This window comes from Anguilla anguilla, chromosome 5 (assembly GCF_013347855.1).
Source record: "Anguilla anguilla isolate fAngAng1 chromosome 5, fAngAng1.pri, whole genome shotgun sequence".
Classification (NCBI taxonomy): domain Eukaryota; kingdom Metazoa; phylum Chordata; class Actinopteri; order Anguilliformes; family Anguillidae; genus Anguilla; species Anguilla anguilla.
The window spans coordinates 2,143,972-2,430,332 of record NC_049205.1 but is presented as its reverse complement, the minus strand read 5'-3'; the positions used below and the strand labels follow the sequence as shown (position 1 = coordinate 2,430,332).

Here is a 286,361-nt window from a genome sequence, read left to right as displayed (position 1 = left end):
CTATGACCATAAAACAATGCAGAATATATGCATTTTTTTTTTTCGGGAACTTTTTTTTAAAAGGCCTCAAACGTATTATTTAGCATTTCTACTATTGAATTCACAGTCTTGACTTTGTATTTCACCAATTTGAAATGACTAATCAGATGTTTTCAATGGTTACTATCTCTTCAATTAGGTTTAAGGGCTCAACTTAGGGTTAGGGTTATGAAAACGATAAGTCTGAGGATCGAGGCAAGTTTACGGCTGTGTTCAGCAGGTTAAAGAAAGGTTAGGACATTGGTTCTTTCCTGATTTTGGAGGAACAAAAAATTTTCTATTGTAGCATGGGAACCTATGACCATAAAACGATGCAAAATATGTGCATTTTTTTTCCGGAAAATTTTTTTTTAAATGGCCTCAGACGTATTATTTAGCATTTCAACTATTGAATTCACAGTCTTGACTTTGTATTTCAACAAATTTAAATGATTAATCATATGTTTTCCATGGTTCCTATGGCTTCAATTAGGTTTTAGGGCTCAACTTAGGGTTAGGGTTATGAAAACGGTAAGTCTGAGGCTCGAGGCAAGTTTACGGCTGTGTTCAGCAGGTTAAAGAAAGGTTAGGACATTGGTTCTTTTTTGATTTTGGAGGAACAAAAAAATTTCTATTGTAGCATGGGAACCTATGACCATAAAACAATGCAGAATATATGCATTTTTTTTTTTCGGGAACTTTTTGTTAAAAGGCCTCAAACGTATTATTTAGCATTTCTACTATTGAATTCACAGTCTTGACTTTGTATTTCACCAATTTGAAATGACTAATCAGATGTTTTCAATGGTTACTATCTCTTCAATTAGGTTTAAGGGCTCAACTTAGGGTTAGGGTTATGAAAACGATAAGTCTGAGGCTCGAGGCAAGTTTACGGCTGTGTTCAGCAGGTTAAAGAAAGGTTAGGACATTGGTTCTTTCTTGATTTTGGAGGAACAAAAAATTTTCTATTGTAGCATGGGAACCTATGACCATAAGACGATGCAAAATATATGCATTTTATTTTCCGGAAAAAAAATTTTTTTAAATGGCCTCAAACGTATTATTTAGCATTTCTACTATTGAATTCACAGTCTTGACTTTGTATTTCAACAAATTTAAATGATTAATCAGATGTTTTCCATGGTTCCTATGGCTTCAATTAGGTTTTAGGGCTCAACTTAGGGTTAGGGTTATGAAAACGGTAAGTCTGAGGCTCGAGGCAAGTTTACGACTGTGTTCAGCAGGTTAAAGAAAGGTTAGGACATTGGTTCTTTCCTGATTTTGGAGGAACAAAAAATTTTCTATTGTAGCATGGGAACCTATGACCATAAAACAATGCAAAATATGTGCATTTTTTTTCCGGAAAATTTTTTTTTAAATGGCCTCAAACGTATTATTTAGCATTTCTACTATTGAATTCACAGTCTTGACTTTGTATTTCACCAATTTGAAATGACTAATCAGATGTTTTCAATGGTTACTATCTCTTCAATTAGGTTTAAGGGCTCAACTTAGGGTTAGGGTTATGAAAACGATAAGTCTGATGCTCGAGGCAAGTTTACGGCTGTGTTCAGCAGGTTAAAGAAAGGTTTGGACATTGGTTCTTTCTTGATTTTGGAGGAACAAAAAATTTTCTATTGTAGCATGGGAACCTATGACCATAAAACAATGCAGAATATATGCATTTTTTTTTCTGGAAATTTTTTTTTTTTTAAATGGCCTCAAACGTATTATTTAGCATTTCTACTATTGAATTCAGTCTTGACTTTGTATTTCAACAAATTTAAATGATTAATCAGATGTTTTCCATGGTTCCTATGGCTTCAATTAGGTTTTAGGGCTCAACTTAGGGTTAGGGTTATGAAAACGGTAAGTCTGAGGCTCGAGGCAAGTTTACGGCTGTGTTCAGCAGGTTAAAGAAAGGTTAGGACATTGGTTCTTTTTTGATTTTGGAGGAACAAAAAATTTTCTATTGTAGCATGGGAACCTATGACCATAAAACAATGCAGAATATATGTATTTTTTTTTTTCGGGAACTTTTTTTTAAAAGGCCTCAAACGTATTATTCAGCATTTCTACTATTGAATTCACAGTCTTGACTTTGTATTTCACCAATTTGAAATGACTAATCAGATGTTTTCAATGGTTACTATCTCTTCAATTAGGTTTAAGGGCTCAACTTAGGGTTAGGGTTATGAAAACGGTACGTCTGAGGCTCGAGGCAAGTTTACGGCTGTGTTCAGCAGGTTAAAGAAAGGTTAGGACATTGGTTCTTTCCTGATTTTGGAGGAACAAAAAATTTTCTATTGTAGCATGGGAACCTATGACCATAAAACAATGCAAAATACGTGCATTTTTTTTCCGGAAAATTTTTTTTTAATGGCCTCAAACGTATTATTTAGCATTTCTACTATTGAATTCACAGTCTTGACTTTGTATTTCAACAAATTTAAATGATTAATCAGATGTTTTCCATGGTTCCTATGGCTTCAATTAGGTTTTAGGGCTCAACTTAGGGTTAGGGTTATGAAAACGGTACGTCTGAGGCTCGAGGCAAGTTTACGGCTGTGTTCAGCAGGTTAAAGAAAGGTTAGGACATTGGTTCTTTCCTGATTTTGGAGGAACAAAAAATTTTCTATTGTAGCATGGGAACCTATGACCATAAAACAATGCAAAATATGTGCATTTTCTTTCCGGAAAATTTTTTTTTTAATGGCCTCAAACGTATTATTTAGCATTTCTACTATTGAATTCACAGTCTTGACTTTGTATTTCACCAATTTGAAATGACTAATCAGATGTTTTCAATGGTTACTATCTCTTCAATTAGGTTTAAGGGCTCAACTTAGGGTTAGGGTTATGAAAACGGTACGTCTGAGGCTCGAGGCAAGTTTACGGCTGTGTTCAGCAGGTTAAAGAAAGGTTAGGACATTGGTTCTTTCCTGATTTTGGAGGAACAAAAATTTTCTATTGTAGCATGGGAACCTATGACCATAAAACAATGCAAAATACGTGCATTTTTTTTCCGGAAAATTTTTTTTTAATGGCCTCAAACGTATTATTTAGCATTTCTACTATTGAATTCACAGTCTTGACTTTGTATTTCACCAATTTGAAATGACTAATCAGATGTTTTCAATGGTTACTATCTCTTCAATTAGGTTTAAGGGCTCAACTTAGGGTTAGGGTTATGAAAACGATAAGTCTGAGGCTCGAGGCAAGTTTACGGCTGTGTTCAGCAGGTTAAAGAAAGGTTAGGACATTGGTTCTTTCTTGATTTTGGAGGAACAAAAAATTTTCTATTGTAGCATGGGAACCTATGACCATAAGACGATGCAGAATATATGTATTTTTTTTTTTCCGGAAAAAAATTTTTTTTAAATGGCCTCAAACGTATTATTTAGCATTTCTACTATTGAATTCACAGTCTTGACTTTGTATTTCACCAATTTGAAATGACTAATCAGATGTTTTCAATGGTTATTATCTCTTCAATTAGGTTTAAGGGCTCAACTTAGGGTTAGGGTTATGAAAACGATAAGTCTGAGGCTCGAGGCAAGTTTACGGCTGTGTTCAGCAGGTTAAAGAAAGGTTTGGACATTGGTTCTTTCTTGATTTTCGAGGAACAAAAAATTTTCTATTGTAGCATGGGAACCTATGACCATAAGACGATGCAAAATATATGCATTTTATTTTCCGGAAAAAAATTTTTTTTAAATGGCCTCAAACGTATTATTTAGCATTTCTACTATTGAATTCACAGTCTTGACTTTGTATTTCAACAAATTTAAATGATTAATCAGATGTTTTCCATGGTTCCTATGGCTTCAATTAGGTTTTAGGGCTCAACTTAGGGTTAGGGTTATGAAAACGGTACGTCTGAGGCTCGAGGCAAGTTTACGGCTGTGTTCAGCAGGTTAAAGAAAGGTTAGGACATTGGTTCTTTCCTGATTTTGGAGGAACAAAAAATTTTCTATTGTAGCATGGGAACCTATGACCATAAAACAATGCAAAATACGTGCATTTTTTTTCCGGAAAATTTTTTTTTTAATGGCCTCAAACGTATTATTTAGCATTTCTACTATTGAATTCACAGTCTTGACTTTGTATTTCACCAATTTGAAATGACTAATCAGATGTTTTCAATGGTTACTATCTCTTCAATTAGGTTTAAGGGCTCAACTTAGGGTTAGGGTTATGAAAACGATAAGTCTGAGGCTCGAGGCAAGTTTACGGCTGTGTTCAGCAGGTTAAAGAAAGGTTAGGACATTGGTTCTTTCTTGATTTTGGAGGAACAAAAAATTTTCTATTGTAGCATGGGAACCTATGACCATAAGACGATGCAAAATATATGCATTTTATTTTCCGGAAAAAAATTTTTTTTAAATGGCCTCAAACGTATTATTTAGCATTTCCACTATTGAATTCACAGTCTTGACTTTGTATTTCAACAAATTTAAATGATTAATCAGATGTTTTCCATGGTTCCTATGGCTTCAATTAGGTTTTAGGGCTCAACTTAGGGTTAGGGTTATGAAAACGGTAAGTCTGAGGCTTGAGGCAAGTTTACGACTGTGTTCAGCAGGTTAAAGAAAGGTTAGGACATTGGTTCTTTCCTGATTTTGGAGGAACAAAAAATTTTCTATTGTAGCATGGGAACCTATGACCATAAAACAATGCAAAATATGTGCATTTTTTTTCCGGAAAATTTTTTTTTAAATGGCCTCAAACGTATTATTTAGCATTTCTACTATTGAATTCACAGTCTTGACTTTGTATTTCACCAATTTGAAATGACTAATCAGATGTTTTCAATGGTTACTATCTCTTCAATTAGGTTTAAGGGCTCAACTTAGGGTTAGGGTTATGAAAACGATAAGTCTGATGCTCGAGGCAAGTTTACGGCTGTGTTCAGCAGGTTAAAGAAAGGTTTGGACATTGGTTCTTTCTTGATTTTGGAGGAACAAAAAATTTTCTATTGTAGCATGGGAACCTATGACCATAAAACAATGCAGAATATATGCATTTTTTTTTCCGGAAATTTTTTTTTTTTTAAATGGCCTCAAACGTATTATTTAGCATTTCTACTATTGAATTCAGTCTTGACTTTGTATTTCACCAATTTGAAATGACTAATCAGATGTTTTCAATGGTTACTATCTCTTCAATTAGGTTTAAGGGCTCAACTTAGGGTTAGGGTTATGAAAACGATAAGTCTGAGGCTCGAGGCAAGTTTACGGCTGTGTTCAGCAGGTTAAAGAAAGGTTAGGACATTGGTTCTTTCTTGATTTTGGAGGAACAAAAAATTTTCTATTGTAGCATGGGATCCTATGACCATAAGACGATGCAAAATATATGCATTTTTTTTTCCGGAAAATTTTTTTTTAAAATGTCCTCAAACGTATTATTTAGCATTTCAACTATTGAATTCACAATCTTGACTTTGTATTTCAACAAATTTAAATGATTAATCATATGTTTTCCATGGTTCCTATGGCTTCAATTAGGTTTTAGGGCTCAACTTAGGGTTAGGGTTATGAAAACGGTAAGTCTGAGGCTCGAGGCAAGTTTACGGCTGTGTTCAGCAGGTTAAAGAAAGGTTAGGACATTGGTTCTTTTTTGATTTTGGAGGAACAAAAAAATTTCTATTGTAGCATGGGAACCTATGACCATAAAACAATGCAGAATATATGCATTTTTTTTTTTCGGGAACTTTTTTTTAAAAGGCCTCAAACATATTATTTAGCATTTCTACTATTGAATTCACAGTCTTGACTTAGTATTTCACCAATTTGAAATGACTAATCAGATGTTTTCAATGGTTACTATCTCTTCAATTAGGTTTAAGGGCTCAACTTAGGGTTAGGGTTATGAAAACGATAAGTCTGAGGCTCGAGGCAAGTTTACGGCTGTGTTCAGCAGGTTAAAGAAAGGTTAGGACATTGGTTCTTTCTTGATTTTGGAGGAACAAAAAATTTTCTATTGTAGCATGGGATCCTATGACCATAAGACGATGCAAAATATATGCATTTTTTTTTCCGGAAAATTTTTTTTTTAAATGTCCTCAAACGCATTATTTAACATTTCTACTATTGAATTCACAGTCTTGACTTTGTATTTCAACAAATTTAAATGATTAATCAGATGTTTTCCATGGTTCCTATGGCTTCAATTAGGTTTTAGGGCTCAACTTAGGGTTAGGGTTATGAAAACGATAAGTCTGAGGCACGAGGCAAGTTTACGGCTGTGTTCAGCAGGTTAAAGAAAGGTTAGGACATTGGTTCTTTCTTGATTTTGGAGGAACCAAAAATTTTCTATTGTAGCATGGGAACCTATCACCATAAAACGATGCGGAATATATGCATTTTTTTTTTCCGGGAAAAATGTTTTTTAAATGGCTCAAGCTCAAAACAATCAGATCTTGGCAAAGCGAGTTATTTAATTATGTTATATTCCAGCTGAATTTAGTTTGAATGCACAGAAACGTAAAAAATGTCAAAGCATATCACGAGGTTCAGACCCTGAAATCGCTCATCTTTTACGGCCTCCCTCAATTCAGTCCTTCAAGCCTAGGAGAGAAAGAAGCAGAAGATTTAGCAGATTCTCTGGCTTCAGAGCCCCGCCCCCTCAACACTTTGAAGAGAAGGTTTTTGGAATGTTTGGATGCCCCCCCCCCCCTTCTAAGTCAGTGTTCTAGAACTACTTTGCTTTCTATTACCAATAGTGATTGTGACATCAGCATTAGAATGTTCAGTTAAGAACATTCTAATCACATATTTCTGACCTTACATCTTAAAGGGTTTCTTTTTTTTTACCTCACTTTTGTGGCTCTAGTCTGCATTGTTTCTGTAGAAAATAAGCACATTTGTTTGTGTGCACACAGCGATGACAGCTGTTATCAATAAACGGAACAATGTTACCAGAGCCCATTTTCATAGCCTGAGATGTGCTGCAATATGTATTCAAGCACCTGTTCTGAAGCCTCCCCTGGAGCTTAAGAGGCCATTTTGGAAGCTTTGAAACCATGATAAAATCATTCCGACCAGATACCGCAACCTGTGGCATAAGAGAACCATTATCCTTCTAACTGGGAATTAAATTTGTTTAGCAGATGTCTCATAAGAATGGTCAGAATTTTTGTCCATTGAGAAGAATTGGCCCCATCTCCTTGGTTAAATACACTTGAATTACGCTGGAAGCACTTTTCCATGGTTGAATACAGGTACAGAGTATCTAGCCAACCACAAGGAATTCATTAAATCATGAATGGAATGTAATATGTGAGAAGCTGTAATGTGTCAGCTGAAAATGCCACTTATGGTTCTGTTCTAATCTCAGTATTGATTATTAAATGATTCAACGATCTCTGCCCTTACATTGTGCCTTGGAGGCAGAACTTGGGCCAAATAGCATTTCAATTCTGAATGACATTGCTTCTAAATTATTAAACTAAATATGCTTGAGTGAAGCTACTTTTATATTCCAGTAATGATCCAAATTATTTTTAAACTGCAGTATGCACAGCTACTTGCTTGTGAAGTTAACACGAATAAGTTTAAGCCTTTGAATTCAGGATGTGAACTTTGCATAGTAAAATTCTGTTTCAGTATTAGTTACTTACAGTATATATCCTCGTACAGTATATACATCCATTATCTATACCCGCTTATCCTGGGCAGGGTTGCAGGGGTGCTGATGTCTATCCCAGCATGCACTGGGCAAGAGGCAGAAATACACCCTGGACAGGCCCCCACCAGTTTATCGCAGGGCACAAACACCATTCACTCACACACTCATACCCATTTAGGTTCTCCAATTAGCCTACCTGCATGTCTTTGGATTGTGGGTGCCCAGAGGAAACCTACCCGGACACAGGGAGAACATGCACACTTCACACAGAAAGGCCCAGGCTGGGATTTGAACCCACAACCTTCTTGCTGTGAGGCGGGACCATGTCGTTCATATACTCGTACAGATTTTCACATTTTTTAATACTTTATTTTAATGGTTCCTTTTCAAAAAGAAAATTAACTTGGAGCTGACTTGGACCTGGAGCTTCTGCATTTGAGATGGTGTCAGTAGACCATGTGAGAGGTTCCAGAACAGCAGAGAATCAGTTGGGGAAGTGGGCTTTGAATCTGAAATTGGCCACTAAATAGGGCCTACTGTGTTCACAAGCAGGCCACTTTAACTCCCAAAATTGTTACAGAAAGTCAGTAGTATTGAGTTATTAGGATTGAGGTATGCTAGTGCACTAGATGAAAGGGCAACCGTTAAGAATGTGAATGATGTCATTTAGTCTGTGAAAAGCATTCCAGAACTTTGGTGACTGACAGAAGACTGCTGTTTGTAAGTGGAGAAATGCAATTGCTGTGCTTGGGGAAAAAAATAATAAAAAAATGGAGCTGGCATAATTTCAAAGCGGAGTTATAAAACAGGTTGACCCTATCATAACTTTTTTTGAGATCCTGCAGAAACACTAATAAAAGGAATAAGAACTGCTGGAACTTTCGAGCCGTGCCCTTTAAAAGTGAATTCACACATCATTCAAACTGCTGCCTGTCTCCTGAGAATTTGGAACGGCAGGGAACTTTTCCTTTTCTTTTTTTCTTTTTCTTCCATTCTTATTTTTTTTTTGGTTTACATATCAATCAAAAGCAGCTACTTCACATGAAAATATTCCCGAGTTAATGTATCTTTTCCAGGGATCAAGCCAATGTTGCCCTTGAATGACTGGTCCATATCAACTGACATTCAGAAGAAAAAAATGTGAATCTGATTTTGCAAAGGCTTTTGGTAAATTATGCAGCCAGTATAGAAAACCTCCACACCCAGTTCCAAACTGGAGCCCAGTTATTCCTGCACTGGAACCAGGGAGTGCTCCCGCAGAGGGGGATCATGGGAAATGGTGTCAGCTGACGTCTGGAGAGAAGCCTGGCCAATGTCAGGGTACAGGCTGGAAACACCTGTTGGTCTGACGCCCCCCCCCCATCCCCCCCCCCCCCCCACCACCACCCCCAATTCAGAAAGGGGCTGTCACAGCATCTGTTAAATCGCAGCGTGGAAGGGCGGAGACGACCCGTCCTGCATATCGCATTGAAATTCTTTTACGGTACCCTCATGGAACTATAAAACGATTTCGTACGCAGTCACACGATTTTTACTGCCCTTCTGAGCGCACTGGGGGGGGGAAAAAAAAGAAGAAAAAAGACAAAGGACTGATTCTTAGGGGGGGGGGGGGGGGGGGGGTTGGGGGGCTGTTACCCAATCACATATGCGTAGCCAGCGATGCTGGCCGCTCTACTCGTTAAATTTTACCGTTTTTCTGCTTTTGCAGATGACCTCGAGTAGGGTGACTTGCTCTTAATGTATTCTCAATCTATACATCCAGACACCAACCCGAGCAATACGGATTGGAATTCAAACAGGAGCCTTTCCCAGCAGAGAGATGGTAGAGCTCCATCTGAAATATAAATCTGCAGCCTCATAGTTCCCCGCTGCCCAGCCGTCATCACTGGGTTTGTGTCCCTTTTGTTGTAAGAGGTTAATATAAGGGGCGTGACCAGCACCTACAAAAATACTGAGGTCAAGGGACTCTGCAGGGGTGGGGTAGGGTGAGCCAAGGTATGCCTTTTTCCCTTTTAAGTTTTTGAGGATGCGTTTTATGGTGGTGATCTCACTAAAGAATTAAATACGGGCTCTGGAAAAGCACACGCGGGGGGAACAAAAAAATAAACACTGAGAAGATGACCTCCGTGTCCTCAACGGTAGTTCCAGCCTCGGTTCAAAATGAACGCTCGCTCACTACCCCCCATTACACGCGTGCGTCTTCGCATCGCCGGGAGAACCGAATGTCCGGACGCAGCAGTGCAGTGAGCGGTAATTAAGGGAGGTGTTTGGAGCGGTGTTTTATGAGCAGCTCAGTTTGCGGTTCGGAGCGAGAAGCGCGCGTTCCAGGGGGCCGGACTGAGCGTGTGCGGACTCCGTCGGGCGCTCGGTCGTAGTATCGGTCGCCTCGGGCGGTGAACCCGCGCTTGACATTTTCCGAAGCGCGCCAGAACAGCGGTCGGCATCTAAAAAACCCGGAATGTTCCAGGGGGCGAGCGGCCGGCCGGCGGGCAGGCGGGTGAATGGCGGGTGACGGGGGGGACGGGGGGGGGACGGGGGGGGGGCGGGGGCGGGGCGCTGTTGCATGTTGCAGCCGGGATTAAAGACCGCTCCCCCGCTGCTCTCTCACATCAGCAGTATGGATTTTCTGAAGGAGCGCACGCGCCGCGGCTCTCCGCGCCTGGCCGGGGCCTTTTGTGTGCCACTTGACGGCGTAGCGGCTGGGCGCTAATGGAGGCTACGCCGCGGCCGCCCCCGCGAGCCACAATAAGACCGAATCAGCCGCTCGGAGTGCAGAGACGATGGGGCTGCATCGGTTTGAATGGCACCTTGATTTCAGCGCCAGTGGCAGTTAAGGTGTCTATTGTTTCATTATTAAATTACATCTTGGAAAAATCACTCCATTAATTGTATTGCTAGCATCCATAATACACCTCTTCAATGGGGCTTTATTAGTTTATTCATGAGTTTAATGTCAGTAAGAGAAATTGATTTTTCAGTGGAAGAGCTTGATAGTGGAAGAGCTGAAGTTAAGGCACAGCACTACCTCACACCAAAGTACCAGCACGGAATTACTGACTACTCATATGATTGCATAATACTTTTAAAAAAACGTTTATGTATGTGTTAGCTTCTTTGGGTACCAGTGTCAGCTATGCAAAATAAGGCAATGACCAAGTGAGAAGAGTTTGGAGTGGATCGTTTGACACTGCCCTCTTGTGGATGGTGAGATTACAGCACTGCACCCCAAGCCAGTTCATACCAAAATGAAAGGTATAAAATGTTATTAATATTCAAGCTCACAGAAGGATAAATTAGGGGGTGGGGGAATTGGTTCTCGTGTAATTTTTGAAAATAAACGCCATGACGAAGGCCTACTTAACTCATTTCAAATTGAGTCCCAATTGATTTTATGGGCTTCAGCTGATGTTGTTTGAATGTGTTAGAGAATATCTATTTCCTTTTTTTCTGCATGAAGAGCGCACGCTATTAATTTCCCTCCCGTTTAGTGGAGGAAATTTTGTGTGAATAGTCATTTTAACCACTAAAGCACTAAGCTCAGTCACATGTGTGGCGAATGCAAAAAGAAAAATGGTTCATTTTGAAATGGCTCACCATCCGAGGATAAAAGCGGGAAATTATTGGCAATCAGCATTCCGGACTGATGCGGGCCTACTTCAAACCGCAATTCCACCGGGGCGCACAGCTCCCGTAAAATACGAACGGAATTTCTCATTTTCAGCAATAAATGAAACAACCTGACAAATTACCCCAATTTTATCCCTCTGACGCGGGGGCACAGACAACTTCCTTCCTTTCGGTTCTCTGGCAGGGAGAGCTCGTGAACGGAACTTGGGGCAGAATGGGAAGTGTTTTTTTTATTTTTATTATTTTCAATATGGATATTTAACCGCTTTGCTGAAACTGATTTCGAGGTTCTGAACCGGTTGGGTGACGACGAAGAAGCGGCTGCAGAAATAAATTTACAGAAACCGAATTCGGCTCGGCTGCAGAGGCGCGTCCCCTCGGTGGTTAGTTCTGGAATGGAGACGCGGGGATCTGCGCCCGGAGTGATCGCGTAGCTCGCCTGATTTATGTCGGCAGCGGTGACGCATCCCGCAATCGGCACTCGCGCTCCGGGCCAGAGCTGCGAAGATTCCGCTTGCTGTTCCCACCCCGTCCTTCCAGACCGCCCGGCTGAAGACTCCCCTAACGTGTTCCAAGGAAACTGTCTTCTGATATTCCGCTTTCCCTTAAATCCCCCCTTTTCCCCCCTCCGTGCAAGGTTGATGCCACAAGCCATGAATCTGTAAGGAAGGTCCCTCTATGCTCTTTAAGTATTCTTCATCATCCTTCGGTTTGAAAGGTATATTTGGCTGTTATGACTAAATTTGCTCTGAATTTACCAAGCAGGTACCCCCCTCTCCTCCTGGGTGAACTGCACAGGAAACCCTTTTTGTTATTGTCCATATACAGTGTGCCAGCTGGACCTTTACTGTGGCAATATGGTCCAGCACTTTGCTCAACAGTGAAACGCTACTCCACTGAGGCTACGAACTGTTAGCCTGCCGTTACAAGCTTATTTCCCAGAGTGGATTTAAAGGCCACCTCTGCACACCGTCACACTCTGTGACACTGGAATATAAGGTACAGTCCTTTCCCGAGGTTCCCCACTGGCCAATCTGCCTGTTTGAATTTGGCCTGCCGTTGCCATGCCAACGCATCTGAAATAATTCTTATTTTATTATTATTTCTATATATATATATATATATATATATATATATATATATATATATATAAAACCCTGAGAGGGAGTGTGTATAAAATCATATTAACCACCACCAAAAAAAAAAAGTTAACACAAGCATCCAAGAATACTTCTCCCCGAGCTGCACTAGGGGCCGTATGCTGCACAAGTGGAGAACGCTCAGCTGAGAAGCACAAGGTCAGGCCTGACAGACGTTATTGTTTAAGTGTTTCCCCAAAGGGTCATCGCAAGCTGGATTGCTCTGGTTGCCAAGACCAGTGTTTATCGGAGTAACTCAGTTGCTAAGACTGGTGTCCCAAAGCTCTGCTCATGCTTGGGGAAACAGTGAGTGTTGGGACCACATTTCTTTTGGCTGCACTGAGGGTATCTACTGTAAACAAAATAAGATTAAGCACACTGAGCTCACATATGTTGCCCAGAGTTGATCAGCTGCAATCGGTCAAGAAAACATACATCTGGAAATATAGTGAAGTGGAGGATGGAAGTTTATTATTATTTATTATTATTATTATTATTATTATTATTATTATTATTATTATTATTATTATTACCACCATCAGCATGGGGGACTTGATCAGAAACACATCAAACTCCAGCCTTTACTTAGCTCAGTGGTTCAGCTGTGATGCTGATGTTCCCATGGAAACAGACCTCACAGCGTACTGCTTGTGAAACAGTGCCATCTATAGAGACCAGTACCAGTGCTGGTGTGACAGAATAAATTTGTGTGTGTGTGTGTGTGTGTGTGTGAACGCACAGTAACATTAATAAAAATGAGGAATAAAATAGACTCTGTGAACATATGTGAATTCATTTTCTTTTACAAAAATAAAACTGGCATATGTCATTTTCATACTGCTTACGCAAACTTAAATTTAAAAAAAAGGAATTTTTTAAATAAATGCGCTTAATTCGATGCTGTTGTGCAGTCTCCCACACTTGGAGTTTCCCGACTTGCCACTCGTAGATTTCCACTTCAGTGCCCTCCACTCAGGAAAGTTTCACGGTCTCGCATTAAGTGACATCATTTGGTAAATGGACTGCATTTATATAGCACTTTTATCCAAAGCGCTTTCCATTTTTTGCCTCTCATTCACCCATTCACACACACACACACACACACACACTCACACACACGCCAACAGTGAAAGGCTGCCATGCAAGGTACCAATCAGCTCGTTGGGAGCAATTAGGGGCTGGGTGTCTTGCTCAGGGACATTTCTACACGCCCAGGGCGGGGATCGAACCGGCAAGCCTCCGACTGCCAGACAACCACTCTTACCTCCTGAGCTATGTTGTCCTTAATTTACTCTAGTTCATTTACTCTAAAGAAGGTTCCAGCGGCCACCTTAGAGGAACCGCCAACTCGACCACAATCTACAGCGATGAAAAGAACCAAAAACGTGAAATTACGTTTTCCTCTAATGCCTACCTACCCTGGATTCTGCTCTACTTCAATGGCTGTGAAGAATTTGGCAATAGAGAAATAGACCATCACGGTGCGTCTCTCATGGTGTGGACTGTAGAGCACTGACCACATGTTTGTTGCAAGCTGTGATGTTGGCACTTTGAATCCGGCAGGGCGATCTTCGTTGCGTCTCTCTCCCCCTCTCTCAGTCCCCATTTTTTCGGTTTCTCCGCACGGTCCAGTCCGATAAAGCTGAGAGAGCCATAAAATATTTTGCAAAAATGAGTAAACCTTCAATACAGAGCTCTAGAGGTAGAGCTTAACTTGAGTCTCTTACTGTGCTGTCTGTATAACTCAAAGTGTCTTCCTCTTTATTTTTTTATTTTTACTTTTGTAGGGCTTTATTTTGGAAATGGTAGCATTTGTTGAAAATTTGGATTTAGAAAGGAGACTTCCATCAGCGATGTTTTTTTCTTTTTTTGGAACGCGGAATAATTCAGTGCTTCCAGCCGTGTTCTCTCTGAAAAGCCAGCAGCACTTTGAGTGATTTTATTTATTCATTTCTTTTTTTAGGTCACTTAAGAATACCGCATGCACAGTGCAATAACACTGGTCCTCTGCTGATAATGTGCCAATGCAAAAGTAATAGTCCGACTTAAATATCTCTCCTAGGAAGAAGAAGAAAAAAAAAAGTAAAAATCTGCTCATGTTCTCGACTGCTGCAGTAGAGAAATGAGCTGGAGAGAATGCAGCCAATCTCCATGCAGGAAATGCATCCAGTCTCTCCATGCAGGAAATGCATCCAGTCTCTGTGCAGGAAATGCATCCAGTCTCCATGCAGGAAATGCATCCAGTCTCTCCATGCAGGAAATGCATCCAGTCTCTGTGCAGGAAATGCATCCAGTCTCTCCATGCAGGAAATGCATCCAGTCTCTCCATGCAGGAAATGCATCCAGTCTCTCCATGCAGGAAATGCATCCAGTCTCTCCATGCAGGAAATGCATCCAGTCTCCGTGCAGGAAATGCAACCCGTCTCCATGCTGGAAATGCAGCCTATCTCTATGCAGGGGATGCATCCCATCTCTGCAGCGTATGCATCTCGTCTCCGTGCCAGGGACGTGCCCAGTGAAAAGCCGCAGACAGATACTCCGTGCCGTGTTCCATTTATAAAGGCTTTGCTGAGGTGCCGAGTGACATGTGCAGGCAGTTGTACGATTCCCAAGTCGCAGGCTAGACTTTATTCTCTTAACATCTGTCAGGAGATGTCCGTAAAGGACGAAAAGCTGTCTCTGAGTCTGATCAGGGAGATGGTGATTTACGCTCCCAGGGATCCTCTGGTATTTCTCTTGTCTTGGATCTCAGTACTTTTGCAGAAAAAGAAGTAAAATCCACACGCGTGGCTATGGGTCTCCGGTTGCTACCTGCTTACAGGTACCTCCTGTCAAAGAATAACAGTGCTTTCAGCAGAGTAAACCAAACTAATACTGACAATGGTGTCCTGTTGGGAGGCAGTTGCCGCACACATGAACAGATGAACCTCTGTATAACTGATTATTTATGAACTCCAGCATGCAAAAAGACAGTCATACAAGAAGACATTCCCCCCACTTTTTAACTGACAATGGTTGTGATGAACATCCCTAATGGGGGGACGGGTGTGGGGGGGGGGGGTCCTGAAAGTACTTTAGCATGGGTGTTTTTTTTTTAATAAAACACAATACTGTTGGTTATGTTACAAACATGTCTGTGTGGGTTTCTCCCCAGCTAATCTGATTTCCTCCCACAGACCAAAAACATGGGCTCTAATTGCAGAGTCTAAATTGCCCAGAGGTATGCGTGTGTGAGTGAATAGTGTGTGGGCCCTGCAATGGATTGGCAAACTGTCCAGGGTGTATTCCTGCCTTTTGCCCAGTGCATGATGGGATAGGCTCCAGCCCCCCTGGAGGACCCCACCTCACTGCATTATAAAGCTGCAGTGGTTTGACTGTTTCCCGTGTTCTGAATTTAACAATTCTCAAGATGCTGCCTGTTTGGAAATTCACAACGGCAAATAATAGCTTCAGTAGTCGAGAGGAAAGGCTTTTTTATTTTTATTTTATTTCTTTTTCTGATAAAATCCCTTAGCACAGAAGTGCTGCTGTTCAGAGCACACAGATAACTCAAACAGTGCTCCGCAGTGTGGTTTATTAAAGCACCCACTGCACATGATTCACAGACTCAAAGGAAAGTACACGGCAGCTCTTCCAGGGCTTTGCTTATCAAAAAATAAAATGTCAATGAATACATTCAATATGAATTTCCCCTGAAGGTGCTCCTCTCCAGCAGTTGCAGTTTGCATGGGTTCTACTGTTAGTTATTCAGTACATCCTATTAATTTTGTTTCTTATGTGACAAACATTCAATGCTTTTACTTTGTCTGAAGTCTAGAAAATATGGTCTGAACTCTTCCAAACTCCTTCCATTCTCAAGGTAATTATGTGCATGTTAAGTACATGTTCAACTGTTTGTGCAAACTTCTCTGCTGCTTTGATAAATAATTCAACATTAATTTGGACACACTTGACTGGATGATCAACAAGATTTCCAGCTGTTGAATGAGGTGTGCTTTGCTAGGAAAGAAGACTCTCTTTATATAAGGGTAGACCAACCTTGACCATTTTTACAAGAGTGGTGTGAAGGAACATTTGATCAGTTGACCTGCGCTTGCCTTGGACTCATACAGACACTCAGAGGGGCTCCCAGTGAAAGAGAAAATAAGTGTGTCCACCAGAGTTTTGTGATAAATGGTACCAGAAATGTTACCAGATCTGGCTATCAACACCCCGAGACTTACCCGCACCGAATAGGAACTTGTATTCAAGCAGCCCTGATACCCACCAGCCCCTGGTTCAGAGCTTGGTGACAGTGGCGGTGGTGGCGTAGCCGTTGGGCATTGTGGGAAGCCTTACCCTGCCCAACTGCAAAGTTTTTTTTTGGTCGTTTGTTTAGAGAGTCTCTTTCAAGTAATCAGCATTTATCTTAGTTGGAAAAAAAAAGAGAGACTGTATCCTGGCCGCCATCTTGTGTTGCCCCACTCTGTTAATAAAGACCACCGGGGTCACAGCCTTGTTCAAGCTCCACGGAGGGGAGGAAAAAAAAAATGGAGGACACCATCTCTCTGTTTCTGCTCGTGGCCACCAGAGATCTCCACCAAGGCATCGACGCTTGAAAGTTGCATGAAGATCTTCCATTAACTTTCTGTGTCATCTCATTCATGCTTCTGTGCATAATGTGTGATGGTTGTTGGGTTCCCCCATCCCCCCCCCCCCCCCTCAGTTTTCACATTTAAAATTCATGTATTTTTTTCTTTCTTCTTTCTTTTTTTTTTTTTTTACAAACAGTAGTGATGCGCTTGATAAATCATAACGTCCCAGGAGTCTGTTACCGAGACAGACCGCCATTAATTACCAGGACGGCTCAGACTCCGAGGCCATTCCCTGCTTCGTCGCCGCCATTGCCCGTGGTCCTAATGAGCTGCCTCTCATATTAGAGAATTTTCCCTCCCTCTTCGACGGGAGATGATTTATTTCTGTTAAGCAGAAACTAAAGGCGGAGACTGACTGCCGGCCTCGCGTTCCGTAAGCGGGTCAAGAACAAAGGCGTAATAAGTATGCAAAGTGCCCGCCTCGACCGCCATTGCCATGCCGGCCACGTCGCCACGGAGATTACCCGCTAATCAAATATAATGGCTCTGTGTTTAAGGGTTAACCCCTGGCAGTACCATCTGCGCCGAGGCGAAGCAGGATGAACGACACGGGGGTACGGAGAGGAGCTTCGGCGCCGGAATATCGAGTGTGCGGACATCGCACGTGGCCCGGCCTGCCCCTCCACCCCAAATTGTTACCCCGTGCTTCAAGCCCCACAACACTCTGAAAGGGAAGTTCTACCTTTGGACATGTTACAGAAATCCAGAGGCCTATTCCCAATATTTCATGAAGAGGAGGTAAAAAAAAGAAGAATGTTCACACATGGGGGGGGGGGGCATGGGGAGACGGGGGAGAAGGGAGGGAGGGGATTGAGGAGAGGAGAGGGAGGGAGGGAGGGAGGGGCAGGGGAGAGAAATCCAAAAGGAATTGATGCAGACTTTCCCTGGAGGACGGAAGTTGACAAGCCTCCTCCCCACCGCCTTTCGTCTGAATGGATCGTTGGGGCCGCCCTCGCCACAGATTAATATTGATCGCCATGAAGTGCACAGTGTGGTGACGTGCGGGAAGCTCCAGGTGTGTGTGTGTGTGTGTGTGTGTGTGTGTGCGCGTGTGTTGCATCTCCAGGGTGAAAGGTTGGAGAAGCGGTGAGAGTATGCAGACAGACAGGAGAGGGGCACGTCTTTACACCAAAATCTTCCATATGTGCGAGGGTGACCTTTATGAAGGGTGGAGGACGTGCACCCCCCCCAAGCTGTGACCAATCAGAGCCCTCTCCTCCTTCACTCCATGGCTTCACATTTCCTGTCTGGTGCCTCAGTGGGTGACCTGGGTTTGTGTGCCAGGATCATCCTGGAGAAAAAGCACTTTTCCTTAAACGCGATGATGAAACACACATGCAAGGATTCCCCCCCCCAAAAAAAAAGAGCGCCAGAGGTCCCAGCACGCCCGCTCCAAACACACAAACTCTTTGAGATGTAAAGAGAGGTGTGGAGAGAGATATCCGTCCACCGAACAACACGAGCCGGCCTCTCCCACGGCCAGGAACCACGTTCACTCCTTTTCTCTCCATCGACAGACTTCATATTCTCAGCAGCACTGCGCCAAACTCTGACGACACACATGCTTGTGCGTGACATTAGCAGACAGCCCACAAACACCCCCCACCCCACCTCCCCAATCGAAACGCCGAAAACATCATCATCAAATTTAAAGTAGGCAAAGGTTGTAATTGCATGGCGGGGTAATGTGAGAGTCGTTAGACGGGAGCCAGCGCTGATTTCTAAGGACGTAAGCGGCGCTTGGGGACTCCGCTCAGCCCCGGCGATAAGAGACGAGGGGAAAACCGGTTTAATCCAGCTCTTTCCAGATCTGCTCGTTTCAATTAAAGCCAGCATCCTCCTTCCGCGTGTGTACAGCCTCCAGAATAGATCTGCTTCACTCCACAGCGTTTTTGGGGAGGGATTTTTTTTTTCTTCCCTTTCCTCGGAGGTAGTGGATAATAATGTGGTGCTCACCTGCTGGAAAGATGGGCAGGTGATTCCATCCCTGGGGGGGTGGGGGGGAGAGAGCCGGATTTATGGTTGCTGAGACGTAATAACTCTGCCTCCTTGGCATCGGGCTAGCCATCTAACAGAGCGAAGGTGTCTGAGAAGATGCAGAGGGACAGCGTATTGCTACAGCTGTGTTTGTTCTTTTGTCATCCCCCCCACACACACACTTGCACTTACACGCACACACACACACACACAAAGTTTCAGCTCTAACCCCCTGGTGTTTCTCTTCTGCCCTCCCACGCCAGGCAAACCCCCAGACGTTAGCAAACGCGCGGCTAGGTGCCACCGGCACACTCGCGGGAGCCACCGGCCTTCAGGACTTTACAACTCCTCTCCTTCTGCTCCTTTCACAGGCAGCCGTGTGAGAAATGCTGCCGCTTTTACCCAAACCTTTTAAACGCAGGCATGCGCAGGTGTGCGTAAAAACGAAAAAAACAAAAGTGAAATTCATTGTATGGTTTCTGGATGCAAAATAGTCATGAAGTATTTGCCAAATACATTCAAAGAAAGTACCTGGGTGGAGGTTGAGAGTGACACTAGGACCTCTTGGCATGAGTGAGTTTTCTGTAACGCCACTTTTTTAATTTCCTCAACCAGACACAATTTAACAGTGTTGTCTCGCGAAATCAACGCGAAAAAAATGCGAAATCAACCACAAGCCTTTCGAACCTCAGTACATCACAGCTTAGAAAACCGCGTAATTAGCCTTCGCGATGTTCTGGTAATTCATCCTGGGGTTCAGGGAGGTTAACGTCTTCTCCGAGTCGGGGGAGCGAGAGAGAGTCCCGGGCTCATCAGCGTCTGATGGGGCCCGATCGCTCTCAGGGAGGTACGTCAGGTGGGTCGCATTAGCAGGAGGGGAGCCATGTTCAGTAAGCGTCCGCTCCTTTTGAGAGGCTTTCTCACGAGGCGGCCATTTTGTTCACACTGAAATCACCCCCCCCCCCCCCCCCCCCCGCAGAGAGCCTCACACGCAGACTTGATTGCAATTTCAATAGGTGTAGGTCTGTATCGATCCGGGGACCCGCCACGCCTGAAGGATTACACGCTGCCCTGATGCATGAGTTTTGGGGGGGGGGGGGGTCTCTCTCGAGGGGCTCGTCGAGTCCCCGGGCTTCACCATTAAGCCGAGCTCGGAGGTTCTGGGGTTGGGTTCATTAACTTTCGCCTGGCTCTTCATGTTCCGAAGCGAAATGCCTTTCTGCTTGGCGTCCCCCACACCCCTGCTGTGGCAATGTTATGAGGCTGCACGAGGCATGCAAATGCTTCAGCGGCCACCAGGGGGCGCTGTAATGCAGCAGAAGACTTCACCACAGCAGCAGTGTCCTTTGAAGCCAAGCTTTCTCTTCTCTCTGTGTTCCTAAGAGTTCTGTTGTTTTTCCAACATTAAGTCAATTATGTGCAAATCTGCTTTGGTTACATATTTGTGCTCACGCTGTAAATATTTGTTTCTTCTGTCCACGAATGATATTCTCCTCTAAGCCAAAAACAGTCTGTGTAGACCTTGGAGGAGGCACAGGGAATCGTGCTATATTTGAGTTCACCCCAATGATTTACAGAAGTAAAAAAAAAAAGCCAACGGCCAAGATATTCACATCACTACAGAGCCCTTTGCTGTGAGTCTTAACGCGTGTTTATACTGTCAATGATTCTGCCAACAGAAAGAAGTATCTCGTCAGTCCGTGTATTCAAGTTTTACTGCATGCGAACTGCTTCCTGTCAAACAGGCTTACAGTGCAATGGGGGGACTAACCAGGTCCATGAGTGCTTCTGCTGATTTGAGCCAACGCCATTTTGTGATAACTGAAATATGAAAGTTAAAACATTGATACTAACACAGAGAAATTGATTGCATTGCATAGCTGTTAAAGCATTTAACCCTGAAACAATGATCTAAAGTTCCTGTGCACAGATTTGGCATTTTATGCATGTGTTTTATGGAACGAAGGATTTTTTTTTTAAATGGGGAGGGGGGGGTAATAAATGGCAGACCACACCATTTTGGCCTCGGGTATGATGGAGCTGCTGTTTGTCCATTTTAACCCGAACTCATAATGCGTTGGCAGCTAACCAGGCACATCTTCATTTCAGACCACAGAGCCCGTATATACACATCTCCCATTTTAAACACGGAGGTTTTTTTTTTCTTCCTCTGAGCGAAATGTTTGCGATCCGCCGTCGACTCGGTTTAAATTCAGACCAGCTGTTGTTGCCGTGGAGCAATTCCGCGGGTGTTTACAATCGCGCGGCGCGGGTATCTCGGATCTCGAGATGGCGTTGGCATCGGGAGGGAGGCGTGAGGCGGAATCGAGCGAGGTAATATTCCCAAACATCGGAGCAGATGCACGCGGCTCCGGGCGTGAAATGACCGTGGTGAGTTCCCCTGGCTCAGCCCCCAAAAAAACTCCGCTGGGAGCTTGGCATGTCGCGTTTAACCACCCCCCCCCCCCCCCCCCAAAAAACGGCCATTATTCGCGGTCAGGTGCTGCGACAGGGGGCCATGGGCACAGATGCTGTCACCTGCTTAATTTCAAACGGGCAGAACAAAGTATTACCGTGACAACCCCGCCACCCGTGAACCTAATTTTCATCCAGCCTCTACCATGTCGGGCAAACCTGGAGCTTGAATGCAGAGGCCTTTGAAATTTATATATTTACACTGGCCCATTTGTGTGCCTGGAAAATTCCTATGCGCAAGAACATTCCTTTAGTTTCTACAGTAAGAACTAATTATTATACTGATGGGTACTGAATGAAGCCTACCTTCAGTGTCACCCCCGAGCAATTTTATTTTCCTTCCCCTCCATTTTCCCTCTGGGCGATTATGATCATGATATGGGGGGGGGTCATATTTCAAACAGTAGTTCAGCAGTTGTACGCTAAGTAGGGGGCCTTTTGTAGGTATTGTGCATATATGAAGGGCAGCCCTTAGTGGTTAAAGTAAGGGTTTAAAGTGCCGCACCTACAATTCAGCTCTACAACCTGTTAGACCTACATGCAAGGTGGATACCACAACCACTAGGCTGTAAACTGATACAGCACACTAATTTGTGCTGTAAACTAAACATTTAAACTGATTAAATGTCTATATTTATTAACCATAGTATTGAGATGGGGGGTCCTTTGACACACATTACTTGTTATAGGGGGCCTTGTGATGGAGAGGTTTGAGTCCTCTACCCTCTGTTCAGGAGCCTTGTTGATATTTTAAAACTCAATATAAAAGGGCAGGACCTGTGCCAGACGAAGATTTTAATCTGAATGACTTGTCATTTTATTTGAAGCTGATTGATGTTACGCTGCTGCAACCCTGCCTCGTGAAGGGGGGGCTGGGGGGGGGGGATGTGTGTGTGTGTGTGTGTGTGTGTGTGCACGCGTGCGCATAAATACTAAAGAAAGCATTTCAAGTTAATCTGTAGTGTTGGCTCTCAGTGGAAGAGGCTTGTCGGTTTCATTTACCAAGCATTTGGTCTCCGACTGTCACCCACTTAGATTTAAATGTAATGATGTTTGTGCTCATTTTAGCTGTGAGTGATGTCAACGGGCTTGGCAAAATCCATTAGGAGGAGGATAGACAATCTGTGTACAGAAAATAAATTTGACAGGATATCTCATTAAATGTGTGAATATTAAACTTATGTGTGTGTGTGCGTGACAGAACCGTTGCTTTTCCATAATAAACTAAGACTATTTTTGTACGTGTACATACTCTTCAAAACATTGTTCGTCCAGTTAATCAATAACGTTTAAAGCAATCTTTGCGATGCACATCTTTTTGAGTGTCGCACACGACTGTCTTTATTCACTACCACTGGCTTACAGCAGGTGGCAGCAGACAGTCGTTTTATTCATAGACCATATATTAGCGTCCTCTCCTCTCCTTCACAGGGAGTCAAATCGAGTATCGATGCTACACTATAATCCTTATCAAGATGGCGGATATTAGTGCCAAACAAATGGTCCAAAAAAGGTAACCAAACGATGTCGTGATGCTATCGATGTTTATATTTCCATAATTCGCTTAGCACAAATGCAAAATGGTGACTACTCGAATTTGTGCGAATGTTGTCGTTAGTGTAAAATGGTTTGCTAATTCTGACACTGTCAAGATGCTCTGGCGGCTACACCCACCACAGCAGCCAAGTTTGCATGTTAGCTATACTTACGTATTTATGCTATCTAACGTCAGTTGTTGATCACAGTGCGTTATTCGGTGATAAAATGCGGTTCATAAACTTAATTATTCTCATACAGCAGTGCTAAATTCGCAGCTGGAGCTGTGGTCTGCGTTGAAAGCGAGATAAGAGGGGATGTGTCTATAGGTAAGACTTTGATAACTGAACCACCCAGCTAACTGTGTGTGATCTCATATGACAGCATTCATAAAATAACCAGCATACCCTTCCACTCTCCTCTTATAATGTGTCATGTAACATAAACACATGGATACGTTGCCAACTAGCCTAGATCGCGCTTTTGTTGTTTATCTCTTGACGTTACCTCTGTCGAGTTAAATTTAAACATCGTATGTTTAATGGTATGACATTTGTAGCTAGAACCCTTTACCTCGGCAGGTCCAAGGACAGTGGTGCATCCCAAAGCTCGCATCATAGCCGAGGCAGGGCCCATTGTCATCGGAGAGGGCAATCTTATCGAAGAGCAAGCGCTTATCATTAACGGGTGAGGAATTATCTGATGCTGACGTCATGCGCCTTAGTCCTTTATTATTAACTTTCCAGGGACATTTTTTTCCCCGCGTGTTGAAACACCGCGATTTGTACCGTCAGGTACCCCGAGAACATAATGCCTGACGCAGAGGGCACGGAACCCAAGACGATGACAATTGGAACCAACAACGTCTTTGAAGTTGGATGCGGTATCCTTTTAGTACTCCCCCATTGCATTGTGGATAATAGTCTCTGTTGATTGACACTCCCCCCGATCCTAACATTAGGAACAGTCTTTGACGACTGACTGGAAAGGGCCAAGATGCCGGGAAAGTTGCATAGCTGTCCATTGACTGGGATTGTGAACTGTGGCACTTCCCCCTGATTTACAGTACACTCCATTTTATTGTATTCACCACGGATAAGTGTACAGTCCCTTAACTGATGCTCATAGAATCCCAGGCCCTGAAGATTGGCGACAACAACGTCATAGAGTCGAAAGGTATGACGGGTTATTGAATAATGAAACATACAGTAGGGTACTGGAGTCATGCCTGCAATTAAGCATCCACTGCTGAATAAATGTCCCTGTTGCCATCAAGTCAATTTGGTTTAAAGGTGCACACGCTAATCTCTGCTATTACATCGCATTATATTCGTATGTATCTTATGGAGAGCTACTTACAATGAACCTTCAGTGTACCTCAAGCAGTCCACTAAACCTGCCATGCTTCAGTAAACAACCAGCATATTTAATAGAGAACATGGGGGGGGGGGGGTGAAATGGTTTGGGGTCTTGGCAGGTTAGTGGAGTGTGTTGCAGAGGTTTTTGTCTGTCTACCACTCACACACACATACACACACACGCACGCGCACACACACACACACACAGACTAACGGTGAGGCGTGGCGTTGCTGTGATACCGGTGTTGCTCTGGTGACGGCCCGTCTCTCTCTCCCCAGCCGTGGTGGGCCGGAATGTCATCCTGACCAATGGCTGCATTGTTGGAGCCTGTTGCCAGGTGAACACTTGTGAGGTCATCCCCGAGAACACGGTCATCTACGGGTCGAACTGCATGCGCCGGGTGCAGACCGAGAAGCCGCAGGTAGCCCAAGTCCCTTCCGTGGTCGGGTCGCGATCGGGGTCGCTCTGAAAACCAGCTCAGCGATTGGACGGACCAGGCTCGTGAACTCCAAAATGGGGTTGGAGCCATCAGCATTTGTCCTTAACTTTTATTTATAAGTAAATGCCAGCGTTCTTCTCAAACTCAGTTAGAATTAGTGACTGTGAAGTCTTGCCTTTAATCGTTAAAGTTGAGGACAAATGTTGATTTGAATTCAGCCTTTAGTTTTTAGCTTAGTTTATGTATGGCAATCACAAGATTACATCTTGGCTTAAATGTCAGGGGTAGCGCATTAAAGCCACAGCCTTATTTCCTTTGTGATCCTTGATATATTGGCAGTAAAGATGGCTGCGCTCCATATGGCTAGCAGCCTTGGTGTTTTTTGGAGAGCAAAGCCTTTTGATTGTTTTGTAATGGTGTCGGTGATGGCCTGACTCCTCACATAATCAGGGTTTCGTGGGTGGAATGCCCAGGGGAAGAGCATATGGCATGCATGTTGTCTTGTAGTAATGTGAAATAAATGTGGTGGGATTTTTATTTTTTTATTTTTTTTTTTATGAAGAAGGCTGTGGAGGGTGTGTCATTTCCTGTCTCGCTGTCCTCCACAGCCACAGAGCCTCCAGCTGGACTTCCTGATGAAAATCCTGCCCAATTACCACCATCTGAAGAAGACCGTCAAAGCCGGCTCCGCTCACGTGAAAAACTGACTGACCCCAGCCGCCCGCCGTTGCCATGGAGAAGCCGCGAAGTCCATTGAAGGCCCTCGGCGGCTGTGCGAGAGAACGAGGGAACACCAGCGGTCCGCCACAGAAAAGTTCTGATGTTTGCGCGGTGTTTGTAAAGTGTCCTCACCTGGAAGATCATTCCTCTCATATTTCTTTTCCTTTTTTTGTCACTTTACTGGCATTAATTTACATCGTTATTAAAATTCCAGATAATGCTGCTAGATTGTATTGCACATGTCCCTTTAATTCTCATGTCATTCCAGCCTTACATGTGTTTCTGTAGGTTAATTGAATACGTTGTCATTGAAATTACACTTTATGTAAATCAATAAAAACCAAAACCTAAATGAAGAGCATTCGTTTCAATACCTGTGTAAATGGCTTAAGATGCTTTCCCAAACTACTGTAAAGTCTAAAAACTAAGCCACACAGTGGTTTTGGAAGCTTGGCGCTATAACTCAAGCAAAATGTTAAATAAGGGTTTAAAATACATTTGTTGAGAGAGTAGGTTCTGACTTACACATTTTCTATATTGCATCTCTTACCAACTTGACCCTCTAGGTGGTGCTGCTGAGTTACACATGGTATACACCAGGGCTACTCAACTGTCGGCCGACCATAGATGTATTCCTTCTGTTTTTTTTATGTTGGGGAGAATGATTTTCTGCCTCACTTTGTCTTCAGATCCTGAGTGCACTGCCATCCTGAGAATTTTTTTTACTCATGACATTGCGGCATCACTGTCAGCAGCTTGTCAGGCAAGTATTCGGAACACACTGATAAAATTTCCCCCACCTCCCCTGCTCTTCTCCCTGGGTTGCCAGTTTTCACCAGTGGGTGGCCACATGTAAAGAATCCCCCTCTGCGTGGGGATCTGGTGGGATCTAAATGAGGCTTGACCCCAGGTTATTTTCCCATCCGTCCCATAACCAAGCCCCCCACCTGATGGCTGTGTGCGTTTGAGGGGGAGTCGAGCCTGTAATATCCACCCCCGCCAATGCTGGAACCTAGTGGTCTCCCTCCTGTCTTTACCTCTGTGGGTCTCTATGACTCTCACTCACTTCTTCTCTTTCTCTCTCTCATTCTCTTGCTCGCTCTCTCGTTCTCACACTCTCTCGCCCACCCTCTTGCTCTGTCCCTCCCTCGTTTCCAGTGGGACCCAGTCTAGAACCTGACCTCACACACTCGCCCACGGTTTAAACCTTTTTGGTGGACGGTGTCCTGTTAGCTTCTCGCTCGCTCACGGATCTCACTGGACTGCACCGGTGTAGACTCCAGGACTTCTGTGGAGGTGGGGCTGTCGGGCCTTCTGTGGAGGTGGGGCTGCCGGGGCTTCTGTGGAGGTGGGGCTGTCGAGGCGTCTGTGGAGGTGGGGCTGTCAGGTCGCTCGGCCTGCCGGCCAGAGGGCGGAGGGGCGTAGAGATATTAAGTGCTCTTCAGTGTCCGACAGGGAGATCGAAATCTGCACGAAGGAAAAACAGAAATTAGACGAGCCAGGAAATGACTCTGAAGCAGAGAAGCTCACAGGGCTGCCTGAGGTTCCCCGTGAAGACGTACATGTAGCTTCTGTCATAAATGCCATGTCGAGCATTCATGTCTAATTTGAGCTTAAAATGAATTCGCCTTCTGGATAATTAAAGTTTCACACCAAGTCCCCTGCCAATGTGTTCTGGCTCTGTACATCCCACCCAGGACTATCTCTGCTTTTTATTTTTTTTTTACAGAACTCCCTCTCTCACTCTCTCTCTCTCTATCTTTATTCCCAACCCACGCAGCTGCAGGGTTGGGTGAAGTTCACACGTGCTCCCAGTCCACTGTTTCTCTTTTTTTTTGTGTGTGTCTGCTTTAATAGACTCCTGGAACTGTCCTGTGTGTGTGTGTGTGTGTGTTAATGCAAAAGAGGCTATTTTTATAAAACGGGTAAGCAAACATGGTCCTGAAACCCCACAGGTTCTGGATCTCGCTCTATCAAAAGCCCCGCTGGAACCTCACAACAGGGTCAATTATTAAGCTCAATTAACACAGGTGACCGTGTGCATGCGCTGCTTCATCACTCAAAGGGCTCAACATTCAGGCTGAACATCTGCAGGTAATCAACCTGGGAGAACATTGCGATGACAGAAATACCTCTGGCACCCCAGAGCTGCTTGGCCTGCCCCTGAGTTTAAAGGATGATGTATGAATGGATGGAGGGATGGAGGGATGGCTGTATTCCTGATTGGAAAAAGAAAAGAGAGAACCAGCATAGACACTTCACTTGCGCTGGGGATGCAAGGTGTTTCTTGTGGTAGACCAGGAGACAGACGGACACACACACACACTCACACACACACACACACGACACACTCTTCTTCTTGTGAAACACATCTGTTTCTGGCTGAAGACGGCAGACATCGCGTGACTGCATCCTTCCCCCAGGAACTGAGCAGACGGCGAAGGCGAGGGGCGGGGCTATTGTTCCATCGCAGGTGTAAATGCGCCCGGGATTGTTTTCTCACCATCATGCCTTTTAAACCACTGCTGTGGCACACAGAACATCAGCATGATTGACAGGCTGGAGAGTGGTATAACCCCCCCCACCCCCCCAACACAGTTCCTAGTTTCCTCCTTCTGCAAAGCTGACTCCAATGCTAAAAGGACTCTTTACTGTATCCACAACCTCAGCTGTTAACTGGTTTTGCAATTTGGAAATATTTTTTTTAAATGTATATATACATTTATACCGAGAAGAATATTGTGAAATGTATTTTAAAATTAAACTCATTGGGCACGCCAAGGTGAAATAGACTTCTTTGCATTGCTCTTCTGCTCCAAATCTACTCTGTAAATCTACACTTGTAAAGGAATGTGTTGTCAGATGCGTAAGTGTTTGCAGTGATGTGATAATGTGTTTCAGTTTATGCCAGGGCTCCCATAAAATCTGAGACTGGATTAACATCTCCAGATTAATTTTGCTCAGTTAATGTCTCTGTCTGTATTGCCACAATATTAATATTTATACAGTAACCAGTTTTATTTCCTGGCAGTGGGATTTATAATTTATAATAACAAATAAGCTTATTTATCCAGAGGCTATATTTGATAAACAAGGACAACAACCACCCCATTCGTTGAGCACAACGGAAACAAGGTGGTCTTATAGGAAAACCCATCGCTGACCACCCCAACTTCACCACAGCCGTTCAAAGGTCAAAGGTCGGCGTGTCGCATTAAAAAGGCCACCGGATAGTTTGTAAAAGACGAAGGATTTTTGACAGCTGGCCTTATCCACCCAAGCTGCTGTTCCAGCTGGAATGTGAAAGGTGACCTACAAGATTTCGTGGCACTGGTTCCATTTGGCCCGGAATATCCAATCCCCTCACTGCGTGACATCGAGCTCAACTCAAGAACTAACTGCAGGGGGGACGACCGTGAATATTTATAAAGAGAAATGTCCACCAAACATTTTCAGGGTTGGACAAAACAAATGTGTGTATAGTTTGTCATTATTTTTGCAAACAAGAACGAAAGAAAAGCACAAACAGATTGAAAAGGCTTCTAAACGTTCAAAAAAATGCTTCCTAGTTTTTAAAAACAAGTTGCGTGTCTGATGTCATGTTTCACCTGTGCTGTAGTTTGCCTCCTTTTTTTTGACATTTTGACATTTTGCGGAGACTACTGATACCAAGACCAACTATTGCTGCTCCTCAATATTAAGATTTCATCCAGTGAATTTGGCAAAATGAATAGTAATACTTTTGAAATAAAGGATTTTCCTCAAAGTTCTGAGCGGGCTAAAATTAATACTTGCATTTTTTCGATGAACTTGGCAGGCTGGATTTTTGACTTTTTGTGGGAAATTATTCTCTCAAATGCAAGAATGCGCTCAAAAATACTCCCTTGTCAAACAGATCTGAAACACCCCCCCCCCCTCCCCTCCCCTCCCTTCCCTTTCACTCTTGTACAAGGGAAGAGTGAAGGATGTCTACACAAAGAGCAAGATAAACCACTAACAAAGTGTGTTTGGTCAGTAGGGGTACCACATTATTACTTTCTCATACACCGGTTGGCTACACAAGGACAGAAATTCTGAAACAAAGGGACCAAGAAAAATGTAAATCTGAGCACTGCTTTCATTTTATCTTTTATTTATCTTCCCCTCCTGTCATCTCTCGCTACTTGGCAGGTTTGTGTTCCTCCTCCTTCGCTGGGTCACTTTTGAAACATCTTAATCTGACAGGATCCTCAGCGTTGAATCAAACCGCTTGCATTTAGAGCTCTCGCTTCCGATAATTTTACAACCGGTGCACATTCGCGGTGGAAACGTTGACAGATCAAAGGTGTAGACAACACAGGCCTGTCTGTCAGCGTCTGTCTAGCACCCAGCAAACAGCCGCTCCTCCCCCCCCCCCCCCAAAATACCCCCTCCCCAAAGCTGCTCACAAAATGATGGCTGAGTGCGATGCAATGGAGAACAAAGTCTTTGCAGCCTAAAAACAGCGGTGAAGAACACGCCCAGCGTTTCCTTTTCACAACATGACAGCCAGACGTCGCGGCTCGATGCTGCATAGAAGCAATACCGTGACACCCCCCACCCCCCACCCTCCACCCTCTGTATGCTCGTTCATTTCGCGATTGCTAAGAACATTTTTCTCAAGTTTTTTTATTTTTTCATAAATTCTTTTGAACTGCGGAGGCCTTGTCCCCAGTGCGTGTGTGGGACGGTCGGTGAAACTCGAGAGCGCTGTCTCCGCTGCTGTGTGTGACGCCGCTCGACGCACTGACCTCCCTCTCGGGGGGGTAACGCTGCCCCCCCGTCTCTCCAGCCCTGACATTCGGACAGTGGTGAACAGCATTCCGAGGGGGATTGTAATACATTAGAGGAACATCAGGTCAACAGTCGGGAACTCGCTGTCGTAAGACGCTCTGGCTTGGGGTGGTTCTTCGTCTTCCTCCTACGAGCCAAAACCAAAAAAGCCAGTCGAAAATAATCGCGCTCTCGTTTGGTCTTAATAAACGGAAAACGATAAACCACGAGAAGAAAAATTAAAAGCTAATTCCAGGGGAAAGAGTCGCAGGTGTTCCTCCGGAGTTTTGGCGCCCGACGTGGGGCTGAGCATGTCCCATTTCCCACCATAATTTGGAAGGCCCGACCGTCTGCAAACACAGCTGCCTTCATGCGTGAGCCCCACTGCCGATTCCAGAAAGTGTAGATGGCTGCGGCTCTCCCCCAAAACCGGTCCCCAGTCTGCGTCTTTTTCACCCCGCAGACTACAGCAACAGACTACAGAGTCGTAGGAAGAAATTTCGGCTTTAACATGCAGTCTGCGGGCGACTGACCAGCGGGACCCCTAACAGACCAAACTGTCCCGTACACCGGCTGATGCAATCACCCACTGCACATCACCCGGTGGAGATGCCGGTCGCAGTCGGCACTGGCACAGTCCCGATTTGATCCAAGGTCACGAGACTCCACTCCACAGGATGGCGCCTTAACCGAACGAGCCCCGAAGCAGCCCCTTCCTCTGCAGTTCTGGAGAAATTCGGCAGCGTTTGGGCCTGTGGCCTGTCGGATCGCCAACTCTCGCGGCCAAGCGACTCAGTCTTGCCTCAGCAGTTAGACGCACGCCATGCATCCCTCCTCTGCGATGTGACCTGTTCGATCGTGAAAGTGAAGCCGCTGACCCACGTTTTCTAGCTGAATATCCTAATCATGCTCATACATTTTCTGCGTCGAAACGACAGCTTGAGAGCCAATGTGAGCATGAAGAGCAATTAAACTCCACGTGTTTCCGTTAATGCAATATTCATCGAAAGCATATGATGCAGAGGTCTGGGAACCGAACTCGTGAACAGAAACGTCCGGATGTGAGAAACATATGGGGCGCCTGTCTTGTAACACTGAGCAAGGTCATTTCTGAGAGGCTCCATTAAACATCTCCCTCTGAAAATGAATTAAAAGTTTGAAGGTAAACTATGTACATTGCCCCAGGTAAGGGCACCTGCTAAGCAATTTTTTTTTTTAAATGATACATTTTGCTTGTATCCTATCAGTCACAGACACGGTCTGTTGAGGTCTCTGCACAGAACTCCCCAGTGTGTAGGAGCCCTGTCACAATACCAAGGTTTTGTTTCACTCTCAGCCCTGACCTTGAGAACTTCTGTAAGCACTTGAAAGGCTCAAACTCCCTTCCTTCCTGTTCTGCTTTTTTGGAAACTGTGATTATATCCTTCCTCACCTGTTCATTGCAGTGTCCCCCAACTAGGGCAGGGGAACCAGCATGCCCTTGGATGGGTGGGTGCTTTTTTTTTTTGGTCAAGTTTCTATATTGTATTGTGCTGTACCAACCATGACAGACAGACCCTATTGGAGGGTTTCTTGTCCTATAGGATCAGACAGCCCAGCATGGTTATTTTATCCATTTACCCTTGTCTGTTAGGTGAGAACTCAGAGCTCAGAAATCATTTTTTGTGGCGATGACCTGGAGAATCGTAGTGAGTCTGGAACTGCACAGGATTGAGTAGGTGGCCAGATGTTGAGAGCCAGTGTTTTGCAGCCAGGACACTGGGATGAACATCCTCGCTCTTTGGAAAGTGGCCATGGGATCTTAATGAGCCATCAGAGCGGGGGTGTCAAACTGAACCCCAAGGGGGGGCCGCAGTGCCTGCAGGTTTTTGGTTTCCTTTCCAGTTAAGGCCTTGAGAACCAAGGTGTGTGGACTCCGCAGCCAATCAGGGACTTGCAATGAAACACTTGCGCCAAGAACACCCTAGAAACCGATAGACACTGCAGCCCCCCCCAAGACTGAAGTTTGACACTCGTGCATTAGAGTCATAGCACCTCCTGTAGCACAGTGCCCCTATTCCTGCTGGTCATTGGATTTCTCTTTGGTCCACACAGGACAGCACCCCCTACTGGCCCATCAAAGCTAGCTCTTCTAGCAGTGGCTTATTTTTCTCACAGATTTTCCAAACTAAATGCAAACCAAGCCCACTCCTGCTTAGCTTCAGCAGTGGTATGGCTTGAACCACAGTGGGAGAGTGATTAGGAAGATGGAGCACGGTGATGCCTTGATCTTGGTGATGAGATGCAGTGACTCATGGCCTGTCATTGGCAAACTGCTTTTGTCTATAGTCCTGCCATGGTATAAATTTAGTGCCTGTGAACATCAAAGTCAGTGATAACAGCAAGCTGATCTAGTCCAGCCTCAGACATACCAGTAGTATGGTGGCCTTGTTCTCTCGTTAAATTCAATTTCAATAGTTTCCATTGAACGACCTCAAAAATCAACTCTGATGAATAAGGGGATGTTATTGTTATGCAACACTCACTGGACCTATCATTGTTTGTTACAAACGATTAGCTTTGCACTACAATTCTCATTAAGCAGCTCACCAGCATCTCATAGCCATTATAGATGATTACTGGACATTAATAATGGAAGCTCCACCAAAAGCAAATTGCAAAATGGTTGTGCAAACGCAAGACCAATTATGAAATTTCACATTTGTTCTTATCGATGTGCATAATTGTTTGATTGACAGTATAACATATCAGCACTCTCACAGGTGCAGACAGTTGGATCTGAAACCGTAAAGACACTGAAAAGAACCGGCACAGTTCAAAAGTGTGACTGCAGCAGCTCCACCGGAGAACGAAACCATGTCAGTGTTCTGTCACGGCCCAGATGCCCGGCCAATGGCCTCCACCTGCTGCAGTAAAAAGAGATGCATTTCCTTTGATGTTTAATACGGGGTGCCGCGCCCCCCCCCTCACGTGCCCATGGTTTGGAGAGCCCCGTGTGTGTGTGTGTGTGTGTGTTTTAAGGTCAGTCATTCAACAGGCTTTACTGAAATCACTTGGAACGACAGCTGTCCGCGTTTCCTCCCACCCCCCCCCCCACCCCCAAACACCAGGTGAGATTGAGCTGAGCCAGCAGGGGAATGGGCTCAGCGTTTCGCGCGGGCACCAAACCTGGCGACCTGGCACTGGCATGCGGTCCGCTTCTATATATAGGTATCCGGCCGCCATTTTGCGGTTGTCCTGCCAGGAGACGGGCGGCTCCGACAACTATGTGATGCTGGGACAGATTTGGCGGACACCTACCTGATGAGCGATTGTATTTTGTGATCTACCCCCCCCCCCTCCCTTTATGGTTCAATGAAATCCTATAATCATAGTCAGGCTATCATATTCACTAGCTTTGCAGGCTAACAAAATGAGGTGCAAATATCGTGACTCGAAGAGGGACAGTTTCTGTTGCCATGGCTCTCCATCACGTTAGAGCAACTCCTCTGATTGACAGCTGTCTGTGCTGGAGCAGTCCTGTGATACTGTGCGGGGTGGGGGGGAGGGGGCAGTTATGGCCGGTGACACAGGCATTTGGAGGACACAAGCGCTGCCCTACAATCTGTGAACTGACGGAGGGTGATGAAGTGTTAGAACGGCTGAGGAACAAGAGGACGACTGCGCGTTCCGAATAGCAGAAACTATTAAAATGGGGGGGGGATGTGGTTGAAACATATGCAGCTGTGTAGGGGTTTTTGGGGTTGTGGGGGCGGAGGGGTTACTTCAGTGCACTCTACGTGTGGCTTCACTTTTAGCACACACCTCTAAAGTATTTATGAGAACCCCCCAACATCACTCCACATCGTCCAGCTGCTCCAGCAACACACGCACACACACACACACACACACACACACACATACACACACACATACATATGCGCACGTACGCAGGCAAGCAGAGAATTGTGTTTTCCTTGTGCCAAAGAATCCTGTCACATGCAATTTTGCATAAACAAGGCACATTTTGCCAGGGTAATGTTCCAAAGTTCAAACCATAATTCCATCCAGCAATTTTGTGTGTGCATTTTTTTTTTATGGGTTGACAACAAAAAAAAATTGTAATCATTTGCAGGTCCTGTATGTTAATTAGCTTAGGGGGAAATTTAGTTCCAAAATATATAAATGACAAGGATTAAAGTTATTTTTGTTCTTTTTGGCGATGGTGCATTTTTCACACTTGTTTTTTTTTTTATTATGCTGCCCTTTGTTTTTCACACAACAGCCAGCCCATGGCAAGCACTGTGAAATCAACATGGCATCGATATCAACTGACAATAAAATGACGAATAGCTTATTTTCTTTTGTTTGCAGAAGAGCACTTATCCATTCGAGAAATTGATTGGACACTTTTGACATTTGCTTGAATCGTAGGCTCTCCTTTACTAAGGCTATTGAGAAAACATTCTCAGTCTCGACATGCAATTCAGACCACATGCTTAAATACTAGTTACTCTAATTGGAGCAGAGGAGTTGGAGGTTTAATCAGTTTGATGTCTTTGATGGTCAGAAAGAGTTGGTCTTTGTAGTGAATCGCTGATTTGTAAGAACCTGTGGACCACAGTGGGGGGGGGGGAGGGGGGGAGGGGGGGGGGGGGAAGAACATCCCATCTAGTAGATCAGAATCAAGTTTGGCTTTTCTGTGTATGTCTTTAAGGCCAAAGGTCAACACCAAAGAGCAGAACTGATGACATCACAGACGGATTGATGAAGCAGGTGGTGGTTTTTATTTGAACGAAAATGACCACACAACCCAAGAGTTCATATGACAACCAGTTAGGCTGGCAACAGAAAATGTATACAGGAAAAGCACACTGCATTTACTACCAATTTGACATTATTATTTAATTGCAGCACTCAGTATGAGTAGAGTGCGTGGTGGGGGGGGGGAGGTGATACTAAAGTGATACCCAACCCCCCTCACCAAAAAAAAAAAAAATAATTAAATAAATTAAATAATAATAATACAAATCCCAGACACCTCTGCACATGCAGTAATGTTTCAAGTGCCTTGCATAAAAACGTTACGCTGAAAAACACAACGGTTTCAGAAACGTTATTATTATTATTATTATTATTATTATCGACTTTGCTTTGTGAAGCAGTTTGTTCAGCAGTAAATGTTTTTCTTATAATTTAATAATTTACGTTTCATTCTTGACAGATAGCCCACGCTGTCTACCGCGTCGTCGGATTTCGATAATTGAACATTCGCACTGGTAGGGATTACAAAAGCCAAATGTCAACTACCACCTCCTATAAATGTGCCATACGTCGTCGCTGATTCATTCGTACGTCTTACAGGTTTATTTTTGATCACAGGAACCGTTATGACTATAGACATTTGCCTGCCCCGTGTTCTTGTCTCAGTATTAACTAACAGTCTCAGTATTAAATAACATTCCAAAGAGAGTTCTTTACTCCCACCCCTCCCGACCTGCCGAGCAACACCCCCAGAAAGCGAAGCTTACTTTTCCCGGCGTGTCTGACGTTGCTCTTGCAGTTAATGAGAAATGGTTACATGTACTTCCCTTACTAGTTAGAACGGGGCGATCAGGAAACGCGACTTTAGGTAACTAACACGCAAGACTCCGGTCCCGGTCATCGCGGAATTGACCACGCTGAAGACAGGTGTTTGACTGGAGACGCTCTCGGCTGCTTCAGTATTAATGTTTCATTTCGTTTGCGGCCGTTGTGTTGTTGTTGGAACAGTAGGCTACTCATTAATGTTGACTAACTGAAGACAGTGGCATTCCCAGGATTGTGCGTGGGGTCTTCACGGCTTTTTTTTTTGCAAGCGTCCCTCACGAACAGCTGGACCTCTGCAAACTGTAGCAAAGACGAAGTTGTTGAAACGTGTTATCCGTAACAAAGATGAACAGCAGCATGACAGAGAAGGAGAACGAGCCAAATGAATTTTCTAACCACGAGGAAGAGGTAATGAGTTCTATTTTATTTCACGCAGGCTGCTTGTCTCTTGATGCTTTAGTCGTAAGTGATCGCGTAACAAGCGCTGTGTGCGCACTGACAATTAGGACGTAGCCGAAGGACTGAGTTAGTTTAGGGAGAAGAATGTCCCTCATCCCTAAGCATGCAAGATTTTCTAAAACACAAAACTTTGAATCTGTTGTGTATTATTCCTGTAGGTTAGATATTATGTTATTACCATGATTAAAAATAAAATTTTAAAAATTAAAGATTTTACACAGCACTGTTGTACATCATCTTCAAACCGATGTGGGTGTTTAGATGTTCTAGAATATGTTCTAGAAAGCGAAGCGTTAGATTAATTACTAGCTGCGCTAATTTTCTACTGATTATACAACCGGTAGCCTATAGCAATATGTGTATCTAAAACAGCTGTTAGGCTCATCTGAATATATTGAGTGATACCATCAAAACAATGCCTAACCGTATACGCAATTAGTGTCTGATTTATTTTAACAAATCACACAATCAGGACGAATGGTTTGTGACATTGTGTAGGCACCACCAATTTCCTTTTTTACACGTTATGTCTCTGAAATGTGCCACATTTCGATCATGGGACCCAACTTTCTCATCGTCTTAAATTACGCTGGAGATGTAGAACCCCACTAACGCACGATTCATAGTATGAGATCGAGTCAGAGAGAGCGTTGTCCTCAAGGTAGAGAGAGCGAGAGACAGATAGACAGACAGCGAGAGAGACAGACAGAGCTAGTTCACTAGTTTGGCCACCAGCTTTGATAAGCCGCAGGCTCGCTAGAAGTGTTGAAAACACATCTTAAACCAGCTCAGAATCCTAGCTGGTCTTTAGCTGGAATATTCAGCAGGCCCGAGAACGCAGTGAACAATTTCCTAATTAACTGTAATGAACTTTTCTAATATATATTTTTTTTTCACACCTCATGTTGTGTAGGCTTTCAAGGTGTTACATCAATGAATAATATGAATCTGACTCCATTTTTATTTTCTTGACAAATGTTGTGCAGACTTCCAATTCCTCGTTCTACAAATTGTGCTTATTATTTATTTGATCAGTTTTGTAGTTATTTTTGCCCTGTTTTACCAAGTTGTTTGATCATTCTTTATCAACATTTGTGCAAACGAACCGGGTATTTTTAAAATGCCTGGTGCTCAACGAAGTGCATCGTTTGGTTGGCGATAGCCTTACTGAAGGCCCCTGGGACTTACAGATCTATCCACAGTGTTTCAGTTTATCTGTATTGATGTGTGTTTAATGAATAGAAAATGGAAAGATTTCAAACAGTACACATTCAGCAGAGAGGGTTTTCAGGTGGGGGAGAAGGGAGTGTGCTTCCTGTACCCAGCAGATGCCTTTAAGACCCACTGTTTACAGATGGGCCGGATAAAGGATTACCCAGAGTGCACTAGATGACAGAGGTTTATGGTCTCTGTGGAGAAGGGAGAAGGTGAGGCTGTCCAGGCTAAAGGGGTGGGGGTGGTGGGAAGTTTTATTTAAAGACGCTTGTAAATATCGTGTTGGGTTTCAAGTTTATTCCAGTTTGTACAAGAACTTTGGAGCTTTTTATTTCCTTGGTGTTTGAAGTTCTACAGACGCTGAACACACACATTAACGGCAAGAGGCTTTCGGATCTGACGGTGGACCAGGGCTGTTGGGGGGGGGGATCCCACAGACTCGCCCCCCATCCCACAGACTCGCCTCCCACCCCACAGACTCGCCCCCATCCCACAGACTCGCCCCCCACCCCACAGACTCGCCCCCCATCCCACAGACTCGCCCCCCATCCCACAGACTCGCCGTCACCCCACACAGAAGAGCTGAGGGGACTGACAGACACCCAGACAGCATCAGGGGAAATGAAAACACAGGCGTGGATGTGAGATCAGACAAAAACTGGAAGTTGACTGCCGAAGTGTGACCGGGGGGGGGGGGAGGTGGACATTATGACCGTAACGTACTCTCATGTCCGCGCAACTGTGAAAAGTACCTTTGCAAAAAAAAATTTGAATCACAGAATCATGTTTGCTTGGCTTTAAGCAAATACTGTGTGTTGGGTTATGAAAGGACACATCCCACAGCCTGCTTAGTCACGCAAGTGATCGCATAGCAAGCACTGTTCCTTGTTTACTTTTGTGTATTTCATTCTGTGAAAGAAAACAAAAACTTAAATCATATGGCTGACTAATTATCTCTTGCTGCAACACCTCTGAAACCCACACAAAATAAGAAGATACTAAGAATGGTGTTCAAGCAACTTTGGGGCTGTTTGAGCAACTTTGGGCCATAGTTTGGCCTGTTCCATGATCAATGGTCATAAACCAAACATACTCAGACCTAATAACTATATGAAATTACACAAGCATGCTCTTACATGCCATGGAATGTGTCTAGCATCAGAGGTGGTCATTCATGCCCAAAGTATCACTGAGCATTTTGTTAATTTTTATACATGTATATTTTTTGTTTTGTTTCTTTAAAAGAAAAGGGAAGGGGTCACTTGGTGTATGATGTCATATGGAATTATGTGTTAGGACTTGTGTGCCAACAGTATGTGAGTGTCTTCATTATAAAACTAGGCCTTATTTTCTGTTGTGTCTCTAAATGGGGGAAAAAAATGCAGAAGTCAATGCCAACAGGAAAGATTTATGTACCAGATTATTTTCACTCTTTTATTTTCACTCTTACAGTATTTGAGTAGCCACAAGGAAGTTGTCAGTTTGAATCCCAGTTGGGACATTGTTCTATCTTTGATCAAGATACTTAACTTCATTTTTATTTCAGTCAGTTAACAGCTATATTATTATAAGCGCACAATGGCCTGGGTAAGCGTCTCTCTTCAGCAAGTACAGAATGAAATTGAATTCATGTCCTTGCGGTCCGGACTTTGGTTAAATCATAGTTTTGCCCACTGCTTCTCTGAAATGTCCTAGAGACCTGTGAAACCGTGGCTGTGTCAGGACTAGGCAGTAATAAAACCATCAGTTTTCAACGAAAGTTCAGCGTCGGCGGCTGAAGAACGGCTTCTAATGGTGGGTCGCCATGACGGTTGTGTAAGCTGGCGTAGATTCACCAACCGCAGCGCACCTCTGTCGGTTCTTCCGAGCGGTTCTCCGAGACGGCGAAAGCAGGAAGTAGGTTAAACATTGAGCATGACATAGCACAATCAACCAACTGCCCCCCCCCCTCCCCCGCCCACATCCACCCCCAGTGCCCCTCCACCCCACCCCTCAATGGTGCAGATTATTTATAAAAGCGCTGGGGGAATTGTCATCCTATCCCGGGGCCATTTGCTGGCCACATGAAACGGGAATCTTTTAAAAGACAAACGGGGCTGTGCGTGAAAATGCGGTGACTGTGACTGCCGTCAGACGGGGGAGTTCTGAGGGGGCAGTTTTGGAATCACGTGTTTATCACATTTATCTGTTTATTGCTAACACCCTCTCAAACAGCAGAGGGAACAGCGTTCCACTGTTCATGAGAGTGTTGTGTGATTTCCCCCCCCCCCCCCCCCTCCCCCCCCCGGGCCCTGTTCTCCTGATAGCCCTGTACATCCATACGTCTGCTTCACTCCTTTCCCTAAAGAAAGCAGCGTTTGTTGTTACGTATCGTGTGATCATCCCTTCGTCTTGTTTTAGCTTAGCGTGTGGCGTCCCATTAATGCGCCACATCGCCACGAGCACGTAGTTCCTGTCAGGAATGAGGAATTCTGGGAATTAAAAAAAAATAAAACAAATAACTTTTTTTTTCCCCAGGCTGTGGTCCCCTAGAATCCTCACCGCCTCTCACCCCAGTAAACAACGGCCCTGGTTCCTGTGTCCAAGTCCAAAAATTTTTTTTTTTTTTAAATGAAGTAATCAGAATTTACTATACTGCACTAACTGCCAAGGCACTGTTTGCTAACGCACTAGGTGGAATGTGCAGTAATCTCCTTGGGGCAAAGAAAGGTGTGACTAACATCTCACAGTTCATTGTTGATCTTGCGCAGTGTTTGTTTGCCAAATTTCAGCCTGGCGGGCATGCTTGGCCTTCCTCATTTTGGATGGTCTTCTATTTGGGAATTAGCACCATGTTCTTCCCCCCCCCCCCCCCCCCCCCCGCCGCCCCCCCCACCTCCCCTCAAAGACTGCTCTTATCGTGTGTAATGAGAACGTGATCTTGGAGCAGTAAAAATAATTCCGTTTCACAGCTGTGGAGAACAAACACGGCAGCGGCGAACGAGAGACGGCTCGTTCCCAGATAGTACAAAAAAAGGTTCTCACAGCGCTGCTGCCATGTAGTGCTGTTGTCATAACACTGACAAGACATTCCAGTAGCATTGTTACATTACATTACATTTAGCAGACGCTCTTATCCAGAGTGACTTACACAACTTTTACATTGCTGTAGCAAGCTGAGTGCTACCGCTCGTTTAAGAGATGAGAGAGACGAGAGTTTATTTTTGGACGCAAATGCGTCTTTTTATTTTTACGGCCGCCACGCGGCTTTCTGTTCGGTACACACACAATTCACTGCTGACTGTCCGTCAGCTCTTCCTCCGTCTCCAGTCCGTCCGCTTCTGTCTCTGTAGACCAGCTTTTAAGCGTCCAGGCTCACTGTCGAGGTAATCAGCACATTGTCCATCAATCAAACAATTAACCGTCAGTGCTGATTAATAATCCCCAACAGCTGTGGCGCAGAGTTCCGAGAGCCGCCCCGCCCACTCTCTCTCTCTGCAGCCAACGCAAAAACACGCCCACCCTACCACAATTGCATTTTGCATTGTATCCATTTATACAGCTGGATATATACTGAAGCAATTCCGGTTAAGTACCTTGCTCAAGGGTACAACGGCAGTGTCCTTACCCGGGAATCGAACCTGCGACCTTTCGGTTACAAGCCCAGTTCCTTACCCACTGTGCTACACCCCGTCCGGAGTCGTGAGGACATTTTCGTGTTGGCTGGGCTGACGGGGTCGAGTCGCCCCGATCCTACCACAGGAGGAGGGGCCTTTTTAATCGGTCACTTATTACGCCCCTGAGCAAGCAGGCAAAAGCCTGTGTGCTGACCCGGGACGTCCCGCCAGATTCTTTTGGGCTGGTAATCAGTAAACAGGCGTGGTGACGGCTAGCTACAGAGGACAAAGAGGAAGTCCAGCACCCACTTCTCGTGTCAGTCACTGGCTCGGAATGTGGTTAGCTGTTCCTTATCGATAACGTGGAGAGTACTGCCCTGTTCTGACCGAACCCTGCGTTTTACGTGTGTGTGTGTGTGTGTGTGTGTGTATGCTAACAATTATTTTCCTTTTTTAAATGGTTTCGGGGGAGCTTGACAGTTTGCAGATGGCGGTCGGCTGATTAACACAATGTGGAATACATCCTAATAAAACGATTTCCTGTGGATATTTCTGGAGGCTCCTGTTTAGCTTGGCAGGGAAACGTTAGCGTTCACCTGAAATCAGGCCTGAATTGTTCCAAATTAGCTCATTCGTTTTGATATCTGCACATTGGACGCTATTCCCCCTCCTTTTTGAACGTACTGAAGACGGAATTACTCACAGATTGATTATTCCTTAGCCTTCTCTCTCTGCAGCATTCCAGCTCCTGATAATGTGACCGTGAGAAATTTCCTTCTATTTAACTTTTTCTTTAAAAAGAAAAAAAAAAAACATTGCATGGTCTTTAACCCTTACCCTGGCCTTGATCGTGACCATGGTTCTGCTCCCAAACATGACAGTGACCTTTTACTGCTTCCATAATTAACTTTAAGTCCACTTAAGCTCGGATTCTCAGCCACAATTATTTTGGCCCTCGCTCACATATTCCATAAATGTTGTTCTCTGGCTTGAAGTCCAGAAAAGTAAATGTAAAAATGCATGCCTTCTTCTTCTTATCGATCGAAAGACGCATAGTTGTATTCGTTTGCTGTCAGTGCTGTCAACAGACATGTCGTTGCCATAGCGATTGGTAATGGTCATGGTAATGTCATTGTAAGTGCAGCTGTTTCACATCGCCTGTTCCATGGCCGGGTGAACGTTGGGTCAGGATTGCGGTGTCTCTGTCCGGACTTGTATAAGTATAGGCGAGGTGCTAATGGAGGGGCCTTGTAGGCCAGACAGGCAGACCCCACACCTAGTGCCCTCTAGGGTGGGAAAAAAAAAAAAACATGCTGAAGAGCCACTGCCTGCCCTGTCAGTCATTTTCCCTCGCCCCACCTTCTCCCAGAATCCTCTGCTCTCAGAAATAATTAGTTAATAGTTAATTCAACTCTAACGAAGTACTTATGAGTCCAATAGGGACCATATTTACACTGAGAGTTGACTTAACGGACATTTTCCTGCCCTGCGATGGCCTGGCGACCAGTCCAGGGCGTATTCCTGCCTTTTGTCCAGTGCATGCTGGGATAGTCTCCAGCTCCCCCGCAACACTGACCAGGAATAAGTGGATTAGATGATGAATGGACGGATGGATGAACATTTTACTGTGTTCCTTGGTCCAGATGAGTAATCTGTATATCAGTGCTGCAGAAACAACTTCTGTAGCTCAGAAGAGACTGATGGAGATGGACGGCCTGTTTTATCGCTTCATATGACAGATAATGGGTTACAGGGCTGAATGAGGCTTCATCACAAAGACATCCAGAAATAACAACAAGCCGGCTTGTATGAAAAGACAAAGGTTTTCTCCTGATTGCTGTTCTTTCATTTCAGTGGTACTGCTGTTGTCAACAAACATTTCCCTCCCCCTGGCCTTACCACCCAGTTCATTTTGAGACGGTGCTGCCGTTACACCTGATTTCTGTTACACCACACTTCGCTGCTGACTGAAATATATCACTCGATAAATCAATACATTTGGAAATGGAATAAATATTTCAGGATTGCAAATGAGAGAACATTTCCCTGTAAACCCAGTATAAATTGTGAATGAACAAGACGAGGGCAGCTTGGATTTGTCACGAGCTCAGTGAAATGACACAGTTTAGTAATTGACTTGTTTTTTTTTTTAATACATTCGGCAAAGGACAAAGGCAGGCTGTGCACTGCAGTATGCAAGAATGTGTATTGATGGGTTAGATGCCTGCGTTCACAGGCAATTGCATCACACTGTTGATTAGGAGTGTATGCAGCCATAGGGAGTCACGGGGGAAATTGCCCTTAATAGGTTCTGACGGTTCAGGCTCGGAACGCTGGAAGTTTGCTGACTGTTGCCTGGTAACCATGATGTGGCTCTTGAAGTGTTCCGCTGAGTTGTGATGGACTCACTGCTTGGCTCCTGCCGCCTGTTTTCGGATGACCATATATGGTCAATCAATGATCCATGTTCCCAGTGTGAGTGATTCAGTCCTATGGAGAAGTATGCATTGTGTAGCGCACACTCTGAAGCTGACTGAATTTAATGGTCTTTTTTTTTAGCAGGTTTCTTTGTTGTTTCTAAAACCTTTTCAGTCTACATGTTGAGGTTAAAATGTTTTGAGATTAACTCATTAGCAAATTAATCAAATTGTTAGTTTTATCTGATAACCTGCAGAACTTTTTATACATTAGCCTGAGAGTGGTTTCTTCCACATGTTGCATCACTGGAATGGTATTTTGCACTGGTTATGTATTTGTTTGTTTTAAGATCATTTAGAGCTCAGGAGTCTAAGCTTTACAGAGTCTGGTTTCACTGTTTCTGCTCCAAAAGCCAGTGAAACACGATAAGACCATACAAGATCATTGTTGATACTAGCCTGCTGACTTCACTCACATTGTGCTTGTAAGGTGGCCAGAGGCAGTGATGCTAGCAGGCTAGCGTTAGTGACGTGGGTCCACACTAAAAAAAAATAGGTAGTGGAACTAATTAAGACCTTAACTAATAGGGCCCACGCAGTTCCAGCTCTGTGGCTGAAAAGGTTTCATCCCTGCAGCGTTTTTGTTCCCGCTGTCTAACTCTTTCAGTGAAAAACACTGTCCAGGATTTGAAACTGGCTTTGTTGATGATTTTCTTTTCTTCTCCCTGTTCCTTTAGGTCCGAACACTGTTCGTCAGTGGATTACCACTGGACATCAAACCCAGAGAGCTCTATCTCTTATTCAGACCGTTTAAGGTACGCTGTGCTCTTCTGTGTGTCTAATAAATCCTTTATCCACGTGCCTTGGGGAGGTATGCACAATTATAATACATAAAAACTCAGCAATAACGACCAGAAACTCCTCTCTGAAAAGTACAGACTGCTGTTCAGCAGCGAAACGGTTACTTCTGGTTTCTGGCCTGTTCTATTCCCATGTGTTGTGTTATTAATTTTACACATCATTCTACATAACTCTTACATGTCGAGGTCCATCTAAAAAATTGTTGGTTTTTAAGGGGTAGGGGGGTTTCAAGTGTATGTGAAACGCAATAACATCAATGATGCTAACTTGTGTTCACAAAAAATCACCAACATGATTTTAAATAACTGATCTGTTTATTCATGAGTAGCACTGGAAGCAGGTTAAGTTGATCAGGTCAGTCAGAAGCCTGCCTGTTCAGTTGCCTGGGTTCTGCTTCTCTTTCGATGTCCTCCTCCATTTCCCCCAGCTCACATTTGTGCTGCTCATTTCCTGGCCCTCTACCTTTCTCTACTCCCCTCATCTTTGTGAAATAGGTGAGAGGTGAGAGGAAGACGAGGGTACTGAATGAGGACATGAGAAAAGGCTAACGGAGCACAACAAGTAGTGAACTTTGACCTTTAATTCCTTCCCAAACTGAAGGTTCACACGGGGAAGTAAATCATTGCAGGAAATTAAAACAACAGATTTTTATTAAATGAGCAGATTGTGTTTTTTTTTTTTTTTTGCGCCCGTGTGGAAACACGGGGGCATTTCCAAGAGCTGCAGGACATTACGGGGACGTTTTAAAAAAACTGAAATGGCACTGAACAGAACATCCAGTAACGGGTGTGGTGGCTGATAGGGCGATCGTGTGCGGTGTACTGTGGCCTTTACATTGCGGTCGGTTACACACTAACTCAACACTGCAACGCGTAACTCCACTACCAACAGTCCCTCCCTCACGACAGGTCAATGAGTTCTGCAAAAACATAGCAACCTGTTCAGAGTGAACTCCCTGTTCAGCAAACAGAAAGTTGGAAAATGCGACAGAATCTTCTGTCTAAACAAGCGTGGGGGCTTCGTTTGCATCAGTAGTAAACAAAAAAAGTAGGGAAATTCCTGAGTTACTGAAGAAGTACATTTAGAAGGCTTAAAACCCCACAAAGAGAATAAGTAGCCACAAGAGCAAAACAGGCTAACGGCACTGCTGTATATGTGTGATGCCACGACATGTTCATGACTTCCTCAGTCCGAATTGATCAGCACTTGCATCATTAAATGCATCCAGGTATTATTTTCACAACTTGTGGTGCTCATTCTGTTGTTCAGAGCTTTCCTTGACATGGCTGCAGCATTTTAATATGTTTCACTGTTGTGATTTTCTTTCTCAGGGCTATGAAGGCTCCCTAATCAAGCTCACCTCCAAACAGGTAAACGCTCACATCCTGCAGACGGGGGCTGGTTCAGGCGCGATTAGCTGTGTGCTGGTTTTCTTGGCGCCTCCAGCTCTCTTCGCTGGGGGTTGTCTGGTTCCTTTTTGTGTTCTTGGGTTTTTGGGGTGACCGGCGCTCAGAATCTGTGTCGGCCATTCCGTGGGCGGGGAGCTGTGCGGACTCGCCAGACCTGTCAATCAAACGGCAGTTTGTCATTTCAGACGGTCAGGTGGGATGTCAAGAGCCTTGAAGGAACCTGGGAAAAAGTATGCGAGGGTGAAGAGTCATAGGGTTTGTGTGCGAAAGGGTGAAGTGTCTGATTTGTGAAAGGTTGTTTTCTTTTGCCCAGAGGTGGAAAATCCCAGGTTCAGAAATTAAGTCCTCCCCAGTATTTTGTTCCAGTTACCTGCATTTGCTAATTGGCACAATTCTTCAGCCAGGAGGTAGAAGTAATTGGTGACTTCAGCTGGCTGAGTTATTGGGAGGAAGGAACACATGGGAGGGCTTTTGCTTTCTGACCCCTGGACTTTCCACCTCTGCTTTTTCTCCAGTTGTATTCCACTTTCGCTCATGACTGGTGCTGGGACAGGTGACATAATGTTTTGTCGTCTGGTATGCACCGAGAGAGAATTCCAAACTTCCACGCCATTCCTCAAAAAGCCTTTTCACAGAGGCGTCGTATTGCCCAGATAGCTTGTTTGTGTTACAGCTTGAATGCTTCTCACTCATGTGGTCTGGGGTGTGACAGAGGAAACCCTTTGATCGCGCTTATTTATCTGGTCATTGCTTTTTATGTCTTGTGATTAAGCGTCCTCTGAACAACCACTCAGCCGTTCCACACGCTTTCCAAATGAAACCTACTGTTTCACTGCCTAGCACTCGGCAGAAACCCTTTGAAGAGCCGATTTTGTTGTTTTTTGGAATGTTTTTTTCAAAATTCTAGAACTCCATCGGTTTCCTGGAACTCCATTGTTTTCAGTTACCAGTAGCCATTGTTACATCAGCTTTAGAATGTTCAGTTAAGAACGCTTTAATCACATATTTGTGATCCTAGGCCTTAAAGGGCCAGAAGAGATTTGTTGAAATAGCAGCCCGAGGCACAGACTGCAGTTACGCAGCTCTGCGCAGGTGGTGCAGACGGACAGGACGGCGCTTCTCGTGACAGAAATCGGAGATGAGCCGAGGCGGTCGACCACCCAGGATGGGCTGGGGCCCCTCTGTCAACAGGGCCTCTTACGCATGCGTTTCCATGCAGTTCGCTCCAGAGAGGGCTGGCTTTCGTAGAGTCGCACAGCCACGCTATGACCCGGCCGCTCTGCTCCGTGAGGGGGAAGCTGGGTTTGTGCTGATTTAGCGAGGCTGGCGTGAGAGAATCTGGCAGCCGAACCCACAGCCCGGAGAGGAAGAGGGTCACGCAGAGGCTAATGAGATGCGCTGAACGGTGGGAGGGGCTCCACGTTCACTCCGTCGAAGACGTAATTCCTTAATAATAACTTTAAAAAAGAAATAAAAAAAAAGAAAAACGGCAATATTTCATATGCGTAAGCTGGGTTTCTTTTACAGCTGCTTTTATTATAAATAATAGCATGGTTTCAACAAAGGATAAATTGGAGTGGAGGGTCTCCCACTATAATTTGTTGAAGTGCACGTCAGTCAGAAAGATTTTAATTCTTGAATAGCTGTTGTGTTGAATGACTTTTAATACCATTTTCACATATTTGAGTTGTAGATGGCACTGCCCAGGATGAATTCCCGAGATTTAACTTGTTATGCGTTCAAAACACCAGATAATTGCTGAATCATTTCACATCAAGAGCCCACCACATTGCCTTTTTGGGTAAAGCGGCACTTTACTGGTCATTGTCCTCTTTCAACATGAGGATCATGATTTTATGAGGTTATTTATTGTGACTCACAATACCTGTCTATTATCTTCTCTCTGTAACCCCGTTCATGTTTCCATTGTGCTTCAATCAGGCCCTGAGGGGTTAAATACCCCCCTGTTCTTCAAAGGGTTCCCATCTCTTGTACAGTATATGCCTACACTCGCTTCAGAAGGCTCGGCTTCTCAGAGAAAGAGACTTCATCATGCTGTATGTGTTTAGCACTGCAGGCCAAACGGTGGAGTTCTGGAACTCCTTGGTGCCGGACCTCCGTAGCCCAGCCTGGGGGGGGGGGGGTGGGGGGGACGGAAGGTGGAATTGTGGCATTGCCACGGTGATGATGTCACGGTCCCGCATGGAGACACGTTTATTCGGGCTCGTGCCTGGTCTCCCCCCCCCCCCCCCCCCCCCGATCCACCGCTCTCACTGCCCTTTTTAGGAGAAAGAACAGCACAGGCAGTTGCGCTGCTTTAAATCAGTGTTAAAACCAGACTGCATGCTGCACCAGACATCAATAGCATATGCTGTTTTTTTTTTGTATCTGTCTCATTCTGTTTCTCTCTCTCTCTCTCTCTCTCTGCACCCAGCCGGTTGGATTTGTCAGTTTTGACAGCCGATCTGAGGCGGAGGCTGCGAAGAACGCCCTGAACGTAAGTGCGCCCGCCGCCCTCCGCTTCCGAACGCGCCAGCCGGGGAGTGTGCCAGCATCGCCTGGGCCCCGCCCGCTAAGAGATCTGTAATGGAAACAAAAAGGTTATAACTGCCAACTGGATGTGCTGAACCTGTGTCACTCCGGACTGGAATATTAAATATTATTTGAAAAAATATTATTCCAAACAAGGTGCCGGAGGAATTTTAAACAAATGTCAGCAAATGTGAAACAAATATCTTTGACGGTTGGGGTGCTTGTGGCAAAGAATTCTGGGAGGTGTGCAGTGGTGCTTATGGAGTTTGGACACCATTATGATGTCATAAAGCCTCTTGCACAGCGAACCAAATGGCCCATAATTCTCACGTGACGATTGAAGGCCTTGTTCTAGAGCTCCCAAGGTCACCGCCATCAAAGCGTATGAGAGCGTTCACTTTTTTTTTCCCCAACAGCAGTGGTATAGGCCATTAATCTAGGATTGCATTTTAATCTTGCTTCTGTCAAAATTGGAGGCCGATGAAAATATGATTAATGTATTCTTCAAGAAGAAAGGATACAACGGCTTTTAGTTTGGCGGGGCCAGGCTTTGCATTCTGGGTGGTTAATTGCGTTGCAGAAAGAGAATGTATAAGCTTGAAATAGACATACTCTACTCACAGGCAGCTTGAAAGCAGCGCTTAATTGGAATTTAAGAGGCTTATCGTTAACGTCCTTTTAGCGTTTAATGATCTTTCAGGTGGGTGCACTTTCTGCTGGTAATTTGGCCAGATTGTTCATTAGTGTGTGTGTGTGTGTGTGTGTGTGTGTGTGTGTGTGTGTGTGTGTGTGACATCATCAGCCTGTTTATCTCAATCCAGTCGAGCACCTTTGGGATGAGGTGGAAAGGGATGCTCGCAACCTGAATGTGTTGGCCCAAAAAAGAACTACAGGAACTACGTAATGCTATCGAGTCCAAAATCCCTACGCAATGTTTCCAGCACCTTGTTGAATCCGTGCTGTGAACAAAAAAGGGGTCGAACCCAGTGGACACTGTAGGTGTACCTAATAAAGTGGTCAGTGAGTGCGTATAGCCATATATAGCGCATAGCTGTTGAGAACAGCAGTGTCCGGGGGGATTGTAGTGGGAAAATAACATTGTACTGTTTGCATACTGAGATACCGGCCCTCTGGCACTGATATTTGTTGAAAATTGAACACTTTTTTTTCTTTTTTTTGTAAAAACTGTGAATTGAAAATTGTTCCTGTCTGAGTGCGTGATCTCCTCAGGGTCCCTGGCAGTGGCTTTCCACGTCAGTGAAACGCGTCTGGGACTGACCTCTGACCTCTGCTGTATAATCTGTAATCAGGATACTTCCCTTCATTTGGACTTGTACTATTCCGACAAATTTATTACCTCAACCGTAACCTGCTCAGCCCATTTTAATTGCTGTGATGGATCCCTTATTACATGTCTGTTACATTCCATTCTAACGCTACTTTACATCAAGGCCAGTGGAGGATGGGCTCCCCCTCTATAGCCGGGTTCCTCCCGAGATTTCTTCCCGTTGGGGAGTATTTTCTTGCCACCGTTTGATGGTTTTTCTGCCCACTGGGGAGTTTTTTTGCACCTTGTGTGTTTGCCTTGTGTTCAGGCCTGATTTTTTTTTTTTTTTTGTTTTTTGCTCTTTTTATGCTACTCTGTAAAGCATCTGTGTGAGAGTTTTCTGTAAAAAGTGCTGTACAGATATAACTGATCTGATGGACATGTTCAATGCCAGGATGTCAGCGGATGGCCATTTGAAGTGAGCTGGGGAAACTAAGTCCACATCAGTGTGTCATAGCCTGTGTGTTCCCTCCTATTGGGTTCCCTTCAGCTTTTTAGCTCATATTTGTGAGTTTTAAATGCAGATTTCTGGAGTGTAACCAGATTGGCTATCACATTTATATTAGCATTTAGGCCTGTGATCTACACTGCTGGTCCTGGAGAGAGCCGCAAATTAATTGATCAATTTTTTAAATTGATCAATTAAAGCAGTCGACTGGAGGTCAGTGGACAAGGCCAGCTTTCACTCTGCCTGAAGAGCGCCCTGTTCATCTGTTTACTCTGACGCGTGTGCTGCACAGAGAATCACATATGAAGCACTTCCTGTTTGTCGCTCTCAGTCGGTCTGTCTAACAAACAGACATGGTCCGTGGTCTCACATTGGGGAGGATTAATGTTACAAGTTCCCGGCTTTGTTCTCGTCGAAAGTTCACAAAACTGTTCACTCTGTTCCTCAGATTCAGTATCATTGCAGACGGTGTCATTACATCCTTATCAGATTCACATCACCCAAGATTGTGTGAATCCTCTCTCTGACACGTTTCTGGCACAGAGGGGGGAAAAAAGCAGAAATATGCTCTTTGTTCAAACTGAGATATTTGTCAGAATGATGAAATGGAAAGAGGAGCGCATAGAAAATATGCTCTGTGGATATAAGGCAATGTTAGGACCACAGCAAGAAGTGCTGCAACAAAATGTAATATTTAACAATATATCCCCTTTTAACCCTCCATTCAAAACCCTCCATACTGAATTCCTATCATGAAATGGACTAGAAATAGACACTGTAAAGGAACAAATAGATGTTTTGATGTTCCTTTTTTTTCTTTCTTTTTTGAAGAAACCAAATGGCATGTTGCATTTTATGCATAATTCTGTTAAAACACTTTCTTGGAGTGCGCACCACTTGGAGAGGCTTTCCAAAAGCACGTCTGATATAAGCACAATAGAAAGAATCGGCCGGGAGAAGCTGCAGAGTGTCTGGCTGCAGCAGCAGATGAGGAACAGATGACAATGCAGCGCTTGTATTACCAAGTTTGGTTAATTTTCAGAAAGTCGTTACTTTATCTCGGAACATTGATTTTCAGTTGCGCGGATAAAAACGCAATCTCGTTGATGGCGAGGTGGGGGGGGGCGCTTCTGTTTTTAGAAAAGAATTCATAAATAGAAACACACATATTCCAGCTTCTGCGCAGGCCGCCTAGTGTGTGGTAAAACAAGGGAAAGCAGCGCTAGATTGAAGCTCACGTTAGGATACAGAGACCTGTTTTCTGGCCTTTCTCTTTCCGCAGCCCTTAAACACCCTCTGCCTCCTCGTCTCCCTCTCTAGGGCGTCCGCTTTGACCCGGAAATCCCGCAGACGCTGCGGTTGGAGTTCGCCAAGGCCAACACCAAAATGGCGAAGAGCAAGCTGGTGGGCTCCCCCAACCCCCCGCTGTCCCAGGCGGGCCCCGGACCTCAGTTCATCCCTCGGGACCCCTGTGAGTATGCCCCGCCCCGTCCCCTTCTGCGGGGGGGGAACCCCCATTTTCCTCTGACCCGGAGGTTCCCCTCACCCAGTGGGGGGGGTACACCCCTGCCGAAAGCAAAAAGAGCTGGTTTCCGAAGGAAACTGAGCGAAGACAAACATGATCCTGGCGGGCACGCATGTGCTCTCCATCATCTTTCTGATGACGAAGCACGTTTATCGCTTTCATAAAGGTAAAGATTACAGAACGGATAAACCTGCATGATTAGTTCCCATTTTATTGGCATTCCGGACCTCTGTGGGAATCCCTTACTGATATTTCCTGACGGATCTGTTTTGTTAGCGATTGTGCAAGCCCCACTGGCCTCTGCGAGTAGATCGTTCTGTTAGGGATAGTACTACGGCCTTGACGTCATACTGATATGCGTCTGTACTTTGGGGGATGCATTACCATCCTTCAAATGCATCTCATGGAATTGTAGTTCACTGTGATTATTTGTTTTGCTATTTAGATGCCACAGTACCTAAGAGTTAGGAGACATGATTTTAGGAAGATTCTTTGAGAGACTCCTGTGGACATGCTTTTACAATGCTGCTGTTGTATTCTCTCTGTTCTGTAGAAGCCAAAAACAATTCTTCCCTTGTACACCATATTGAATATCCCTGATGAAGCCATTTCCTTTAATATCTTGCATTTCGTCCCGTGGTATTTGATCATCTGAGAGCTTTCTCTGCCATATTTACTTTTAATTCAGCCAAAGATCAGCCTATACTATTTGGTTTCTGTGGAAATATTTTTTATCCTGAGGTGCACCCCGTCTGAATCTTTTATAAGAGCAGATTTATAAGTTCACTTCAATTCATTTCAAAACGCAAAGCAGTGAGACTCATTCACAGTTTATTTTGTTTCTCATACAGTGTCTTTCTGGCTAATGTTTGTTTGTTATTGCTTGTTGTATACTAACTTCTGCAAACCTAGTACTAGTACATTACAAGTAATGCAAATAATAATATACACACGTACATGCATACATACAAATACTTGATGCATGTAAACAAATTATATACTGTTCAAGCAGCTCATGTTCATATAAGGACATAAACCATGCTATAACCACCCTAAAGTAATTACATAAAAATAGTGATGAGGGAGGGAATAGGAAGATGAATCAGGCTGGATGAGAGCATCTACTAGAGTAGTGTAATCTAATATAATGTAATGTGAAGTCATACTTTGTAATGGAAAGTCATAATGCGCACAACATGTTGCTTTAGGTTCATTCCCAAGCACTTCCACGTCTTTCCATAAATCCTGAAAGGAATTTGAAGCTCCACATGCTTGTTAAAACTTAATGATAATATTGCAGATATGTCACCAGAAATGCATTGAAAGGGATCCAAAGTGCCCTTTAATGGCTTGGAATTTTTTTGTGTAGACTCAGAAAATGCCCGTACACAGACTGCTTTTAGGAGTTATATTGAGACTAGCTCCATCTCACCCAAGAGATGTCAAAAACATCTGATCCTGAAATATACATGCGCCTTTTTCTAAACGAAGCCCCTCCCGCTGCTGGGTTGGGTTCTGCCATCTGAGACGGAGAGCAAGATGACAGAAGCTGACTGCATAATTCACCAGTCCTTTAAAGGCCACTGCTTGTGTGGTGGAAGATGGTAACTTGCGTATAATAGTGTAGCGGTAGCTGCATCTTTGTATTCCTGTCCCGACTGTTATATTTTTGTGATGTGTTTTATTAAATCTCACTTTATATGTGATTCTGACTGATGGTGTGTTCCGTCCTGAGATACCTTTCCTGGTTATAGCAACGCAGGGAGAGTTGTGCGCTGTAACTGCTGCGTGTTTATAGGAATTAAAGGTGGTCGTTTTTGTAGGATCAGATGCCAGTGGCTCAGTTTCATTTCCATTTGTTATGCCCTATGCTAGAAGTCATTAGTGGTCTTTTATTTCTGGGAAGGAAAGCTAATGGAAGCTAAATGGAAGTCCAGTCCTGATGTAGATGATCCTAAAGACAGAAGAGCTTTATGTTAAATGGACGTTTCACTGCAAGAAAAATGTATGGACTGGTTAAAAGAAAACCATTGGCCTTTTTGGGGGGTGGGGGATACAAGCCTGTGGCTGCAGAGCAGCGTTGTGTTTACCTTTGAGATAAATATTATACTGAGTGTTGAGTACACGCTGTGGAGCTGGCACAGGCGACTGAAGGAGCACGGCCCTTCTTGGGATGTGTGCAGTTTTGCCGTCTTTTTTTCCAGAATAAACCCAAGCTCCCAGTGACCTTCTTCCGAAACGCGATCGGCTGTTTTGCTTCATGTTGTTTTTGTTTTTTTTGTTTTTTTTTACAAATCATTTTCACGGGGCAGTACTTCGCTTTTAACTTTTAGAAAAAGGTTAACTTCTGAAAAGGAATTCCAGGGAAATGTGCACACACACACACACACACACACACACACACACACACACACACACACACACACACACACACACACATACATACACACACACACACACACACACACACACACACACACACACACACACACGTGTACTTGCACACACGTCGAACAACAGACCAGTGTCCCTTGCTGGTGTGATTGGTCAGCCTTTCACTTTATTTTCCTAGAGAACTTGCTGGTCCCGTTTTGACCAGAATTTCACAGGAAGTCGGCACCCTCTGCAGCAAAGGGGAAGGAAATAATTCGGAGGCCGTGACATAATCACAATTAAAAGCTGTTTTCAGGAAACCAGATCTCATTTCCTGATAGCATGGTTCTTTTCAAGCGTCACAAGAAAAATCTCTAGTTCTGACATGGCCAGGGTTTGAACTTCAAACGGGGGTTTGTGTTGAACAGTCATGTTCAGTGTCGAATGTAATAATTGATGGAGGTTTCCAAATTGGGCAGCGGCTGATATATTAATGAATGCAGTGGCGTTGTTTTGTGTTTTAGAGCCCCGTGTTTGTATGGGGTCATGTGTTGTGTTAAATTAGTCCTGGGGGGGCTTTCGAAAAGAGTTCTCACACGAGTTCGCTGGATAACTGCGCTGAGTAAAACCCAGAACAGTCCTTTTTACTTCAGTCCATGTTCCAGATTAGGCAGAGTTCCGGGTTTTACTTTTATCCAGCTAACTGGGTAGTCCTGCTCCCTGAAAATACCCCCCAGGACGTCTCGCTATGTTTCAGTGATCTGTGAGCGATTCTCCTCCCCACTAATCGTTCATCTTTTCTGCGAGGATCAGAGAATGCAGCCTTGATACTTATCGGGAGGCATGACCCTGTGTTTAGTGACCAATTCATTTGAATGCCGCCACTCACTTTGTGTTCACAGTCATCAATCTCCCGTGTGTGTTTTGTTATGTGTCCTTTTTTATGCTTGCAGTATGTTGTTCTCTGTCACATTCCCTCGCTTCCTCTCTCCCTCTCTCTACCTCTTCCTGTCCATCCATTTTTTTTTTCACTTTTATTTCAACCAGTCTTATGAATGCACATATTTTTTTATCAGTGAACCATTCTTCACAATTGCCAAACTATGAATCCACACCAAACTGATTTTATTTCTGGGGTTAATTATTAAAGAATAAAGGGCAGTTTGAAGTTATTTTGTGGTTCAGTTACACAGAAATGGAGGTCTGGCTCACCCTCTCCCTCTCTCTCTCACCCTCTCCCTGTTTTTGTATTACAGATGAGCTCACAGTCCCAGCTCTGTACTCCAGTACCCCTGATGTGTGGGCCCCGTACCCCCTCTACCCTGCCGAACTGTCTGCTGCTCTACCCCCCGCATTCACCTACCCCTCCTCTCTGCATGCACAGGTAACCCCTCCTCCCCCCCAGAGCAAGAACACACCTGTACTGATCCACTCGGCCACACCTCTGCCCCCGCCAATCATCACTTCATCTGACTGGTAGCCATGGCGATCATCCTCAACCCTCTCACTCTGGCCCGCTTCACCCTGATAACTGCACTCACCAATCACACTCAGGAACTGGGGGGGAGGGGGCGGGTCTGCCCCGGTCCGTATCCAATCACAAGCCCCGCAGGAACCTGAGGACCCAATCAGCCGCTTTCGCCTGTCAGCTGGGGAGAATTTTGGCGCAGAATGAAGGATTCTTCATTTCAAAAGGCTCCTTTTGGTTTTTCATTAACTGGGGAAAAAAGCACCCCCAGGAATGTTTGCCTTTTGAAATGGGACTTTCAGTTCTTATGTTGTAATGATCTAGTGCTTAAAGAGTACCTTGGGCTGTTTGCATTCTGTTCTGTATTTCTCAGAAGAGATCAGAAGTTTCTTAGTATTATGAGTTTATGTGTATATCTAATTTGGGGCCTGTTTAATTTGTTTATTCTGTTTGCGTAAGCACATCACATTACGAGAGCTTTCGGTGTCACAACCTAGTGAGCAAAAGCAGGAATCTGGGTTTACAGAGCGGGTGAATGGTGCTGCTGTGAGTGAGTCAGTGAGTCACTCGGGTTAAGCGGGGGAACCGAGTGAGTCACTCTGGTTAAGCGGGTGAACCGAGTGAGTCAGTCAGGTGAATCGGGTGAGTTACTCAGGTGAATCGGGTGAGTTACTCAGGTGAATCAGGTGACTCATTCGGGCGGGTGACTCATGCTGCTGTGTCTGTGTGTCTGCAGATCCGCTGGCTCCCTCCTGCAGATGGTGCTCCACAGGGATGGAAGTCCAGGCAGTTCTGCTGAAATTTAGGTGAGCATGCAGCAACACACCCCCCCCCCCCCCGCCCCCCCACCCACACACACACACACACACACACTTGCACGCACACACACGTACACACACACTTACACGCGCACACACACACACGCCAGCCAGCTCTTCCCTTGGTGTTCCTCTTCTTCACAAGGCCCCCAGGAGTCTACCCTGTACAGACAGGCTTTCTTCAGTCTGAGTGACTTTGGTGAGCGTTTCCCCTCTCGCGTTCTCCCCCCCCCCCCCACCCCCCATACCCCTCCCCCCCTCCCCGCTCTGTGGATTTGTGTGGTCCTACTGTGCACCGTCAGTCACTGCTTCCGGCTCTGCGCTCTGATTGGCCGCACTGAAAATCAAACCCCTCTGTTGGTAATTATAGTGCAGCTACGCAGGGATCAGGCCTTGTGCTGCCGCTGCTGCTTGCTGCGCGTTAGTCATCGTTTCCACGCAAGATGGACGCCGTCCGGTTGAGTGCAAGAGCACTAGCTGAGGAGTCATGCGGCGTGGCTGGGGGGTCCAAAGACGGTGTTCATGTGGTCGGCGGTTCGGAGGACGGTGCGGCTGTCCGGCGCCGCCAGGACCGCACGAGCGCTGTGAGCCGCCTCCGGCGCGGTGTACTGTCAGGACGCGCTTTCAAGGATTGCTGCCATTTTTTTTCCCCCCTGTTTCCGCCATTGTCGGGTCGGTCTGATTGATGTTGTGCGTTTTTTTCTTTGAGCCGCTGCTTCAAAGGCGGCGAATCAAACGGGAAGCGGGTCCTCGCTCCGAATCTGTCTTCCAGGCCCTGACTGAGTTCCTGTACAGAGGGGCGGGCTGCCGGGGCCCAGTTATCCACTGCAGGCTTATCTGCCTGAGCCGTCCGCTCTGTCCGTCAAGGGCATCTTTTTGGGCGAAATCATGCGATTATTAAGCAATTGCCTTCCTTGTTTTTTTTTTGTGTTTGCTTGCTAAAAGGAGCGATCGGCCAGCATGGATCATTGTTATTTATCTCATATACGTTTTCATACAGCAGACACACATGTCTTAGGCCTTCTGTCTCTACAGGCTGAATGGGGGGGGGGGGGGTTAGGGGGATGTCTTCTCACTGTGTCAAATAGAGACTAATGCCCCAGTGGAGTGATTGGGGACACTGTGCTGTAGGAGCTGCTGTCTAATGGTTGAGATGTTAAAAGTAGGTCCTGACCCACTGCTGTTTAAAGAACCACTGGCCCTTATTTTAGGAAGCAGGGGATCCCCTCGTCCTCCCACATTCTTAACATTGATATTCGGTCATCCTCCATTTTGATTGGTTAAGGAGAATCCTTCCCTCTCAACTGCAGATAAAGTCTAGTGTGCACTGTGGTGCAAAATGGCTGCTGTACACGAACACGGCATTACATACACACTGGCAGGCTTTAAGCAGATTCACTCTACCCCCTATCTGTAAAGCGCTTTGAGATCCACAAAGGGCTCTCTTTAAATACACTTTCTTGTTTTTCTGCTAGTCTCCTATGACATTGATACTATAATCGGAAACACTGTTGGGACGCAATTAACTCAAAAACCTTGAAAGACACTATAAATGACACAGAAACATAACCTTGACCCGAAGTTCTTATTTTACGGGGGGGGGGAAATTATCTCGTAGCCTTTGTCTCATTACAGTTTACAATTGAGTTGTTTGGCAGATACATTCAGCCAAAGGACAAAAGTGGCTGTAAAATGGTGAGAGCACGCCGCTAGCTATAAATAGCCGAGTGAGGTAAGTTACAGTCACATCGAGAAGACCTGCGGGTGGACCAAAGAGAGAGAAATATTCTGGGTTTTTTAAAGAGGGAAATTCGAGGTGTAGGCTGAAGACAGAAGTGGGGACGGTCACCCACCGTCGGAGGGACGAGGGTAGAGCATATTTTTGGGGGTTTTGGGGAGCAATCTTGTGTTCTGTTCTCAGAGGCTGTAACTCCGAGGTTGTAACGTCCTCGTACTTCCTGTGGAGGGGAGGGGCAGGGGCTAGGGCGGAGGGGGGGGGGCGAGAGGTGGGTGGTGGGTGGTCGGTGCTGGGGCGGGGGGGGTGGAGGGGTAGCCGGGGGCGGTGCTGATTGGTGTGAAGCCGAGGGCCTCTGGGCTCCACTGGGGAAAAGTGAGGAAGAAACGAAAATTGAGAGTAAACAAGCAACGGCTTTCTTAGCGTCCCTCTCTCAGATTCCTGCGTGCGCTCTGAGGACACTGTTTCAGATGGGGGGGGGGGCGGGGGGGTGAGCCGAGGTTCTGAAATAATAATCTTTTTCTTCTTCCCAAGAAGGCGGATGTTGCTTTCGTGGTAGTCTGTGTTCAGACTCGTATCTTATCCATCGGAGCGGTTTACATGCCCCTCCCTGGACAGATAATGGGATCTTAATGTTGGCTTGTTATTGTTTATTTACATCTCGCTATTACGCTGTTAAACCACGCTAGCTGAAAACAACTAGCTGTATGTTTAGCATAAAGTATGAGGACTACGATGGAGGAAAAATGTGTTTTGCTTATCGGTAATGTGTAATTGTGAAATCAGCAGACAGCGAAAAGGGCCTTGCATTTTGATGTGCTCCCTGCCCCCGCCACTCTCCCCCCCCCCCCCCTTCCCCCTCCCCTGAGAGCCTCTTTTCATCTCTCTGGGATTTTGACTTCAAATGGAAAAAAATAAATAAATTATCAAATTGTGATTTGCCGGCTGTTTATCGTTGACCTTTTACTCTGCCGGGCCGCAAGCTGAGCCGAACTCCGGTCTCCCCCCTCGCCCCGTGCCTTCTGTTTATGTTCCTTTCGTTCGGCTGTCGCTCCAGCAAAAACCCGTCAAACAGAAGCCCCTCCACCGTCCACCAAACAGTTGCATTTTTCATATATTACCAGCAGTTGCACCGAACGACGTGAAAGATATTTAAGGTTTCCATAATTCATTGTGCAACAGGCATGCACGCATTTTGTCTTGAACCACGTAGAGTTCTTTATTATTGTCCCGGAGGACTAAATTCCTCGGAAAAAGCCTTAAAAGCCTATGGTATTTAGACTACGACTGCACTGCCCCTGAAGTTCTGATAAACTGTAGAATTTGGGCGGTGTAATCCTAGTCTAAATACGGAGGGATTGGTTATAGATTCCGTGGCCAGATACGAGGCAGCTGCAGACAGAGCGTCGGCTTCAGGTCCCTGCCCCCGTGTGACTGATCGGGCCTGTCACCTTACGCGGCCATCTGATCGCTGCCCGGAGGCCTGAGGGCACAGTCCAGCTTCCGCAGGAAACCCTGTCCTGGGATATCGTATAGAGCGGCCATTAGCTAAACACGCGTTTCCCCACAGAGAGAGAGAGAGAGAGAGAGAGAGAGAGACCAGCGGTCCTGTCGAGCGGTCCGGAGGGTTCATCAGTCACCTGACACAGAGTGCGTCTGTGGTGGTTTTTAATTCTCGAACGCTTCACGACATGAACGGCTGAGAGTTCGAGTGCATCTGCTTCCCAGAAAACAGTCTTCACATCTTGGTGTGTGTGTGTGTGTGTGTGTGTGTGTGTGACCTGAAGTACCCTGTAACTGCTGGGGTTTTGATCTTTATTTTTTTTTTCCGGCCGACTAATACGGTTTCAGGTCATCCAAGAGCTTTCGGTTTTGTGCTGGGGATGTGTGTTGAGTGTTGCCGATTTCAAAAACAGTCCCGGGGGGGGGGGGGGGGGGGGGGGGGGGAAGTACAAAGCAAGAAGAATGGAAGCCAGATGCTAATGCAATAAACACCAAAGAAAAGTGATCCGGCTCCCCTTCCTCGCTCGCTTAGCACGATGTGTGTCGGCAGCACTTCGCTGAAATGAAAATGGAAAACAATCCGTAGCTAATGCTACTCTCTACCTGCTCTAATAACGCTCATAATGACTGCGTTGACCGTGTTTTGATTTATTAGATTAGAAGCGGTCGGGCATTGAACCGTGTTCCTTTTCACATGGACAAGGTCCAGATTCGGTCAGAACTCTGTGGGGGAATACATCGCAAAAGAAAATACCTAAAAAGCATTCGTGTCCAGGATGCCTTAATGTGTGATAACAGGCCGAACAAACACTTTCCTAGGATTTCCTGTGATAATGATGCGGTCAGTCAGGAATAGCCCCGCTGGTGAGACCCTGTTAATGAAATTTCGGGGGGGTCCCGTTTGCTTCTGTGTTCAGGGTGTCGCGGTGCGATGGGGGCGTGGGGCGGTCCTGAAGGTGTTGACTGGAGGTCCAGAGTCCCGCCAGGAACACGCGAGCGTCGCGGTGGACGGACGGTGAGTCTGAGCGCCGACGGGAAGCATGCGCAGACGAGAGGAAACGTGTTCCTGTCTGTCTTTTCATGTTTTGCACTTTTTCACATTTCTGAGGTGGCTGGTCCGAAAGTGCTTTTTTTGTAGGATTTCAGATCAGACCTGGGTCAAATACGCATTTGTTTTGGATTCAAATACTTTTCTACGCTTTACTGGTCTTGTCTGGTGTATTGGAACCAATGAAATACTCTCAAAAAAGTGCAAACCCCAGCCTTCTGGTCATATTGGCAGGCTCAATTACGCCAGGCAAGATCAATAGAGCACAGAAAAGTATTTGATTCCAAAACAAATACGTATTTGACCCAGGTCTGTTACCGATACAGTATGAAGTGTAAAGGCCCTGTTTATCTCACTGTAACGGAGTTCAGCTATTTTCTGTATCCGAACTTAGCGCTTAGGCTCGTCGCTGTTCATAGCGGAGTCGGCCAGCGTGCGCTGCAGTACTGTGCCACTTGTCCGGCCGAGTGTTGGCCCCTGATGATGTGGGTGACCATGGAAACGTGTCTCTCTTTCTTCCAGGCAACGACACCTAGCTGCATCTCAGGACCTTCAAGACCCCTGCCTCAATCACACCCATACCCTCCAGAGCAACCCCCCCACCCCCCTCCCCACATTTTTTATACTGTTACATTCTAGAAATCTTCTTATTGTTATTATAATAATTATTATTATTGCTGTTGTTATGATGGTCACTATTATATGTGAAAGCATGATTTGCCAAAAAAAAACTTAAAACTAAAAAATGCTGTACATTTTTAAAAAATATTTTGAGGAAAAAATACAAATATTTTTGTATGAAGAAAATGTTCCAACTTTTTTGGGCTGTGTTTGTGAATGTGTGAGGACCTGCATTTTAAAACCAGAATATTTCCTCTCAGTTCTCTACAATTAATTGGTCATGTTTGACGATCAAACAAATAAGGGAAAATCACTGACGAGACCAGCACGAAGTTTTCTGGATCCAGGAAGACTGACGTATACTCCAATGTGCCAGGCCAGAGTGAACATTGCTAGCTTTTTCTAGGGTACCTTTATGGCATCGTGGCTACATTTTCAGGTCTTCAACCAGAAGGTTGTAGTCTCAAACACCAGGAGGGACAATTGTTGTTTGGACAGTTGTTATACATCCAGTTGTATAAATGTTTGACATGTAAAATACATTTGTAAAATGTAAGGTATGTAAGTCAGCCTGGGTGAGTGTTTCTGCCAAGCAAATAAACAAATGTAAATAATGTAGTGTGTTGTTCCACAAGGGTGTTTATTGACTGTGAAACGGATGCTAAGAAGGACAGCTAGCATGGCTTTAGTGTGTAGGGGCACCAAGAACAATCAGTTCTACTGCCTGAAATCAGCGGTGAAATATTCAAAGTATGCATGCTTGCAGTTCTGTAGTTTTTTGTTATACAAGAATTATTTTTAAATGGAGAACATCCTCCACTGTAGTTTGCTGCCATTTTGCATTTGCTGGTTTCTGTGATAGTGGAAGCTGAGTATTGAGGCCTTCACTGCATTTAACTACCCATTTGCCTTTTAAGATCCCAGCACCACGTTCTCTGGAAATTTCAACCATTCCACGAGAACAATGTCAGTGTTTGGTGCAACTCAAATGAGATAATGGACTGAACAGTGACTGACAGGCTCACTTCAACAGCCTGGTCTCATAATAGACAGGCAGTGATGTTATTTATTTTATTTTTTTTAGGCACAAAGTGAGCTGTTATTTTCTGTTTATCTTTGAAACTCTGCCATATTTTCAGCATTCCAGTAACTTAAAATACTCTCTTAGTGGTCTATTTTTAGGACAATTTTAAATCCCAAGTGATTTTTTCTAATGTGAGTGAAGAATGAGAGGTCTTGAAAGCAGCCTCAGGTGTTAGTGTTGACAGTTAACATCCAATAAAATGTTTTTAAGGGAAAGTGCGGTCCTCATTCAGTCTCTGGAGAGCTTGGAAATGCGTCTTCCTTCTCCCAAAATAAAAATTCATAGCATAGTGGGCGGAAAAAATTAGTGGTTTGTCAACAGCTTCTAATAACTAGTCAAACATTTGATTTCTTTGATTTAATCTCTGACTAAATATATGACGCCCTGATTATTTCCCTTGTTATGTTTTTAGCCAGTTTGCGTTACTCGTGGTCATCTCCCCAACCTGCAGTCAGTTCAGAACCGTGCACGTGTTCTCTTCAGAAACGTGGTGTCGAGCCACCTCTCGAACCCTGGGGGGTCCTGGCCAGTGTAGTGGAACCCTGAGGGGTCCTGACCAGTGTAGCGGAACCCTGAGGGGTCCTGACCAGTGTAGCGGAACCTTGAGGGGTCCTGACCAGTGTAGTGGAACCCTGAGGGGTCCTGACCAGTGTAGCGGAACCCTGATGGGTCCTGACCAGTGTAGCGGAACCCTGAGGGGTCCTGGTGAGTGTAGCGGAACCCTGAGGGGTCCTGGCGAGTGTAGTGGAACCCTGAGGGGTCCTGACCAGTGTAGCGGAACCCTGAGGGGTCCTGACCAGTGTAGCGGAACCCTGAGGGGTCCTGACCAGTGTAGTGGAACCCTGAGGGGTCCTGACCAGTGTAGCAGAACCCTGAGGGGCCCTGACCAGTGTAGCAGAACCCTGAGGGGTCCTGGCGAGTGTAGTGGAACCCTGAGGGGTCCTGGCAAGTGTAGTGGAACCCTGAGGGGTCCTGACCAGTGTAGCGGAACCCTGATGGGTCCTGGTGAGTGTAGCGGAACCCTGAGGGGTCCTGACCAGTGTAGCGGAACCCTGAGGGGTCCTGACGAGTGTAGTGGAACCCTGGCGGGCTGCCCTGTCGTTACAGGAGCTCAGACATTGTGAGCCAAACCTCTGGCCCCCTCTCTCCCATCTCTCCGGGGGCCCGGATTTGGCTCAGCTCCGCACCCTGCCGCAGGCACCAGGTCCCTGGGGGCGTCCCACTGTTCTCCTCTGACAATATCCAGGCTTCTCCACGAGGCCTCCCCAGTGGAGAGGGTGAGCTCCACCTGCCCAATTTATCCCGACTCGCCCTGCTAACACACCGGCTGCGGCTTCTGTTCCGCTGGAACCTCTCTCAGAAGGGCGGCCATCACCTCCACGCCGGGAGCACTGCATTATGGGAAGGTTACGGCTGAACAAGTCAAGGTACGTAGTTTAAATTCTTCTGGAACCGCCGGCACATTCTGATTGGATGAAATGCTCAACTTTGGCACGTCTGAATCTGAAATATGGAGTCGCAGTGGCCTGCTGGACTGCTGCTCCCCTCGTGAGCCTGTCCACAGCAGCTGCACTGCATCAACAACATTGCTTCTATTTTGGGGTAATCAAGTTTTTTTTTTCTTTTCTGAGCACCTCAATAATTTTTGGCTGCTGCACAAAGCTACAATTGGACTAAGTTCTGGAGCTCTATTAAGATTGACTTAGTCACAGAAGTACTCACATTAAAAAAAAATTTTTTTAATTAAAATCTTTGTCCAGCTACACTGTTCTGCATTTGGAAAGTCGAAGATCACAAGGCAAGAGCTCAATATTGTCACAAGTTCAGGCTGTTGAGTTGCACTTTTTTTTTTGTTTTTTTTTGAAAAGACAAAAGTTTTTTCTCAGATTCCAGTCACTTTGAGCCAATTTGAGAACAATAGCGTTTGTGTGGTCCGGGCACCCCTCCAGAAATTTATGTACACATCATCTCTGAACTTTGACCTGTTCCAAATTTTTCTGAATTGGTTTAAGAGGATTCAGAAACCTGATCGCACCCTCAGCCTCAGTGAGACCCCCCCCCCATCCCCCCCGGTTCCTCAGGGTTGGGCCTTTTCCTGCTGCTGCTTAGCAACCTCGCTGCTTTGCGGTTTTCTGGTTAAGATTGTGGGGAGGCCGGACTCAAAGGGCCTTGAGTATTGCCTCAATCCGCAGACCCCCCCCGCCCCCCTCCCCTTTCTCCCTCGGCTCGCTGGCCTGGTTTCCTCTGCCGCGCCCGGCCAACCCCTGCGCGCACATCCCCGATGGCAGACAGCGTCCGAAAACCGCCATCTTCAGTAAGGAGGCCCTGAACAGAGATGAATAATACAGAACGCTCCCAGACGGGGGGGTAGGGGGAGGGGTGGGGGGTAGGTCCCTCCAAGGGCAAGTGCACTAAGTGGGGTGGGGTTGGGGGGGGGGACTGTGAAAACGCAGACTGACTTCTGAGTGAGCCAGGGAGAGGGGAAAGTTTTCAAAGTGTTTCTTAGCGCCGGCTTCAGAACGCATTACGCTCAGCTTCAAGGGCACCGACGGCAGACCTCCCAGGAGGAGTGCAGCGGGTTCGACGTTGGAGGCATTAATCAGATGCGCTCGTAAAGGCCAATGGCTCGGTGTCTGCTTGGTGGGCCGACATCCCATAATACACCACAGGACAGAATGCAGGGGGAACCGAGACAAATAACATCTCAGAAAACTACCCGAGGTGCTTCCAGAACATTCTATCAGTGAAAGCAGGCTCACCGCCCTGGCAGTTTGACAAGGCATCACCGTTTGAAGAAAAGTATTTTTCAGTTTTTTTAATTTTTTTTATTCGCTGTTGAACCCCACTGCCCACAGGAAAGTAAAGCCATGGGCCACTGCACAGGGCATGCGATACTCACTGAAAATAAAACATTAAAAAAAAAAAAACCACACCTATTTTAATCGTCCTTCCCAGGAGTTCTGGTAAAATGTCCAGCATTAGTTAGCGCTCCGATAATACAGACAAGATGGCCGACACGGTGCGGAGGAGGGAGAAGCGTTCAGTAACATTTGAGCTCAACCGGAACCGCCCATCCCATCTTGTAACGCGCTGGCACTGAAGAAAAAAAAAAAAAGATATTTACACAGATTCACATTTGAACATTGCTGAACCGAGCTTTACAGTATAACACACAGCAGTGCCCTTTAAATCTGATCTCTCTTTTTTTGGCAAAGTAGACGTCCAATCAGGTCCGAGACCGAGGCGCTCGGAGGGACGCTGCCTCTCCCGCCCCCGCGCTCTTCCGTACAGCGATGCACGGCTCCCCCTGGTGGCCGGAGGTGGGAGCGCGCGGTCACTTCTTGGCGGGAACGCCCTCGGAGTAGTCCTCCAGCACGCCGGCCAGATGGTCGTTGTGCGTCTTGAAGCGCCTCCTCTTCTGAGACCCCGGCCTCCTCCGCTCCTGGATGGGCGCCTGGAGGAGGACAGAGAGACCATGTTAATGTGAGACCGCGCTCTCTCTCTCTCTCTCTCTCTCTCTCTCACTCTCTCACACACTCTCTCTCTCTCCCTCTCTCTCTCTCACACACACACACACTCTCTCTCTCTCCCTCTCTCTCTCTCACACACACACACACTCTCTCTCTCTCCCTCACCAGCCTCCTTGGTCCGGTCTCCTGCATGGAGGAGATGCCCTGTCTCTTCAGGTAGTCCTCGATCTTCTCATCGTCCATGGAGTCCACTGGAATGCTTCGCCACAGCTTCTGGAACTCTGACGGGGGAAGGGCAGCGCCCGTCACCACGGCAACCAGCCCTCCCTCCTCACTCCTTCACTCAGTTATTCTCATCCCTCACTCGGTCCTTCTCATCCCTTCATTCCCCTTAACTGACAGTGCTGAGGCTAATTAAGGGCACAGTGAATGCACTGTGTCACACAGTTATACATTTATCCTGTTGGTAGTCAGTAGTGAAATGGATCTGTTCACACCGGCCGATCCTGTGACTTTAGCACTGCTGTGCATAGAGAGAGAAGGAGAGAGAAGAAACAGGACATCTCTCCACCTCCCCCTTTCCCCCCTTAATCCTTCCTTTTTTCTCTCCCTCCCTCTGTGGCAGAAGAACAGCGGTGCAGAGAGTAAAGCCCTCTTCTCTGTTGGTTATGCAGCGCAATCACGTCTTCACAGGACTTAAATCTGAGAGACGGACAGCTCTCTAACCTCCCGTCCTGGCTCCTCCCCCCATCCGCAGGTACGCTCACCTTCATCCACCAAAAACTGGCAGTGCTTGTCGTTGTAGAAAAGAATCTTCTTCTTGTCTGGTCTGGTCACAAAAATGATCTGGTCGCCTAGAACCTGTGGGTGAAAATGCACCAAAACGTTAAAAAGCCACCCAGCATCTCCCAGAGGCTATTAGACAGCTGCCCTGTTTTCAGAAAGCTGCAGGTTCAAATCCTGGCTGTGCCACAGCAGTTGTCAGCGATAAAGTTTTCATTAAATTTTCAAAACTGCTTAAGCTCACACTACAATTGAGCCAGAGGCGCTAGGCCACATCAGTGAAATGATTATGGCTGCACTGCGTAGCCATCTCCAGCAGGGAGCGCCCTCTCACCTTAATGGCCTTCTGCGCATTGGGCAGGCCCTCCTCCACATCGTCCAGCAGCACCCCTCCCAGGCCCAGCTGGTCGTGTTTGTCCAAAAGCCTCAGCAGGGCTTTCTTGTCCTTCAGGTTGTATTTGGGCTTGAAGGCGTACTTCCCGTCCCGAACCTCTATCTTTGGGTTACTGGCCAGGGCCTGGATGGGTCAATAACGGGCCGGGAAGAGAGGGCGCCCAGAACCCAACATCAGAACCCAGAACCCAACATCAGAACCAGGCTGGCAGAGTTCAAGCGTTAAACCTTCTGCTCAGTTTAACGGCACTTAAGTTACTTAAATTTATGCACGTTATTTAAAAAAAATATAAATTCAGTTACAGTGTATATTTTTAATTGGCCTTGATAGTTGTTGTCTGAGACAAAGGATACTGTAAAGCTGCAAAATCCTCAGAATTACCTCTAAATATCTAAAAATATCCTTCACCGCACACAAAGACTCTTTATTAGATGATGCTTATTAACTGACGGATGTCTGACTGCTTGGTCTCGGCGTTCAGAGTAGTTCTAATGGAACGTAGCGCCACCTTGTGGACGTGTGTGTAATATACTACAAACAGCAACACTGCTACCATTTTACCAACATCCCGGGCATTTAGGCAACTCGTTGAATTTAAAATGTAAACCAAATATTACACTGATCATTGATTAGAGTGACTGTAAAAATGCAACGAAGCATTAAATCAATTCCAGCGCATGTTATTTGATGAATCTAATGTTCTGAGGTTTGGCCCCAGAGGGCCACCGTACCTCGTTCATAAGCCACTGTTTCTGCTTGAGCCCGATGTCCAGCAGCTTGGTCTCGTCCAGGATCTCCTCCAGGGTCAGGTGGTGTGTGTCCCCGTGCTGGTGCCGGGTCTATACAGGGAAACAGCCAGCATTAACGCTCTGGATACCAAACACTGCACATTTACATACCCCCAAATCCCCTCCCCAACAAACTCACCCATGCACGCACACGCACCCACACATGCACATGCACACATGAAAACCCACACACACACCCACGCGGGCACACAAACTCGCACATGCACGCACCCACCCACACACACACGCACGCACGCACACACAAACATTATATAAATAAAAAATATCAGCAATTGCTTCTCAGATTAACCACAATTGTGTAAGAATTGAGAACTGAGAAGGCTTCACAAAATTTTAAAAATGAAAATAAAACAGAAAAGGTCAGTTGAAGCCAGGCGCTAAGTGCACTGATGTGGAATGGAGGTCTCCAGACCAGATCATCTCCATTCTCCTCACAGACCAGCTGGGTGCAGCAGGCCAGGCTACAGCTACAGCACTCATCAGTCCAGGGGAACCATTTTAAATCCCGACTCATCACACAGACACACAGAATCTTTAGCGATCGCGTCCTGTATTTACCCCGCCGTAAACCCGCCACACGTTTTAGCCGCTCTGAGAGGGGCAGACGCTCTGAAGATGACACACGAGCCACCTGCTGCCGGCCCGGCCTCGTTATGCAAATGAGCGTGAGTCAGAGACTGGGCGGGCACACAGGACTGGCACACAGAACTGGCACACAGGACTGGCACACAGGACCGGCACAGGCCGCTCCACAAGATGCTCGCGAGCAGAACGTCGCGGATAGAATAACGAGAATAAAGAAGTTAAACAAGTCGGAATTTCATGAAGTCTGTACGCAATGCACATCTTTACAGACCAACGTGTGATACTGTGTAATAATATTTACTGTCACTTATATATTTCTTCATAAATAGATGCTTTTTTTCCCCCCTCCAATTTCTTGGTTAATTTTTGGCGTGACATTGCAATTATTCCATTTAACAGTGTTAACTGTGAAAATGAATGCCGAAAACCTTAAATTATGAACAATTACAAGCAGCACCTGGCTACAGCCTTGAGGCTGTCAATTCCCAGGCTGTCCCCAGGCAGAAACCCCAAGGATGCCATGACGCAGAGCTAAAGTGTTAGCACACAGATCACTGAGAGCCACTGACCTTCATGTAGTTCACGATTTTAGCCAGGACACCAAACCTGTACCCGGAGCTTCCCGACAGAGCCTTCAGGTTAAACGAGCCATTGCTGGAGTCTGTGGAGAAAGAGACGCGCGTTAGCCGTTAGCAGCAGCCGTTATGGGTTTATTATATGACCCAACGCATGCGAATACACCAGCACACGCACAGCTATTCACACACAGTTCATCTAAGAAAATTAAGCACTTCAAACTGTGATTTTTTTTTTTCCGCGTTCGCATAAGGCTTTGATGAGTGTGTCAAAACACATTCGGGGCGACATAGCTCAGGAGGTAAGACCGATTGTCTGGCAGTCGGAGGGTTGCCGGTTCAAACCCCGCCCTGGGCGTGTCGAAGTGTCCTTGAGCAAGACACCTAACCCCTAACCCCTAACTGCTCTGGCGAATGAGAGGCATCAATTGTAAAGCGCTTTGGATAAAAGCGCTATATAAATGCAGTCCATTTACCATTTAAATTCACAGATAAAGAAACCCGACCATTTCCGTTCTGCTCACACAGTGAGCAGAACACACAGTCCTCTGCTACGGTACGGCTGTACGATGTACAGTAAGCTAGCGTCTGTCCTTTCCCACTGTAAAAGGGTTTGGCTTCCTTCAGATTTCACTGCAGGGCGGATATGGCTGGAAGCACTCGGCCAACTGCTGCACGTTTCCCGTTAGCCTATTAAAGGTGTGACCCGGCAATAGCTGGCTCGACATACTGTGGTGAGAGCAGAGTACAGACAACGCGTTCACATGCACCAGCGTTACTGTACGTACAGGACTGTGTGTAGGATGCAGCTCTAGAGGGTGAGCTACACACCGTCTAATCTTCAACCCTCTGCTCTTTAATACTTCAGTCGCTCAGTCATGTGTTTGGCTTGTATTTTTCACCCCGTTCTTACAGAGGCTCAATCACAAGAGATGACTACGGGAGTCCCCTCTGCTCAAGACCCTCGCGCTGTAGGGTATTTTTCAGAACTCTCGTTTAAATGAGCCCGCTAATACACTTCACCAATTTAGCCGAAGGCAGCTGGCCAGGACGAAAACTAGTGCTCGTTAGCAGGAGGCCCCTTGGACTGGCAGGCAGATTCAGGGGTATTAAGAGCAGATTCAGGGGTATTAAGACCCACAGTTCTCCCCTTTAATGTTGGCCCTGCACTTCAGGATCAGTCCAGTCGAGCACGTCGGGGCCTTACGGCTTCTGCGAAGCGCGATGGCCGCGGCTGCTTTTAAACCCAGTGAAGCGAGAGCGGCATGTTTTTTTTTGGTTTCGTTTTTTGCCTTGTGATGGTTTGAGTGATCAAGTGGGGGGGGGGGTGAGGCGCAAGGACTCGGGGGAGGGGGGGAGGCGAGCAGAGACCCATCCGTCAGATCTCTCTGTCGCTAGCCATGCTGCTGGTGGCAACTCACGAGCTGCCATCCCTCCCCCCTCCCCCCAGCTGTCTCGGCCCTCATCATGTGGGGGGGTGGGGGGGGTGTGTGCAGATGCTCTTCAGCGCCCCGCATCCTCATCTCTAGTCCCTGCACACAGCAGCCCGTCTGCGCCAGGCTATCCTGCTGCGGACTTCAATCCGCTTTCACTGGGATCAGGGATCCATTCAGCAGCCTGGCAAAATGCAACGGGGGACACAAAACAAGCACAGCTGCATGGAGAGGGCTTTGCACGGGTACCCTGGGAGTTTGCTCCCACACCCGCTCTGAGCAGCCGGGCTCTTCAGGAAGCTCAGGCTCTTCGGTCTGCGCGTCTCCACATGAGCCATTACGTCTCCTCCAAAACCAACACCGACGCCTGCTGCCTGCCCTCCACAGCACAATCCGGCCAATCAAAACGCGCCGGTACCCAGCCTCATGAATAATTCAGTCCGTGGGCGGGAGGGACGGAAGGAGGGAGCTGGGGGGAGGGGCGGGGAGGCTGGTCTGTTAATGAGCCAGAGATGGAGGGATTGGGGGGGGGGGCGGGCCTCTTTGTGCGCTAGCCCAGCCAATCGCAGGGCGGCAGCTGTTGACAGGCCGAGCTTGTGCTCGTCGGGCCGCAGAGAGAGACCAGCCTTCCTGCGTGCGCCGTCCGAGAAAACGCTCAGGTACGTCTGCACTCTCCCTCCTCAGCTCACACACACGGGCATACACACACGCACGCAGGCAGGCAGGCACGCATGCACACACACACATGCACGCACAGACGCACACACACGCACACACACATGCACGCACGCACACACACACGCTCACACACACAGAAACACACACGCATGCAGCTGCTCCGTTCCGTGCGCTGGTGGTGAATGCACAGGGGCTTCGCCTCCTGTTCTCAGACGGCGCTAAGCGCTCGCCGGTCCGCCCGGTAACCAATCCGGCCTCTTATTTATTTATCGCGCTGCGCGGGGGATGATGTCATTCCGCCACTGCTGCTCTGGAACTTGGGCTATCTCCGGGAACGCGGTGCGTCTTCCCGCGAGCTGCGCGTCTTACCGCGAGCGATGCGTCTTAGGGCAAGCTGTGCATCTCAGCGCAAGCGCGGCGCACTGCTGGTAGGCGAGAGGCGGCTGCTGGTTCAGCAAACGCAGCTCGGTTCAGAGGAAGGGTGGAACACAGAGGAGATGCTTTACAAACTGAAACAGAAAGCAGCAAATGAGACTGTATGTGGGGGGAGGGACAGGGAATGGGGGGGGGGGGGTGAGGGTGTCCACAGGAAGCTGAGATGCATTAGGCCCCAGTACGCCCAGCCCTGATGTGGCAGTATCCTGGCAAGGAGACAGACAGGCCGGTTTGGTTTGAGTGGCAGGGTGTATTGGTTTGAGTGACAGGGCGGTTTGGTTTGAGTGGCAGGGCGGTTTGGTTTGAGTGACAGGTTGGTTTGGTTTGAGTGACAGGGCGGTTTGGTTTTACTGACAGGGCGGTTTGGTTTTACTGACAGGGCGGTTTGGTTTGAGTGACAGGGCGGTTTGGTTTGAGTGACAGGTCGGTTTGGTTTGAGTGACAGGGCAGTTTGGTTTGAGTGACAGGTTGGTTTGGTTTGAGTGACAGGTTGGTTTGGTTTGAGTGACAGGGCGGTTTGGTTTTACTGACAGGGCGGTTTGGTTTTACTGACAGGGCGGTTTGGTTTGAGTGACAGGGTGTATTGGTTTGAGTGACAGGGTGGTTTGGTTTGAGTGACAGACGGTTTGATTTGAGAGACAGGGCAGCACTGATCTCCTCAGTGGCAGGATGGTGATGGTTGCCCCTGGCAACGGTGGTGTTACAGGGGCAGGAGGGCTGTTACACACAGTGGGGGGCGTTTCGCTCATTTCGTCTGTACCAGGTTTTAGAGGGGTACAGAAAGGCCCAGAGAGACTGGAAGGCGTGGCCACTGAGTATTCGGCTAGCCGTCTGACCACTGATCCGGCATAATCGGCACGTTACATTCAACACCACCTCAACAGGACAGGGGAAATTCATGAAATGCTGCTGATAACCATTTAGGCACTGTGCTGATTTTGTCAGGTTGCTTAAAATTAATTTATCCTCCAGGAATCTAAAGCAGCATTAGCAAACATTGGATTGGATAGACAGAAATGGATACACCGTTTGATAATACAGCACAGGGATGTGGCAGGAAAACACAAGGTGAAATCTGACCTCCTCTTGTGTGATTTAACACCAGGCTATCCATCGCAAATTACCACGCAGTGCACCTAGACCTCACGCACGCACATGCATGAACACACACACACAAAGCTCAGCCAGAAGCTGGAATTAAAAAGTTATTGACAGGATTAGAAACACGAGCCTTATTAGCATTTACGACAGCAATAATTCAAGGTGCCACATTCACAAGACTTAAAAGGGGGGTTGAAGCTGCTGTTTAATTAGTTCTCGATTGATCTGAAAATGGAGAGCGAGGTGGTCTCTGCACCTCCGTCTGCAGAGCTACCAGTTCCAGCCATTATGGGTTAGCAGAGGTGCTGCATAAGATGGTGGTTCTGGTCCGTTATGCGTCAGCAGAGGAGCTGCATATAATGGGGCTTTTAATGCGAGCCCACAGACAGCTGTCTCACTCATGATCTCCTGTTTCAGGGGGACTTCAGCCAGGGTACAGCTCAAGAGGTAAATAAAAAAGGACATTCCTGAATCTCAAACGCTGAAGGTGAACTTCTATCACAGTATCTGAAAGGTATGGGCTATTGGGCAATATATTTTTCAAGGAATGACATTATAAACTCCAGTATTCATACCAGGAAGTGCTGAATACATTTGCTGATTGTTTTTGTGTTTTTTTCCCCACAGAGGCAGGCCAACTCTTCGGTCAGTAAGCTGGACACTGCTTCCCCCTCACGTCTCAGCAGGTGTATCCCAGCGAAGTTCTGACATCATGACGGGCCAGAACGCCAGCCAGCCCTGGCAGCAGGCCACGCCCCTGGCGGGCGTGTCCCTGCAGGTGCAGGAGGTGTACCCCTTCCACGACGGCTGGAACGTGGCGTGCTTCGTCATCCTGCTCCTCTTCATCCTGACGGTGGTGTCGCTGGCCGCGCTGGCCTTCCTGTACGAGCTGCTGGACTGCGGCTGCTGCGCCAAGGACAAGACGGCTGGGGAGCTCAGCCAGGAGCCCGGAGTCTTCCGCTCCGCCATGGACAGGATGCGCCAGCGCCACGTGGAGGTGGTGTAGCCCCGCCCCATCGACCGCGTCCCCCAAACGAACAGCTTTCATCACTCTCACCCCCCCCCAACCCCAAACCCCACCCCACTCCAACCCTAAGGAGGCGGGGGGTGGATCATATTCTGTTCAAAGCACACCTGGTCTCTATGGAAACCGCAAAGAAAGCGGAGGTGTCTGAGGCCAGAAGACGGGCTCGGGTTTTCATCATCAGACATTTTTTCCCAGAAGACACCACGTTTGCCGTCACCCCCCACCCCCCACCCCCCACCCCACCCGGCGACAGCCATCACAAACGACCACACAATGAAAGTGCATTAGAAAGTTAACTAAACAGAACTCTCCGCAGTCCCTGCTTCTCACTCCAGGCCACCGGTAGCTACTGCACACCTGCACCGATGCACCTCAATGTCTCTCCCTTTCTCTGCAGAAGGGAAAACTCCATTACCCAGTGCACACCGTACCAAATGCTGCAACACTGTCACAAGGTTACCCGGCACCGCTTTCTCAAATATCGACTTCTGAAAAAATGCACCTGCAGGAACTGGCAGTATCTAGAAAGTCAAGCTACAATCTTTCAGCGTTTCCTCGTTTTAAGTGTATTAACGTGAAGTGGTAAAGGACGTACCACTCTAAGGACATTTCAGAGGAATCTCCTACATGCTCCAACGGTGACTCTCACTCTGTTGTAATGTTCACTTCACCTGAATCCCACGTGGGAGACCTACTGATGAAATCTCCAATCGCACCTGTACCACGACTCTTACACTACCTTTCCTCTATGTTTTATACTTACCCATTCACATATCTATCAGCACATTGTCTTTTTTTTAAAAAGAGAAATAACTGTAAATATGCTGAGAGAATGTGTCCGTGTTCCGGTCTCTTTAACCCTTTGTTGTATCACCTTGCATTTGTCCCACCTCACAGCACAATGTATTTCTCAGCTTGCCTTAAAATGATGTGCGTTTGATTAAATCATGGAGGACATTGGAACAGTGTGCAATCATTCAATATCACCTGACAGAAATCAAGTCAAAGTTCTGATAAATCAAGTGCTCCGTTTGATGTGCGAGGAGAAATGGGTTAAACAACTTGCATACATAATTAAATTACAAATAACTACATTACACACAATGCACCATGTTTACTATAGGGCTTCCACAGGTAGCTAATAATCCAAAGAGTGACATGACATAAACCTATGGTCACATGCTCGACTTGCCTGCTGCAACACTGGAACTGGACCATCGGTCTACAGTAGCTCTGCCTCAAACATCTATTCACCTAACCCGTGCTCCGCATCGCTGCATAATTTAAACCTGGGCTATAGTTACACAAGCAAGAGGCCTTGACCCAGCCAAGCAAATACCAGGCCTATCGCAGCTGCCCAGCACCATGTGAGTTAAGCCCCTGCTTAGCTGATGCTATGGCCACAACAGACCTGCGGTTGGCCAGAAAACGGAGGCCTGACCCTTTCAAAAGAATGGAGAAGAATGTCCAAATGACAGACGAGTTTGAGAGCACCAACCTGAAAGCATCAAGGCCTACATAAGCTGTGTGAGAAAGAACTGTCTGCACGTTCTCCAAGGTAGAACAACACTCACCTGACCCAGTTTTTTAAAAAGGAAACCGCAAATACTTCTACGTATTTGTAAATGCCAATTTGAAAACACAAAAATACGACTTGATAAATACTTTTATAGGGTTTATATGGTTTTAATAAAGGTTATATGACATAATATAGACCAGACTTCACACTAACAAAACAATGCAAAGCATTTAGAGACCACTATGTATCCAGGCTGGCCAAGCAGTTGCCAAGCAAACGGCAGCTGTAACAACGACTAACCTCCACCATGCTTGGAGCCTCCAGATCCATCACGGTCTGTTTTGGGCTTCTTCTTCTTCGAGGAAGAGGAGGAGGAAGATTCAGAGGGAGCGGACCTCTTCTCAATCGTCGGTAAGGCGAGGGCTCTTTTCTTGAAGAGCTCTCGCTCTCTCAACAGGGCTGGATCCATTCTGTACAGACACACACGCACAGAACTGAGATGCTGAGATAATTAAGTATTTTTTTGTATTGACACACCGACTTAACTACTCTGAAAAACAAAAACAAGATCTATGTAACGTAATCTTCGCTTTAGGGTGGACTGTGCACTCTTTCACAAGGCATACTGTTTAAAAAAAAATTTTTTTAAACCATTATTACTGATCCACGGGCACATGGGTGCCATCACCTGGCGGGGATCAAAGCTATATCCTAACTATCGCTAACGTTAGGCAACTAACGATCCTGACACTGCCACCGGTCTCACTCGCCACAGCTAGCAACATGGAATATAGTGTAGTATTATCTTTGCTCCTGACTAACGTTAGCCCCTGTCAGTTAGAAAACCTCGTAATGTAAATAGCAGGCTAACATTCGCTGGAATTTGGTGGGTTTGTCTTCAGTTGATTAACGGTGACGTTAGCGAAGGTCTTTTCTAAAACGAGATTAAGCTAGGCAGCTAGCTAGAACTCGCTAGTCAGTAATGTCCCTAGCTAACGTTAAGTTACAAATTATTCAATGCGAAAATACAGATATTGTTCATACCTTGTCTCCAGCCGTGGGCGCCTCTCGTAAAGAGATATAATTTGTAACCACCAGCTTAATGTTCATAAACGCTGTTTAAAATATATTTATCTTGTCACATTTGCTAACTGCTTACTGCCGTACATTCTCCATCCTAGCTACGTAGCTAGTAAGTTAACAAATGTTTCCGTAGAATCCTTAGTTTGACTTCCGTTGCTTGTTCGATGTTTTGGTAATCGACGTAGTTCTGTGATCGACATAAACCCCTTCCCGTTGTGGCGGATGGTGGGCGTTCGCGAGAATCAGCTTTTCTTGTTGACGGTGCAAGCGCTGGGCAAATAACTAGTATTGTTGGTTGCGTTTGTGTTCTGGTTGTGGATGTGTTAGTGCACATACTTTGATGGTAGCTCCAAGCTGTAATCAGCATAGCAGAATGTATGAATATTCATATCGTTTTGGTGCTTAAGTAACCCCAATGAGTTTATTCTGCTACGCCAAACTGCGCGAAATAGCGGTAGCTGTAGAGAAATATTGTTACCCATGAAACCAGTGGGTAACCGGAAGTTACAGTCACATGATTGGCACATTTGTCTGTTATTAATACCGATCGATTTTCGCACGTGTTATTAGTAGTTATGTAGTATCATTACGAAATACCGACAACGCTACGGTAAATTCAACTGGTAGCATCAGATCGTTGTGGCATGTAAGGGTTTATCTCAAAATTCCAGCACGCTATGGCCAAGCTATATACCTTATTGTTTGTTTGAATGTGTAAATATTTGCTACAGCTTTTTAATAGCATAATCGCACTAATTCTGCTCAGTAAGGTTGTATTTTAAAGTATATGTTGTAAATAATAAACCCCGCAACACCTATTTTAACTACTGTTAGCTGAAGTTAAATACAAATGCAAGCGAAATGCTCCAATAATTATAGCTATGCATTTAAGATATTGGACAATCCTTCCCTGGGTATATTACTTATAAAATACATCATATGTCGAGTTAGTTTGATGTAGAAGCCCTGTTTGCGCCAAGCCCTGATTCAGTGCGCGAACGTTGAATACCAAAGTCAATGCCCTGTCGTTTCTTGCTTTGGCTGCCCATGTTATCGTGATTTAAACTTGTGTGTCAGATTGTACTTTGTCCCTCCTCTCTCTCCTTCCATGTCAAAAACTGAAAGGAGGGGTCGGAAGTATTCGTCATGAGGACACAAAAACTAAATAAAAAACAAAAAGGAAAAGGTGTAGGAAACGACAAGGAAAAATCTGTGCAAACGACTAAGCCAGATAGGCAAACTATGATTTTCCCTGCAGTGATTGTGTTGCTTTTGGCTGTCTGCGTGGCACCACTCGCAGCGCACCTCCCTCGTAAGTAATGTTGACGTTATTGCGATATCAAGCGAGAAAATCCATTCAGTAATGGCAAGCGAGCTGGCTAACTTTAGCGAGCAAGAAAGGACCATGGAATTTCGAGACCTAGCGCTCACGTTAAATCAGATTTATTTTTTTAAAAGAGTGAAAGGCTAACGACTCTAGATACCACAGTCACAGTACCGGTGTTTAACCGTTGGTTGGTGTTTTACGGCATTGCATCGACATAAGGGTTTATAGGTAAATTAGTCAGTTTAGCGCCCGCGATTGAAACACCCTGTTGGAATATACATACGATTCACAATCTGTGATAGACATGTCATCCTGCCATGCGATTACCATAACTGGCTTTATATCAGATTTACACGTCAGTTTGGGTTCAGTGACACCCAGTGATGGAAAACATAATGAGCACATCGTGTTGAAACGTGCCTTTGCATGCTATTAATTCCAGCGTTTAATAAGCCAAGGGCACGTCGTAATGCAATTTCTGATTCGTGACGTTTAAAAATGCCAGGGATGACTTTTCCAGGCGTGGGCCATGTCTGCGGCGGGGGGTTGCACAATTTGAACTTCCCTCCTAGTCCTAATGAGGGTTTTGTAATAACGCGGAAAGGAAATGAGACTTGACCGTCTTTGGCAGCAGGATTAAGGCATGTGACATTTATGTGGTAGTGCACGGTCCGTCGCCGGCTCACATGCCACAGTGCTGCTATTGTGGTTCAGTCAGTGGCAGGGGGAGGCAGCTGACTGGAAGTTCCTACCGCAGCTCACACAGAAGTACAGAAGCTGAAACCATAATCTTGCTGACCGAACAAAGCAACGTAGGGAGGGAAAAAAACAGGTAAACAATGACAACGAAATCGAGTCACCTGTGTGATGGGGCCAATATTGTGACTGATAATGCTGGGAGAACACAGGGTTCTGGAACGTCCAGATAAGAGAGAGAGACCACCTTGTGTCATGCCTTTTGAAAGGGGACCAGGAACACTGAAGAAGTACTTGTCAAGTTTGCAGTAAGTTTAATAGAACTGTGTGTGTGTGTGTGTTCTAGTCTCTCACCCTCACCGGAAGTCTACGCTACTCAAAATGGACGAGGCCGCCCTGACCATCAACAATGAGCTGCAAAGTGGGATAGTTGTGTCCTGGTTGTCTGATCATTGCTATCAGGTAAGAGTCATCGTCATGGGAAGATGGAGAAGGCTATCGTACTTTCATGCATTTTACAACTTTATATCCCTTTAACCTGGATTGCAGAAGGGTATATGACTATCAGGTGACCAAGTATGAGATCAAGGCTGGTAAAAAATGGCAAAAAATGATGATAGTATTGTTTCATTTTATTTTATTTTGTTATTCAAAAATGGTGTCAAGGTACAAACTGCTTCCTTGTAATGTACCTTTTTACTTTCATTTTCATTTTATTCACGTAAACTTTTTTGAGGCCCACTGTAACCCTGTGTCCCAGTTACCTTCTGAACCACGTTGCTGGTGAACCTTTACACCCCTTTGTATGTGGGGCAGAGATGGGTACACGGGCAGAGGGAGTGATCTGATATTAAGGAGAGGACTCTGTCTCTGTGCCACAGTGCCTGTTCCAGCCCCTGGGCGTGGTACCAGCAGCCCAGGAGCCTGGGCTGACCAACTCCACAGACGTCACCGTGGGAACGCAGCATCCCCTGACCCTGCAGGTCAACGGCTCCCAGGTGAACCACGAGCTGTGCAGGTGAGCCAGCGTGGCGGGTGTGAACACAAAACCGCCTGGATACGTCAATATTTGGTTTGGATGTAAATGTTTTTATATTGGCCCTCTCATTGCACACTGTCCTGTGGTGTTTTTGGCACTGACATATTCCCTGGTGTTCGTTTTCAAGTACTTTAAGGCTTCTCCCACACAAGTCGCATTTGTGACCGGCTCCAGTTAGATATGCGTTTTTGGTGGTAACATCAGGGAAAGGTCCTTCATGAACTGCAGGGGAGATGGGCTGGTTACTTGTTGAATGGATGGCGTATGGTCATTTTCCGAGAGAATGTAAATAAATTTTGGGGGAAAATTCAAAGTAATGCTTTATACATCTTCATCATTCTGTATTAATTAATTAATTAATCACACCAGTGAGTAATACTTTTGAAAATTTAATTAATGTTTCAGCTTCAATGAGCTGTGTTCTCGATTTGTATCTTTCTGCTTGTGTGGAATTTAATTAGCATCTGCACTTATATGCACTTGAATGTAGTGTAACATCTTGATTGTTTAATTTTTTTTTTTTTTTTACCCAGAATCCACTTCCACTTTGGAGAGCATGGTAACTACTCCCTGTGGGTGAGGGATGTGAACGACTCAGTGGTCAACTGCTCCATGGTGACAGACAGGGAACCTGTCAACAGCTACCTGCGTGAGTTTAAAAACACGGCCTGTGTCCTTCCGCCGTCTTTTTCTGTCCCTCTGGTCAGTCTGTACATTCCCCGTCCATAGCCAATGATAACACTAGGATAACCTTTTCTTTGGAGTATAGCCTTTGTATTTTTTTTGGAGAAAATTGTTAAATTATCATTTTCAACACGCGGGTTCAGCTGACAATGAAATCGGTGAAAATTCCTGAACCCCAAAAAAAAGTCGTGGTTGACCAGACTTGGCACTCGGAGTTAAGGACTGAATTTCCTGAGTAGGGTCTGATTAAATGAAGATCTATGTTTCGTTCTGTCCTTAGCCATCCTGGTTGCGTTCCTGGTATATGCTGGATTATCTATTCTGGTGGCCATCGGAAGCGCCGTGATGAGGTACGGCCTGTTGTTCATCCCAGAATTAACCGCAGTAAAAATTAAAGGTTGGTTTTGAACTTGGTGTGCAAAAGACAGTATTCTGCTATTCAACAGAAAGATATAGAGCTTATATGTGAACTTGAACACAATTTTGGTGAGTTAATTTAATTGATTTCTGAAGTGTGTATAGTGTGGGGCTTGGTGGAAACTTGCATTCATTTGCAAGCAAAGTTAAGGCCAAGTTCCCAGTGAAACTGCATGACTGGGGAATCTTGAATGGGGTGGAGAATCTTTCCCGATAAATGTATTGATTTATTTGCCGTCCTCCAGGCTCAATGTCGTAAGGAATCTCCTGTTTCGACTGGGAAACACCGTGGAAACGGAGAGACTCATAAACTCGGTACGTAAACGTGGTCCTGCCTTCACTTTTATCATTCCCTGGCCTTTAAGGACACACAGGTGTAAGGAACAGAGATGTGCATTAGCATAACAGAGGCTGCAGTACAGGAGCAATCGGGACGTGACAGAGAGATCTGAGGAGTTGAGCAAACACGTGCTTTGCTGTTATCCTTTGCCTTATCTCTTTGTTTACGTAAGGTAAATCGAAAATCCATCTGAGGCAGGCTGATATTTATCTGGTGTGCCTTTGTTATAAAGACCTGTTCGGCAGCATTGTGTAAATATTTATATCGTGCATATTGGGCGTACATTTCTGGGTAATTCCTTGCTCATGAAGTCTCCGCAGTCCTCCTCTTTTGTTTTGTCGGTGTTGTTGTCATGGTGCTGCAGTCCTTCTCACGGCTTGACTCTTCTCAATGTTGTGTTAGGAGCTGGGCTCTCCCAACAGAACTTTGGAGTCCTCGTCTGATTCGCCAATACCGCCGACCGCCACCAGCAGCAGGCTGCGCTCATTGGACACCTTCCGTGGGTGCGTGTTCCGGCCCGCCTTCTTCATCCCCACCCCCAGCTAAGCCACTCCCTGCTTACAGTAAAGGGCAGTATGTGAGTCAGTGCACACCTGCCTGCTGACCCTTGATCAGTGACCTCATCTCAGTGTAGATGTACTAAGGCACTGTAAAATATAGTTATGAGTAGTTTGTTTAGGCCACAACAATGCCCAGGTGCACAACAATGCCGAATTGTTTTCAATATTTTGTGCCCAGGTCTGCTCTTATTTATAGCTCAATCATATCAATCGGATGTATAAGCACCAGATACAGCCACAGACTGCAGGTGTATCCTGAGGTTTTGCTGTGCTCAAGTACAAGCGTAGGTCATAGAGCTGTCAGAAAACTAAAACGAAGGCAGTTGGTTGGAACAACAGCCAGTTCTCTGACCGGGCCTCCAGGTCCGCAGTTGGGCACCCCTGGTCTAGGCAGTTCATACAGGTCCACTAGGCGGCAGGTGAGCAACCTGAAAAGGATTCCCCTGAAAGAAATGGATACTTGGAAAAAAATGTAAATTCTTAACAAATGAGCTTGGAGAAAGAGAGAGATTTTGCATGACAGAAAACCAAAACAGCATTTGGATGAGTTTACAGACTTACAGTACAGGCCAAAAGTGTAAGGCCACCTTTGGTTTTTAGAAAAACCTTTGGTAAAGAAAAATGCAGTTAATATATGTGCATTTATTGAATAAAAAAAACCAAAGTTTTTTTCAGTTTCTACCTACAATGACAAAAATTTTTTTTTATGTTTTACTTAAAAAATAATCTTAGATACTACTTTCCTCAAAATAGCCCCCTTTGGCTTTAATTACAACCAAACAAATTATTGGAAGTCTATCCAATATCATTTTGGAAATGGAGGATAGGAGGGAGGTGAAGGGGTAGTTAAATTGACTGAAATCTACTTTAGGTTTTTTTTTTTTTAAACCACAGATAGCCTGATACCAGATAGCCCTGCAGTAATGTTAACAGGAGAAGACCAGAAAGATCAAAAGGCAGTAGACAAATATCTTCTGGTGTGTAGCAAAAGAAACCGTTGTAAAATTGCACCACAACTACAGGAAGGACTCAATGCAGCTGGGGAGAATCCAGTTCCCCTGACTACAGTGAAACAGCTACTATGATCTGCTGGTATAAAAGTATGTGCTTCTGCCTTTGCCCTACCTTTTTGGTCCAGTGCTAATGGCGCTAGGCCCACTGTAGTCTTTTCTTCTTGTTAACAGCACATAGCAAGGGCTTTTTTCCAGATACACATCCTTTTAGACCAGCAGATTGTGGTTGCCGTTTCACTGCAGCTGAAAAGCTGTTCATGTTGTATATACGTGTTTCCCTTAGAAATGAATCATTTTCATGGCTGTTGAGGCTGTTTTTTATAGTTATTTTTTGTGGATTTTGAAAGGACCTGAAGCCCCCAATTAAGTCTCAGATTTAGCCCTTGTTGTGTGAGATTTTACCCTTGTTGTGTGAGATTTTCCCCTTGTTGTGTGAGATTTTCCCCTTGTTGTGAGATTTACCCCTTGTTGTGTGAGATTTGCCCCTTGTTGTGTGAGCTTTACTGAAGTACTCTAACTCTTCCCAACAGCCTCTCGCTGGTGATCATGGTGTTTGTGAACTACGGTGGCGGGAGGTACTGGTTCTTCAGACATGAAAGCTGGAACGGTAAACCCGAATCTGTCTCGGTGAAATGTGCTCTATAACGCACTGTATGTAACAGCTGATCCAGATCAGCACTTTCATATAACGCCTGCCTGTTCATGTGTTTCCTTTCAAAGGGCTCACGGTGGCCGATTTGGTCTTTCCCTGGTGAGTTGAAAAACCTGTTTCTCGCACATAAAGGTACCGTCAATGGAAATGATACAAAAACCAGCTAAACTTGGGCAACAACTTGCATACAATTCAGAGCCCACTCTTTTACACAATGGCTGTGCCCCTGGTTTAACTTTCCCTGGCTGTATCTGGTTTGAATGGACAAGTCAGTACATTTCAAGCACGTAAAAAACATTTTCAGCCATGCTTTTGGTCAAACGGCTGAAGAGAGACTGCTGAAGTAGACTGGATTTAAGTTTTAAAGATTAATTCTGAGGGGGGGGGGGGGGGGGGGTCTCATGTGAAAGCTCAGCATGTAATGGCGTGCAGAAGGGCAATGAGCTGAGTGGCACAGCTCGCCCCTGTCCCTAAACCACGCCATCCCACATCGTCCCACACTGAACCGCTCCACCCGCTCTGTCCCGCAGGTTCGTCTTCATCATGGGCACCTCCATCTCCCTGTCGGTGAGTGGAGCCCTCCACCGGGGGTCCTCACGCAGACGGCTCTTCGGGAAGGTCTTCTGGAGGAGCCTGCAGCTCTTCCTCATCGGAGTGCTCGTCATCAACCCCAACTACTGCCAGGGACCCTGTGAGTGCGCCCCCGTCCCGCTCCAGCGTACCCCCGCGCATGCTCCATACAGGCCAGCCTGGTGCCCGGTGTCCCAGTAAATGGGGGTCTGTTATAACATGGCTGCTTCTGATGTGCTGCGCTAAATCCTGCTCCACTGACTGTGTGTGTGTGTGCGCGCACGTGTGTGTGTGTGTGTGTGTGTGTGTGTGTGTATGTGTACGTGCGTGTGTGTGTGTGTGTGTGTGTGTGTGTGTGTGTGTGTGTGTGTGTGTGCATGCGTGTGTGTGTGTGTGTGTGTGTGTGTGTGTGTGTGCGTGTGTGTGTGTGTGTGTGTGTGTGTGTGTGTGTGCATGCGTGTGTGTGTGTGTGTGTGTGTGTGTGTGTGTGTGTATGTGTACGTGCGTGTGTGTGTGTGTGTGTGTGTGTGTGTGTGTGTGTGTGTGTGGCACAGTGTCCTGGGACTCTCTGCGGATTCCTGGGGTTCTGCAGCGCCTGGGCTTCACCTACCTGTGTGTGGCATCTCTGGACCTTTTGGTGGCCAAGACCAGACTGGACAACATCCCCACAGTGAGGCTCGCTGCCCCTCTCACACAGGCCCATTAAATGTGCTATGGTGTAACAGACACACAGGACGCACAGCTACGTTGCCTTAATCGGTGCCATTGGGCTAAATTCAGTCTTACGTTACATTACGTGATATTAAAGGCATTTAGCAGACACTCTTAGACTGAGCGACTTGCACATCTTTCTCCGTTTTAAATCCATTTATACAGTTGGATATTTACCGAAGCAAGTCAGGTTAAGCACCTTGGTCAAGGGTACAACAGCAGTGTCCTATCTGGGGATTGAACCTGAACCTTTAGGTTCCAAACTGTTAAACCACATCACTGCCATAATTCAAACTAAAAACTTTTAAAAGTCGCACCTCTTAATTTACATTGATATTGCATATTCTAGTCCTTTCGAAAGGTTCTGAATACGGTTAAGATATTCCAGCCTGGCATCCAAATAGAAAGTGCCAGTGTGATCCACAGGGTCGTTTGTGTCTTTTTTTTCCCCAGGATGCATGGTGGTACTCGGGGCGGGACTTCCTGTTGTACTGGCCTGCCTGGATCTGCGTTATCGTCATGGAAACATTGTGGCTATGTCTGACCTTCGCGCTTCCGGTCCCGGGCTGCCCGACGTGAGTGTGTCTCACCTTACAGACTACGCCACCTGCTGGCTGGAGGATTTGTTTGTTGAAATATATGTTGAATTCGCCATCAGTTTACTCACAAAATCATCAGCGATTGGTGCCGTTTGCTATGTAGACCAATGCTGGAACTGAAGCAAAATCATTTTCCTGAAGAAGGACATGTACTTGACGTCACATGATAACTCATTCCCTTTCTCACTCTCTTCCCCCCCCCTCCCTGTAGTGGATATTTGGGTCCGGGAGGGATAGGAGACTTTGGACAGTACCCGAATTGCACCGGCGGAGCTGCTGGCTTCATCGACCGCTGGCTCCTGGGGTCGAGCCATATCTATCAGAACCCGTCGTCGAGGGTAGGTAAACGGCGGGGGTGGTCTCGCCGCCAAAGTGCCACGGTGGAAAAGTGGGAAGCATGGAAGTGGCTCATTACTTTTAGGATGGTTGTTTTCATGATTGTAATGGCAGAATAATTTCCCCTCAGTCAATACCCTTTAAGGTGTGAGGTCACAATTATGTGATTAGACTGTTCCTAACTGAACATTCTAATGCTGATGTCACAATCACTGCTGGTAACCGAATGCATTGGTGTTCTAGAACACTGACGTAGAGAGGACAAAACAGGCTCAAAAATCCTGCACTTCAGCGGGTTAATGAATTAGCATATGAAAAGGGCACCGAGAAATAAGCCATTGGATGTTTACGGGGAAACGACTGGAAAATGAGATTATCGTGTCACTGGCCAAGTCCTCTAAACCTGCATCTGTCTGCAGGCTGTGTCTCTATTTGAGCTCCCTCTCCTTAAATATTTGTTGGGAATCTGCCTGGTTGCATTAGACGCTCCTCCTCAGTGATCAAATATGACGTTAGCGTCTGCTTTCTGTTTTAGGTCCTCTACCAGTCCAGAGTGCCGTATGACCCAGAGGGGGTGCTCGGAAGCATCAGCTCTGTCATCATGGCGTTCTTAGGGCTCCAGGTCAGTTCTGCATGGAATCGCTGGGCTGGGCTGGGGGTGGGGGGGTGGGGGTTTGGGTGGGGGCGTGCTGGCGCGATCCAGACGAATGGGGCCCAAGGCGATCACCCATGTCACCTATGCCTAGAACCGGCTCTGCACACACAGTGCTACACAAATAAATCATTTCTTTCCAGCTGTAATTTATCCATTTATATTCTGTTTACCTTTGCCTTCTCTCTCTCTCTTTCTCACACGCGCTCTCTCTCTTTCTCTCACGTGCACACACACACACACACACACACACGATGCCTGTGGGCTCTAATACAGACTAAAGGACACTTATGTAATGTGAAGTACACTCTGTCTGTCTGTATCGTGTATTTTTGCCCCAGAATCCTCAGATACATTGAGTGTGTCTCCTATCTGCAATGGCCAGCAGATAAGGGGGTGATTTAACCCTGTATGTTTGTTTTCACAATATGCCTACAGGCTGGAAAGATTATTTTGCACTATAAGGACCTTCACTCAACAATCATGACCAGGTTTCTCATGTGGGGTTTTGCATTGGTAAGTCACATTTGGTTGTATAGAAAATCCATAATTCTTGGTTGACCTGATCCTGTCTTGTGACTCAAGCCATTACTATAAGAACACAGGATCTTTGTCATAATTGTACATAGATTTACGTTGGTGGAACCAGCATGACAAGACAATATATTGCATAATAAGGTATCCTAGTGTACATCCTTATGGATTTTGTTGGCTATTTTCTCAACACAGGGAATCATATCTGCCATTCTGACCAGGTGCTCGAAAGACCAAGGATTCATCCCCATCAATAAGAACTTATGGTATAGTAAACCTTGTAATATAAAAATATAAAATATATAATATATCTTGTTAATTACTGTATGGCACTATGGGAATTGAGAGCTGATAATCCCTGTTTTTCTCCACCATTGTCACATTGGCAAAGTTGGTTTCTTCAAAATGGTTCATTCATGCAGAAACATCTGGTTTTAAAACTGTGACACGCAGCAGGATTAGGAGAGAAATCAGGGGATTTTAACCAGATTCATTTGTGGTTTGAAGTTTGAGAAGCTTGAGACTTCTCATTCTTGTGATGGCTTCATGTGACTTGTTCAGCTTGACACAATGGTTAGTGTGGTTAATGCATGTGAGTGTGGATCAGACAGCACAGTCTTCTTTCTTTCAGAAAGTTAAAACTCGGGTATTTATTTGGATTATGTACAGTTCATGTAAATTGGTCACATAACTGACATTAATGCGGCGTGTTTACGGCTCATCCAATAAATCTCTTTCCTCCCCCAATGACCATTTTTCAAACTGCCAAATTTGAAAAATATTTGGCGGCCATTTTGTATTCGCTCCTCGTTTTGAGCGAGTCTGAGACGGGGCTCGTTGTTCCGAGCGCCTGGCTGAGCTCCTCCGGTCTGTGTGTGCTGGGCTGCAGGTCCCTGTCCTACGTCACCACCCTCAGCTGCTTCGCCTTCGTGGCCCTCTGCCTCATCTACTACGCGGTGGACGTGAAGAGGTGGTGGTCTGGCGCTCCATTCTTCTACCCTGGTGAGTGGGGATCGTGCTGTCGTAGGGGCATCTCCCAGTGTTTTCCAGCGATATCCAGACTGTAAGAAAACAAGCAGTGTGTGTGTGGCAGCTGTGGTTTAGGGAAATTCAATGCTGGATATTCAAATCCCTTGTGGGGCTGCTATTGTGCCCTTGTGTAGAATATGTAACCTGAACAGGTGAAAGGCTATGAAAATCACCTTGGAAAAGGGTTTCTGAGAGGCAGCTGTATAATATATAAACAGCGAACCTTTGAATACGTTCTTTTATGTGAGAAAATGGCAGCTTTATAAAAGGTATTATGATCCTCGTTCTCTGCATTTCAGGAATGAATTCCATCCTGGTCTACGTCGGCCATGAGGTTTTCGAAGAGTACTTCCCCTTCAGGTGGAGAATGATCAACAGCCAATCACACGGCGAGCATCTGGCCCAAAACCTGGTGGCCACGTCCGTATGGGTGCTCATCGCCTACATGCTGTACAGGAAGAAGATCTTCTGGAAGATCTAGCCGCCCGCACTGGAGAGAGGCCTGAATGACCCACCTGACGGGTTCCTGGGAAACCAGGTGCACACCTGCCAACGTCTAACTCAACCTCACAGGAGGGCCCATCAACCAGGGCCAAACATTCAGGATATACTTAGGACTGGGGAACCGGGGGGGGAGGGGGGGTGCGTTCTGGAATATTACTGCATACAGTCCTGTAACAGTATCTCAGTGCTGCCAAACTGTCCTACATCTAAATGCCACAGGGATTTGTGTGTGTGTGTGTGTGTGTGTGTGTGTGTGTGTGTGTGTGTGTGTGTGTGTGTGTGTGTGTGTGTGTGTGTGTGTGTGTGTGTGTGTGTGTGTGTGTGTGTGTGCGTGCGTGCGTTTGTGTGCGTTTGTGTGTGTGTGTGCGTGTGCGTTTGTGTGTGTGCTGCTCTAAAAAGGTTTACTCATGTATTAGGGTCACCTCAAAGGCTCGGCTCGAGCGAGTTGCTATTGGTTCATTATACTCCATGGTGCTTTACACTTTCTTTTGGTTTTAAGGGTCTGCTGCGCTTAAATTAACTGGCTTTGGGAAAAGGGCCGTCAGCCAGGAGCCAAATCGCGCTATGCTAACACCTTACTTTTTCCTCAGCCATTGAAAAAGTATTACTTTAGATGCTGGAATTAAAAGTACACTGGCAAAAGTCTAAGTTCCATGATAGTTAAGATATTGATTTTAGACATTCATGAAAAGTTTGACCAGCAGAGCAAAACAGTTAAATGTTCTCTTTTCAGAGCTATGTTCTGTTTGCTCCCTGGGCACTACACATTTGGAGGTTTCCATGGGTACGGGAGCTATATGTAGACAAGAGAGGTCCTGATCTTGAAACTCACAATTTTCCCAACCTGATGAGCAGGAGGGGGAGGTATGGGTGCCCTGTATCCTGTACCCTGTACCCAAGTCTGGACATCAGCGCTCCTTCTCATTTTAAATGTGTTCCAAGTCTTCTTCAAACCAGGCGTCATTCCTTCCAAACTCCACATACAAGAGACAAAAACGTGGATTGAAAAATTCAAGTTAATGTTGTGATTTGTGCACACAAATATTTATATTTAAAAGAAACAAAATGGAGATAGTTTAAACGGCTGCTGTTGTATGCATTCACAGATATGAATGAAATTGGTTACTCTTTTATATCATGTTAATGTAAATAGTTTATCATTTTAGTACAATTGTAAGTGTTCTTTAATTGATTATTATTGCTGCATTTTCATTTCTCTCGAAGTTTTGTAAATTGTATGTTTTTTGAAAAATAAACATTTTATGTCACTATTTTCTTTAATAAAATATTTCATTATCAAAAGTTTTGTTGCATCTCGTGTTTGTTAATTTGCATATTCCTTGTTCAGTTGTTTTTTTTTATGTAATCTTAAAAGATTGCAGTGTAGAAGCTATTTAATGAATGCATTATTTGAATTCTTGAGCTAGTGCAGGGGTGGTTTTAAGTCATTTTGAATGGCCTACTTCATTAACCATCTCCTGTTTTGATTACTGTGTGGCCTATTTGAATTGGGAATGGGTGGGGGTAGGGTGGAGGCAGGTGAGTTGCTGCTAGCTTGTTTGTTTATTTAGTTACTTATCTACTTTCATTCTTGGATGGTGAATTAATTTATACTGTGAATTATATAATTAGGCCTACTAAAATATGCAATACAGCCGCTTAATACCACAAGTGAGATATTTTTTATTTAGTTGGTACCTGATTCTTTACTGATTGCAATAGATTTTAGAGAACATGCAGTTACGATTACTAGCCAAGTAGCCCATGTGTCATTTACATGTGTCCCCTTAGAACCAAAAAATGACAAATCTTGATCGGCGGTCATCTAAAAACCTAAATATATTTTGACCAGTTCCTGTGCGTACAAATTAATGTATTTACATATTGGTTTGTGGAACTGGTCCGACTTGGTCCACCCTTATACGGATGTAAATAAAGAAAAGGCGGACGCACTGACGAATGTGCTGCTGTATCTTTAAACTCCTGCCAGGTAGGTTAGAATAAGATGACAGGAGCACGCAGGCTCAGTAAGAGGAGGAAGCTTGTGTAGGACGGGTGATGTGGATGAAATGCGAAGAGAGAGTGAGAGGGGTTTAGCTAGCTCGCATGATCAAGCTGGCCAGGAATCGGAGAACAAAACGAAAACAGCTTGTACGTTTGTAAATAATGGCGACGTGAACCACCCAGAAGCAAACATCAGCAAGCCGAGGAAACCAAATCGTCAGCCGATATGATGGCAGAATGCGATCCCGAGGAGAACGCTTCGGTGGCCGGTACCGTAGGCTCAGAAGAGAAACCCAACTTTCCCCCGAAGGAGTTTCCGTCTGGGATTTTTGACAGGACAGTGGCTGTTCAGACATTGAAACTGAATCCGGGAGGCGCGGTTCGGGTTTCAGGGTCCAGTGAAAGCGTCCTCACTGAACTGGAAGCGGAGGGTTTCGGGGAGGAAGAGCTCTTATTACCTGGTCCAACCGGCAACGTGTCCCCCAGAGGAAGCAAAGAAAAGCGCACAAGACGGAACAGACTCAGCTCATCCTCGGATAAAGAAAGCTTCGCTTCCCCAGGTGAGCAAAGCTGGGAAGCTTTTGGTGAGTCCCTAGCTAGTTGAGCTAGCCATCAGTTAGCTCGTTCGTTTCTGACATTGGCTGTGCTGATCATTTCCACCCCACACAATATCAACCAGGTGTAGCTATATACCACCGAGGACTTTGTAGCTATCTAACTAGGCTAGCTAGTTCATTGTCTCGAATGAGCTCATTTAACTAGCTGTCAACAGCTGTGAAGTATGTGCTTTAACACCCACATAAGCATAATAACCGTGGGCAGGCTAACTATCATTAACTATCATAAAGAAGCTAACTCTAGGTACATCGCATTGTGAACTTAAGCCATCGCGTTTCGACATGTCTTGTTACTGAGTGCATATGTCCATGTCTGGTGTTATCTGTCCAACATAAGATAAACGGGCTAGTTCAGTGTTAATCATTATATCCAGCTAGCGAGCTGCTGTACCCCAGTTATCAGTTGTCGGTAGACTGAATGCTAGGCTAGTTATCAGTTCAGTGTTGTGTTCGGTCCATCACAGTGTTCTTTGCCCTGTCCCGAGTGACTTGTCTGCCTGCTCGCTTATTGATTTGCCGACTAAGGTTTTCTAAAAATTTCCTCTTCTAGCCAAGGTTATTGATGAAGCCAGTAGATTATTATAAGTGGAGAAAATGAATCATTGTTAAGCTCCCTGCTTAAAGACTGAGTTGATGTGGAGCGACATGTTATCTGGTATCTGCTAATTAAGTGAACGATGTGTGATAGAAATAAACGCAATCAGGATGAACTACATTATAAAAATCACCATAGCAACTGCACTCTTTTCCTTTTGAGGAATGGAATCCTTGTGTGGAAACGGATTCATTTTTTTTCTGGTTGGCTTACTAAATGGTTTGGGTTGCTAATGGAGTGGAAGGTGTGCTAGAAACAGATGGCCACAGCTTTGACATCATATGATATTCTTTTTCTTTGTTATCTCCCATCCCGAGTCTTCGAAGGCCTGCCTGGAGAATTGTATTTGCCCTTACCGTGCACCAACATGTTCGCAGCAGTATTTGACGCCTCTGCAAAATCTCAGAGTCGTTTAATTGACATTTAGAATCAGTTTAATGTAGTTCGTAATCAGAATTCATGTAGTTATCATGCGAGATAACTTCAAAATGAAGCGCACACAGTAGAACCCGAGGAAGGATCAATCCAGCTTGCCTTGGGGATTGCTAGAATCCGAAGTCACCTCTACAGGTATGACTGCAGGTGGTCAAACAGGGTTTACAAAGAGGTTTATCAGAGAGAAGCAGTTGTCAGAACAACATGTATCCCAATTTGGGCCTGCCTAATCCCCTATAATAAAGAAAGGCAATGATGGGGCCGGTCTGGTGAGTTTTCAGATCAAACAAAGCACCTTTCAAAAGGATGAAAAGACCCAGCTGGTTTAATGTAGGTCACACGGGTAGCTCACGAATCAGATGACCCCTTTCCATGGCAAAAAGAACCAGACTGGATAGTACTGTTCTATTTTTAACTGCCTTTTTTAGAAGGTCGTATAAAAGACCATCAGGCTGCATGCCTTTGATTTAACATGTTTCATAGCTTTTTAATGTGTTTATCATGATAGTAGAAGCAGTTGGCAGATGCTAATATTCAGCACAGTTTAAAGGGCTACAGTGGCTAGATTACTGGATAAATGAGATGCATCTCCAGAATATACTGTAAATAAGTGTCAAACTGCAACAAAATGCAGTGTCTTAAGTACACACAAGCATCTATTCTCTGAACAATTGATAGACTTCATCAAACTGAGCGTATGTACGTTTGAAAGTATTGTATGAGTTTTTTTGGATTTTTTTTTTTGTAACGTGCTGAAAACAAAGAAACATTTCTGCTAAACACCATAGAGATGCATGCTGTTCAGTACAAATGCAGGTTAACTTGATTATGTGGAAGTACTGTTTTTATTTATTTTTCCTAAAGTAGGTTAGTTATACCTGTACACACCCAGCTAGGCTACATCAGTGAAGGACACCAAGCCTTGAAACAATATTGTGGGAAAAGGTTTTCTTTAAGCATGCAGGCTGCCCTGCTGCATTTAGCCCTGTGATAAATCAACAAACCCCTGCGTTGGGGCCATTAGAGTGGGGTTTATAGCTTTCAAATGGCAGGATTATAAAAGCATGGTTTGGACCATTTCCCATGCAGAAGCTATGCTTTGATTTAACCTTAATTTAATGTTCACCTTGGTGATGGGCGGGTAGCCAAACACATCGGTAGTAAAAATGATCCTCTAGTTGTGTCAGTTAAACCTGTAAGTTTTATTGTTTAATAAAAGATCATTTGCGTTTAATCCTTCCAGTACGATGATGAGATGTATAAATGTGAAGGGCGAGCTGTTGGGAATGAGGGGCCTGGTTGGTCTTGCTTTTGCATGCGGGTATGGAGGAGGAAACAGCGCTTTCATTTCAAATTATTTGGAGAGTAGCCAACAGGTACTTCAGTGTCGACAGCTTCTGCCTTCTCACAGGAAAAGTAAATAAAAGAGGTGTTGCATCGATCTGGTTTTGAAGCTGAGCCTGTTTGCGGTCGCGCTCACACAGCTACGCCTGGCTGTGCTTAGCAACAGCTGAGGTGTAGGCCTAGCACTTCAGGCTTGCTGTTGACCGTTATGCCGTGGTTTGCGGCGCTACACTGAAATGTAGCTAACTCAAAAGAATATGGTTGCATGGCTGCTACTCTTCAACTTTTTCCAGACATACCCCGATTCCATTTCCATTTCCAACTTCCGTGATTTGTTTGGCCTCTGTGAATCCGGCAGCAATATTTTTAAACGGGAAAAGAAATCACGGTTGCATTGACCTCATTATACTTTTATAATGTTGCTAGCTAGGCCTACTCGAAAATGGCTGTGTTGCAAATCGTCCATGGAATGGGTATGAATCTTTAATGTCCATCTAGCTAATGGACTAGCCTGAGGCTTACAGGATTGAGTATCACGGCTGTAGAAAGTTCACACAATCCGAGTCGGGTATCAGATTGCACCGGAAGTCTGTGCTTCTTTTTCAGCTATTCCTTTTCAAAAGGAAGTAAAAATCAAATCGGTGTAGTCAGTTATATAATGATCGTCCCAGCCTGGGGATTGAGGGAGCTGTACCTTTGATTCCAGTCTATCTCTGTAGCTGTCTCCAGCATATGATACTAGTGAGACAAATAACTCTCATTGTTGTCATATGGACGTGGTCGTCCGAATTTACTGACGTAGAGAATGCAACGATCAGATCGACCAAATCTATTATCTGTTGAGCAGCAGTAAACAACATTGGAGCAGGTGTGCTTTTTTGTTTGTTTGTTTTTTTAGTTTGTAAATCTGAAAATGAAGTTTGAAAATATAAAGAATCCTTTAAAGGTTTCTTCGGCAGTTAAGAGTGTTGTAAATCTAGTGGGTAAGGTTTCCTGCTTTTTTTCTGCATTTCAACCCTTTTTTGTGTCCCTGGTGACAGGTGGCGGAACGGGCGAGGTTAACCACTTCCCCGAAGACCCCGAATTCGCCGAGATCGTCCAGAGAGCCGAGCAGGCCATCGAAAACGGCATTTTCCCCGAGAGGATCTCTCAGGGGTCCAGTGGCAGCTACTTTGTGAAGGATCCCAAAGGGGTGAGGGGCTGGACTGGCTTCGTCTTAACAAAATTGAATTTTTGTATTGGTTGCCTACTGCAACATCTGGCAGCAACATGCAGTGTTTGCCTACAAAAAGCGAAAGTGTTGCGATATCTTGATAATATTTTTTAGTATGTTTTTGCTACTTGATAGGTATTTGCTATAGTTCCCCGTTTTTCACTTCCTGAATCCTTCGAGGGCCAAGAACTGCTGGTTTTCCGACTTCCCTTTACCTGGGAGTCAGGTGTGAAGACAGTCTGGCCAATCGGTGGCTCTAATTGTTCAGTTAATTGCCTGGGAGGGGAAAAGTTGTTGTTGTTGTTAGTGTTAATCAGTTTAACCTTCAGGGTCCAAGTTGAACTATGCGGTTGTTCCCTGCACTTGGACCGGTACTTCTCTCTAGGGGTTTCGTCATACTTGTTCCTGGTTATGGTTATACACTTTGTTGTACGTCGCTCTGGATAAGAGCGTCTGCCAAATGCCTGTAATGTAATGTAATGTAATGAAAAAAACCCAAGGCCCCCATTTGAGTTTCCATGGCGATAGCTCATTTCCAGCAGGCGCACAAGGGGTGGATGGTGCTTTCACATCTTGTGTGTCACTATTATCCAGAGAGACTGACAGTGCAGCCCATTGCCAGCCCGAGCACACATTTACGTCACAGTGAGCACGCTCTGTCCTTTTCCCCCAGAGCCATGCATGCATGCGCCACATTTGCCTAAATTCAAAAATCTGTCCGTCCTAAGAAAATTTGGTCGGTTGTCACACAAATGTCGTACCCTGCCTTCTTTTAACTCAGCCCTTCAGAAATGTATTTATTTATTTTTTTAGCTCCTTTTGTATTTTTATTTTCTCCCGTGACAAGGATCGAATTGGATGAAAAATCGAATTATTTTCTCTTGACGCGGAGCACGGCGCTGAACTGTGATGGTTTTCCTGCGGAAACACCTGCTCCCCTGGAAAAGTCACCGCCCGTCTTCCAGACTAAATGAGTTCAGCAGCGCACATCCACGGCGCCTAATGCCCCCGGCCATTTTGCATTCCTGCGATGGCGTCGCTTTCTGGAATCCTGATCTGTCATCTGCCTCGTATCTTTCTGAGCGAAAGAAATCCACCTTTTCGTTTTGTTGCCTTTTTTGTGTTTCAGAAAATAATCGGGGTGTTTAAACCAAAATCCGAGGAGCCGTACGGAAACCTGAACCCAAAATGGACCAAGTACTTCCACAAAGTGTGCTGTCCCTGCTGCTTCGGGAGGGGCTGCCTCGTACCCAACCAGGGCTACCTCTCGGAGGCCGCCGCCTCCCTCGTTGACCAAAAACTGGGGTTGGAGGTTGTGCCCAAAACCAAGGTACGTGTGTCCCGCCCCCTGCTGCACAGGGGAATGGTGTCCGTCTGCACGGGACTGACGAGGGAAATGACTCAAATGTGAGAGTGAATTTCATTTTGTTGTGCTGAAATCCTCACTGGCTTTGGCCGTTACTGGTGAAAAATGTCCCCCTTCATAATTACCACTGGATTTGTAAACGAGTTATTATTTTTTAATTGTATGGTTTTATTTATTTATATTTTTCTCGCTTGTAGGTGGTGTTTCTCGTCAGCGAAACGTTTCACTACAGTGCGATCGACCGCGCGAAGTCCCGGGGGAAGAAGTACGCCCTAGAGAAAGTTCCCAAAGTGGGCCGGAGGTTCCACAGGGTCGGGCTGCCTCCTAAGGTAGCGGGACGGCGTTCGTTATCCTGCAGTCTGTCGCTCTGTCGCCTCGTTTCACTGTCCTCAGCCGTCTCATCTCTTTCCAGAGATTAATTACCATTATACTGTTTCCTGAAGTACTGAAGTAGACCGTTTCCATTTACCCTTGAATCTGTGTGTGAGTGTGGGTGTGTGTGGGTGTGTGTTGGTGTGTGTTGGTGTGTGTGTGTGGCCTATGCTTGTGAAATGCAACTGAAAGCAAGAATTATGAAAGGAACAAACTATATTGAGTTAAGAACATAAGCAGTCGATGTAAGCAGGTGTCAGTAACTGCTGTCGGCTCGGAGTGACTGTGTGTACGTGTCCTTTGCGCAGGTGGGCTCCTTCCAGCTCTTCGTGGAGGGCTACCGGGAGGCCGACTTCTGGCTGCGGAAGTTCGAGGCCGACTCGCTGCCGGAGAACATGAGGAAGCAGCTGCAGTTCCAGTTCGAGAGGCTGGTGGTGCTGGATTACGTCATCAGGAACACGGGTACAGACGCCGTGCCCTTGAGTCTGCTCTCAGACCTTTCTAGAAGGAGTCCCTGAAACGGTGTCGTCTTGTCTCTGTTTAATGTGCATATCGACTCATGTTTTATAAGTCTCTTCCATCTACAGTAGTTGTTGTAGATTCCTCCTTTAGTGTTTGTAGAAAATGTACAGAGCGTATGGAATGCACGCCTTTTTTCTCTGTGACTGTCTTTAGATTTGCTTTGCTTATTGTGGCTTTGAATAGTCCGGTGGAAAAAAAAAAAAAAAAAATTAAAAATAATAAATTCTCTTTCATGCCTAGACAGAGGAAATGACAACTGGCTGATCAAGTACGAGAAGCCTGGCAGCGGCGAGCTCTCCGAAAAGGTGCTGTATTCTGAGCGGTTTTTCACTGTTTCCCCTGCGGCTGGCTGCCCTCCTGCTGTCCTGCGCGAGAGGCAGCCGTGCGTTCCGCTTCCGTCGGTCGCTCCGGAGAGTCGCGTCTGCAAAATGAACAGGGCGTGATTGCAGACTGGAGCGACTGTCACCTTTCAGTTCCGTCTTACTACGGAGAGCAGAGCTGATAATTGGGAAGAGGGAGGAAGAGAGAGGGAGGGAGGGAGGGAGGGAGGGAGGGAGGAAAGAAGAGAGGGAGGGAGAGAGAGAGAGCCAAATTTATCCCTTTGCAGATTTGAACAAAGGCATCGTTCAGTAACGCGCAGTGCGCTACATTACTGGACGTCTGTGTTCGAGCGCTTTCTCAGATTCCCGTTAAACGCCCTGGAGCGTGGCGCTGGGGTCTGAGGCTCTCCCGCGTTGCCCTCGCGCACAAAGGGCTCGAGCACAACGCTCAGCGCGCCGTCTGGTTTAATGGGGGCACACTGTGAAACGCACAAGCCGAAGGACTGACTTCAGCGTTCTCCCTCCTCTAGGACACCGAGTGGACGGCGAAAAAAGACCCTGCCATTAAAATCGCAGCGATAGACAACGGGCTGGCTTTCCCCTTCAAACACCCCGACGAGTGGAGAGCATGTAAGCTCATTATCCCTTCTCCTTCATCCTGGGGGAAAAAAAAAAAAAATTTTTTTTACTGTGAACGTGTACTTGAAGGCAAAGGCACTGAAAACTTTGAGTTCAGCATTGCATCAATTTGTACCTCCTGGTACCTCTCATTCATACACGCCTTATAATGGCTCTAGAATGGATGGTGTCTGTGCAGGCCTTCATTAAGATCATCAGTTGTGATGGTAGGATGTAAGCAATAACGACATTTCCTTGATACAAGTCATAATCAGGACCATGCTTAGTGTGATGGCAGTAAGATCAAAAGGACCATATGTCACATCATTCTGTTCCCCTTAATGTGCCTGGGACATGTGTGCTGTCCTGACTGAAATATTAATTTAATCCAGATGAACAGTAAAAAAAAGGATTTCCTATCCTCGTGTGCTATCCTGAAGTCCACTGAAAGAACATTAACATGCTACATTTCATGTGAACGTACCGTGTGTGTTTAGTGAAAGCCTTCTGAGATAGCAGTCAAGGTGAACTTGATGAAGATGATGACCAAATTTGTTATCTGAATTGATATAGAGAATTTAAATTAAATTAAATAAAAACAGCAGTGCTATGGTTGAGATTCAGTGTGTTTGCTTAAATGTTGACTACTTCTTCTCTTGTCTGATTGGCTGAAATGTTTTTTGGGCGTGTCCCGCCCCCTCAGACCCCTTTCACTGGGCGTGGCTGCCCCAGGCCAAGGTGCCCTTCTCCCTGGAGACCCGGGAGCTGGTCCTGTCCCGAATCTCCGACATGAATTTTGTGCAGGACCTCTGCGAGGACCTGTACGAGATGTTCAAGGTCAGTGCCCCGTCCCTGAAACGCAGCCTTCCACCCGCTCAGCACCAACTCTGCGTTGCCCGGGTAACGGGGGACTATGGGTGCGATGCCCCCCCTTAAGAATTTTTCATTCTATTTGGAAAAAATTTCCAAAGGACATGAACCATAATGTGAAATCAGTTTTAACCTAAAGTTTGTATTCCAGTGTAAAAATCTTACACTTGAAATACAGAGCAAGCAAAAGTTTTCAGTTAAGGATGTTCATCCAACCCTAACATGCTTATTTATGTCTTGTGTAATAATGGAGTGATATTAACACCGTTTTTCACGAGGAAAAAGGCTGCCTCTCCTTCAGTCTCCCTCAGTAGGATTCGCGCGAAGCTCTCGGCTGTGTTGACGAGCGCCGGTCGCTGATTCATTAGCACGTCTTAGCGCAGAGCGTTCCACGTTCTGCCGCGCCGCTCGTCTCTTAGCAACGGAGACGGCCGGCTCCCCTTTCGCGCTCGTTTAACGGCAGGAAGTGAGGGTTGTGGGTGGCTCATCCTGTTAAGGCACTGTTTCAGTGTGTGGATGGGCCCCATTGTCTGGTATCTATTAAGGCACTGTTCCAGTGTTTGGATGGGCCCCATGGTCTGGTATCTGTTAAGGCTCTGCTCCAGTGTGTGGATGGGCCCCAGGGCCTGGTAATTAATCCAGGTTGTGCCAGTGCCAACTGCAGCCCCCAGCCTTCCAGGGAGAGTTTAAGAGACGGACGGTGATGGGTTAAGAGAGATGACGGTGCCCGCCGGTCTTTCTGTCAATCTGCTCGTGAAGGGTCTTCCTCCAACTCATGTCTGTGCAAGCCTGATTTTCCTACCGCAGTGTCATTAGCAGCGACTGACATTTTGGCTCAGAAGAGTATGTACTTGTCTGCACTCCCCTGCATTGATTAGCAGTTCAGGAATGTGCTGATGTGTGTATATAATTGTGGTTGCCAAACTGGGGTGAAGTAGAGGAGAAAAGGCCTATGGGGAAATGAGTTCTTCTCTCTTGCCGTCTGATGACAGGCTACATATGGCTCAGTAAGCATTCATCCACACCTAGACCTTACTGTGGTTTAGTGTCATTAATATTGCAGCGTGTTGTGTTTACTGTGGGCTGCTCAAACAAGGCCGTCACACAAGCCTGAACAGTGTTTGGGTTTCAGTTCATGCTCTACAACGTTGTTGACGTATCATTTGTCTCGCAGTCAACCTAAATGCGCTACAAGGCCAAAAGTATGTGGACACCTGACATCCAACATCTCATCCAATTTTATGGGCATTAATAGGGAGTTGGTCCACCCTTTGCTGCTATAACAACCTCCACTCTTCTGGGAAGGCTTTATGCTAGATCTTGGAGCATTGCTGTAGGCATTTGCTTCCATTCAACCAGAAGAGCATTAGTGAGGTCGGGCACTGATTGGGCGATTAGGCCTGGCTTGCAGTTGGCTTTCCAATTGATCCCAAATGTATTGGATGGGGTTGAGGTTGGATGGCTCTGTGCAGGCCTGTCAAGTTCTCCCACACTGATATCGACAACCATTTATATATCGACCTCGCTGCGTGCCCGATGTCATTGTCATGCTGAAACAGGAAAGCGGCCTTCTCCAAACTGTTGGGGAAGCGCAGAATCATCTAGAAAGTGATGTGTGCCGTTAAGATTTGCCTTCACTGGAACTACGGGGCCAAGCCCAAACCATGAACAACAGCCCCAGACCAAGGGGTGTCCAGATACTTTTGGTCATGTAGTGTATTTCTCTGTTTGTCTCGCAGACCGATAAAGGATTTGACAGAGCTACATTTGAAAAACAGATGTCCGTAATGAGAGGACAGGTGAGGTTCATTCTTTTTTTATTTCTCTTTCCTCCCTCCACATGCTGAAATGTCAGAGCAGGATTGAGGTCACTGTTGCAGGTTGCAGGAGCTTGTTCGCATAGCCGTCTCCTGAATGATGCTGACCGCTCTCGCGTTTATATATAGCTGGTTCCAGCTGCTGAACGTCAGTAGACTGTGAGTCATTTCCTGTTCTCTATTCTCTGGTAATTATCGCTGTTGAATGTCAGTTCATCTGATAGAAAATCTCATATTTTAAATAATACCCCTGGGAGAAACAGAAGAGAGCAGAAATCTTGTTCAGTACATTCCCAGTAGTCTACGGTCCTCTACCTTAAGGCCTGAAGCACAGAAGAAGATTATATGGCAAATTCACGCTTTTCGCTTTTTAACCCTTTAGGCTGTGAGATCACAAATATGCGATTAGAATGTTATTAACTGAGCATTCTCCTGCTGATGTCACAATCACTGCTGGTGCTTAAAAGCACTGGAGTTCTAGAACACTGGCTTAGAATTTTGGAGAGAAAAAAATTCCAAAAAAAACCGCTCCTCAGAAAGTTAAACAAGTGAATCATTCTCCTCGTAGATTCTGAACCTCACCCAAGCGTTGAAGGACGGTAAGAGCCCGATCCAGCTGGTGCAGATGCCCCGCGTGGTGGTCGAGCGAAGCAGCGGCGGTGGCCAGGGTCGGGTGGTGCAGCTGGGCAACGCCTTCACCCAGACATTCCACTGCAAGAGGCCCTTTTTCACCTCCTGGTAGAGGGACTGGGCACCAGGAAAGAGCCAGGCTTTCCGGGCCTAGTGGAGCCCCCCTCGGCTCAGCCAAGCCCAAGACTGCTTTTCTACAAGGGAGTGGAGTTCCATTCGGAATATGAAGGGGGCAAATGCGTTGGAATGGAGCTGGAAAGCTTCCAAACTGCCAAAACAATCGAGACAAATGAACAGCGGTTGAAAGAATGAAACTTTTAATTGAAGGAAAAGTGTTGCCTGAATGTAACTGCAAGTTTACAAAGTTTTTTTTTAATGACATCTCTGGACCTCACAGTGTGGAAGAATACTGCTGTTGGCCTTAGTATTTTTATACAATGAATGTATTTGCCGATCGGCTTGTATTTAAATGCTGGCTGCAGTATTCTGTTCTCCTGGGTTCGGCTGGAGGAGCTTATTATCATGAGGCTTAAAAAGGGTCAGCACACCCATTCAGACAACTCCTGTATGCATCTCTGACTTTTTATTCCACTGAAATATGATTGTAAAAGTAGTTTGAAATGTATTTAACTGGAGCTATGAAATTGAATAAATTTGGAACTGATTTAATATGAACTACTTTAGTAATTTCACTGAAAGCTTTTGACTGAATGTGCTAAAATGTATTTTTAGATCTTGTATGGTATTGGATGGAAAACGATATGGCTAGTTGATATTACTGTTTTGTCTAAGGTTTATGATTTTACACAGTTTGCATGGAAAATATTGTAGATGCAGGATCAGTCACCAATTCTCAAGAATTCAACTTGGTCGTTTTAAAAAAAAAAAATGTTATTGAAGCGCTTATGTAATAATTAGTTATGTTATGTCATACGACTGATACGAGTGGTCAGAGTCCAACGTGAACGATAAACGATTGCAAACGCAGTCTACCTCTGAACAGTTCCGCACAATCCGCGTCTAGCTCTGGTGACTGCTGTAGTAATGCCGTTCGGGAAAATGTGATTAGATTGTAAGATTGCATCCATTTATGATATTTAATGTAAGTGCTCAGAATGAAGTTAATGAGTTATGTAAATGCTTTATTGCTTTGTGATGTCAGTCGTGACGTGAGAGGTTGGTGAAGGCAGCTATAAGAGTGTACGCCAAATTGTAGCTGTCCTTTTATGGATGCATTAACGGCGCACGGAGGCACAGTGGTTGCTAAGGAAAGGTAGAGAAGCGGAGAGTGTGTGATGACACGCGTACGTGCGGCGCTGCCAGTTAGCAGTGAAGATGCGTTAACGGTTATTTTTAAACCCACGTCTCTTGCTAATTAAAACTGTTGTCATGCCGATCACACTTCCTAGCTGTCTGTGCAGGCAGACTTGTCTCTTTACTTAGAAGAAAATGAAAGGGTGCTAATATCTAGTTTACTGACAATTTTATCCCCATATTTCCAGCCACAGGAAAACAAGTTCTCAGCATTCAGACCATCATTAATAGCATAATCTAGCTGTCGCGGTTGACGTGATGCTTATCCTTTAAATAACCCACAAGATAACCGCAGCCAACCGACAGCAGCGATGGAGGAGCCAGCGACCGTTTTAATGTGCGATCTGCTTTGTGTCTCGTGCTCGGATTAAAAAAAAAAAATTTAAAAAAATTCCAGGAGCATGAGAGGTTGAGATAACGGCCAGGATGTGGCCAGACCCCTCTATTCATCTTAGTGGCGTCGGGTTTAAAGCATTCTGTGTCGTGGCCGCCCATAACTAAAATTGATATTTTGGTGGACTTGTGTACATGGACTTGTGGACGGTGTGGCCTAATGGATCCCTGGGAACAGGCCCAGCGAGCTCTGTTCCATAGGATGGGGTGGAGAGGTGTTGAGTCCAGAAACGCAAAGCTCTCCTCTTTGGCTGCAAAATTCCATGCCCACAATGTGGCACAGTGTTCATCTGTAGCTACTTCTGTGATCTTTTTTATTTCCCGTTAATAAAAACTAAAAACCCCCATGGAAAAATTAGTTGAAGAGCCTTGTGGAGTTTATACTCCTTGTTTGTATGGGGTTTTTTAAAGGATCCCAGCAAACACAAAGACGTTATGACAACGTTGTGACAATATTGCTGAGACCACTTTAAACATTCAACCTTCTGACAACATTGTTACAACGTTGTTTGGAATGTTGTGTGTTTGTTGTGATGCCACCGTTTCATTTGACCTACCTTGTAAACTCTTTATCTAGTCAGTATCTATGAATGTGCCCTGTGATTGGTTGGTGTTTCTCCCTAGGTCCTACACCTTCTGGTATTGGCTCTAGATCACCCCAACCCTAATGTGGGGTTTGAGGGAATGGATGTGTTGGACATATAGGCCCTATAAGTGAATTTTGCCTCAGTTTCCTGTGGGCCAAATTAAAATCCATGACCTATTCTATCTGCAGCCACCAGGTGTCGCCTTACACCAGCACTTGATGGTGACACGATGGTGCAGTCGGCAGTAAAATCTAAGAAAACTTAAAATAAATGAATAGTTGCACATGGAATGTCCATTCCAAGGATGATTTAGTAATGGTTTGGTGCATCCAATCAAATATTGTTAATTGATTTTGTTTTTCTTACAAATCGACACAATCTTGCTTTGGGACATATCAGCTAAATTGACGGCTGAGAACATATTTTGAAGGAGAGTAAGAGTCTGGCTGTCTTGGAGGAAGGCCTGCACAACCGAGAGTCTTCCACAGACTGTCCTGGGTCCTTTCTGCAGGGCTTAATTTGCATAGCACCAGCCTTTCTTCCCACTAGAACAGCGTGTGCAGTCAGGCGAGGTCAAGTGTGCCATGTGGAAAATCCTTAAAAAAATTAATTAAAAAAAATTAATTTAAAAAACCCACATGAACAAATCCAAATCTCATTCACAAAATCCAAAAATGAATGTTATTTAAAATGCATACCCCTGAAGCCTGAAAGAACATTTAGGCCTACCGCTGACACCTCACGTCAATGTCAGGGAGTGCGTCGATCGCTATTAAGAGCGTTCGTGCCGCGAGATTCTGCAAATTTGTAAAGTGTGCCGCGGAAGGGAAAAGGTTGGGAAATGCGGCTCTAGAAGGTCCTCTGTGATTTTCGGTGCTCTGATCAAAGGGCAGGCTGACCTGACAGCAGGGGGTTCAGTGTGACACAGTAGTGAGGAAACTGGGCCAGAAACCAGGTCACGCGTCTAAATCCCCGGGCTGGGTGCTGTAACTTAACTTTTATTTTTACTTCAGTAAATATCCAGTTGTACAAATATGTTTTTTAAAAAGTATGGCTGTTTGCCTTTGACTGGACAGCCTCTTTCTGATTGGTTGTGAGGACACGAGTCACACATGTGGTGATAGAGGTGAGTGGTTCTGGGTAAACAGAAGGGTGTCATGTTTTGTTTTTTATCATGCATTCTGTTAATTGTATGTTTGCTTTGCGCACCCGCGTGATCATGAGAAAACTGGACCTGAACACTAAAAACAGGAAAGATTTAAGTGGCCAGGGTCAGCGAGGACCATGGTAAACAAATACAGTGTAAAAATGTGACCGAGATGTGAACTTCTCACAAATGGAACAATATTTATTTTTATAATAACCCCACTTAGTCTATAGCTTCAAGCAAGGTTTAGTTTCATATTTTTTGGTTGAAAAAACACCTAGTTATACATTACTACATAACCCACACATGTATCCAAATCATTCTCATTTAAACTGTTCGATCTATCAGTGTAAGGCAGTGCACACAGAATTCACGTGTTATAGAGAACAGTTTCCAAACATTTCCAAAAATACAAGCGAAGGGCCTTCGATTTCAGAGGCACAAATGTTCCAGTGAGGGGGGATGTCTGTTGGCAACTACAAGCATTGCCTGAGAAATAAATGGATATGGATTTGCTTAGTAATTATTGTCATGGTCACTTTTTCCTGTACCGAGGTCAGTAGAAATTACTCCAGATGACCAGCAGAGGACAGCATGCTTTTGACCAATCAGACGGCATTTCCAATGACATCATTAGTGAAGGGCAGTCCTGTGCCCTCAAACTGACTATTTTAAGCCAGCCAATGCCAATCAATCCCCGGTCCTCATTGTGCATTCAGATGGCGTTTTCATGCTGATGTCCTGAAATTCAAAGTGCAGAGAAGTTTGTTCTACTTTTTTGGCAATTAGAGGATGGATAATGTCCATGACTCACTAACGTTGCAATAACATCACTTACTTGGTAGATGTCCTATCCTGGGGAATGTTGCCAACAGCATTTCTCCACCTTGGTGTAAAACCTGCAACCACCTTAACTGCTGCACCATACAGCTACCCCCTTTATACCCAGTCATGGTTGTTTTATGATAATAGCAGATGAATAAAATTACAACTTATTACATATCAGGGACCTAAACATGCCAGAAGGGCTTTGTGTGTGTATTTGCAACAATAATGGCGATAATGAGCTATTTACACCAATTAAACCTAACATTAGTGGTGCACAGTACTGGCTAGCTGGAGGGCGCAAACATTCACGACAAATTAAGCAGTTTAAGGGGTCCATGAGGTCTAAATCACACCTCTGTCATCTGGCTTTAATCGTCTCTGTGCATTTTCATTTCCAGGAATGCCAGAGGGCTTTGGGCCTTCCCCCCCTCCATATCGCTTTACTGTGGAAACAGCCGCGGCCACACGGGCCTGCTCGCACGTTTCTCCGTCTCCGTCACGAAACGGCAAGGCGCTATAACGTGAGACCACCGCCGATACTGGCACACGAGCGGAGGCGCCAGCCAGAGAAATCGGGGTCAATAAATCCAAATTCTCCACTGTCTCCAGAGTCGTCATCTTGTCCTTAGACATTCTTCTCTCCATTGTCCTTCCCTGATTGGGTACTAGCGGGAATGTGCGTGGAGTAGTCCCACTTTAGAAGGGTAGAAAAGGAACGCCCGCAACTTGTCCGTCTTTCGTTTTTGTCCAGCGGTCTTTTCAAGCTGCAGAGTCTGTGAACAGAGCAGCAGTGGAGCTGGAGATCCATCACCCTAACCAGACCCTGGGACAGCATCAGGGCCAGCGAGCTGCATGCTGGGATAGCTCTGTGGGAAAACATTAAACGTTATTATCAGTAATATTAATATTTATTTTCCCAGCCCAGTTTCCCAGGGTGACCGTCAGTGTGTCTCCCTCGTGAGAGGTAGCAGTTCTGCTTGTGCCACTGCAGGCCGACTGCAGTAGGCTACATTATGCAAGGATGAAAGCACAACGCATGAACCTATAACCTTCTGATTCTCTAGCTCTATCACTGCAAATGGTGAAATTATAGCCCAGAGAATCTTCCGCTGACACACGGTGCTTGATTCCAACATTCTGACTCTGAGTGAACATTCCGTGTGCTTCCACTATTAGCCTTCTAGAGCAGGGGTGTCCAACCCTGGTCCTGGGGAGCCGCAGGGTCTGCTGGTTTTTGTTTTCACCTTAAATACAAAAACCACTTAGACAAAAGAAACCAGGTGAGGTGAGTTAACTGTGTAATCAACTGCTTTAATCGATCAATTAAGTGCCGAGTAAAAACAAAAGCCAGCAGACCATGCGACTCTCCAGGACCTGGGTTGGCCACCCCTGTTCTAGAGACATCTATGAATGTGAAACAGCCTGTGGTGTGCGACTGGTAGAGGCCAGCAGAGGGCGCTGTGACGTACGTCTCTCGCAGTGCTCTCCCGTCCAGCCGTCGCACCGGCAGGTGTAGCTCCGGTCCTTCTGCACGCACACGCCTCCATTCCGGCAGGGGTTAGGGACACACAGGCTGGCCGGAGCTCGCACGTCTGCACACACACAGAGAGACGAGAATGAGACACACAGAGAGGAGAATGAGACACACAGAGACGAGAATGAGACACACAGAGACGAGAATGAGACACACAGACGAGAATGAGACACTGGGGCCGTGTAAGATCAGCACACTAGACTACTATTGAGTGTGGTTATATACAGCTTGCATGCAGCTTGTACAGTACACTCAGTAGTAGGCAAGTACACTGATTCGGACACGGTCTGGGTTACATATGGGGAAACAGAAGACCAGCTGAAAGGCATTATGGGATATCCTAGCCACATAACTGTAAAAATCTCAGCCAGCATTTCAGCTGAAATGTTTTTTTATGTAGATTTAGAGCGTGAAGAGCGGTAAAGTCACCTTTGCAGACGGCTTGAACCAGGTTGTTGGCGTAATGTTTCAGGTGTTCGTACGAGGGCACGGGAATGGCCAGCCTGGCACTGCCAGCGATGCCCAACAGCGCCCTCGAGTGGACGGACCCGGGCCCCACGGCCAGGACGGCGACCCCGTTCCCCCTCAGCTCGTCGGCGGCCGCGGCAACGTCGTCGACGCTCCGGCCGTCCGTCACGACCACCACGGCCTTGTGGACGCCGGGCCTGGCCCCACCCCCGACGCTCAGTGCGTCCCCCAGCACGTGGAGGAGGGCCCGTCCCGCGCGTGGCTCCCCGTCCAGGTACGGCGCCTGGCTGATCACCTTCCTCATCCTCCCGTCGCTGTCGAAGGCGCTCAGCCCGAACACCGTGCGCGGCTTCTCCCCGTAGATCACCACGGCGACCTGGGTGAGGTCGGCGTCGATGTCGAACTGCGAGACGACGGCCTTGGCGAAGGCCTTGGCCTGCCGGTAGCCCTCGCGCGGCAGGTTGGCGGACGCGTCCACCGCGAACACCAGGTCCAGAGTCTTGGAGTAGCAGCCTGCGTAGACACAGGAAAGGGGGCGTGGCTAACCGAGCCTAAAGAACGATGACCTAAACCGTCGCCCCAAGCGCCCCCCGCACGTCCAGACGATGAGCAGTCGGCCGCGAAACAGCGCTCCTCAACGCCCCGGGTGGCGCATAGTGGAATTCAAAGACAAAGTAGCGAAAGAAGAGGAAAGACGAGACAGAAGAAAGGAGCACAGGAAGAGAGAACACATGAAGCAGAAGAGGGGGATTAAAAGAGAAGACTGTGTAAAACCAGTAAAAATAATTATACCATGACAATTATACTTGTCATGGTATAATTATAAAAGGGAAAGGAAAATAATTAGAAAAGGAAAAACTTGAAAAAAGGGGTCTGTTTTTGTTTTTTCACAATGACTTACCAGGCCTCAGTGCATACAAGCTGTCATTCGCTACTGAACTCACCTCCCCAGACATACATACTGAGTGAGGTCGTTGTTTGTGCAGGTGCTTGAACTAACTCCCTGCTTGTGATCTGTGCTTCTCTCTCTACCTGTGCTCCACCTTAATGAGCTGCTGATTACCTGATTGGCTTCACCTGCCAGTGGCTCTACATAAGCCTGCTGCAGCTGAAGAACAGGAAAGGTTTTTGTGGAGCAGTTTTTGGCTGAGGTCCTGCACAATGTTGTAGACTTTTTTGTGTTGGTTATTTATTTTTCTTTTTGTGTGGTGTTGGATGGGGAATGTTCTTTTTCTTTTATATGCAAGCTCATAGATATAGAGCAGTACTCTTTCAGGGGATTCCAGAATTCCCAGCTGTGCCCCCTGGCCACGCCCTGGCTGCTCACCTGGCGCGTTGAAGCCGCAGACCCTGGTGTGGAGCTCCTGCACCTTGCCCTGCAGCTCCAGCAGGTGTCCGTAGGTGAAGACCAGCTCAGCGTCCCCGGTGATCTGGCTCAACTCCGCTTTCAGGCGCCCGCCGCCCACCGCCAGGATGAAGATCTCCCGTTGCCGGGCGACCTGGGCCGCCGCGACTGCCGCGTCCCGGGGGCGGGAGTTGGACAGGAGCACCACCACGTGGGGCACCTCCCCCCGGGCCCCGCCCGCGCCCGCGAAGGCGCTGTCCGCCACGTGCCGCAGGGCGTTCCCCGTCATGGCGTTCCCGCCCCGGAAGCCGATGGCGTCGATGGCCCCGAGCAGGTCCGCGGCGTTGCCGTGGCGACCGATGGGCACCTCCATGTGGACCTTGTCGGCGTACTGCGCCACGGCCACCAGGATTTTGGCGGAGGAGGCGAAGATGGTCTGGACCACCCGCTTGGCGAAGTCCTTGGCCCGGAGGAAGTCCTCCAGACCCGTGGTCCAGGAGCCGTCGATCAGGAAGAGCAGGTCCACAGCACAGTTCGTCAAACCTGCCGGGACTGGACAGAGCATGCTCAGACGTAAGTAACACCAGGGCCTTAACTGAGCATGCTCAGATATGAGAGGGAACAGGGCCTTAACTGAGCATGCTCAGATGTAGGAGAGAATAGGGCTGTAACAGAGCATGCTCAGAAGTAGGAGAGAATACGGCTGTAACAGAGCATGCTCAGATGAGAGATTCAACTTTAACAAATAAAAGGCAATAACACTGAAGTAAACTTACTGATATATTTGCCACCTCCTGAAAGGCAAAAACACACCATATTATTTCAACAGGTCACAAGTGCAAGACTGCAACCGAATCTAGCTGTAAAAACCAAAACGGCAAAAACAACAAAATAAAAAAGACTCAAATAAAAAAATAAGATAAAAAATTATACATCATACACTAAAACACAGACACACACATTTTGTGGCAGGAAACCAGACTTTCCATTTACTCACACAGCCAAAGATAAGTCTATCTGCCCTGTAGGGCAGGGGAAAGGCTGGCTGCCTGTTCGTTAGTCACTCAATCCCGCCCCCCCCCCTCCGAGCACTGCGGCTCCTGATCTCACCACAGAGCTGGTCTCCCCCATAGCCCAGCGGACACAGGCAGCTGAAGCTCTCCACGCTCTCCGTGATGCAGGTTCCCCCGTTCAGACACGGGCTGGGGTCACAGGGGTCTGCGTGAGAGAGAGGTGTGGTCACACACACACACACGTGCACACACACGCGCATCCACACAGGCACACAGACACACACAAACACACACGAGACCGCAAAGTCTACAATATGCTCAAAAACAAAAACTATATACAATCTAATACAGACTTGCTTATTTTAATACCCACCTATTGTAGTACTGTGACAAGATATGATCTATTTTCTTATGAATAGCTCTTGCCATTTAAAAAAAATATACATCCAACAGCACATTTTCCCTGCAGCTCCAGCAAATGCAACCCTTTATACTAACTGTGTGTCAGTACCTGGGCAGAGAGTCCTGTGGCACTGGCTTTGTATTGTGGTGTTGAATCGTTTCCATCTGTAAGCATGGCAAACACACAAAGCTTCCTTTCAGTGGCGGGTCTCTGTGGCCCCCTGATGAAGATTGTGTGAATGAAAACTCAACAACTTCCTGTAGCAATGCTGCCCACGAGTACTTGGTCAGGACTGTAGTATTGGGATACTGCTATGATGTGTAGTACCCCACCATTAAGTTGGCATAAATTAAACTTGCATTTAGTGCCTTTAGCGATGTTACACATACATTCACTAGTCTGGGAATGTCCCTCACATAACTCAGATGGACGGACGTCCAGTTATTTTACACTGTAAAGCCAAATTTAAAACTTGCAGCACAGCACTTTCGACAAGTGAGAGCGAGGCCCCCTACAGGTCACCTGTAGTAAGGACACTCTCCAGCCACAGGGGCAGCCTGAAGCTTGTTGGCTTTCCTCTTCCAGCACACGTGGTTACCATGGAACTCTTTATGGGCCTCCAGCGTGGTCCTGAGACAGGCACGCGACTCCACCCTGCACTCTGAAAACACACACACGCATGCACACACACACACACACATGCACGCACACGCACACACACACACACACAGACACACACACACACACAGACAGTCACACAGACACCCAAACACATGCACACATGGATACACACACACAAGCACAATGCACACAGACACGGACACACACACACACATACATAGACACACAAAAACTTAGAAAACAAATATATGCTTATATTTTATTTTTTATCTAGAACGCCTGTAATGTCTCATAGTCAATAAAAATGTATCTGGGGTGATGGTGAAAATGCACTTTAAATATAATTTTCCTTTGCTGTCTTCAAAAACTAGAGTCATTAATCATTGAATTGATTGGCTGATGGATCGATTGTTCTTTATTTCCACTCACTCACTCTCACTGACTGATTAATCATGACGAAACTAGCTAATTTGATGCACGTATGCGAACATAGTGACCAGAACCTGTGATGTGTAAAATGGCAGTTGGGGATCTGTGCGAGGGTCAGAGCGTTACGCACTGGGGTGAATGTCGTTGCAGACGGCCAGCTGAGTCAACGTGGTGATGAGCCCGTTGACGGCATCGCTGTAATGCTCGGCGAAAAACACGTACATCTCGCTGGGTTCGCTGGCTATTGTGTGCAGGACGTCCCACCTGAGGATGTAAATTAGAGCTTACCAGGTAACAAATTACCTGCACTATTTATACACGTTGTTCTCCTACAGAGGGGTTCATTATTTATAATCCGTATTGATACTGGGTAGACTAAAGTGTTGTTGTGGTGATCCACAACCCAAATTATTTCTTAAATTATTATTCATCGCAGACGGGCAGACAGACGCAAAAATGCAACAGTGATCCCATAAACACAGCTTGTTTCAGAGACTCTAAAACACAGCCCTTCAAGCAACCACAAGTCTAGACCTCCTGGACTTATGGTGGTTTGACTTATACACGGGTTTTTGATTAATTTAATTCCCTAAAACCTGAGGGTTGTAATATAATGAGCCATTGCGATTGCGCTCGCATACGAAACCCAGATTTGTAATGACAGCACGGAAACCCCGACGGGGAGACACCGTGCCAGACGAGGCCATCCTTGGTCCTGGGGAGCCGCAGGGCCTGCTGATTTTTGTTTTTCACATTAAACAGGACAACCGCTTAGACCCACAAAACCAGGCGAGGTGAGTTAACTGTGTAACCAGGCTGCTCAAGCTGATCAATTAAGTGCCGAGTGAAAAACAGAAACCAGCAGACCCAGCGGCTCTCCGGGACCTGGGCTGGGCTCCCCTACACTATGCCGTGAAAAGGGCGACAGTGTAGTATAATCGGTAAGGAACTGGTCTCGTAACCTAAAGGTCACATGTTCGATTCCCACACTGCCGTTGTATCCTTGTGCCAAGGTATTTAACCTGCACTGCTTCAGTATATATCCAGCTGTATAAATGGATGCAGTATAAATGCAGTGTAAACAGTTGTGTAAGTCGCTCTGGATAAATGCCTGTAATGTAATGTAATGTAATGTAATGTACTGTAATGTAGTGTAATGTAATGTAATGTAGTGTAATGTAGTGTAATGTAGTGTAGTGTAATGTAGTGTAATGTAATGTAGTGTAATGTAGTGTAATGTAATGTAGTGTAATGTAGTGTAATGTAGTGTAATGTAGTGTAATGTAATGTACTGTAATGTAGTGTAATGTAATGTAATGTAGTGTAATGTAGTGTAATGTAGTGTAGTGTAATGTAATGTAATGTAATGGAAGGCCGGCTCACTTCGGGTGCTTAATTCCCACGGTGAACAGCCCTATCCCGCTCTTCCGGGCGAACCCCGCCGCGGGCCTGACGCTGTCCTGGGACTTCCCGTCGGTGAGGAGGACGAGGATTTTCGACACGTCCCCCCTTCCTCCCGGGAAGCCCTTCCTCAGCACGTGCTTTATGGATTTTCCGGTCTCTGTGCTGCCCCCTCTGGGAATAAGAATCGATACGACGAGAATCGATAAATGCCTGCTCCAGATTTCAATCAATATGTAATGTAGTATAAATATAAATATATAAAAATTTATTAGCACAAATATAAATACCTGTATATAAAAGTTAATCATGCAATTTACACTAAAAGGGCATCTTTGCATACTATTTTTTGTGTCTTTTATACCTTCAGTAGTAGCTGAACCAGTTTAATCTGAGTTACAAGTCCACTACTTCAGCCATTACAACACCCTGCTGCCCATCATGTGGTCTACAGAAGAATATACGTGAGTATATTTTGTGTAATACCACTATAGACCTCCTTAATTCTTGAAAAAAATCTCACCGAAAGCGAATGTTTTTGATGGCCTCTTTAGCTTCTTCTCGTGTAGGGTAATCATTCAACCCGAATTCCAGTTTTGGTTTGGAGCTGTACTGTATAGCTCCAATTCTAACCTGAAAAAAAAAAAACATTTTGATGAATCAGAACAGGCAAAAAAAGACAGTAATTTATAACTCGAAGAGTGTCTTGAAAAATAGAAACACAATAGAACAGGAGTGATACTCAGTTTGAGATTGTATTTATGTGCGATAAAATTAAAAATAATATCCCATTCTCTTTAGTCTTACCCGGTCTGGGTTAATGTCCAACACTTCCACCATCTTTATGGCAAAATGCTTGGAGCGTTCAAAGCTGCCTTTGCCAATGCTGTAGGAGCCATCGAGTAACAGCAGGACATCTATAGCAGCTGAACACTGAATTACTGCAGAAAAAGAGATAAACAGCCATTAACCCTTTGAAGAGTTTTTTTTTTTTTCTGGGTCAGTGTTCTAGAACTCCGTCGCTTTCAAGTACCAGTAGTGATCATGACATCAGCATTAGAATGTTCAGTTAAAAACATTCTAATCAGATATTTAAAGGGCTTTTTTTCTAAATAGGGTGAAATACAACATTATCAAGAAATGGATGAGGTTCAATATTTAGCATTGCACATGGAATGCAGAAGGCAGGTATATGAAATTGTGCAGACAGAGAAATACTACTCCTCCTACACATGGATAAACTGCAGTATCACTCCCATTACAGATATTTACCTACAGCATGTCTCATCCGATTCTCCAAGGCTATTTACAGACTTAAAACTGCTTTAAATGACTCAATAGTCCACTGGCAGCTGACAGCAGGCAATTGATAAAGTGTCATCTGATATGATTAATCAGCAGAATCTCACACTGAGGGCAACTGAGGGCATTTCGTCTGGCCTGATATGTCTACATGGTATATATAATATATCTATAAGATTGTCTATCCGTCTGCCCATTTACCTGTGTTTCTATGTATCTCTGTGTCTGCATAAAATAAATATAGTACTGATTTTTTTTTCAACATTGTAGGTTGTGATAAATGAAATATACTCACAATTTCCAGAAGCAGATATTTTGACTATAGTTTCTTTATCTGCCAGTATCTGTTGCAGACTTTCTCCACGTGACCCTGAAAATGTTGTTTACAAAAACAAAATCCAACAATAAGACTTAAGCTCCGCCAAACTGTTCTGTTTCTGAGTACTTTCATTGCATGTAAAACAGTCAAATGAATAGATGAACCCATTGCCTAGAAGTGTAAAGGACTGCATGTTTAAAAAAACATACTTACCCAACACAGCGAGGTAGAAAATGATGCTTTTTAGTATCCTGATACTGAGACTCAAATATCTCCAACTCCTAAAAAAAACACAAAGTAAAGGAAAGCATTCAGCATTCAAAGCAACGCCATAGAATGCGACATAGTCTAGTTTAACCCTTTTTAGAGTAGATTTATTGGAATTTTGTTTTCCTGTCTTCAAAATTCCAAGTCATGGTCGAAACGTCCGGGCTCAGTCACCTGCGCTGAGGGAGACGTGTCGCCATGTCCGTGCCGCTCGCAGACGCCACCGGGGAAGCGCGCGCGAGAGCGAGCGAGCCCCTCTCCCTCTCGCTCGCGATTCACCCAGCCCAGAAAGGGAAGCCGACAAGAAACGTCTCACCTGCGGCGCAGGAATGCTAAGTACTCCTGAACGCGCTTTGACTGGCATGTTATTCCAGCCTGTCACGACCTATCAAGCAGAAAGACGGAGGAAAATCATTCCAGTTCAAAAGAAACAAAAGGCTGAAATCCACAGTGCCGAGGAACGAATGTGTTTGAGGCGACGTAGCATAGCAACATGTTCAACACGCAACATATGCTTATTTTCAGATTTTGGCGAATTATCAAACACGACAAGGCTTAATACACTAAAAACCTTATAATACCCTTGTTAAAGTGTAGACTTATGTGCTGAAATCATATACTTTGTCACTTGCAGTTTTTTTCTTAATTACTTGCCTTTCTAATATTCAAACATCTAGATTTGTGCAAACATATTAACTTTCTGTATTTTTCAGCATTGTGGAGTTTAATATTTATTTATATAATGGAAATTGATAATAAATACAAGTGCTCCGACTCAGCTCAAGACACTAGGACTAGCTAGATGAACATAAACCCTTGCCCCATAAAATATGTATCATAAATATTGATGTAATGCCATGTCCTGTCCTGTCTTCACCTCTGACGAGGTCACCTGCATAGGCGAGGGCCAGCTCACCTACCTCAAAGCCTCAATTTATGCAACCTGCTGAGTGGACCGGGGGAAGTGCGGGGCATGAAGGCAACGCCAAGCCCCTTCACAAAAGTACAGGAACACGCAAGAAGCGAGAGTACAAAAACAGGCCTGGGGAGGAGAGCCGTGGGTGAACGTTGCCGCAGACGTTCTTCGCGCGTGCCGTGCGTTAACGCAAGTTGCGGCAGACGTGTTTTGCGCGTGTCGCTGAACACTCCGCGGTGGTATGAGGCGCCTCGGGTGCCTGCGGAGAACCGGTCCTGCCGGAGAAAGCGACGGAGAGGAAAGATCAGAGAGGTGCCTGGTGGACTGACATTCCCGATTACTGCTGACCCCGAGCTGCTCCGCACCTCCCCTCTGTCTCTACGGCTGTGGAGACGGCCTTTTTCAGAGGGTATTTTGGACAGTGCGTGTATGAGACCAGGGCTGATTTTCTAATGTGATCAGCAAAAAAAAAAAAAAAACCTTCTCAAGAGGAGGCTAACACAGACAGACACAAAGTATTTCTGGTACAAATGTAAATGTAATGGCCTGGTATTAAAGAAAAGCAAGAATAACAGCAATATAATACTTGATTCTTACTGTGCATACTTCTGATAAACTGCAGAAGATGTACATGCCTTGTGATACCTGTTCTTCTCTAAGCCTAGAACGTAATTTATCGTTATATTTATTGCTTCAAGTCTTGTAGTCTCGTGCTGTACTTTACTTACCATGTTCTCTTTCTTCTTCTGCATTGTTGTGCTGCTACAGTGCTTTTAACTGAAACTTTATGCATGAAAAAAATGATAAATAATTTATCAAATTTGCCCCTACAAGAATACAGAACTATAAAACAATTGACCCTGCTCCAGTTTTCTCTCCATGTGCACAACCCTTTAAAAGAGCCTTTAAAACTATGAAAAGAGAAAGTTTAAAGTTACACAGTTCAAAAAACACTTTTATGATGTCATCCGAGATTGGACTGAACAGTCACTGTTCCCTTTTTCTCAATTTAATCGGGTAGTTAGTAAAAAATATATATTTATACATGTCAAAACTAACAATTCATACCGCTGCATTCAACATGGAAACCACTGGATATCAATTTTTGTTTCTTCTCGTTGCAAATGTATGATTTACCACTAGATGGAGGAATGAGACAGAAAGCAGACATATTATTTGAGTCTTTATTATCTTCATGAAGCAATATATTCTTCAGAATAGTATACAATAAATAAATACCCACAACAACAGATACACTTTTTTAAAACAACTTATTACTGTAACTTATTAAGAAAGGCAATGACATTTGAGATTAAAAAAGTGTTTAGTACTGTTTGTTTTTAATATAGGGAGCCTATATGTAAGGTGTGTGTGCGTGTGTGCGCGTGTGTCCATGTGCTAGAGTGTACCTTTGTGTTGCTACACGTGTGAATCAGCTGTCATCCTTGTAATCATCGTTTACCACGTGTTGTTATCCACTAATGCGCGGACACTTCGACGTGGCTGAATGTGAGACACATTCCTGACAGTGACCACTCATCGCCAAAAAAAAAAGACATGATGTGGACTATTTCTAAGTAGGCTGTAAAATGTCTCTTCCAAAAAGGTCTTATTACAACGAATCCCCAGCTATAACAGAAGTTCCATTAGATAATCCAGGGCCAGTCGATCTAATCACTCCTACAGTTAAGTTTTCGCGGCGCAACCGCGCAAAGTTTACTATTGTAAACACGTTTGCCTGCGCTGTGTGCACGTGGCTGAACTTTGCCAGCCCTCTTCGTCGCGGTCATGGTGACAGCAGGGGTCTCCTGGAGGCAGACCCCAACACCGATCAACGGAACAACCTGATGGAGGATGGACAAAAACTGCCGCACTTCTTTGTTTGCGCTTAGTACGCGCACAGTCACTAGTCTAGGTCTAGTGGCAAATACTATTAGTAAATTACCGACAAAAAGCAAAGAAATACGCATCTCTAATACATTTTTCTAACTTGTGTCCACAGTTTTTAAGTCCGTGCAAATCGTCTTCAAATCTGTTCTGTTTTATTTATTTTGTCGCAGTTGTAAATCACTCCTGTGAATTTGGTTTTTGTTGTCCTTTTGACGTGATGCTCTGGAACCCCAACGAAGCACCCTCGCCTAAGACAGTTATTCTTGGAAGTTCACTGCAAGCCTAAAAACATGCATGATGTTCTCCAGGATGAAGATCTAGCCAGGGCACGCATTTGACTGAAATTAATTTTAAATTACTTTCAACGCCAGAAACTCCGTTTTGTAATAAACTTCATCTATGTTTTTGTGGTATTCCTGAACCCGCTTCAGACACGATGCTGCACGCGTTTTTGTTCGCCGCGGTTGCGCTTTTTATTCAGGATTTAATCGGAGCAGAATTGAGAAGCAAATGCCCGCCCCGTTGCGACGTGAGCAAGTGCCCGAGCCCCAGCTGCCCCAGCGGCTACGTCCCCGACCGTTGCAACTGTTGCCTGGTTTGCGCGCAGGGCGAAGGGAGCGCGTGCGGACGCAAGGAGGACTTGCCGTGCGGCGATGGGTTGGAGTGCAAGCATCCCGCGGGGAAGCGACTCTCCAAGGGCGTCTGCCAGTGCAGGCAGAGCTACAAAGTGTGCGGGAGCGACGGCAGGACGTACGGCAACGCGTGCCGGCTCAAGGCTGTGAGCAGGAAGGCTTTGCACCGGGGCCTAAGCGCTGTCACCCAGGCGCACAAGGGACCTTGTGACGTTGCTACGGTTACAGGTAAATCCATTTGTGTTTCCGTTCATTTGTGCGCAAACGTTGAAAAATGATATACTCGCGCAGGTGCTTGTCAAGTACGCTGGCTACACATATAGTAACAGTGTTATACCGTGGCTTTATAGTGTACGCGTAAAAACCAACTGAATTTATGAATATTAATAAATACAACACGTGGTGTGGTCATGCTGATTTAAAATGCAGTTTTGGTATATAAATATAATTTATTTATGTTTAAGTTTCTCAGCAGGCTATTCGTCTGTGATTAATGTGCAGATGGTTAGATGAAATACATAATTGAATAGTTTTTTTTTTTAATCAATTAGTTCCATTACTTTATTGTGTAAAGCTTTGTAAAGTTTGTCATGCTAAATTGCAAACCCACTTGTGTCAGCCTTGGGTCAGTCATATTTTGTGGTCAGTCTTTATGTTGTTTTTTTGTTTGTTTGTTTATTTGCTTGTATTCTGCCATTGTTTAACACAGCCAAGTCAAAAGACCACACGTCTGTGAATATATCACGCCAGATAGTCAACAACAAACAGTGAGATATGTCGTGAACTCACACCACCCTGGGGAGACTGTTAGAATAAAAGACCTCTTGGTTGTGCTGTTTCTTCCTGATACAGGAAACCACTAGGATTATTTAAAAGACAGACCACAGGAGATGCAAGAACGAAAAAACGATTTCTTGAACTCAGCCACGTAAAAATTATTTTCCAATTTTTTTTATTGGAATTTTTGCAGAGACACTGTCACAAAGTCGCTGTCCAGAAAAAAAAAAAACATTTTAGAATGTCACAGTCCTGTATCACCATGGAGACTGGAGCATCCTGGCTAAGATTCACCCTCTGGCCTGTTCTCAGTCTGAAATTACGAGTTTAAATGGGAAGCATTTACACAGCGGTTGTATTGCGATGTAAGGGGTGATGTGACATGGTCAGGAATATGGGATAAACGCCGGATCAGAGAGGAGGCGATAAAGTTAGCCCATCCCACGCCACAACGTTCCGCCTGTGTAAGTGCACCATAGAATGGGACAAAAGTGGAAAGGAAATGCTTAATCGTTCTGTGGTTTGACTCCGAATTGAATCGCTTTGATCTTCGTCTGGCTCCGGGAGCGCCGTGTCACGTGACCGGGACATTGGAAGTTCGTTCCGTGGGTCAACTGCGAAAATTGGCGGAGTTCACCGCTCTTATGCAGTTCGGTGGTTAAATTCAGCAGCATGGGCGATCGGAACGGGCTCAGCATTCTGTGTAATCTGGCCTCCAGTCCTCCGTGACCGCTGCACGGCAGTTATAACCAGGAGCCGTGCGATGCATTCGGTTTCTGTTTCCTCGCCGTAATTTTGTCCGAAACCGCAGCTCTCTGCCCAGTGTTTAAGCCGGTATGAGTGACCAGTAGTCACTTGGGAGACTAGGTCCTCTGCCTTCATTACTGGCCGAGCAAAGGAGTTCCAGATATGGAAATATTGGTTCAGAAACAGGCGAAGAGACAGAACTGGCAGTGAAATGCCTTTCTGTGGGCTTCTTTGTAAACTTGTGGACTTAGAAAATTGAGGCAGAGTTATTATCGTATTCCACTCCCCTCTCTCCCTCCCGCGGCTTTGCTGAGACGCCGGGCCGTTTTCCATTGCCACGGCCAAGCTTGTGCCGTTGACAGCTTTAAAATGTACACAACGTCAAGACCGCGTAGTTAAACAGAGAAACATTTGCGACTCTTTGCTTAGCGTGACGATGTGCAGGTTTAATTAAAGGATCACTGGTTGGCTCCACGGACTAGTCTTGGTTATACTGTATATAGTTGCACCCCTGCTTAATTTTCTGGTTGTAAGGGGAAGTCAGGAGTCATGGAAGCAATGTGGGGAAAACAATGGAGTCATATTCCAGTATGGCTCCTGCAATATGAGAATAAGATTAAAACATATTGAAGTCCAGCGGTGGAAAATGCAGGTTCAGAAATTAAAAGTCCGCCCCCCCAGTTTTATTGTTCCAGTCACCTAGATTTGCAAATTAGCACAATTCTTCTGCCAGGAGGTAGAACCAATTAGTGAAGTCAGCTGGCTGAGTTAATGGGAGGAAGAAACACATGTTGAAGTCACAGGGAGGGCTTTATAAAGTAGTGGATCATTTCATTCTGCTCAGTGAACCACAACTGCAAGTTGCTCTGGTTGAGAGTGTCTGCCAAGTGATTGTAATGTAATGTGATGGGGAAAAAACACACTGAATGAACTGCATGACACTTAGTACTTTTGATTGGAGGGAAATCTTGAAATGCTTGACCCACATGAACCCATTTATATTCATTACTTACATGAATTGCATGTTCTCTTTTATATTTAAAGCAAGTCATTACAGGATAGATATGGACACTGTAATGAACAAAGATTAAATGTCCCTGTGGTCCATTTCTTAACCATGGACATGATTAAGCCTGTAATATGAGCCCGTAATGTTAGCATTGCTGATGCCTTGCTCTCCACGACTCCTTGTGACTCATGAGTGAGTCAAATGTCTGATTAATGTATGAAAAATAAGTTTTTAAAAATCTCGTGCAGTGTAGCACCTGAATGGGCGTTGTGTGTGCAGATTAATGACTGTATCCAGCTGGAGTGCAGCTGCGGTCTCTGACTCACAGCAAAGCTCCTGGAACTCTTGCATGTTTTTTTAAAATATTACATTAAAAGGTGATATAGCCTGACCCCTGCCACACAAAGGCAGTATTGTTGCCTGGCAACTGCATCCTTCCCGTCGCTGAACACGGTCAGAAGATAAGCATCTCCCAGTGACCTGGGTACCCAGCCTAAGTTATGATATTTACTCAAAAAAAGAAGAAAAAAACGGATGAATAAGCCTTAGTTACAGGTTCGTGTTTAGATTGGTTCAACAATAACGGCAGTGATTGGGATTAGGGGGCTTTCCTTAGTGTGCAATTAGGGGGCAAGACCGTGGCTTAACGAGGGCCGAGCTGGGGACAGGAAGAGGTGGTAAGCAGGGGGAGATGATTGGGTCTTTTGTGGAAACCCATGTGCTGGAAATAAACGGGTGTAATTGGTGCTTCAAGGGCCGAGCCAAAAACAAAAGGGGGCGAGGAAAATCATTATGATCCAGACGGCTATTTTTAGGAAAAAAATCTTTTTTAAAAAAAGGTCTGAGAGACAGTTTAAAAAACGGGAAAAATTAATAACAACAAGCCGTGTTGCCTAAAAAGAAATTATAACTATTTTGAGATCACTGCCCTCTGCTATAACATTTTATTCGTATCACATTCTTTTTCTGCTAGACATTGAATTAAATGAAAACAGTGAATACTTGTTGGTTATATAACTTTTATTAAAGGAATTATTATTGAAAGTATCACCTGTCACACCTACACACCTGTCTAGCCTTTGGCAGATGCCATGGAGAATATTGCCCAGTACCTAGGTGTGTTAGAGTTTTTTTTCTGTGTGAGGATTTTTCCACTCTGATGAATATCTAAATGATCAAAACATTTTAATTAAAGTGGAGTAATTTTTGCTGTTGCAGTGTTGCGTGGAATTTCTCTATTTTCTTTCATTAAAGGAATGATTAAATTGTAGGAGCTCTAGTGAAAAGAAATCAAAGTAAATCAATCCTCTAAAGGCCTTAATATGGATCAAATGCATAGTTTTTAAAAAAAACACTATTTCAACGTAATGCTATTTGGATCTGTTTAGGCTTGTTAACATGAGCAATTCTTTCTGCTAGTATAGGTTCTCTACACCCAAACAGCCCGAGGTACAAGTTCAACTTCATCGCCGACGTCGTGGAGAAGATCGCCCCGGCGGTAGTGCACATAGAGCTGTCCGTCAGGTAAGTCATGTGACCAGGTCATGTGCATACGCACACACTCGTGGCACATAGAGCTGTCCGTCAGGTAAGTCATGTGATCACTTCCTGTGCACACGCACACTCGTGTTGACCCTGTATGCTCTCTAACTAGGGCATCTGGAAAGAGAAGTTAGAGTTTGTACAACTGGTCTGCTGCAATCTGACTTACTTTGGCCAGTTTTAAGCAGTGTTACATTACATTACATCACATTACTCTACAGTCATTTGGCAAATGTTCTTATCCATAGCACAGAACAGAGTGTTACGCTGTGAAATACAAAGTTGAGTTGAGTTGAGTTGATTTGATTCGCTGCCTCCAGTTGGAGCCCCGCCTACATGAGTTCAGGAGAAGTAACTGGCAGTTGGCTTGTTTGCATGTTCCCCAGATGTCGGGCAGACTTATCTCATATTAAAATGTCAACTGGAGCGTGACCATGTGAGGCTTCATCCACATCAGCTGACCTGACAGCACGCGACTCACACACAAAGCAGAGAGCTGTGATTTCTCCCCAGCACTCTCACTGATTAGATATGAACCCTAGAAAGCATTAATTGTGGTTAACTGGATCGAGACCACATGAAATTCTGATTTCCCAGAACAAAGAAGCCCATTTCTGCATAAGGTAATGATGCTTGACTGTTGCCCGAATTAGGAAGTGGCAACAGAGCAAGTCGAAAGGGCTGGAGTTAACCCTCCTGTTATGTTGCGGGTCAAATTGACCCTTTTTAAAGTTTGAAAATCTAGGAAAAATACTTAAAATTATTTTTTCAGTATGAAACTTCTTCTACTGGCCTTAATTAGTGTAATCAACATTTTAAATGAAAATGGTTAATTTCATGTATTTGCAAACCCCCCCTGTATGGGGATTGACCCGGGAACATTTTTGCTGTACCTAAAAAATGAACAGAACAGGAGGGTTAAGGATCGAGTTGATTCGAGACGTTCTGGAAAGGCTTAAAAATACGAGAGATTAGCTTAACCCTTTAAGGTGTAAGCACACAATTATGTGATTAGAAGGTTCGCAACTGAACATTCTAAAGCTGATGCAACAATCACTACTGGTGACTGAAAACAACGGAGTTCTAGAACACTGACTTAGAGTTTTGAAAAAAAGAAAGAAAAAAAAACCTGCTCTTCAAAGGGTCAGGACGTATGTGAAGAGCGGGCCTCTTCTGGGCCAGTCTGGGGGCGGAGTCTGATATGACTCCACCCCCTAGACTGTCTGATCTGATCCCTAACTAGTGGGAATAATTTAACCCCTATGAGGTGGTAGTGATTTGGCCCAATACAAACAGACTGATGTGATGTTGTGCTATTTGGATATTTGTGATCTCACCCCAAAACAAACATCTTTATTTGGACACGGCTGATCGGTGTTTATTGTCCGCAGGCACCCTCTGTTTGGTCGAAACGTGCCTCTCTCCAGCGGGTCAGGGTTCATCGTCTCGGAAACGGGCCTCATAGTCACCAACGCCCACGTGGTGATGAGCTCCGCCCCCGTATCCGGGCGACAGCAGGTCAAAGTTCAGCTGCACAATGGGGACGTCTATGAGGCCACCATCAAAGACATCGACAAGAAGTCAGACATAGCCACCATAAAGGTCAGCCCACAGGTGAGCACATGACTTCTGTTTATTTCTTATTGTGGTTTAACTTGGTAAAGAAGGACATCTGCATCACCTTGTTACATCATGAAGAAACATCTTTGTCCTGACTTCTCGGATGTGATAATTACTGCCTTGGTAACTGTTATGTATCCCCTCTCACTCTGTCCCCCCCCTCTCTCTCACTCTTCCTCCTTCCCCTCTCTCTCTCGCCCTGATCTGCCCCCTCTCTCCACCTCCCTCTCCCTCCTCACTCTCTCTATTCCCTCTCTCTCTCTGTCTCTCTCTCTCTCCTCCCTCCCTCTCACTATCCTCCCCTCCCTCACTCCCCCCCTCTCCTCCCCCCCCTTCAGAAAAGTCTCCCGGTGCTGCTGCTGGGCCGCTCGGTGGACCTGCGCCCGGGCGAGTTCGTGGTGGCCATCGGCAGCCCCTTCACCCTGCAGAACACGGTGACGACGGGCATCGTCAGCACGGCGCAGCGCGACGGCAAGGAGCTGGGCCTCCCCGACTCGGACATGGACTACGTGCAGACCGACGCCATCATCAACGTGAGCCCGCCTGACCCTGCCTTGCCTAGGGGGGGGCCTGCTAGGGCTGTCGGGGTTATCAGAAATACGAGTTTTTGACACGGAAGTAAAATTTGAGCGGCCCTCCAAGTTGTAATTTAGCCAGGAAAATGGCAAGCATTGTTGGGCTGAATGGACCGCTCTCGTCATTATGTTATGTTATGTTATGCTATGCTATGCTATGCTATGCTATGCTATGCTATGTTATGTTATGTTATGTTGGGAAAGTCAGAGTAACTTTGCTACCCGAGTTAGCGAGTTGTGATGTTTTACCAGTTTCATGTGTTAAGTGTCAGCCAGCTGCATTATGAATGTATTCCTGTCTCGTTTTGTGCACAGTATGGAAACTCAGGAGGACCTCTGGTTAACTTGGTGAGTGCCTGCTGTAGTTTAATAATAATAACATAAACTGTATTTATATGGCACATTTCATACAAGCAAGTGCAATACAATGTGCTTTACAGAAGATAAAAAGCACAGCAAAAGCAATAGATAAAAGAGGAGAATAAATAATAAAATGAAAAAGAAAAAAAACAACAGGACAGACAAGAGCTTACATTATTATAAATTATTGTACTATTTCAGATTATCTCAAATCTACAGAGTTTTTGGAGCATTTACATGATTTTCAATCCATATGTTTTTCATGTGTTGGTCTGGTGAAGCCATGACTAGGAGTTCCACCATTAATTCTGCACCAAATGATGCAAACGCTTTAAATATCTTAGGACGGGGAGGTGATCGGAATCAACACCCTGAAGGTGACGGCTGGAATCTCCTTTGCTATACCCTCCGACAGAATAACGCGCTTCCTCAACGAATCCCTCAGTAAAAAAGGCAAAGGTAGGAGCCTCTCTCACTCATGCCATGGCCTAGTCTAGACCCAGGAGTGAACTTTCCCATTGCTGAAGTAATTACTTGCCATTCTGATATATTAACTGCCTATATTTATAAAACAATTTTTTTTACTTTATATTTTTTCCATCATAAATGCACCACAATGCGTCACACTTCTGATGCATCAAATTTGCAAAAAAGCACAGATCCATTTACTGTGAGGTAAATCTTACTGGAAAGTATGTTACAGGCATGTGCACATAAACACAAAAAAAAGGTCCCATGTCTCTACATTTTGTTAGGATGCCCCTAAAAAATCCACCTGTGGTGGTAGGAAGAGAGATGGGGCGCTGTCCACCAGGGGGCAGCACCGGCCCTGCTCATAGGTAGAGCAGCACCTGTTGCTAACTGTAATCAGCACAGCTGCAGCCCATTGACCTGATCACTGGACTTTATAAAAGGCCTTGCTCCTGGGCCTAAAGGAAGAGCTCTTTTCTGGGTGGCTGCTGGTGTGGCTGGGTTTTTGGAATGTTGTGGACTTTTTTTTTTGGGCCTGCTTTGGCCTGTGGTGGTTTTTTTTGGGTTGCCAGTCAGTTTGGACATTTCTTGTTTTATGAAGTATTTCTGTTACTCAGTTACTGTTATAGATAAAATTTGAAAGGGGGTAAGCTGAGTATCTTTTTGAGTTCATCCGGTGATACGGTGGCACCCCCAGCCCTGCATCACACTGCAAAACCCTCAACATGAGACACAGTAGCAAGAAACAAAAAACAAAAAACAGAATAGAGGAAATCCTGTCCAGATAGATTATGAAGAACAAGGAGTCTTATATTCAAGCAGTTTTCACAGTACATATTTTTAAACAACAAAATGAATCCCAATCCTACATGTACATACGTATTCAAGTTAAAATGTCTGACTGTGATATTGTAATGCAGGTGTACAGGCTGTGAGACAACAGGAAAATACAGTGAACCACACGCCAGGAAATTTCACTGGGTCGAGTCCCTTTCTGCGTGTATCAATATCTCTGTTTTTTTATCCTGGTTTTAGTCAGACAAAGACTAATAAGGCGAATGTACCGCAGGCCCCAGCCTCAGACTCTGCTGTCTGATACAGGTGAGGCTACGGTGGTCGGTAAAGGCTGATCTGATGCAATATCGCCTGCAGACATTCGATTGGCTGAGCTGCACATGACAAAATGGCTGCCTGGTGTTCTCAGCTTCACAACCACCTCTCTGACAGCTTCCTGTTCTGCTGGTATTTGCAAAGGTGGAACGTGTCATTTGACTGCTCAACTGAATGAGAGAAGAGAATTAGATCTTTTAACCTTGTGCACATACCAAGGGCAAGTCTTGCTTTATTATGTATACTGTATATATTTTTTTTTATAAAAGCGTAGCACTTTGAAAATGTGTAATTCTGATTAGTTCAGCAAAATGGCCATTTTCTGCTGTGACTGCAGAAAGCTTTGCACATTTGGCTGTGAGCTTCACTGCAGAGGTGCGTAGCTGATGGCTGGCCATATCGCTCACCGCTTTGTGGATTTAAGGCATGTGACCTGCAGCCTGCTTGTGTTCCCAGGGTGCGATGTTTGGAACCCCTAAATGAAACTCCAATATGCCCACTGAGCAGAAACCCTCTGAATTTTATCAGGAGTACATATGCAGATATACATGCTATTATGCGTATGTTTCTCATATGAAATTCAACTGAAAATATTAACCCACTCAATTTGTGTAGTTGAATCAGGGTCCATTGGAATGATTCTTCTGTTACATTTCTGCCTATAATTCTGTCCAGGTATCTTCTGCATTTCCTGTTAACAGAGAAAGGACTGTGTTGTGTCACATTTGGACATTCAAAATTGAAAGCTTTATTAACACATTTCTGACATGATCTTGTGGACAGAATTACAGCAGTTGCTTCGTGCTGTGTTTATTTGTTTATTTTTATTGATTTTTTTTGCAGCTTACAGAGAATATTTGCCTGGCCTTGCTGCAATTTTACTGAAATTTCTAAATTCATAACTCTTATGGTCTGTTTGTTTTCCAGAGGAGAAAGGAATTATTAAACGCTTTATCGGACTACGAATGCTGACTATAACTCCAGAGTAAGTGAGCGCCTGTCTTTTACTGTACTTGGTACATACTGGTGGTTACTGGCCTGAACTGGTACAGATAAGAAAAAAATGATCAATGTTTGGTCAAAGATTGGGATGGGATTTTAACCTTCAGTAAACTAGGAAGTCTCATTGAGATTAAAATGCCTTTTCCAGCATAGATCAGGCTAGATAGTGGCAATAATAACAATGTTAATAATAACGGGAGGCAGTGATCTCTCTCCTAACCAGCCCTGCTGACTGTATGCTCTGCGTGCGTGTGTGTGTGCGTATGCGTGTCTCTCTCAGTCTGGTGGAGAGGCTGAAAGACCAGAGCCCTGATTTTCCAGACGTCGTCAGCGGCGTCTACGTCCATGAGGTGGTGCCGAACTCCCCTGCTCAGAAGTAAGCTCCCTCCCTCCCGAACGGCACGTTGTGAAAGCCGCGAACACCGCAAACACTTCCATTTAAACTCACGGTGTGAGTCAGAGATAGTGACCCCTGATTTAGGTGGGCAACAAATGTGGCTGCTGTTTGGCAGGAAGATAAACTGGGCACTCTCTGTCCTCTTGATCATTAGCCAGTGGTGCACCAGCGGCCATCTTGCTGAGTGTTTTTTTTCTCGTTTGGTCCAAAAGGGGCGGGATCAGAGCCGGTGATGTCATAGTGAAGCTGAACGGCCGGCCGCTGTGGAGCTCCTCCGACCTGCTGGGGGCGCTGCAGCAGGAGACGGGCCTGCTGCTGGAGGTGCGCCGTGGCAACGACGACCTGCTGTTCAACATCGAGCCCGACGTCATCATGCACTGAGCAAGGGGAGGGGCCTGACCACCACGCCAGACGGGGGCCGTGTCCGAAACTGCCTCCTAACTACTGCGTCCTCAAAATATGAACTTTCTACTAAACATACTGCCTACTGTTTAGTGCGTATTTTTAGTATGCGATGGGCAGAATGCAAAAAATATCCTTCATGCTATTTTCCAACGGTACTGCGGGAGTGTAGTAAGATGTCCCGCCCTCTCTGATTTATGGGACCCAAACATGACTCTGCCTCTTCCTCTCTGTGGGACCTCCTAAAAGGATGCTTTACTTCCTGGAAAGTGTACGAACCAATTACACTGAGTGAAACCCCGGAAATACATAAGTATATAATCTTATATACTCAATATACTCATTCATACTCAATAGCAGGCAAATAAGCTGTTTCAGAAACGGCCAGGAACTCCTCACCCCCCACCCCCCCAAACCCTCATTGGGCCTCTCCATAGAAAGCGCCAGAACCCCGTCCCTGTCCAGAACCCTGTCTCTCTTCTCAAACAGCTCAAGAGAGCTGGCTTTATCCTGTAGACCCACTTCCTGTACGCACATATAATTAGGGGTATTTCACGGGATAACTTTACCGCCAGCTACAGAAGAGTTGATGTACAGTACAGTACCATACAGTTCAGGTGGGTGGAGTTGCACCCATGCATTTAAGTAAAGTAACGTGAAATTAGGTAAAGCCTTGTGCATCTGTTAAAGTCTGGTCGATTTATCCTGTAGATGAGCGAAAGGCAGCCATTTTGGTTCTGGTAACCTACGGTAACCAGTTTATGGATTAGCACACCATACAGCATGTGAATGTGAAAGCTGTTGGCGCACCTCTGTCCTTGCGTTAGACAACAGACGGGTGCAGAGGAAGCGCGTAGAACAGAACCATCCAGTAGTGGTGCCTGGGAAACAGAAGTGTGACGTGTTAACGTGTTAACGAATCACAGGACCTCCTTTGCCGACGATGTCGTTCTTGTGCCTGCAAGTTTAAAACGAGTGGGCCAGTATGCCACCATCAGTAGTGGGGAAAGAAATATATATATATGTATATGTTTACAATGTTAGACCCTCTTCACAACTGAAGTGTTCTCCTGAGAGCCATTGGTGCTGTCAGCACTGCCATGGACTTCTATGAATAAAGTGTACAGATCGAATGAGAGTGTGGAGTGGTTTCTGTGTAAAACGACCACGGCGGTTTAATGGTGCCTTCTGTTTCGCTGAGGGGATTAGTGTGAGAAATACCCCCAAAGGCCGAAATAAATCTACAAAGCAATATCTAAAATTTTTTACTGTGTTGAAACTAGATATGGCCTGCAGTTAAATCAGTGCAGAGCACTGTTTCTTTTTGCCATTCTAACCCCATTTAAACGAGCCATAGGAGAGCTGTAAAGATTCTGAAGGGTTGGGCCACCTTTGATAAATGTAGAAATGCACTGTAGCTCGCATGAATATTTCAGACATGTAAAATATGAGTTTTTGGCACGGTTAATTTGCGTAAATCTCAAGAGGCTATGGAAATCAGTCTCCACCTACTGTCATAAATGTTATAATAATCTGAATAGTTTTTCCTTCCTGTCAACGTTTTATGCGTTTATTTTAAATGTCTTGGATTTTCTTTGACATTGAGACAAAACTAGGCACTCCCAGTTTGATTTATTTGTCTCTGGAATTAGACTCTGGTCTAAATTTGATTTATTTGTTTCTGTCCTGGATTTTGGTCTTAAACAGAGAACAGCAAGATTATAACATTTAATGACTACTCTTGGGCAGGGGTAGAAATTCCAGGTTCAGAAAGTAAAAGTCCTCCCCAGTATTTATTATGCTCAATAGCACAAATATTCAACCTGTAGGTAGAAGTCATGAGTGAAATCAGCCTGCTGAGTTCGTGGGTGGAAGAAACACATGACAGGGCTTTTACTTTCTGACCCCTTATCCTTATTTTAATTAACCAATGATTACCCAATACTCCACTCCAGGATTCCCCTCATACTCCACTCCAGGATTCCCCTGAATCCTGTGAAGCCTCTGACCTTTAACCCCTTCTCTTTTGGGTGAGAAGGAACCAGACCTTCATCCCTTCTGCCACCAGAACATGCAGACATTTCAGCTCACCAAGCCCACAGCCGGTCCTCCAAACACCCGTTGAATAAACTTAGTAGAAAAACAACGCCACAGTAAAGCTTGGATTTCCCTTTGAGAACCTTTAATGGCTGTGGCCCATGGTTCATTCGAGTCAGTCAGTTTATCCCAGGCCTTGTTCTTGGTCCGCATCTTTATGGCCTAAGTAAGGAATACCCAACACTTGAGCAGCTCACGAGATGCAGATTAATGCTATCCAACTGAGAAACCGTATACCCTCCGCACAGCGGTTTCCAACACCTAGGGGACCGACTAACACAACACAGATGTTTGATATTAATGTAGCATGCAGCGCAGGTAATCTGATATCAATTTGCTGACCTTAGGTTTAGGGTCAAAGGTCAGGTAATTCATTAGAGACACTTTGTAGTCAACTTACAGACCCCTACCATCTTGGCACTGTCCACAATTATGTCCATATTCATAAAACATTGATAACGTCTCAGTTTAGTATTATGCAGTATGTGAGCTATGGATTATGTGAAACTCATTCACTCACTCACTCACTCATAAGAGTGAGGTATCTCCATAAACCTCTGTGATTACATATGATTCCCATTCTCATAAAGCCACATGAAAATACATCCTTAAACATTTCTAAAAGAGTGAACGAGGACCCCAGAAAGCCCTCCTCAAGGTAACTCAGGAATTTTGGGAGATTTTTAGGGAGGGTACAGGACAGCACAGATAATCACACTTCCTCAACAGTCCCTTGTTACTCTTGGCAGGGGAAAGCGGCGATGGAATTTATTAGGATTTCAACACCCTAATGAAACACAGAGGCTGTCCCTCTCCGAGCTCATGTGGGGAGTTAATGAACACAACATGGTCTTTGAATTCTGGGATATCCGCTTCATGCAGGGGAACAAATCGTATTGGACGAGAGGCTGCAGACACATTCTGACTGCAGCAGTCACCAGCCCGTGGCTGTTCATACCGGTTTGTGCACTGCGTCCAAATCAGAATGGACACTTCGTAATATGTACAAAACAATTTCTATCGATGGGCAGACTTATAGTCCTTTGAAAAGTTTTTGATGACCACATGTTTTTTTTCCCACATACATATGGAGATGTCTGCTACCAGAACCACCCCCTTTCTTCTTTAGTGAAGTATCAAGACATAACGGGACAGATGCAGCCAGGAAGACATAGCCAAAAAAAGGGTGTAGCTGGAGGAGGACAGTACAGTCAATCTCAAACAAGGCCTTGTACTGGATGCCAGTGGGGTGAAGATGATAGGGAAGACCAAAGTGAGCCAGGACAGGATGAGATGGCAGTTCCTTGTGGAGGCCTCATGCACCAGTTCTAGGATAAGTAAGCATGAATTAGGATTTCTACTGCATTTGTGCATCAAATCTTTCAAGCTTTAATAATCAAATAAAATGTATTTTATTTGTATAGCACTTTCACAGAGAACTGTCACAAAGACACTTTAGAGATTAGCAGAAAAAAAGGCAAGAAACAGAACAAAAAGAGCAAACACCAGGCCTGAACCCCCAAATACCATGCACATGAGGTAAAAAAACAAAACTCCCAGTGGGGAGAAAAACCCCCAAACGGTGGCAAGAAAAAACTCCCCGATGGGAAGAAATCTCGGGAGGAACCCGGCTATAGAGGGGGAGCCCATCCTCCACTGGCCTTGTGTAAAGTAGCGGTAGAATGGAATGTAGCAGAAATGTAATAAGGGATCCATCACAGCAAATAAAATGGGTCCCAATCGTATAATAATGGTGTCAACACCAAACTCAAAGGATGGAAAAAATGTGAGCCCCCTCTCCCCCTCAGGCATTACGATCGGTTCTTTGGGACGTTTGTGGCCACAGAGAGAACGCCGAGCCTCGTCTTAGTCAGCAGAGACTGTGGGGCGAACACACAATTTTGGGTTTTGGCAAGGAGACAGAGGATGGATACGTTTCGCTACGTAGCCTAATTACAACCTTAAGCCGCTGCAATATTGCGAAGCTTTACAAATGCTGCAATTTATTTGTTCACTAGACCGAGGTTGCAGGAAGAGCAAGGGCAAATTTTGCTCCAAAAATAAGAATAGTGAACTGATTAAGCGATTCAGAAGTACAGTCTTCACCGTAGCCTAGCCTTCCCAGGGAGAAACACTAAAGCTAATCGAGAAAATATGAGATCTGGGATTTGTGAGGCTTCTGTCTGAAAAGTGTACTTTTTCCAAGATGATTTAATGACAGTTTTAATGTTCCAAAACGTTATCCACAGCTGTATCATATCCATAACCAGGCTCAAACTGCATCCACTGTCTTAACTGCCAATATAAGACACTGGCCAGTCTTCTCCCAGGGTGTAGGGGTTGACTGTGTATGAACTTCAGCACTCAGAAAACACAACACTGACTGAAATGCATATATTTACCTCGACACGTGACCCAGCGGCTAAGCCGGGATATTCACAGTATCCTATTTCACTGCGAACTTCACGCTTGTTGATTTATAGTCCTATATATCATGTGATCCGTTCGCACCCGTGGATTTACACTTGACCGGCTGAGGGCAGATGTCTTAGCACGAACACTTAGCACGAAAGTGTTCTCGCGCGGGATTACTTCCCCACCGCCAAACCGCCATCTTCCGGGAGCAGTGTTTTCAGCGCCTGAGCACCACAGAGCATTCGTCCCTCGTTGTTCCGATCATAAGTGGCCCGGGACAGCCGGCCGTAAAACAAGATTAACTTTTATTCCACGAAGAGTCGTTTTCTTTTTTCCCACTGGGGAACATAAAACTTTGCACATATATATTTAGGTCAGTCTGCTCCATTGCATTAACTGTATGGGTTCTCCATTGCCTATAGACAGAACATTAACCAAGTGTCTGCTCCCAAAATTATCTGCATACATATTTCATAAAGATGTGAAGCACACTAAAAGCACCATTAAAACTACAAACATAAACAAAGGCAGAGGGAGCTTTACTTCATAAATTTAAAATGGAAAAAAAAATTACAGAAGATAAATAATAGTGTAATCTTTGCGTATAAGAAACTGCTTTTTTCGCCTATGTTGGCAGTCCTGGTTTGTTTTATTGTACTTTGTTTTTTAATTTCCCCATAGATGTCTTATTCCTTTGATAAACGTTAAATAATTTAAAATAGAAACAATGCACAAAGAGGATTTTCTTCTTCATAAGTCATAAGACAAAGATAAACAATGGTGCCATTTAAAATGACTGGCTGCTGTACCACCTCCATAAAGATGAACTCACCCGATATATATATATTCCAGTCTGTAAATGCAGACTAGTTTATTACAGTTTAAAAAACTGTATTTTATCTGCGTGAAATTCGGCTGACCTCAGCAGACGCTCTCGAGACGCAGTTTCAGGAATCTCACGGCGCGCCTTTGGTTTCGGTTAACGCTCCCGGTGACTCATCACCGCGAAACTTCCAGGAAAATAAAACATGGCCACGGAACGCGCCGGGCCTCGTCCTCGTCAGGATCGCTGGAGTTTGGGGGGGTGGGGGGGGTGTAAATGTCCGGAATGCGGGATCAAGAGCTCCCCCAATTTCGCAGACCATCCGTGAGTAAGCCCTGAGGGGAATGGAACAGGTAAGAAGCATCAGCTCTCCTCAACTCACAAGGCCCCATGGGCACGGTCTGATAAACTCACAGTCACGCAGGTGTTTCAGAGGCAAAGGGCTTATTAAAGCACCTCTTGCTTATTAGTACTGTGAGTGCCGGTGTAGTATTATGGGCTGGGATCTGGGCTTGTAACTAAAGGGGGGCAGGTGTCATTTCCAGGGCTGATGCTGTCGCTAAACAGCTTTATTATCCAGCTGTATGAATGATATTATGTAAAAGCTGTGTGAGTTGCTCTGGATACGAGTGTCTGCTATATGCCTGTAATGTGATGTAATGTAACATAATGTAACGTAATGCTCACTCAACTCTGTGTAGATCAACATTCTTAATTACTGAAGGCCTCTCTGATGTGTGATTGGTTCTGCATATTTAGTGTCCTTCAATGTCGACCAGCATGTGATCTGCTGTTTTGGGGATCGGAGAACATTTACCGACTTTGCCCAGCTGAATGCCCTGCAATTGATGTTTTCCTTGCACATATACAGTTGAATTTTGAGGTCAGTCGAGAATACGTTGAAAAAGAACAACCCAGAAGACTTCATACATCCTTAACTTCTTTATTATTAAAATCTGAAGTCTTAGCTGTACTGTATTAATATATATTATCAACAGTTTATATTACTGCGGCAGATTAACCTATAAATCGAATGAGGGTTCAAAACAAGTTTTTTGTTCAAGTGAATGCCAGGAAAGTTCTTGAGTTGGGTTGGCGTTACCGATTACAAATCCCCCTTGACGGTAAATCTTGGTACATTAAACAACGGCCTTTGTGTTTAATATTTTCTGTGAACTGTTCCCAGTGACCTTCGAGACTGAATACACACATATCCTTTTAAGGACACTACTATTTGTAAAAGGGGCCATTTTACCATTGCTAAATCAGATCAAGATGGAATGCTAAATAACAAAAGGAAAAAAAAAAACTTGCATAATTGTGATGTAACCTTCCGTCAAAAAAAGGTTTCTTCTTGTTATGGAAGAAAAGTATTTCTATGGAAAGTGTAAATTGAGACATTTTATTCTTGGATACAACCCTCAGCCCTGTTTAAAACTATTTTGGGCCAAATGACTTTATCCAAAAGTACTGTAGAAAGAATAAGGGAACACATTCATTTAATATTAAGAGTGAGTGCATCTATCTGAACTATACACAGATTTAGGGCAGTAAGATCTTAACAGCCAGTCAGTCTGTTGTTGTTGCTGTTGTGAGTTAGTAGCAGTAGTAGCAGCAGCAGTAGTAGCAGCAGCAGCAATAGTAGCATTAGCAGCAGTAGTAGTAGTAGTAGTAGCAGTAATAGTCGAAGTAGTATGACTGGCATATTATATTGGACCTGTGATTTCACTACAAAATAAATGACATTCATCCCCTGGAATATTTCTATATATATTTCCATATAAAAATACTGATAAGCAATGTATTGTATTCATTTTTTTTTATAAGCATGAGCTAACAGAGCGATAGATAAAGAGGACAGCGTGAGAGAAGGACCTTTCCCTGGTTTTTAATGCTATGGCCTGTAGAGCTAACAGATGAAGCTTACTCAGTTCGGTTGAGGTCTACCACTCCTCCACTGAATAAGGGGGATCTTTGGACAACTGATGAGAAGCAGACCCTTGGAATTATCTGCCTGGGAACTGGTGGTTAGTTTATGTTTGTGCAGCTTCTTAAATCGGTGCCAAACCCGCATTATTAAGAGTGTACATGCGATTGTACGACAAATTTAAATTATTTCGGTAGGTTAAAAGGGGTGAGATGTCATTTTCTCTAAAAAATAAGGCTTTGCTAGAGTATAATTTATGTTCCCACATCTACACTGACTGCAGTTTTGAAAAAAACTCCTGGCGCAACCATCTGACTCTTGAGCGAAGTCGTGTCTGTTGCTGAAACCAATGTGATGTGATGAGGTTTTTTCTCTCTTTGAAACTCCTCCCATTCAAGACATTTCACACATTAGTGTTTCCTGCATTACTGCTCAGGGCATAAAAAAACTAATTTTGCTCCATCAAAATTATTTTTATTTGTGAATATATCACATTGCATTTCCAGCAGCAGAAACAGTTTCTCTTCCCCAACTAATAAATAGCTAACAGAGCACTAAGCTCATATTACTGTAATCTCAACTGATTGAAGTGGGTAATTACAAGCACATGCATTCTGGTGGGTACACCCAAAAAAATAATTCCTTAGGTCTGCCTAGTGTGTGCATCTCCTCATCGACCACCACACTGTGGATTATTTTTTGTTATCAGTTATTTAAAAAAAGGTATTTTATTGTGAATACTGGTGTAAATACTGTCACATTGTGACATTGTCAGTAACCTGCAGGAATTTCACTGGTGTCTGAAGGGTTAAAGTACCTCAAATAATTATTTGACTCAGGTCAGGGCTGGTGCTACAGATCAATACGATCCAGCAAGACTGGAGCCAGGACCAGGATTTCTTAAAAATCTGGAACAGCCTGAAATTTACACGCAGGAGCCGCAGGAGACATGTGGTGGATCCCCCTCCCCCCGCCCCCCATGTGGAAAACAGAAAGCTGAGAGAATGTAAATAAGATGCAGGCCACTGATCTAATAGTTCCAATGAGGCCTTAATTAACTCCCCCCGCCCCCCACTGTGATTTACAGTTTCCATCCCAACTCCTCGATCTTGAGCCCCCGCGATAGAATTAACCTCTCTAGGTGATCCGTTGCCAGCAGACACGACCACAATTGGCACGCCTGCAAACGTTGGCATTTTCTTTTAACCGTGACGTAGCGCTGGCCTAATTGCGGCTTCTCGAAAATGGCTGATTCGGAGAGATGCACTGCCTGGAGAGCTTGTCAACGCTGTTAAGGGACGCATATGGTAACAATAAGTTTCGGATCAATATGTTTTATGTTTTGAGTGTTAAGCCATGAGTTCACTCAGACAGACTCATATTCAAAACATGCTACTTTTCGCCCCGCTCAGTTCATTAGCAGCATGTGTTTGCAATGCGGTCGATTAATCAGCGATGTCTGACAGAAACACAGACAGAGACTCAGCTTTCGGTCAGAACGTGAGAGTGTGAATGGATGTATTGGCCCAGACTCCCATGAAGGAACGTAAGAGCTGTGCCAGCAGTTTGGTGAGGTCCTGGATGGCCCCCCGGGTTCGACCGACGCTGACCCCTCCTCAAAGACAGGGGGCGCCGGAACATGGGTGCTTTTTCTCTCTCAGGAATTCTCCCGCCGTCTCAGGGGTCAAAGTTCAGGCCCCAGCTCTGCGAAAGCCTATCAGGGTACTTCTCTTGTTGCTGGAGCTATAGACGGCAGTCAGAACTGATTGCAAAGAAAATACTGTCAACCACTGCTTGGGAAAGGAGGACAGAGAACGGGGCTGTTTGTGTCCTCTAACTGACCTTGACTGATTTCTTGGTTGACAGCGTGAATGGTTCTAACAGTAACAAAGTTTGTACCAACATTGCTCATGGCCAATAAAAGTGTATGTTCGGACCTTTTATATTATAAGCTGTGAAGTGATGAAATTTGAATTGAATTAAAAGCGTGTCTTTAATTTATGATTTTCTGGCTGAGCTAATCTCCAGAAAAGCTCTTTGTTAATAACCTGTTTAACTTTGTCACAGCAGCACTTCGTTCTGCCAATTTGCTGTTGAAAAGCAGCTATACCTCTGTACAACATCTGGAGACATTGTGTTACAGTGCTATGATGTAATATTACTAAACCACACACTATGGAAACATGTATGTGATAAATATAAAACTATAATATAAACTGGCTTTAACCTGGATTTAACAACATCCCACATGGTCCAATTTTTAAATCCCATGGCAAAACTCTTAATAACCTAAATGCTAAAAACAAAACATCTTGTAGACAATTTCACAAACGCACATAAAAAAATGGCCCCATAGTTGGTTATATAAAGTCGAAGGTGGCTGACTGGACTCCAGTGTACCAGGCCCTGGAAAACACTGATAAACCAGCCTTCTGGTGAACTTTGCGTGTGATCGTTGCATAGAACTATACTGTTCATGTCTGAATACCTTTTTGTCAAAATCCTTGTTTTCATTCTTCTCCTCAAAGGTGTGTCAGGAACCTCAGCAAATGACCTAAGTTAAAACAAGGCTCTTATTTTATGCTGTGAATGCCATTCTAGAGCAATAGTAGGTTGTACAGCCCATTTTTAAATGTCACTATTTAAACATTCAATTCTACAAAAGGTTGTAGTTTCATCCATGCAATTTTGTAGTGTAATTTAATATGCAGAATATGTATGCATATTACAACATAATTTTCTCCTGGGGCAGGCCAATTAGCCTGACGTTTGAAACAAATGTTTTAAGACTGAACTCGCTTTCTAAAAAAGGCACAGGACTGTTAAAATGCAGTGTTAATCCTAATGCTATTTTCTCTGCTTTTACTCAGAGAGAGTTGAAAATTAGATTCAGCGTAGCCCCTGAAGGCCTTATCATCTGTTTTGATGGGGGCCGAAGGCTGGAATCACATCCAGCGAGCCCGAAAACCTCATCTCTCAAACACGCTGAAAAAAAAAACACCCGCGGATTAGCGCGCTGAAATAGGACGGAGTTCCAGAACTACCCGTCGCCCTGGAGAATTCCGGACTCGTGCGCTGGCCCCAGAGTCACGCGTGCGGCACGCATAAACCCTCGATTCCCGGCCCCGCCCCTTCCGCACATCGGAGATCCCCAGACCGGGAACATTAATCGGAAAACCGGGAAGACGCAAGAACTCAAACGGCGACGCCAAGGATATTTTTTTTTAAAAAAGGATTTGAAAGCGGAAAGAAAACATGAACGTGAAAACTGAAACGCGAAGGGATCGGACGCTAAAGTTCGGCCGGCGTTTCCCTCTTTCGTAAACACGCGCTGTCGCCACGAAGTAAAGCCTGTCACATGACCCGTCCACCTGTTAAAACAATCAGCGAAAATAAAGACGCGCGTGAATTAAAAAGGAGGGAAGTACGTCTGTACGGCTATACAGACCCGTGCCCTGAAGAGTGACCGTGAAAATATGCTGGAAATGCACTACGAACACCCCTGGCCTCAGAGATCCAGTGATCTAACCGCTACACACCGTGAGTCAGAGAAACACACCCAGCCACTTCGATGTGGAGTGGAGCCTATCAATAGCAGAGGCCGGGCTGGGCCTCGAAAGTCACAGTCAGATTTCAGCGCAGATCTCAGATTAGTTTGGATGTGTCAGTTCCAGCCAGGTTATTAGGGGCTTCTTCTAGAAAATCCCGCCCATTGAGTCACCCATTATTTCCCATTAGTATGACGCGCTCTGTCTGCTCTGTCCAAAACAGAACAGTGAGCCGTGCTCTATGACAGGCCACTCTGAACCACATGTTAGTCTTCACATGCTGGTCTGATATCCTGCTGGGTGAGTGACATCTTATCATCTTCCCAGACACTGGCCACTGCCATACACACACACACACACACACACACACTCACACACACACACACACACACACACACATACCATGAGTGTTAGAAGAAAGCCAGGAAAAGTCTGTTTTACCTACATGCGAAACCACAGGTTTCTGTGAACGGTATCGTCCCTTCAGCCAACGGAATTGCGTAACTTGTGTCGCATCGCTTGTCATAACTGCGCATTGCCAAACGTGTCCTGCTGAAATATGAACGCCCCATAACAGGCCTGTGGCAAATGTTCGTCCAGTTCTCACGTCTGCCGCGAATTAATCTTCCGCAAGCCCAGAGCACTCGGTCGTGAATGTGCCAGAAATGTGTGTTAAAAGATGTTCACTGGCAGCCATTGCAGATCTTAGATAAAGCACGAGCTACAATGGCCATCACTCAATTTGACTTTGTGTTCTCTGCTTTGATTTTACACGGCACGGTCCTTTCAAACAGGCAGGAAAGCAGACAGAAGATGCACCTATCAGATATTCTTTCTGCAATTTTCATAAAAATCTTGATGCATCCACTGCACAACGCCTTAATTACCACAGTAAAAACATATTCCCTGAGGGCTCATTCTAAAGCATTTCTACAGGGCGAAACCCCCCTGGGATTCAGTGAGAGGACTGACTGTAACACATAAATATGTGTTACATCAGTCTTCATATGGCATTCTGCAACTTCTGCTTTTGACTTATTATAAAGATAGCATGTCAATGAAAGTGTTGGCAAGTCTACAGCAGTGTTGACAGGCCTGTTTTTTTTTTTTTTTTTTTTTGCCAAATTCCACTGTAAAGCCTCTTTGTGACACTATACAAATGAATTTGAATTGAGTTGAAGTTACATGTGCTTCATGGAGGATTCGCTGTCGGACAATACAATGTTTCATCTTAAAGTGTTGCTTGCAAGATGGCCGCCTATGATACAGCGGATTTGCGGCGTGATCTTCGTCCAGCCGCAGAGTTTTTACAGCCTGACCGCAAAGCAGAGATAATTACTGGGGAGTAGCCTGGAGGACATTCTTGAGAGACACCGCAGCACGAGGCCAAGATAATTCACTGTAAAAACAGCGCAGGAGCACATTAGGAGACACAACATAACGAATCCCGCGGAGACCCTCCTCGTGGTAATAAACATAGGAGTGAAATGGCGCCGTAAACCAGGCTAACGGGGGCACGCCAACGGGGAGGAATTCCGTCAGCGATCGCGGGTTTCCGAAGATCTACCACCTAACCGAGCAGTTAAGGGGGTAAATACCAAGTGGCAAAGCTCATGTAAACGGGAGGCTTTAGTGCGCCGTGGATCATACCACGAAAGACGGTGGAAAATAGCTGTAAAAAAACAGTTAGGGGGATGGCTGCCAAGTGGCGCATCCTGTTAATGCACTGTTCTAGTAAACAGATGAGCCTTGCAGACTGGTATAACGTCCAAACCAGCCCAAACAAATAATTAGCTCTTCCCTTGCCCCAGAAATCGGATGGTTTCGGTCAGCCAGGATGACCATGTTCCATCATGTACCAGTGACCCCCCCCCCCCCCCCCCCCCCTCCCCCACACTAGCTGCCTAGGTCAATCGGGCGTCCACAGATTTGCCTGTTAAGCTGCAGACAAGGGGTCTTCCTCCGACTCGTCTCCGTACAAGCCCAAATTTCGATGTTGTGGGGTGATGTGGTTGTTGTTTGCGCACTCCCAAGAGAAGGTTACAATGGCCACTGCAGCATGAGCTTGTTTGGGCATTCTGAATTTTAGGCAAAAAAGGGGAAAAAGAGCCAGAAGATGCAGGAACCTGTGAGGTCATCTCCTGGATGATGCAGACTCCTCCAGATAACATCTCCTCCGCTGATTTCTGGGAACTCCGCAGCACAAAACAGGAGTCTGACGGCTCCAGCACTGTGAATGAAAGCCAGGAGAGGAAAGAGGCAGTGTAGTGTAATGGGTAAGGAACTGGTCTTGTAAATTAAAGATTACAACCCCACGGGTTTGATTCCTGGGTAGGATGCTCGTGTTGTACCCTTGAGCAAGGTACTTAACGTGCACCACTTCAGTATCATGGGTAAGGAACTGGGCTCGTTATTTTAAGGTCGTAGGTTCGATTTTTGGGTAGGACACTGCAGTTGCACAACCCATTTGTGGAGAAGCATGTTACTTGGTTCAGTAGAACAGAGCAAATGGAGACGCACAGAGTGACTTTCTGACCTAAAGTGGTTTTTTGTGGTCATCAGTCCTTGTTTTGAAGAACAAACCAGATTGGCATACCATATTCTGTCACGACACTCCCAACTGCAAGGGTTTGGACTCCAAATGTCACACATATTTACAACCCAGCCACACTTGTAAAAAAATAATAATTTATGTGTTTATTTTTTAATATAAATTTGGCGTCCAACATTGAGCTGTAAAAAACCAATTCCCGCCCTAATTTGGAATGTTCAGTTATCTGCAACCACAGCCACGAACCCCGCTACCCATGTCAGAAGAGCGCAGGGATCTGTGGTCCTCTTCCAAAAGACGCGGTGTCACCAGCTGCTTCTTTTCACACAACAGACTTCAGCTAAGCTCACAGAGTGGAGTCGGAGGAAGACCTTTTATCACTCGGCTTTTATCATGCAGTCCACAGGCGCCCGATCGGCCAGCAGGGGTCGCTAGATAGCGATGACAGACTCCTAACCGACTGAACCTTTCCGTATGCAGTGCAATGCTGTCACCAACTGCACATAGCCCAGTGGAGCAGCCAGTTATGGTCAGCATTGGCATGGTCCAGATTCCAAGGCTGTGAGTGCGGTGCCTTAACCGAGTGAGTCCCCCCAGCCACACTTTAATGCCTGTGGTTCTAATTGCCCCGTAAGTCTTTACACACGGCCATTATCAGCATGGTGTTCTGGGGGTGGCGACGAACACACGCGAAGTGTGAACTGTCTTCGTGCGGTGTTCCCGGTACACAAACCTTGAGTGGGCCGGGGCGAGCGAGGAACCGCACAAGGGCCCCGAATTAATGAGACCGGGTGCTGCCGTCCGGCCGACCCCCGTAGCTAGGCAACAGCGGTGAGTCAACGGCTGTGGAACGATGTCGAGAAATGAGAGCAGATGTTTTGCGTCTGGCGGCTGCCATTGTTTACGTTTCTCTGTCGTGCCCTTTCTCTACCTTGGCGGCGTTTTCTCTTGGGCAGAACGAATGCAGCTCGCTAAGTCCGCCCTCCGGGTCATCTTAGAGGAATAGTGGATTTTTGTTTGGACAGTTATCCCCCCCCCCACCCCAAACTGATGTTCAGCAGCTCACAATCACTGGGAGAATCAGACTGATGAGTCAACATCGTCAGATTAGCCCTGCCAACACAAAGCTTACTTCAGTTTGTCTGATTCTATCAAGTACGTGTCACTGTGCACAGATGCTGAATTATCCTGAATGCCAGGTCCCCATTGCTCTAGAAGTGATCGCACTGGCAATGTTGCATGGGTGCTGACACCTGAGCAAGGTCTATTTGATGTACACAACCTATGGCAAGCAATTAACACGGGTCACTGAAAGTTAGAACAATGCAGCATTAACTAGGATTATTTTAAATACCGACAATCCTGACCATATATACATATTATCTCCCCCTGTATTTGTAAGTAGATGGTGTTGGTGGTGTTACGTCATTTTTCACATCTGTACGTCTCCCAGCCCTCTTGTCTGTTTTCATTAGAGCCTGCTGCAAGACTGATTGATTGCAGATGACCGACACCTACGTCGAGGCAACCGGAAACCATAAAATGCGCACCTTGCTTCCAGGCGGTGTCCACTATAAGTGGCGAATACAAGCAAGAAGTTGCCCCGGGAGGTTTATCCATCCTTTGAGCAGTGTTTGAAACTTATTTCTGTTTTCTTAGTAAGTATATATGAAGTATATGCGTATACGAAAGTACGAAACGCAAGCAGAAAACTTTGATTTGCCATCTTCGCCTTTTTTTATTTTTCGCCATTTAGATTAGATTCGTTAGCAATAGCGTTATAGGTAAGCATGCTTAGATTTTATTTTCGTACAAACATCGTACTTACTTACCTGGTTTTATAACACCCCAAATTATTGGTCATAAAAGTGGTGATTCCGTTTTCTTACACGGTCGTCAGATGCCCGATGCCTTAACGCTTCTTTAGAAAGCTTGATACGATCGTTCATTCATGTGCATGTGTTCAGATGCCCGTTTGTGTTGCTGGAAACCTTGTCATCTGTGACTTGTAATTATTATTTTTTCTCTGCAATACACTGTTGCATAGCTGGGTTTTAATTCCATCCGAATAATGGATCACTTTCCATCAGGTGTAACCCTTAACCAAACACAGCAATGCAAATTGCTAAATACATCCAGGACAACTACACATGCCATCAGACCAGATTCTCTGAATTTGCTAGAGAAAAGGTCAAAGTAGGAAATTCATCCACATCTCCTTGCTTTTGTGAAGAGTGATATATGAACGTTAATGTTCTGTGTAAAACTATCCTTTGATCTCCATGTATAATGTTTGCAGTATTTTAACTTGCTATATTATTAATATACTATAAAACTATCAAGTAAAATCAGATTTATATATATATATATATTTCTTCTTTTTTAAGAAAAGGGGATGACCAAGTTTTGGAACCTATCCCAGAGAAACCGTTTGTTTGGACTGCGCACGTTATGTCACTTTATTTCAGGGCATATGCACAAACTAAACTTCAACTTAATGTAACTACACTCCCTCCTCTTTAAAGGCATTCTGGAGGTTTTTTTTATTTAAAAGATGACTCTGTCACCACTTGGCAGTTTGGCGCAAGGCTGAGCTTGCTTGGCACGTTGTCTTGTTTCCATTTTTGCTGCCAAACCGGAGAGCGACAGAAGTGGTGTGACAGACCGAGCACTGACGAGGTGCAGACACACTGTGACCATCTAAGGCTGCTAATCAATCTAACTGCAAAGTGCTCTGCCTTTAAGAGAACATATGAGAGTTTGGCTGCAGTTGTAGAGCACAGGGCAGCAGTGTATTATAATGGGCACAGTAACCTAAAGGTTGCAGGTTCGATTCCTGGGTAGGACACTGCCGTTGTACCCTTGAGCAAGGTACTTAACCTGTAGTGCTTCTGTATATATCCAGCTGTTTAAATGTTACAATTCTATGCAAGTTGTAAGTTTCTCTGGATAAGAGCATCTGCTAAATGCCTGTAATGTCAGTACTCTGGGAAGATTTGGGAAAAAATTAATCCAGGATTCCTGACACATGACATGATTCTGTGATTGCCAGATGTTCTTTCATTTAGTAGGCATTAATGGCTTTTTTTGTCTCCTGAAATAACATTATTTCAGCGCACGTTGTTTAGCGTGTTTGCCAGAGTACACAGCAAACGGTGGGAGGCCGACCACACCAACACATTCTCCTTTGTATCAACACTGCGAGAGACTCAAAAACAAAAAATTTGGCTTTCCAAAACACATTGTGCGTTTCCATGACCGACGACACTCCTTGCGTGTAGAGGAGATAAATAGAAAGACTTGGGAGAGGGGCGGATTTGTTTGAAGTTACTATGTGCCACTTTGGCAGGGAATTTGGGAAGCGGTGCTGAACTCGACCCAACGTTACTCTTGCCGTACGGAACTCAATCCCTGGGTTTGTTTGTTTGTCCCGGTGACGTTCAGTCGACTGTACCGCATGCAGACAAGGGCGAAGACGCACGCTGTTTTCCAGTAAAACAGGCCAGCGAACACAACAATCCCGACTGCCAAAGTTGCTCGCTCTTAATCACATTGGCTGAAGCAAAGAAAATAAACACTGGCAGTGCAGAGAAGGTCTTTGTTCTTCTTCGAGAGATAAAGACACTGCGTCAAAAACCTTGAGCACAAGCCCACGTCTTCCGTCCTATCTCGAGGCAAATGCATGTGTGTCTCTACACCCACTCGCCCGTGTGCAGAACACTGACAATGGGTGATTGTGATGGTGAAAACACCAGAATAATAGCATTCAAATTGATGTTTTTGAAGTCCTTTCCTTTATCAAGGGATTTCTACAATTGTCCTTATATTTATGAGTGAACCGCAAACCTCTACAAACAGCAGTGGCACATTTCCTTTAATATATGTCATCATACTTCCAAACACGTTCCTGAGACACTTCTACTTGTTTTTTATGCATTTTTCTTTTCCACTAAATTACACCTTTATTATTTTAATGTAAAAAGTGGCGTAAGTCTCTCTGGATAAGCGCATCCTCTAAATGCCTGTAATGTATTTATATTAATGTCTTTGCATTGTTATGGCTTCTTTGAAGTGACGTAGTTTACATACTCGACTGTACAGTAATGGGAAATTATCCTGGCAGTCAAAGCAGAGGATCGTAGCCTCTGTTGCAGTTGCCACATCTCAGTTGGAGCCATACGATTTACCAGATATTCCAGATATTCGCCCAATGCATGCTGGGTGCCTATCCCAGCGTGCAATGGGCGAGAGGCAGGAATACACCCTGGAGAGGCCACCAGTCTATCGCAGGGTACAGGAACTTCAGTCGTTCCGTTACTACAGAGGTGAGACTCTCGCTGCTCGCCTGCAACTGGTCACATGGGATCTCTTGAAAGGGTTACAAACTCATTTCTCTGTGCTGTTGTTTTCCAGGAGTGTTAAAACGGCAGAGTGGGATGCCCGTCCTCCACAGACTGCGGGAGCTCTCAGGGGGGGGGGATCTGGAGCCCTGAGTCACCGGGCCCTCAGGTAAGACCTGACCAGCCTCCTCTGCTGATGGTTCTGCAGCTGCGATGATTGGCAGCTGCGGGGATATCTTTCAAAATGAAGTCAGGCTGAGGAAGAGTGAGCTCTGGGGATCAGACGTACCTGTGACAGTCGAGCACCAGAGGCCCGGCATTCCTGAGCTCTGCGTGACGCTGAGGCATCTGCGTGGTGGGCGGGGCCTATGACACACGTCTGTGGTGCAGGTTGCTATGGGGGAGGGGGTGGGGGGGGTCAGGTTGGTGTAATGGGGAAAATGATACTGGGGACAGACAGTTCGTAAACAGGACCCAGACAGCCTCCGCTCATTTGGGCACACAGTCGCAAACCCGCTAACCAATCTAGGACACCGGAAAAAAACCGGCCCTTCTGACGAGTAAACGCCAGGAAGCGCGGGTTCTTCTCACTTCCTCTGTTTGCGCACCAGCTCCAAAACACAGTGCAATATTTATATTAGTCTGAATTTGTGCGAAGCGCTCGCAAACCCAAAATAAAACACTTTTATTTAAGACCACGGTGACACGACAGCAACAATGACTGCAAAGAACACATTTTATGAAAAGGCCTACTGATGAGGACTCTGGAAATGTGGCTCATTTATTAATGTTCATATTTAAAATGGAGGCCTGATGTTTTTGGGCCCATCTGAATAAATAGTCTCCATAATAATAAATAGACCTTTCCGTAATGGAACTGCACAGAACAGGCAGTTCTCACAGGCAAATTAGCAATGGCTTAATGGATTCTTAGAGGAAGCCTTTCATGTAATTGAAAATGCACATTTTGGGAGTAGTTAGCAAGATCAAAAGTTACTGTGGCAACAGAGTGCTTTGTTCTAACTTTAAAAGTGAAATTTTTTACAAGAAAAGGACATGAAAGAATATTTCCAAGACATTATTTACTGAAAGATGTAAACATCTATTTTAAAATTAGAGTCAATTTTATATACTGAAATGAGTGTCTTTGATAAAGAAATATAGGGCAATCTGAAGTCAACATTGTGTGAATTATCATGTTTATCCTGGAAGCTGAATTTGGTGGAGTACAGAACAGTTGCCAAAGCAGACTAAGAAACATGGTTGCACCGCTTGTGGCGAGCACTACAAAAATCACTGATCATTTTTAAATATCAGTGATTTTCTGACAAATACGGATTTGTATAAACTGCACCAAAACTTTCTCTCTGTGCAGATCTGCTGTTTTTGGCGTAAAAAAGCACGATGAAGCAGCTTTATTTCCTTCGCTGAAGTGACATCACCGGATGAGCAAGTGCCTTCAGTGGTGACAGAAAAGCTGGTGCAGATTAGACTAAATTCTCTCGAGTCTGTTTCTGAAGTCACAGACACAGTCTGACAGCGTCCTGTCAGTCCTTCGCGTTTGAAGACCTGGGACATGGGGGGGGGGGAGGCCTCAGGAACAGGGAGTCCCGTTTGTTCGCTGGATTGTGCCGTCCCGCCGAGTTCGGAAGAGCCTGCAGCATTCCGTGCGGCTGCCAGAACGCATTCCGGCAACGTCCTCCCGGTTTACTTTGGAGGGCAACGCAGGCGAACGCTGGAAGAGCGCGACGCAGGCGGGCCCGGCGTCTCTGACACAGCCTCTCACCAGACACTCGCCTCACACCGCTGCGTTCATCAACCCTCGACATGTCTCTCCGCGGATAAAGCCGGGATTCAAACCCGTGTCTCCCTTTGCAGCGTTCTGATTGGCTTTGGCTTTGTTGTGTGATTGTTTAGTTGCCTACTGCCCACCCAGCCAACAGAGGGTTAAACTAGGTTACTGGCTGGTCTAGGATTCAGTGGGATGAGTGCTCTCTGTGCCCCCTTGAACACTGAGTGCCAAATTTGGGCTCTTTTAGGGTAAAGTGCCATCTAGTGGAGGGAGAGATTATGCAAAAATCTGAGGATCTGAAGCAGTGGTGCACAACTCTACTCCTGGAGATCTGTTCTGCATTCTGGGTTATGTTCCAACCAGTTATTTTGATTTTATTTGTCTGACATCTTTGTAAACTACGCTAATTAAGTGCAGTAAAATCTTTGGGATGCACTTGCAGTTTGCAGCTGTAACTGGTGCTTATACAAATGTCAGATCAAGATATGATTGAATTAATTAAATATTTGAGAGTAGTGGTTGGCACAAAATCCTGAAATGGATCAGCCCTTGTTAAAATTTATGATGCTCTGGGGTGAAGATTATGTTGCACTAGATTATAATTTCAGATGACATTTCACATTCTGCAGGCACTGTTAGTGGCCTCGCTGATGGATGCCCTGGCTGCTTAATATAGATGTAAGTGATAGATTGGTCCCGTGAGAAAACAGAAATAATCTGAAGGTGGAGTAAGTCTCGTAATGGCTGTGGTGTTCCCCTCTGATGGCCATTCTCCGGCAGCACCAGGTCTTCTGAGGATTGACTGATGGGCAGAGGGTCTGTCTTGTGGAAAAGCAGAAAATCCAATAAGATTTTCCTCGCCCGTTTCTGTTACTCAGAAATGATGGGCATCTTTATAGGCCCACAGAAGGAAAGCTTCATGTTTTTGGACGTTGCCCCCCCCCCCCCCTCCCCATTTTAAAAACACAAGGTGAAGCTGTTTGCATCGTGGCTTCCTGGGATCGTCCAATTAAGCTCATTCCCTGGGGTTCACAACTGTGAGGTAAGCGAATGATGAGCTTTTCAGAGAAGCGCTCTGATTGGCCTGTCCCGACACCCTGTCCAATTAGTCTGCCCGAGAGGTACGGAAACCTGACCTGTGAAACGGAGGGCTCGGGCAATTTCTTCTTCCGCGGCCGATTCCGTGCTGAATCGATTACTCTGCGGATTCCTCGAACCGAGAGCCGTGGCTTACCGAGGCCTTTGTTTGGGTTCCGCCGGTAGAAATTTGAGCGTGTGCTGTAAACCTCCGATCCTGGCTATGGTCGAAATCAATTGAAAAAGAGAATTCTTTTTTTTGTTGATGGAAAAAGAAGGCCTTGAAGGAGAGGGTGTGCTGCTCCCTGATTAAAATTTGTGCTGGCTGCTTCTGACTGATTTGTCTGTGTGTGTGTGTATGTGCGCGTGTGCGCGCGCGCGTGTGTGTGTTTTGTTCATGTCCTGATTCCAGGAAGTTTAATTTATATTGTCAACAGAGATAAGTTTTTCATAACCTAACCAACAGTCCTGTGTGATAACCTCGCTTAGAGCACCCATACACTTTCACGGTGCACTTGTATAGCAACATGCAGCGGCCATCATTCTGCACATTACAAACTTAAATGGGCAACAACAGGGTCCTTCCCTATCACAGCCAGCTCTCTGGGTGGAGGTGTTTTACTTTCTGAGCCACATTTTCATGCTACTAATGCAGCCTAGGTGTGCTTCAACCAGTAACCGCTCAGAAGAAATGAAAATCTCATCTATTCATCTTCTTAAAAAATATATTTAAAAAAAAAAATGAATTTCCTGCAGCGAAGGTTCAAATTGATATATTTGGTACGGTGAGAGCAAAGGGCGGTTTGTGATGAATAATTTAAAATGGCGGTAATGAAGGAGAGCTCAGGCGGAGGATCCGACTTCTCCCTGTCCTCTGTTTCCAGGAAGTGCAATCGTGACCCATCGATGGCAGCTCGCTCTGCAGCACAAACCGGCAGATTGGAAACCATTCAGACAGGCTAACACCACCTATGACTGACACCCCTCTCTGGCCTGTAATCACGATATGCAATATAGCAGCGCTCTTCCCCTGCCAGCTGATCCCTTCCCTTTTTTTTTTAATGTATTTTTTTAGGATAGAACTTTTGTGCTGAAAAGATGGAGTATAAAGGTTGACCACCGGGCGGCAGTGTTGAGTTTAGCCTTTAGAAATATCTCTATCTCTTTTATTTGAAACGTGGCAGCCTTATGTACTGTACCATCACGTAATATGGCTGCTTTCCACCCCCGTGAAATAAAAGAAAAGAAGAGATCCACCTTTTCAGTCGTCTCCCACCACACATTGTGAGAGGAATTTAAACCTGGAGCAAAAAGAAGAAGCCTGCTTTCCTCCCGAGTAGAGGTGGTGCGAGAGTCTGATTCTCGTATTCGGCAGATGCGCACTCCTCAGCTTTGGGTAATCGGTCCTCATGCGTCCCGAGGCCTCAGTTCCCGTGCGGCGTACCTGTAGTGTGGAATACGTGGAGCTTTGCTATGACATCACCTCTATTTATGGATATTGCTTGGAGGGGGGAAAAAGAACTATCTGTATGGTCAGACTAGCGATGGAACATTCCGTGGGCATGTGTGTACCGGGGGGGAACGTAGGCTCCTGTGGCATTGGCGCTATCGTTTTATATGCTTCTGAAACGGGTAGCGACGAGGCATCAGTCAGGGCTGTTGTCAGGGAAAGAACTTTGAGGGGTGCATTCTGTCCTGGCTGCTGGAGAGAGAGGCCCAGACATCTCTGCTTTTGAACTGACCTTTAAAAGCACTGATTCACCAGTGATTTAGTGACGTGACTGACTTTTTCAAGTTCTACATGGCTATAGACACTGACTGCACAGCTGAACTTAGTTGTAGTGCCCTCCAATGTTCCATCTGCAAGGCTTAAAATAACCAAAAAAAAAAACCTGTGTCTTGACTATGGAATGCTTCACCTGAGGTCAATATAAATACATGGAAGCGTGCATGGTTTCACATCTCATTTTAACATTGTGTGCTTTGCTTTACTTTAAATGTTAATTTTTCCCTTTACATCATAAATGTAATTATTAAATGCTTTGAATGTTTCAGTGTTTCAGCATTTGAGTTAGAGTTTTTAGAAAATCCCTTTGTGCAGACTAGCAGACAAGTGCTGTATAAAGAGAGTAAAGAAGAAAAACCCATCAAATTGTGCTCAATTTTAATAATATACGTATATTACATCATGCTGGAAGGAGCCTAGGCCAATGGTGTGGTGTTTGGGCCAGAAACAGGACAGTTAAACTGGGGCTTCACGGCACAGTCACCAGTTCCAGGTCAGCCGAATTCGGCAGCAGGCTCTTGAGCCGAAGTTGACTGATATCTCAGTTCTGCAGTTCCCAAGGTCTTGGCTGCAACTATCAGTTCTGTGAATGCCTTTGGCTGCCCAGTTACCAGCCTGGAATCAGAACCAGCTCAAGGACTTCAAGTAATACTGTCTGGCTAGCCAATCGCTTCCAGTTTCAAGGATAATTCATTATGGAAAGACTCATCATGACTAACTTGAAATTGATGCGTAATGTCTAACATAACTGCTGTTACATGGACAAGAAAGAGTTACTGTGATCAAATCCACCCACTCCAGGCTATTAAGCAGAGCAGAGGGTTTTTTAATTTTTTTTTTTAGATGATTTCCCCCTTTTCTCCCAATTAGGAAAGCCCAATTACATTTACAAGCTGTGCTAATTTCTAAATTTTTCTGCGTCAGTTCGAGAGGTACGCTCGAGTGACATCTTCGTTTCGCTCTGCGGTCCGCCAGTTGCGCAGGTGTGAGTCAGAGCGTTCAGCTTGAGTAAACGCTCGGGCGGGTGATCGGCTGACCAGCAGGGGTCACTGGTGAGCGATGAAACACGGTCACCCCCACTGGTGAGAGTCTCTCCTTTTTTTTTCCCCCTTTGTGGAAGTATGTGCATGCATGAAGGCTTCAAGAGGTCTGACCTTTCCGTATATTGTGTATGGTTAGGTGCATGTACACATACGTGTGTATGTGTAAATTGCTCCCAGTGGAATTAATACACTTGTATTACCTCCTGTCCTGTCACACATTCTCCAGATTTGGCAACCACACAAGAAGCCAGAAACTAATTACAAAGGGCCCTCCTACACCTTTCTACCCTCAGCATAATTATGTTCCCTTGAGTTATTACGTTTAGGATGGATTAGAGAAGTTGGGCTGAAATTCATGGATAGGAAGAACAGTCAGGGGTAAGACCTGGCAATTCATTTTTGTCTCCTGTAGGAGACGTGAGTCTCTGGTCTTAATCTCAAGAGCCATATGTTCTGCTTTGCTGAAACCAACACTACAAGCGACATTCAGTAAAATTCAGCAAATTGTATTATTTTTGAAAATATTTTCACTGCAACATGTTTCAATTTAGACAAACTAGAATCAGTGAAATCACACAGAGATGAAATTGCAATTCAAAAACTGCAATGCAATAAAACAGGCACTATTGTTTGGTATTGAGGTGTTTTGAAAACCCCCTGATTTTGATGACACGTGTTAGACAGACATGTTAGCCATGTGACCCAGGGCAGCCAAAAGTGACTCAACCACCCATAAGGCCAGAGCAGGCTCTGGGTCTGGTCTTTCTCATCGCTATGGTAACGGGACCGATCAGCGCTGGTTGCCATGGAGCACTTTTACCAACTGTCCCCACCAGACCCAGCAAAGCCCCACAGGGCATTGCAGAATTGGTGCTCCTGTTTGAACTGCCAGGGATGATGCTGGAACTTGCTGGGATAACAATGTTTCATCATGCACTAGTGCCCTCTGCTGGTCAGTCGGGCGGTTGCGTTTCGTCCGTTGTGCTGCTCGCTAGGGGTCTTCCTCCGACTCCTGTCTGTGTGAGGGAGGCCAACTGGTCGATTGCAGCATGATAAGGCAACTGGCAATAAAGGCATAAGCTTTGGAGGGGAGCGCACGGTTGTCTTCAGCCCTCCAAACTGAATTGACTGTTGCAGTGTGGGAATTCCGCATTGTTCCTATATGCACTGGGCTGTGGCCAGCAGGGGTCGCTGTTGTGCACAGAGCAAATGACTTGAAGTTATTCAGTGGTTTGAACTGACAGTTGAATGATTCAATGAGTGGTCTTAGAAAGCTAGGGAAATCTGAAAGCGTTGTATTTCAAACTGGTTAAGAGTGCAATGTTTATATAATTACAACACCAACAACACTATTATTATTATTATTATTACTAATATTTCATTATAATTGTTATGATAAAAGTAATTGAAACGTGACGTAAATATAATTTTCATTATGTATTTATCGGTGACGTCCCCCGCGGTGTCCTTTGAAATCCCCGTCTGGTGGAGTGTTCTTTTTTGTGGTTATTTTTATCCCACGAGGAAGAAGACGCGGCGTAACCCTTCGCTTCCGTAAACAGCACAGTCCAGTGCCTTCTAATTCCAGGCTGCCTCTGTCTCATCTCTCCTCCTCTCTGAGTTTCAGACAGACGCATTGCTGAAGTCGAGGCGTGAGGAGAGGACCTTATCGACAATTTCGGAGAGTCACTTCCTTTCCTTAGACGCTCATCGATGTCTGACTAGCTAAAATGACAATTTATCTGTTCAGCGATGCATCCCACTGCCCAGAATCAAATCCAGTCTGTGCCAAACTGTAGGAGTCCCAGGTAGAAACTCATAATTATTCAGAGTACCACCGTTTGGAATGAGGGTTTCAGTCCGAATGGAAAGGGTTAGATATATCCAGGTATTTTGAAGCAATACAGGAATAAAATTTATGCAACAAAAAAACCCCAATATATTTTACATTTTTATCAATTCCAAACATTATAAATAATATTTATGGTTAATTGTCATTTATCTCTGCTAGATCACATTTAACAATGCAAGTGTCGTTTGTGATATAGATGTGATTTATATCTTTTAAAAAATCATCTATCACAAAGGCCTGGGGGGCATAAATCATGTTTGTGGAAAAATTGAAAAGAAACAAGGTCTTCATACAGTAGATGGTATTTATTGTCTTGAACTGATATTCTCAATTATTTTTAATCTTTATCTTATTATGTTCAAAGACACCATATGGGCAAAAAGACATGAGGTACAGATGTCCACAGTACAAAATACAGATGATGAACAACAAACGGAAGTACAAAAAAAGTACAAAACTTGAACCAAATGTACATGATTTAGTCACCAATCATGAAATACGTCTCTCAAAAAACCTATTTTACTAAAAGTTTAGAATGATTCAATTTCACCCAAATCGAACACAAAGGACTGGAAGGAGACTGGACTTGGTATAAGCACTTCCGTTGAGATATGATGTCATCAACGGGCATTTTACCTAGCAACACTTTCAACAGAGTAACAGCTGTGTGTGTGTGTTCATCACGCCCACGCCATTTAAAAAGAGTAAGTAGGGCAAACGGATAAAGACAAAAACAAATGAGTTTGTTAAAGCAAACAGGACAGAGGATTTATGGATTAAATTCTACAATTCTGTGAGAGAACCTGCTCCAAAGACAAACCGTGGCTTCAACAGATTCCATTTAGACATTATTTCCTCATCTCTGACATATGGCACATACTCAAAATTAACATGCTGGATCTCTCTGGAACATTCCAACAAAAAGCAGAAATGAATTGGTAGTCGCAGCACACGGGGGTCAGAGAGAACCAGGGATTGTGGGTAAACTCGCTTTCACTGTCTTCGAACCGAGCGCTCGGAGATGGAAGCAACCACCGGCACATCAGAATGCCATATGCCACAGTACCATTAGGCAGGCATGGGACTCAGATTTTTTGGAAAACTTTACAAGAATCCAGTTGCACACTAATGGAAGACAGACTGATATAAAATGTCCAAGCCTATAAAAAAAGAAAAAAAAACAGCAGAGTAGCAGAGATACAGTTTTAAGCTCTGATGGTTTAATGCATTCATTTTTATTTTATTTATTTTTTTTTGGGTGGATGCCCAGGAGAAGTTTAGATAGACTGAAAGCCACATGCCTCCCTTCACCTGAGAAGAGGCTTGTGTATGCGTTGTACTCGCTGAATGAGACACATCATGTCAGCTGTGATAGCAGGAAGTTTAAAAAAAAAAAAATTATTGCCAGAGTGTTATAGAACAGGGGATCTTTCATGTTTCATAAATTACAGACTGTGAATCAAATAAACCTGGTTTTCTAGAGGAAAGAAAAACGTGTGGTTTACATATGGTATATAGGTGTGACATAGATCTATGGTATACTTTCATTAAACAGTGGTGTTGTGTGAAAGCATATTATTTCTGGGCTATTTTATATATTTTGCATGCATTCTTGATACTACTCATATACTAGTATTTAATCATTTAATTGATGTAAGACTGAAATTAATTGACTGGCCTGCACAGAGCCCTGACCTCAACCCCATCCAACAACATTGGGATCAATTGGAAAGCCAACTGCGAACCAGGCCTAATAACCCAATCAGAGCCAGACCTCACTAATGCCCTTCTGCCCATAATGTCTGATGAGATATTGCATGTCAGGTGTCCACATACGTTTGGCCATGTAGTGTAAATGCCAAATGTATAAATACTTCAGTGAAATACAGTATTTCTGCTGTGTGAAGATGTTCTGATTCAGAACACATGTTCTGAAAATAAAGCTAATGTTTATGTCTATGGCATGAAAGCCTTAATAGTAGCTATAATGCACAGCGTTTTGCAACAGTAATGGAAGATGCCTGTGTGCGTAAAAAGGTGACGGCAATGCTAACTTGTCACATGTCGATGCTAGCATGTCTCACAGGAAGCCCTTTCATCTCTGTAGCATTATTGCCATTTTGTTCTGACATATTTAGTAAGTACTTTTTTGGTGATATAATAGTATTGCTATATGCATATTGTGCCCTGGAACAAGCTGTTCTAATGTTTAATATTTATTTATTTATGTGACAAGGACAGTGCGTAATAAATATATTGCAGCAGATTTAGCTAAACGCTCATTTCCATCTGTTGTCCCTGATAGTGCTTCAGCAGCATAATGTATGAAGTTACTGTTCACCAGTTCTCAGCGCTGGCCTTTTCATTTCAACATCTGCAGCTCCCACCTCCCACAGGTGTTTAAAGACATGTGCATGTGCGTGCATGCACATGCAGAAATCAATGCACACACATGAATGTGCACACACAATTATGCACACACACACATAGACACACAGAACCATGCACATGCAGAAATCCATGCACACACACAGAACCATGCACATGCAGAAATCCATGCACACACAATCATGCACACACACAGAACCATGCACATGCAAAAATCCATGCTCACACATGATCGTGCACTCACACAGTCATGCACACACACAGAACAATGCACATGCATGTACCTGTGTACACACAACCATACACGCAAACAATCATGCACATGCATGCACACACATACACACACACGCACACTCACACTCCCAGAGAGAACCATGCATGTGCATGCACTTGTATACATGCAATCATGCATACACATGCACATGCTCACACACAATGATACACACACACAACCACTCACTCACATGCACATGCACACACAACGATGCACCCACACAACCATACACATGCACACACAGACACACACACACACACAACCACACACACACACACACACACACACACACACACACACACACACACACACACACACACACACACACACACACACAACCATACACATGCACACACAGACACACACACACACACACACACACACACACACCCCCAGAAAGCATCTCCCGTGCTGTAGGGATCTCCTTCTGCCACCAGAGCCTTTCATCAAAATGTTAGAGTCATAAATAATTAGGAGAGGAGCACAGGCCTGGGTCTCTGAGAGAGGTGCTTTGTTCCCCTGCACCCACACCTCACGCCCCCGCACCCCCCGCACTCGTGCCCACGGCCCGTCACCTCAAATGCCACCTGAGAGACTGAGGAGCTGCCCACGCAGAACAGGGCAGGGAGGGGGAGGCGGGGTGACTGATCCTAAAAAAAAAAAAAACCCTGCAAAGGGCATCATCTGATAAGATCACCGTCTCGGAAAAGACGAACCAGTCCATCACGGCCGAGGCCTGCAATGCCAGATGAAGCTCAAATACATTTGCCCTACAGCACAGCCCTACCGCACAGCCCTACAGCACAGCCCTACCGCACAGCCCTACCGCACAGCCCTACCGCACAGCCCTACCGCACCACACAGCCCTACCGCACAGCTCTACCGCACAGCCCTACCGCACAGCTCTACCACACCGCACAGCCCTACCACACAGCCCTACCGCACAGCTCTACCGCACAGCCCTACCACACAGCCCTACCGCACAGCCCTACCGCACAGCTCTACCGCACAGCCCTACCGCACAGCCCTACCGCACAGCCCTACCGCACAGCTCTACCACACCGCACAGCCCTACCACACAGCCCTACCGCACAGCTCTACCGCACAGCCCTACCACACCGCACAGCCCTACCGCACAGCCCTACCGCACAGCCCTACCACACCGCACAGCCCTACCGCACAGCTCTACCGCACAGCCCTACCGCACCACACAGCCCTACCGCACAGCTCTACCACACAGCCCTACCGCACATCTCTACCGCACAGCCCTACCACACCGCACAGCTCTACCGCACAGCCCTACCGCACAGCTCTACCGCACAGCTCTACCGCACAGCCCTACCGCACCGCCCTACCGCACAGCCCTACCACACAGCCCTACCGCACAGCCCTACCGCACCGCACAGCCCTACCACACAGCCCTACCGCACAGCCCTACCGCACCACACAGCTCTACCGCACAGCCCTACCGCACCACACAGCCCTACCGCACAGCTCTACCGCACAGCCCTACCGCACAGCCCTACCGCACAGCCCTACCACACAGCTCTACCGCACAGCTCTACCGCACAGCCCTACCGCACCACACAGCCCTACCGCACAGCTCTACCACACAGCCCTACCGCACAGCCCTACCGCACCACACAGCCCTACCGCACAGCTCTACCACACAGCCCTACCGCACAGCCCTACCGCACCACACAGCCCTACCACACAGCCCTACCGCACAGCCCTACCGCACAGCCCTACCGCACCGCACAGCCCTACCGCACAGCCCTACCACACTGCACAGCCCTACCGCACAGCTCTACCGCACAGCCCTACCGCACAGCCCTACCGCACAGCCCTACCGCACAGCTCTACCACACCGCACAGCTCTACCACACAGCCCTACCGCACAGCCCTACCACACAGCCCTACCGCACAGCCCTACCGCACAGCCCTACCACACAGCTCTACCGCACAGCTCTACCGCACAGCCCTACCGCACCACACAGCCCTACCGCACAGCTCTACCACACAGCCCTACCGCACAGCCCTACCGCACCACACAGCCCTACCGCACAGCTCTACCACACAGCCCTACCGCACAGCCCTACCGCACCACACAGCCCTACCACACAGCCCTACCGCACAGCCCTACCGCACAGCCCTACCGCACAGCCCTACCGCACCGCACAGCCCTACCGCACAGCCCTACCACACTGCACAGCCCTACCGCACAGCTCTACCGCACAGCCCTACCGCACAGCCCTACCGCACAGCCCTACCGCACAGCTCTACCACACCGCACAGCTCTACCACACCGCACAAACCTACCGCACAGCCCTACCACACAGCTCTACCTCACCGCACAGCCCTACCACACAGCTCTACCACACCGCACAGCTCTACCGCACAGCCCTACCGCACCACACAGCCCTAACGCACAGCCCTACCACACCGCACAGCTCTACCGCACCGCACAGCTCTACCGCACCGCACAGCCCTACCGCACAGCTCCACCACACCGCACAGCCCTACCACACAGCTCTACCACACCGCACAGCTCCACCGCACCGCACAGCCCTACCACACAGCTCTACCGCACAGCCCTACCGCACAGCCCTACCACACAGCCCTACCACACCGCACAGCCCTACCACACAGCCCTACCGCACAGCTCTACCACACCGCACAGCCCTACCACACAGCCCTACCGCACAGCCCTACCGCACAGCTCTACCGCACAGCCCTACCGCACAGCCCTACCACACAGCCCTACCGCACAGCTCCACCACACCGCACAGCCCTACCACACAGCTCTACCACACCGCACAGCTCCACCGCACAGCCCTACCGCACAGCCCTACCGCACAGCTCTACCGCACAGCCCTACCGCACAGCCCTACCGCACAGCCTCGCTGAATGTCAGCAGCTGTCGGGATGAGTCACCGATGAATGTTTAATCAAAGGCTCGGGGCGTGGGGTGAGGGGCGAGGGGCGAGGGCTGGGGGGGGGGGGTAGAGGGGGATGACGGGGTCTGTGGCTTGGTGACATTCTCCGAGCGACTAGGTGTGTGTGGCGTGATTACCAGCTCGGCCAATCGTACCGCGTGGGAACGGTAGGGGGAAATTCGGGATTTATCCGAATACACTCCAGGCATTCGGATTTCAGATCAAAAGTTGAGTACGAGACAAAAGTAAAGACTATCGGCTTTTATTTCATTTACATGTTGAATCCCTGTGCACTAAGCCCATGCTTTTGGAGGGCATGTGTGCCAGTACCACACTATTCATGCACTCATTCATTCATTCATTCATTCATTGATGGAGAATTCATGATTTACTCAAGGATTTACCTGATTTAGCTGAGGTTTGGTCCAGGTAGCCAGGTCTTAATATGGAGCCCCTGTTTTGGTGGAAAATACCCTCGCTTTATTGGTTCTCCTGTTTAACACACATCCTCACTTGTCCCTCTTTCCCGTTCCATTTAAAGGGTATCTTGAGCCCGCTCTTAAAGCTCTTAATGGCTGGTACACGTGCTAAACTAATTGGGAAAATGGTTGCTGTGGATAAAGCGTGCTCCAGCGACAGCTCAGATAAGAGGCGGGCTGAAGACGCAGCCGTGGCTCTCATCCCGAGCGCCGGTGGAGAGCATGCTGGTCTATATTTGTCCTACGCTGAAGAGGGGCCACTGCGACAATTAGAGAAAGACTGCAGACGTGATCAGGCATCCCTTTGCATTAGATAAGCGTGTTTTGGCTGCTGTGTCTGGGCTGCAGCAGGAGTTTTATTAGAGTTTCATTCTGGGTTTCTTTTTCTCACAGAAGCATCCAGGTGTCCTTTAACGAGACTCTGGATCGTGACGGTCACTCAGGTGTTAAGTCGCGGTGCGGGAGTTCGTTTTTTTTGTTGTTGTATTAGGCAGGCGAATGAAGGACAGGGTAGTAGCAGCGGGACGGGGGGCCAGCTGCTAAAACAAGGAGAGCGGGGCGTCGGAGGATGAAGCCTAACGTCGCCTCATTTCCGGGTCCACCTGTTCCCCGGTGGCCTGGGTCATTTCAGGACGAGGCCCAGTGATGAGCTGTAACGAACCGTCCTCCTGCTCTAGACGTGACCGTCCAATGGCACGCTAGGAAAATATTTTCTTTTGAAAGAGCGTTTGCATACCGGGCAACTATTTGAATGCAGTTATGAAATAATTTTAACCATTATTTGATGCTTAATAATACATAGCAACTGCTGAAAATGTTGAATAAAATATAATGCATATAAAACTCACAGCTTCATATGCCGACTGGGGGGGTGTGCTTCTGAGAGCTGCTCCATGTTTGAATCACTCGCTCTGATTCATCCCAAGATCATGCGGTCAAAAGCCTGAGTGGTCTTTAGTTTTTAACTTTCAGTTTTTATTGTACTTTGAATCTTTTTCAGCTGAGGTCATATCAGGGCACATTAAAGAAAATTAAAGGATTGAATAGAAAGACTGTCGACACTTTAAAAAAAAAAATGGAAACGGAAATAGCCTTCAGTTTTTGCTGCTTTACACTCTTGACGCAATATCACTTTTATCGACAGGCTATAGATTCAGCCCTACCTTGTTTGTCATAAAAAAATATATTGATTGAGGATATCTACAGTTCATGTGCTTTGTGTGACCCAGAATGATGTATAACGATCAGATAATTGCAGACGGAATGTAAATATTGTCCAATTCACCATTACGAGAACATTGTACATTTCAGACATTTTGGCAGATGCTCCTAATGGTATACAAAAGGGGGGGTTAAGGTAAGCACCATATGGAGGTGGGTTTAAGGTAGTAATTCATTATAAACCACCACTGTATTCCTTTCCTCAATTATTCAGACCACACATTACATTTTGTCGGGACCACCGGTCGAAAATCGAATGTCTGGCAACCCTGCATGCAGCATCCCTCATTTGCTGGCTGATGGCTGGCTGGCCGAGACAGCGACTCTCACGATAATCATGTTTTAACAGTAGGGTTGCCAGATGTACAGTTTTTCAGTTTTTTTTTTGGACTGGAAATGTCCGGACTTCAAATTATTTGTACGTGTCCAGTTCATAGTCATGTCCAGACAATATAATGTCCGGTCTGCTTAATTGATGGAGGAATTGATTTGTATCTCAGTCACCCCCTAGTCTGTGATACATTCTGATAGAACCCCCCTTCCTCAGTCTGCCATCAGTTTCCACAGCATCCAGCTTTGATTTTAATTTTAAATCTGGCAACCCTATTTACCTGTAGAGAGTAGAGAAGGTAGTGGAATGGTCACAGTCGTTGAAACATGCACGCCCAGTCTTCATAGTCATATATACCCAGATTCGGCTTGACACATTAATTACATAGATCAGACTCCAAATTTCTGCAAACAGACTCTGCACGGAAATTCCACACGACTGCTCTCATTGTGAGTTACTGTGTGTGATTAAATAAATCAGACAGGCTTATGTAATATACTGGCAAGCGCAGTGCACTGTATCTGTGGTTATATTGTATTGTATAAATGGGTGTGTGTGCGTGTCAGTGCGACTGTGTGTGTGTGTGTTTATTTATACTGTTCTCGATATTTGCCATTTAATGATTGTCTCCATGGTAAATAGGTTTCAGTGTGGAGACAAAGGGAGATGGGTGTGTGCACTACAACGGAAAAAATAAGGGCAAATCTGTTCTTCAGAATAAAGCTGCAGCATTTCTCCAGGTGGTATTAGACAGTCTGAGTGACTGAATCCCTCGTGTGCCGAACACAGCGTTCCGATCTCGAGGCTAGCGGTGTTAGCCTGTGTGTCCAGCGGTGAGCAGACCTCCCCGACAGGGCCCGTCGCCCGCTCTTCACCTGCTCTTCACCTGCTCTTCACCCGCTCTTCACCCGCTCTTCACCCGCTCTTCACCCGCTCTTCACCTGCTCTTCACCTGCTCTTCACCTGCTCTTCACCTGCTCTTCACCCGCTCTTCACCTGCTCTTCACCCGCTCTTCACCTGCTCTTCACCTGCTCTTCACCTGCTCTTCACCTAGTCTTCACCTGCTCTTCACCTGTCCGACGGCCGTTCGGGTGTCGCCCGTGAAGAGCGGAAAAGGCGGGAAAACGGAAAAGCGTAGTATAATGGGTAAGGAGTTTGTCTCGTAACCTAAAGGTCGCAGGTTCGATTCCCCGGTAGGACACTGCCGTCGTACCCTTGAGCAAAGGCACTTAACCTGCATTGCTCCAGTATATATCCAGCTGTATAATTGGGTACAATGTAACTCGCTCTGGATAAGAGCGTCTGCTAATTGCCTGTAATGTAATGTAATGGAAAAGGCGGGAAAATGGTGGTCGGGTGTAGTGTGAATGAGGTCACTTCCCCGCACTGTTAAACAATAGCATTAGGGCCATTAGCTATTTACAGGGGGAGATGGTGCTAGAGTTATGACGAGTGCTGTTTCAAACAACTGTTGCAAAGACAACCAAACTTACAAAATTTGTCAGACGTGCACACACGCGGGGGTGGGGGAGGAAGCGCTTGTTGGCCGGCCGACAGGAAAGCGAATCTCTTCTTGTTTGTTTTGCTGGGAAGTTTTTTTGAAGATGGAGTGCGTGACACGCGATGATTGTTTTCAGTTATTTCTGAACGACTTGCGCCACGTCTGAGGCTGCGTGTTGGCGGAGGCTAATTGTAGATTTCGGAAAGACCGCAGCTTCGAAGCGCAGACATGTTTGAAGAGACAGCGCTCCCGCGGAGGGATCGGGGGAAAATTTCTCGGCACGTGCGCACCCACTGTCCCTGCTCGTCTCCGATTGGCCCCCGTCTCCGCTCCCACTCGTCTGATGACTCATTCGCCGAAGCGTCTGCTCATCTGCGGGCGCAGATTTCAGGCGAGCGGTCCAGTCCGGCCCGGCCTGGTTTTCTTGCCTATCTCACAGGACCGGGAAAGAGCGGTTCATGTCCGAACGAAGGATTGCTTCATCATCATCATGCCTCCTTTCTGTGGAGTGATTCGACATTCAAGTAAAATGCCACATCAAGTGACTCACCCACACGGGGCTCCAGAACAATGCCTCTATTTCAGTCGCCTGCTGAGCAGCGAGCTGTTACGCAGAGACAGATGTATTCATTGCACACACTGAGCGGTGAGCTGGTGAAGAGAGACAGATGTGTTAATTTGTCTGCTGCCTAATTACCCCCCCCCCCCCCCCCCCCCCCAAAAAAAGGAAGGTTCAAGGATATGATTTTCTTCAGTAAATTAGTCACAAATCTCCAGAATGAAAAATTTTTAAAAAATGGATAAAAAGTTTTGTCATATAATTATCTTTAGTAATGCTGGTTCTAAAACGAACGCAGCAGGAAATGTAATGAGTTTTGTTTTTCTAAAAAGCAAGAGCTGTTGTTTAAATGGTTTCTTTATTTGAGAAGTTATTCTATTAAAATTGCTCATGAAAAGAAAAAAACACTCAGAGTCTTGCCAAAAAAATATGGAAATATGTCTTGAATGTGACCGCATGTAATTTGACAAAGTATTATCACTAAAAATCATTTTTAGTATGTAGTATCATTGTTACAAATGTGCACTGCCCCGGTAAACAACAACCTGGTAAATTGGGTGTGGGTACCTCTGGGTACTCCGGTTTCCTCCCACCTCCCCTCTGCGATAGATTGGCAGCCTGCCCAAGGTGTATTCCTGCCTCTCACCCAATGCTCATCGCTGGGATAGGGTCCAGCACCCCCCGCGACCCTGTCCAGGATAAGCGGGTGTAGATAATGGATGGACCCTGTCCAGGATAAGCGGTTGTAGATCATGGATGGACCCTGTCCAGGATAAGCGGTTGTAGATCATGGATGGACCCTGTCCAGGATAAGTGGGTGTAGATAATGGATGGACCCTGTCCAGGATAAGCGGGTGTAGATAATGGATGGACCCTGTCCAGGATAAGCGGGTGTAGATAATGGATGGACCCTGTCCAGGATAAGCGGGTGTAGATAATGGATGGATGTATTCAAACTGACACTCAGATCGCTGTGCATTACTAAATGGTTGAGTTAGGGCTGCATTTTTCCAGTGAGGTTGTGTGCATAACGCAAGCTCAGGATTTCTGGACCAGCATCCTCCGCTCTTTACAAACATTTTGCTTATGAAACCAATGCAGAGGCTTCATGAATTCGGCAGTGGAACAAGGAGCCCTTCACCCCATTTTGACTAACCCCCCCGCCCCCCCCCCCCCCCCATCGCCAACGAGCTGAACACTTTTTACCCAGGCTGCTCCCTGCACAGCGTCTCTCTTTCTGCCTCTTCCCACTAATTATTAAAAGCATACGTTACCAGGGAAACGAGGACCACCACGGACAGTGTTGAGTAAGACTCACGTACACCTAGGTGCGTTCGTGTGAGGCTGATTCCTTTAAACAGGGTAAACCAAAATAAATAAATAAAAAGATAGATAAATAAATAAATGCAGAAAGCGTAATGGGCTATCTGTAGGAGTGAGGTTAATTATTTTGCTCCTCATGTTTTACCGAAAATGCTGCCCTTTAGCCGCTAATAGCTCTCATTTGGTGCCGGGGGGAGGTGACTCAGTCTAAATTAGCGCTAGACGCATGTTCCTCTTCCTTCAATATCCCATCGGAGTTGACATTTAAAGGCACTTGGACACGGCCTCATCCTAAAGCATGTCAGGAGAGCATCTGTCAAACTGCGGCCAATGTAAATACGACCATGACCATATTTTTTTATGAAAAATGCTGGTGGTATCGCTTTACAGTCAATTGTACTGAATGCCAGTTTATACCCTGAACTATAACTATACTTACACTCATGGGGGAAAAAAGGGGTTCTTTGGCTTGTTTCCATAAGGGAACCCTTTTTTTAGTTCTTCATAGAACCCTGTATTGTAGGTGGGAAAATTATGAAAGCTCCTATATTTAACCATTTTGCCTGACAATGAACCTTGAATTCCTCCACAAAGGAAGCCTCTTTTGGAGAGGATACTACCCATTTTGTCTCTAGATTAACATTAAAACGTGTGTATTAAATGCATCCAAATTGCTGTGGAAATTAATTCAGTCTCTCTATTTCTCTGTCAATCTCTCTGTCTTTTTTTCCAAGAGATCAATGAGGGTTGATAGTCAAATAGGGTTGCGGATGTGCTATTCCTCATAAAATGCTTTGCTCACATGATCCAAAACCAAAAAACCAACGTTGCAGGACTTCAGCGCTGTGAGATATCTTTAGCCAGGAAAAATCATCACTGTGCCTGTCTGAGGAATCATAAAGGTGATGTTCTCCTGAGAGAGACACCTGCCAGAACCTGTCACTTTCTTCAGTGCCGAGGTCCAGGCAGCTCGGCTGTCTGTGTTCCAGCGGCTGCGTGCTTTCCAGAGATAACAGCCTATTAGTCACCCACCGAACCTCCGAAATGCAGCGTTCTGATTCAGACCTGCTAAAATGGAGTCAGCTGAGCAGCTGTTTGATTTTTTTTTTTTTAAATGGGGCCCAGACAGAGGCAAGACAACTGTATGCACTCGGCATATGTTGCATGAGTAAAACCCAAGCGCTTGCCTTTTGGTCAGTAATAAATATGGGGCTTTGTACAAACTCTGCATGCAGTTAAAAATGTTCTATATAATAATAATAATAATAATAATAATAATAATAATAATGAATTGCATTTACATTGTGCTTTTCTTACACTCAAAGTGGTCTACAGTGATGAAGAGGAAACTCCCCACCCACCACCAATGTGTAGCAGCCTCGCAGGGGCTGCACAGCAGCCATTTTGTGCCAGAACGCTCACCACGCGTCAGCAGAGGTGGACAGGGAGCGAGCATAAATCAGGGGATGATGAGGTTGCGGTCTGAGAGAGCCAGGCTGGGAATTTAACCAGGACATTTAGCCAGGACACGGGGGGAACCCTGTACTCTTTGCAATGAGGGTCAAGATCCCCCTCTTTCTTTCGAATCATCGGCCCCTCCCTTGACACGCTCTTCTCCCTCCTCCTCTTCTTCTTCCTCCTCCTCTTCCTCCTTGCAATCTGAGTTTGCGGGGTTTGGGAATAATTGTAGTGGCCCCTTCCCCGTCTCGCGTGAGTCCTTCTCACGTTTCGTGAGGAGGAGCCTGCAGCACGTTTGGGCGCTGGGGGGGGGGGGGGGGGGGGGGGGGGGGGGGGGGGGGTGATGGGGGGCATGCTCCGTCTGGCGAACTAACCACGGTGCCCCGCAGGACAAAACCGCTCGTGCACATGCCCACTCTGATGGGGGGGCGGGTTTCGGGGATACGCTCGTTTCTCAGCACTGAAAAGCAGCCATACATGCACCAGTGCACAGAGCTGCAGTCTTCCACCACATCCTAGTTCTTTGTTTTTTTTTTGTTGTTTTTTTTTTTCAACGTTCAAAAACCTGTTCTGTTTTCGGACCCAGGGTGGACCCAGAGACCGAAATTGGCCGTTTTAGGGTCTGGCCGTTTAAAAAAGCGAGGCGCTCCGGCTAATTGGTCCCGCCAGTCGCTGCTTTTCAGGAGCAGAGCACATCAGCAGGCCCCATCAGCCCCCCGCGCCCGGCCGTCAGCTGCGCCACTGCGTCAAAAAGCCCACGCAAATTAAATCACCGGGTGAAATTGGCACAATTACCCGCTGAATACAGCCGCTCCTGAGGAATAATACGCTGCTGTTTTTGAGGGCGCACTCCAGACCCTGTGGGGCATGTAGGTCAACGAGAAACACACTTTAACCTGGAAGGAAGCTAATTTCAAAATTTCGTAAGTTCACTTTGATTATGTAGTCGGGTCATTATCCCAGCAGATCTGTTGGCTCGTGAGAATTTCCGCTTGGCTTTATTTTAGCTCTCTATCAGAAATACGCAAGTGTCGTGTATTTCCTGCAGTTAAAGCAAATTAAAAGAAATGCAAAAGCTGGAAAGGAAAAATCTGAACGAAGTTACTAGTAGCCAAATTTCCACAGCACATACAAAACATGCTGTAGCTCTCTCAGCTTCAGAGTCACATGGATAATGCAGCCAATTACAGACCATCTAAACCTCTGTGGTCTGAGGATAGATTGCTGGTATATTTTGGGTTCGTTTCAGGATAATCAAGCATGTCTCTTTGGTCTGAAATTTCAAAGGAGGCGAGCAACGTCCAAAGGAGTTTAGGGAAGTACAGATTCTCTGTACACTAAGTGAGTGACACACAGAGTCTTTTCCAGAGAGACACATAGTAGTACACCAGTAGAGCTCCACGTCGGATTCAAACCTGCAACCCGCTGGCTGTGGGTCACAAGCACAGCAGCACGTTGGCATGATTGCATGACCACAGTGGGGAGTGGCACAGAACTGCCAGTTCTGTGAGTTTACAAACAGTGGGCGACTGATTAAATCAAGCTCTCGGGAGTTGGTAATTATTTATTATAATTAATGAGGGGAAAAAACATGCTAAACATCCGACATCTATACCCACTTATCCTGGGCAGGGTCGTGGGGGGTGCTGGAGCCTGTCCCCATACTAAACATTTAACTTTCAATTACATGAGTGGGGGGGGGGGGGGGGGGTGGATCTCAGATCATTTGCCTCAGCTGTAAACAAGCAAGTGTATTTTTAAAAAAAGAGAAATTCCTTAACTAACCACAGAATATAAAATGTGTTAAATAATGTTGAATTTATTTTAATTATTTTCAAAATGAGCAGTGTCCACATATCGAAATCCAAGATGGTTTCCCTGTTAAGTTACTATGTGAATTCTGAGGAAACGGACATTGAGGGGGCATTGACTCAGGACAGTATGAATTTTAGAGTAGAGATATAAGATTAATTAATAATCTGTTAAAGATATTTAAATATCTTCAGGGCAGCTGCCTTACAGCACACCTCAATACAAATGAAGTGTAGGAAGCAGCAGGTTCTGGGCTAGTCTGTGATAGTTTTATGGATTAAAAGAGGGAACTTTAGAAATGAAAAACAGGCCTGAACTTGGGTGTGTGGCAATCTTTACAGTAATCCTGTGATCTCCTTGGAAACGGCACCCTGAAATCCGGAACATAGTATTTAGGTTTTTACTTTCTCATTACAAACGTGAGAGCCAGATTGAGGCGTGCCTTAAGTAAGAGCCAGATCGAGGCATTCCTTCCCCCAGACTGCCTGGTCTGAGTCTGTTGCCTCCCACGGCTGTTTTGACCGCAAAAAAAAACATCGGTTCCATCTGTGCGCGGGGGTGCAAGACATTCATTCACATGACAAACTCCGGGAATTCTGGGAGGCTTCGGAGTACCGGCGTGGGCCGCGGTGAGCTTTGAACTGGTTTTGGACCGTGCAGGTGCCTCTCAGGGCAAACTTGTGCGGAGACCGTCGGCTCCAAATGAAGGTATGGAGTAAACAAGGCCGAGGTCACTCTGCTGTCAGCCATTTTACTGACGTGTGCACAAAATGACCATATCAGCTTCAAACCACAGCTTTCCTCTTTTCTGCCTTAGAGGCCACTTTTTTACAATTCAGCCAGTCAAAAACCAGCACATAAAACACACGCACACACACACACATACAGGCATGCACACACACGCACACACACACACATACACATACAGGCATGCACACACACACACACACACACTGTACAAGCTCTTTTTAACTTCTGTCTCCTCCCTGATGGGGGCTGACAGGCGGGCCACGTGCTTAGCCCCGGTGCTGAGCCCAGGTGCTGCAGGTCCAGGTGTGTCTCCGTTACCCAGCAGCCCCTCTGAGGAGGGAGAGGAGGCAGAATGGGGCCTCCGCTGGCTCAGCAGTCCTATCCCAGAATTCCCCGGGGAGCGGGTCCCATTCTGGAACTCCTTGCTCAGATGTATCACCCTCACAGTATGCATGGAACCGCTGCACTGCTTACAGTCTGGCTCCTCCCCCTTTGCATGGGCGATTTTTTAATGAGGGGGAATGGGTCTATGCAGTCTTCTTCTGCTCCTTTGGGAAGGGGTGGGGGGGTGGAGAGAGACAGATGGTATGTACACAGGTACATTTATTATATGAGATCTTCCCTATCAGATGGAAAGTGCACTCTCATCAGAGTCGATTCCTCTCTGCATGTGTGAGATTCATGACCCCCGGTTTCCCTCCTGATCCAACTGCTCTGCTGCCCCCCCCCCCCACCCCCCGCCCCTCGCCCCCCGTGAGAGCCACAGCGACCAGATGCCGCGGTCCGCCCCGAGGTGTGTGCGCTATTTTTACACTCCGCTGGCAACCGCTCGGGACCACACACAGCGCCTCTGACTGGAGGCACACGGCTTATGTAAGGGGGGGGGGGGACGTGAGCGAGAGCCGTCTGTCTCTGATCTCAGATCTCAGCCCCCCCCCAGCTCCCCCCTCCGCCCAGGGCAAACTGCCCCGCCCACCCCCCCAAAAAAAAAAAACTGCCCCAGGGCGAGAGAGAGCCTTCATTTTCGGCTTGACCAGCCCTACAAACCCGAATGTCTGTGACTGAGTGAGTGACCGAGTGACTGAGTGAGTCATGAAGTTATTGGTCGGCCGGATCACGTGTGTTAGGTCCAGCCATATGCTAGGTTTTAACCTGGTCCTGTTTCCCTTCTGTCACTCTACTGAAGCACCATGGAGAATCAGTACCTGTTATGCCTATACTAGGCCATCTTAGCTCCGCCCCTCCAGGCATAAACCGCACCCCCCCGCGATCGTCTGATTGGTCTGCAGGGTACCCGCCCCTCCCCTCGAGTTGACGGCGACTACCTGTCAAGTGGAATCAGGGAAGATCACAGGGAGACCCCTGCAGTCAGTGACCTCCATGGTTCCGCCTGTGTTTCCCTTTCTTCTCTCTGGGTGTAAACAGCTCTACTGTAAGTAGGAAGCCGAAGACGTAAATATTCTACACCTGTTGTGCTGTAGCATTGCTGGATGCCACAGCCAATTAGCCACTCTGTGTACACCTCCGGGTGAGAGTGTATAACAGGAGCAGGGCCTTATTTCTGCCGCGCGTTGTTTACATCACTGTGTAGTCCGGATGAGGGCTTGATGGCTAACATTGTTAAAGAAGGTTTTATACCATCTACTCAGAATATAGGAACTGAGTTCTGAACCTGAACAAAGATTTATTTTAATTTTTTTCTTTCTCTCCCATACAGTGACTAAAAGTGAAAATAAATAAATAATAAGACAAATACATAGATAAAGTACAAAACAGACAATATTAGCATATTATGTTTTGGGTTTTCTCCTTCACCCTCCTAACAGTACAACAACTATTAAAGGAACCAGGATTGTCTTTTTTAATGCAAGTGACTGCATTTATTTATTTATTTATTTGAATGGCGGAGAAAAGGCACTACGGCAGAAGGATTGAATTCCGCCCATATTTATGGCCTGATAGCGCACTTAGCAACAGGCTTGCGCTCGTTTCCCGTTTGGCTGTGGTCTTAGGGCCCCGTCGGTTGGCTACCATGGTTACCTTCCTCGGAGATGATTAAACTGCACCCATTAATCTTTGCCCGTCCAAAGTTAATATTAGACTCCCGATATGACTCTGTCGCAGCACGCACTGACACGGGAGTGACATATGATTACCTGTGGGCTGTGATTTTCCTTCAGAGAGCAGTGAATAAAGCACAGATTACTCTCTAAGGTGAAATGATACATGTTTTTATAAACAGTTACAGTGAAGAATGTGTGACTGCGCATTAACACAGGTCACCGGGCCCCTAATCAGGCGTGAAAATTTAATTCCAGCTTTTTTCTTTTTTTTTTTCTGCACGAGCTTAAATTGGATAAAATCCAGATTTTACACTGAGTAAACACTTGTTTGATTGTCAGTATCTTGGAAGGAAAAACACCCTGAAATGCCTATTAAGCGTTATCTTAGCTAACACTGTAATGATACCTACCATATTATTATTATTATTATTATTGTTTGTAGTAGTAGTAGTAATAATTTTCATAAGGAATTGCAAAGCACTGTGATATTGTGCTTCTTTGGATAGTTGAAAGTCATAATAACATTAACTTCTCAACACAAAAAAAATTTCATGTTGACATCTAAACATGAATTTTTAATACATGTGCCAATGCCAATCATCTTTTAACAAAAAGAAAAACCGGAATTTCTCCCAGTTTAAAAGCAGTTCTCAGCTCCACCAGACAACTGCTGAAGTACATTTATTTATGTATCTATTATTTTTAATTATCTATTTTCCATCATGATGTAGAAGGAACGGAATGTGATCGGACTTCGTCAGAAGCGAGCTGAACTGTTTATGAGCACCATCGGTACAGAAGAAGCAGTCCATGAACTAACAGTCTCCACACACAGGGTTAATGCCCTGCGGTCATTAGCCACCTGCTGCTAGCGCAGTGTCACGTTGGTCTGTCTCAGTGATCTGTTCTGTCCTGCTGAACGGCTCATTCGACTGTGCTGATACTCGTGTGTCTGTTAAGTCTTCTGTCCACACCTAGCACAAATTTACCTGATTTACCTGGCACAGATTTATTTGGTTTACCTGGCACAGTGGTACCTGATTTAGCTGGTACAGTGGTATCTGGCACAGATTTACCTGGTTTACCTGGCACTGATTCACCTGGTTTACCTGGCATATTGGTACCTGGGTTACCTGGCAAACTGTTACCCAGGTTACCTGGCACAGTAGTACCTGTCTTACCTGTCACAGAAATGCCTGGTTTACCTGGCACAGTGGTGCCTGGTTTACCTGGCACAGATACCAGACCATGGGGCCCATCCATGTACTGGAACAATGCCTGAACGGATATCAGACCATAGAGCCCATCAATGCACCAGAACAGAGCTTAAAAGATACCAGACCATAGAGCCCATCAATGCACCAGAATACAGCCTTTAAGGGGCACAGCAGCACAGTGGCATTTTTTTAATGGAACCCATTTCCATCTTCTTGAAGAAGTGGTTACTTGTAAAGCGAGGGTGACAGGATTAACTATTTATATCGACTCTGCCTTGAATGCACCAGCAGGGTTTTCCTTCTTTCGAATGTGGATGGACTTCACGTTAAGTGAATAAACTCCAAGCTTTGCGGTTAATGAAATATTAAAGCGCAGGGGGAGTGGAGTGCATTTTGCTTTTTAAGTTTTGCTGTTTGAACTTTGACAGAGCTCTTTCCGCAGTTTTTTGAATTCCCCAATCCGCAGGCTAAAGGCATAGAATAACTAAGATTTCATGCCCATGCCATTTCCACGTGTCCTCATCACAGCACGTGTGGTCTGTGAGAGACAAGTCGGGCATTTCTGATTGGTCCTCTGGTACAAGTAGGTGTGGTCTCACGTACACTGGTGGTAACATTCACATCACATGAAATAATTGTGGAGGAGTGTGGCACAGAGTTTCAATTTCTTTTTCTTTCAGGCTGAACATTATTATTTTTTTTTTCAAATTTAAAATGACAAATATACCTTGTTGAGTAGCTCCAGGGAATGAGTTTATTCAGGGGTGCTGATCACACTCCAGGTAAATTGCCCCTCTCAAAGTGGACTTATAATTGCTCCATCCCAAACACTTTACCCCGTTTCACGGTAGAGCCACACGATGCACTTTCAGAATAGACACCCACTGCAGAATGCAGAAGGTGCACACCAGGGTTGTACTGGTGAGCTTCACTGCAGATCACAAGTGGTTTCCCTTACGTAACCAGCTCCGCGCTCCCCGCTCGCAGAGCTCTGGCTCCAGGGAAGCCGTGTCCCGGCTGCTGATGGATGTCTTAAGTGCTGCTGCCGCCGCCGCCGGGCGCTTCCTTACGTAACGCTCGCCCGGGTCTCCGCGCGATCACGTGGAAAGCAGGACGTGTTCCCCCCGCCGCAGCCGGGAGTCACTCTCCGCCAGAGAAGTTAAAATCGAACGGCATTCGGAGACGCGGCGTCGCCGCTGAGGGAGAGCGGCGGCGATCCTGCTCGTTTGGCCTCCGAATTCATCTCCGCCTACGGTTTCTGAGTTATTAAGAGGCTTTTGGCTTAAGCAGCAATGATCCGACAGAAGCCCGAGCTCTGGTTCACTTTGCGACGCGTGCTCTGCATATTTCTCATGTCTTTTCACGAAAAATTACCAGAAAATTAAAAAAAATAAAATCGGCCACAGGCAGCTAGGGAACACGCCTGGCATTTCAACACTTCCAGAAATAAACTGGCTAAAATTTTATTTTAAATAATTCATGTTCCTGTCAGATTTGCTGAGCCGATTCCATTATCTGCAGCAATGTAAGAAGCTTGCATACCACCTATTTATGCAGCTGGGTAGATTTGGCACGCTTGCATACCTTGCTCATGCATACATCAGCTTTATCCCAGATGGGACTCAAACCTGCAACCTCGTTGTTCCAAATGCAGTTCTGTCTCAACATTTTGGAAAAAGTAATAATAATAATAATAATAATAATAATAATGACATTTGCCAATTGCTCTTAGGTCTTAGCTTCCATCCACTGAAACAATGCAGAGGAAGGAAGACCCCATTATGTGAGTGAAGGAACTATTCTGCAGCCCTACTGTCTCGTCACTGTTGACAGTGTGGTTGACAGGGCTAAGATTTCATTAACGTTTTAAACTGAAGCACTCACACACACGGCAAACCCCACAGCCCCTGTCACATCCATTTTGTCTCTTTAAAAAAACGTAAAAGAAGATGTTCATTCAACTGAACTTTTTTTTTCCTCTTTTAGTTTAGAATGTGGCATATCAGTCACTGTCTTTGCCATTATAATAGCCTTTGTTATACTGTTTTTTTTTTCTCTCTCTCTCGTAAGAATCCGGGCTATGAATAAATAACATTTATCTAATGCGTGCACAAAGGTTTCTAGAGGAAGAACTTCTTTTGAAATATTATTCAGCACATTTTGCACACAAAAAAAGGCTAATCTGAAATAAATATCACAATTACGATCCTTTCCCTTGTGTGTTAATATGATGAGCCGTAGCAGAATACCCACTCTTAAATGAGAGAGCCATAATTTCCCATTGTTCCACTTTCCCGATTGAACATGAAAGATGGAACCATGCGTAGCCTACATTCCATTCCACAACTGTCTGTCTGTCTGTCTGTCTGTCTCCTAGCAACATAGCTGCACAGATTCACTGCGCTTGATGTAATGCGGACGTTTAATCCTCTGTTTTGCATGTTTAATTACGCTGTGCGTTCATCCACACGGCCAGCTTCACCCCTCTGGAAAAGTCGCAGTGCCTGTGATATATGGCATAGCTGACGTTAAACATCACCGTGACAACCGAGAACCATGCGTGCTCCCACAGCTAGCTGGAAACAGGTAGCCCAGAGCTGAACTCCACCCCCTCCCTCCCTCTCCAGAACGCCAGGGACTTTAAAGAGAACTTCTGTGCCCTCGAAGCAAACATGAACAGCTACAGGAAGAAAGGCCTTCACGTGCCAAACACTGTGCCCTCCCTAATGTTTGGGACAAAGGTAATATTTTTTCTCTTGATCTGGCTCAGTACTCCACAATTTTAGATTTGTAATCAAACAGTTCACATGTAGTTCAACATATTTTTATACATTTTGGTTTCACCACTTAGGAATTACATTTTTTTTTTTGTACAGGGTATATTATTTTATTCTCTCAAGTGTACAAGTGTACTCTCTCTTCTGCACAGTCTATTTTATAGTGAATGACGCCTACTAGCCTCCCTCCTTCTTTCGGTACCCTAGGTTCAATCAGAGGACGGGAAAGGGACACTACCTGTGAAAGTACATTTTCTCCACATGCTCTTTCATTCATTCACAACCTGCAGTTTCCTGCTGACCAGAACAACAGTCTGTTGAGGGGGGGGGGGGGGAGACAAAATGGCGGCTGTTTCCTGGTAGGAAGAGAAAAAAAACCATATCGGATCAGATATCATATCAGAAACTTTCCACTGGCCTGCTGTCCATGAAAGAGGATTGTAAATGTAAAGAAAGGGTTTTACACATAAGGTTTAAATACATTAAATCATATTGAATCCATTCAGAATAATGGGGAAATTATTTCAAATAAGTTGAATCATTCAGGGTATTTTCACACAGGAGTCCTGGCTCTTGTAGTGTTAAAAGTGTTGTCATTGACCAGAGAAACCATTCCCTGACCTTGATTTGGCCCAGTAAACCAAGCAGTGCAGTGTGTTTATAAATTGCCTGTCATTACCAAGTGCAGGCCTGATCCCAGTTGCTGAATTTCTCCTCTGCTACAAACAGAATGACAGCATGATAAACAACAACAACAACAACAACAATAATAATAATAATAATAATAATAATAATGTTGAGTGTGATTTAACGAGGGGATCCCCTTTCTTTCTGATCCCCGGAACTTCCGATCATCTGTAATTTTTGACGGGGTCACGGAGGAGGTTTCCAGGCAACTGTGACTGAATGGGGTCAACGACAACGGTGAGCGGCCAAGCGATCATCACTCATCTCCTTATACTGTGCGTGAGGAGAAAATGGGTTACCTTCAAAGCATCCATTACTTTCATTGAGCTCAGGAAGAAGGCCTCCACAGCTGCTTGCAGGGAGAACCACGAATCGATTGATCGATGAATCATTTGCAGAGACATTAACTTATCATTTATATCAGGGCCGCCCTGCACTGTTCCTGGAGATCTAGCTTCCTGTGGGTTTTCATTGCAACCCTAACAAAGCGCACCTCACTCAACAGCTAGAGCAGGGCTGCCCAGCCTCGTTCCTGGATATCTACCGTCCTGCAGGTTTTCAGTGCAACCCTACGCATGATTCTCCTAATTAGCAGCTCAAAGATATCTCTAGCCGTGTAGTGCAGTTCAGTTTGTTTGTTTTGGAGTGAACACCTACTGGATGGTAGATCTCCTGGAGCAGGGTCAGGCAGTCCTGGTTTAGAGTAATGACGATGAGCTTGAAAACAAAAAGAAAGATGTATAAGGAACATTTGGTGAATAGTGTGGTGAATAGCTTTTTATTCCTCAGTACTGTAGATATTGTAGTTTCAAGCTGCTTCAGGCATGGACTGCATCCCAAGGTGCCCAGTAAAGGCACTGTTAATCAGTCATGCACACGCATTCTCCCTGTGAGCACAGAACTAATCTACCCACAGCGTGTTTGCTCTTTAATTATAATTTTTTAAAACATTTTATTATAGAATTTTGTTTAGTGAACAGTTGTTGAAATAATTGAAAAATGCAAGAAAAAAAAAAAGGCTACAATCTTCTGGACCACTACAGTGAACTGAAAATTGTTGCTAAGTGAAGAACGCAGACTAACAGGGATGGTTAAAGTAAATGGTACATTTCTAAAAAATATAAAAAAAAGAAATTGGAAAATGAACACAACTCAAAAATAGTTGAAAAGGGTTTCAGACTAGGGCCCATTTCCTGAAAGTGTTCCATTAGCTGTAAATATCCTCTATTATTGCTTGACCCAGTTTGTTCAAAACAATTTTTTAATAAGCATCTACTGGGTTATTTGTGCATTGGGCATTAACATTGCATCACTCTTACCAATGGAGTTGTTAAAGCCATGAAACTAATTATAGCAGGGAACTTGCACATTTAACTTTTTCTCTAAGAATCATTATCATTAATAATAATAATATCAATAATAATCATAACAGTAATAATAACTTATTTTATACAGCAACTTACATTCATTAAAATCCAGGTCAGTCATTATTATCGGTGGAATTCTGGACAAGCAACTAACAAGAAAAGGGATACATGCATTATACAACCATTAGCCTACAGAATGCCATTTTAAAAACTCTTTCTCCCATGGGGCCGTGCCTGGGTTGCTTGCCTTGTTAATCTCATAGCCGGAATAATGGCCAATGACATAGCCTCATGTGGTCAGCCAGTTCTGGTCAGCAGTGAGAACTGCACATTTCCGTTTTTTTTTGTCATTCGTGTGTTTTGTTTTCGTCTTTTCGGAAAGAGTGGGATGTCAGCTGCAGATGCTTCCCCCCGTATGAGAATCGAAACACACGTGTGCTTGGCAAACCCAGACCCACACAGAACACCACGTGTCTGCTGGCAGATGTACGAGCGAAGCATTCAGTTCAGAGGAGAGGCCATCAGATATAGCATGAGGACCCTTGAACTCATACTGGCTTCATGCATAATATATAATAGGTATTTGCTGTTACAGATGCAGTGGTTATCCAGGAGCCATCGCTATAAATACCTCCTTCAAACCCCTTCAAAGCTAGCAGATGGCTCGCCGCGGCAGCGTCGCGGTGCCGTGCTGCACTGAAGCGTGCTGGAGGGGCTTTTTCCAGATAAATGCGCTTCCCTGAGCTCTCGAACGGGCGCTCCCTTGTCGCGTGCGTGACCTTTTCGCGTGCGTGACCTTTTTTTTGCGAACGCTTTTTACTTCCTTTCCCAAAACATTTTTTGTCAGGAGTCGCGGGCTATGGTTAGCCGCAGAGTTGGAGGAGAGGACTGCAGTTGAGTTGATCGACCAATCACACGTGACCGCATGCGAGCCAACCGACCAATCACACGTCACCAAGAGGTCAGAGGTCATTGCTGAGGCCTGTGGGAAGCCATCAACAGGGAAGAGCCTCTAATGCCACATTTAAAAAACCAGCAGGATCTTGCAGACTCCCAGCATGCACCTCAATAACCCCGACTGCCTAGTGATGTCACAATTATACAGCATTTGGAACATTTGCATATTTTTCTTTTTTTGTGCATTCTGGCCCTTCCTACTAATTGAACTAAAGTGGACTTACAAAGTGGTCAGTGAAAGTACACTTGTCAGCAGAGGGTTATAGGATGAATCCCAAGTTCAGTACAGTTACTTTTATACATTTCTATTAATAAGGGACTTGATTTGACTACAACTGCAAAATGCAGGTTTAGACCAAATGACTTGCCCTTGATGATGAGGGTCTGTCCAAAAATACTCCACTATATGTTGCATAGGATCCAGTTGTCTTTAATTGCTATTGATTATGCAGAGCTGGAGTCTGAGCATTATAGATTTAAGAGAAAGGGAAACAAAATCATTACAATCAAGTGTTGACACTTCCCAAGGATGATCGTAAAAATAAATCAAGAATCACAAAGAGATGCCAATAACCTGTACACCATCCACCCATTTGTGAACAAATGTGAATAGATTCACAGTGGGTGGGGTTCATTTAAATTTGATATGCAAATAGAAGCAGAAGTGAATATGGAAACCAACAGCCAAAGGCTTTAATAAAACAACAAAGGCCCACCTTTGAAAATGGTTGCTTTAGTATCCTCTGTCCATCCCATCCAATATCACTAAACCGCACAGAGCAGTTCATGCCTCTGGTTTTCTAACATGCATGGTGGGTATATTGTCTAATATGGGTATTTGCCCAATGCATAGTGATAATCAATAATCATGCATTGATTTGCATTGTTTTACAAGTGCTCTCATGTTTCTACACCCCTTCTTGTGCTTCAAACTGGAAAGATAAATACCTTGTAGTGGGGTTTGGGTGGTTTGCAAATATAGTTGCATCAATATGAAATTCCTTCCACTCTAATACAACAAATTTCAAGCTGTTGTTTTACACCAAATTGCCTAATTCTAATCATGTTGACCAGGCTTCTTGTTAATCAGTTGAAGTTCATTGCTCAACCTTTTGCAATAGGTCAAAGATGGTTGTCAGAGCAGGGCTACAAAAAACGTGAAATGTCACGCAAGTGACATTTCAGAGAGGAAGAAGGTCTCCTTGGATTTCTTGGCTGCTATTAGAATTTAATACTCCCAGAATGCAGCTTACCTGAAATAGCAGAGAATTGCATAAACCTCATTTCACACTTATATTTGCCAAACTGCGCAGCACCCAGCAGATATGTGTTAAATAACTGTCTCCTCTTGCCAAATCTGTAGGTGTAAAATTATACGTGACACGATATCTGGAGGGTGTCTAGACTCTGGCAAACTTCAGTAGCGCACGGCTGTGTGAAAAGACATTACCCGCGGCGTGCGTACGTCTCTGACCGCGAAGACGTGACGCAAAAAAAAAAACAATTTACCGAAGCGCTGGTGTGCTTGTTTCAGAGATACTCAAAACGACGAAGCTTCCACATCGGCGTCTAATCGTCAGGTCAGATCGCTCTCGAGAGCGGAGCGTTCTATTGTGTCTGCCCCTTCAGGCAACACAGTGCCACACATGGGTCGAGGATGGAGGAGATGAACTTCAATAGCCTGTCATTTGCAACTCTCCTTATAAACAACGGCTCGGCGAAGAGCCGCCCGTCTCCGGTCCCTCCCCCTCGACGGTGATGACATCACTCCGAGAAGGGGTGAGGTAGCATTCAGAGACTGCATTCCATCTCACGTAGAAAGGATAGTCTTCGACGCTTATTTTCATTAAATTACTTTGCATGTGTTTCTTTAGCGAAATATATATAAATCTACAATGATGAAAATGATGGGGAGTGTGCCACCCCCCAGTCGTAAGAAATATCTAGAAAGCCTTCCGGAATGTTCCTGAATAGAGGGTTCTGGATGGCGGGCCACCCGTGAAGCACCGAGAGGATGTTTCTCTCTTCGCTCGCAGCCCGCCATGTGAAAGACTGCGCATCATTACCGTGAGAAGCATTAGCTTTGAGAGCAGATAATTACAGTAAAAGCAGGGGCCTGGGTGGATGTAATGAAGAATTTGTTCCGTCTGTGCAGCGGCCGCACAGATGCAAAAAAAAAAAAGAAGCAAAACCTCAAAGCCGTTTGAAGTTAATGTATAGGCTGATTAGGCCTGTGGTAGGGTAGTGCTGTTGGTCTGATCTGATGCTTTTAAGAAAAAAAAAACAAGAAAAAAAAGTGAGTTTTGAGCGATGACAGTTTCAGTTGCATATATTTGTACAATTCCAGCTGATCAGAAATTGATTGTTTTAGTACTTGAATGTTCATATTAACCTGAACCATATATTTGGTTGCATTGTTCTCATATTCACAGGGGTCCTGTGAAGTGGGGGAGGGGTCTAATGACATAACGCAACCTCACAAGGCATCGGCGTAACAAACGCACGGTGCGTCTGCGGTGCCGTCCTCCTCCCCCCTCATCGACCGCCTTGTGGAGGAGTCACCCTGGTTTGTGCGCGTTTTCTTCTCTTCTTCTTTTTTTTTTTTTGGTTTAGAATTGACGGATGTGCCGGTGCGGCTGGGGTTTCCTGCGGGCTATTCCTAGACCGAGGCGCCCGTGGGGAGGGGAGCCTCGCAGGAGGGGGGTGATTTATTGGGAAATGTCAGCCGCCTGGGCGCGCTGGATCAAATAAGAAAGGGAAAATTATTCAGAGCGTTATCAAAGCACAGCACTGCTCCAGCACAAAGCATATGGATTTTATTTTTTATATCTGTGGTGGGATTTCTCTTTGACTGTGCCTGTTTTGCATATTACAAAACCAACCCTAATGTCTCAGTGTCCACACACATACATGCATACACACACACACACACATATATAAACACAAACACACACACACACGGGCGTCGTAGTGAGGGGAGAAGTGGGACTGACTACCCAGGGCCCGAATTGGGGGAGGGCCCTCGAAAAGCCTGGAATGATGCGTGAGAGACATGGATCAGGAGAGGAAGGGGGCCCACAGAGACTGCTTATGTATAGGGCCCAGAATTTTGCGCTACACCCCTGCACACACACACACACACACTCGAAATGAGAGTTGTATCCCTAATCAGTGGTCATATCCAAAAATACCTTTCCCTCCACTGCCAAATCAGTCCAATATCATGTCAAGATGCTTGAGAGAAACTCAAGATAAACTCAAGCGCACTATTTAATGCGCCACTGCCTCGTTACGAAGCCGGCTGTGAGCTAACCGAACTGAATGTGTTGCAGAATAAACGGTACGCTAGACCTGCTCGTACTGAAGCGGTGTGCCGTGTAATGGATGGGCGCGCTGGCATCAGGCCGTCCTCGCGCTCGGCCTCAGGACACTACTCAGGCACATTAACGCATGTGAATTCGCGGACGTGGTGAGAATGCGGGGGGGGGGGGGGGGAACTGCATACACAACAACGCATTCAGCGGCAAAATATGTACGGTAATCGGTTTAAAAATAGCATTATGGTCATGGATTTTCCTCAGGCCTGGAGTCTGATCACGCTCTTACAGGGTAAAGAAAAATGCGACCGTTCGTCGTCGGGATGTCAGGCACGATTGCATTTATATGCAGATGCGTGAAGTGAAGACGAGCGCAGCTGAAATGTGCAGTTAAACAAAGGAAATGCTAATGCGTGACACTTGCCATTGTGCTCGAGAAAGAAATATGCAAAAGACATAGAACCTCAATATCCGGGGATGGGCAGCCTTTGGAAAGAGATGGCATTTGAAATGTGTATATGAATGGATTTCATCTTTCAAAGATGCATTTCTCGATTTTTCTATGGTTTATACACCTGAGCTACTTGCAAAGCAACAAGCACCTCCACCATTATCATTATGGAGTGAACAGTAATCTTTTGGGGACGTATTTCGTACTTTGTAAAACAATGCGTTTTCCTATACCCCCCCCCCCCCCAATCCTGACTAAACTGCAGGCGAACTACAGCTTCAGAGCATAAAAATGGTAAGACAATCATTTAAATTGATGCTACACTGATTGATAACGTGTAGCATCAATTAATTAAAAACTGTGTCCCGTTTTTAACTCTTGATGACTAACTGATTATGAACATTTGAACCCTTGGCAATCCACCCCTCCCCCCCCCCCCCCCCCCCCCCCCCCCCCCACTGAGCGGTTGAGCGGAGAGCCCATTTGGTCTGAACTGAAGCCATGCAAAACAACATTTTGATCAGCAGACTGTGAGAGAAAAGTGTTGTGCTGACACAGGCCATGAGAGAGTTTTCTAACTCAAACTGTCCTGCCCCTCTAATAAAAGCTGAACTCAAGTGTGAGATCAACGCCTCTCGTGATACCTGAGGGTATCCTATGTAAAGGAAGTATCTATTTTGATGAAATCCATGCTGGGCAGGAACTGTACCACAAGGATCATGCACAGGCATGAGCCACCTTTTGACATAACGTTTATATAACTGTATCTAAAGTAGTAGATGAGGTTAACTTGAACGCATGACGTGATTTCAATCATCCGATTTACAGCTGATATTGGAGACCATGAAGTATGAAATTCTTATCTTACAGGTTATTCTGTATGTGTGCATGCACACACAAATAAAATTGAATTCATAATGGCTGGCATCGCACCTCACATCACCCTGTCACCTGGGGGTCATCCACAGCCGGCGACTGCTGTTGATAAAGACTCGGGCCTCGGTGACCCCAGGGCAGAGGCTGGGCGAGAGCCGGCGCCCCTCTTAGTGATTAATGAAATCCCCATTAGCATCGTCCCTCCTGCGCGCGGCGCGCTTCTATTTCCGTGCTTTTTAATTCTGCTCCTTTTAACCCCACATCAATTATCCCACACGAACTGCGCCCGCGCCCGCTCGTCACGTTAATTACACCTGCTGATTTACACCTCGGTGTGTGTGTGTGTGTGTGTGGAGGTTAGTTAATTATTTACTGTACCCCGGACTTTTCCAGTTAAATTGAAGGCTTCGGACAGTTCTAGTTCCTGTTTCCTCTTTCTTATTTCCGTGAGTCTGGCGGGCATTTCATTAAATATTATTATCTGGGATTGTCACTTCATATTCACTTCAAAACTTAACTTTTTTTTTTTTTTTTTTTTTTTAAAGGTTTGGAATTACATATTGTAGTGTCCTGCTGAGGCACGTGATGGTTTGAATCTCAGCCGACTTCACAATTATTTTCCGGTCCATTATTAATGACCAGCCACAAGAAACGGACCCCGTCCTCTCAACTATATGAGTGTGCGACTCAGGTCAACACTGTTCTATGCGGCTGAAAAAGAGAACGGTCTAAAACATAATTTTCCCTCAGATATCATATTTTATAAACAGCACACCATTATGGCTGACTGAGTCACTCATGTCGCTGACATGTCACATGAAGAGCAAATGTCACAGTGTGAGATTTGCTTTTATTACTGTACTAAGACCTATTTGGTAAACTGCCATAGTTCACCCAGGTTAACTCCTAGATTATATTATAGCATATAAAAAATAATATTAGAACAGAAAAACAATCTTCAGCTGTCATTCATGTGTTTATCCATAAGTGATTTTAAAAATGATAAATAGGTTAGAGTATGTTAAGGTAATGAGTTAATTTGGTTTTACTTGCATTGTTGATTAAATGATCAATATTAAAAATAGCCGTTTTCAAGCAGTCACTGAATGTGATTGACATCCAGAACTGAGAGGGTAAGACATGAGGATGATGGACCTCATTAAAAGGTTATTCCTTCCTCCCGAGAGGGGGGGGGGGGAGAGAGAGTGGGAGTTAGAGTGAGTGGGAGTGAGTGAGTGGGAGAGAGAGAGAGAGAAAGAGATCTGCCTTAGGTAGCAAGCCAAAGGGTGGATTTACCCTTCTGACATTCATATGACATGTTGATAATGGCAAGTGACATTATACTAATTCAATCTGAAATATTGATTTAAACAATGATTTCAATGAAGAGACACGCGTGGTTCCATAAATAGAACTCCACTATTGCTTTTATTAAGATACAATATGTTCTGGCAATTATTGTCAAAACAAAACGTGCAAGTGAGAAGAAGCCTACACCGTAAAATGCCTAGTGTTAATTCAACACTTAACAGCTAACATTTGGTCCCGCTCTAGAGTGTGGGACCAAATGTAAATTGAATTGAATTAACCCTGTACATTATACTATGTATGACCTGCATGTGCATTACACATTATTCCCATGAACACACATTGCCACAGTAATATTGCTTTATGCAAAAAGATGAACACAATCTGACAATGCTGGTTTATCAGTCAAAATGGAGGAAAACAGTAGACATACTTCTCCAGAACAACCTATATTAACCATTTTCTTATTTAGGCCACGGGCTGTGAGTTATGATGGCCTTTATTAGAACTGGATTTCCATTAAACCGCGAGAACATCAGGCAGCACCCTTAAATTCTCCGGTCTCCAAAGTATTAATCAACTGATAACCGAGCAGCAACGGGAAAAAAAAAAAAAAAAAAAAACACTAAAATATAACGAACCCTACTGTGCGCGCGCGAGACGTCTGTTATTTCCCTAAACCAGGTTTCCCCTGTTGTGAAAACGTCGCAGAATCGTCACTCTAGCGATCAACAGACCATTACACGTGAAAGTGAGCGTGATTTGCGGCTTGGCTTTTCTGCGCATGATCTGTGAATAAAGGCATTGGCAATACCTGTATGAAACACATTGTCTCTGTGTTTCGTGTTGTAGCGCTCATACCGGCAGGGGAATACGAGAAAGAAAACACTGTTGTGTTTAAAACAATTTTCAAACTCCCGTGAAGGTTGGTTTGTTTTTTTAAAGAGAAAGGCGGAAGAGAGCGGAATGATCTGCCAACGAAAGAAAGCGCGCGACTACTGGATTCAGCACTCTGGACAGCTCCGTACGACAGCTGAGGTGACGAGACTTGTTGGAATATTATATTTTTAACCGAAGAATTTAAAAGTATTGAGGATGTACGTCCAAGGACCATGCAGGGGATGATGTACAGATTTATAAAAGCAGATATTTTGCGCTGGTGAAACTTTGGCTCGAGAAATGGACTTAGTGAAATCCTTTTTGGCGTTGTTTATTATTTTGGTGGCGATTGTCTCTCTGTTGTCGAATCTGCTGGTGTTATTATGTTTTATGTGCAGCGCCGAGATACGTCGGCAGGTGCCTGGCGTATTTATACTGAACCTCTCTTTTTGCAATATACTCATCACAATTTTGAACATGCCGTCCACATTGTTTGGAGTTATCAAAAACCAAAAGCCTTTCGGAGACTGCGTCTGTCAGACTGTAAGCTTTCTAGAGACTTTTTTGACTACCAACACAATGCTGAGCATGGCAGCGCTTAGCATAGATAGATGGATCGCCGTAGTGTTTCCACTGACTTACTCCACTAAGATGCGATACAAGGACGCTATGATCATGGTTTTCTATTCTTGGCTCCATTCTCTCACGTTTTCCCTCATCGCGCTCCTTTTGTCCTGGTACGACTACAGTCACGTTTACGCGTCCTGCACTTTACATTTAAGCGAAGACCGCGGCAGGACGAAGTTCGCGGTGTTCACTGTCGTGTTCCATGCCACGAGCTTCGCCCTCTCCCTCCTGACGCTGTGCTTTACCTACTCCAAGGTCTTAAAAGTCGCGCGGTTCCACTGCAAGAGGATAGACATCATAACCGTGCAGACCCTGCTTCTGCTGGTTGACATTCACCCAAGGTAATTTATGACGTTACTCATTTGCTTAGCATGCGATTTACTTCCTCCAGTGTTGCAAAGTTAGCGCCTTGGAAGGGATTCAAACCTACAATCTACTGGTAAACAATTTCCCTTACCTTAATGATCAGATAGATTGTGACGATAAACTGGTGAATTTAACTTCTGCTTGCTATAAAGGTTTATTCTCTCTATACTGCGTGGAGGCGTAGTCACAGGTAACTGGATAAGGAGCAGCAGCTTTGGTTTGCTAATACTTGGACACAAATGCTTACATCATCTTTTTCTGTTATGTATTTTTTTTAAAACATATCTGTTTCAAATGTTTCCAGCGTAAAACAACGGTGTCTTATGGAACAGAAGAGACGGAAACGCCGTGCCACGAAGAAAATATGCATTTTCATCGGATCATTCATTTTCTGTTTTGCACCTTATGTTATAACGAGGTAAGTTGACTATCGAAACCATAAATGCCTCAGAAATCCCACACTGGTGATAGTAATAACTCGAAAAATCATCTAAATACAAATATTATTCACATAAACAGGACGAGGAAATATTTTTAAACAATCATATGAATAAGTTGTTAAAAAGTCCACACGTGTCCAAATAAATGATTCACTATGTGAAATTATTAATGTGGATAATAATCATTTCTGTAATATTTCCAACAGAATTAATCTGGAAATCAGGCATTTGAAAAAAAAACACATCCAGGAATATGTATACTGTATGCACTGTGCCTCTCTATCTAAACAACAGATCCATCTGTGGAAGTGTAGTGCACGTGTTATTGGGGGTGTCACATTTATTTTTCATGATACGGGGCGGACTGTCCATGCTACTATGGGGGAGGGGAGTTAACATAATGAGAGTTCTGATGAATTTTATTCAGAACATAGCCTAGAATATTCCCAGGAGATTCGAGTACAAATATACAAATGGGAAGATATGGTTCTTTTCAAAGCAGTCCCTGCAGTTTGCGCTTCGAAACGAATGAGTCGTTCAAAAAAAAAAAAAAAAAAAGAAAGAATGAATTATACATTTGCCGTGTAAGTGTGCGCACGCGACTCGCTTCTGTTCTCCCCGAGCCCCGGAGCGAATGAAACGTGAGGGCGCGCACGTGCTGCTTCCACATTTAGAAACGCGCGTTGCCTTGCCTCTTCACAGGCTCGCCGAGCTCCTGCCTGTCGTGCGCGTCAGCCCGCAGTGGGGGATCGCCAGCAAATGTCTGGCATACGGAAAGCCGGCGTCCGACCCCTTCGTCTACTCCCTCCTTCGGCAGCAGTACAAGAACGCCCTGGTCAACATGGTCAACAAACTGCTGAGGAGGGACCTCTACCCTTCTTCTGGACACAGTAATTCCCTGGACACAGAGAACGACTGCAGCTTGCAGAGAATCAGCTAACTGAGACTGCGCGTGGGCAGACCTTGCCACGGCCTTCCAGCGCGAGGGACAGAACGGTTGTAGAGGATGTGCCTGGCCACGTGCATGTGCACAGCTGTTTAACAGACACCTAGAGTGGCTCTATGAGAGAGAGAGAGAGAGAGAGAGAGAGAGAGTCTGGGACTCGAGTCAAAGCTCTTACAATTCAACCTTGCAGGGTCAGATTCCATGTTCCCCCAGAGTATCTGAGATTAATTTCGCGTTATTAAAAATGTTAATTTGAAACGAGTGCTGGAAGGCAAACGGCTTGTATTGTCAAACAGGTCTCATTTAAAAGAGTGAAAACATGCAAATGTTTATCTCTTTTTCCAGTTTTTTTTATTTATTTCAAATCAAATCAAATCCATTTATTTTGTATAGTGCTTTATTTTTACAGAAAACTGCCATGAAGATGCTTTACAGAGAGCAGCAGGATAACTGGTCAGAATCCAGGCTTGTACCCCCTAAAAACCAAGAAGGTGTGAGGTTTAAAAAATCCCAATTTGGGAGATAAACACTTAAAACGGTAGTGAGAGAAACAGCACAAAGAGAAGAAATCTCGGTAGGAACTTGTCTACCAAGGGAGAGCCATCCTCTGCTTGGCTGGGCCCGTGTAATTTGTTTGCTTATTACTTGAAATATGATTGTCGGTATTGTTTGTCATATTTCAAATGAATCTTGCTGTGTGAATTTAAATTAGATTCTGTATTTGACAAATATGTATCATTCCCTATCAATTAATTGGGTAAAAACTGCAAGATGGTCAGAGAATGACCTCACTGGCTTGATAGAAGAGTTTATTCTGAGCTGGAAAATGGCTTACCGGCTACAAAAAAAAAAAAAAAAAACGTATTCAAAGCAAATGTTTTTTTTATCTGTCAGGAAGCATTTTTCCTGCTTTCATTTTGGAAATCACAACATACATGGCCTTTGAAGATGACCACGCACAGTACGCATTGCAGGCTTGCATTTAACTGAAGAGGAGCCGGATTGCTGCCTGTATGTAGGCATTGGTGATGAAATGCATTCCGGAACTGTCAGGACAGCAAAAGGCCAGAGGGATTCTATAACCAGGAATCTCCCACACACATTTCAGCCTGTTGGTCAGGTGCCCTGTTAATGTTAAAAACTGCTGTTTGGACAGCGCCACAGCCAGGGACTGAATAAAAGGGGATGGATGTTGTTGTGCACTCTCAGGAAAAAAAGGTTCTTTGTCTCCGGAGGGGAACCCTTTTTAGTTCTTTGTGGAACCCTCTGAGGTAAAAAGTGTGAAAGCTCCCAGACTGAACCATACTGTCCAGCATGGAACCCTCGCACTAGACAGGGTTCCACTATGGAGACACAGAGGGGCCTTGTGGCATCCTTTCTTCTGAGAGTGTGGGTGGGTCATGACTGTGCATGTGAAGGTTTCCTCCTGCTCTTTAACGAACTGAGGCACCATTTCCTCTGTACTATATCACTGCTTTCATGTAAGGGGTACAGCAAGGGCGGCCAGTTCCAGTCCGGTAGGGCCAATGTGTGGGCAGGTTTCCACTGTCACCAGTTACACTGGCTAAATTAGCTACTCTAAATGACCAAAGGTATCTTGACACCCTTTGGTCTGGGACTATTTTTCACAGTTTTTGGCTTGGCCCCTTAGTTCCAGTGATGGCCGGTCTTAATGCCATTGCATACAATCACATTCTAGATGATTCTGTGCTTCCCGAACAGTTTGGGGAAGGCCCTTTCCTGTTTCAGCATGACAATGCCTCCAGACACCAGTCCATATAGAAATGGTTTTTGTTGGATTGTTTGGAAACCCAACTGCGAGCCAGGCCTAATCGCCCAATCAGTGCCCAACCTCACTAATGCTCAACTGGCTGAATGGAAGCAAATCCCCGCAACGAAGCTCTGAGACACAGCAAAATGTTGCCTGGAGCCATGACCTTTCAGGGCAAGCGGGGTAAAGAAGACATCAAACAGATATGCCTACTGATCTCTGTGCAAAAAAAACAAAAAAGATATGTTCAGAGGTATCTCCTGCTGTGGGCCACCTCAACCACGTTCTGCTTGCCTGGCTTTAAATAGCATCGCATGTTCACAATGTTACATGGGTCCTGGATCTTAATGCACTTTGCCATTAGTCTGAAAGCTCTACTCCAGGGCTGCCCAACCCTGTTCCTGGAGATCTACCGTCCTGTAGGTGTTCACTCCAACCCTAACAAAGCCACACTTCATTCTAGAGCAGGGCTTCCAAACCCTCTTCCTGGAGATATACCTTCCTGCATGTTTTCATTTAAACCCCAATTTGGCACTCCTGATTCTACTGATTGGCATATCTAGAAGATCAACAAGATTTCCAGGAGCAGGGTTGGGCAGCTCTGCTCTAGCTGTTGAATGAGGTGCGCTTTGTTAGGTTTGGAGTGAAAACCTGCAGGATGGTAGATCTACAGGAACAGGGTTGGGCAGCCCTGCTCTATTGAACTCCATAGCAAAGTGTTTTGGCCTCAAATTTAGCACATTTGTGGAGAAAGTTGTTTTAAAATGTTTCTTACACCTGAGTATCTGTTCAACTGAAATTATCACCACACTGCATATTTCATTTAGCAGAAACCCCTATCCAGTCTGACTAGGACTTGTCAAAAAGGCTGCATGAGACACTGGAAGCTGGCACATGCTTACATGTGCTACTCCAAGTTTAAGGCCAAGTGGTTATAGTACATAGAGGCGATGATGTAACATTTTGCATTATTAAAAAGCCAAAGGGAATCATCACTTTCATCATTACATCAAAGCTTCTATCTTACCTGAATGTATGGCCAGATTTGACTGAAATGTATTTGTTACATTTAGCCAAGAAGGGAGCCATGTATAACATTATAAATATACAAAATGTGTGAAGAATGTTCTATTGTTCAAGTGCTTTTAATTACGTTGTGTTCGTGCCAGATTTTATTGATAATTGACTGTTGTTTTTACAGTGTTATTTTGCCAAAAAGAGTTGGCTCATGCCGATATGTTCATATTTCTATTTCTGTCTAGATTCTTTGGAAGTTAGCGCACTTAAACAAAGCCCACTCTGCTATCTGCTGTGTTTTAGCGTATGAGCGAATTAATTTGTGAAATGTAAAGTTCAATAAAGTTTCAAAGGACCAAACTGTGCATTCAATGACTTTACATATGTTGTGCATTACTGGGTGACATGCGTCAAAATGACAAAGAAGCAGGGATTTTTTTTGCAAGAACCTGAATTTAATTCAAGTACAAAACAGCCATTAATATCGAAAAGAAGGCTTCCGTTTTAGTCGTTGTTGCCTATTTAGCTAAATGCCACTGAGTTCAATTTTACACCAAACTCCGGAGTTTTTATTACGCTAAGCGAATCAGCTTTGCACACTCATTTACTCCCTTGATATCCTTCCTAAAACAACAAGAACCAGAGGCCTCCTGGGAAAATGAACGTCCTTATGGATGCAAAGGCCCGCAACCACGCACATGCGTCCATGGTTACAAACATTCCGGTATTCCCCCTGGGCAGTGTCCGGGGTTGACTGGGGTAGTGCAGAACATTAAGTATGACACAGACTTTTTAGGCTTTAGGCATTTGAGAATCTACTTCCTACTACTCAAATACAGTTGTAATTAGTTTTTTTAAATGATCAGAGCCACTTTTAAATTCGAATCCTCAATTTCAATCACAAACCCGCACACAGACATTGGATGGCAGAGACTATCTATCTCGTCTGTCGGCGAGACCTTGCGGAATTCTCGCCCGGAGCACACGTCGTCGTCCCGTAAAGTTAAGCAGAAGGACTAAGGCAAATAGCCACTTCCCGTAGTTTGTTGGAGGCGAAGAGTTAAGTAGTTTGGGTTTAGTAAATTACAGTTGCATCCAATTGGCATACGTATAGTTATTTTATTGCGTCTTCCCGCTTATCCTCTTCCGTCTAAACTCGCTTGCCTCTGTAATTTGAGATTTTTGACCGTAATGTGCATAATAAACTCCCAGTTTTTTTTCTGGGATGCTTTGTGAGCTGAAAGTTTACGCGGTAGGTAATTAAAAAGAAGAGAGCGAAGACGCGACTGCCACATCGCAACGCGTGTGGGATACGAACGGATGGAAATGCATTCTCTCGTGTTTGCCTTCAATATATTGGCTACCGTGGTGTGGTGTGCTCCGCCACGTTGCGAACCAGTAGACGAAATTCTAGGTAAAGTATGAGCGCCACAAAACGGGACAGTTTTAAGCGGGATAGTTTGACTTTTGTGCGTTTCGCATTGAGACGCTGCACACCTAAGAGTTTCAGACGCAAATTCTGCAGTGTCTCATCGTAAATATTTTGTGCGTTCATATCAGAAATATGTATTGGGCGCTTCGGAATGATGTAATAAATAAGGGTTTGGGAATATCCTAACGTCCATAATGTGCGGTCACGTTATTGTCACCGTGCATCATAGCACTCTAAGAATGAGGCGATTTGATTTATCTTAGTTTTTTTCATTGAGTCAGAATTTGCAGTCTTATTTCAGAGGTGAATTCCAGCTCGGTGTGTTCATTCTGGAGATAGACGGGGAGGATTACTGCTTTCTGCATGGGTTGTTCAGTGAAATGGAGAAAACTAATAATAAAATATTGTGTTGATTATTATTATTGATGCTTACTGATGTATAATAACTCGCAGATCTGTTGTATTTATATTACCATATGGTGTAAAACTCAACAACTTACTGAAGTAAATGTCTATACAGTAATTCAATGATTTTTGAAATATTTGCAAATGCATTTTCATTCGATAGTCTGATATGAGAATGACTGAATATAAGAAGTACGTAAGACAATATATATGCTTGTATGAACTGCTTTCGAACTCCTCAGTCTTTATCCAAGTAACTTTTGGTAAACCTTTGCTTGCTAATGTGGAAATGAAAGATCTCTTAACAAGAACTCTGCTTCCATCTAGTGTTAGACTTTGTAGGTAACACCGAGGTCACTTGCTCGTATTTATTTATTTATTTATTTATTTATTTATTTATTTATTTATTTATTTATTCATTCATTCATTTATTCTTTTTCTTTTTTTTTTTTTAGGAAGATGCAAGTCCCGGGGGCCCTTTCAGGAACAACGTAGGTGTTGCTTTTAAAGTTGTTGAAAACTGAAACTAAAATATTTGCCGATAACGGTCAAACACTGGCCCACTTATCTGAGCTTCCATTGTGATTTAACTACACAAGTTTCCTCACGAATGTTTCCTTTTTGTAATCCCACCCAGTCAGGATATTTAACGTGAGAAACCCAAGCTGTTTGGACAGGAGAGGGAGGGGGTGCAGGGGTGGAAGCTAAATACTCAGAATTCTGCTCGTATCAAATTTCGTGTTTGGCCAAATAAAAAAATAATGGTTAGCTTGGCTAGGAAGTCGAAACCAAGCTGTCCAAGGGCTCAGATTTGGCCCAAATCCGGTCCTTCCCAGGCCCGGGGAAAAGGCACCAGACACCCCGTTACTCCCGCCCACAGACAGCGAGAGCTCTGCCCCGAGGGCCGGGGCATAAAACTGTTTCAAATACCAGCGCTAATCGCAGGACGCAACACGTCTCCGCATAGCTTCACTGAAAGCGTTTATCAGCCGAAGACCAACCCCCCCCCCCCCCCCCCCCCCCCCCGGGAGTCTTTCCCGGCAAGCTGGAGACCCTGTCTGCCGTTACCTGTGGCACTGTGAATGATTAAATCTGTAAATCATTTAAAAATCATTTAAAAAAACTTTATTTGAGAAAATAAATAAAAACTGTGCAGCTGGACATTTTCTGGCGAGTGAACTGCTGTACTGCCTGCCATTTTATTTCACACTGTGTTCTTGTTTTTCTAAGAAGAGTTGTGACTTATTTATTTCAAGCTTTTTTCAGACGATAATCTATCAGGGAACAGCCATGCGTAAATAAGCCTTGTGTTATTAGCTGTAGACTTGAGAATGACGATCATATTTAAACAAATGTTTTTTTTGTTTGTTTTGTTTTGTTTTTTTTTTTAATTACGTAAACGTCTCTCCCCGTGCCCGTTCAGCGGAGTGCGCGGAGCTGGAGCTGGGCTACTGCGACGACATGCCGTACGACTACACCGTCTTCCCCAACATCCTGGAGCACCGGAGCCGGGAGGAGGCGGAGGCGGGGCCGGAGTACCTGCTGCTGAGCGTGGTGCACTCGCTGCTGAAGGGGGAGTGCTCGCCGGACATCCGCATGCTGGGCTGCTCGGTGCTGGCGCCGCGCTGCGAGGGCGGCGCCGTGCTGAAGCCCTGCCGCCGCTCCTGCGAGGAGGTGAGGAGGACCTGCGCCCACGCCTTCGAGGGCATCGACATGGCCTGGCCCTACTTCCTGGACTGCGACCGCTTCTTCGTCAGCGACGAGGAGGGCTGCTACGACCCGCTGGCCATGCTCAGAGGTGTGGACATCTGCCCCTCCCCCCAACACACACGCACACACTCACATGCACACACTTGGCTTGTAACTCACTCACTCGCAGACTCAATGTTTAGCAGGCTGAAGATTCTCCACAAGGGGGAGCTATTAGCACTCAAGTAGCTTAACGGTCCTTCGCATCAATGACAGCTGTGTGGTCCTTGCTTTAATATCACACATGTCTATATAAATATCCATTACAGAAAGGCAAGAGGTTGCCCTGGCCAGATTCTCCCCTGAGGAGCCCTCCACCATCATCCAGTTCACCTACCAATCGAACGCGCAGATGATCAACGTGCTGAAGAAGACCGCGGCGAAGTGCTCCCACATCTCCAGGACGTACAGCATCGGCCGCAGCGTGGAGGGCAAGGACCTCCTGGTGATCGAGTTCTCAGATAACCCCGGCCAACACGACCTCTGTGAGTGCTGCTTCCGATGTCCTCTCAGTGTCAGATGTTACGATATGAAGAACAATAACACGCCATTTTGTTGTTGTATTACTTCGCCTGGGAGCCACACCTGTGTTATGTTAACAGAGATAAATGCCTGTTGACTGATAATGTATTTTTTTCTCCCTCATTCAAATCCATTGTAAATGACAGTATTAACCAAAAATTAAGCCTGTTTCTAGGTGGGTGAAACCTCTCACTAGCAAGAATCATGATGGACCGGTCATTTTCACTTTTGTAAAGAGTGATACATACATCAAGAGAAATGTCTCTGCTCCACATAATTGTTGTACTTCTGAAATCTTTTTTGGCCTTATAGCAAATACATGTTCTTATCTCTTACTTCTTATCCTCACAAAGGGACTTCACAATTGAGGTAAGTATTAGAAGGTTCAATATTATTATTAAATTCTCAGCCATTGCAGTGCAGACATAGTTTGATGGGCAATAACTGATAAATTTGCTCTTATTTGACGTACAGCATCATTTTTCCCTGTGGTTATTCCAGAATTTATATTGGTATTCTAAAGAAGTGACAGTGAGAGCAAAGCAGTTCAGAACTTAAATAAAAAGCAACAGATAAACAGTACCACGACTAGAGCATCCATCCTACATGTCATGACATCTCATTTATGTCATGACATCTCATTTATGTCACAACATCTCGTTTATGTCATGACATCTCGTTTATGTCATGATATCTCAATTCAGATGTTCTATTTAATCTTTTGAGAGCCTGAGAGGGAACTCCAGAGTCCTGAAGTGGTTTTGAGAGTAACGTGAGATATTTTAATCACCCCCCAGTTGATTTCAGGTCACATGACTGCATCTCTGTCACTGTCTCCCATGGCGATCTCTCCCCCCCACCCCCCCACCCCCCTCCCCCCCAGTGGAGCCGGAAGTGAAGCTGATTGCCAACATGCACGGGAACGAGGTGCTGGGCAGGCAGCTGCTGATCTACCTGGCCCAGTACCTGTGCTCGGAGTACGAGCTGGGCAGCACGCGCATCCAGACGCTCATCAACAGCACGCGCGTCCACATCCTCACCTCCTTGAACCCCGACGGCTACGAGCGCGCCGCGGCTGAGGTAGAGGATAACCCTGAACCGGAAAACCAGGAAGTAAATATCAGTTTCAGTGCGGCTCCGCCTCCCACAGCGTCGTCCTGTCGCCTCGTCACCTGAGGCCCGGCCGCCCACTACCAGACTGTCCTCTGGTTCACGTGACAACCCAAAAACCCCTCCCCTAAACTAAACGCCCCCCACCCCTTTCGACGCAACGATAATGGACACCAGCCCGCATGCAGTATCCCAGAGCAGTAGACAGTAGGTGTAGTGCAGTGGTAACCAACCCTGTTCCTGGAGATCTACCGTCCTGTAGGTTTTCACTCCAACCCTAACAAAGCGCACCTCGTTCAACAGCTAGAGATCTCTTTCTCAGCTGCTAATTAGTAGAATCAGGTGTGCCAGTTTTGGGTTAAAATGAAAACCTACAAGACGGTTTGATCTCCAGGAACAGGGCTGGTTACCACTGCCGCAACGCAGTCCGAATCCAGAGAGCATAGCCAGATTTCGCGAAGGCGCGACCAATTAAATACCGGTCCCTCGTTTCCAGCATCACAGGACATCTGGCAGTGGGAAGGCTGTTGGTCGGAAACATTTTTCAACTAACAGGAGATTTTCTGTGCCTTGTGGTTTCATCTCCTTCTACCATTAACATAGTGGACTAATATTAGAACTCTAGTACTTAATTAGTTTCAAGTAGAGAGTTTGTTTTTCCTCCTCTGTGTGACGTGTGGGCACCACGGACGAAATTCTGAATAAAAAACAAGAAACAAAAAACAAATTAAAAACAAAAACAAAACAAAAAAACAAAACCCCAAGAAACAAAAGTTCTCCAAAGTGAAATATGCAGTAGCTTAACAGCATTGGGATAGCCTGTTAATAAAATATCGAATACCGCTACTAATGCCTCATAAATCATACTGTTCTTGCAAAGCTTTGCATTACGGAGGGCAGTTTTATATGTTTAATATACAGCATGTATCCAAATGTGTCTGGTGCAGTTACACAATTGTACTTTCCTATTGAGACTCAAGATTTTGGTGAATCATCAATAGGTGCTCAATAAGAGTACAGCTAAAGCCGTTGTAGGACAGCTGCTGAACATGTTTGGATATGGTGTACGTTACTTTGGAAAACTGCCCATCTTAATGCATGGTTTTGCATTGAGCTGTGTGGTTATAGGCATAAGTAACAGTATTTAACAAGGCTTATTTGGTGGGATCAAACATCAATATTTTTCATGCAGCCATGAAAAATGATTAGACAGAACAAAGCTTTATGATTTATCTTCGGTTTCGATACATTTAACAAACAAACAAACAATCTCAAATATCAAAAAAAATATATGAGCATTAATAATTCACATTGGCATGCATAAATAATCTGCTTATTTCTGAAAAATAATTTGAATATGAAAAGATGTAGAGAGAAAATCAAAGTAGTATATTGTGCATAAGATTAAAGAGTCAAAGTTGCAGGGTCATTAGACGTATTGGAACAACCAATAACACATAGAGAGGGAATAATGCATAAATAAAATTTATCAAACACAATTTCCTTATGCTGTTTAAAAAAAATAAATAAATAAATAAAAAATCCGGGACAAAATATGATGCATAGAGAGTGACGGAGTTCCGTGGGAGGGAGTGGGAATCTTGTCACCGTCTTTGCAGTTCTCCCAATCTGACGACGTTCCCCGTTTTGCTCGTCTCACCCAAACCGAATTCGGAAAAGGCGAATGAACCGTGCTGTTCCATTGGCTCCATCGGGCACGGTGAAGGGTTGCTCCGGAATGCCTCTCAACACCCACCTCCCGCCCAGCACCGCTCTGAATCCGTTCATTTTAACCGACTTTGAAGGGCACTTTTAAAACGCTGTTGCTGGGTTACCACACCGCCATCATTTGATGTATTTACTCGAACTATTTAAAGCTCAGGTTTATTAAAATTATTCCTGTGGGAAGGCCACAGTCATTTGAAAACAAAGCCCAGAGAACATTAAAGTAAATATAGCTGATATCACCGTCGCTTTTGGTCGATTTAGTTACATATTATTGGTCGTTATGTGCAATTAAACTCTTTCTTGGGGGCTTGCTGTCATCCAGTATCCCTCTCTGTGCCCTTCTATGGCTGAATTAGCAGGCGTGGTGGTGTAATTTATTTACATAATGCAGTCCAGTGACAAAGCAGCAGCAGCCAGCAGCGCTGCTATTGGTTGAGAAGGCATTGTGGAGCCCCGCCCACTCGTGTCTGTGTCCAGTTGCACGCCGTCAGTGTCGGTTGTGTGTTGGGGCATGCCGTCTCCAGGATGTGCAATCTGATTGGAGCTCGGGAAGGTTTCCTCGCTGTCTCTGTCCCTCGACCCCCATCGATCCATCCAATCACACGCTCGCACCGCTCTCTCTGCCTGAGCCCCCTGAATTTACCCATGATCCTTTGTTCTCTGCTGCCGCCGTGCTCGAATTTGCGCAGGGTCCCGTGTACAACGGGTGGACCAGTGGCCGCGCCAACGCCCAGAACCTCGACCTGAACCGGAACTTTCCGGACCTGACCTCCATCGCTTACAGCCGACGCAGGAACAAGCGCTACCGCACCGACCACATCCCCATCCCAGACTCTTTCTGGTATGGTAAGGTATGAACTGTGTCTTTTCCTACCTTACTCCACCTTTCTCCCTCATCTCTACTGTATGTTAAAACCCTTTAAGGTGTGAGGTCACACCGTACACGTATCTGATTAGAAAATATTCTCTGAACATTCTAATGCTGATGTCACAATCGCTGCTGGTGACTGAAAGCAGTGGAGTTCTAGAACACTGACTTAGAATTTTGAAAACAATATCAACTCTTCAAGGGGATATGGCCGCTTTTCTGTTGATGGTCTGCAGTGTTTGTGACATAGCCTACTGTGTACTTTTAAGTCCTTGAAGTTGGGGGGACGGCCCTTGATTTCTTTACATACAATGGGTAAGTACCGTAACCCTGTATCATTCCATTTGGCACTGTGAGAGCTCCTATTACGGGATTAAGAGTTAACTTAAAAATAGAATTATCTTATGAGACCGAAGACTGATCTTATAAGACTTATGAAGACTTATGTTTTTCCAGAGTCCATCCAAATTCTTTCCCTCAGTTTTACCATATCAGAGAGCAACCAGAGAGGCATTTCTAGGCAGCAACTTTCAGATTCTCCCCAATTTTGAAAGAAACCACGTGTACTTCTGTGCCGGCTCTGCTCTTACCCGATTATAACAGAAAGTCGTTTAAGTTTGAACATCTATTGATATTACTGTGGTGAGTGAGTCCCTTCCTGTGTCATAATCTCGCTGACCAAGGCTGTTTTAAAGATGAGAGAAGGATCCTTTGTGCATCACGTTGACCCGCCCTGGAGCTGATCTTAGCTCCGGGCAGAGCTGACTCAGACCTGTCCGATAATCCCTTTTTACCGTCCCCGTCCGTCGGCGCCAGGTAATACGACCGCCAAAACGCCGCCCGTCCCTGCCGGAATGTTCCGGGCGTCGGCTGATGTCGGGGCGGGGGCCAGATGGAGCTGCAGACGGGTCGCGGAAGGCAGATCAAAAGATCTCGCTTTGAGGGCTGAAGTGTCAGTGATAACAGGATGGTGGTCACAGCGGTTATATAAAAAGCTACATGGGTCTTGATTTGGGCTTTTTTTGGGGGGGTTGGGAGTGGGGGCGGACGGAGGGTTGGTTCAGAGCTCTATTCAGCTTCTGTACAGTGCTCAGTCTTCAGGAGCCCGTGTACAATAGATGGCTTTTATGTCTCAGGAAACCTGCTTTGATCATCTCTTTGCTTGAGAGATTATCTCAAGGCTTTTTGTCTGATTTGAAACAGCACAGGAGGAAAAGCAAGGAGCTGAATCCCATTGAAACATCCGGTAGTTTACAGTGCTTTATTAACAATGAATTAAACCTTTTATTTTTCAGAAATAGCAAACATGGATGTAAGTGATTTGCTGTCTGCAAAGCGTTTTTCCCGATTCTGCCTCTTGAGTCACCACAAGGTAAGAGAAAGGAGAGTGGAGAAATGACAGCGTTTGCACCCCCCCCCCCTTCCCCCGTGCAATGCAGGTAGCCCCCGAAACGTACGCGGTGATGAAGTGGATAAGGTCCATCCCCTTCGTCCAGTCGGCCAGCCTGCACGGAGGGGAACTCGTGGTCTCCTATCCGTACGATTTCTCCAAACATCCGCTAGAAGAGAAGATGTTCTCTCCTACTCCTGATGAACAGGTTACCTCCCTTCAATGTTGATTGAACACTGGCCAAAGTCAGTTATTCCTATAAGGCTTAGTTATAAAGGCTTTGGCTGCATCTGACCAAGTGCTCATGCTGGTGCTTGTCTCCATTCAACCTCTTGAGACCCAGCAGTGTTTTTTAAAATTATGTATATATTTTTTTACACAATACAAGTGTCTCGTGTGACAGAAACATGCAGCGCAGCCTCTGCCTGCAGGTATTTAAGCAGCTGGCCCGGACCTACGCCGACGCGCACGCCACCATGTCCGACAACAACACCAACCGCTGCGGCGGCTCCTTCGCCAAGAAAGGGGGCATCGTCAACGGCGCCCTGTGGTACAGCTTCGCGGGAGGTGAGCCAATCATCCTCATAGTGTAGCAGGGTTCCCCTGGGTTCCCCCGAGAGAGACGCGGGGTCTGCTGGGGTCCCCTGCCCCGGTCCCGGAGATCCGCAGGGTCTGCTGGGGTCCCCTGCCCCGGTCCTGGAGCGCCCCAGCCCTGCTGTATATTTGAAAAATAATTATTCCCATGTTTGCCTCCACCAAGCCACATTCTCCTCCTTACAGTACCAGAGTTCTGTAGCTTTAGGGACTTTTACCAAACATGCAAAGTGACATGGAATTGAAGCCTCACCAGGGGCCTGACTGACCAAAGCCAAATGACAAGAAACAAAAAGAGAGGTTCCTCCCTTCCAATGACAGGCATGTCTGACTTCAACTACCTGCACACCAACTGCTTCGAGATCACCGTGGAGCTGGGCTGCGACAAGTTCCCCGCCGAGGAGGAGCTGTACACCGAGTGGAAGAACAACAAGGAGGCCCTGCTCTCCTTCATGGAGTCGGTGAGTCCTCCTCCTCCTCCTCCTGCTCGGTCGCCCCGGGCAACGATCCGCACCACCTCTCGTTGGGGGTTGGGGGTGGGGGCGGGGGATGTGCGTGCCGGGCCTCACCTCTCTCTGTCCCGCAGGTACATCGAGGGATCAAGGGCGTGGTGAAGGACGAAGACGGCAACGGGATCAAAGGAGCCAGGATATCTGTTAGAGGGATCCGGCACGACGTCAGGACAGGTGAGCGCCGACCGTTCATTGGCTTAGAAAGCCCTTATTCACACCTGCATGTGTAATACTACTGCTGCTACTACTACTACTACATCTACTGCTACTGCTACTACTACTACTACTACTGCTACTGCTACTACTACTACTACTACTACTGCTACTACTACTACTACTACTACTACTACTACTACTACTACTGCTGCTACTACTACTACTGCAACTGCTACTACTACTGCTCTTACTACTACTGTATGTGGGTGTGCATAACTGACACCCTTGTTTCTTCTCCACGCACCCTCCCTCATACCCCCTCCCTGTGTCTGTGTCTGTGTGTCTGTGTCTGTGTGTCTGTGTGCAGCCGAAGACGGGGACTACTGGAGGCTACTGAACTCGGGCGTGCACGTCCTCACCGCCTCCGCGCCGGGCTACTCCAGGGTGATGAAGAAGGTGTTCCTCCCCGCGCGGATGCAGAAGGCCGGCCGCGTGGACTTCGTGCTGCAGAAGGCCGTCCTGGAGCCAGACGAGCCCGACCTCCTGCCCGCGGACACCTACGACCGCTTCGACCCCTTCAACCAGCTGGAGCGCTACTCCCTGGGCGAGCATGGGGGCGGCGGGGAGACCCGGCAGGAGAAGCCCTGGTGGTGGGGCTACTTCACCCAGTTCGGAGCATCAGCCCCCACCTGGCTCCTGAGGAACTAACAGCACACCCCAAACCCCCCCCCCCCCCCCCCCCCCCGCCCACACCCCAAACCTGCCTGTTTTTACACACAGCTCATTTTACACAGCTGTATGTGTTACTGAAGCTATTCAGATTAAGTACCTCAACAGCACAACAGCAGCAGCAGCAGCCCAGCTGGGAATCAACCCCACGACTGTGGCGTCGTGGGGTCAGATCCCTAACCATTATACTGCACCGGCACCATTAGGTCTATCCCTGAATCCAGGTAGAGCAGGTGAAATTGCATAGATGTGATCTCTTTCCTTTTCTTTGACAGCATTACTGCTCAAATGCAGCTGTGTAAATGACAGCTTTATGAATATGGTATATTTCCATAAGGTGATTCTTGGTATTTTTACTGAAATGCGTGTAGGGTAGTGTCAGCTTATCTCTGGCCAGCGATGACTGGGTATGTTGTCTGCAGTTTTTTTTTTATTATTGCTTTGTTTTTTACCTGGATAACTGCCAGGTAGACTCAGTTGGGTGCTCTGGGACACCAGATATTGTCATTTTGAAATCCACCGTTTTCACTCATGGAGACAAAGATTCAAGTTTTGTACTGACAGGCTTTGGATAATATTCACATTGTATGACCAGTTAGTTCACGTTCTGATATTTGCTTGATATTTCGCTTGATGTTTTAATACAAAAACCAAAGTATTATATGAGGCAATAAATAAATAAATAAATAAAAAAGTTTTAACAAGATGCCATGACATGACATGACACATGGCGAGAAAATAATTGTTGATGCACTGTAGAAGACTGAAAAAATGCCTTTTTGTACCACTTTTTTTCAAAATATAAATTAAAATATGTATCCTTAATGCCTGGCCAATTCATTGCTGAACACAACTTCCCAAAAAAGTTAAATACATTTTAACACGTAAATAAATAAACTGAAATCAGTCTACTGCATTATACTTTTCAGGTGTTTCAAACACGTTTACATACTATACCACAGAAATGCTTAATTAGTATTAGTTACAGTACTATTTCTATTAATGCATTCTACATCTTGAAGTCTTGTGCGTTAAACCAGAGGTTTATACTCTCTGTGTAGGCTATAATCAGCCCAAATGTTTGTATATCTGATTATGGTACCAATATTTTCAAAAATGATGTCTTTATATAGTCAATACAACGATGGGTACAACTGGATTTAATTTCAAAACGATAATTAAAACAAATGATTTAGGGATAGTTTTTTTACGATTAATTAAAAGGCGCATTTGTTACCTATATTGTATTGATTGACGTTTGTTCAGTCAATTGTGATTGCTTTCGCCTGATATATCGATGAAGCTCGACTGAAGAAGCGGGAGGCTAGACCACATGACCGGGATATCCGTCCTGAATCTCGTTTGAGAACGAGTGGATGTTTTGGTTTGCAAGTGTGGAATGCAACAACGACCGGTAAGTTAGCAAGTGTTCGAAGGCATGTGTTGCACGCATAAAGCCATACAACCGCAGTTGTGAGAACAAATATTTTTTTTAAATATTGATCCCTGCGTGTCAGCTGCAGAAGATTGTGTTAACTTGTGTGCAGCCACATTGATGCACAGCCAAATTCATTAACTGATTTTGTCGAATTCTACAGTTTAAATGAACGGTAGAGCCTGATTATTGTCAGCCACTCGTCTCTGTAATTACAGAAGGGAGGCATTGTTTAACATGTTTTGGTAAAACAAAGGCATGTTAATTTAAAAATAAGCTCTTTTCTCATATACCAAGGGATAGAATAGTAGCCTACCTAACTTTCGCCTTCACAACAGTGAACGCTAAACATTCCTTACAAACAAATGTTTCCTACGCCTAAGAATTCCAAACGACATTTCTAGAAAGATCTGTGTGTAGCCTGGCCCGACCTAAAACATGTAATAATACTGTTCAGGCTAAAGCTACTTTTTCCGTAGTACATGTCATTTCGTGTTCATTGTCTTTTTAAAATTAGCAATCGCCAGAAGGGGGCGCCAGAGTATAATTAAAGATTTGTCCACTTACCAATCCTGTATTGATACTATAACATAGGAAACCCTTCCAGCAGGTGGAGTAGCAGCCAAAGGCGTCGGTCTAACTGCTACTGTGCTTTTTGTTTTGTATAACACATTTAAACAACGATTTCAATTTCAAAACATATGTATGTATGTGACACGTTCCAGGTACAGGTCAAACATCAGCATAATGCAGCTTAATAGTGTTTATGATGATTTATGACTATGAATAGTGTAACCATATACTGTATTTGAATGTAATCATGTTGCATTTAAATGTAGACCAATAGTTTTAAAATGTGCAGAATTGTTTCTGCAAAGGTAAACATGGGCGTGAAATTTGCTCTTGGGAATTCACAGAAACATGTGAACATGGTTCCATGTATTTAAAAAATAGCACTATGAATGTAAGGCCATGTTTTCCTTGAGTATATACAGTATGTCTTTTTTTATGCACATGTTTTCTCTGTCAGTAGGCACTTGTACATGTCAAAATATTTTGTATTTTGTACAATAAGCGTTTAAACGCGATACCGTTCAGCAGGACGCGTGAAATGTGGGACGTGTGAAACGTTGGCGGAGCTGAGTGTTTTGTCGTCGTTGTGAAACAGGGCATTGTGGGATCTGCAGGCGCCATTCACCCACCAGGACCTGACGGGCACCGCATGGTTCGGCAGAAGGGTGTGATTTTTAGGCCTCGATGGTCTGCGGCCCCACTTGGCGGTAAGTGGAAGCGCGGCTCCGTTTTAGCGGCTGTCGAGGAACTGCCTCTTTTTTTTATTTTTTATGGCGGTGTATTATTTATTTACATATTCATCTGGAACACTGTGTAAGTGTAATACTTATGCACCGCGGCGATTTTCAGAGATCTCCTCGGGTGATAGAACCTTTCCAAAGTGTGTTTTTTATTAAAAAGCTTTTTTTGCCCAACAAAACCAGAAACCAGAAAAAAAACCTCCTATTTGCTTTCCAGTGTCAGGTTCCTCATTTCCCAGGTAGCTGCCCGACTGTCTCTGTTTCTGTGATCTGAAAATGGGATTGTTGGTGAAAGCAGTACGACTGGTTGTGGGGAATCATGGAGTGGTTGAAAAGCTACACTTACCCCTTCTGTACCCATGCAATCATACGCGCTCACACACACACACGCACACACACACACACACACCCATGACACACACACATATGGACATGTATGAAAACATGCCTGTACACCGTCTTCTTCAGTAAGTGGCCAACCGTCATGCTGTTTTAAGTGAAGATACTTTTCTGCATCACATTTGTATTGCCTGCTTCAATTTCACTATTTTTCTTTTTTGCAAAATGTCATTTTGTCCGGCCATACTCTCATATCGCACCAGTTTGAATGTACTCTGCTCTTGGGAGGTGAGGTTTTTATACTCGTACAATCTCATGTTTCCCAGTCCCCATTCATTCACAAATAAATCTGCCAAAAAGAAGACAAGCTCAATAATGAACAACCATCAACAAAAATGGCTTTCCCCCTAATCTTGTATTCCCAGGGACAGTGTAGGTTGCACATCTTGAGTACTTCTGTTGACATCTTTGCCAAGCCAGCTGGCTGAGCCTTAAGTGTGCCTTTTAACAGTTCTCTTGTCTCCCATAACCTTTCTGCCCTCTGAGGAAACATTTCATTGATTGTAGAAAGATTCTACTTTCACTGATCTTACAACCCAGAGGGAAAATGAAAGCTCACTTACTTTGGAGTGTGGCCTAATTCCTTGTTTTCCTAGGGTCATCTTGAGTAAACTGCTTGTACAAGATGTGTATGTGAAAATAACACTTGCTCACGTTTAATACTTTGCTTGGTCAGTAAATATAATAATCTTGAAACGGTATGGTCCTCAGTGCTGTGAACTTCGTGACCGAGATCCAGACGTAAGAGTCAGCTCTGTGGCGCCCTCTGATGGTGGAAAGGTGAGGTAATTATCTTGCCCCTGGTTGGAGGCTCTGGCTTCATGCCATGGAGGGTCATGCCTGCGTTTGACTTGTGGCCCGAAAAACATAAGCTGTAAATACTAACTAAAGAATCACAGGAACCCGTGACATCTGATTGGTCGGAAAACTTCAGCAAGGTTTTTGGACAGGATATCAGTTATTTCCTGCTTCTTGGTTCAAATTCTGAAGCGTTCTGACTCGGATGTGCCATCACACGCTCCTAAATTGAGAACCACGTACGGTACTAACTGCACACAAGAAGCGCTGGTCAGACCTTGATCTGTGGAGTAATAACTGCCAAACTGACTGATGAGGGCGGTTAAGATCAGGTCTCTATCTGTCACTGAGACGCAGGTGTAAAGGGGTGAGCCTGAAGCCGCTGCGCTGGCAGGTTTATTTGGGCTCTTTTAGGGTTCCTCTGGGAGCGCCCTCGCTGCTTAACTGATTAAAATGCTTTGCCTCGTTTGTGAAAGGAGTTCAGCGATCGCTGTTCCAATAAATTTAGCTTCAGTGGCTCTTTGTTTGCCTGTGAAATCGGCCCTTTGTCGCTAATTGCTTTTCGGGACACCGCTGAGATGGCCCGAGTGTTTTAAAGGAACATAAACTGCGGGATGTGTGGAAACGGAAGCGGTCTGAAACGTGCGTCCGTTTCTTTTCTCCCCGGTTCGTCACCTTTTTTCCAGAGTCAACACGTGACGGTGAGCTGGTGAAGTGTTGAAGCTGTTTGCCTCGATGGCACTCATTGAAAATGATCAGCAGGTAAATTTCAAGATGTCGGATTCTTGAATCGTAATCGCAATTTTCGAAAAGGCTGATTTCTTAACCGACACCAAGGCGATTCATCGAGCCTCGTCTGCAGCTCCTCAAAGCCTTCGACACTGAACTTATTCCCCCTGATTTTACCTTTCGGTATGAACTCAGTTTGAACTTTTTAAACTGCAGCATGTTGGGGAAACCCCAGTGCCATGTTTATGTATTGACAGAAGTTTGGGGTGCTCAGCTGGAGCACCAAGGAACAGCCGTGGGGTGCACGGTTATTCTGGCGGGGAGCCCAACCCCAAATCTGTCGACCGGTGTCTCCTGTGACCGAAAACGAGAAACGCAAAAAGAACCGCTGGGAGGGTAGCAATGGACCATCTCTCAGAACCTGAACGCAGATTCTGCAGAACACTTCTCATAATTTAAAAGAAAGGGGAAGGGAGGTTGAGTGGGTTGTGACTTCCCTAATACAGTTCTGGTGGCAACAAAGCATTGTAAATTAGGCTCTAAATTTATGATGTCAATTTTTTTATTTATTTATTGGTTTTATCGCACAGTTTACCTTTTTGAAATATATTTGTGAAATATGCGGAGCATTTAATCTGTGATTGAGAGATTGTTCTTGCAGGGTGGAGTAGTTTATTTGTTTATCATTTTCTGACATTGTGTTTATTGCTTTCTGTGCACACGTGGGAATGTAATCACTGTATACTGTGATTACATTAATAACAATTTTAGTGTACCATTTTTACACATGCGTTGACCCATATGGACAAACGCACTTTTATAGATTAAAATACTCCCCTTAAATCTCTGTATGTCTGACCTGGCATACGACTGTTAGAGATTGGACAGTTTCCAAGCACTGGCCTCTGTATGATCTCTTATGTTTTTTTTTCTGTCGAGAGACCGATGATGGTTATATTTCATATGTGTACACAAAGATTAAGCTGGCTGAATCCCAATCCATCATTACTGAATGTATCTGGTACATTTTCTTATACCTTTCATAAATATCTGCTATAACATTATCGGATTATGGCTACTATTGTCCTGTTCCAGTGACATACGTGGCATGTTCAGTAATATTTTTCTAATTAATACTAATACTGAATTTGGTGTGAGCTGCCATCTAACCCTGTGTTTAAACAACGTGGCTCGGAATACAGTAAATCACTGGTTGCATTTTCCCTTGCATGAATGCACACAGGTATTACGCACAGTTCTGTTGATCTGCTTAACCGGCTGATTGCTCCGTACTCGACGTGATTACTCTCGTGTACGACCGACGGATAAATTTAGCCGAGTGCTGCGGGGAGACCACAAGCCAGAGCGCCTATCATATCTGTCAAATAATTCGTTTACATCGAGGATGAACGCGGATATTCTGTTGCTCTGTCAATCCTAAATGCACTGTGTGTTAATTTATGGCTGATACAGGGTGGCTCCTGGCCAGCTGAATCGCGCAGACCCTAAAAACCCATCACAGAGAGCGTACGTTCAGCCGTGGAGCGGCCGGGCCGTATGAAATATTAATTTTCATCTGTATTTAACTCCTCTCGCTTTCGCGGCCCTGGCAGGACGGGTTTAAAACGGAAAGGCCGCTCGCTCGCTCGCTGGTCACGAGGGGTTGCCGAGGGCCGTGACTTGAAGATTTAAATTCGGCTTTAGGACCGCTAATGTGGGGGCTTGGATTACAACCTGCGGGCCCATCTGTCATCTCCCCAGCGCTGCGTATGTGGGACGTCCCGCGCTGGCGTTTCCGTGGCTGCGCCCGCGAAGGGGCAGCGCGTGTCACATGACCCGAACCTGGGCTGGTGGCACAGATGCGGTCCACACCACTTCTGCTCTGTCGGTTCTGAAGGGATAATTACAGTTCTCTCTCAGCTTGTTGGTTATGATTCCATCTTGTCGGGTTCTACGGCATGTTTATATGACAGTCTTACGGTGTGACTGCATGACGGTGTCTAACTCAAGGCCTATGACTGTATGGCAATCTCTCGCTCAGGGTCTAAGATAAGATGAGATAATGCTTTATTAATCCCACAGAGGGGAAATTTGCTGTATGTACAAGTGATTGCAGGTTTTTCACTTTGGCGCAAAACCTTTTCACCTTCCGGGGGGGGGGGGGGGGGGGGGGGGCTTTGGGTTGTCTCCATCGGAGAACCCTTTTTAAGTTATTTGTGGAACCCTGTTTGGTAGGTGTGAAAAGTGTGAAAGCTTCCAGATTTAGCCTGGCGAATAACCCTTGCACTAGACAGGGTTCCACTATGGAGACACAGAGGAACCTTTTGGAACCCTTTCTTCTGTGGGTACAGAAGTCATTACTGTAGTCACTCTGCACTAGACTACCCCTGAAGGGTTGGTCAAAATCAGCTGTAGCTGAACCTCAAAATGGAAACGGTTATAGTTTGGAGCGAACCTGAGGCGACAGCGCTAGAGGTTTTGGTGGGAACACGTCACTGACGGGACGTTCCCGAAGCCCGCGGTCTGCTGACTTCGCGCCGGCCCTGCGCGGCTGTCGCTTTCGATCCGCGTCCGCTCGGCTACGCACCGCGCCTCGTCTGAATGCATAATGCAGGCGCCGCCACTTTAAGAGTCTCCCGGCCTTGTGTCTCCACTTCCAGCCGGGGCAGAATTCATTTGTGAGACGGCGTGATGGTGAGAAGAAAAAAAAAGACGGAAAAGAAAAGCTGTGTGTTTAAAAAGCCGTGCGGTTCTTCAGCCCGCCGCCGCTTCCCCTCGAGTGGGGGGGGGGGGGGGGGGAGGTTCAGTGTAGCGCGGATAATTTGTTTGCTTTGCAATTATTTTCCGTCAGTGGAGACAAATTGATTCGTACGGCAGAACCGGCCCGTCGCTGGGAGCCCGTTGGCGTCCTGAAGAGAGGCGGACCTACAAGCTCGTGCGGTTCCTTTCTCACTTTACCGACAGCTCAGCCCAAAAGAATGCGCACCCCCCCCTCGAACTGTGGTTTGATTGGGGGGTTGTGCGGGAGGACCTTTAAGGGGACCGGGTTCGATCCACTTTCCGCCCTCTGTAGTCGTGAGGAGTTTGTTTGTGCGGTCCTGGGTACTTGTGCCAAACTTGGTGGAATGAGAAATACTAGCCGAGTACGCTGCATAATAAAGCCATTGTTCATTTGATAGTCGTTTTACTGCTGTGTGAAAAAAACGTGGAGTCTGTCATCCCATCCAAACGGGATATCCACTGATTCTGACACGCATATGAAGGAAAGGCATAATCGCCACCTTGAGAGAAGTGCAGGTGCGACTGCGAATGAACCGTTTACCATATTTTTAAAATGCAATGGGCGTTCAGTGCATTCCATTTAACACTGTGGGATGGGGGTGAGGGGGAGAATATATGCTTTAGGAGAAACATGAATCTATTCATCTTTGGCATATAGCTGAAAGACCTGTGTGTGTGTGTTTGTGCGTGCGTGTGCGAGTGTGTCTGTGTGCGAGTGTGTGGTTAAGGGTATGTGTGTGTGTGTGTGTGTGTGTGCGTGCGTGTGTGTGTAAGTGTGTGTGTGTGTGTGTGTGTGTGTGTGTGTGGGGTGGGGGGGGGTTTAGGCACACCTGACTGGACACACGCTGAAGGTAAACTGGGCGTGGCGTGTGCTGATCAAAGAGGAAACGCGGGGCCTTGTGGCGCGTGCTCTCGAGGTGTGCGAGAGCGGACCGCGTGGGAGAGGAGGTCACATGTCTGAAAGTTCAGAGCAGGCTCGCCGTGGCCTGACCCCTTTCCCATCCCCCGGCTGCCCATGTGAGAAGGGGTCGGGGGTCAGGGGTCAGCGGCAGCTTGGGGAGGCTGGGAGACTGGGGTGTCGTTGCTGTGGGCTGCCATGTTGGATTAGTGTCGGGGAATCGGCAGGTAGGCCGCCGCTAGTAATGCTAGCGCTTCATATCTCAGCTGGAATGCACCTTTTCATGACGTTAGTGAAATTATTTGAACTCTTTCAATCCACCAAAGTACGCCATATTGCTTTTAAAAATCTCAGTCTTTATCCAAACAAGAGGAGATTTCTTGGTTTGTCAGAGGGATGAACAGACTTGAACGTATTCAGTAAAAATAAAAATTACAGAATAGTCTGATGCACTTCCATCTTTATCATTTTATCAAATACACGGTCAAAAACAGCATACTGTAGTAGAACCAGCACATTGAAATCGTCCCCACAAAGAACTGTCTCACTGTGCGGTGTCGAGGTTGTAGAAGTCATACGGTTTGTGGGTAAATTAACTTTCCCGGGGAAACAATGACCCGATTCACCGTGCTCAGCCATACTAGCATAATTGCAAAAAAAAAAAAACAGCACTTGATTTTCTGATAATGGTTCAGTGTCATCTCCAATCCGGGTCTGCTTGTTCAGCTGGAGTAATTACTGTGCCTGTACATGTGCAGACAACCTCTTCAGCAGGCGGTGATCAGCCCCGGGCTTTGTTACAGAATCCTGAGTAAAGTTGAGCGAATCCATGGAAGCCCAGAGGGGACAAAAAGGGGTGGCATTGTTAGAAACTCCTCGACTATAACAGTGCAGGTTGAGCTAGGGTAAGGTGATGTCACTCTTTCTGTTTGTTGCCTAAACATAACAGACAAAGTCGTGTAGAGTGGGGGGGGGGGGGGGGGGGGGGGGGGTCTTGTAAAAGCTGCTCGTTTGCGGAATTAATTTTCTTGGAAAAACGTACTGGACGGCCGAACGTGGTCATTACGATGGCCGCCAGGACATCCGATGGGAACTTTGGTGATTTTTCTTTTTGAAAAATCACTTGTGTGGTTTTATATGATTTTGTTTTTTTCCAGGACCGTGAGGACCTCGAGTCGCCACACATTAGAGGAAGGGGAAAAGAGGCCTGTAGATTGGACCTGACCCCAAAAGTAATTTAACTGCTCAGTCTGTTGTCAAGGGCAGAGTGTTGATTTCGTTTAGTTTAGATTTTTTTTTTTCCAACGCTTTTATTTTTGTCCCAGCAGTCTGGCGTCGGGAGAAGGACAAGTGTTCTGCACAGCTCTCACACACACACATTCTGAGAGGCAAATACACTCCATACTCCCCCCCAAATAATTTATTGTAAGTACGAAGTAGTGTGCCTATTGCCTCTGTTCATAGTATTTTAAGGCCCTTTTCTGAAGTGACTTTAAATCGCAGGGTTTTTTTTGCCATTTGTTGGACTGATTCACTGAACAGTATGCTGCCATTTTTCACCTCTGAAATAATCTTTTAAAGCTATCGAGATAACGGATAGCTTTATACACCGCCCCCCTCCTCGCCCCCCGTAACCTTTGTTGAAATCATATACATTAGAATCATTGATCTATGTTCTGTTGTTTATTATCAGATACTATGCCAAAGCATGAGTTTAGTTTGAATGATCTGTGAGGGCATTCAGTTTGATCCATGTTTGATCCATCAAGTCCTGGTTGAAATTACACACTCTGGGCCTCTTGGAAAAGTCAGCAAACGGGATATGCACTACTTTAATACCCAGTATGATACAGGCACACCCAACAATATCCAATAAAATAGTTCTGTCTCATTTTTCGCAAGTGAATCTTTTACACTAACACTAGTCCGGTTGTGTTAAGCCCCAATGCGGTGTATCATAAATGATAAATATGAAACTATGTTGTTGCATCATTAGCGAAAATATGGATGCATTTTGTTGCGATGCATGTCCAGAATCCTAAGTTTTTATATTCAACTTCAAGCAATTATAATCTATTGTTTATATAACTTTAAGCAATTATAATGTATTGTTAAGTATGATGAAATGTATTATGCAGTCTCTAGAATTAATTTTAGAGGCTGCATAACACTTTCAAGTCAAAGGGCCAACTGAAAAAAGTAATGACTACAGATGCTGAAAAAAGAACCATAATTAGATCATTTGGTTGAGTGAAACGCCCAATTCTGGAGAGAAGCAACCCAGATTCAGCTGAATTATACAGTTACCCCTGATGTGTTGGGGATCTAAATTACAAAATAGCTACTAAGTTGAGGATAATTAATTAAGGGTAATGCAGTGCAAAATTAGATTTTTGTGTGTGTATTCGTAATATAATGGGACATTCTGTGGCACTTACTTGGAAAAGGAAATTATGGTAAAAATAGCCTTCATTCAAAATTGTGCTTGAGTTTATAACAGTACAATTACTACATACACACACACACACACACACACACACATATTCAGAAATGTCCACAGCAGATGTGGTCCATGAATTGTTAACAAATTAAAAGGCCTCTAAGTGTTCAATAAATAGAGCTTTATAGCGTATTTTGCAGCGTGCTGCTCAGAGTGGCTTATAATGGAGTACCAATTGAATAAAACAGTTTTTTTTCATTATACAGTCATTTTAGCTTTTCTGAAAGGTAGAGAAGTAAATTTAGTTCAATTAGATTCCGCCCTGAGTGCTGTCCCCCTCTCTTCCTCTCAGCGTTTCTGATGTTCTTATATAATGCAGAATAGTCTCAAGCGCTCAGCCATACAAAATTGCATTGCTGTAACTGTAAATTAAATGCATGTTTGGAACCTAAGATAAATGAAGAGGATTTGTCTGTTTTGTAAATTATGGAATCCATGTCATTTTGAAGGTTATGAATCTTAATTTATACACTAAGCATAAAATTATAAAAAGAATAAAAAAATTTAAAAAACGTACAGCTGCTTGGTAAGCTCCTCATAGGAGTCGATGGAAAAATGTATAATAACATGAGCATTATGCCTTTCCTAGAGTAGGGTGACCCTTAAGCTCTGTGATTCTAAAACTTTTTTTCCAGCTTGGCAGTGCACATGTCACATGTGTTTGTCAGGACTTGTCCTGATACTGAGCAACGTGCATTTGATGGGCTGAGGGCCCTTTTTAGCTACAAACCAAAAAGCGGACATGTGGGTCACTGTGGATGAGGGAGTGCGTTCCCATGATCCTCTTCACATCTACACTCTCAGCTACATGTTTGGCTAAGTGGGCAATGATGGAATAACCACTGGCAAGATACTGGGCCCCTTTATACTTATTCACCTTGTGAATCAATCTGAACAATCAACTTCTTGTGAGCATTCCTCTATTCCCTGCACTCCGGAAGCAACTGGAGGTTCCACCGAGAGGCCGTCACCTTCGCCAGGATCTCCGCCGGGCTGGAAGCTGCGGTCCTCTCTCGCTCTCAGTCGGCGAGCCCTTGCGCCACGAGCCCGAGTTTTCAGCTCACCGCTCTTCAGTCTAGACGCTTTCGAAATTTACGGGAGGAATAAAACATAAACCGCGATTTGAAGTAAGTGCCTCTCTCTCTCTTTCTCTCTTGCTCGCTCGTGTGGCTTAATGCGCCGACGCGGGAGGATGCCTTGTGGTTAAAACACTTTAGGAGTCGGCACGGAAGCGGCGGGCGGGCGGACGGGCGGAGGAGGGGGGGAGGGGGGGCAGGCCCGTGGGTTTGCTGCGGGGAACATGGCCGCGGCGCACGCGGCTACTTTAGCTGTCACACCGGCGGACACTGGAGTTTAACCGACTCCGACAAAACTACGCCGTCCGGCTCAGCCGTGTAATAACAGCCCATAATAACAGCGCAAAAGCTCTCCCTGCATGTTCCCGCCGAGCGCGATCGGATATTAAATTCACTCCGCCACTTCAGAGACGGGCGTGAAAAGATGCCGTTTGATTACGCGAATGTCACCCCTGAGCAAACGAGAGAGGAGATGAACAAAGGTATAGAGCAGATACCGGCAATAGAAACTCACATCCTGGGGTCCTGAACTGTAACGGCGGAGAGGGGTACGCGGTTGATTAGGGAGAACAGGATTCGGACGCATCGCTCGACGCTGGAAAACCGATTTAAGGTTTCACTGAGGCTGCACGCGCGATGGAAGAGTGAACGTGGGGTGTGGGCTACCCACTCTCTTAACACTCTAAAGCTGAGAATTGTCTGAAGATGTTTCCTCCCGTGCATGATTACACAAATCCAGCCCGACCGCCGACTGAATTAGGTGAAGTCACCGTGAGCGAATGTGGGGGGGGTGAGAGAGCTCCAGAGGGTGCGTTCGTTGTCTGAACGAATCATGTGGCTGGACTGCCTTCAACCGAACGTGACACCCCGGCTCTTTGTAGCAAGTGGCGTCATTATAGCCGGGATGAACCCGCCAAATATTTCAGGAAGCAACGTGGCAGCTGAGAGCGGTGGCGTTTCAGACCGTCGTTTACGGCCGATGGAGTTTTCCTGGTTAGCGGTTCACGCGGTCAGTGACACTATTGGGGGGGGGGGGGGGGGTTTGACGCCGAGTCATAACAGTGGCTGCTTGAGTGCTGGCAGCTGCGGTTTATTAAGGCCGCCATTTTAGCGACGGGACGATTCCAGTTCCAGTTCGGTGCCGTTTTCTGCTGCAGTGCATTGTGAGAATGTGCAGTGTGTGCAAACGCAAGCAGTCCTCTTTGGGCTTATGCCGTCCGTGTGCGAATGTGATCTTGGCCCCCCATGGTCTATGCTTGGAAGTGCTGTGAGTAGGGGTGCAACAATCTGGGGTTTTGGGCCCCTTGAAAATATCTCAGACTAGGCCCCACCACCCCAGAAGATCCGATGTTCTAATATCTTTTTGGAAGGCCCCTGTCAGTCATAGCCCTTGGAATCGTCCCAACTTATCCCCCTATATGACCCCCCCCGGCTGTGGGAAATGACTAAATTAACTGGTAATATTCCAGAAGTTTCTCCATTCCTGACCTGCAGCTTCAGTGCCAGGATGGTCAGCCATTTTGATTGTTTTTTTTTCCCATGCGAGCAGTGAGTACAGGTTTAACAGGCACTGTCGTCTTGGCAGGCTTCGCACGATAATTAAACCGAAATCCACCGTGTATGACCTTTAGCGTTAGCGGTCTGAAGCGATCTCGCGTTGTGGGTGCGCTGAGCTGATAACGCGGGGGATGAATCGCGTCGTACAGCGCGAAGCCGTTTGGGCGCTCGTTAAAGATGGCGGAAGACGTACAGGATGGCGGCTTTCAGCGGTTTGAGCGGCGGCCCTGGTGGGCGGGGCTTAAAGTGGCCCGCGGCTGTCGGGCCGGATCGATGCGCGCTCCTCCGGACCCCTCCGGCGCCGTAATCCCGGCCCGGGCGAGAGCGATGACCTCATGGGCTCGGCGGCTGAGCTCCTGCTTCTCTGCACTTACGGACGTGGCGTGGGGGGGCCGAGACGGGGGGGGGCGAGACGGAAGCTAATTACCCGAGAAACACAGAGGATTTATTCTTCAAAAAAAAAAAAAGACAAAAGTAGTGCTGGTGCTGTTCCAGACCCCCTCCTCTCACTCCCCCCCCCCCCCTTCAAAAAAAAACGCTCATATCTGAACCTCAGGAGCTCATCCGTAAGCATTTCCTTACATTGTCCAGGAGGAGAGGAGGCTTTGCTGTGGACTTGTCGAATGTCTGTGTTGGTAATATGCATGCAGATCGTCATACACCTATGGTTTATACCATCACCCCCCCCCCCCCCCCCAAACACTGATATATTATCTCTGCTCGGCACACGGATTGACTCCAGTTGTCCTATAAGCATTTGTGACCAGTTCCTAATTTAAAAAAATTAAAATGTTATCCTTTTTTTCACCAAAAGATTCCGATTAAGATGAATATCTCTTTTACAAGGGTGTCCAGGCCAGGGAGGCAGCAAGCAATACTGCACTGTGTCAGGCAGAACACAACACAACCGTGCGGCCTTTTTGAGATGCCTGGGGTTTATTCTTCCCGGAGACAGTGTTCACATTATGCACAGAGCACGGGCACGTGGGTCACGTGCGTTATTTTATTATTCACATCCACAGTGTGTGGTGCTCAGACGATGCTGCTCTCTGAAACCCTCCTCGCCCCCCCCCCCCCACACACCCCCCCCCCCCCCCCCCCCCCCCCCCGCGTCTGCAGCCACTCTCATTGTGTTGCAGTCCTGTGACTCAAAATTATGTAACTTTTCTTTTTGCGCCGTATCAGATCACGGTTCAGCTCATGCTCATGCGATCGCCAGTTGACGAGCTGTCTGACTGCATCAAAAAAGGACCCCTTTCGAATAAAATGAAGAAAAAAACATTTTTATTTTTTTTTGAGATTATGTGATATGATACAAAATGAGAAATAATTATATGGAGAAAATCTGTGCAAGAGTTGGTTATTTTCAATAGATGTGAAAGTTATGTGGGCTAAACGGTTGCTATAAATGCTATAGTATTGCTTACTAAAGTGTTGATTTTATTATTTATTATTGATGACAAATAGGATTGCTATATCAAGTCCCTGATGCAAACATTTTGGCATGTCTGTTGTCAAATTGTGAAAAATCCCCTCAAAAGACCAGAATTAAGGACAAAAGTAAACAGTTTGTTTGATTTGGAATCCAAACGTTTTTGAAAAGGTCAGCCGTGTCTGACTGGGCTCTATGCTTTTGGGTCCACAAGACGGCACAAAGAATCCATGCTGGCTCAACATGTGCGTTTACACATCTATCAGAGAAAGAATACGGTGATGTCACATGAGCACTTCGTGCAAACGGTCCAATCAGCCGGAGGGACCAGAGACCCAATGGGCCGAAGGGACCAGGATGAATCTGTGAGCTGACAGCCCCGCCCGTTCCTGGCAGGAGGTGGAAACGGAGGAGCTGTTGACCGAACTATAAATCGGGGACTAAACTTAAGGAGACAGCAGTGACAGGTAATTAGCTCAGTTTGTGTAATCGTAAGCTTATGAGGAATATAATTGAAGGAGGTGGGAACGATTGGCATTAAGGAAGCTCAGATTATTCTTTTTAAAAGAGGGGAATGACCCTGCCCATGGCCTGGAATTGTCAATTAGATCCAATTACTTGCAAAACTGCTTCAGCTGGAAGTTGTGAAAATGAAAAAACGTATAGCTGCACTGCCCCATAAATTACTTTTTTGTTTATCGTATTTAAACCCAAGTATTCATGGAAGCTGGTGATGAACATTCAGTAGAAGTTTTCTCTTTTTCTTTCAGAGAAATTTTAAAAGGGGACAAACCCCCCCCCCTCCCCAGGCCCCCCTCCCTCCCTCCCTCCCCCATACAGAAGGGAGAGCCTGTAAGACGCAGGTTAGCATAACTGCCACCTCACACCAAGAGGCCTTTAGTTCATCAGGCTTCAGTGCTGAGGACAAGCTCGGTCATCGCTCCAGTCAGGCGTGGCGTGGGGAACAGCGCTGCAGGCCATGCAAAGGATCATGGGATGGAGAGTGTGTGTGGGGGGGTGGGGGCGGGGGGCGGCTGGGGGGGAGGGGCTCTGCTTGCTGCTGCTGATGAATCTTGGGAATGCGTTGGTTGGGTCTGCAGTGGGCTGCTGGCAACAAAGCTGTGATTGGATCACCCAGAGCAGCATCTGACAAAAGCGTTAGAAGTTAACTTCAGTTATAGTGGGAGTTTTCTTATGTATGTATCCAACTATGTAGAAACACTCCTTTCTCTGATGAAAAAGTCTTTTATAGACAATATTTTCTGCCCGTTCCATATTTCTTTTCTCTTTTACTCCTTTCTTTTTTCCCCGCTCTCCTTTCTTCTTCCCGCCCTGTCGGCCCGCCCGTCCCGCGCAGGCGGGTTCGGTGTGAACCCCTCCCTCGCTGAAGGAGGCCCCGCGGTGGGGCCCCTCCCTCCCTGCTGCCGCGGTCCAGGCTCTTCAGCGCTAACGTTGGCGGTAATGCTTGGCGGTAAGCCTTGTGGAGGAGCTCCAGGCGGGTCATTAGCTCGCTGCACTGCCCCAGCTTTACATCCCTCATATTTTTCACGTGATACAAAGACCCAGGGTCTCTTCCAGCCGGTTTCACACATCGCCCCCCTTTAGTGCGTTAGCGGTAATCACGCATTACCGTACCTAGAATAACACACGGGATTATCCAGGAATGTCGCCAATCAGCCGTGATGGTGACGGATGCGTCCGAGTGCGTGTGATTGGCTGGGTCACGGGAGCAGGTGCCCAGTCTGCCAATGGGATCGCTTGTTGTTCACGGAGGTTCGTCATGGAGTAAAATCTTCCGATGTCCGGTGTTTGAAAGTTGAAGTAGCGCGTAGCAGCCACAATGTTCATTGATAAAGAGCTGATGTACTCATTGAATATTGCCAAATATCTTAATATACGGACATACATGTCCCAAATACTACCAAGGTACTCTGTGTGTGTGTGTGTGTGTGTGTGTGTGTGTGTGTGTGTGTGTGTGTGTGTGTGTGTGTGTGTGTATTTACTACAGCGTGCTGCAGTAAAATAGATAAACTTACTGAAAACCATGAGAAACATATGCATCCATGAAGAAGAGCAGTAATGTTGAAACTGGTGTAGGTCTAAGGGTTTAAGTTTACAATCCGGTCTTATTCAGGACGCGGGTGTGTGAGAGACGACAAACACATTCAGCAGAAGCTGAATGAAAAGCAGCCCCTTATGAGGGCTTATGTGAAGACCTGTAAGGGGTTATGCAAATATTTATATACATGTGTGTAAGAAATACAGTCTCCGTGAGGGAAAGCCTGATGCCCTAGATTTAACCCGCTAATTTAAAGGTGTGGGGTGGGGTGGGGGTGGAAGGAAGGGATGAATAAGTAAATCAGAGTAAAGTGGAATCAGGAGAGGGGGAGAGAGAAGGGGGGGGGGTGTTACCGTGTGTCTTCTCCTGGGTTCCTGTGAGTGCTCTTGGGCTCCCTCCCCGGCCTCCACCGCATTAAAAATGCAAAATTAGCGTTCCGAGCCGAGCGCATTTCTGCACTGCGCTCTTGTGGCGCGCGCGCATGCATGCGACGTGTGCGTTCGGCCATCACCATGGCAACGCGCGCTCGGATAGAAAAAAAAGGTGTAGCCGGAGAAAAAGGGAGATGGGATCGTGTTTATTTTTTATTTAGCGAGTTTGCTCAGAGGGTAAGCCACACCGACGCCTGTGAGTGCGCTGACGGAGTCTCTGTCTCGGCTGGGGCCGGGCGGTTATTGCACAAAGCACAAATTAAATGAGGAAGTGGGTCGGAATTTGATCGTGTGGCGAGGTTTTCTCTTTTAGGAGAATTTTATGTTAAATGTATGCAGTGTCTTCACGTCCATCTTCAAAAAACTTTTTGTCTGAGAGGAAAGGGAGTAAGGTTTTTAACTTTTTCTTTCTTTATCGCCTTCTGATTCACACTTTTCCTGACAGAAGCGTCAACAGCAATTTTTCACGGGCATTCGCACGCTCGGCTAACGTACATTACCGATGGTAAAATGTCACACAGCCTGCACACTCAAGGCTTCTAGCCTCAGTTGCTATGCTGCATGTGGCAAACATTTACCAATAGCTAACAGTCATTCTGTTTTGCATTCTAGGGACATTGATTCAGACGTTGTGGTAAACTGATGTGGTAAGCTTAAATGCTTGTATATGTATGTGTATTTCAATGCAGTTTTTCATTGAAAAAGCAGTGTCTTTATTTTATATTATGCACAGCTGTCACGTGGAGACACGACTGGTTCCTCACATGTTTTTTTTTTGGGGAGGGGGGACTCCCATCACTGTTAATAGTCCAGTTGGACGATAACCTCCCATGTAAATGCAACAGTTAGAGGTAGTATGAAATGAATGTCATGATGATATGATATGAACACGAATCTTACACATTTAATTAGGACTTTCCAGCCGCTAGTCGTGTATTACTGTAATGATCTATATTTGTAGCGTTGCAGGCAGTCCACAGGGTGAAGCCAGGTAGCGGTAGTTGTGTGTTGTTCATTGTTCTGGTTCAGTGGGCTTGTGGCTGTGGTGTCTCCCCCGATCCTGCAAGGCAGTGGGTTCAGCCCCGAGCCACTGTCACGCCAACGACCTTAAAATGGCCCCCGCTGCCTCTTTGGTTTGGCACTCGTCGCTGAAAGAGTTGGCTTGGGGGGGGGGTAGCGCTCCGGCGGTGGGACAGGTCCTGTCTGGTGCACTTGCTCATCAGCGTGCTTCGCCCCACCGAAATCAGGCCTTGCTCCGAGCCAACAAGGATCAACACAACTGGCATTAGAGAGTCTATCCCTTTAAGGTCTTTGATCACAAATATGCAAATAGAATGTTCTTAACTGCACATTCTAATGCTGATGTAACAGTCATGACTGCTAATGGATGGCAATGGAATTCTAGAACACTAACTTAGAATTTTGAAGAACAGTTGAATGAATTGGAGGGGGTGAAATTATAGGGGTAGTTGCTACCCTCCATATTGAATATATTTGAAATTTTTAATAGCAATGTACTGTATCTAGTCTGAGAAAGTCATCTTGTCAATTTTAAGGGAAATATGTGATGTATAAAAGCACACACATACACACAATAGCAGCATACCTCTGTATTTTCATTTGACTTTTCAGTTGAAATCCCTGTTGAATCTAAAGGCAGCCCCTGCGCTGTCCTGATGAATGAGCTTTTGTTCCTGGCGTTTAGTTTTACGCTGAAGATGGTTTCCTGCACGTGAGAGTGCCATTGCTCTGAGTCTCAGAGGAGTCCATTAGGGTTCAGTAGCACAGATGCTTTGGGTTTCAAGTGCCTGAAATGACGCCGTTTCTGCTGTAAACACAGACGAAAAGCACCACGGTCAGAGAACCTCTGGGGCCCAATTCATTTTTTCAAAAAAGACCTTGAAGTACTGGACTGTGCACTTGATATGCACTGTGTCTGTGGAGTTAGGAAACTGGTCATGTGACCTGAAGTTATTTGTTTTTACTTGTGTGTTTTAAGAAAAAAAGAGAGATTTCATATCCTTGAAGCGAGAGGCAGACTGTACCATGTTACAGTAATGAAAATGAAATATTCAAAAGGTTAAGGTTTGTCTCATCAAATAGTCATGACCTTTATCAACCTTTTCCTTGCGTCGCGCTTTGAGATCAGGTCTTTAGCAGAACGGGGATTTCTGGGAGTAAATATCAGTTCGGTCTTTCTGCACTGAGGTCATTATTTGGCCACACAGTATGTCTGTATTTTCAAAAAAAACTTAAGCTGTGATGGCATAGTTATTCTGTTGGTGTAACTGGTGTAATCGTACAGGCTTTCTGCAAGCAAACTCGCACACTGATATTGTTTTGTTGGACACAATATATGTTTATATATCAGCCACAAAAGGGCCATCTTCCAAAGGAACAGCATTGGCGTTGCCAATTTTCTACATTTGGAAGTTCCTTTTCTTGACAGCTCTAAATGGCAAATTTAGAGTGCAATCTGAAAGCTATGCCCTTACTGCTGTTAAATTGCAGGCTCTTGTGCTAATTTTGTGAACTGTTTCCCAGGTTTGCTTTGTGTGGGGAAACAACTGCTCCATGCACCACACAGTGTCTGTGTTGCCGTTGAGAGTGACCCTTCAATGGCTCACAGTGTAGAACTTGTGCAATGTTATTTAATAATTATACTACTCTGAATTGTTCTCGGTGGCATTTTGAAATTAATATTTTCATGACTAGGAATGTGGCATGTGAACAGTTATGCAACGAACAACGGGGCTGAAGTGGATTTTCATAAGTAACAATTGCAGTAAGAGGATTATTATTTTGGAAACTTTGTTCTTTGATCTCCAAGCTGCATAAACCTCTCAGCCTCTAAGTGTAGGTTCACTGTGCCGTCTTTGCTTCTGTGTATTCTACTCAAACAACTTCATTGTTTTCATTAAAATTACCTGTAATTTCAGTATTTCAGGTCCTCAATTGCAATACAACAAGATCTTTTATTGTCAACATTATTGTCTGTGTTATGTGAAGTGGGTAAACTTATCTAAAAAAGCCAAGGCTGTCTGGTAAAATGTCATATTTGCAGTATTACAGTATGTTTGAATTATCTTGAAAATAAGTGCTCAGCATGTAGGCTGATGAGTTTCAACAGAGGTGGCAAAGACTCATTTACCAAAATGCTACTTGTGAGGATGGTGTATCCGTTTGAATATGTATTTACTGCGGTCTCCAACAGCAAAATAGCAAAAATGCTCATGTTCTCACTAAGTTGTCATTGGTATTACTTAACAGAGTATCCAATTATTAAAATGGTTGTTTACTAATACAGTGTTTTCATTTAAGACTGAGGGTGCCCAGAAATACTGGAAAAAAAAGAAAAGAAAATCTTCACATAAAGGGGGGGTTTGATGGTGATGAGAGTAGGGAAATGAAGATCAGTGACACCGATGGAGGCGTTCTGGTCCCGTTTGGGATGGATCATTTCTCAGAGCTGTAAGCCGAGGGGGGATCTCCATTATCACCCGATAGCCCCCAGAGTCTTACTAAAGCATGTTTATGATTTGGCTCCGTGGAGCCGAAACGAAGACTTCAGAGTGCGTGTGATATTCGAGGCAACCTCCCCCCCCCCCCCCCCCCCCCCCTCCCCCGCTCCCCCGCCTCAACCTGGTTCTGTTTTACTCCACGGGACCTCAGCCCATAGCTGGGGAAACCTCTTCACCTATTCATTACCGTAATCATTTAACACACAATCTGGCCCCCCCATCCCACGGTCGGAAGCCCCCCACCCCCCCCATCCCACGGTCGGAGCAGAGTAGCCGTACGCAACATGGCACCGCTCCCCCGGTCTGTGAACGCGTAACGATCTGGCATCTGGTTCAATAGATGCTTAAACACGGCAGTTTGCTTTATTCCCTTTATTTTCTCTGACTAATAGGAGGCGAAACGGTGATGGATAAACGCGAAGTCTGTTCGTACCCGGGGAAAGTCAAACTGACACAAACCCTTCTGTTCCCCCCACCTCCACCCCATCCATCATAACTGATTACAAATTCATCACCTTGAATCGATTTGCGCATTAACTTCAAAAGGGGGTGTTTATTGGGGGGGCTAAAGTCTTTCTGTGGCAATTTGGTGCATGTGGGATGGTTTTTGGGCAGCGGGAACAGTGGGAGTCTTGGTCCTTCAGCTTGACGTTGCATGCAGAGTTGTGTTTTTGGAGTACCCTGCATGTACTTTGCATGTTATCCTTAGCTGTTTATTGTGGCGGCTGAAGGTCTGCCAATGAAAGCTTTGTGATCAGTCAGTTTTTTGATAGTGTATTTCACACTAAATCCTGTATTAAGGTTAAATTAAGTTTCATCATTTTTTTTTTTTTACATTCTTTGTTTCTCATTTGTGATTATCAATTTATTCTTTTTTTTTTTTTTAGAAATAATTTTTTTTTCCTTGTTCTGTGAAAAAATTTGTGAAATATTAATATTAATCTATTTGCCAGATATATTTCTATTGTTTTTGGATAGTCCACAAAAAAAGCCACAAGCCGAACCAAAGCACACGCAGCAGTGAGAGTTTTCCTTCAGGCCAAACAATCGGCTGCCACTCCACGCACAGAGACCTGCTTTTCCAAATGTTAACCTTCGTCCGATTGCCAGTGACAATTCAAAGAGGGCCTTGCATTCATCAGCACCGCTGCCCAGGGATACACCAGGGCGTCTTCAAAGGCCTCCCCCGTCCGCCAATTACAACTAATTGTCACTGCAGCCAACGGGCCGTGGAGACCCCTATCGCCACCCCAAACCCCCCAACCCCCCCCCTTCCCTTCCACCCCTGTGCCCCCCCCCCCCCCCCACCCCCCACCCCCCGGCGGATATGGCAGAGGTGGGTCCCGCAGATGACATCAGTAGGGAAAAGTGTTCAGGAAGTGGCCCCTTTTTGAAGGTGGTAATTCGGGTGGGGTGGGGGGGGGCATGGGGGGGAAGGGCAGCTCTTGCATGGGCCAGCCAGCGACTAATATTCACCCCGTGGGGTCGACGCAGTCACTCAACAAACTGCAGGGATTAGCGTCGCGGCTAGTGGCGTCCCAGTGATCCGCGAACCCTGGAGTTTACCTACACGTACGTGTGCTGCTACTGCGCGCCTAACCGCATTACTGGGCTCCAAAGGAGGGAGAGCCAAGCCTCTGTGTCGGCTGGAGAGACACAGATGGTGTTTCTAGACTTTGTTAAATGCAGAGGTGGTGCCTGTAAAATCAAGTTTGTGGACATGCCATTGGGTGGAGAAACTTGAAACACACTAGAGGCGTTTGTGCACTGAAGTCAGAGGGTAGGTTTTTTGGTCCAAAGTATCTTAAAACTACGCTTGCGGTCCAAAGACTTTAGCAAACTGTGCTGTTCAGAAATTCGGGAAACATCTGGAGAACGAGATGGATTTCCCTCATGGGGAAACATCCATCTTTAGACCCTGTAAAATTTGTCCACATAAAATTGAATTTAGGAAGGCAGTCTAGGAGCGTTTGCCATGAAGAGCGGGTGGTACAAGGGAACTGCTCTGGTCACGGAGAGCTATGTTCCCGACAGTTTTAACAGCCACATGTGGAATGCAAACTCGTTGATCTGATTGTTCAGTTGGTTCTGACACGCAATACCATGTTCGTAAGCCAGCGGATTCTTTAAAACGAGGCGGATCGCATGAAAACGAGGAGACAAAGGGAGATCATTTTTTCACATTCCCGCGGTCGTTTTTCAAACGCGAGCTCGCGTGTATATATATATCGAACGGGCGACGCAAGACGCCTGTCTTTGAAAAAGATTAAAAAAGGTGTAGCTTCCAGACGGTGTCGTACGCGGTATGTTTGCGGGCGGGTGAGCGGTGTTTGTTTCAAAGCCCCGGCGGAGGAGGGAGAGAGAGAGAGAGAACGCGTCAGTTTAACCGGGTGTGGCGTGTTGCGTGGCTCAGATTTTCGCGGGTCGAAGGGGGCCGCGCGCGGACGGTGGAGACGTTGGAGTCGATTTGGCCCCCCCGGGGCGCGTTCGGGCCCCAGACTTAACGAAATCAGTCACAGATTGGCAAGAAGAAGACCAGGGCTGCAGCAGTGGTACCAGAGGAACACGGCTAATAAATACCATTCCTGAGTCCACACCTAGAAGGCGGGGGGGTGGGGCGGGGGGGGGGTTACTTTGATCACTCATACAATTTGTAAATGTTACCAGTGACCCCCCCGATCTCTTGCTCTCCTTTTGGCCGTTTACAAGCAGCCAGCCTCTGGCCCCCCACAGGCCCCCCAGTTTCAAAGCCAACTGCCTTCAGAACGGAGGAATGATTTAAAAAACATTTTAAAAAGCAAACCAGTTTCCCCCCCCCCCCCCCCCTGTTAGGTCGAGGGAATGCAGAGAGAGAGTTACAGATAGAAATGGGATCACAGTGCAGAAAAGTGCCATGATGAGGATTCGAACCTTTGGCCTTGCAGTGGGAGTCGGGAGTTGGCTACACTACAGACTACCCCCAGTGGTCTCAACGGAGAATGTTTGACCTTTCAATTTTTTTTATTTTTATTAAATAATTTTCCAACAAACCAGAATATACTGTTGTATTGAACTTTAAACTTAGATGTTTTTTTTTTTGTTTCTTTGAACATTAATCTGACTTTTCAATGGGTAATTTTAGCTGTCAAACTTGTCATGTGTCATTATTGCTTCATTAGGGAGATTAGAGTAATTTGTGTTCTCGGAGAGCGGCCCGGTATTGAACGAGCCAGATCCGCTAGCGCTGATAACGTGAACATTGTCATCGTCGCTCATCACTTCCAATGAAAAATTCCAGCGTAATTGTTTAAATGCCCTGTGGAGATTTCCCCGCTCAGTGTTTAAGACCCTTTTTGGACGGCCTTTGCTTTCCTGGTTCTGAGCAACTCATCCCAGTCCAGGAATTATTTCACAGAAGAAGAACGCTATTGGCGCTATCTGCAGCTGAGCGATATTCGCTTTCTTTACAACAGAGACAAGAACGGCGTTGTTTATCCTTTGTTTTCATTTCAATTTTCAATAAGCGGATGGAAGCATTCATCTGTCATTCATTTTGTATGTGTGTGTTAGGGTTATACACACATACATACTGTATATAAATTTCAGTTTTCCCGTGCTCCAAACTGTTGTCGAAGATAAAGAATTATTTCTTTAGACGATCGCAACTTGATTCTCAGAACTATCACTAACCTGAAAAGTATCAATTTTGCCACAGGAGAATGTTTTGTAATTTTTCTTTTACAGCTTGTTAGAAGTAAAAGCTCTGTTGTTGATGAGATGAATTCATTGTGACTCAAAGTCGTGTGTAAAAAGTTCAAACAAACGCTGGTATTGTTTGCTAAATGTAATCTTGAGTAGATCACAATCAGCGATACATAGTTCTTCGTTATTTTGGGATGTCTGCACTGGCAGCCGATCTGACTCCCTGTTTATTGAGCAAGGACTAAAGAAGTATTGTGTAGCCTTATCTGAATCTTCCACATCTGTCAAATTATTCTGTTTAAAATGAGAATGCAGTTTCAGGTCCTGGCCGTACTACAAAATCGCTTGTGTAATAGAACTGTCACTTGTCAACAAATCTTTTCACATTTACTGTAATCAAAGAATGTATTACAGAAATTGCTTGAGGGCTGTCAAGGGATAGTAAAAAAAAATGTTAAGAAACAGGATAGCCCATCAGTTTAATTTTTCATTTAAAAAACAAAAGGACATGGAAGTAGTATTTCTCAAACAATGCCATGTTTGATAATCACTACTTTCTTTTTTCAACTCAAATGACAGTTCAAACCTACCCAAGGGCCTAAACATCAAATTTGCAATTTATTCAAAATTTCAACAGTTACATGGGCATAGAAGTATAATAAATATATTTTTTCTTGTATCGACACGTGTATATTCAATCTACACATTAAAGATGACTCAGAAAGTATCATTGCAATACTGTGCAAGTGGCTAATGAAGCAATTTTATAGTTTTTCCTGTCTGGAATTCTGAGAACCTCAAAAATATTTGCCTGGACTGGTCGAAGATAATAAATCCTAAAATACTGAATGCGATCAATCTGTGAGACGTGTGTACCAAAAGAACCATATGTGAAGTCATGCTACCCAAAAGAAGCCTGAAATTGCATGAATTTATGCATGGATGTGTCCGACACTTCCTCAGACAATAATGTCTCTGTTATTCGATCCATTGAAACGCGGCCTGTAGGCGTAACTCAAGACTCTTTTTTTTGTGTGTTGCGCAGGTAAAAATATTCAGGCTTTACGCAAGTCGTCGCGGTCCCCTATGATTTATTTGCGGAAGCTCGAGTCACTGAGAAACGATGCCCGCGCTAAAGCTAAAGATTTAACAGAAATAAGCAGGAAGTACAAAAGACGTACGAGTGACTGCTTGACCTTTGCGACCAAAACGTCTTCATTCGGCAACAACTGGCTCCAGCCCATGTTACGGAGAACTTATGCGGAGGACATGATGTACCGCACCACAAACTGCTCTACACTAGTGTGTGTGCGCGCATGTATGTGTGTGTGTGTGTGTGGGAGAGAGAGAGATATGGAAAAGTAATGTTAAAGAGCGTTATTCCTGTAATTTTGTTGCACATTTTAAAGATGTAATGTCACCTAATTATGAACAGTGGTTGCTTTGTAAAAATCTTACAGTACATTCCCAATATGTAATACAACTCTATTATTTAAAACATGATTCTGCTTATTGTACTGTCATTAGTAGTGGGGATATTTGAGATTTCAACAGGCATAGATTTTATTTGACTTATTTACAATGTTATAATCATTTTCAGGTGATATAAGAACTTTGTAATTAAAAATCTGTCAAATCATAAACAGAATCATACCTAAATATAATTTGTAAAATTTGACCTTCTGACCCACATACCTGACATTTGGCAATTTGGCAGAAGTACATCTTGAACACATCAACAAATGCATTTCAGAACATTCAAGTTTTTAAATGTTTACATTATTGATTAGGCTGAAAATTCTAGATTCAGGTTTGAAAGCTTTTACAGTGTTTGTTCAGAAAAACACCTTGTGGGCTTTTTTTAGGCGAAATTCATTCAAGCAGGGCTTTAAAATGAAGCTCTCCCAGCTTTTGCCCCTTGAGTGATGCAGTTCTCTACGGCACATTAGTTTTTGTTCTTAACAAGCGATACTACAAGACCTGGACAATAAAAGGATCACATCTAATATTTATTCTTCTGAATTTTTCAATTTTCCATTGCCAGTCGGTTTAGCAGCTGAGTGATAGCAGTTGTGACTTGTTGGTACTCAAACCTGAAATGTTCTTGTTGATGTATCTGCACTTCAAAATGCATCTGGTCTGTTTATGATTGGCAGAGGGCTGTAAGTTTAGATTTAGTAACTGACTTTATATTCTGAGATGAACTGGGTGCTTTAAAACTGCTCTCGCTTAATTTTTCTTTATGTCTAACATAATAGATGCTGCAGTCCTTACCAGTATGGAAAAACTATTGGACAACAGCTACATGCTAACTAAGCAGGTAGACAAGTATACATTAAGCATTCAAGTGTTCATTGATAAAACAAATTAAAGTACAATTAACAGTTTTTTTTTTTTTTAAGTTTTGGATTTCTTTTAACTTTTTTATTAAATGTTGAGGCATTTATTACCACAAGAAAATAATTGTAAAAGTAAATTGACCACAACTGTGTGTCGAGTGAAAAATTTCCAGCTTTTGGTTACAGTCATATTGTTTCTGCTGATAGCGTCTGTATGGTCTGGCTAGGCACCTGTGCTTGAATGAGGGATTTAAAAAGAATTTTTTTGGGGGGCTAAAGCCTTTTCTGTGTTTCGCTGTGAAGACAGCAGCCGGCCTGTCTGGAGAAAACAGACGCTTTATCCTTTTACCTGCGGTCTGCTTCATCTTCGTACCATCAGCCCCGAATTGTAACCTTTGTCTAATAAATCTTGCACAGGAATGGCGAGCGTAATCAGGCCTTTTAATAAGCAATAATTCATAGCTCACTCTGTGGCCTGTCGCTCTGAATGATGTGATTCGCCTCTTATTTCGCCCCGGGCCGGCCAGGGAGCCTCATTAAATGTGCATTAAGTTTCAAAAAAAAAAAGAAGGAAAAAAAAAAAAAACAACCTTGCGCTCAGCTCCTTCGAATATAGTGCTCTTTAGTATTTAATGCCTCCCACAGACACTAATCGACTAAAAGACTCCCCAGTCCTCTTCAGGTGGTGGGGAAAAAGAGGAACTTTGAATATTTATGTCCGGAGTCGCTCGGTGAAGTCTAATTCGGAGGCTCCAGTACTCCGGTGTGACTCACGCTGCTGAAAAGCTTGATTTTTTTAAAATTTTCCCCTCCATTTTCCCACCAAGTAGTGTGAAAACTATTCAGGGCTGTTACTGGCCTTTTAGTGTGTCACGTGTTCTTTTTTTCTCACCTGAATCCAAACCAACTACATTTTTTATTTGTTAGAAGAGAATCGGCAGACAAACAAGTTATTTGGATCCAAGTTCTTCTCTCGCATGTATTTTCTGTGCCGTGCCGTGCCGTGCCGTGCCGTGCCGTGCCGTGCCGTGCCGTGCCGTGTTGTGCCGTGCCGTGCCGTGCCGTGCCGTGCCGTGCCGTGCCGTGCCGTGCCGTGCCGTGCCGTGCCGTGCCGTGCCGTGCCGTGCCGTGCCGTGCCGTGCTGTGTTCATTTTACAGTATGCATAATGCCAAACAGCCAGTGAAATTTGCCCGGACATGGGATTAATGAAGAATAATTATTATTATTTTTTATTATTTTTTCCTCCTGTTACTGCCGTCTACACAACATTAGTTGCCCCAGTGTAACTGTGGCATGTTATGTGGCACAGACCCTTTCTGCCGGGGGAGGCAGAGAACCGGCAGGCCTGGACCGTTCCAGTGGGCCCGGGTGATGTGAGGGGAACGGACAGCGCCCAGCCGAAAGCCCCAGGGTCATGCAAAATGCACCAGAATTATTACTGTATTAGAGCCTTCAGATGGGGAGGGGCAAAAAAGCCTTAGATAAACTGACAGTGTGAGTGTGTGTTTCTGTGTGTGTGTGTGTGTGTGGGTGCATGTGTGTGTAAAATCCTGAAATCACTGAGAATAAAAAAAAAAAGCTTCAAACCATAATGCTAGAATTATAATGCAGACTTCATATCATATCATGCAGTCGTATTCTCATATTATGTGTGCAGTGTTAGCGTCAGGCTTCTTTTTAATTCCCTTTCTCGTTAATTGGATTGAGGAGGTGCGTTGCATTTTCTCCTTGCGTTGGACGTTTACCGTTTTCAACGTACGGTGGCTTTGCGGAATCGTTTAGTTTGTTTGCCGTGGAGGCGGCCCTGTGATGGCCTGGGAGGCACAGCACTGGCCCGTGCTGCAGAGAAATGCGTGGGAAAGGGTTCATCTGGAAGGCGTGTCCGTTCTGCGCAAGGACCGTTAGCATTTACTCGCGTACGTGCAGCTAGCAGCACCATCCACGTCCCCGGTAAAGCACTTCCAGGCCCTGTCCTTTTATTAGCATGAACACACTCCCATTGTGAAGCAAATCCCCTAGCACTCCTCTATGTATACTGTGTGTGTGTGTGTGTGTGTGTGTGTGTGTGTGTGTGGATGGATGGATGGATGGATGAATAGAGAGAGGGGGGATTTAATGATTTATAAGTGCTGTCATTGAAGCATTTCAGGTTACAGTTGAATGAAAACTGACTTTTTCAGTTGGGTTTGTCTAGTTTTAATGTTCTTGATGCCCTTGGGTGCAAAGTCCCTTTGTGCAAGTCCTCGGAAAACTGGTTATTTACCAAAGGAATGTTTAATCGCACTCTACTCAATGATTTCTCTCCTTATGGCTGAAATTCAGTTTTGGCCAGTGAAACTACTGGGTGACAAATGTGACAATCCATATTGGTTCACCTACCAAAGCATAGCGAAAAGTTGTTGTTATGCAGGTTTACAGAAATGTTTGCTAATCTCCTAACTCCCTTTTGTCTTCCATAAACCTTTATGAAAGCACACAGTTGTGTGGTAATGAGTAGATGAGAGATATATCAGTTCAAGGGGAATTTTACCTGCCCTTTTTCCTTTGTGTGTCATGGTTTTCTTCTGTTGCATATTTTATATGTAAGATATGAAAAGGCTATTGTATGCCCCAGTGCTCAGATAAATTTCAGAATGATTGATCTGCCGTTCACTCTCGTGTCGTACACGAGCTTAATTGTTGTGAAGTGCAGTAGCATCATTAATTTATAATGACTTGGCTGAAATATTCTATTGATTATAGTATAATAAAACATGCATATATCTATCACCTTCTGTGTTAAAGAGGGAAAAAAAGCTGAAGTATAGAATACATCATCATCGGAGCACTTGTCTTGTGTTGTGAACTGACTGAAGAGCATTAAATGTGGCAGTAAACTCCAAACAAGCTGGATGTGTATAAAAACTTTATGGACCACTGAATCTCGAAGCTCACCCCAGGCCCAATGTTATTCTTAGTTTTCTGGTGCATTCTTACTGACAACAAGATTGTATTCCTCACCACTGCTAAAATGCTTGTTGACCCTAAGCCTAATATCTTTTACCCCAATGTTCGTCCATGTCCTGTTTTTGTCAAAAGCAATATGCATTGTCTGTGAAATATTATTCATTGCTTCCTGCTTAGTTAGCTCTCTTCCCCTGTGGTATTTTGTGGTTAATACTGTGACACTTCTCTTTTTATGATTGCAGTACCGAGCTGATTACTGACCTGAGTTTAAGCTTTATCTTTAGTGCTGGATCTAGATCCACGTGGCTCAGTTACCTTCTCGTTAGAGCATTTGAGTGAAGCTGCTAGATTTCATTGCCATGTTGACTATTTTATTATTGCGATGAATGTATTTTACATTAATGCGAGGCTGGAAGTGCCAAGTAAGTTAATGTGTTCCAGTGTTGGACCTCTGTACCTCACACCTCCTTTGACCAAGAGCATCCATAAACAACATTGTTTAATGAATGAATATCTATAAGGAACCCTGTTTAAAGTAGGCTACATCTCAATGGAACATTTTTTAAAGAAAATCTATAAGGAACATTGTTTAAATAACATCCATAAGGAATGTTGTTTCCAACAACATGCTGCGGTCAGTTTTAGTGCAACGATGTAGGTAATGGACAAACCGCGTTTGAACGGAGAGCTGTTTAGCGCAGTTTTCCCGCGGCTGTTTGATGACTGTGCGACTATGCGGCCGATCTCGCGGTCCGCCTGCATAGTTCTGAATGCAGAGGAACCGCGAAGCGCGCGGAACTCTCTGGGTCCGATGACATCAGTCGGAATTTGAGCGCTGCAGGTGCGGAAGCCCAGGGATTTTCCACAGCCGCTCGAGACGTGATTTTTCTTATTTTTTTCTCCTTTTAATACCATCCTCCCAGCTTCCAAAACAAGCGCCATTTAGCCGACCACTTCTCTCCGCAAAATAAATATTTCAGCATCCAATCTATATTCATTATGGAACACATGCCCTCCCCTCTACGCGCGTTTTGCGGAAACAAGCTTTTTATTTATTCATCTTATTTATTTATTTTTTTTTAGTTTTTTTTTTTTCTCTCCCCATCTACAATTATCGGGAGCTATTAGAGGCCACTTTAAAACTCCCGAATCATAGCCGGTGGCGAGTGGGAACCACGTGAGGCTGCAGTCGCCGGAGGGAGAAGGAGGTGCGTTTGATTCAAACTGACAGGGATAAGCGGAGGAAGCGGTAATATAGAAAAGGGCTCTGAATCTGTGATGAAGCCAGGCTGAAACGGGGCATAAAAGCTTTGGGGTTTTTTTTTTCTTCTTTTTTTGTGTGTTAAAAGCGTAGGACATCCAGGCCTGGGACGAGGGGGCCGTGGGGGGGTGGGAGATGTGTGAGGGGGCCGTGGTGGGAAAGTCGTCGGGCACGGAGCTCAGTCTGCTTCGTGTTCGTGCCCATCCTGTTGTGTGAGCACGTAACCCGACCCTGGAAGTGCATTCAGCACGCTGCCTTCTAGTGCCGTTCCGTACAGTTTTGAGGTGCTCAGTAGCATTGGTATGATAATGGATGTGCTGGACTCATTAACCCCTGCTCGGTTGTCTCGACCGCGCAGGTACAGGCGGGCTGGGGTTGGCCCCTGCAGACCACAGTCACCTAAGTTGTATCCTAAATGGCCCACACATTTACCTTGGCTGAACCACCACGCCCAATTATCAATGTCCACCTATATGTAATTCTGACCCGCCTAGTTCTATGCCCAACTACATGAATATTTCTGGCTACACTGAGTGGTCTGAACTCTATTCTAGATTTCCTCACTTCATTTTTCCTGAAGCCTTGTTAAATTCACGTGCGTGTATGGAGTACACTGCAGTGGTGTTGCAGTGAATGTAACTTGGAGTAAACACTGGTTTAACCATTAAACACAAATACGGAACACTGGTACTTTTATAACGCAATGCAAAGCCTAAGTATGTCTGTTTTGTTTTCCTAATACAGTCACAGGGAATGACTGTGGTTTGGCTGTGCAATGCTGGAGAAGAATGTGGCGCTAGTTCAGAAGCGCTAACGTTGGCTACCGACGACATCACTGCCGTGCTGACATGCCATAATCATCATGCCGTTCTCCGGGCATGTGCTAACCCACGGAATGGTTTTGAGCACGTTATTTGACGTGACAGTTTTTTTGACAGGGAAAAGTGACTGTGCTTATTGAGCATCTCCAGTCCTTACGTGAACAGGTTATGCCAGGTGACGGTTCGTTCACCTCTGATGTTATGGACGGTGATGCGGCACCGATATTCAAAATGTTGTCATTGCCAGTTCTTTGCTCTCATTGATCATTACTACCACATATCCTGTAAGATTGACTCTGACCATAAATGTATATATAAGTGTGTGTATGTTATGTTTAACTGAAAGTGAACTTGTGATCTATTGTGTGTGTGTGTGTGTATGCGTGTGTGTGTGTGTGTGTGTGTGTGTGCACAAGCGTGTGCGACAGTCTTTATTTCTGTGGTGACGTGTGTGTGTGTTTGTGAGAGTCTGTATGTATGTGACAGTCTGTATGTGTGTGTGCGCGTACATGTGGACTGTGCCCACTCCTACTCCTCATCCTCTCCTCCTCCATGTCCTCCTCCACCTCCTCCTCCTCGATCATGTTCCTGAATGAACGCTGCGCTGTTTGGACTAGCTCAGACATGGAGCTGTCAGAAAGGGTGAGTTCAGTGATTCATGGCTGTTTACCTTCGTGGAAGATTAGCCTGAATCACGCATAGCTGGTCATCCTGATGGAATCGCACCCAGGACAGCCTTCTATGGTCCCGTAGCACCAGTGAGTCAGGAATCACACTCAGGACAGCCTTCTGTGGTCCCGTAGCACCAGTGAGTCAGGAATCATACTCAGGACAGCCTTCTATGGTCCCGTAGCACAAGTGAGTCAGGAATCATACTCAGGACAGCCTTCTATGGTCCCGTAGCACAATGAGTCAAGTTTCCGCCTTTAAGTCGATGAGAAACAGTTTGCTGCCATCTGATATTCAACAACATTTATTCGCATCCAAGCTTCAAAATTGTCAGTGGGCATTTCCATCGAGATTTGTGTTAGATAAAATAACTGAAAACAAAACAAGGAAGTGGCCTTGGATTGATCTCTGCTTTATGATATGATTTATATTTATAGGACAAATATTCACACCCACGTATATATGTTCCACAAGATGTGCCATCCGATAGGTTAACAGGGAAGAACTGGAGTTGGGCAAGACCATGAATCACCTGACACCATCTGACTATGATTAGGGCTCTAGGTTATACAGAGTGAACTTACAATCACTCATCATGAACATTAGCCTAAAAAAAACATTTTTCCAAGTATATTTTTATTCAAATATTTGAATAAAGCACAGGCATACGTCCCGTATGCTGCCCTGTGTGAGTCTCCTTCCACAAGGAGAGAGACACTGATGCGGACTGACAAAACTGCAGAGATGACACACATTGTCACACTGGTGGTCCCTCCATCAGAAATGTCACCCTAGCCCAGTAATTTATATCATAACTGGCATGGCGCCACTTGCTAATTTGATTGATTCATAGTGTTCATTAACAAATAATGTAAAGGGGGGGGGGGGGGGGGGGGGGCATGGTCTCTGACAGAACATGGATGTGTTTTTTGTGCGTTCATTTCCCTAACATAGAGCTTGTTGTCAAGTGCGTCCAATTAAGGGTCTTGGCGCAATGTTGTATTTGTCCCCCTTTGGTTCCACACAGCAGTGGGGGGGGGGGGGGGGGGCACTGAGATTGAATGCCCCCGACATGAGTTCCGCTGGGAAGAGGATTCGGAAATCATTTACCGCCATTGGGTTCCAGAGCCTGGTTCCGTTTGAGTCAGAGAATGTTGATGTTGTTGTTGTTGTTGTTGTTGGCTGGCCACAGCACATCCCCTTATATGAATTCAAAATATTTATTGTCTTCATAACCAGGCGCAATGAAGCCAATGTACAGTTGGGCTAACTGCCAATCAAGCAGTCAGCGAGGAATGGCTATAGGTGAGACCACCACTGTCCGTGGTCCTGAAGGCCTCTCAAGTTTTGGGAGACTAATTTATATATTTCCAACCCTGGTGCAGAAGTACACACACTTGCTGTCACCTTGTCATTGGATGTCCTATTATTTTTACTGTTCTGTAAGATAGCAGCGGCCATCTTAGATGTACTCAAGCCTGTAATACGTAAGCCTGCATTGTAATTGCTTCTCCTACATCGAAACACAAATGCGATTATAAATACAGTATGTGTCCCAAAGGACTGCTTATTCTCTGTTTAAACCACACTCTTCTATCACAGGGGTGTTGCGTATCTTTGTCTTACTGCTTAAGAGTATCTGTCAGAGGTAGATGGTCGTCAGCTGAATGTTTTAGACTTTGGCACACTGACTCAACCGAAGCATTTAGGCCAATGCAATTCTGCAAGTTATATTGACTTCAAGATCTCATACAATATTCTTAAATTATGTGTGCGGTTTCATATTGGGTGGGTAAATTATACAGTGACCGTGAGGAGTGGGGGTTTGAGTGCTGGATGTGTTTTGACTATTTTAGTTTTTTTGTGGTTTTTAAATTATCTACTTTGTGCAGAAAATGGTGATATGCAAGTGATATGTCAGCCATTGTCTTAAATGTTCTTAAACGAGCAGACAGCTGAACCAAAGTGGATTTGAATGCCGAGGTCTCTCACTGACGTACAGGAAGGACTGTCTCTTTCTCACATGGGAGTCAATCAGCTTTTCATCTGAGATTCCCCTGACGGTACGGGGATGCCTTCTGTGAGCGCCAACAGGAAGGGGTCAGAGGTCATGATAATGAGGGGCATGTGCACTCAATAATGTCAATCAAAAAAAAGTCTGTCTCAGCACTTTGACTCCATTTGCTTTTCCTTCTTAAACCCATCTAGGTTGTAATAATATGTGTATGAGAAACTGAGAAATAGTTGCCATTTTTTTTATCTTACAGTATACAGTACATTACGTTATAGGACAATGAATTGGACAATAATATGTATTATTTTTGCACCTACTTTCACCATATTATAAAATTTATGTGATTTATATATGCCAAAGTTCCAATATTAATATCACTAGATCATTAAAGAAGCACACTCCATTTCTCTGTGTATGTATGAAACCTAAGCTTCATTCTTATTCTCTTCCATGTAAACTACAATAAAGATAATCTAATTGCTAAGCACAGCTAAGTTACTTTCTTTTTTTTTTCCTTTTTTTTGCATGGCCATTACATTTTTTTATAGAAGTATGAGTATGTCAGATTTAATGAACTTCTGCTGTTTCTTGCCTTTGATGCGATTACTGAGAGTGATTACACAAGGCCTGAGAGTAGACTGAGCATTGGATCTCTGCAGTGTTTTTTATCTGCCCTGAGAGTTAAACTCCTGGTTGTGTAACCCGATTACCGTGAACTTTCAGAACGCTCGTGATTGGCTTATTCTGAGCGCCGGAAAAAATTAAAATTAATTTTGATTGGGTTACCCTCCCATATGCGCAGGTCACATGGGCGCATTTGTAAATAACACCTTTTGTGTTTTAGATTTTGATTATTTGCCCACCCGGCCTCTGTGTGCGTGTGCACTCATGCGAGCATGCCAAGATCCTGAGACTCTGAAACGCTGGTGGTCACCTTTGGCGTGACCTGTTATGCTTTCAGTTTAGATCAGATTAGATCGGTGTTCAGCTGGAGAAATATCTGCATGTTCTGCAGTGTATCGCATTCTGTGAAGGAATCAGTCTCATGTAAGTGAGCTGATCTTTTAAAAAAGTATCACGAGTTAGGACTATGTCCACCCTAACAGCAATAGACCATACTGAAATAAATATATATTATCAGAAAAGATAAATTACACGATAAATTATCACCTCTTTCAGACGTTGAAATGTATTTTTGATACAGCTCTGTGAAATATATTTATTATTGCAATCCACATATATCCAATATATTGCAGTATATTCTGTCTCTGCTAGAGGTCTAAATCTGCACGGTGTCAGCAGTACACTAACGACAGGATATAGATCTTCATATTCTAAGCCCACACCTACTTTATTCCCACCCATTAATATAAAATGCATCTTATTTCTTTATTGTTTTATAAATGGCACAAGGGACATGTTTGGCTTGCGTGCACCATTTAAAAAATAAAAAAGTGCCCGGCCCAAGTACGGAAATGGCTGAGAATCCCAGTTGTCAGGTATAATTTTAGTAGGTACTAAGTAGCGGGCGGAATCTATTTCCGCGCGCGGCGGACCGCTAGCTGACCCCCCCCCCACACGCCCCCCCGCCCCAGAGCGGTACCGAGCACACAGTGTGTCCCACTTCATGCCTCGGAACATGTTTATTAATTAAAGAGCTCTCGCCCCGCTCCCTTCCGTCCGCCTCACACATCGTCTTAATGTGCCGGTAATGTTCTACTAAAAACAAATTATTGATCAAACCGAGTAGTGGGGGGACGGGGAGGGCAGGTGGGGGGGGGCGGGGGTTGTTGGTGGGGTGGGGGGGGGGGGGGAGAAGGCACTCTTGAGCCTGTTAGTGCCGCGGCGCTGGAACAGAGATCTATAAAAACCATAGACTCCGTGCCACCAGGCGACATGTAATATTGGCTGTGGTTTCACACCGCCCTGTCGATACACGTCCATTAACAGCGGATAAGCTGTCAAACTGACCTGTGATGGGGGGGGGGGTGGGTGGCCAGGGGAAGGGGGGGGGTGGGTGAGGATGGCCACTGCATGTCCATATTAATATGAATTTCATCCCCTAAGCCCAGTCACCTTAATTCTCTGTCCATTAGGCGGCTCACATTTCTGTCTTCTTCAGCTTGTACATCGATTTTCTTTTTTCTCTCTTTTTTCTTTTTTTTTTTTGTTTGGTCCTCCAGTCCTCTACAGTAAGTGTAGAGTCATCTTAAAATGGCGAGGACAGCGAGGGGGTGTGTCTGTCTGTCTGTCTGTCCATCCGAGGGCTTGGGGCGTGGGGTCCACCATTCTGTGATTTTATTTTATTTTTTCCGAACTCCGAACTCTGACCTCTGGCGACAATACCACTTCGCCTCGCGTTATCTCTTAATACCATGTAAGCGTGCTTAACCTATCCATCCCATAATGCACCAGCGGCTATCCGCTGCCAGAGAGGGCTCCCAGATACCTTGGATTTGGGGCAGATGCTTCGGGATTGAGGGAGACCCTTTTCAGGTTGGCTTTGGGACTGGCCAGCGGGATAAGGGGTTTCCCTTTTTATTAAGAGATCAAAAATGTATTTGAGTTGTATTTGGGCATTGTGGGAAGAAATCAGATGAGCAAGTTTGGTTGAAGAAGACAAGAAAGAAATCAAACTGGTCCTGGGACAGATTGCACGGGGCCTTCGCCAAGCAGGATGACCTACGGCTTTATTTATACGTGCGGAGGCACTCTCCTCCTCTGCTTCCTCTTTTTTTTCGGGACGGGGGCGCTCTTTAAGCCCTTAGCCCCCTTTCAATTTGGCGCTGCTCTCTTCATCTCTCCGGGCCTCAGAAGTCCTCTAAATTAATGGATCAATGGGCCAATCCGAAATCCTTCGGGGAGCGTTGAAGCGCCCCGGGTTCCTCTCAGGTCTTAACGAATAGGATGTTGTTTATGTTGTAATGCGCGCTGTCACGGAGATCCTGTTACGGGCCCGCCCCCCAGGACCCCAGAGAGGCTCATGGGAAAACTCTGGGTCCGTCTCTCACTCACTCACTGATTGATTTTTTCCACCCTTTGATGAGGATCTCTTCCCATTTTATGAAATTTTGCGCGTAGTTCTTATTGTAAGATTACGGAATTTAATAATGGGCTAATGCAATCTCTCTCTCTCTCTCTCTCTGTCTGTGTGTGTGTATGTGTGTGAAAGAGAAAGAGAGAGAGAGAGACAGGGTCTTTGTTTCTGGAATGGGCAGTTTTCTGCCACCGATAATGCCGTTTGGAGGTTGTACAAAACCACACTGAATTTGTCTGCCGTGCGCAGTTTGTTTCATTATACCCTGTGTCCAAATCAAAATATATTTTATGTAGGCTTAGCTTACTCATGTGCATAAAATCAAGTGAATAATATGGAAAATATTACTCTCATACATGTCACATTTAAGTTAGGATGGCACACCATACTTTCTGAAGACATACAGTAACATTTCCATTGACCACCGTTGCATGTAGTGCACTGTGTACATTCAGTCAACGTTTTCACAAAATTTCACATACAATCACCAAAATTAATGGAAAAAAATGTGTGTTTTGCAAAAAAGAGCAACCCATTAGTTAAGTTAGCACCTCATCTCCGAACGACAAATGCTGTTTCAGTCATGGGGTTTGACAACATGTTTAGAGTCATTAGTTCTCAGGATCGTTCAGGCTGTCTGTCTACGTTTCGTTTTTCATTTGTCTTCATTAGCTCCCCCAAAATGACAGTGGGAGGTTTGGGGAAGACTGGATCTCACCGTTGGCTGAGAGCACATATGCTGTGCATGTGATATGTAGCAAAGTTAAAGTTAGTGCCCTCCTGATTCAGTGTGACTGCAATTTATCCTCAGTGTTGATTGACAGGTCTTTAAATTTAGCTATCATTTTTATTTACTCCTTTAATGCAAGATGAACTTTTATTTTGAAAGATAGGTGGTGAACAGAAGTATATTGGACAAACCATACGAATCCTGTCTAGCAAAATCACTGCAAAAAAAAATGACCTCCATTTTGGCTCCGAACTGAGCGGCCTGTTTGGGCAGGACCTCCATTTCGGCTCTGAACCGAGCGGCCTGTATGGAGAGGACCTCCATTTTGGCTCGGAGCCTGGCGACATCTGGCAGCCTTCCTTGCACTGCGAGTCTGGCGGCCTGAGGGGCAGGGGGCGGGCGGGGTCGTGACCTCCAGTCACTCTGGGGTTTGACATTTCTTCACCTCGCTGGGCCCTCGGGCACAAGCGGCCATCGCCGGGTCCGTCTGTACGAGCTCACGATGACACGGAGCTCGATATCAGAGCTGGCCGCTGGCACAAGCTCTCTGTGCGGTCGTTTAGGGACACAGCCACACAATTTTGGTGTAAAATGTATTTTTTTACATTATAATTATTTTTTTGAAATACATTTTAATTGTTCAGTATTCACGCGGCGTGGATAGCTTTTTACGATTTAGTTTTTCTTGCGCTGGCACCCCCGGCTCGCGATCACTGCCAACACCGTCGGCCTCCGCGCTTCCGTCCCTCTGCTCTCCGAGCAGCGCCGTGCGGTCCGAGGCGTTCAGACCCCCCCGGCGGGCGCGGCTGACCCAACTGACGCCGGGGGCCTCCCCTCTGTTACCCTCCCTCCAAAAACCCAGAATAGCGCTCGCGGCTCGCGGCCCCCTCCCCAGCCGGACTCGATGCGTGTCCGATTAACACTCCGCGCAGTTAGCCACATCAGACGCAAGGCTGACGAGCCGGCAGCAGACACTCCGTACAGAAGGGGGGAGGACGCGCCGAGCGGACCGGGGGGCTCTTTAGAAACGCATCAGGGTGAAATGGAGGCGGTGTGAGACATTCAGGGACGTACTCTTGCTGTACCTCTGATTAATTACTTCAATTATTAATGGGCCTGATGATTCATTTTCCGTTTAGATGTGTGTGCATTTGTGAGGGCGGTGTGGTTGGATGGTGTGTTTAGGGAGGAAGGGGTGTTGTTCTGTTGTCGCGTTCATGAGAAGCATTTTCTTTGATAATCGTGGGTACTGTAAGAAGCTGAATTGTATTCCACAAAACAATGCGACTGTAATACCAAGTTGTTCTGAGCGCCTATTATCAGGGACATGAGCTATGTTGTTTTGAAGACAACACTTGATGTCTTATTTTAATTACTTCTAAAATAATACCTCTTCTGTATGTAGAAAAGAATAAAGGGACCCTTTTTTAAAGCTGGCTTGAGATCCTGATCTTGCCTCACCTTTACGCCTGCCTGTTTACATGGTGCCGACAGTCTCATTGGCAGATACAGTGGCCTTCCATGCAGCTGTCAGTCTGATTGGTGGAGACCGTGGCCTTCCATGTAGCTGTCAATCTGATTGGTGGAGACAGTGGCCTTCCATGCAGGTGTCAGTCTGATTGGTGGAGACAGTGGCCTTCCATCAGGTGTCAGTCTGATTGGTGGAGACAGTGGTCTGTGTGGTGTCGCTGGGAGAGGGCAGGCAGGTCAGCTCTGAGGGGTGATTCTGAGGCACAGCTGACCCACAGGGGCCCTGTAGTCACGAACAAACAAGTTCAGCTCCCCTTTCTGAACTGGGCTGGGTGGCCCATCGACTCTGTGAGTAAAAATTAATGGGGCTTTTTTGGGGTTTCTAACAGGAGTACAAACTATATGGCACAGAGCTTCTTCCTCTTTCAGCTTAGGACGGGGTGGGGGTGGGGACAGGGGTGGAGGTTGGGTATTCCAACCTCCACCCCTGGAGGTTTGGAGGTTTGGGGGGGCAGGTCATGCTCTATGCCCAGGCTCTTGGAATACATAGTGTTGATGCACTGTGACAGGGTTGTGTGTGTGTGTGTGTGTGTGTGTGTGTGTGTGTGTGTGCGTGCACACACCCACCTTTTTCCAGGCCCTCCCGCCTTCTCTGACTGTAACCTAACGGACGCGCTTCATCGCTCTGCAGACTGTGGGTCGCGCGCAGACTGCAGCTGGAGCCGCTGAGCGTTTTTGGAAGCTTCGCCTCGCGGGCCTGACAGAATGTCCCGAAACTCGAGCCGTCTCCAGCGGCGGTAAAAGGGCACTTTAGGAGACGCTGTGCCCCCTGCACCCAAACAACCTATTAGACGTTAAACACGGCGATAAGATCACGCGTTACCATGCGTGCCGCGGGAAAGCGCATTGAAGTCGCGCGTGATAAAATGCGGAATTATTATCAACTGTACTGCAGCATTTCATTTTTTATTAGAAAAGAAAAATGCTTTATAAAAAAATATTACTTTTAAAATATTGCCTTTACACTGATTATTGTATCAATGAATACGACTGCACATACATTTTGTATTTAAAGACGACCACATGGGAGGATTTTGATGTTTTTATGTAAATGTAAATGTTTTTACTTTTTATTTTTGCGAAATATATTTTTTATTGGGTATACTATATTGCAGTTAGACCTTCAGAAATGCCATAGCACAGTTTTTAAAAATGCAAGCGTGACTTCTTCGCTTAAGATATGTCATGTTTGATTTTGTCAAGAATAATTAATGAGGATGACCAGCAACATATTTGTTCGTTTGTTTATTACGTGTACTTCATTGAAAATTAAACATGGATTTTAAGCGTTTCAGGGATAATGGTTTCTTATTCTGGGCTGCTGTGCTGCCAGACAGCAGACTGAAAAATGTGCCATTTTAGCATTGAATTGGAACCATGTGCTCAGCAGAGCGTATTATTTGTCAAACTTCAGAGACGTGATGACAGTTTCTGAAACCCTTGAGCTGGGTGGGAAAAAACTAAATAACGCTGACGAAATTTGGAACGGCGTCGAGTAACTTCACGAAATTCAAGACTGCGCTTTAATAGAGCGCCGTGTCTTTTATAGCTACCAGCGACATTAATCAATAAGCGCTACAAAACATCCATTATGCACTGTAGTCATGGATATCTCTAAATGCGTACAGATGGTGTGTCTTCAATGCCCAAGGTCTTTGATCAGGTAAAGGCCTTTAATAGATTTTTTTATCGCCCCAACCCCTCCTCCCCTCTTGACAATCACTGATGCAAAACAACTCCGAAAACAAGGGAGAGTGGCTGAAGGTCATTTGGACCTTGTGGTCTGCGCGCGGTTTGCCAGGCGACAGAAGGTTGCCCTGCGCTCGCACGCGACCGCTCGCCGACAGAGACAGGAAGTCTGCCGGCTCGCACGCGCACCCTGACCATTAACAGATCAGGAACATTAATGGGGTTTAAGAGACTGCCGGCGGAAACTCAATATTGGAGCCACGGACATCGCGCGCCACCTTCCTCGCGGAACTCTCGCTGCTGCTGTCTGGTCCTAAACTGGGAGCAGGGGCGCCCGTGACTCGCTGGTGCAGATACGCAATTTGTGTTAGAGGATTTTAGATTGACGTGTATGTATAAAAATTATGTCGGGGCAGCAGACCATTGGACGTAGATATATATGTTATAGATATACAAGATACATATCTTTTCGGACGCCATGTTTAAGGTTTTATAGGCTCGTGGTGACAAATCTATTGTTGGCCTGTGCGTAATTGATTTATAGATTAAAGCATAAACGCACAGGCAATAAGATTTACTCAGTTGATAGAAGAGTACTTGATTCCTCTGTTAATTCCAGTATTTTACTAGGAAATAATGTGTTTTCTTTCCACATGCCAAGTATTTACTGTATGCGAGGGCTATGGGGAGAGCAACTTGCTCTTTTTGTGCGATCATTTTGTACATGCGCATCTTTGGCTGTCTCACGTTTGGCTGAATAGGTTCTTAACTTTTGTACTTTTTTTAAAACTAAAAAACATCGCTGTTCTCATGTAAACATGCCGCTTGAGAGGAAAAAAAACTATTAGGCATAGAGAAGGAACGCAAATGCTTTTCCGTGCTCACTCATTTCTGGATGTAACCAACTGCTAATGAGTTACATTGAGCAGATGCTGTGTGACATCACAATGAAAGAGTTCTGAAGAAGCCTTCATAAAAAATGTATGCGGCAACATCTGATTCAGAACGATATTAATTTGTTACAGAATTACATTTTGTCTTTGCAATATGTATCTTTACAGGGTGAGTGAATGTAAAAACACATGGAAGAGTTTTGTATGATTTTCTGAGGTTGCTGTAGTGAGCTTTCAAAACGTCCAAAGTCAGAAACCATATTGTTTCCCTTTAATCGCTGACATTTGCTGTAATTTCAGCTCACAAAACAGCCATAGCTTCAAGGAGTTTGAGCCCGCTGGGGACATAAGCCTTCCTTTTCTCTAAATCCCAAGCCACATTATAAGACCAGAAGCACAAACAGGCCATGTGATCCCAATTACAGGAACATTATATATGTGTGTGTGTATCCAAAAGACTGAATTACCCTTATGACGTCCTTCACTTAAACAACATAATACATAGTTAGTTGAGGGATATCTAAAGGCAAGGACATTCTTTCATATGCCTTCATGTTAGGACAAATTGTGCAGTGCGTTATGGGTAATGTAGTTGCGCAATGCTATCATCTAATGAGTAGTATATAACTATGCACCCTATCATCTACAGCCTCTGAACTCCACAACATTGTGTAAGTGCTGAAAAAACATAGCTATTCCTTCTTAAAATTAGTGCTCGCATGTAAAGATCAGGTTCTATCATGCTGTCAGTTTAATAAGAAAAGATTGCAATTCACTTTTAAAACTGCTCCGTTCTGATGTTGCCAAGTGCCCTGTGTTTACGTGCATGAGGTGGCAGCCGATGTGACCAGACAAGTTGACACCCTGCACTTTCCGATACATAAAACAGCTACCGCACAAATTTAAAATAGAAATCTGGAAAAAGAATATGGATGTTCTTTTATAGTGTGTGTGCTGAAATAGACATTTTCCACCGTGTGGTTGCATTATTTATAAACCGGCGTGCATAAAGTGTAGCTTGATTTTCTTTTCGTGTGGCACAACTCTTTATATTTGTTTGGATGAGGCTGGATTGGCACCTCAGAACCCTTAGATCTACTCCTCTTGGAACCCTTTTGTGTCCAGAAAACTCATATCTAGTAAAATTGAACTGAAGTTAACATAAATCTGAAGTTAAATAAAACGATGCATTTTTTGCACACGGAGAGGCAGAGAAGTTTGCGCAGGACAAGTTTCGAAAGTTTTCACCTTAGTCTTCAGTACAGTGCGTATTTGTTGTAAGAATATTTAATGAAATTATTTTTTAATGACGTAAGAAGCAATATAATCCTGTGGACCTATTTGATAATATGCATTTCAGAAATGTGCACTGTATGCATCAAATCATTTAAAGATTTTTATTTTATTTTATTTTATTTTTTTTTTAAAGTCCTGGAGGAATTTGTCGACGCTGTACTGGTGAGATCCCAGACGTTTATCTTTGTCTCCGTGCCCTTTGCATCAGGCCCCCCTGGTGCCTGGCCGCTCGGGGTTAGACCCGCTGAGCAGAACAGGAGACAAGGAAGAGGGGCCGCGATGCAGTCTGACTGAATTACTTACAGCAGATAACCGTTAGATAGGTTACAGTGTAATCCTGGCTGGGTAAAGGCCTGTCCTGGCCGATAAATTGTTTTGGGAGAAATATGCTTTTCAGTAGAGCTCTGCAGGCAGTGAAGGGGGGGGGGGGGGGGGGGGGTTCTCATTGATTTTGGTCGTTTCCCCTTTGCTCTCAAAGGACCAGTTTGAAATCCCCACTCAAGGGTTGTTTTTCAAAGGCGGTTGAAGAGTCTTTGTTCAATTCAGGCAGCCGTTAATAGCTGAAATTAACATTTTTGTCACTGAGATAAGGATGGATTGTTTCATAAGTTTCAAATGTATTGTCCTTTTTTATTTAAAAAAAACCACAGTACCTTATTTTCATACTTTTGTGTTTCAGTAAAAGTTAAAAAAAAAAGCTATAATACGCCAATTGATGTTGACCAAATTTATGCAAGCACATACCTTCTCAGTCGCATATTTGACTCCAGTTGAATCCAGCATTGAATATCTTTATCTTCCACGATACATGCTGTATGATTGCGCAATCTTTGTGGAATGTAGGTCTCTGGTTCATAATGGCAACATTGTTGCAAAGTGAACACTGAGGACACATTACTTGCACAGGCTCTTCTGAAGGTCAGGTAAAGCAGCAGAAGAGGTACTGACACAGCGAGCCTCCAGTGAACCTATGCCGTGATCACCTGTGTGGGTCAGTAGGTCTACCTGGCGAGATTACAACTTTCCTTACCTGCGTCGTCCTCCACTGAAGGTTTGCTATGGCCTCCTCCTGAGGACAGGTTAATGTGAAAAGGTATCCCGGGGGAAATTCATCAAATACTGAAAAATGTCTTGGGTTATGCAGTTATGCTGTACAAGACTTGGGCCCTGTTTCACAAAGCAGGATTACTGAGTTATCTAGATAACTGCGCTGAGTAAAGGCCTATAAGCAATATAAGCATTTGTACCTTTTATCAGTACAAATTCCAGTGCCCATTAAAAACCATCTTTATAATCCTGTACATTCTTGTATTAAACCTCAGTATTTGCCCCAGTGGAACAAGAGCTCTAAGCATCATTGTTCAGCGCAGGCAGTGTGCCCAGTAAAAAGGTTCCATTGTGTTATTTTGAAGATGATGTGCGCATTTGTACCAGAAAATGCCTTGAAAACATTGTAGTGGTTTTCGGCTCCCCACAGCTTTGCATGTAGCGGCTGTTCTTCTGACAATTCGCCGCGGATGTCAGGGTTTCTGAAACGTGCGGTTTTAGGAATTGTTTGGGGGGCCAAGGGGAATTGGGGTACCGCCAGTGAACCAGGAGCCATGGCGAGCATTCCTTTCGCAAAAATTTTAAAATACCGCTTTGTTTAAAACACGCAGAGCAAATGCGAAAGTCATGTTTTATTTTCTTGAGCAGGCTGGTGAATTTGTGGATGATGCTTGTTGGAGCCACAGGCTCCCTTGCAAATGTGATATATTGACTTCCCCCTTGTAAATAAGTTACAGCACTGCTGGATGTTTCTGCTTCCCAGTTTTCTGCACTGTGAGGTCTAGGAGACTTGTGATTTTTGTTATTTTCTTATTGTCTGTCTGAAGCCATTTTTGGCTGGCAACTCCCTCAAAATGATATATAAATTATTTTAGGCGCCAGTTGAATTAATCAATTATGAATTAGTGCCCAGTTTTTTCCCCTCCCGAATAGCTCAGCTATATTAACGTTTGTAAGTGTGTCTTCCGATTATATACATGCTGTCCATGGAAGTTCAAATCAAAGGCAGTTTCCATTTCATTGTCATTAAAGCGCAAATGGAATTTGAAAGTTTAAATTTGATGTGCTGTTTTTCAGATTGATTTATTCTGAGTGGTTTTCCACTGACTGTCGATTTAAATGTATGCATGAATACACTACCATGCAATGTAAGGGAGTTCCCTCTGTTTTTAACATTCCACAAATGAGTACCCCACTCAGTGTTAGAAATGTGACATTAATAGACACATCCTAGGCCTTGTTAGGTCTGTACCAGGCAGTTTCCGAAAACATAAACATTCTGAATTTCAAAATACAGTTCCATTAATATCCCCAGTGTTTTTCAGTCACAGAAAAATACAGTGTCCTCCCTCCTGCTATCCACAAAGACTATATTTTCAAGACTAGGCTTGATACAGTGTCAGATACTATCTAGCCTGTAGGTAATCAGAGCACTAATTTAGTCAGGAAAATGGTAAGCATTGTTGGGCTGAATGGCCTGTTCTCATCATTATGTTATGTTATGTAATTGTTAGTAAACTATAATTTGCCCTGAGAACCTACTCCACTGTGTATTCAGCTTTTAACCAAGAAATAACCACACTACCAAGGTGTTTTCTGTTATGTCCTGTGAACACCCTTCATTATTAACTGCTTATAATTTGATTGGTTTAGGAAATATCTGTATTCTAATTGTCATTAAGAACATTGTTGGAAGCTAGATTATGAAGATTGTCACTGACATTTGGAAAATACCTGCATTTAGACGTATTTATGAAGTATTTCAAAACATGAAATAGAAAAATGAATTTCATGTTTTTGTGGGTTCTGCAGAGAATCAACTTGAAGCAAACTAATACACAGGCTTATCTACATGCAGCCTCATTCAAAGCGGAGATTAGTTGATTTAATCCAAAATTAAATTAAATTAAATTAAATTAAAATAGTGTAACTTTTTCTTAGTTGTTGAATGAACCAGATGTAGGCATGAAAATGGTCGAAGTAGCAAGGAACTCAATTTAGCCGAGATCAGCTGAACCAGAAAGGCTACGTAAATGCTGATGTAGGTCTACGGGAATATTTTTGAGTAGCCACTCACAACTCCACGGTGAATTTTTTCATGAATTCGATTATATTTACGTGCCATGTGCCAAATGCCATAGTCTAACGTTTATTTATTTATTTATTTTCACGTGTTATAAAGCTTCGTTTTCCTAGGTACCGTGCAATTTCTGAAAATACGCATGACATTGCTTAGCCATGGTAACAAGACTCGTTTCCCGTTTTTGTTGTAAAAGAAAAACAACTTGGTCCGTAATCGATTTTAAGAATAATATCTGGTATTTAATAGGGCCTCATTGTTATTTTATTTTTTTTACAGTCTATTTAAAAATGCAAAATTCTCACCTGCGTGTTTCCTGTCCTGCCTAATACTAAATGTAGAGAACATCAGTATAAATATTGGTGTATTTTAATTTTTTTAATTTTGTCATACTTATATCCATAGATTGTGTCCGCTGCCAGTTACAGTAGCATTGTCATGCTTTCTGTGTGTAGTCCTATAGCACAGGAAAGGGCCTACCTAAACCACCAATGTCGTCTGCAATATTGTGCGGGTATCCAATAAATTTTGGAACTTAGACGTGTAGTCTATCGTTCCAAACCTATAATTGTATGGGTCTAATAGTGGTCTATTCCCTTCCCAACATCCAACTCCAATTATGCAATTTGTGATTGGTGCTAATCAAATTTGTAATATATGCATATCAAGATATTAAAATTGACGACCATAGCTAAGTAACTGTGGAATAATTGACCTCAAGCTTTACTTGTATAATTTTGATTTGAAATTATTATTTTTTGTTCTGCTAAATACTTCGTGCATTCGCTTGAATCGCATCAAGTCATTAGCACACCAAATGCTATATCTCTGAGAGCAGATTATAACCAAATTCACCGGCGTGGAATTATTTTATTTGTTCCACACTAGAATACCAAAAGTTGCGTCGCAGTCTTCTAACTCGGAGACTTTGGGGAACATATTTGCGCGCTCGCGTTTCTCGCTTTAACCTGCTAACATCGCGTGCCCCTATCCGTTCCAGGGAATGATGGCACGCAACCTTTATTCACACATTTGGGCGGATAAACAAATGCATAATTAAACGCGTGCGCAACAAAAGGTCCTTGCTTGTAGGCTTAATGACACTTCTCTGGACTCACCTTGCAGACATGTGACCCGTAACCTGCACATGATTTATAGCATCTGTTTTCCTCGCGGACAGGTTTTGAGATTCAGGGTACCTTAAGGCGCCATGTGGTAGTAACCAGGCTAGTGTAGCCTATTTTTATTCATGAAACTATTGAAATATAGTTCCATATTGGCATCATTAATGTTATTTTCATAAGATTCCAAGACGCAGATAACGTGGAAAAAAAGGCAAACTTTACTGTAACTTTAACCGAATATGTCAGTTTGCCACAACACCGTTCATCCGATATATTAATTAAAGCGTGCATTTTACTGAATTAGGAAATGAATAAGTAAAATAAATTTTAGTCGTTAGGTTCTATATTAAAATTAATGGTTTAATATTTTCAAGACAGTGTAAATAGTGTTACCTGGGCATAGGACGCATGGAAGAAAACTATAGGCTATGTTTCTATTTAAAATACAATTTAAAAGACATGCTTCAAATAAAAAAAACAAAATTAACTTTTTGTACATTCATTTAAATACTAAGTTGCATTATTTTGAAGGAATCATTTTTTTAAATCGAATGATGTAAATGCATGCAAAGATCGAACTATCTTTGGCGGTGTTCAATTATTTAATAAAAATGAAATAATAATAATAATAATAATAATTTCTGAGTAAACAAACAGAAACCATTGTGAACATGGTGAACATGATATGATATGCTATTTTAAATAAATACAGTAGTCCATTAACTTAGTACAGGCTACAAGCTATTGTGTCAGACTGCACTGAAATGGCTACACTTCGGGTATAGGCTAACTAAGAGCAAAAGTATAGTGGAATATCGGGTTGATCAATACTGTTCATCTCGTACCAGGAATTTGCAGCAATGAAAAATGCCTTTCCATGTTACGGGTGCCTTCTTTGCTTGCCTTTCAGAGTTAAAAATGCACCCGACACGTTACAGCGGAGGTTAACAGTGGAACCTAGAAGAAAAGAAAAAACCAAAGATGTTTTGTATGCCGATCTTAGCCATTGGAGTGCGTTCTGGGGTGACTTTCCAGACAGATACGCAACAGTCATACATCTCCATCGAAAAGGCTAAAATATTTACTGGCGTTAGAGAAACAGAGGTAAGGCGTACTGCTTCCAGGATATACAATGGGAAGGGGCATCGGTAACAAGCATCTGCCCAATATGTTGCCCTCTTTATAAAGTGTCGGAAGTTGCACCGTCTTCGCCGCGTCAGCAAAATGATCCACGGCGCCAGGTCCTTCGAGTTCCGTGGATATCTGTCGTTTCAACTTATTCCTACGGTTCTGGAACCATATTTTGACCTGAGTCTCGGTGAGTTGCAAGGAATTCGCCAGACAAGCCCGCTCCGCGCTGCTAAGGTATCGCTTCATGTCGAACGTAGATTCCAGCTGGAAAATCTGTCTTTTGGAAAAGATGGTGCGCGTTTTCTTTTTCGCCATCACTTTGTTTTTCTTGCTGGTTTTGTTCTTCGCCGACCCGTCGTCACCACTGTCCCCGATGTCTGTTCTCGGACATGCGTCACTGGTCTTTAGGGCATCCTCCCTGCAGACTTGCAGAGCGCGAGCAGTCGCGTTGTAGCAGCGTGTGTTTATTTGTTCTGTGAAATGAAACGGCAGCACGTAAATGTATTGTTGCCAAACGTTAACGACTTTATATGGGTAGATACAATGCTCTGATACACGATATTGAATATAAGCAAACATAATCGCAGAGTAGCGATGCTACTTCATTTGAATCGAGCAATATTTTGTTACGCTGCCTGGCCGTGTCGACAATAAATTGCAGTTTGAGAAAGAACTTTAGCTGGGGGAAAGAAGTCATACCTGTTTTGTGTAGTCTGTAGTCGTTGTCGTGCCTGCGCATAATCTCGTGATCTTCGAGTTGGTCTTGAGAATCATTTTTGCTGTCCGCTGCGGTCGTAAGTTTGGGATGGCAGCCTGCAAATTCCTTGCTGTTGTGCTTCAGATTTAGAATATTGTCAATTGTGAATTTCAAGGGAGCTGGTCGGCATGGCGCCCCTTCTTCCTTGTTCATATTCTCCGATATTTTGTACGATTCCCTGCGCTCCGAGTTTATCACCGCGTTCCCAGACAGCTGCAGCGTCTTGATTCTCCAAGCACCATCGCTCCGCGAGTGGGTCCGTGTAGCAGCGGCTGACAGTTACTCTGTGAACCGGAAGAGCGTGGTTTCGCAGGCATCAAATGGTCAAATGGTAAACAGAATGTGGCAGCCAATTAAACGAGAGGGCGGGAGTTGAATGTTACTGCCTTCGTGCAACTGGTATACATGAGATAATTTACTAAATTACAAATTACTGTAATTTGTGCACAATCATAATTAATGCAGTCTTACCACGCTATACCACGGGAAATGTGGGGATTTTTTTCGGCACGCATTTCCCTTAAATGCGGAAATTAGGCCATTGACAATACCTGCTCCTCCATCCAAGTGTAAGCTTTCTGTTGGCTATACGCTTTAGTGCTAGCATCTTTGGCTAGCACCCCATTGAGGGCGGATTCAATTGACATTCCTCTCCCTATTTTATTACCTACGTTTAAACAGAATTTACAAGGAATCTGCACAACCGATTATTGATGAGTCGTTTTAGTCATAGAAGATTGTAGTGTTTACTACTATTGATTTTCTTTTCATTCACTGGTCGTGGGTGGTTGCTTGCCCGAAATTGCGGTGAACGCTTATTGCCCTATGCGCGTCTTAATTATAATCAATAGTATATTAACTGAGTTTTTATATACACTTAAACCAAATAAGCCCACGCGTTCTGTCGCTTACATATTAAATATGTTTGTTTTTCATGTAGCCTAGTATAATACATATATTAAATATTTAGACACGAAAGTGTGGTTTAGGGCTGGATTATTATTATTATTATTATTATTATTATTATTATTATTATTATTATTATTAATAATAGTAGTAGTGATATTATTACTTTATTCCAATACTTTACGCTGTTTTAAGTTTATACGTTGCTTAAGAACCCCTTAAGTAACCTACTCTGGCGTGTACCTCAACATAATACAATTCGGGTTGTAACTAGGCAGCTGTTTCATAGGTGACTTAGTCGATGCGCCTGTCTTAACGACTAATTGTATTTTTATTTATTTTTATTTTTCCATAGATTGCATTGTTGCCGTTCTCGTTGTTAGTGTTAATCAGTTTAACCATCAGGGTCCAAGTTGAACTATGCGGTTGTTCCCTGTACTTGGACCGGTACTTCTCTCTAGGGTTTTCGTCATACTTGTTCCTGGTTATGGTTATACACTTTGTTGTACGTCGCTCTGGATAAGAGCGTCTGCCAAATGCCTGTAATGTAATGTAATGTAATGTAATTCTAAATAGCAAACTTTTGACTTCCTACTCTATTATCCGTGACCAAATGCAGCCCTAGCAATTTTGTTTACGCTTAAGTGGTGTTTAGTGGTGCTTAAGCCCAAAGCAGACATTCTTAGAAAATAAGATGCCCTTTATCCTGTATTTTGAAAGGAATCTCCACCTGCTTTATTTAGCTGGGGTTTTTTTTATTTTTTAGATTAACCATAAACAAATAAACAAAAAAACGAATAAATGAGTTTATAATATTGGAAAGATCATGCAAAATATAGGGCTGTGCTGTGAAGTTCTTGTGCTACAAGAAATGTTTGAGCGGGGCAATGTTTTATATATTTTGTTACTTTTTTCCCCTTTGTTTTAATCGTTGGCTTTTTATTCCTCAAGTTTCTAAGTATTATTAATGAGCGCAGTCTGTCCTTATAATAATTACACAAAGCTATACTTGGTACTTTACTAATAGTGACAATACGTAAAGCATATGATGTATTCTCTTAGCTCTTAATGATCGTCAAAAATGTGGCTGGAACATCCACCGGCATGTGAAGGTGATGCTGCATGCATCCATTCTGCTCCAACGTTATAATTCTATTAATGATGGTGTTGCATGTAGACAATGCAGCCTGCAATTAACACAATATTGAACCTATATGTAGGCATATGGGTGATTCTTCTTTAGAACAGTGTTAACAGTGTTAGAATTAAAAAATATGTATATATAAATATTATTATTATTATTATTATTATTATTATTATTATTATAAATTCTGATGTGTGTATGTATATGTGTGTGTGTGTGTATATATATATATATATATATATGTATATATTGTGTGTGTATATATATATATATATAATACATTGTGTGTGTGTGTGTGTGTATATATATATACATATATATATATATATATATATATATATATGGTGTAGATGTGATGCTTATATACTGATTTGAATCAATAAGTGTCATTCCATTTATGAAAAGTTATTTTAAAATTTTTTTAATGTTTTTGACTGCTTGTCTGAAAACAGTGACTGAAAAGTAAGCACAGTAGACTGAGGTTTAAAGTGAGACACTTAAGAATTCCCTGAAGTTATTATAATTTCCGATCAACCCAAGTGTGGTTGATGTACTACTATCATTATAGTTTTAATATAATGGCACCAACACTTGCATACGAGGAAATGTTGCAGACAGGAAGTTTAGAACGCGTCGATCACCATGAGAGCGACTAATGGGGTGGAATATTCTTCAGAGAAAAAGTGTCCGCGTGGGAGTTTGGGCCGGAAACTGGGTCGACAACATCATAAGTAACGTCTTATTTTATTGGAGACTATTCAAATTGATACTGTGGGAAAAGTGACAAAGTTTGAAGACAGTATTTTCACAGCATTCCATTACAAAATAATGTTCTTATCCTCATCATAACGTACATGGATGTTCTGAGCCATTAGCACAGACGCTCATTAGGAAACAAACGTGTCCACGTACAGAGCATTGCGTACAAAAGTAGGAAAAATACACAAAAATAGAAAGTTTTTTCATTACTATTACTTATGTATATGATCATGGTCTTCATTGATACGTTTTGTATTCTTTGAAGGAAAGTTGTCTGTGGCCCTGTAAAGTATTGCAGCTATTTGATAAAAAAAACAACAACAACAATAATAATAATAATAATAATAATAGCCCACTATCCTTCAGTTCTAGACATTTTGCTCTTTAGGCTTAATATCATACAAGGCCAGTCATTTGTGATCTCAGTAAAGACACGGAATGGGATAAAGACGAAATTGGACAGTTCACGATAGTGGAAAATTCAGGCACTGGGGGCGACACTTGCGGCAACCCAAAGCCCAACGCGCTTTGCGTCAAGCTCTCGTGATATAAAATGGGAACCCTGACTATCCTCTGAGCTGAATGAGACGCGCTCGCCGCCTCCAAGTCTGCCGCCATTTGTCTCTTCCACTTATTCCTTCGGTTCTGGAACCATATCTTGACCTGCGTCTCCGTGAGGCTAAGCGAGCGGGCCAGTCCCGCGCGCTCGGACGTGCTCAGGTATCGCTTCGTGTCGAACGTCGACTCCAGCTGGAACACCTGACTCCTGCTGAACACCGTTCGGGTCTTCTTCTTGCGCCCCGAGCCGCGATCTAAAGACTCCCGTTCGGTTCGTTCTTCGAAAGCGTGTCGAGTTTCCTCTTCGTTGTCACCTGTCAGACCGCTTTCCGTTGGCTTGTCTGTGTCGTCATTAAGCCCCTCAGGCTCAGAACCGACCGGGGAATCTCGTTCGCAGGTTGTCAGATCACTGCAGGGATTATCCGAACATTGTGTACTGTGTAGACCCTCCTTTGGACCTAGAAAATGAGCGCACAACTGTGAATTGGCACGGCAACCTTTTTTAACAAAATAAATAATAGCGAATATGTTATCTGAAAGACAAACATCCAGTAGTCTCAGTTAAGATCGCCATAAAAATAAATCGTTCACCACGCATTTAAAGTTCAATCAACTGAATTAGTCACAGTCATAATCGTATCGTTCTTCCCAGACATTATTTAAAAAATTATTGTCCCAAGTGATGTAGCATTCTAAGGGCAAGTTGTGTATTGTCTGCCTATGTCTAAACTATATGCCTATTTTGTGTTAGGATGCGCCATAGATGAATCTCTGAATCTGCTTCAAACTTTTAGGGGTTAAATAAACTTTTTGACAACCCAAGCCAACGTGTTTGGGAAGCCTTTCACATTGAGCCGCAGTGTTGGTTTGAAAAAAAGAGCATCGGCGCGCCCTTGCTGCGTTGGTTAGTTTAACCTAATGAAGCACAAATCGCGTGCGGAGAGTCGCCAAGCGGCTCAATTATTTGGAGGTACCATTGTGACGCTGTCTACGTGCTTGCCATCCATCATATGGCAAATCAGCCCGTATCCCGTCTATAGTAGTAGTTTTAGGCGTCCTACGCAAAAACAAAACAAAAACTTAAGCTACGTGGTAAGATATATAGGTCTATTCGGGGCAGGGCTTTCTTTGCGAAGGATAATGTCCTCTTGGAAAATATAATTGAAACAACTCTTACTTACTCCTGGGCCTTCCTAAAGCCTTGTTGTTCAGTGTTGTTTTGCACCATTTTAACGACGAGTCGCGCTGGGGACGGCTGTCCGGTGGGAGTCCATCGCCGGATACTTGGTTGCGAAGGCTAACGGCACGTCCGCTGTGAGAAATATTTTCTTTGCGCCAATATCCTGTGATGTTGTTGCGAATATCGTCTTTTGTGTCCTGATTTCTGTTAGAGCCGAGCAAATGTTCGATGAAAAACGAAGAAACCCGCGGTGATATTGAATTCTGGCTGTCTGACGCTTTGTCGGGCATATTTTTTTTTCCTATTTAATTTCAATTTCGAAGTCCTCGCAGCACCCGCATCCGGTTACTTGGCGACGTTATCACTTCCACGTGCAGTAGAAGATCCCTTTTTGCGCGTCTTGCCAGTTCCGACCGATCATTTCAACTGTTTCTCGCGATGAAAGTCCTTCGAACAGCCACGGGTCGTCCGAAGCGCCGCGACGTAGGAGTCCCCCGGTAATGGTAAAGGGAGAAAAACGCGAGTCAAGTCCAAATGCTTAACAAGCACAGGGCATTCTGCGATTGGACGGTAGCGAACGGGATTACTCAAGAAAGGGAATTACTTGCAATGAATTCACTTCTCTGCTTGATAGCGTGCCTCGGGGGTAGAGGAATCATGTCAGCAAGAGGCTTTATTTGGGTCAATTAGGCAGCAAATCAAAATACAGATAGCGCTATCTTTGTCTCGAATTCCGCAGAAAGTGAAAGAGTTTTCGCTGAGCGCGCTAGAGTAGGCTACCTCCTATTGGCTACATGTGTCTCTGCATCTGGCCGTTAAAGGAAGGAAGGAAGAACACGCTGGACGCCCACGAGCTCCGATCTCCGTGATATTTCTTCATCTTTACAGCTTGTCTGATTCTGACTACGAAAACACACTGCTTATTATTGTTGAGCTTTTAAATTATTTAGCTACATCATACTACCCTTTTCTAACAGAGTTGTTATGCCCCGTTTTGTTAATTTTAATAATTAAGGTAGGCCGAATAAGTATTTTCTATTACTGAACCGCGAAATCGGTTTTATTTTTGTATATGTATTCTTCGAGCGTGACAAATTGATTGAACTTCTTATTAATTTTAAAGCCCACTATACAATGGGCGTTTTCTTCAAACATTTGTATTTTGTTTTTATAAATGCAATTGGAAGCCGCTCCTTTATCGTGCAAAATTTATTAATTGTATTTGTTTTTTCGTTAAACGTGTCCTCTTGAAGTTTTATTTTTGATGGAATAGTTAACGAGCTTAAATTAATTGTATGACATTATTAATATTTCAGAACGTGAGCAATTGTTACCAAATGCAGTAATCTTGCACATAACGTAACCAATTTGTTTTGTTTTTTTGTTTTTTCTGTAGGAATGCAGGACGAGTTACCGATGGCCTTTAAATAGGATCAACTCAGGCTGATCCTAAAAACTGTAAGTGTCCCTTCCACGTCGCGCACGTACGAGATACGGTGGGTACTAAAATTCGAGTGCAAGCGTTGGTTCTGCTGATTTTTCTACTTTGCTTAAGTCGCCTAAATATAAATTTACTGCGTAGATTAGACATCGTGTGATCAAGTGGTGACATGAATAGGCCTACAGAAGCCACTAGCTTAGAGTTAATCTTTTTTTTTAAAAATTTTTATTAGCTATATATAAATTCAAGAATTTATTATCACCTGAGTCACATTTGTTAAATGAAAATACTGAAAAATAACTACAACGTGCATTTAATTCTTCATGTATAGTACTAGTTACAAATCGTTCATAACATGCTTTGACGATATTGTTTTTTTGTTTGTTTATTTTTTGGCGAATATTTTTATTTCTGGGGTAATTATTGTAATAAGACATATGTATGTAGCCTACATATAAAATATAAAATTCATACACGTTAGGAATGGAGAACTAATGCATAAATACATCTCATATGTTGGACAGATGTATCTTAAGCTAGGCCTTGAGAATATATCCCCCCAATAGATTTGGTTTATTGCTTGTTCCTCATTTATATAATTATTGTAACTACATTGGTTAGACACTCACTGAAACTAAATGTGTTAGTAGTGTTCTTATACTGTATATAAGACTGAAATAAGACTGAAACTCAAAAGTCCTTATAAATCACATTATTATTTTTAGTAGTAGCAGCAGAAGTTAAGAAGATAAACAGAAGTCTGTAACTTTGTTGTTTCTACTAAAGTGTAGTAGAGTGTAAAAAAAAAAATGTGTCTCAGTGTGTCCACAAGACCATAAATTATGCAAAAACAGAGACATCCTAAGTTTCATAAAGCATGCCCCTCTCTTAGTGCACTTGGAATAAATGCATATGCTTGTCATAAATACATACACCTCTATGGACACATACACTTGAAGCTGAAAAGATCAATTCAAAATTATTGCACATGACACTTGCATAACCTGTAAAATGACAGGTACTGCTGTTAATCCTATCACTCAGTTCTGTTTCGTAAAGCAAAATGCTTTCTGTTTGTGAAAAAGCATTGGTGAAGAAATGCTCTGTCATTTTGAAGAGGGTGACACCGTGCGTTGACCCTCGAGCTCGGGTTCGAGCTCTGCACCCACTGCCTCACCCACGCGAGGCTGGCTTTAGTAGCGATCTCCTTTTGGCCTTTTCTCTCTTCCTTGGATCTCCCTGTGACTGTGATTGGACGCGATTAGCTACTTAGCTCGTATTTCTCTGTGTACATCGCCGCTCTTAGTCCCCCACCGCCTCCGTTCGGTGTGGGGGCTGGTTTTTGTTATAGCCCAACACTTAACCACACACCTGATTCTGCTTATGAAGGTCCTTGATTTCACACCATAAATCGTTGAATCCGGTGTCGTAGGGCTGGGCTAATTCAAAAACCTGCACCCACAAGGATAATCTTTCAGGATAAGACCGGACACCCCTGTTTGAGTGTGTCTTTACGTCTGCTGTCACTGCTTCTCAGAGGCTAGGACTTCTTTTCCGCGTAACCAAGACGTTTAAGTATGATATTCCTTACAGCTGTTGCGTGTGTTAAGAATATGATTTCATCTACTGAGTTTTCCCTTTTCGCCCCATTTGTTTTATTTATAAATTCATCTGACATGCCTGGAGTGAATACGATACTGATAGAATGTGTGGATATCCTGCCCTCTGGTGGTCAAGAAGTTAAAACACATGGTTTATCTGCGAGAGTAATGCAACATGCAGTTTCAGAAAGAAAGTTTACTATCAACTTGCCCATATTTAGCTCACAGGCTCCTTGTCAAGGCTCTGACTAACAACAGTGCAACTAAATGACTAAATTAAATGAACCCCAACCCTTCCTTGTTTTCCTCTCTCTCTCTCTCTCCCTCTCTCTCTCTCTCTCTCTCTCTCTAACTAACTCTCAGAGAAGCTTTAAGCTTTCATACGTATATAATTTGTATTACTGTTTTGTCACCACAAGATTGTTGTAAAGGACCGAAGAAACACTTGTGTAATGCATTCCCGAGAGTTGCAGTCAGTTCACTTTGCGGTAATATTGATCAGACTCTCAGTCCTTTTTTTATCATTTGTGAGAGCTTGTATGTCATAGTTGACTCTTAATAGTGCAATTTCAAACAATACTTTGGGTACCTTACGGTGCTTACAAGGGCATAATGTCGTGATTGCCGTCTGCGGATAAAAAGCAATTTAGCCGCCCTTTGTTTTTCAAGCATTAATGATTTACTCCGCCTAATAACGCTGTGCTGTGTTCCATTACCAGCATTAGCGGAGGTTAACATTCCGAGACAGACTTTGTGTCGCCACTGCAGGCAGATTTCGTATTGAATAATGTGAGCGTTAATTGGATAATAGATCCCTCCCCCCCCCCGCGCCCCCCAAAGCTCCCGCGAGTCAGGCAGTAAGCTCTGATAAACTACGCATGCTCCACTCCTCTTAAAAAGGGCTCGAGAATATGTAAGCTTTTGTTCAGACAGTGCAAAATTATTATTGTCTCTTTTTTTCACTTTAATGCCCTTTCTAATTTAGTGTATGTACTTAAATCAAATTACAAATGAAGGGTCTGCCTTGTGCTGTGCAAACTGAACAGTTCCAAAGGCATACTGAGCTTTCACTGTAAGACTAGAAGACACTTGTCAGGATTTCCAGACAATGTGCCTAGGACTTTTCCTCTCAATACCAGCTCGGTTGTTTTAGAGGATTCAAATAATTTCTAAAAATAACATATTTTTGCAGATAAAAAATTGTGCAGTATTCACATTATTTCTTTGGAACATTTGATTAAATTTGTAGATATCATTTATGTTGGTGATCTAGTATTGTATGTATGAATATGTTGTATTGTTACACAGTACAGTTTTATTGTTATCTGGGCTTAATGATATTTTGAGTGTTTTTCCCCTTGTAATTTTTCCAGAAGCACCTCAGTAATTGACCCAGGCTTCTAGTTACTCACACCTAATTTGGCTTTTTCTGGGTCAGAGCTGGCTGTTTGGGATTATCCGGTGCTGCTTTTTAACTGGGAGTTGAGAGAAAGAGAGTCAGATTCCCAAGAAGGACACTCCTAATGAACTTGTTTAAGTAATTATTGTCCTGAGGATGATCGGGTCAGGGCTCATCTTTCTGCGAAGCACGCCATCTTGATGAGGTCTGTGAACCCTAACCGTGTGTGTCTGCTTTGTACAGTTGTACAGATACCATATCACTAATGTGTAAGGCCATAAAAGCTGGTTGAAATGGAGTTAGAGACAAAAAATTTCAATAATTCACACAACAAGATGTATGTCCAAAATCTCACAGAGGGGCAGTCCCTCTGTGTATTTATCATGTTACATCGCCCATGTTAACATTAGGCTTTAGCAAATCATCACATGTTACGTTCTACTGATAAATAAGGTTAAGGTTAGAATTTATTACTGTGGAGAGAGAGTCTGAGCAGAACTCCTTCACCCAATCTAGGCTACCTTTATCCAGACTGCAGTATTAGTGATTAATACCAATTATGACTATCACTGATTAGTTATTGTCTTAGTTAATATAATATTAAAATTATTTGTATTAGTAAAAATACTCATATGTAAATACAATTATGATCAAACCATACATTTTAACTCCAACACCTGTCAAGCAGAAGCCAAGCAGAAGGCCCTCATCTATGAAGGTTTCATGTCATTTATGGATCTATCACTTCATCCTTCTGCTTCTACACGAGCAGTGATCCTAGTGTTTTCCTGTATAATTCTCATCTCATTCTGTGCAATTTGTAGGCACCCCACAGCACCTGCAGGTATATATATCTCAGTGTATGTTAGTGTCCGTGTAATATAAAGAATAAAAAATTCACTGTGTGGTATAAAGATAAGCCAGTGCCTCCTTGTTGGACAATTATGATTGTGGTTGTCCTTTAAACTCCCAACCAGTATTTACCTAATCATTCTTGATTCAAATCACTGCCGGAAAGTGATTTGGATTAAGAATTCAGTAAGTTCCGGTATCTAATTGGCCATAGTAAACATTTGAGTAGTGAACACGACTTTATCCTGGTATAAACTGTTTCTTTTATATTTCTATTTTGACGCACATGTTTGCATGCCATGATTTCACATTGTTTCGGTGCTTTCCTTGCGTTTTCGTTTACATTTACGTTCACATTTAAATAGCTTAAACATTAACAACGAAAAAAACTAATTTTCAGTTCCACAGCATCAATGTGCTTGAATGTCTGTCCACGATCTGAAGGCAATAAGTGCAACTGTCCGTTTATTTAACCTCTTTACGGAATGTTGACCTCTGTCAGGACGAACTCGTCAGCTGCAGACGATGGATTATAAAGGTTGACTTTTTAACCGTCGCCTGGCCCAATCACAGATCACGCGCCCCAAAGTCGGCGAAGGTACACGGTAGGTACTTCAAACATATTTATTATTATTATTATTATTATTATTACTGCATAAATTAGGTTAGAGATATCTATGTTTCCGTGTGTTATCCTGTGTAGTTTCCAGTCCATCTCTTAAAGACGCGGGCATGCAGTTTAGATAATCTGCCTTGGCTGGCGGGACAGGGTCGCAGATACACGCAGTTCAAACAGGCTACACTTCAGACTGAGCACTAGAATAAAGAGGCTTATGGGAAGTTAGATCAATGCACCAGTTTACTGCAAGAATACCAAATATGTGCTAAGCTTTGAAAGTGCCGGGAACGGTGGTCAAATGGGAAAACTATTTCCCTCCAGGTTCGTTTAAAAAAATGCGCTGCTTGCATAATTGATTTTTGACCATATACAGATTTTCCTCTTTTCCCATACTACTTCTATTACAATAATTATAATAATAATAATGATAATTACAACAACAATAATAATAAAAATAACGACAAGAATAATAATAATACTTATTATTGTTGTTGTTGTGTTATTGCTATTATTCGTTTTGGTATTATTATTATTATAGTAGGCTAGTAGTAGTAGTATTAATTAATTGTAATTGGTATTGTTATTGTTATTATCTAGGTTGTAGTTAATAGTGGTTAGAAAGTAGTGGTAGTAGTAATTATTATGAAAGTGAGCCACTGCAGTTAGTGAAAATATTCGTAATAGTGACTTGAGTTTAGTAATGTTTATTGTAATAAGCTAATATAAATGTAAAACAAAATATAAAATGGTGCCTATAAACATGAATATAATTACAAATGTAATAATAATCATCCGATATAATTGGCATTTTATACTCTCATAAAGATTGCGGCCATTAAAAAAATGATAATAATAAAATACTTTGCCTGAGAAGGCAAACGCTCCGCGTCGTGCCTAACAACGCCCCTTAGCTGTTGTAAAATCACTGTAAAGCACGGCCTCTTGTGGCTTATTGCTTTATTATAGCTCTGCAGATACTTTTTTTTTTTTAACCATGAATACAAACAATGTTTTCAGTTCAATTTAAAAGAAACATATTGATGTCATTAACTGTACTCTGTACAGCTCTATTTCTGTTGAAGATAACATTTTTGGTAACCAAACTAACAGCATCTGTCACTACAAAAGCCTCAGCGTTAAAACAAGTGACGTCAGGGTGTAAGACGGTCCATAAATTCGTTGCTGAAAGTCCAAGCCGAACCCCTGTCCTGTCATTCAATCAGAATGCAAGATTGTCACGTGCGATTAGAATCTAGCACTGCATCCAGTAGATATGATTAAACTGGTCTGTTTAATGCATCTCGACTTTAACAAACATTCGAGACAGCTGGCACGCAATTCAAACTTCTTCCTTGGCAGTTTATTGACACATCGAAGAAAGTTATCTGCCTGTGTATTTATATATCTAATAGAAGCGTATTTGAAATGTTGAAGGAGTTAAAAAAAGAAAACCCGATTAAATTTATTATTCAACGCTAAGGCCAACCACAAACCGGTGAGTTATTGAATTTCTGCCCTGGGCTTTTAGTGGCAATAGTTTCTTCCAAAATAGGAGCCTCCTTTGTTGTGAAATCAATAAAAAGGCTTCACCCTTGAGGTGTATTTACGTCAGAGGAACGGTTATAATACAGCGCGTAAGCTCCATTCGAGTAGGAGCAAGCGTCCGAAATTATATTATTTTGGTAGGTTTATTGTGATATTATAATTTTGCTCATTGAAACGGGCACAGTCTATATAGTTTTGATGGCTATCAATATAAATGCGGCCAGTTGATCATTGATGGTTGATGATCAACTTGCCGCACTCGGGCCGAGAAAGTCATTGGCTTAAGTCCATGTGACTTTTATGTACCGAAAAAAAAAATTAAAATTCAATTCAATTCAGCAGAATTAATTACCCCAGTTTTGTTCCCATATTCAAGCCAACTTCGTCAGAATAAAATGTAGGATTCTCTATCTCTATTCTCTATAGTTGATTTGACTGAAAAATAGTTATATTATCACTGTTCCATTTTCTGAATGTGGATAAGAACTATACTTATTCGTGACTAAGAAAATGTGTAGTATTGTATAAGACTACATTTATATGCAATAATGAGATCATTTTCATTGCATTGAACAATTAAAACGAATTTGGGTACCATATTCCGTTCAACTGCGATTCCAAATAACATTACTTTCCGTAACGTCTTAATGAATTACTTTTCCTTTTCTGTCGTATTTCAAGTTTCATTAATTTCAGTGAGCGCTCACAACCCACTAGGTTGGGTGTCAGCGGGACTATTAGCTATAATCTTTCTTACCGATAGCCTACCAAACATGCTGGGTCTCTTAAATGAACGAAACAGCCACGAGAACTGAAAGTTATATTGCTGAACCAGGGCCTGAATAAGTAGGCAATTAAGTGGCCAAAGACGACAATAACTTTCTGATGGTTTATTATACAGTTTTACAGTTTTCACCGAGGGAGCAAACTGTATAACAAGTAAATTATTAAAAGAAATAAATGTCGACCTCGTTGTTAATCTTGGATAAGATTATACTCGTTTATTACTATTATTATTATTATTGTTGTTGTTGTTTTTGTTGTTGTAATTATTATTATTGTTGTTGTCGTCGTCGCCCTCCTCCTCATTCTTGTTAACTTGTTATTAGATTCATAAGATTTGAAATTGGGCCTACAGTACGTCCCCCGACTGGAAATAGGTCATGTTCTTAGACGCCAAAATGAAGAAACCGGGACCTGGGCGAATGGGATCAGAGGTTGCACACAGTGGTCACGTGCTACGTGGGTGGAAGTCATGTTACGGAATCGGAAAATAAAATATTCTTCATTAGGCTATGTAGGCTTTTTCGTGCTGGCCTACAGCTGGAATTCCAGTACTTTGGTAGCCTACTGTTGGCTGACGTAGATCCAATATGATTAAACTTATGTGGATTAAGATGGGGCATAGGAAGTAAACCAATAACGACATAAAAGATGTAAGAGTGGGATTTTAATGCTCGCCTCGGGGATAGCTGGCTGCTTCAGAGATTCCTGTTTTCCACTTTTTGTCACGCGAGTTCTCTCGCGCTCAACGGGAACCGCGTTTTGCGTCTTCCTCTGAGTCCGAGCTGGCCCTATTCCTTGTGACAGGGTGGAAGAGATTTATTTATTTTTTATTTTTTAGCCAATTAGTCGATTGAGGGTGGAGCAATAAAAAACGGCTCCGGGCTTTAAAGCATTCAAAGTGCTTCTAATTTATTCATGAGGCGGGAAGCGCACGATTTTGTTTGTTCAATTAAAGTTCCCAGGAATTTATGTCAACACGCGGCTGAAAAGTGTAGGCTAGAGAACTGCTCTGCGAAATTTCAGACTATTCCTATCGATTTTTTTGCATTGTAAAGTTTGCTGAAGTGATATAGTTAAGGGTTTGTTGGCGCCTGCCTCAAGCCACTCGGAGAGAGATCCATATGTATTGATCGTATTAAGTTTTATATTTATGGTTAGAACAATATTGTTAAAGTGTACGCAGTTCAGCAGTTAGTACTAACAGTTACTAATATCGATGTAGTTGCAATAGACTCGATTTTAATCCCTGAAAAAACATGAGCAAATTCACAGAGCATATAAACGCGAAGGCTGAAGTTTTATTGTAAGCATAATGTGCATGAAGCTACATTGTAGTAAAGATGTGCAAACAGGCAGCGTTTGAAGCTTTGTCCAATAAAACGCAGCGGAACTTCCGCTGCTTGGGTTGTATTTTGCCGTATAATTTAGAAATAGTTCGTAGACTTGGAATAAAATATCTTCCAGGAAAGAATATTTGTATTTGCGTGTGTATTTGTGTGAATGGAAAAGGGTAATTGAGTGACTGTTCGTCTGTCATCCTAAAAGAACACTTACAGTAATAGGTCTTGCAACAACAGCAATAGAACAACAAGGATGATGATGCTCTTCTGTCGTCGTCTTCTTTTTCGTCTTCACATTATTATATTGCTTTTATTTTTTTATTTTGCTCCATGCCGAAGGAACTGCACGAGGTAGGAGTTGTCTAGACATAGTAATAACAGGCGATCATTTAAATATAAAAAAGAGACAATTATAAAATCAATACAGATGAAATATTCATACTATGGTGAGGCCAATTGCCCAACAAGTAATACAGAAAGAAATACATTCATGTATGGGTGTATACTATACATAGATGTACGTAATCTCTGTAAAATTATATTTATTTGTGTGTAGCCCATATAAAATGAGTTCATAGCCATGATTTTTAAATTATTATTCATAAGTATATTATTTTAATTATTATTAAAACATAATCATGTTGTCAAGATAATTCATCCTGCAGTCATTCACCAAATGTCTGTAGGTTTTTATTTTGCATCAAAATATTACTACAGAATATTAACTTGGTGATTCATTAAGATGACATTTTTCAAAAATAAGCTCTACCATGAATTTGAGTAAACTAATCAATGTATTGTCCCTTTGTTTTGTTTAATATTCTTTCCAAATTAAATAAATTAAATCTTTAAAAAAACTTCAGAAAATCACATGTTCACTGTTTTATTGTTTTTCCAGTTGCTACACATCATGATTTCAACTGTCTCTGAATTTTAATACATGCATATCAAGTATAAATATGTATGCTGATAGAAATGTTTAATTTCCAGAACATTTTCAAATGGTTAGAGTAAACTTTATTTGCACATTTTGTGGATGTCATGGATATTATTTCCCCTTTTTTCTCATTCATATTGATATTATTAGGGAAGTTTTTCAATCAGATTTTCAATACATGTGATAAAATAATTTAAAGATTTTTCAGGTCATCTGTGGTTTTATAATTTTTTTATAAGTTACAAAAATTGTAATTTAAACATGATAGTATTTGTAAATTTGCAAACTGCATTGAAAATAAAATAAATAAAATAAATAATGACCTATAATACAATGGCAGCAATGTTGCCAGTGGTGAAAAAAACCTTTCATGAAGGTAAAAACTGTTTAAATCTTGTTATTTTTTTAATTTAACTGTATAAATCCTGTTATTTTATGGGGTGGCTGTAAAATAATGAGTTTTTGCTATTATTCTAAATGACTTTGAAGGTTAACGTAAAATGCACATGTAACACTGATGTAAACTGTACGTTACATTGATGTAATCTGTACATGTAACGATAATGTAAACGATAATGGAAACTGTACATATAACACTAATGTAAACTGTGCATGTAACACTAATGTAAATTGTACATGTAACACTGATGTAAACTGGAATGTACTAAATGTAAATCGGAAGGGTAATAATGAATGATGGAAAAGTTTGTGAAAATAAATTAATCAATAAAGATGATTCCTTGGCAGCTGGAGCTTGTGGAATAATGTTTTCTGATATTTAAGTCTCCATAAACCAGCTTTATTTGCTATTTAAATCATTCCTGAGTATCTAAAAATTAAATGAGTGAACGGTATTTTAATGAAAAATGTCCCTACATATTTTAGATAATGTAGGCTAATTGACATTCCCTCTCTCCCCCCTCGTAGCCGACATATCATTACAGTTGCATGTATTAATATTCATGAGTTCACTACTTGATTGGGTGAGAGTTCACTTACCTGATTGGCTGAAAGTTTCCAAACGATGATAAGCCAAACCACGCAGATCCTCACAATGTAAACATAGGATCGTTTTTCTCACTGCAATGCTCGCGGTGTCATTGCAACCAATGTCGCACAGTCGAGTCTTGCCTGTAATGTAACCCAGAGGAAGCAGGGTAATTCCATGATTAATAACCAGTAATTCAGCGGGCAGGATTGAAATCAAACTGGATAATCCTAACCTAGTTCTGTCCAGTTTGTGAGTTCACAACAAGCTTGTTAGTGTGTGACAAGCAAGCTTGCTGACACCCTGGCAAGAGAAATGGAAAACATGTCTCAAAACCTCGGGTTCGTTTTTATTTTACAGAAAAACCCACATCAGCTTATTGGCGACTGCCAGACAGTGGTGGAAATACAGTCTATTAACATATACCTTTTAATTTACAGTTGAAAACAATGAAAATACTTAATGTTTAAAAATGGAGTGATCCACTCACCAATTGTTCTTCACATTGCCCTGTTAAATGCCTCCTCTGAGAGAATTGTACTTAGGGGGCCCCCTGGTGGTCACATGGCTCTAAGCAGCTGCTTAAGTCACTGGATAAAGGTAGCGCTGCTTAGCACGGTGTGGCAAAGGTATTGAATTATTATTACAGTCATATACCTTTATGAAAATAATAAGATACCCGTGCATATTTTCAGTATTACTGGACGCTTTAGCCAGTAACAGGCTGGAGGTCAGGAAGCGCTGGATATGTATTTGTTGCTACGGGCACCAAGGTGTCTGGTCACTGATTGGATAGCCAAACTTTGCTCTTTTTTTCCCCAGACAGTGAGCCTTTTCAGAGGGATTCCGATGTCAGGTCCAATCATGGACATACATCCAAGGAAGGGGGGGGGGGGGGATGTCCCCCCAAACTCTGGGAAAATATCAAATAGTCCCACCCCATATTAGCACGTTGTATTGGGTGGAGGTTTTAGTGTCCTCTCCAAGAAAAATCCTAAGGAACATGTCCCGTTTGTTGTCCCTCGACCTTGAAATGAGATCTGCGTCTCTGGCTCCCATCCTCCAGCACGTCTCCTCCCTTCACGCTGTCTGAGCAAACACAAAGCCGTCGTCTGCACTCGCTGGTGTTGTGACAGAAGGAAAAATCTATTCACCAAAAAGGCTGTGAATAGACTGGTGTGCGCTTACATGGATAATGCAGTTACCCCATAAAGGACACTATTAACAGAATCAGGAACTCTTCAGAGAAAAGGATGTCTTTTATTTATTTATTTTTTTTAATTTTTGGATTAGAGGACTTTTTAAATCTTTAATGGAAGCAACCACTGTCTTCGTACGTTTGCTATTTAGTAATCAAATGTACTTTTAATAATCAAATCAAATATATTTTAACATACTTATTAGATTTGTATGTTCCATTGACTTGCATTGTAAGTGTGCTTTCAGCGAGAGTTGTGCTTGGCTTGATAACGGACTGCTTATAAAACAGACACAATAGCTGTATTCTTTTGGCTCAATAATAAAATTTTCACAGTAGCTTTTTTTCCCCAGTCTGGTCACATGGAAGTTACGGCATATACCTTTTCAAGGGTTTTTATTGGTGTAAAATTCTTCTTTTTTAAGCTGTGATTTTGAGATGATGCTCTGTAGTGAAATTCTAATCGTATTTCTGTCCAATGCAACCATTTGTTTATAACGCGTAGTCAAAAATTATTGGAGTATTAAAATGCTGTTGTTTATTTAATACCTTTTTTCTCCTGCAGAGGGTGCCAGAGTACACACATTTTACACGGGCACGGCAGGCTTGGGTACGTTTTATATTAAATCATCTTTGGGGGGAAATGAGAAGTGGCGTTTAAGCTGTGAATCCGCGTTAGGAAGACATTTGAGCTCAGCAGGAGAGGTGGTGTAATCGTGCGGATAATCTGTTCACAGCAGTGCTAAATAGTCATTTGGTTCACGTGCGTCCTGTAGTGGCAAACCAGGTCTGCAGTATCACATGAAGCAATCATTAAATAGACAAAGGGAAATAATGTGAAATATGAACTCTTATTCAGACACTTATTTGCTGGCTACATCAAAGAATGACCATTGAGGTCAGTCTCTAGGCTAATGTTTTTAATATGGCGATATGAAATGTAAGGCTTGTGATCTTCAGTGTGTGTGTGTGTTCACATGCATGCATACTTGTGTGATATAACAAAAGTTATGTCAAAGATATGTTAAAATCACAAATCACCGAACAGACCATGTCAAGATACAAATTATTGGTATTTGTATCTTCATGTGCTTCCATTATTTGCATATTTCTGCGGACGATGAAACTTTGCCTACTTGTATATTATCAAATCACCGGTTTGGTGTTGGTGGAGAATTTCAGTCGGCCCTGATTGAAAGCAGTACTTAAGAAAATAAATATTTAGAATGAGCATGATGTATCCACCGGGCTGTTCTGCTCAGTCCTCCCGTTATTTTTTATGTCCACTAGGTGGAGCTGTTGTAAAGCCATTGTTTCTGGAGGGGCGAAGCCGTTCTGGAATGAAGGCCGTTGGAGCCGCACCGAAATTGCTGAAGGGTTACGTAATGCCCAGGCTACTGGAAAAACCGTTGGCGCCATATTAACAAGCGGTTAACCCCCCCCGTCCCCCCGTCCCCCCCCCCCCCGCCCACAGAACGACGGCCTCTTGGCTGTGTGTGACGAGGTGTAACCTTGCTGCCTCACTGACGCTGGTCGATAATCTTTTCTGTAAGACACGCGTGTTACAAGACATTCTGTGAATGCTTTTGCCACCGTTTCTTACCGATACCACCCGTTCCCTTTCTCTTTAGTTAACCACACTCGCTTTATGTTACGAAGGCCCCTGGCTTGTTTAACTGGAGAACGCTTGGCGATGACCATGTCGGTTGTGGGTTTTCTCCTCCGTACGCTGACTTCCTCTGAATGCGCATGCTGTCTTTGAGGAAGCGGTTTGGATCTTATTCTGAATGTGCATGCTGTCAGTGGAATCTATCTATATAGAGCCATTGCACTCCCCTGTTGAAAACCCAGGGTGTAGACCTTTAGGGGGGTCCCCTGCCACCTGTAGGAGGCAGTTTTGGGACGTGCCCCGCGCTTTTGGTTCTGTAGCGAACGCAGGTTCTGGGCCTCGAGCGCGGGCGGTAAATGCTCGACTCCGATTGGTGGCTGAGCCCTTTTCTCCCGGAGGAGCTCGTGCTGATCTTATCTGGCTCCTCCCCATTACTCCTGGACGGTGGAGACGCAGACGGTCTGGAGGACATGCTGCTTGAGGGGGTTTCTCGTTCCTCACGAGTCCCCCGCGTGTAATTCCGTTTTCTCCGTCCGCCCGCCGCGGCGTCTGGCTGCCCCCGAGGTCACGTCCGTCAGGTTTCCGTGGAAACCAGGTGTAAATCACCCGCGACCCCCTTTTACCCTGGATGTTTTTCCTCATGAAAAAGTGAGTGTGCGGATATCCCCCCCTCCCTTCGCTATGTGTGTCATACAGAGTATTGCACTTGGTTATTCAGTCCAGTGTTTTGCCTTGTATGAGCACACAAGAACGCAGGTTTACCTCAGTAACCTTGTTCTCAGAATTAGAGGGAGCTCAAGACATACCTTTTTAGCATTGTTAAAAAAGGGGGCGGGGGGTTGGGGGGGGGGGGCGTGCACAGAGGGGCACAGATGACGCTGGGTCGTCTCAGATGACCTGAGAGGATCCAGGTGCCCGCATCCGATGAAGACCCCGGTCAGTCGTCTTCGGCCTCCATCTGGGAATTCAGGAAGTAATCTCCGATTTGACGTTACAAGGTTAGGTTACAAGACCTGTTCCTTACCCATTATGCTACACTGCCGCCCACATTTTTTTTTGCTATTGCATTTCAGATCGTTACAGTGCGCTTAATGGTTTCACGTGGGTGTGTATGAATCTGTGATCTGTTTTACGGTTCTAGGCTGGCCTTATGTTTTATGGATGCTGCAGTTTCCCTCCATCTGCGACTCATTACAGGTATTGCACCATAGCTGACCTTGGCTCACCATTGGGGTTTTTGCATTTCAAACCCCCCACCCCACCCCCGCCAATCCCCAATATTCAAACTGAAGTTATGCCCTTGTATAGAGATGTTTCAAGGATTAAAGGATGATTTACAATATTTTTAAAAAATAATAAAGAATTTGAGACAGAGTGTACATAGGGTAGAAGGGGGCTGACTGGGGGATGAAAAGAGAAAGGTGTGTGTGTTTGTGTGTGTGTGTTGAGGGGTGGGGGGGCGGGGGGGGGGTTGGGCTGAGGGAGCTGCAGGGTATTGCTCATATGCCAGGTTGAAAAGGTGTGTTTTAAGGGAGAGTCAGAAAACGGTGTGGGATTCTGAGTTTTGGAAAGGTAAATAAATGATGAACCATTATTATTTACCTTCACTTAAAGTACATCCCGCAGTCCTTTGAAGCACCCTGGTAGGTGTATGCACCTGTGCTCTCAAATGTCTCCTCTTAATGCCAAGGCACAGAAGGCTATGATTTATAATATACCGTTATATGTGTTATTAAAGTTCACTTGGATATTTTCTAAACAAAAATGGAATGACCACAGTAATTATAATATTCGAGTGGATGGGGGCGGGGGCGCAGGCACTGTCACTTTAGTGATAGCTGAGCTTGTCATTTTAAGGAGGGAACATTGTAGGGGTTTAATTCTGCAAAAAGGCTGCAAATGGATAAAGAGCCTAACTTCCTCTGGATTTAAATAAATAATGAGCCGGTGTATTTCTGTCATTCTGCTAAAATTCCTGCTCAGCAAGAATGTGGAGTAATTACTTAAGAGAAAAATCTTATGAGTCATTGTACCATACTGTAATGTGGAGTCTTTTAAAAAATAAAAGATAAAAATCTTTTTGGCAGGTCTGGGATCATTCAGGGAGTGAATAAGCAGGTCCTTTTTGGGCTGAGCACAGCTGGCAGACTAGCCGCACATCGAGTCGGGTCAATGAGATTCTGCACTCATTTATTTTTACAGAGATGTCTTCAGTTACCACACAGATGAGGGCGTTTGTCAGACCAGCAGGGAACCCCCCACCTTCCCTGTCACTTTCTGTTCAGGTGAATCTGCTCCAATTACCAAATGAACTCTGTGACCCCGTTGTGGACACTTTTTGGAACTGAATCTGCAGGAGCAAATGTATGTTTTTCCTGTACTTGAATCAGAACAAATCTTCCGAATGATTCAAAAGGGCAAAAATACACGTGTCTATCCAATCTCTTTGAATCATGGGTCAGACATATTTCTTATCAGACATCCTTATTCAATGCATAATATGTACCTTATAATTTAATTGTCATGTATATATGCTGGTAAATATCTGTTCATCAGAGTGATTTGGGGTAAACACTTTGCTGGTGGCTGCAACGGCTTTGACTGACCTGGGATTCAAACCTGCAACCTCCTGATTATCGATCATATTCCTGTGTCATGAGGCTACAATGTTATCTACTGTCTTTGCGACATTGCCCGGTGCTTAATTCGTGCCCGATTCTGGACCGCTCGGCTTTGGACTGCCTGTGTTGCAAGAGCTATTCTTGTGGATGTGACCAAGGGGGATGAAAAAAAGATGTATATAAATGAAAACATGCGTGGCATCCATGATAATCAGTGGCCCCTCCCTCTCGCCCAGTCCGCAATCGATGTACGTCTTTGTTCTGTAAAGGAAGTAGAAGCAGCACAGCAGAAACAGTGTACCAAGGATGTAATCACTATAAAATCAATTATTTTCTTTTGAATTGGTGCAGGCCGCACTCTGCTCGAACACGGCCTGTATCTTGTCGAATGAAAGTACATATCGTCCGATGGACGTCTTACATTTTTTTTTTTTGCTGACCTTGACCGCACACAGCTGCAAATGGAAAGCATGACACTTTTTTAAAAATCCGTCCATCAAATAAAAGGACTGAAATTCGCCCAAACGGGAGGCCAGAAAAGGTGCCTCTGTTTCAGGTCAGCCCTGACAACCCCTGGGGTCCCGGCAGAGAAGAGCTCCGGAGGGGGCAGGCCACATCCGTCATTTCGACAGAGTGGTGTCCTTCCTAAAAGCACTGTTATGACCCTAATCTGATTGACGGAGCAGGACCTGGACTTAGTGCCTAATGTATTAGACAGGAAGGCTGCGTTATTGCTGTTATTGTACAGCTAGCCTGTCTGTTCAAGCCCCCCCCCCCCCAGTACTGAGATAGAGCAAGCGCCTGAAAAACAAAGGATATCACACCAAAATGGAGGGGGGTGGGTGGGTGGAGAAATCATTAGTTATCCTTTATCCTCAGAAATTTTGTCTTGGGGAAAGGATGAGGTGAGATCACACAAAGTAATCTCCAGAACAAAGATATGCCCACCGTAATGCAAGTCAATATCTCAGACCTTTTCCTTTCTCTTTTGAATTTCAAATCAATAGACGCTGACGGAAGTAATGCGGCCTTCATGCCCTGTTTGGAGCCCCGTTAATTTGAGCTCTCGTTCAATTGAGCGGCACCGTCCTGGCGTCCACAGCGCAGTGTTTCAGCTGGCTGGTGCCCTGTAGCATCATGTTAGCGTCTCTGGCCGGACGAACGTGTAGAATTTGAGTGCACACATACTGTATAGATTTCACTTCTGCTGACTACATTAAGTCATATGAATTGTTTTCTTTTTGTTGTTGGATGGGCACATTCTGCAGTCCATAGAAAGGGGCTATCCACAGTTGTAAGGTTTCCAGCCTTTTTTTTTTACGTCAGTGCAGATTAAAAATAAAATTAAAATAAAAAAACAAGACCAGGTCAAAACCTAGTATATGGCTGGACCGACCGACCAATGGTGTGATGTCATAACTCGGCCGACCAATGATGTAACTTCATCACTCACTCACTCACTCACTCAATCACAGACACTCTCGTTTGTAGGGCTGGCCCCGCTGTTGCGGTCCAGCCAAAAAGGATTATTTAAAAAAAAACAGCATGCTTGGACTTCTTACCTTCTGGGAGGATGCACTTGCAAAAGAAATATGTGAGCAAAGCTAACTGATGCCCTGAGATTTAGACATTTATTTTGAAGTGCCTGCATGCTTGGTTGGCGGCGGCAGGCAGTGTATATATTCTCCGTGCCGCTGCCAGCCATTATGGATGGGTACCTCCGGCGTAGATGGGTATCGGAGCTGGCTGCTGGCATAAGCATTACATCACATTACATAAACACTCTCCGCAGTCATTTAGGGACACAGCTGCCCCCGGACTGCGCTATTCAAGTTTTAATAAAATTTATTCTGGAGCACATTTGAATTGTAAAAAATGTTCAATGTACGTTTCTGCAGCTGTAAGTTCCCCGATCCGGGATTACATTCCACCCCCCCCACCCCCACCCCCCAATATTTGTTTTTTGGGAGGTGTTCAGAGCCAGTCATAGTCAAACATAGTCGGTCCAACGCCATGATCTGAGGAAATGAGATCCCGCTCCATCTTATACCCTTTCATATCGCACCTTATGGCAGAACAATCGACATGATTGGTAAGAAGCACAAAAAATAGCCGGCGGGGGGGGGGGGCGGTTGGGGGGGTTGGGGGTGGGGGATTCATTTGGTCGCTTCTGTTACTGAAGGTCGAGGTAGTAATGATCACCCTTGTGGTCACTGATGATCGATCATTGATGATGATCACCTTCATCACTTAAGGCTTGAACTGAGGGTGCAGCGCGATCAATGTGCTGAAATGGCCAATAGCGCGTCGTTTGCTTCCCGTTGCATTGCCACAGAAGGAGAGCTCATTAGCCTCTTTCTCCGTTCTCTTTAGTTTTTCTCTGTCTCTTCCCTGGTGTGTATCAGAAGCCAACTGCTCTGTCTTTCATTCAGCTTCAGCCAACCTTGGCTGCATCTCAAAATTCACAGAGCGGTAAAACCGGCAAAAAAAAAAAAAAAAAAAAAAACCATCTGTGCCACTCACAGTGATTAGAGCAGCCAGCAGTGACCAGTGTCGGTGTCACTGACCGACGATCACACGGCGAGCTCAGCGCATTTCAGGCCGATTACAGCCGGGCTCCTGCGAACAGCTGTACAGTGCGATCAAGGCCCCAGGTGCAGACATTTAAAATTTAAACCGCTGAAATATGTTAAGTACCGTTATTATCACCGCTACAGTCCGGTTGCATTAGTGGGACACGTGGGCACTCAATAAAAACTGAGGTCACGCAAACATTTAGCCAGCGTCTGAAGTGGCGGTACATTACGCTCGGTTATGAATGCATCTGCGTGTGAATGCGAGGTATTACCGGGAGTCGCGCAGCCCTGGTGTCAATGAGGCGGCTCGCTATAGTTACTTTTTTATCCAGCTGCGAATTCCGCTCCTTTCGTTCGCACCGTTTGCGTCAGTGCGTCGTGGCAAAAAACCTCTACAGAGGCTACTTGTGTTGAAGAGTCGAAAAGAAGGACCTTGCGCTGACAAAAAAAGAAAAAGAAAAAAACTTAATTATGTTGGCTCAAGGCTACCGATACAAAAGCGAGACATCTCGGTAATCTGCACTCCTGGGAAGAGGATTCTTACTTCTTTCTCGCTTCTTTCTTTCCTTCTTTCAAACGAGGAAGGACAGTCGTTTTTTTCTCTCTTCGGCCCAGCAGCTCGTCTTAAGGAATGTTGCTGCCATGCCGAGCCAGACCGAAACATGTGTGCCCCTTTTTTCTCTCTGTCCTTTTTACATGAAGGGGGTTAAATATTAAAGAAAGGTAAGGACATTGGTTCTTTTTTGATTTTGGACGAGCCAAAAATTTTGTATATACTAGTATAGGTACCTATGACCATAACAAGATACATATTTTTTCAGGGAAAACATTTTTTTTTTTAAGGCCTCAAATATATTTTTTAGCATTTGTACTATGGAATTCACAGTCTTGACTTAGTTTTTCCGCAATTTTTAATGAGTAAACACATGTTTTCAATACTTCCTATGGCTTCAATTATGTTTTAGGGCTCAACTTAGGGTTAGGGTTATGAAAACGATAAGTCTGAGGGTCGAGGCAAGTTTACGGCTGTGTTCAGCAGGTTAAAGAAAGGTTAGGACATTGGTTCTTTTTTGATTTTGGACGAGCCAAAATTTTGTATATACTAGTATAGGTACCTATGACCATAACAAGATACATATTTTTTCAGGGAAAACATTTTTTTTTTAAGGCCTCAAATATATTTTTTAGCATTTGTACTATGGAATTCACAGTCTTGACTTAGTTTTTCCGCAATTTTTAATGAGTAAACACATGTTTTCAATACTTCCTATGGCTTCAATTATGTTTTAGGGCTCAACTTAGGGTTAGGGTTATGAAAACGATAAGTCTGAGGGTCGAGGCAAGTTTACGGCTGTGTTCAGCAGGTTAAAGAAAGGTTAGGACATTGGTTCTTTTTTGATTTTGGACGAGCCAAAAATTTTGTATATACTAGTATAGGTACCTATGACCATAACAAGATACATATTTTTCCAGGGAAAACATTTTTTTTTAAGGCCTCAAATATATTTTTTAGCATTTGTACTATGGAATTCACAGTCTTGACGTAGTTTTTCCACAATTTTTAATGAGTAAACACATTTTTTCAAAAATTCCTATGGCTTCAATTATGTTTTAGGGGTCAACTTAGGGTTAGGGTTATGAAAACGATAAGCCTGAGGGTCGAGGCAAGTTTACGGCTGTGTTCAGCAGGTTAAAGAAAGGTTAGGACATTGGTTTTTTTTTGATTTTGGACGAGCCAAAAATTTTCTATATACTAGTATAGGTACCTATGACCATAACAAGATACATATTTTTTCAGGGAAAACATTTTTTTTTTCAAGGCCTCAAATATATTTTTTAGCATTTGTACTACCTTCAATTCACAGTCTTGACTTAGTTTTTCCGCAATTTTTAATGAGTAAACACATGTTTTCAATACTTCCTATGGCTTCAATTATGTTTTAGGGCTCAACTTAGGGTTAGGGTTATGAAAACGATAAGTCTGAGGGTCGAGGCAAGTTTACGGCTGTGTTCAGCAGGTTAAAGAAAGGTTAGGACATTGGTTCTTTTTTGATTTTGGACCAGCCAAAAATTTTGTATATACTAGTATAGGTACCTATGACCATAACAAGATACATATTTTTTCAGGGAAAACATTTTTTTTTTTAAGGCCTCAAATATATTTTTTAGCTTTTGTGCTATGGAATTCACAGTCTTGACTTAGTTTTTCCGCAATTTTTAATGTGTAAACACATGTTTTCAAAAGTTCCTATGGCTTCAATTATGTTTTAGGGCTCAACTTAGGGTTATGGTTATGAAAACGATAAGTCTGAGGGTGGAGGCAAGTTTACGGCTGTGTTCAGCAGGTTAAAGAAAGGTTAGGACATTGGTTCTTTTTTGATTTTGGACGAGCCAAAAATTTTCTATGTACTAGTATAGGTACCTATGACCATAACAAGATACATATTTCTTGAGGGAAAACATTTTTTTTTAAGGCCTCAAATATATTTTTTAGCGTTTGTACTATGGAATTCACAGTCTTGACTTAGTTTTTCCGCAATTTTTAATGAGTAAACACATGTTTTCAAAAGTTCCTATGGCTTCAATTATGTTTTAGGGCTCAACTTAGGGTTAGGGTTATGAAAACGATAAGTCTGAGGGTCAAGGCAAGTTTACGGCTGTGTTCAGCAGGTTAAAGAAAGGTTAGGACATTGGTTCTTTTTTGATTTTGGACGAGCCAAAAATTTTGTATAGACTAGTATAGGTACCTATGACCATAACAAGATATGGAATATATACATATTTCTTGAGGGAAAACATTTTTTTTAAGGCCTCAAATATATTTTTTAGCATTTCTACTATGGAATTCACAGTCTTGACTTAGTTTTTCCGCAATTTTTAATGAGTAAACACATGTTTTCAATACTTCCTATGGCTTCAATTATGTTTTAGGGCTCAACTTAGGGTTAGGGTTATGAAAACGATAAGTCTGAGGGTCGAGGCAAGTTTACGGCTGTGTTCAGTAGGTTAAAAGAGTCTTAATACACCTGTAGTGATGTAGTTAGCATCTTTAGCATGCTGCTCGTGGGCGTTCCCATGCTAATGTCTGCATGTGTGTCTTTAGGCAGGAAAGGTGTATGTGTTTTTAAGGATATTGGGCAAAGGAATCTGATTGGGCTGGACCCAGCAGTGCAAGCTGAGCTAACGGCTCACATGCTAACTGAAATCACACGCAGAGGAACGGGATGGCAGTCAGTTCAGAAGATGATGAAGGATGTGTGGCTCGGCTGGCGAGGAGGAAGGAGGCAGGACACAAAAACAAAACAATGACCCATTATTTCAGTTCTGTCCCTGTTCCATTACTACAAGACCCCTGCTGACTAATGGAACAATGTGTACATGAGGTGATGCTTCTGCCTCAGGTGTGTGTGTGTGTGTTGGTGTGTGTGGGTGTGTGTGTCTGTGCACTTGTCGGTGTGTGTGAGTGCGTGTTGAGGCAGTCCGTGGTTTTTAAAACGCACGAAACTGGACAGGTCACTCGTTTTGAAAATATGGAACAGCAGCCCTTAATATTCACGGGTCCCAGTGCTGACATCACTCTCATCTCTTTAATGGATATACAGTGTGCAGCACCAAAAGCACGGCTCTGACTCAGTTAACGGTGTTACAGGCCTCGTTCTCCCCCTGTTTTAGCACTGTATCTCCAAAAGCACATTTAATTCACATCTCGCATCGCATTCGTATTCAAGCCATTAGACTGGAAGTGTTTTCAGGGACTAATTAGGCTCCGGGTTTAATGCGCGTACGGATAAAAGCCGTGCACGAGAGGGACCAATCACGGGCAGGCAGGACTCGGATCAGTTTGAAAAGCCGCTCGACTGCCCTCTCCATCTCGAAGAGCAGAGAGAGCGTTACCAGGAGAGGCTGTTCAACGTGAAGGGTCGCATAAATCGTGTTTATCTGGTCTGGGGTTTGTTTGTACCGCGTGTTGTTAAATTAATGACAGGGAAAAACAGCCGGTGGTTAAATAAATAGACAAAGGTGGAAATGTATTACTTGTATTGTTTTTTTAATCTCCTATTTTATTTATTTATTTGTTTGTATTTTTTCTCATATCTGGGGGGACCCTCAATGTTATTCATAGGCATGTCACTGAAATGCCCTCCGTCAGTTTAGGGGGGTGGGGGTGCACAGCGGCAGGGGGGCACTGGCCTAAAAGGTGTGGGCTCTGGAGGATTTCCCCCCCACCCTGCCCATTATATTTGGTCAGCCCTCTGGGTTCTCTTCCCTGGGGGGGCTATGTTGACCTGAGAGGCCCCTGGTCACAGTCAGTAATGGGAGGGGCCCGGATTGGGTGGGGGGCAGGCACAGCTAATAACATTTAATTATCTTTATTAAAAAAAGGGGGGGCTAGAGCAATATTCTTTCAGGGGTCCCAGAATTCCTAGCGATGTCCCTGATTGGCTGTAAACCCTCAGCACTCCTCTCTGGTTCATGGAACCTCGCTTCAGCTTTGACTCAACCCCCAGGTGTCCTCCAGGGAAGCTCGTCTGCTTGTCTCTTTGTTCTGCGTTTCTGTGTCGTGATGCATTTAAACGTAACTGAAACTTAGTAATGCAGCGACACTGAGGGCTGCTGGGTAAAAGAGCCGCTCGCGGTGCACGAGCGAGCACCACGGACTCGGATCGAACCCGGCCCGTGACCGTGCCGACTGTGGCCGGCAGCCCTGCGGGGGCGGCGCACGATTGGCTGCACATTGCCCAAAAGATACACGGGAGGGATTCAGTCAGCGGGGACAGGTGTGTTCACTGCTCGAATGACATTGGCCGTCCAGGTGCCTGTGGCTTTGTCTCTACGCACGTATGTGATTGGTTCTCCTCCACCCCCGCTCTGCGTGTGCCCAGCTGGTGGCCGCGGTGTGAAAAGAAGCAGCTGGCTGGCACCGTGTGAGTTTCAGAGGAGGAGCGCGAGTTGTTTTCACTCTCCCAAGCCAGCAGTAGTAGCGGGGGCGTGCCTGTGTGGGCACGCTTGGACGCAGGTCGCAAATCAGACATTCCAAATTCAGGCGGGATGCCAAATTTCTATTTATGAATAAATAAATAAATAAATAAATAAATATTGCAGTGATACAGCGGGTTGCCAGTCTACATGCCCTTTTATTACAAAGCATAAAACATGGTGTTCACAGGTCATTTCCCGCCTCACCATGCAGAAGCAGCCAGATGCCTCTCTGCCTCCCAAAATGGACATCAAATTTCACTGCAGGTACGAAAACATTTACGAACTGGGCTGCAGGTACTACCATGTTCATCTGGGACTTCTGACTTTGTGTGGGAATTGCAAGTGAGCTGATGCGTATTATGGCTTATGATGCAGTTAAGCGTTTGGGAAGAGAGAACAGCTCTGCTGAGAGGTTATTTGAGCTGTGATTACAGCTGAGAAGAAAGTTCTAAAATGGCAGGACAGACGTGTGTTTCCCTTTCCTGTTTATTTGTTTTGTTTTGTTTTGTTCAGCTGCTAATATTTTAAGGAACGTTAGGATCGATATTGTGCTGCTCTGCTTTTATAGACTGTGTTTGGATTAGATGGGGTTTGTGGCACTTATTCAAGGAATGAGTGGTGGAAGTGAGCTCTGTGGTGGAAGTAAGATTCTTCTGCACCAATATTACAGGCCTCTGGCTTATTGACTCTGTGTTAAAGGACTGAAATTATTTACCTCTTTCTTTTTCACATGGCCTTTGTGTATGGAGGAGAAACTAGATTATATATAAAAGTGCAGAGAGAAGGATGAAGGCATTTACTGTTATATTACTGTGCAGCAATAAACTGTGTCTGTCTGTGTGTGTGTGTGTGTGTGTGTGCGCGCGCGTGTGGGAGCCAACATGCATGCGTCCGTTTCTCGTGTGTGTATTTGTGCATGTGTATGCGGGATACACCTTAGATTTAGGTACATAAAGTATATTCCATTTTAATACATATATAACGTATAAAGTTAAATTCTTCATAGCACTATGTAGCATAAAATATCTTTGTCCTTTTTTACTGTACTTTAATAATGCAACTATTCATGGGCAGCAGAGAGCCAGAGTTTGAACTGCTGTAAGCGTTACTCCTACAACGTTCAAATAAATTGATGCGTCCATTTAGATCTTGCTCATTGTTTTTGTGCTGACTGTGAAACATTTTTTAAATTTTTATTTATTTATTTATTGCTTGTGTTCTCAGTCATTGTGAAATCCATTCCAGCCTTTAACGTCAGGGACAAACAGAGACAGAGGGGGCTTAGTGTAAAAAATGGTACCTGGTATTTGAGGCTACATCTGACTCACATTTGCCATTATTCAACAGGTTTATCTTTTGTATGATCTGAACGTACTTCAGGCCCTCAGATGCAGTATGGACTAGGGAATATTCTGGAATATTAGGGTGTGACCCCATCTAAAAGGCACCTTTCCCCCCTCTTTTGCAAATGAACACAGGACAGCATCCGCCCAGAGAACCGTGGCTGTATAGGGGGAGGCAGCGCGTAGTATTGCTTCACAATCGATAGCGCGAGCCGTTGGCGAGAGTGAACCTCGGATGTTTGACAGCGGTACTGACAGCCGGCTCTCGTTCGGGGGCCTGTGGTGACCTCATCGGCGCGCTCGTGCGCGCCCGCGCGTCAGTTGCGCTACACGAGAACAACGGCGACTCGAGTGAGAAATCTGTCAAGGTCCGGGTAATCATGGACAAAGGGCTGCTCGCGGCCGTGTTTCATTCGCCCACTGAACAGAGCCGCTATTCTGCTAGTTCCCGCAGCCCTGCTGGCGCGCCAGTAGGCTACAACGGCAAGCCGCGGTTGCCGCGGTAACGGTTATATCTGCACTTCAAACCAATTTACCTATAAATCGCGCAATCCAGTCTCCATAATGACGTTGATAGAAGCACCGAAACCGTTGTTCACATAAACAATTTCTATGATCTATTTTTCTGAAACCCTTTTTAAAAATATTTCGTACAATTTCATTATTAAATGAAAATGAGTAATACGATCTAAGATGTGTGTATAGAATTGCAAGGCAATGCTCGGAGCTATGTAAAGGCTCTACAAATTGCTGTAAATTGATCTGTGCGGAAAGAGACTTAGTATGGAGCATTTCAACTGTAATCCTGCTGTGCGAACTTAATTTTACTGGACAAAAATCCAGCAGTTATCACAAACAATGTTGGCATCCTTCAGTGTCATTGTTGAATATGTTGCATGAAATTGCATACATTGTGTGTCTAATAGGCCTATTTATTATAAATAGTTTTGATTGAACTGGAGTTTAGTTTTTCTGTTTCAGTTGCATAGAGTTCCTGCTGAGAAGGTTATTTTATTCTATTAGAATTCTCTGGAAATGTAATTATTGGTTTGACTGAGCTGGGATTGTTTTCAGCTCAAGGTATGCCAAACTCTCTGTGAAAACGCAGATTTAATTAAAAGCATCCAAAGCAAAAACGTATAACACAATTATAAAAAATGGTGTTATTACACGGAGAGTTTAGAATTTTTGTGTGTGAGAATAGGATTAGAGCTATAGTTCATTGGTGTGATATACTAGAGGTAAGGATAGAGTTATTCAGATATCCTGTGTAATTACAGAAACTGCAGATGTTCCGCATTAATTTATAATTAGACATCAAGCACTGAATTCCTGATTGTCTAGCTGACTAGAATTGAGAAATGCAGTTTACTTCGCATTTTCCATTCTATATCACCCATAGAAAGTATAATAATATATACAGATACGTAGAAATGCTTGGATTTCTAAAAATAAAAAAAATAAACAGCATATAAAAATAAATACATTTTTAAAAAACTGCTGAGTTCATCTGGAACAGTTTCATTTAAGTAGTCATTTAAGATGGGTTCACTGCCAGTTGGTTACTACGTCCCATTACGGACCAGCCTAGCTGTAAACCAATTAGAGAAGCGCTATCACCGAAGATTCTGACCAACGTTCTCTGCAGTTATTTTTGCGTTTGCGATCTGCCAGCGATCTCTCGATCTCTGGAGACTCGGGGGCACAGTGTTGACTCGCTGTGGGGAGCCGTGAAGACTCTGGTTTAGCTCGTCAGGCTTCGCGCCACTCGGTGGTAAATTATCAGATGGTTATCTTTCCCCTTTGATGTTCTCTTGCGGAAGTCTGCGTGCATTTTGAAGCTTAACGGAATTCGATGCCCTATTTGTATTGTCTGAGATCGTCGAGGCTTTCGGACATTCACGCAGTTTAGGGCCGGTAAAAGACACACAGTTTCGCACAGAAACCTCTGAAGGGACGCTGCACTCTTCTTTTTTAATTTCATCACATGGCTGTTTCACTCCTTGCAACCTCCCACAGTTGCTAGGAGACTTCTTGAACCTGCCTCATCTTACATCTTGCAGGAGGACCTTTCTTGATTTTAGTGGCAATCCAAGATTAGGGCACTCTCCATTGATCAACACAGAAAAAACTAGCTGTAGTTTAGTTGCATATCTCTCTCTCTCTCTCCCTCTCCCCTCCCTATCCTTCTCTCTCTCTTCCCCCCCTCTCCCTCCCTCCCTCCCTCCCTCTTCCTCTCCCTCCCCTCACAGTGACAGTACTTCACACACCATTGGCTCAGGAGTATGAGTCGGTGGATGCACTGATGGTGTGAGGTGTGAGTCTTGTGAAGTTGTGAAGTCATCGTCGCTCCAGCCCTTCAGCTACTGATTATTATTGCATTCTCAGCAGCCCCGTGGAAGGGCTGATTCAGCTGTACTCTTATCTGTTAGTCACTGCAGGAACTGCGTTTTGCTGTCTTTGGCTGAATATTACCACACTTCGTATTTTCAATTAAACCTACATTGCGTCCTGTCGCAGTTGATCTGGGCATAGCATGTTTCACTGGACACCTTTGCTAATGCATGATAATTATGTCCTTAATGTATTGTTTGTTTTGTTTTTGTGTGATGGCGGCTGTACAGGCCCAGCTGTGCCGCCATGAATGTTAAGCAAGTGATTCACTTTGTTATCTGCCTTATTTATAAGGTTCATTTTAAGTTGTCTTTATTCTTCCGTTTTGTTTTATGTAGCTGGCAGTTTGCTTTTTAAATCTTTGTGCCACCTCACTCCAGGTAAAAAAATAATTAAATAGTTGTTGAGATCAAAAGCAATTCCACCTTAAAGCAGTAAGACTGAAGTATGATCACTTAGAATCTGTTTGCTGCAGAGCTTCCACCCTGTAACGGCCAATAAGATAATTTGTCTGCTTCACTTTTTCAATAATAAAAAAGGAAAAAACCTCTGTTTGCTGCTGAAAGAACTGCTCCTTGCATTTTGTAGGATGACAGTGACTTTTCTTCCTGGAGGAGAGAGATTAAACCATGTCCATCTGTCCAAGTTGTGTATTAATCACTCCTCATCACAGAATATTTTTCACTCTTCATTATGTCTCATAAACAGAATAGATTGGGTACATAAAAAAATATTACGCCACTGGACTTGAAATGTTGCTTATGTAGGTTTGAAATAAAATCACTGAGTGATTGCTGTAGCAGCGTGTGCCTTTTAAAATGTGAACTCACATGAAGCACGAAGCGCACGCAAGACAGTATCCTTTAACTGCCGAAAGAAAATGTCAATTTTGAGCGAAGACTGTGAAAATGAGTGAAACGAGCATTTCAGCCAAAGATTTTCACACACATTTCGGACACACCCCTGCTAGTGCCACCCCTATAATTTCAGCACAGATACATTCATTTCAGGCCGGGGGTAACCGTCAACTTGTCACTACAGAGCCGAGTGACTGGTTAGATTGTTTCAGATCTTCACTTTTTTTTTGCGTGGAGCTGAAAATGGAACCTTGAAGGAAGTGGATTTTTCAGCCTTCGTCCGGGAAATTGGCAGTGACAGATTTTTCGATTTCGGGGTTTCGGTTTACCTTGCCTGTGCCATTTCTTCACTGGATCCGTGTGCAGTTTTCAGGGACAGGTGAAATATTTATGGAGCGTGAAGCAGGAGCCAGCCCCAGACCGTCAGCGGGCTCGAGACGCGGTGTCTCCCTGCTGGAGAGCGCTGTGCGAGGCCTGGCTCTCCGAATGACAGGACAGACCTCCGCGCGTCGCTGGGTGATCTCTGTAAATCAGTCATCGTTATTTCTTATAGCACTTCGCATCACGCTGGACATTTTCAAGAGGAAATTATTTTTCAAAAATAAAATAAAAACTAATTTCAGCCCCTGTAGGTGAACAACACTCTCCGGCCTCTTCAGAGATGATCAAGCAGAGCTCCTGAGGACTGGGGGAGAAAGGGGCTTTCGCATACGACCACGCCAATTATCCCACCCTAACTCTTTCCCAGAGCGAGCCGTGACGCGCTTAACGCGTCTCCGGGAACACAGTGCGCCTCTCAGACCTGTAGAGCCGGAATTAAGGGTCTGAGGGACCCGGGGGAATGGAGTGCCCGGGCGGGCGCGAAATGGTTCCTCGTTGCCGCGGCGAGTAATTTGTACTCCATTTTGAGAGAGAGAGGAAGGCCTCTGCCGAGCGCTCCTCTCCGTTGATTGGCCGCTCGCTGAGGGCCCCGGCGCGGGCCTCTCCCTGTCTCTGATGACAGGGGAATGGGCTTCGCTTTCCAGCCCTCCGAGCCGTGGGTTTTCATTTATTTATTTTTTTATTTATTTTTTTTTTTGATAAATTATCTCCCCATTCCAGCGACATCATTACCACCGCAATAAAAAAAAGCGAGGAAAGAAAGGATCCCGGTAACGTGACCGACCCTTAAACTGTGCTCTAATTAAGGTTGGCATAATTTTGCTTGTAGTGCAGTGCGTAATGTTCCCCCCGCGTCACCCGCGGTGGTCACGGATGTACCCGCTAATTAATGTAGGGGAACATGTAGCCGAGACGCCGCTATCATCATGATGAATGGTGCTGTGGCGTGCACACTGCAGTCTCCCGACTGTACGCTCACGCTCAGTGGCATGACCCATTTCCTCCCTCCCTCTCTCTCTCGCTGTCTGACTCCGTCTCTCTGTCTCTGCTTCTCTCTCTCTCTCTCTGTCTGACTCTCTCTCTGTCTCTGTTTCTCTCTCTCTCTCTCTCTCTCTGTCTCTGCTTCTCTCTCTCTCTGTCTCTCTGTCTCTCTGACTTTCTATCTCTCTCTCTCTCTCTCTGTCTGACTGTCTCTCTGTCTGTTTCTCTCTCTCTCTCTCTCACTCTCTCTCTCTCTCTCTCTGTCTGACTGTCTCTCTGTCTCTGTTTCTCTCTCTCTCTCACTCTCTCTCTCTCTCTCTCTCTATGCGTGATATGATAAAGGGCTCTGATATAGTATATCGCCAACAAACAGGCCTAACAAATGTAACAAACATTTGTTTGCTCCAGGTTAAGTACCTTGCTCAAGGCTACAACGGCGGTGTCCTACCTGGCAATTGAACCTGTGACAAGACCGGGTCCTTGCTACGCTACACTGCCGCCCCTCAGTAGTGCGTAAGTACTGCGTGAGTAATACGTAAGTACTGCGTGAGCAGTGTGTGATTCAGCGGATCATCACCAACGCGTGATTACCCATGAGCAGGAGAGCGAGAACGTGGGGTAACGTCCCCCGTTTCTTCTACCAATCACAGGACAAACAAGGCAATTTATTCTGTTTGTCTCCTCTGCTATATATGACCCTTGCTCCAGTTGCTCACGTACCGGTTGCGTCTCACACACACACACACACACACACACACACACACACACACACGGAGTGTCATTTTAATCATCCCCGTGGCTTCTATTACAATCCCCGTTCCACCATTGCGTCTCCCTTATTATACCGGGCAATTATCCGCCGCGTAGTTTGCAGAAGATCTTTCTTTTCCCGTGACTCACGCTGTGTGCTTGTCATTATGCGAGACCTTTATGAGATAAATCTTTCCCTCCCGCATTTCCCCGCGCAAACAGGTGGGTCGCGGGGGGGTTGTTTGATGAGTGTATTCGCCGTCCACATTAGGCTGTGTTAGAACGTTGGGGACTTCCTGCCAATAAAAGCAGCTCTGTTTTCCTAAATTTCTGGCATTTTCGGCTAATTCTGCTTTGTTTTTTTGGAGGGTTTTTTTTTTGGGGGGGGGGGGGGGGGGCAGGGTTAATGACATCATCTCACAGGACACCTGCGCTGGTGTGGAACACAGAACACTGTGACGAGCTCCAGAAGTTTGTAATTAGCATTCTCTCACGACCCAGTGCACTGAACAACAGCCGTGCCCCAGATGTGCCCAAAGCAGTGTGGTATGTTTACACCAGACACAACCCCCACCCCCCCCCCCCCCCGACCCCCGACCCTCCTCGAACGCTCGGGCCAGGCTAATTGGTGTCTCAGTTGCTAGTT

The 286,361-nt window shown here is 44.6% G+C and overlaps 12 protein-coding genes and 2 long non-coding RNA genes across 22 annotated transcripts; 10 read left to right on the top strand and 4 right to left on the bottom strand.

The window, feature by feature from the left end:
• The first annotated feature begins 22,930 nt into the window (after positions 1-22,930).
• LOC118227086 (dynactin subunit 6-like) lies at positions 22,931-25,909 on the top strand. 2 transcript variants are annotated; one of them, XM_035417211.1, is made up of 7 exons: positions 22,931-23,012; positions 23,300-23,364; positions 23,617-23,722; positions 23,830-23,918; positions 24,164-24,211; positions 24,673-24,815; positions 25,442-25,909. In XM_035417211.1, the coding sequence occupies exons 1-7, from the start codon at positions 22,975-22,977 to the stop codon at positions 25,538-25,540; spliced, it is 588 nt and encodes a 195-aa protein (XP_035273102.1). In that variant the 5' UTR covers positions 22,931-22,974; the 3' UTR covers positions 25,541-25,909. The 2 variants fall into 2 exon arrangements, with proteins under 2 accessions (XP_035273102.1, XP_035273101.1); XM_035417210.1 differs by having other exon boundaries at positions 23,297-23,364.
• Positions 25,910-35,542: 9,633 nt separating this feature from the next.
• On the top strand, positions 35,543-61,885 carry LOC118226745 (RNA-binding protein with multiple splicing-like). Its single transcript, XM_035416582.1, has 9 exons — positions 35,543-36,320; positions 44,337-44,414; positions 45,792-45,830; positions 48,304-48,366; positions 51,497-51,647; positions 55,331-55,458; positions 56,279-56,348; positions 60,516-60,613; positions 61,169-61,885. Exons 1-7 carry the CDS (start codon positions 36,258-36,260, stop codon positions 56,339-56,341), a joined length of 585 nt encoding a protein of 194 aa, XP_035272473.1. The 5' UTR covers positions 35,543-36,257; the 3' UTR covers positions 56,342-56,348; positions 60,516-60,613; positions 61,169-61,885.
• A 3,279-nt stretch (positions 61,886-65,164) lies between these two features.
• Positions 65,165-76,361, bottom strand: gtf2e2 (general transcription factor IIE, polypeptide 2, beta). Its single transcript, XM_035417729.1, has 8 exons — positions 76,205-76,361; positions 75,461-75,630; positions 68,962-69,053; positions 67,730-67,837; positions 66,939-67,121; positions 66,589-66,682; positions 65,987-66,102; positions 65,165-65,805 (listed from the first exon to the last, which is right to left on the bottom strand). Exons 2-8 carry the CDS (start codon positions 75,627-75,629, stop codon positions 65,686-65,688), a joined length of 882 nt encoding a protein of 293 aa, XP_035273620.1. The 5' UTR covers position 75,630; positions 76,205-76,361; the 3' UTR covers positions 65,165-65,685.
• Positions 70,918-74,601, top strand: LOC118227360 (small integral membrane protein 18-like). Its single transcript, XM_035417730.1, has 3 exons — positions 70,918-71,059; positions 73,032-73,128; positions 73,242-74,601. Exon 3 carries the CDS (start codon positions 73,327-73,329, stop codon positions 73,618-73,620), a length of 294 nt encoding a protein of 97 aa, XP_035273621.1. The 5' UTR covers positions 70,918-71,059; positions 73,032-73,128; positions 73,242-73,326; the 3' UTR covers positions 73,621-74,601.
• Positions 76,362-76,752: 391 nt separating the features above from the next.
• Positions 76,753-89,208, top strand: hgsnat (heparan-alpha-glucosaminide N-acetyltransferase). 3 transcript variants are annotated; one of them, XM_035417724.1, is made up of 18 exons: positions 76,753-76,889; positions 78,613-78,728; positions 79,148-79,284; positions 79,839-79,954; positions 80,270-80,339; positions 80,652-80,721; positions 81,149-81,249; positions 82,850-82,926; positions 83,040-83,070; positions 83,502-83,662; positions 84,096-84,211; positions 84,706-84,827; positions 85,063-85,189; positions 85,723-85,809; positions 86,278-86,355; positions 86,569-86,639; positions 87,263-87,375; positions 87,702-89,208. In XM_035417724.1, exons 2-18 carry the CDS (start codon positions 78,648-78,650, stop codon positions 87,881-87,883), a joined length of 1,740 nt encoding a protein of 579 aa, XP_035273615.1. In that variant the 5' UTR covers positions 76,753-76,889; positions 78,613-78,647; the 3' UTR covers positions 87,884-89,208. The 3 variants fall into 3 exon arrangements, with proteins under 3 accessions (XP_035273615.1, XP_035273614.1, XP_035273616.1); XM_035417723.1 differs by lacking the exon at positions 76,753-76,889 and adding an exon at positions 76,925-77,555; XM_035417725.1 differs by lacking the exon at positions 76,753-76,889 and adding an exon at positions 77,584-78,402.
• A 655-nt stretch (positions 89,209-89,863) lies between these two features.
• Positions 89,864-101,304, top strand: pi4k2b (phosphatidylinositol 4-kinase type 2 beta). 3 transcript variants are annotated; one of them, XM_035417726.1, is made up of 10 exons: positions 89,864-90,494; positions 93,942-94,093; positions 95,244-95,444; positions 95,678-95,809; positions 96,161-96,314; positions 96,615-96,679; positions 97,225-97,324; positions 98,016-98,149; positions 99,922-99,981; positions 100,568-101,304. In XM_035417726.1, the coding sequence occupies exons 1-10, from the start codon at positions 90,137-90,139 to the stop codon at positions 100,739-100,741; spliced, it is 1,530 nt and encodes a 509-aa protein (XP_035273617.1). In that variant the 5' UTR covers positions 89,864-90,136; the 3' UTR covers positions 100,742-101,304. The 3 variants fall into 3 exon arrangements, with proteins under 3 accessions (XP_035273617.1, XP_035273618.1, XP_035273619.1); XM_035417727.1 differs by having other exon boundaries at positions 89,866-90,470; XM_035417728.1 differs by lacking the exon at positions 89,864-90,494 and adding an exon at positions 92,862-92,986.
• Positions 101,305-104,268: 2,964 nt separating this feature from the next.
• LOC118227224 (von Willebrand factor A domain-containing protein 2-like) lies at positions 104,269-114,949 on the bottom strand. Its single transcript, XM_035417437.1, has 16 exons — positions 114,921-114,949; positions 114,175-114,385; positions 113,947-114,014; positions 113,710-113,784; positions 112,920-113,053; positions 112,636-112,745; positions 112,095-112,286; positions 110,842-110,975; positions 110,184-110,322; positions 109,770-109,825; positions 109,356-109,463; positions 109,022-109,039; positions 108,228-108,797; positions 106,862-107,413; positions 106,368-106,490; positions 104,269-105,764 (listed from the first exon to the last, which is right to left on the bottom strand). The coding sequence occupies exons 2-16, from the start codon at positions 114,198-114,200 to the stop codon at positions 105,733-105,735; spliced, it is 2,337 nt and encodes a 778-aa protein (XP_035273328.1). The 5' UTR covers positions 114,201-114,385; positions 114,921-114,949; the 3' UTR covers positions 104,269-105,732.
• A 1,607-nt stretch (positions 114,950-116,556) lies between these two features.
• On the top strand, positions 116,557-128,588 carry LOC118227009 (serine protease HTRA3-like). Of its 2 annotated transcripts, XM_035417058.1 has the most exons (10): positions 116,557-117,666; positions 121,396-121,495; positions 122,905-123,127; positions 123,472-123,666; positions 124,024-124,056; positions 124,413-124,527; positions 125,575-125,640; positions 126,577-126,634; positions 126,932-127,027; positions 127,261-128,588. In XM_035417058.1, exons 1-10 carry the CDS (start codon positions 117,243-117,245, stop codon positions 127,427-127,429), a joined length of 1,479 nt encoding a protein of 492 aa, XP_035272949.1. In that variant the 5' UTR covers positions 116,557-117,242; the 3' UTR covers positions 127,430-128,588. The 2 variants fall into 2 exon arrangements, with proteins under 2 accessions (XP_035272949.1, XP_035272950.1); XM_035417059.1 differs by lacking the exon at positions 125,575-125,640 and having other exon boundaries at positions 116,561-117,666.
• A 16,655-nt stretch (positions 128,589-145,243) lies between these two features.
• On the top strand, positions 145,244-174,068 carry LOC118227247. The gene is made up of 3 exons (XR_004765218.1): positions 145,244-145,320; positions 173,642-173,755; positions 173,999-174,068. It is a non-coding gene; the product is annotated as an uncharacterized LOC118227247 (long non-coding RNA).
• A 9,404-nt stretch (positions 174,069-183,472) lies between these two features.
• LOC118227050 (G-protein coupled receptor 26-like) lies at positions 183,473-189,154 on the top strand. The gene is made up of 3 exons (XM_035417138.1): positions 183,473-184,601; positions 184,931-185,044; positions 185,769-189,154. Exons 1-3 carry the CDS (start codon positions 183,934-183,936, stop codon positions 186,004-186,006), a joined length of 1,020 nt encoding a protein of 339 aa, XP_035273029.1. The 5' UTR covers positions 183,473-183,933; the 3' UTR covers positions 186,007-189,154.
• A 503-nt stretch (positions 189,155-189,657) lies between these two features.
• Positions 189,658-200,004, top strand: LOC118228510 (carboxypeptidase Z-like). Of its 2 annotated transcripts, none has more exons than XM_035420073.1 (11): positions 189,658-190,214; positions 191,093-191,128; positions 192,061-192,435; positions 192,656-192,871; positions 193,792-193,988; positions 196,436-196,597; positions 198,054-198,212; positions 198,436-198,571; positions 198,920-199,059; positions 199,185-199,284; positions 199,634-200,004. In XM_035420073.1, exons 1-11 carry the CDS (start codon positions 190,121-190,123, stop codon positions 199,972-199,974), a joined length of 1,956 nt encoding a protein of 651 aa, XP_035275964.1. In that variant the 5' UTR covers positions 189,658-190,120; the 3' UTR covers positions 199,975-200,004. The 2 variants fall into 2 exon arrangements, with proteins under 2 accessions (XP_035275964.1, XP_035275963.1); XM_035420072.1 differs by having other exon boundaries at positions 193,792-194,021.
• A 1,321-nt stretch (positions 200,005-201,325) lies between these two features.
• LOC118226910 lies at positions 201,326-266,910 on the top strand. Of its 2 annotated transcripts, none has more exons than XR_004765125.1 (5): positions 201,326-201,409; positions 202,599-202,710; positions 255,914-255,975; positions 260,313-260,415; positions 266,848-266,910. It is a non-coding gene; the product is annotated as an uncharacterized LOC118226910 (long non-coding RNA). The 2 variants fall into 2 exon arrangements; XR_004765124.1 differs by having other exon boundaries at positions 202,529-202,710.
• Positions 248,352-250,261, bottom strand: hmx4 (H6 family homeobox 4). The gene is made up of 2 exons (XM_035416901.1): positions 249,913-250,261; positions 248,352-249,686 (listed from the first exon to the last, which is right to left on the bottom strand). The coding sequence occupies exons 1-2, from the start codon at positions 250,121-250,123 to the stop codon at positions 249,133-249,135; spliced, it is 765 nt and encodes a 254-aa protein (XP_035272792.1). The 5' UTR covers positions 250,124-250,261; the 3' UTR covers positions 248,352-249,132.
• LOC118226908 (homeobox protein HMX1-like) lies at positions 252,768-255,317 on the bottom strand. The gene is made up of 2 exons (XM_035416900.1): positions 254,519-255,317; positions 252,768-253,795 (listed from the first exon to the last, which is right to left on the bottom strand). The coding sequence occupies exons 1-2, from the start codon at positions 254,805-254,807 to the stop codon at positions 253,176-253,178; spliced, it is 909 nt and encodes a 302-aa protein (XP_035272791.1). The 5' UTR covers positions 254,808-255,317; the 3' UTR covers positions 252,768-253,175.
• Positions 266,911-286,361: the final 19,451 nt, after the last annotated feature.

Excerpts from the sequence above, each read along its gene's own strand:
- LOC118227086 (XM_035417210.1), top strand. The coding sequence starts at position 22,975 with ATGGCGGATATTAGTGCCAAACAAATGGTCCAAAAAAG. Across the intron at positions 23,365-23,616 it reads AAGAGGGGATGTGTCTATAG|GTCCAAGGACAGTGGTGCAT; the intron begins GTAAGACTTTGA and ends TTACCTCGGCAG. Across the intron at positions 23,919-24,163 it reads CGTCTTTGAAGTTGGATGCG|AATCCCAGGCCCTGAAGATT; the intron begins GTATCCTTTTAG and ends TGATGCTCATAG.
- LOC118226745 (XM_035416582.1), top strand. The coding sequence starts at position 36,258 with ATGAACAGCAGCATGACAGAGAAGGAGAACGAGCCAAATGAATTTTCT. Across the intron at positions 44,415-45,791 it reads TCTTATTCAGACCGTTTAAG|GGCTATGAAGGCTCCCTAAT; the intron begins GTACGCTGTGCT and ends TTTCTTTCTCAG. Across the intron at positions 51,648-55,330 it reads GTTCATCCCTCGGGACCCCT|ATGAGCTCACAGTCCCAGCT; the intron begins GTGAGTATGCCC and ends TTTGTATTACAG.
- LOC118227360 (XM_035417730.1), top strand. The coding sequence starts at position 73,327 with ATGACGGGCCAGAACGCCAGCCAGCCCTGGCAGCAGGCCACGCCCCTG.
- gtf2e2 (XM_035417729.1), bottom strand. The coding sequence starts at position 75,629 with ATGGATCCAGCCCTGTTGAGAGAGCGAGAGCTCTTCAAGAAAAGAGCC. Across the intron at positions 67,122-67,729 it reads AACAGTGGCTTATGAACGAG|GCCCTGGCCAGTAACCCAAA; the intron begins GTACGGTGGCCC and ends TGACCCATCCAG. Across the intron at positions 65,806-65,986 it reads AGACCGGACCAAGGAGGCTG|GCGCCCATCCAGGAGCGGAG; the intron begins GTGAGGGAGAGA and ends GTCCTCCTCCAG.
- hgsnat (XM_035417723.1), top strand. The coding sequence starts at position 77,390 with ATGAGGACACAAAAACTAAATAAAAAACAAAAAGGAAAAGGTGTAGGA. Across the intron at positions 83,071-83,501 it reads GCCGATTTGGTCTTTCCCTG|GTTCGTCTTCATCATGGGCA; the intron begins GTGAGTTGAAAA and ends TCTGTCCCGCAG. Across the intron at positions 87,376-87,701 it reads CGCTCCATTCTTCTACCCTG|GAATGAATTCCATCCTGGTC; the intron begins GTGAGTGGGGAT and ends TCTGCATTTCAG.
- pi4k2b (XM_035417726.1), top strand. The coding sequence starts at position 90,137 with ATGATGGCAGAATGCGATCCCGAGGAGAACGCTTCGGTGGCCGGTACC. Across the intron at positions 96,315-96,614 it reads TTACGTCATCAGGAACACGG|ACAGAGGAAATGACAACTGG; the intron begins GTACAGACGCCG and ends TTTCATGCCTAG. Across the intron at positions 97,325-98,015 it reads CCCCGACGAGTGGAGAGCAT|ACCCCTTTCACTGGGCGTGG; the intron begins GTAAGCTCATTA and ends CCGCCCCCTCAG.
- LOC118227224 (XM_035417437.1), bottom strand. The coding sequence starts at position 114,200 with ATGGCGACACGTCTCCCTCAGCGCAG. Across the intron at positions 114,015-114,174 it reads ACACGTCTCCCTCAGCGCAG|GAGTTGGAGATATTTGAGTC; the intron begins GTGACTGAGCCC and ends TGTTTTTTTTAG. Across the intron at positions 112,287-112,635 it reads ATCAAAAACATTCGCTTTCG|AGGGGGCAGCACAGAGACCG; the intron begins GTGAGATTTTTT and ends TCTTATTCCCAG.
- LOC118227009 (XM_035417058.1), top strand. The coding sequence starts at position 117,243 with ATGCTGCACGCGTTTTTGTTCGCCGCGGTTGCGCTTTTTATTCAGGAT. Across the intron at positions 124,057-124,412 it reads GAGGACCTCTGGTTAACTTG|GACGGGGAGGTGATCGGAAT; the intron begins GTGAGTGCCTGC and ends TAAATATCTTAG. Across the intron at positions 127,028-127,260 it reads CCGAACTCCCCTGCTCAGAA|GGGCGGGATCAGAGCCGGTG; the intron begins GTAAGCTCCCTC and ends TTGGTCCAAAAG.
- LOC118227050 (XM_035417138.1), top strand. The coding sequence starts at position 183,934 with ATGGACTTAGTGAAATCCTTTTTGGCGTTGTTTATTATTTTGGTGGCG. Across the intron at positions 184,602-184,930 it reads CTGGTTGACATTCACCCAAG|CGTAAAACAACGGTGTCTTA; the intron begins GTAATTTATGAC and ends AAATGTTTCCAG. Across the intron at positions 185,045-185,768 it reads GCACCTTATGTTATAACGAG|GCTCGCCGAGCTCCTGCCTG; the intron begins GTAAGTTGACTA and ends GCCTCTTCACAG.
- LOC118228510 (XM_035420072.1), top strand. The coding sequence starts at position 190,121 with ATGGAAATGCATTCTCTCGTGTTTGCCTTCAATATATTGGCTACCGTG. Across the intron at positions 198,213-198,435 it reads CTCCTACTCCTGATGAACAG|GTATTTAAGCAGCTGGCCCG; the intron begins GTTACCTCCCTT and ends CTCTGCCTGCAG. Across the intron at positions 199,060-199,184 it reads TGCTCTCCTTCATGGAGTCG|GTACATCGAGGGATCAAGGG; the intron begins GTGAGTCCTCCT and ends TCTGTCCCGCAG.
- hmx4 (XM_035416901.1), bottom strand. The coding sequence starts at position 250,123 with ATGAACAAGGAAGAAGGGGCGCCATGCCGACCAGCTCCCTTGAAATTC. Across the intron at positions 249,687-249,912 it reads CTACAGACTACACAAAACAG|AACAAATAAACACACGCTGC; the intron begins GTATGACTTCTT and ends TTCATTTCACAG.
- LOC118226908 (XM_035416900.1), bottom strand. The coding sequence starts at position 254,807 with ATGCCCGACAAAGCGTCAGACAGCCAGAATTCAATATCACCGCGGGTT. Across the intron at positions 253,796-254,518 it reads GGCTTTAGGAAGGCCCAGGA|GTCCAAAGGAGGGTCTACAC; the intron begins GTAAGTAAGAGT and ends CTCATTTTCTAG.